Genomic DNA, 287,326 nt, shown 5'->3' with positions numbered 1-287,326 from the left:
GACGATAATACAAGTTTTTCATCGATAAAGCTCTTGGTGGAGGAATGGAGATTTGTAATAAAACAGGAAAATGGCATGTATAAAATGCCCCCCCCCCCAATTCCACAAACGCACGTGATGGAAAATACATTAATGACGTGATCACACTTGACACTACGTACATCACTTGCTGACGTGTGATATATCTGACAAATTACGTAATCATAGTAACTCGATGGATATTGATGACTTGATATGATTTAATATATAAAGCTACCCTAATCGACATATCTCTTCGAGTAAAAGATGTAGCTATAAATGGTTACCATTTACCTTCAAAAATGATAATTTAAAACTTTTCAAATGCAAGTTGTTTCTTAAGTAATCTGTCGATGGAATGTTTGAAAAATCAGCGTGCAATGGATAAAAAAGACATGATCTTTGTCGAAGATCTATAATTAAAGCTTAATGTCCTCGAATTAGGTAATCCGAATCCAACCGTCTTTGCTAGTTGATGAATTGAGCTAAAATTATGTTGCTGTAAATGAACTTATGTCCAAATTGGGTAGAAATTGAGTTTTAGATCCTCTATCGATCAGTATTTTTTTTTTTTTTGAGTTTCGAATTCATCCCTATGGCTCATTCGCAAAGGTTTTTTTCTAGGGTGAAACTCTAAGAATTAGAATGATGAAAGTTTTGAAGGCGAGCAAGCGCTTAATTAGCAAAGGTTAGTACATAAGGTGAAAGGAATAAGACATGTGTATAACTACTACTAGCATGCAAACCCCCCCCCCCCCCCCCCCCCTCCTCGAAACATAAACACATGTACACACAACATGATCACACTTGACATGTACTACTTACTCGCCGACATATTACACGTAACAATTTTTATAGTTGCTGAACTTAGATTTACTATCAAGTCTAGTTAGATAACATAAGCTACATTATAAGGAGTCAGCCAGGCTGCCAGCTTATGTTCATTGTGCAAGAGCATCTGTAGTAGCTTAGGCTACTTAGCAAGTCGACCGAGTACACTAAATATACAAGTAGTTAATATAAGAGGTAATTTTAGGAATCATTCAAGAACAGGTTGAAGGCTCTATTCCGGTGGATGATTACTACGAGTATGCTACTGTAGCAAGACTCTAAAGCAACACTAGAAGGTTAGTTGTGAACAATGTGACCTTGGTCCCTCAGGTTGACCCGGAAAAATGTCCGGATTCAATTTCCGGGTTGGGCACGTCCAAATTATTTGGAATTTTATTTGGGCTTTTACTATTTTTAATTCTTTTTAGTGATTTTAGGCTATTGCAAACTTAATTAAATCCAAACAAGCCAACATAATTTTAGAGGTCAACCTAATTTTGGGCTTGTTGTCCATTGTTTAAGAAAATTCTGGCTCAATCCAACTTTTGATCACCCTTTAAATCAAACATATGATAAAATAGGTACTTCAATTTAAAAAATCTTAAATTTTATAATTTGAAAGTACAAACTCTGTATTAACTAAAAAAATTTAACAAAATTTCACGTAATTTTTATACATTTATATTAATAAAAAATTTAGGTAAAAGTTTTTATATGTTGACCACCAAATTATAATTAAATCAAATAAATTTCAATTTCTTTTTTTAAAAAAAATCCAAATTCAGCAGTGGATTCCAAATTTTTAAGGCTCTAAATTCATTAATTCATGCTTCAAGCAAAACTCTCATGCAACATTAAAAACGTTAGCTCAAGAAGCTCACAAAATGATCATATATGGAATAGCAAAATCTTCATGACAACTTAAAAAAACATAAACATCAAACCTCAAGAATTCAAGCATGTTGTACACATGCTATACTGAAGTTTTCACAAACACAAAAAACATTAAACAAAATTCCATGTCTAATAAAAATTTGACACTGCCTAGGAAAGGCGGTCAAGAACACACAAAACAGTCTCACATAACATTTATCTGATTTAACTTGGGCGACACTGATCAACCGCCTCAGGCAGGGCTTCAACATCATTAGCAATTTTGTTGTACATATTCAAAGCCTTGACAATAGAAGGAACCAACCACATCACATTGAAGCCCAAAAGTTGAAGGTGATGTAGGTTGGAACACAAATAGTCAGCTTGAGATTCAGTCATTGATCCATCTGAGGTGTTCTGAACAAGGATTGCCATATTAGCCATGGATTCCAATGCCCAACCTAGCACATACCCACCTCTTAATGTATTCCCTTCGAGCACGTTGCCATGCTTAGCCCATATTTCCTCTAAAATTGGTATTAAATCCGAGCTAACAGTTATCCCTTGAAATTTTGTTCTCCCAATCACTCCCCTTTCAATAGGCTACATACATAAAATAATAACAGAGGAGTAAAGTATTGTCAGGAAATGAAATCGCTTAAATTTAGTCAGATGATTATCATAAATTACTAAAGGAGATTACTTTAATTACCTCATCAGTAATAATACGTGCAGGCTCTACAACAATAGTTGTATTATCGACAACAATAGTTGTGTTTTCTTGCATTTTCGATGAGGCTCCTAAGGGTTTTACATATAAAACAAGCAAAATGAATTAATTAGAAAGATTAAACAAGAAAAAACAAACTTTAACATTACCATTGTAAAGAGTTTGAAGAGATAAATGATCAAACCTTCTGCAGATGGGTTGTTCTCCAGTGAACTGGAGCCTTCTTTGGTGCCAATTAAAACAGGACAGTTTTCGGAAACAGAATCCTTTAGCACTTCTTTGTCCTTCCTAGAGAACATGAACAAAATGTAAATGATTTCGAAGCCCATCAAACATTAGATCTATATATGAATAACTTGCAAATAATAACTTGGCAGGATGCATACATATGACATTTAAGAATTTAGAGAGAGCTGACTTATAGTAAATGCACGGTGTTATACTAAATCACTTATTATTACTTGTAAATTTGTATAGTTTCATAGTTCCATTTTATTGATATGTAGTACGTTTAGACAAGTGTTACACTAGCTAGATAAAATAACAAACAAGTCAACAATATGAAGAACTTGAACGTACAAACGTGCACATTAAGGTTTCTTATAATGTTCTAGAGCAGGAAGACTGTATAGACTTACAGATTCATTACCCTAGAATACATATCTGTAATATTATGCTAGTTGAAATGATCTAAGAGGGTTATTGATTACTACCGGAATGTAAAGGTATTTAAAATTTAGAGTAATTGGAAAGGATCTACAAATACACGAACAAGTTGGTGCATCGATTAATCAATCAAACAACAAATTAGAAACCAGGATAGATATTAGATTGCAATATTTGATGATGAGCAACAGAAATTACTACTTAAGACAAACTCTGTACCAATGCAGTCAAGTTATTAAAATATCCAACATATACAAATGAGTTATATATGATTGAGCATGAAAATAACAAGTAATTGATTGTCATGTTTCAAACAAACTTGCAGATTTGTTAGTAAAGAAGGCTAGAATCCTTGAATGATGTATCGATGTAGCTATTGTGTGACAATGTACAATTTGGATTATTTCCTATGAACTCGATTGCTAATGTTATCAACTAATGCTAATTGCTCATGAATTTCACCAAAAATGAAATAAAATCAATGAAATCAAGAAAGAAAAGATGTAAAAACTTACATTTCGGACATATTTGTCTCCTCAGATAGCCAAGGTTGTGGATAGAGCACATTACTGTACTCTGGATCAATCTCTACAGGCCTCCATTCACCACTTCCAAAATCAAATATCACAACCTCGAATGCTGTTGCAATATCAGGACGAGTCCAATTGCTTTCGAGTTCATTGTTATAAGCATTATAGGGAGGGAAAACATCCCTACCAACAACAATGCAATTGCCACTAAATCCCGGTAAGTCCATAGCAGGGACAAAGAAGCATCCATCAATCGTTGCAAAAAGAATCCTATCATTCCCGATCCCTTCAAGTTTGTCCCATTTCCTACACTTTTCATCTAGCTTATAAACCTCGAACACAACATTCATGTACATCGGACTTCTAGTGACTAAATAAAGTTCACCAGAAGACTCAACCAAACGTTTTTTCCAACAATCTTTTAAACCCTCATCAGGCGTCTTATCCATGGCTAAGACCTTCCCCAACACGCCGTTATCCACCCAATACGTTCTTCCTCTCCGATCAACAGCACAAACCCTCCCTCTAAAATTCACAACATCATCAAATTTCTTAAAACCATGACCATGTAACGGTGACATAACACCGTCTCTAAGCCTTACTCTAGCCAATGTGCCATATGTATAGCCATCATTGTACAACATCATAAGAGAATAGTCCTTAATTTCAGGGGTATTTGTATTATTATCGCGTTTATTATTATTATTATTACCCGCAAAAAGAATTACTTTATTAAAAGTACGAGAATTTCTATTCCTTATATTCAAATCAGGGTGTTCAGGAACAGCAGTAAGAGTATAAAGGGTACTTATTTCAGTAACACGAAAACGAGTCAAATCCAATGTTTGAGGGAAGTTCTCAGGCAATGTAGTATAATTATATCGACTAAGGGGTGTTCTGAGATTAAGCTTACCAGGAATAAACTCCTCAGCAGCAAATAAAAAAGGCGGATTGTCAGGATTTTCAATCGATTGAACCAGACAAACAGTATTCGCAACCAAAACCAGGTGTTCGTCTGCTAAATATAAAGGAGGATGCTTGAATTCATGAGCAAGAAAAGAGGGTGAGAAATGGAAGGGTAAATTTTGGGATAAAATGTTTTGATTTCCTGCAAAGCGAGTCAAAGGGGCTTCAGCCTGCCATGTCTTGCAGACAGCCCTGAACCTGCAGAACTCTGATCGGGTTTCGAGGCGATTGGCAATGTCTGTTAAGAGTTCAGGAGGAGTATCAGTCCAACAGGCTTTCTGGCGACTGATTTTTTCAGCCGCCATTAACAGGGTTTCAGTTTCAGGCATTCTCTGAGAGTTTGTGAAATGTTTGCTTGTGAGTTGAGAGTATGGGTGTTTGGAGTGCATAAGAATGTTTTTGGTCAAATGTTATTTTATAACGGTAGTATTATTACATTAGCTATTAAGGCAAAGATTATATTTACCATATCAAGGTGGAAACATATTTAATGTTTTTTTGTCTAGTCATCCTCTCTATCCAATCAGCATCTTTTATATACATCCGGGTCCACATAGAATAGGTGTACCTAAAGATGGTTTTTTCTCATTTAATACAATAATTATTTTTTCCTTCTTATTTTAAGATTTAAAATGAGCAGAATACCCTTAAATGCACTTACATAATATGAAAATTGACTACAATATTATTTTAATGATGTATAATATGATCGGTTCATTTTTCACGTTATAAAATGGCCACAATTAGTCTTATAATATCTACAATGTAAATATAAAATTTGAAAAATTTAATCCGACATAAAATAAGTATTTTTTGAGAAACTACAAAATAAGAATAAAAATTACATATTTAAAACTAAAAATTTGATAAATAAAAATAAAGGTTGATTATACTATATAATACCATTAATAAAGTAATATAATTAATTACTTGGAAAAAATATGTGAATTATGAACTATATAATCATTAAAGCATTATGGTACTCATTTTTTAAACAACTATTGTAAAATTTACATACATCTAGATGTAAATAAAAAATTTTTATTTTATTAATCCATTTTGTTATTGGTATCTCAAGTTCTCAACGGATCTTAATCTATATCTATCTATATCTATACTTCTATACTTAGTATTTAAATACTCAAACCAAAAAGACATGTGTCCTCATCCTATTACACTTCTCCATCTTCTTTTCCAAGCCAATGTGCCACATGTCATCTTATATGTTTAATTTTTTTTTTTATTACAATATCTTTCTTCCCTCTTTTATTAAACCTTTCATCTTCATCTCCCCTCTTCAATTCAACCTTTTCCTTTTCTTATTTAATTTTAGTTCCCCTCACCTTCTTTTTTACAAAGCTTCATTTTGAATCAAAGTCTAAAAAGATAAATTTCTTTAATCATGGTTTTTGTTACACATTACACCCATGCTAATTTATTGATATTTCCTCACTCATCTCTCAATACAATTATCTATGAACAACCCGTGCATTGCACGGGACAGTAGGCTAGTTTGATTTAATTAATAACACCCTCTGTTATTGGAATTAATTAGAACGTTAAAAACAAATCAGTAGATGTATAGTTACTGGCATAGGAAATAAGCCTAAAAGTTTGGAAGTTCTCAACTTTTTATACATCCAAATTGGGTAGATTTTAAGTTTTAGATCCTCGTACTATCTTTTATTTACTTTTTTTAGGGGTCTCTATTCCTATGGCTCCTTCGCCGAGGTTTTTTTTAAGGTGAAGGAAGAACGACAAATGTATAACATGCTCCCCCACAATTATACACACGTGCTAGATATACATAACATGATCACACTAAATTTGTACGGAATATACTACCTCACTCACCGATATATTACACGTGATAAAATACGTAATCATATTTCATTGAGATGGGCTAATTAATGAATCAGGATTTGTTAATAGATTCCTAATACGCTTTCATATTACATAAGATGACAAGATTAAATATAAATATTTTTTTTGGTGTTTAGAGAGCCACAACGGTGGGGATGAGAATCGATCCCAGGATAACAACAAAATTATTACAAAAATAACGGACCTTGTCAAATATTGTCACAAACTCACAACCAGAATCCAGAATAGCAACAATCTGGGTGCAATAAACGATACTTTGATTGTGTAATGTTCATGTAAGAAAGTTGTCTACTGCACCAATTAAGTGTGCTTGGTAGAGATTCTGGGGACTCTTACTGTGACTTTGAGGTCACAAGTTGGAGGCCATCATCTATATCATGTTAAAGTCTAAGCTTGTTAATTGAATAAATAATCTAAAACGCAACTGCAAAAAGATTGAAAAAATTTACCATAACATATAAATTTGATGACAAAAGTCCTTTAGTTAAGCAAATTTCTAAGCTTTAATAAGGCCGTGACCAAGAAATGTCTTACCTGCTTTAATAAGGCTGTGTATAATCTGGCTTTGAAACTACAGGATGCAGAACGCCATTGTATCAAATTCGACGATAGTGTCTACTGCTGCCCTTTGTCTAACGTTTTCCACTCATACTAAAGTTTTCAAAAGGTACATTGAAGCTCTGAACACCAGTCCTTTCCTTAAGAATAGCTTCTGTCAAAGCAACCAAAAACACTCAAGCTTTCGCATACAGTTTGTCAGTGATTATCTAACATCTTCTGTAAGCGACCCACTTCAGCAAGGAACATTATTTTCATGTCTGCAACTTCAGGTTGTGACTTCTCAAACTCCTTCAGAGTATCAAACAGTTGTTCTATATTAGCCATGTCTTTCTGCATTGCTAAGGCCTCGACAACACAGGGAACCAACCAGCTTATGTTAAAGCGCATAAGATGAAGGTCATAGAGGGTGGAACAAAGATAATCAACTTCAGAGGTGTTTAATGGCCTGCCTTTGGTGTTTTGAAGAAAAATTACCATTTTAGCCATTGACTCCAATGCTGAAGCTACAAGATCATTGCTTCGAAACAGCTGTCCTTCAAGTATGTTGCCATACTTAGCCCAGATTTTATTCAATATGGGTAATAAATCTTCACGAACATCTACTCCTTGGAATCTCGTCTTTGAGGAACCACTTCCAACAGACTGCATAATAAAATTAGAAGAGTAAATTATTGTATGAACATAATAAACATCACTCAGGCAGAATGCAGACAGTTAATACTCGCACCTCAGTAGTAGTAGGCGAAAAATCAATGACAATAGATGTAGCTGGCTGCATCTTTGTTGTAATACCAAGGGTTCCAGCATCTAAAATAGGCAATTAGAATCAGGAAGATATATTAAAGGAGAAATAAAACTTCAATATGCCATTCTGATATATAGTAATTGTTTAAGACATCAGAGATCAAACCTTCAACAGACAGTATCTCCTGAATTCCTGTTGGAGAGTAATGGTTTTTAGCTGATGTCTTAGCCCAAAATCCTAGTGGACGCGAGGTTTCCTCAATGCCACTTGACTTAGAACTATTATGGGAGAGATTGCTATAGGAGGTGGGCACTCTGCTTCGGTATGAGAAGCTATCATTTTGTGTTACTTTGTATTCAGGAGAACCCCTTTTTGGAAAAGAAAAGAAACACAATTTCAAAGCTCTTTAGAGTATTAAGGCCCAAGAACAAACAACTTAGCAATAATCATACATGTATAATGTATTGTTTTTTGAGTTCTTGTTTTTAATGAACATATGTCACTGCTATCATACACAAAATGATATTAGTAAGAAGATAACCAAATTTAAGACCTTGAACAAACATCTTATCAAAATACTTGCTGATTTGTCTGAAGATTCTCAATGTTCTAGAGCAAGAGGACAATTTGGTTAAAGTGGTACAATACCCTTGAATAAATATGATCTTTGTTCAATGCAAACTCGCATAATTTCATGATCTGAGCAAACTATAAAACACTACTTGAATGTACATGTCCACAGAACACAAATAAGTTATTGCATCAATCAATCAAGAAGCAATAAAAAATCAGAATAGGAACTGTAATGCAATTTATGAAGAGCTCTAGTGGTGGCAGCGTTGTACTAGTGGAAAGACAGGACAAAATGTTTCAATGAAGAAAAATTGTGGAGCCTAATCCTTGGACTGTACCTCACCAATCTACATCCAAGCAAAAAAGCAATAAGAATTCATCTTAAGCAAATTCAAAGTCTACGAGTTTATCTAGCATAATCATCTATAGCTCATAATCTTGCTAGGAGATACTTCCACAATAAACAGACCAATCAAGCTAGATTAGCTAATGGAAAAGCAGGCACACAGATGAACAAGTCCATAAATTAGTAAATTGAAACTAATCTTACCAATCTGTATCAGATGAAAGCCACTCATGAGATGGCCAAAACACATCAGAATAGCCAGGAAAAGATGCAACAGGACCACAATCACCACCCACAAAGTGAAAGACAGCAACGTCGAGTCTAGTTTTCTTCTCGGTCTTAAAGATATCTCGATCAACCCTCAAAGTTTCATTATATGTAGGGAAAGAATTTCTATAAAACACAATAGAATTGCCTCTCCATCCAGGCAGATCCTTCGCCGGCACAAAGAAACACCCATCTAAAGTCACAAACAGTATTTGATCATCACCGATACCTTGAACCTCATCCCATTTCCTCTGCTTCTCATTCAACTTATAGACCTTAAAAGCAACCTCAGCATAACATTCATGACTCCTATAAATCAAATACAGCTCACCACACGATTCGACAAGACGTTTTCTCCTATCGTTTGCATAACCATCACCCACTGGCTTACTCACAACATTCGACAACCCCATGTATCGAAAACTCATACAATAAACCCTTCCTTTCCTATCAATCACATAAACCATCCCCTTAAACTCAACTATATCATCAAACTTCAAAACATGAGAATAACTCAAATGCTTCTCATTCTCATCTTTAAGCCTAATTCTAGCCAAATTCCCATTACAATACAACACAACAGCAATACAATCATCAATCACAGGTTTAATTTCACTTGGATTCTCAATCAAAACAACTTTATTATAAAAAGAAGACCATTTCCTCCACTGTAAATTTCCCTCACAAACATCCCTCAACCTAATAGCATACAATCTACCAATCTCCGAAACCCGAAAACAAGACGAACCCAAAATTCTCCTTACATAATCAGGCAAATTATCGACAACATCGAAACGAGAAAGCGGGTCACGGATGAAGAGCTTACCGGGATTCAACTCCTCGACAGTGATCAACCATGGTGGTAACCTAGGATTAAGAGTCGATCGAAGCAGAAACACAGAACAAGCCCCTAAATGTAATGAACAGGAAGAAATTACAGAAGGGTCACCTCTCAGAAGAAGCAATGGAGGGGTAGTAATGGAGAGATTGTGGGGTAAAATTGGGGAAATTATGCTTTTCTTAGAGAGAAGAGAGAAAGTGGCTGAATCTCGCCATGTTTTGCAGACTGCCCGGAATATCAGGATGTCGGTTCGGGTTTCGAGGCGTTCGGCTATGTCGTATAGAAGCTCCGGTGGTAAATCCGACCAAGAGATTTTCCGGCGGTTCATTTTTTTTTTTTTTGTTCAACTGAATTTTTGGTAACAAGTTTGGTGTGTAGCAGCTTATTGTGATTAGTGGTGCTAATTGCCCCTCAATATTTTTGGCGCCAAAAGTTGCGTAACTAACAAAACTTTTCCCGCGCAAAAGAAACAGTTATCACCATTTTATTTATTTATTTTTTGTTTTATCTTTTTGAAAAATAGTGTGGGCTCAATTTAAATTAATATTTTTAAGCATTTGTATCAGATTAAGCTGCAGTAGCACATTGGCAAATCTACGTATAAGAAGATTCCAGGTTCGAATCCTGGCTGCAGCAGTTATATTTTTAAACGAATTTTTATACGAAGTGAAAAGGTGACTGATTTAAATAAATATTATTAAGTATTAGAATTACAATAAGCTGCAGTAGCACATTGGCAAATCTAATTTGAAGATTCCAGGTTCGAATCCTGGCTGCAGCAATACTTTTTAATTATACGAATTTTTATACGAAGTAACACGTTATTGATTTAAATAGATATATTTTAAGCATTAGAATAACAAGAAGCTGCAGTAGCACATTGGCAAATCTAAGTTGAAGATTCCAGGTTCGAATCCTGGCTGCAGCATTTTTTTATATTTTTATAAAATATCAGTCTGTCCCTTTTTTTTTTTTTTTTTAATTATTATTTTTTAATCTTTGCGGTCTTTTGTGAAATCTACACTATTCCAATATTCCGTAACCATATCCATTCAAAAAAACAAACCATATACGTAGTATAAAGACATCCACTCAAAAACAAAAAAAAAAAAAAAAAAACATATATAAAGACATTAATATTTAAAATTGTACGTTAATGATAAATGAAATAAGTTAGTTAAAAAAAAAAAAAGGATAGTTCATGGTTGCGGAGTTATTGTGTGATAAGTGAGTTCCTTAAAATCCACAATCAAATTAGGGCTGTCAAAAGCTTACACGACATGATAACCCGACACGAAAGAAGCGAGTTTGGGTCAAGTATTCTCGACCCGTTTACATAATTGGGTCGACACGAACCTGACACAAAATTAAACGGGTTAGGTTTGAGTTAAAATTTTCAACCCGAAACAGACACGCATAACCCAATTATATAAATGGGTTGAACGACAACCTGCTAACCCAAACTCGACACGCTTAACCTATTAATTAAGTAGTAAAAAAGGAACAAAATTTTATTCTAAATTTGTAATTTTGTAAATTGCCTTGGAACCATGTATACATTTAGATAATTTTTGGCGATTAATTTGGCGGATAAAATAGATTTTAACTTTTATAAATTAAAATTTGGCTGTTAATTTGGGACAACTAGGTTAGGTCCCGTGCCATGCACGGTAATTTTAATTATTATTTTTAAATAAACAATGAATTTTTTCTAAAATATTATATGGTCTAATAAATTTATTATAAATTACCCTATAATTAATTATTATAAAAGAGCCTATTAGCCCGGTAGTTATTTTTAAAACGCATTTGACAATATGTATATTATATTTCATAAAAAAATTTGGTACAATTTTCATGTCGTTAACCAAATGGGTTTCTTAAAAGTTGCATACTTCCTCCGTTTCTATTTAGTTGACACGTTTGATTTAGGCACATATATTAAGGAGAGGAGAGAGAGTGATAGAGAATGAAAAAGCAAGTGGGGTAGCTTGTAAATGTAAGGTAAAAAATTTACCCAAAAAGGAACGAAACGTGTCAACTAAAAAGAAACTTCCTAAAAAGGAATACGTGTCAACTAAAAAGAAACGAAGGTAATATTACACTTCTATAGTTACTATTAGGGATGTCAATGGGGTGGGGGCGGGGCGGATTTTGGCTTTTCAATCCCATCCCTGCCTAATATTCTCATCCTCATCCCCATCCCCACCCCGCCAAGTCCAATGCTATTTATTTATGTATAAGATTTGTCAAATCTTTTATTTATGTATTATTTTGCTATTTTCTATTTATGTATAAGATTTTTTTGCTAAAGATTATTTTTTAAAAAAAAAAAAAAAAAACTAAAGGACACACCAGAAAATGACACGTGTCATTGCTGGTGTGTCTTTTAGTATATAGTTATTGATTGATGATTCTTATGTATGGTTGTGCGTGCTGCTAAAACAACCAACTTTAAATTCCTATAGTACTTTTGCTAAAATAACTAATTTTAAACTCTTGTAGTATCATTAATTCTTGAATTAATGATGTATGTCTTTTTAATTTGAAATTGAATATTATAGTTTATTACATAAGATATGGGTAAAAGGTTACACGGGTAACCCGTTCAATAGTTTGGGTCAAGGGTTTTTAACCCGTTTGATAAATGGGTTAGGTTTGGGTCAAGGGTTTTTCAACCCGTTTAACATCGACACGAACACGAACTCGACACGACACGACCCGTTTGACAGCCCTAAATCAAATACGAGCTGAGTGAGCTACTCGACAGAAAACGAGGTTGAACATTCTTTTTTTGATGCCGAAGACAATGGTAACATATAACACATACTCTGTAAAGACTAAAGAATAACGGATAACACACTCTTAATGCTAAGAGTATAGTGCATGCTTGACAATATACCAATATTGTTTGCACAACCATTTTTGACATTAACGCGATCACAATTGAAATAAGTTTACTGTCAAACTCATGTACATAAATTCAATGACAACATACTATAAAGCTGAGTAGTTTGCAAAGCCAAATGGAGAAGAACAAAACAAAAAAACAAAAAAAAAAAAAAAATTCCAACAAAGTTTTGCTCCTAAAAAGATTGGCTTCCGTGGAGATAGACATCTAGTCAAGAAATCATCTAATATATTTAAAATAGATGAATGAATAAAAGCAAAAATTAGCAATTAATCTTAACTCTTAACTTAAGAGTACATATCTAATCTATTTAAAATAGTTGAATAAATAAAAGAAGAAAAAATTAGCAATTAATCTTAACTAAAGCATACATATGAGTTCCTTTTATTAAACTTTATTGAGCGTATAAGTATAGTGTCACCCTGAACTAAACTCATTACAGAGCCACGACGGGGGTGGCCACATGACCACATCAGAATAGCCAGGATAAGATCCAATACGACCACTATCACCACCATCAAAGTGATATACATAGATTTCATAACGAGGGTACAAATTATATCGATTTCGCCATATTAAATTGAAAAATATTATGCAATTTCCTTTACATCCAGGAAATTCTTTGGCCGAGGCAATGAAAGAGCCATCAAATGTGAGAAACAATATCTTATCATCACCTATACCTTTAAGCTTATTCCACTTCTTTTTCTTCTCGTTCAGCTTAAACACCGAAAATTCGACTGAATCTTCCTTCAACGACATATATGACTTATTCATCCACATAGAAACTACATAGAGTTCATCACATGATACGAACATAAATTTTCTGTCACACATTATTTCACTCCTAAGTGATTTCACAATTTTCGACATTTCCAACGTATGATAATCAATCGAAAGTAGCTTATGGTAGTTATCGATGACATAAACTTTGCCCTTAAAATTCACCAGGTCTATAAGCCGTCTTCCCTTTTTCTTGGACGGGTAAGTAAGCTTATGACTTTCTCCATCAATCTTTGTTACTACTAGTTCTCGAGATTCAGAATTTTCCACAAGTGTCACAAATGAATAATCATTAATAGTAGCACGATTTTCACAATTTGGATCCACAAACATTATAACCTTATGATTCGAAGGGAGGCTATCTTCGTAATGATAAGCACTACTTAAATGTTCACCATTCCTCAAAAAGGTAGGGAATCTAGCCAATTCTGACGCACGAAATCGAGACGAAGTAAGATTGGAATAGCCAAAATAAGGATAATTCTTTAGGGGACGAGTACAAAAGAGACCTTTGACATGTAGCTTACCGGAGCTACATTCATCAACAATCATTATAAACGGCGGGAGTTCGGGATTGACATTTGGCCGTAAGAGAATAACACAATTCATACACAAACTTTGATGTTTAGGAACATAATACGTATCGTTTTTTAGATGATGTGGGAAAAGAGGAGATAAAATGTTTTTCGAGGCGAGAAGTGAAAGAGGGGCTGATGCTCTCCATATCTTACAAACTCCTCGGAAGCTTAAGACGTCTGATTGTGTAGCAAGACGTTCGGCAATGGGTAATAGGAGCTCCGATGGTAATTCTGACCAATATATATGAGGTTTAGGGTTTTTGGAGTTCATGATTGATGCTTAGGGTTTATGAATTGAATAATAGATTTTCTTATGCTTTTGATTTTAGGTGGTGTTTTATTAATATAAGGGATTTTTTTGGAGCATGCATAATATAATGGAGTGCCACATAATATACCATTATTTATTTATAACCAATTAAAAGAAAGAACTAATTAGTATACGCTAACATTATTATAGGAGAATAATCAAGGATTGATTTTGACATAGTCAATTCTTATCACTAATGACTAATGAGATTTCAAAATTACATACAAATATTGAAGTATTATTTTTTTAGTTTAAAGATTTTATTAAAAATAAAATCTATTAATTAATAAAGAATTATCAATGAGATGATAATTTAAGGGTATAACGAACGAATAAGATTATTTCAAATAAAATAAAATATATCTCTTAAAATAAAATTTATCTCTTGCTAACAGGAATTTAATCTAAAAGTTATAAGATGATACTGTTAAAGATAGAGTATTATAAAATATAAATATTTTGTAATGTAAAATAGTTAGGAGAATTTATCTTTTCCTAGTTTTTTCTTCCTACGGTGTAGGAGATTGCTTTTGACTCTCCTTGATTGTAGCCTTTGGTTATGCGGCTTTACTGTGATCAGTCAAAATAATGGATCAATAAAAAGGGATTTGCATTTTATTTTCGAATGATCAAAATATTCAATCATAACTAAATCAACAAATAAGGTTTAAAATTTTAGATTTAAGTGTGGCATGATAAGAAAAAAAAAATACAATGAAAAATAACTTCAAAGTTTAAATTAATAATAAAAAAAAAAATACTAGCATTAAGATTTTTATTGAAATATCTAACGAATGCTACGAAATCAAAATTAATAAAAAGGGTTACAATATTTTTTTTTTTTTTTTAAAAAAAGGGTAATTATAACACATTTTTCCTGTAGACACTATTTCAGCAATTTGCATAAAAATACAGAGAAAGTAAAGCAGATTATTCCCACTATGAAGATATAAAAATTTATTAGTTGCAGGACATGGATGCCAATTAGCACCTACATATAAATAATGGTAAGTAAAAGGATACCTAAATCAACTTTGATTGAACTTTGGACCTGAGATACAATACCAGAACATACAAATAGGAAGGAGAAGATATCTCCATCAACACTTTGCGTATCATGACTATCATCCTCTTTAGGGAACACTTTCAAGTAAAACCAAAATGACAGAGCAATGTTTGTATAAATTAGCAATTCATGACAAAAACACGCGTAGATTAGTGTAATAAGTGTGATTTTAACATGACTTTCTAAATTTATACAATTTTCACGACTATTTTTAATGCTTATATGTAGCTTAAGGCCTATATATAACATTTTCTTATATTTAACTAATAAAATATACCATAGATATTAGAGTTGGGCATGAGCTACACCAACAATTGAATATGGGCCACTATAACCTAGCATGAAACTAACCCAATTTGAGTGAACCTACTATAAGCCCAACATAGTACAATGATGCCCCATTGGGGTTGGCATTCATGTATGAACATCATTTTCAAAATTTGATACGAACACATATGGTTAGCCGTTGACACATTAGCCCAAACACATGCTTAACTTTAATTAAGTTATTTTAAATCCTTTAACAAACAATCAATTTTTTTTTGACATGTACAAAAGAAATTAAATACATAATCAAATTAAGTTATTCCTCTTAATTGGTAGATCTCTCTTACACGCTTGTAAACCCTTTTTAAAAGAGACAATCTAACATTTGTTGAGGTTGCAGGGGATTTAAATTTGATGTATGTTAAAATAAAGGACTTTTGTGAAGAACTATCTTATATAAGTCAGTTTTTGTGAAAACTACCTTATAAAAGAATAGATGTTGTAAGAAACTACCTTATAAAACAATTAATGTTGTAAATTCTATCTTTTGTCAAATCATTGTATTAAATAAGAGATGTTTAATGATTTACAACAATTTTTTTTATAATGTAGTTTTCACATAATTTGATGTATACAAGGTAGTTTGTCACAAAATGTCTTAGAATAAATTCATAAACTCTATCAATACCAGTATACCACAATGTATTCAAAATACTTGGCTAATCTCATTATACGAGAACTCGTTGCATCCAAGCGATAGAAATAAGAGGAAAATGGCAGCTACGAATATGATCTCATGTGTTGAGTAATAGTTTCAAAACTTTAACTAACTACGCTAGTTAGCATCCATAAAACTTACTTAGGGCGTGTTCATATTCACTGAACTGAGCTGAACTGATTGGAGCTGAAGTAAATTGAACTGATTGGAGCTGAATTGAACTTAATAGAGCTGAAACGAATATTTTATGAGAGAAGGAAATTAAGAACTGAACTGATTGGAGCTGAATTAAACTAATTGGAGCTGAATTAAACTGAAATTAAGCTGAAGTGAATACGCGCCCTTAGTTACTGATTTATACTTCTACATCATATCTTGGTATCATTTATGATTCCAGAATCCAGACCCCCATGATACAAACAACATGAACGCATAAAATATTTCTTTAACTTCTTATTTTGTTTTTATTTATTTATTTATTTATTTATTATATATAACAGGAACTTCTTATTTTTTTCTGGGGTGCAAAACAACACAAATAACTGAAGAAGTGATATTTAAAAGAACTTTCGATTTAGAATAATTTTTTTAAAAAAAAATAAAAATTACAACTTAAAGTATACAGAATACCATCTTAATTGTAACATACATACCTCAACTTTTAATGAAAGCTAGCACTTTCACAGTTTCACAAACTTAGGATAAGAAAAAAAAATAGCAATTAATCTTAACTCTTGGGTTAAACATACATATAAGACCCAACCCTTTCATTAGAGGTTAAATATAATACGATAAATACCACCCTTAGGATGAACCAGAATCATTCCCGTAGAGCCACGACGGGGGTGGCCATACGACGACATCGGAATAGCCTGGATAAGATGCAATAGGACCACTATCACCACCGTCGAAGTCAAAAACATAAATTTCATAATCATTATGATGATACGACATAGTAATACATGTTATACATCCATTTTGCATCATTAACCTAAAAAATATTACGCAATTTCCTTTACATCCAGGAAAATCGTTGGTTGAGGCAACGAAGGAGCCATCATACGTGAGAAACAATATCTTATCATCACCTATACCTTTAAGCTTATCCCACTTCCTTTCCTTCTCATTCAACTTAAACACCGAAAAGTCGACCAACTCTTCCTTTTGTTTCGACCACATAGAAACTGCATAGAGTTCATCACATGATACGAACAAAAATTTCTTGTCACACATTCTTTCACTCCTAAGTGATTTTACGATTTTCGACACTTCCATCGAATGATAATCAATTGAAAGTACCCTATGGTAGTTATCGATGACATACACTTGTCCCTTAAAATTCACCAAGTCTATAAGCCTTCTTTCCATATTCTTGTACTTGTAAGTAAACTTATGTCTTTCCCCATTTCTTAACCTTTTTAGAATTAGATGTCGCGATTGAGACGCTAGTTCCACAAGTGTATAATCATTAATAGTAGCGCGATTTTCACAATTTGGATCCGCAAACAATACAACCTTACGCCTCGCATAGTAGTTTCGTGAGAGTAAAGCAACATAAGGTGTAGTACCATCCATAACATAACTTAAAGTAGGGAATCTGGCCAATTCCAACACACGAAATCGAGATAAATCCAAAGAGCGTGGAAAATCTCTAGTAAGAATATTGGTATCGTCAAAATAGGGAAAATACTTAAAGGGATGAGCATAAAAGGGACGTCTAACATATAGCTTACCGGAGGTATACTCATCAACAGTAATTATAAAAGGCGGTAGTTCGGGATTTATATTGGACCGTAGGAGAATAACACAATTCATACACACGATATTTGATTTAGGTAAATATCTATCATTGGTTTTGATTGTTGTAAAACGATGTGGGAAAAGAGGAGATAAAATGTTTTTCGAGGCGAGAAGTGAGAGAGGGGCTGATGCTCTCCATAGCTTACAAACTCGCCGGAAACTGAAGATATCAGGTTGTGTTACAAGACGTTTAGCAATGGGTAATAAGAGATCCGGTGGTAATTCTGACCAAGATATTTGTAAAGGAGGTTTAGGATTTATGGAGTTCATGACTGATGATTAGGGTTTATGAATTGAACAAGATTTTAGGTGGTGATTAGATTTTTTTTTTGGAATATATAGCGGATTGTCACATATAATACCATTATTTATAGCTAATTAAAAGAAAGAATAAAAAAATAATTAATTCAAGGTAGGATCAATGAGATGATAAATTCTATGGTGCAATGAACGAATAAGATCAATGATTTTAGATTATTTCAAATAAATAAAAATTTATCTTTTGCTAACAGGAATTTAATCCAAAAAATATAAGATGATACATACCATTGTTTTAAAATTACCATATACGAAGTATAAGCTTAGCAAAAAAAATAAAATAATAAAATAATAAAAAAAAAAATCAATCGTCACAAAATCAACAAATAATATTTAAGATTACAATTAATTTCAGGATTCATAAAAGAAATTATTTTTGTAGGTAAAAAAAAACCAATGTGATAGTTATATAAAAATAAAAAAAAAAAAAATAAAAAAAAAAAAATAAAAAAATCTGATCCAAATAACTAAATAGTAATTTTTTTGGCCGCATCTCCTCTCCTCCCCCCACTCTGCTAGGGTTTTCTAAAAGTTTGGCCGCTTAGGCCGGAAATAGTCTAATTTTTTCGGAAATTAGACAATTTTCGACCCTTTTTCCATGTTTTTCTTTGATTTTGCATTTTTGGTTTCAATAATTCCCCACTTGTGGGATTTTTGGTTTGATTTATTTTTGTGTGTGTTTATTTCCTAGATTTTAATCTATGGAATTGAATTTCAAAAAAAAAAAAAAACCAATGTGATAGTTATAAAAAAAAAAAAAAAAAAAAAAATCTGATCCAAATAACTAAATAGTAATTTTTTTGGCCGCATCTCCTCTCCTCCCCCCACTCTGCTAGGGTTTTCTAAAAGTTTGGCCGCTTAGGCCGGAAATAGTCTAATTTTTTCGGAAATTAGACAATTTCCGACCCTTTTTCCATGTTTTTCTTTGATTTTGCATTTTTGGTTTCAATAATTCCCCACTTGTGGGATTTTTGGTTTGATTTATTTTTGTGTGTGTTTATTTCCTAGATTTTAATCTATGGAATTGAATTTCAAAAAAAAAAAAAAAACCAATGTGATAGTTCATTAACAAGGACTGATGCGGGCTTGCAAGGCGTGTCAATTCGGTGGGCACGTGAAGATGGATCAAAGGGTAGGTTTCTCCATGACTACATACGCAAAGGCGAAAGCTGTTCCATAGATAGTCTCTCGTATGATATGAAAGCCTGTGGTGATATTAGCGGGGGACGCTCCCTTACGGAAATTCTATGTGGTATCTGTAGTGTTGATGAAGCAATTAGCCTTTTGAATGTCTTTGTAGATGCAGTATGGCTTTCTTATTTATGGATTTTTTCTTTTTCAAAAAAAAAAAAAAAAAAAAAATTACTAAACAGTACACACTGTGCAATGTACGACTTACATCCCGTATATGTTAAAGAGAAAACTTTGAAAGTCAAATCCTCAAATTCAACAAATACGTTGAAAAAAAAAGAGTAACGATAATGTTAGTCCCATTTACATATATCGATGTCTTTGGTCGCAAATATCTTTAATTTCATTCTAGAAAAAATTATAAAAATTAGATATTAATAAAGTACTCATCAAGACGAATAGAACTATATCTCATGTGACTATGTTTGTTTTTACATATAAAAATGAAATTTAGAAGATTCCCTCTAATTTTTTATAGTCAAAAGATTCTAAATGGTACTAACATTATGAAACGGAGGGAGTAGCTTAATAACTAACTAGAGCTGTCAATTCGGGTATTTAAGTCGGGTCTGGGTCGGGTCAAATTAGGTCTCGGGTTAAATCAAGATCAGGTTATGTCAGGTCAATCTAGCTTCAGATTAGGTTCAGGTTCAGGTTGGGTCAATTTCAGTTCAAGTTACAGCGGGTCATTCCCCTTTTCAGATATAGGTCGGGTTCAATTCGAGTTAAAATTAGATTGGGTTCAATTTCAGGTTAGTGTTGTTTTGAGTCGGGTTTGGATGGGTTAACAAGATGGTACATTCGGGTTCGAGTTAGTGTTGAGTCGGGTTCTGGTTCAAATTAAATTCTAATAAATATCGATGTGGCCAAGTTGAACTATTTAATTACGCCTTCTATAATTTGATCAAGCACAATCAAGATTTTATTAAACCTATATACGAGTAATAGAGAACAAAAGTTATATAAGCTAAACAAAAGTTATATAAGCTAAACAAAAGATTTTATTAAATCCGATTGAGGGTTTACAAAATTATACCAGTATATAAGCTGAATAAAAGATATATAAAATTTTATTAAAACTTCAATTCCATGACTCGGGTTCATGTTTTGATTGGGTCGGGTACTAGTTCAGGTTCGGATTGTTTTCGGGTTGGATTAAATCAGTTGACGGTTACTATCAGGTCGGGGGCAGGTTCGGGTTCAGGTCATAAAGTATTGGATCGAATGGGTTTTCGGTTAAGATCAGGTCAGGTTAAAGGTCACTAGTTTCACTCGATTGTCTGAGTAAAGGATAGGTTCAGATCTTTGTCCGTTAAGGTCGGGTTCTCGGTTCGGGTCAGTTTTTGACAGCTCTAGCCATAATCAACAATTTTTGAGGAAATTTTGAGATTTCGAGGCCCGGTGGCAAAAAGTGTTGAGACCCTATGGAATATATCTCGTGGTCATATAATGCCGTTTGAAACCATATATGATCATTATATGCTGTCATAAACGTACGTGGTAGGCTTGAGTTTACGAAATCAATGCAAGTTGTGAACGTGTAAAATGACCGTTTAAGGGCATATTGGATGGTTCCACCGACCCAATTGGAAGCCTGAAGGGTATTAGAATCCACGGTAAAAATCTCAGCAAATTTTTTTTTTCCAGGCAAACAAGGTCAAAAAATTACAAAATTGAATGCTACAATCCAAGCTTTTTGAGGTTTAGTGGCCCAGTAGCGAAACCCCTTGAGACCTGGGATACATCTCGGGGTCATATATTGCCATTTGAAACCATATATGATCATTATATGTTGACATAAACGTCCGTGGTAGGTTTGAGTTTACGAAATCACTTCAAGTTGTGAACGGGTAAAATGACCGTTTAAGGGCATATTGGATGGTTCCCCCAACCCAATTGGACTCGCGGAGGATATTAAGAACCATGGTAAACATCTCGGCAATTTTCTTGTCCGGGCGAAAAAAGTTCAAAAATTTACAAAATTGAAGGCGAAAAGCCTTGAGACCCTAAGGGATACATCTCAGGGTCATATAATTCCGTTTGAAATCACATATGATCATTATATGCTGTCATAAACGTCCGTGGTAGGCTTTAATTTACGAAATCACTTCAAGTTGTGAACGGGTAAAATGACCGTTTAAGGGCATGTTGGATGGTTCCACCGACCCAATTGGACTGTTGGAGGGTATTAGGGACCATGGTTAACATCTCGACAATTTTTATTTACGGGCGAAAAAAAGTCAAAAAATTACAAAATTGAAGGTTATAATCCACGATTTTTGAGGAAATTTTGAGGTTTCAGGGCACGGTGGCGAAAAGCCTTGAAACCCTAAGGGATACATCTCAGGGGTCATATAATGCCGTTTGAAACCATATATGATCATTATATTTTGTCATAAACGACCATGGTAGGCTTGAGTTTACGAAATCACTACAAATTGTGAACGGGTAAAATGAGCGTTTAAGGGCATATTGGATGGTTCCACCGACCCAATTTGACTCCCAGAGGATGTTAAGGACCATGGGAAACATCTCGGCAATTTTCTTTTCCGGGCGAAAAAAGTACAAGAACTTACAAAATTGAAGGTTGTAATCCATGCTTTTTGAGAAATGTTGAGGTTTCGGGGCCCGATGGCGAAAAGCCTTGAGACCCTAAGAAAAACATCTCGGGGTCATATAATTCCGTTTGAAACCACATATGATCAATATATGTAGTCATAAACGTCCGTGGTAGGCATGTGTTTACGAAATCACTTCAAGTTGTAAACGTGTAAAATGACCGTTTAAGGGCATATTGGATTGTTCCACTGACCCAATTGGGCTCTTGGAGGGTATTAGGGACCATGGTTAACATCTCGGCAATTTTTATTTAAGGGCGAAAAAAGTTAAAAAATTTTACAAAATTGAAGGTTATAATCCACGATTTTTGAGGAAATTTTGAGGTTTAAGGACACGGTGGCGAAAAGCCGTGAAACCATAAGGGATACATCTCGGGGTCATATAATTTCGTTTGAAACCATATACGATCATTGTATGTTGTCATAAACGACCGTGGTAGGCTTGAGTTAACGAAATCACTACAAGTTGTGAACGGGTAAAATGATCGTTTAAGAGCATATTGGATGGTTCCACCGAGCCAATTTGACTCCTGAAGGATATTAGGGACCATGGTAAACATCTCGACAATTTTTATTTCCGGTCGAAAAAAGGTCAAAAAATTACAAAATTGAAGGCTATAATCCACGCTTTTTGAGGAAATTTTGAGGTTTCGGGGCACTGTGGCGAAAAGCCTTGAAACCCTAAGGGATACATGTCGGGGTCATAAAATGCTGTTTGAAACCACATATGATCATTTTATGTTGTCATGAACGTCCGTGGTAGGCTTGAATTTACGAAATCACTTCAAGTTGTGAAAGGGTAAAATGACCGTTTAAGGGCATATTGGATTGTTTCACCGACCCAAATATACTCCCTGAGGGTATTAGGAAACATGGTAAACATCTTGGCTATGTTTAGTTATGGGCAAAAGAAGGTCAAAAAATTATAAAATTGAAGGCTATAATCCGCTCATTTTGAGGAAATTTTGAGGTTTTGGGGACCTGTAGGGAAAAGTCTTGAGACCCTAAGGGATACATCTCGGGGTCATATAATTCTATTTGAAAACACATATGATCATTATATGTTGTTATAAACGTCCGTGGTAGGCTTGATTTTATGAAATTGCTTCAAGTCGTGAACGAGTAAAATGATCGTTTAAGGGCATATTGAATGGTTCCACCGACCCTATTGTATTCCCTGAGGGTATTAGGGACCATGGTTAACATCTTGTCAATTTTTAGTTCCGGGTGAAAGAAGGTCAAAAAATTACAAAATTAAAAGTTATAATCCACGTTTTTTTTAGAAAATTTTGAGTTTAGAACCCGGTGGCGAAAAGCCTTGAAACCCTAAGGGATACATCTCGGGGTTATATAATGGAGTTGGAAACCATATATGATTATTATATGTTGTCATAAACGTCTGTGGTGGGCTTGAGTTTACGAAATCACTACAAGTTGTGAACGGGTAAAATGACCGTTTAAGGGCATATTGAATGGTTCCCCCGAGCCAATTTGACTCCTGGAGGATATTAGGGAACATGGTAAACATCTTGGAAATTTTTATTAAAGGCTATAATCCACGCTTTTTGAGGAAAATTTGAGGTTTAGGCGCCCGGTGGCGGAAAACCTTGAAACCCTAAGGGATACATCTCGGGGTCATATAATCCGTTTGAAACCATATATGATCATTATATGTTGTCATAAACGACCGTGGTAGGCTTGAGTTTACAAAATCCCTACAAGTTGTGTACGGGTCATTGGATGGTATTACCGAGCCAATTTGACTCCTGAAGGATATTAGGGACCATGTTAAACATCTCGTCAATTTTTATTTCCGGTCAAAAAAGGTCAAAAAATTACGAAATTGAAGGCTATAATCCAAGCTTTTTGAGGAATTTTGAGGTTTGGGGCCCGGTGGCGAAAAGCCTTGAGACCCTAAAGGATACGTCCCGGGTCATATAATTACGTTTGAAACCACATATGATCATTATATGTTGTCATAAACGTCCGTGGTAAGCTTGAATTTACGAAATCACTTCAAGTTGTAAATGGGTTAAATGAACGTTTAAGGGCATATTGGATGGTTTCACCGACCCAATTGGACACTTGGAGGGTATTAGGGACCATGGTTAACATCTCGGCAATTTTTATTTATGGGCGAAAAAAGGTCAAAAAATTACAAAATTAAAGGCCATAATCCACGCTTTTTGAGGAAATTTTGAGGCTTAGGTACATGGTGGCGAAAAGCCTTGAAACCCCAAAGATTATCAAAGATTATCAAAGATTATTTCTAGACAGGCAAATGCCAAATATATCCCCTGCTTAGTTTATTCTCTGAATGTTAATGAAAAGCTAAGTATATATTGACTAAGATATCTAGTATAAAGAATATGATAACTATAAAATATACTGTATTTGCTAGTATATTATATCAAAATGTGAAAGTCAAAACATACCTATACGAAGCATTCAAAAGAGCATAAACTCCAATGAACATAACCTCATTTAAGTACTTATAGCTCTTTGGCGAGGTTATTTGGTTATGTACCGATACACCATTAGTCATTCCAAATTAATAGCAATATTTTTACTATAATCATGTACTATAGTTCACTTGCTATTATTATGTACTCCGTATATTATATGTTTAAGTTTCTCAATGTACCTAATAAAAATGTTTATCTTTAATAGTCATATTTATACATAGCAGGTAAACATATGGATCTAAAGACTAAAGAGGTGTGTATTTGAAGATAGTAATCCCATGGTTATAGTCTTATACTCTTAAAGGGATAAGCTAAGGACAAGGTCAATGTAAAACGATTTTAGACTTTTTATTATTATTATTATTGTTTGAAGAAACACAAGGACGGGTGATGAAAAATGATCCTAATATCTCTTAAAATCGAAAAGGGAAACTTTAATCCACTGAGCTCTCATTTATTGAGAGAGGTCAATATATACATGATGAAAGTGATAGCCCTATAATCCTGTAGCTAGAAGAAAATATATTAAGCACAACAAAAATGTATGTATAGCTTTAAATGTATGTATAGCATAATTCGTAATTGATATTTAATTAAAAGAACTTTAAATTTAGATCAATTCCTGTCAAAAAATAGATAAATAAAAAAATTTAGATCAAATTACCACTTAAGCATAAATTGTACCACCTTAATTGGAGTAATCTCGAGTAATATATGTACCTCAGTCCAATGTATGAGTATGAGCTATTCCAAACATAACATCTAATAAAAGCTACTCCGTAACATTTTGACAGTTTCACCAACTCATCTAATCTATTTAACAAAATAGCAATTAGCCTTAAGTCTTAATTTAAGCATACATATAAGATCCTTTCATTGAAGGTGAATATCACCCTTTGGACGAACCAGCATAATCGTTCCAGAGCCACGACGGGGGCGGCCATATGACGACATCGGAGTAGCCTGGATAAGATGAAATAGGACCACTATCACCACCATCAAAGTGATAAACATAAACTTCATAAGAATCATAACGACGACGATGGTCCATATTAATATATACCTTTCGCGGTGATATCCCAAAAAATATTATGCAATTTCCTTTACATCCAGGAAAATCGTTGGTGGAGGCAACAAAGGAGCCATCAAATGTGAGAAACAATATCTTATCATCACCTATACCTTTAAGTTTATCCCACTTCTTTTCCTTCTCGTTCAGCTTAAACAATGTAAATTCGATGGACTCTTCCTTTACCTCTGACGGCAACATAGAAACTACATAGAGTTCATTACATGATACGAACAGAAATGTGTTGTTACCAATTCTTTCACTTTTTAGTGATTTTGCAATTTTAGACGGTTCCAGTGAATGATAATCAATCGAAAGTACCTTATGGTAGTTATCAATAACATAAACTTTCCCCTTAAAATTCACCAAGTCTACAAGCCTTCTTCCGTTTTTCTTGGGAGTGTAAGTAAATTTATAGTCTCTTTCCTCGTCAAACCTTGTTACTACTAGATCTCCAGATTGAGACACTTCCACAAGTGTATAATCACTAACAGTAGCGCGATTTTCACAATTTGGATCCACGAACAATACAACCTTAGGCTTTGGATAGTCGTACGGTTTTTGAAAGTAAAGTTTTAATTTTATTATAAGACTATCGCCCCTCATATAACTCAGAGTAGGGAACCTAGCCAATTCGGACACACGAAATCGAGACAAATCCAATGAAGGTGGAAAATCTCGATCTTCTGTAAGATTGGCGGCATTGCCAAAAGAAGGATAACGTGTAAGGGGACGAGCACAAAAGGGACGTCTGACACATAGCTTACCAGACCTATATTCATCAACAATCATTATAAAAGGCGGGAGTTCGGGATTGAGATTGGACCGCAAGAGAATGACACAATTCATACACACGATATAATGTTTAGGGGCATAACGCAAATCAGGCTTGATTGTAAAACGATGTGGGAAAAGAGGAGATAAAATGTTTTTCGAGGCGAGAAGTGAGAGAGGGGCTGATGCTCTCCATAGCTTACAAACTCGCCGGAAGCTTAAGATATCAGGTTGTGTTGCAAGACGTTTAGCAATGGGTAATAAGAGATCCGGTGGTAATTCTGACCAAGATATTTGCTGACTATGGTTGATGCTTTTCATTGGATGATTTAAAGGAGGTTTAGGGTTTGTGGAGTTCATGGTTGATGATTAGCTTTATTAGGGTCTATGAATTGAATCACAGATTTTCTTATACTTATGATCTTAGGTGGTGATTTATTTGTAAGGGGATTTTTTGGGAGCATATAGTGGATTGCTACATACAATAATAATAATAACACCATTATTTATGACCAATTTTTTAAAAAAAAATTAAAAATATCAACGCTGAAATTACAATTGATAATTAAAAAAATATGGAGTATATTTTTTTTATATTAAATTAAAGATTCTATTAATAGAAGAATATAGTTTATTTATTTTTCTTAAGATGATAACTTCGAAGGTATAGCCGTATAACAAATTAACAAACTAATAAGATCAAATATTTTAGATAACTTCAAATAACATAAGATTTTATCTTTGGTTTTTTTTTTTTTTTTTTCCTAGTGAAAAAAATTTATCTTTTGCTTCTTTTTGACAAAAAATAAATAATAAAAAAATAAATCTTTTCCTAACCGCACCTTAATCCAAAAAATATAAGATGACACCAATTTAGTTCATGATTACGATATTTAAGAATCGCAAAAAAATGATGGGTACTTAAGCTAAATTATCTAAAAATACTCCGTAAATAATTAGACAGTAGAATATACTTTTTCCTTTAGCAAAAAAAATTAAAGATGGATTTTTGTCTGCCAAATAGGAAATTCTTTCGGCAATTAAGAGAGAATTTCAATTTTTTACGGAAACTTCAATATTTAAACTAAAAAAATAATAATATTAGGTTTTTTTTTTTTTTTTTGAGAAGAATAATATTAGGAATTTTATTCATATATCTACCTAATGATTTGATATCTTAAATTAAATAAAAAAAGGGTTACAATTGAAGAATATAAAAGTAAATACTCAACCGCCATATAATCAAAATTGACGAATAATAGTTTATACGTAGTATTAGTTAAATTATTATTATAAAAATATTTTTTTTTAAAAAAAAAAAAATGTTTTTACTCTTTTTTTTTTTACACAAAAAATGTTTTTACTCGTAACTCTATATAAAATATTATTTTAAATTTGAATTTATTAAAAGTATAAAATATTAATAATAAAAAAATATTTTTTCGTGATTTATGAAAAAAATTTGAATTTTGTAGGTAAAAACCCAATATGATAGTAAAAAAAAATATATATATTTTTAAATAGTGATCCAAATATTACAATAACTAAATTCCCATGCATTGTATGACTTAGACCGACTCCAATGCCACATAAGCTTTCAAGCTAATTATCTTGAATCCCTGCTTGGTTTAGTCTAAATGTGAAAGTAAAAACATACATATACGAAGTAGCAAAGAGCATATACTCCGAACATAAACTCCAAAGAATATAATCTCATTTAATTAGTTATAGCTATTTCGTTCATTCGAGTTAGTCTCCATACTCTACATACGCCTCCACCATTATATTTGCGCTAACCCCCTATAATGTTTTCCCTTCATATAACCCACCAATAGAGCTAAAACATTTTTTGAGCAACGTTATTGAGCAAAAATTATCTTATTTGATTCACTTATGATTGTAGGTAAGTCAAGGTACTTCTCATGTGTTGGTAAACACACTTTTTTTAACAGGGTCAATATAAGATCAAAGTGCTAGCCCTATAATTCTGTAGCTAGAAGAAAATATATTAAGCATAACAAAAATGTATGTATAGCTTAAAATTCACATGTATTTAGTTTGTCACACACAATTTTTTATTTTTCTATCCTAAACCCCTAATAACCAAGTCTAGTTTCAACTGTTGAGAACTTAAGACTCACTCAACAACTGAATAATTTCAGTAGGACAATTTCACAAGCAAATCAATCTGTATACTGCAAATATATATACTTGCTGCATGAGCCTTTGATCAAATTCTGGCTAATAAAATAAATCACATACCAATGTGATAATAATATACTTGATGATCTAATGCAGCCCCAAATTAAAATGCCACCAAAGAAATGTCAAATTTAATCATCCATCATCAAATTAAATCCCAACAATTCAAATAAGTTGAAAACCAAACACATAAACCTTCTCATCCAAAGGCTAAGTTTTAAGCAGTAAACTTAAACTTATGAAGCAGCTTCAAAGTCTACAAGAATCTAGAAAACACTTTAACAAGTCCGCATAATCGCGATTAGTAAAAGGATGGTAACTTTTACCACTGCGCAGATTAAGTTGAAATCGAACAAGGTCATCCTGCTTCCTCAGTTCCCGGCTTGAGCTGAATTGTCGGATTGAGAAAAATAGTTCTGGTAATTGAACCCTGAAAAAAAAATCCATGCCTCAAATGTGAGAGATTGATATATCATGATCGGGAAAAAAATATACAATAAAACTAGTCAGGATTAGCTAAAATCAATTGGCAAAAGGTGTAATACCCTGCTAATTATTATTACTGGTTCAATTTCATTATTTCTCAACAACTAGTGAATGGAGTAAGGTTGATTACCTTCTTAAACAAACTCATTCTCATCAACAACTTCTTGCTTAATTTCTTGCTTGATAAAGTATGGTACTCCCTCGTCTTTATTTCTATTTCACAAACCACCATGCATAGTCTCAAAGTTAGCATTTTTAATCAACTTGTCTAATCTTTATAAGAAAACAAAGTTGCAAGTATATATATACACATAATCACATATAAAATATAAATTTCTTTGTTGTTTAAGAAAAATCTCACCCTGCGATGGCCCAGAGCCATGCTGGAAGTGGCCTCACAATGTCGAAATAGACCGGGTTAGATGATGCAAGGAAACATTCACCACTGTCGAAGTGATAAACAGCAACATCATGACGACGGGCATAGTGCTGTGTCTTGAAGATCTTATGATCAGATGACTGACCAGAATACGGGCGAAAGCTACCTCCAGGGAATACAATGCTGTTGCCTCTCCATCCAGGGAAATCCTTAGGTGAGGCAAAGAAACAGCCACTCCAATTGACAAACAGGATTCTATCATCACCTATACCTTGATGATAATCCCACCTCTCTTCCTCTTCGTTCAGCTTGAAGATCTTAAAACCTAGCCGATTCTTCCTCCACCAACGATAGACTAAAAAAAGTCCATCAGTTGCTGCAGCTAAATATTTCCTGCCTTCTGGTCCTGCACCAGCACAAACCGAGTCTTCTGCAACACTTATCGTCTTCAAAGAGTGATAATCCATGTAGCAAACCCTACCAGTACGATCCATAGCATAGATCCTACCCTTATAGCTCACTAAATCCTCGATCTTCCTCCCCTTGAATGTAACCTTGTGTTTTTCCATTGTCCCAAGTCTAGTTACAAATAGAGTAATTGAATTTGACATCTCAACAACAGAACAGTCATTGATCGAAAGGGGGGTTTCACAATAAGGATCCACAAACAGTATAGCCTTATTGTTGGTGGGACGCCTCCCATTCTTTGTTCGCATAAATGATTCGTTATCAATTAAATTCATTGTAACGAATGTACCCAATTCCAATACAATAAATTGAGATATATCTAATGCTTTTGGAAAACCTCTAGGCAGAATATCAGTAACATTATCAGAAAGAGGAAATCTGACGGCGAGTTTACCTGGAGAGCATTCTTCAACTGACAGTAGGTATGGCGGTAGTTCAGGATTGGTGGCTGATCGCAGCAGGAAAACTGAACTTGCCATCAGAACTCTGGGAGTAGACGACAATTCAGGATCAGCAGGGAATTGGATGGGTAACATTTGGGATAAGATGCTATTCATTTCCATCAGAGACAAAGGGGCTGATGCTTGCCATGATTTGCAGATACTTCGGAACTTTTGGATGTCATCACGGGTGTTAAAGCGTCCTGCGATCGAAGAAAGGAGCTCCTTTGGTAATTCAGACCAGGAGATATGGCGATCAAGGAAGGATTTTTTCACCATCGAATTCATTGCAGGATTAGGACAATAATCGCCGCAATGCTGCAGATTTTAGGGTTTAAGCAAGAAATGAGTCAATTAGGGATCCTAAGGAAGCTTTTATATGAGGTGTGCGCAAATCACTAAGAGACGCGTGTCAATCATATCCAAAGGCAAAATGGGAAAACATATCCTTGCAATACTTTCTCCGTTTCTTAATAGATGCACCATTTCAAAGTTTCAGACAACATATACATTAATTTTAACCGTGCATCAATGATATGTTAAGATAAATTGCCTATCGTGTCAAAATATCATATGTATACAGCTTATACTAATATATAGATATGGGACATTGATTGTCAAAATTAATACATAAATACGGTAAATAATCAAAAAGATGCATCTATTGAGAAATAATTGAAGCATAATTCAATAATAAATGATTAATCAATAATAAAATGAAAGATGTTGTATATAGTTTGTGCACATAGTATATCATGGGATTCATTCACTAATATCAATTTTGGAATTTGACATACAAATTATTCATCAAGATTGTATCAATTTCATCAAATTTGTATCCATAATTTTGGAATTTGACATACAAATTATTCATCATAGGATTCATCACTAAGATGGTGGAGATACTTTTTTTGGCATGGTATTGATTGATTAGGAATTTCTCCTTTGAGATCTAATATAGGAACATCTTTACATCATACTCTTAAGCTACATTCTTGTTTAAGATGTTTTAGACAGATTGATTGAACTTAATTAAAACCCTTAGCTTGAACAAATATCTTTGCAAAGTACATTTTCCATTACAGAACAACACAAGGTTGAGAAGAATGATCTCTAGGAAATTATAATTTTAGGAAAATATACATGTACATATCCAACAAAGGTTACTAACCAATTGATTTATCAATCAAGAACGGCCCATGGTTGGGTTCATAACCAAAATCATCATCTTTTCTGTCTTCACCTCCATAATCATCATCTCACATTCTTCATTACTCCTTCAAAAAAAAGCACAATGATCTAAAAGTTAGTTATTATTCTTCACAAAGTCATTTAATTTGTAAGAAACAAAGTAATGTATTCGTATTTATAAAGTTGAATGCTAAACTCACCTTGTGAACAAAGGCGACCAGCCGGTCCAGAGAGGGGGTAGCGAGCCCTACCACATCAGAATAGCCTGAATAAAAGGCTATAGGGATAAAATCACCGCCACCCCCGAAGTGTAAAACACGATGCAATTGCCTTTCCATCCAGGAAAATCCTAGGTCAAGGCACAAAACCAGCCATCAAAAAGGATGGAAAATATTCTTTAATCACTTATATCTCTATTTGTTTCTTAATTTAGATGGTTGATTCAGGGTTTATGAATTGTTTGATTAATAGGGTTTATGAGTGGTATGACTGATTCAGTGTGTATGAATTTTATGATTAATTTATAAAGGTTTATGAATTGTATAATGTATTAATTCCGCATACATAGCATTGGGAATTGGGGTTGGGTAATGATATTGGTCAGCAATAGTCGAATTCTGCTTACCAAACTTAACCCTAGTACAATATGTATATTGGATAAGCATTTAGAATACTACCTAGAATGGTATTAATTTGGGAAAGTATGGCATAATCACGTGTCAATCGGTGTAATTAATGTGTATTTTAATTTAATCTTCCTACTTTTAATTTGCTTATCCAACCCCCCCCCCCCCCCCCCGGGAACGTTTGTTAGCTTTTGCCATGTGCAAAGTATATTTCGTTAGTTCAACACTTTAACCTTAGTTGATTAAAAAAAACCTAAAATTGCTGCTCCCATTTGGGACTTGTTGTAAATAATTTTTGAGCTATAAAACTTACTTACCCAAAAAAAAAACCAAAATATTGCTGATGAGAGTATGAGACTAAATTGTTTTCAGACAATTGCAATAATTTATCATACTCAACTCAGAACTGGAAGCAGAATGAAACTTCAAGTCAACAAGATGATCATATGAATAGAATGCAATTTACCTAGGAACAGCACCAGCTACACAGCGCAGTGGCAGTAATGACAGATCAAAGGGGCTGATAGGCAGAGCACCGATCCCCAACAAAGGCACAAGTGGAAACTCCAGCAGCATACCCACACAGAGAACAGATAATAATAATAGAGCACAAGATATGTGAGAATTTATGAGCTTTTTCTGCAATTTCCAGCAATTAAAATCAGTGTTTGGGTGGCAGCAGAGTATTTCCTGTCATTCCCGGCATCTAAGGGTCAAAATGTGGAGCAGTTTAGTCGGCAGTTTTCCAGCAGAAGGGCGGCTGAAATCTACAGCCTTTGGTGGAGATTGCTGAGAACCAAAACAGAGTAAAAGATAAGTAAGGGACTTCAACTTTTCAATCATTTGAAATGAAAAATGAGCAACTGCCAGTCAATGAAAATTAACTAATTGAAGTAAAATGAAGGAAAGGGATGAGCAACTGACAGGTCTTCAGCAGCTTTGCTTGAATAGATGACACAAAAACAATGCAAGATCCTCTGTATTAACTCATCTGTCAAAACTTTGATCAAAATTTCAAGATCCTCTGATAATAATTCATCTGTCACAACTTTGATCCAGCTTATAACTATTATACAGTCCATCACATTACAGAATCCTGCACAGATCTGTATTCTACACTTAAAACTTGAATTTTAGAACTAAACTAGTCAAAATCACAGGAAGAACAAACCCAGCAGATTATCTATTCTAAATAACTACTTCCTCTTTCTAAATAGGGTTAATTGAAACTAGTAATGTCACTGATTTGAACTAAATCTGATAAGAGAAAGGACTTGCTTTCTGACACATCATGATTTTGCAACTGGAGAAGTAGAATAAAAAATTGCTATACTAAACATCAATTATCTAACAATAAGCTTGTTTTCTAAACTATATAAAAAAAGGTAGAACACAAACAAAATTTCTCACACATTTACAGTATAAAGTAATAATGCATCTTTAAGATTTATAAGCTGACATACAGATTTCTTAAAGCAGATAAAAATTTCAGCACACTACAGTAAGTAGAAAGAAGTATTTGCCATGTCTCCTTAAAAATGAGCAGAAACATTCTGCTCATGGGACAATACCGGAATATATAACTAATGGCAGTCCTGGCACACAATTTATACTGAAATATGTAGCAGATGGCATACAATGTTTGCTCTACTTCTCAATCGCCTTCTTCCTCTTCTGCTTCTTCAGAATCACCTCTGAATAAGAATTTACCACAGAACAAGCCTTCTTAGAGTCAGCATATTACATGAACTCTGTTCTTCTGATCTAGAAAAAGACAGCTATTAAGCTTAAGCATGTAGCAGCTATATGTTCAGAGCTGTTTTATATAAGTTGAGGGTATTCTCAACCCTCTGTTGCACAAACAATAATCTGCTTGACAACATGGCAGATGTGACCAGAAGACAGAGGAATATCCTGGACAAGTTTCTACAGGCCTACAATCACCATCTCCGAAGTTAAAAACAGCAATATCAAGATGGAGCTTCCATGTCTCAAAGATTTTAGAATCAAAATCTCTTATACCAGAATACTCAGGGAAACTGCCTCTACGGAATACAATGCAATTTCCTTTCCATCCTGGAAAATCCTTAGCCAAGGCAAAGAAGCACCCATCAAAGGTCACAAACAGTATCCTGTCATCACCTATACCTTCAATGCTATCCCATTTCTGCTTCTCCTGATTAAACTTAAAAACCTTAAAGGCTGCATCATGATCACCAATCTGACACCGTCTTAAAATTAAATAGAGTTCTCCAGATGATACAGCAAAACGCTTCTTGTAATTGCTTCTAGATCCACCAGGCAATGGATTTTCACAAACACTCGACATCTTTAACGATTGATAATCCATTGAACAGACTCTACCTTCATAATCAACTGCATAAACCCTTCCATTAAAACTCACCAAATCATCAAATTCCCTCCCCTTGAAATACACTTGCTGTGTTTCACCATCTTTAAGCCTTGTAACAGATAAATAATCTACCTGATCATACAACTCTATGACAGTACAATCATCAATGGTTGGACAAGTTTCACAATTTGGATCCACAAACAAAACCACCTTATTATCGTATACAGTTAATCTCTTCTCAGAGAACATATCTTCAGGCCTATCCAACCTTCTAAGAGTATAAAATCTACCTAATTCCTGAAAATCAGACCAACCAAAACTATTTGGGGAACCAATAGGCAGCACTCTAGTAACAACTCGAGAAAGGGGTGCTCTGACATAGAGCTTACCAGCGTTAAGCTCCTCCACGGAGATCAACAACGATTGGTGCTTACAATCCACAGATGATTGCAGAAGAAAAACAGAATTTACCACTAAAACTGAAGAATGGCTCATACCTCTGTACGGAAAGAGAGGAGACAGAAAGTTTCTAGAGGTGAGCATAGATAAAGGGACAGAACTCCTCCATGTCTGACAGACTGTCCGGATCTGCATAATGTCTGTTCTTGTGTCGAGCCGCTCTGCAATAGATAGTACCAGCTCCGGCGGCAATGCAGACCATGTTTCACGGTCCATAATCAGAGATTTGAGATATATTTTTTTTGGGATTGAAAGTTTATAGAGGTCTTGAATAAGTAGCAAAACCTGAAGTTTGTTGTTGTATTTGTCAATTTGAGGATGGTGGTTGGGACTCCTTTATGAAAGTATCAATCTAAATTATTAAACTAACTACTAACGTGCAAGTTGCTTTAAACAATTATGCAACATGAGAAAATTTTTTGTTAATGAACGGTCTAGATGTGATTGTGTGAACTTTAAGAGTAGGTGCTGGGTCATTATCAAATCCAACGTGTTATGTGGTGATGCATGTGCAAACTATGCCAACAGAGGTAATTAATCACTTTGTCAGTTTGTCAACTTTTGACAGAAAATTAGACCATCATGTTTCTATTGATAGAAAAAGTAAATGAAGATAATTTTAAGGCTAAGCATTTTGATGATTAATAATTAAATTTGTATGATGGCATCTAGTCATCTAAACAGCTTTACACGGATTATTTGTTAATTTTCACACTCAACATCATCTACAATAACACTCCAAAGAGCTTTCAGTAAGATCTATACTCCAAATAATTATTCATACCCTACATTCACGGGGCTCTTGGTAAACTCTAATATGTGTCCGTCTCTAAAAAATTTATATCTTTTATTCCGCGACTAGTCTCACAATAAATTAGTGTGAGACAGTCTCACCCAAGACATACTCATTCCACCCAATAGTATGCATGAATTTTGAACACCCCTCTAAGATTTAATCTTTAAAAATACATTTCAAACTAATTCCACTAAAGAAAAGTAGACATATCCTATGCCTGAAAGTTAAAAATATAGAATAAAGTACACAATGATCAATTCAAAGCCAAAAAAATTAAAAAAAGTCATCAGGTTCAGTAATAAACAATTACATGCATATTCTCAAACAGAGGTTGTCCAATCCTGCAACTACAAAGTTTGAACAAAAACTGCTATCCTTAAACATCAAGAATACAGAAACATTCTCATCGTTTGACATAATAAACAAGTATCTAGCTAAACATACTGAGCTTGTAGACATTAGATACTTCTGAAAGATGCTTTTTCTTCAACCAATTAACTTAACAAAGGGAAACCTTGTTCATAACAACTCCAGACCACCAGACAAAATCCCATATACAAAAACATCTTATAGCAAAAATAATTTGTCAATTTCGTCCATGCACCATTGCTGTACTGCAAAGTCTAGAGTATATCAGGCTTTCTGTAAGAATGACTTATGTATAACATAGCAGAATGCCCAGAATTCTAACAATAATTTAGAGAGATTTTTCATGCCAAGCGTAAAATAGAAAGCCTGGTTTACATTCTAAGCTGCAATGTTATTCCTGTTAATTATGCATGTATTTAATTGATTCAAAGCAACGGAAACTGACTAAAAGGGGAGAGGAAAATAAAACTAACAAACAAACAAACAAGCAAACAAAAAAAAACACTTGTACATAATGATCTATACACAAAAAGGTGAACCAAGACCAGTAGTGTATTAAACAATAGGTTTTGTCCAGCAGTTATCATATTCTGCAAGTACAAGTATCAAATTATAAATTACTCCTTTCATTAGTATAAACTGATGATGCATCTTACAAGTATAAAATACAGCCGATACTCTGTATAATTTATTTGGCAGTGATACTCCGTATATGCTTCAAAATCCTGATTCTTAAACACTACTGAATTTCTTAAACCAAGAAAAATATACAACCACTTTCATTATTTCTATCCCATAACATGAACAATCCAATAAGCTGAAACATTCTCATTGTTTGACAAATTTATCATGCATCTCATAGTGTAGCTGATATACTGAGATTGTAGATCCTGACTCTTAAAATATGCCAAAGAACCCAACAAAGAAACACGTTATCTACTCAGAGAACCTACACAGCAAAAAGAAGCATTCTAGTTATCTATATACATACATCCTAGTTATCTATGTATTCAAAGCACCTACACAACAAAAGGAGCATCCTAGCTATCTATATACGAAGTATATACATCCTAGTTATATACTTAAATGACTGTATATGACAGATTGACAGATAAGTTATACCATGAATGACTGTCAAGCTCCCAAAAAGTAGAAGTATAAAGTGTGCAATGAGAATCACAGATAAACTCTGAAATTAGAAAGGAAAACACAAAATGTGATACAATCACTTGCTCACATATAGAAAGGAAAAGTTATGCAAAAGATCAGGACAATAATCTCGAATAAAGAAGAATCATTTCAACCAGAAGACAATAAAGCAAAGGTTGACTGATTGTACCATAAAAAATAAATCCCATAAGGCCATAATGGTTAGTTTAGTTCACAACACCCAAAAACAAAACAAATAGGAGCCAGCAGATTTCTGCATCACTTGTACGTAGCAAGTACTTTCTGCCTGAAGCTCAAAATGCTAAATAATATCTTCTATCATCAACATTAATATTCCACAACTAAATAGTCACTAGTTAGAACTTAGAAGTACTAACTGCCAGTTACAGGACATACATACTAACTCATTACCTTAGTACAAAGGTACCTGACATTGAGTTTACAACCACCAGAGTTGGACTTAGGACCTAAGACACTAAAGCAAGATAGACATATGTTCCTCAAAGTGCAACGAACTTAAATAAAACTGAAGCAAGGAATTAGTAGCTGGAGCAGAAGCTTTTGTGTTTTTGCATGGCTATCTTGAACAAAATAAGAGGCTTTTAGCTTAGAAGAAGGAAAATTCCAGTTGCCGATTAATGCATATTGGCCATGCAGCTATATATAGTATGAATGCTTTATTACCTCCCATGGACAATCGTCATGTCTGTGCCTCATGCAAAGGGAAAGGAGCATGTTGAAGTCTACAAGGGGCTCATTTTTTGACCTGCTTGTATCCAGCTAGGATTCTGATAATAGAAGAGGCAGCCAGTTAACATATCAAAAAGAGCACAATGGAAAATAATGTTTGAACAATAAGCAGACAGCATGCAAGCCAAAAGCAATGCATACCATTTTCTAGACAAAATTTACAAGTAACATGTTTGACTATGTATTGCAGGACAGGGTGGAGAATTCTTTTACCTATCTTTAGAGAGCAAACGTAATCTAGCCCAAGACGGAGGTGGCCAAAAGTAAACTGACAAGCCCGAGTAAGATAATAAAAGACAATCCCTAAAGATACCCCCATCCAAATAGGCCACAGCAATCTCAGGGCGCCTGTATTCTCTCTGAAACAATATATCATCGAGATAATACCATTCAGCATTATAGGCATCGAAACGGTCCTTAGGGAACACAATGCAATTCCCTCGAAACCCAGGCAAGCTTTCAGCATCAACAAAGAAGCAATTATCAAAGGTCATTAATAGTATCTTGTCTCCCAAACTATCAACCTTATCCCACACACGCAGCTCAAAATCAAGCTTATACACCTCGAAATATTCATCAAATGACCCTTGAATCATATACAGATCCCCAAACGATTCAACCAAAAGCTTAAGCTTAGTACTGAACGAATTAAAAACCATAGAATATGTGCAAGATATAACCATTTTCACGCTTGATCCACAACCATCAATAAGATAAGCAATTCCTCCTCCATCAATAGCACAAACCTGCCCCTTTAAATTTACAATGTCACAAAAATTAAACTTATCATTTAATCCAGAACTTAAACTCCTTAATTCTCCACTTTCTAGTTCAAAAAGAATCAAATTCCCAAAATTAGTAAGTGCAAATACAACATCAACATGATTATTAACAGTCATTGCACCACAATCAGAGAGTAAAACCACTTTAATAGCATCACCACGAAACCCATAATAATCAAACACCTTTTCACCGCCATAATCAAAACAGAGCTTAAGTCCTTGACCCAAAACCGAAACCCGACAATTCAACAAATCCAATTTTTCTGGGAAACTTAAGGGTATATCATTAATGGTGGTTTTAGTGAGGGGAAAACGGGGACGAAGCTTACCTGGGTTTAGCTCCTCAACAGAGATTAACCATGGATTCGCCATTGATGAGGTCTGATCAAGAGGTTGAAGGAGAACAGTGGCAGTTCTTACTAGCAAAATTGGGGAATTTGATTGCTTGAAAATGGTGGAGTGAGATGGGATTTGAAGGGGTAATTTGGAATCCAAAAGGTGACCGGAAAAAGGGGTTGAAGATCGCCATTGTTTGCAAACTGCCCGGAATTTGAGGTGATCATATCTGGATTTCAAGTGACTGGAAATTTCTGATAGTAATTCTGGGGGAAGATTCGCCCAATCTATTAAACAATGTTGCATTTTTTGAATATTTTTGTAGAATTTTGGTTGTTTAGATGTGGAACAAAGAATTTAATTTAATTTCTGGGATTTTGTTGTTGTAATTTGTAATTTGATTGTGGAGTAATTTTTAGGGTTTATCGTTGTATTTAGTTTATACTTGTATAATTTATAGGAAGTTTATATACTTCATAAACAACTAACTAATTAACTAATTACTAAATTAAACAAAACTTATAATAATTGTGATTATAATTATTTTTGTTTTTTTTATTTTTTTTTTGTCAAAAAAAAAAACAAAAATAATTATAATCACAATTATTATAAGTTTATCTTTGTTAATTCTTGAAACACTTTTTCATCAAAAGGGCGATTTGTTAGAAATTTATTATTCGGAGATGTCTTACGACTTTTATTTATGGAAATTTTGCAAAAAACCACCTTTTATAAGTAATTTTTTTGCAAGAATCCACCTTATAAATTTTTTTTTTGCAATGACACACCTTAATCAAATTTTTTTGTTGCAAATCAATACCTTTATGTCGGAAAATGAGGTTTGACCCCATTTTCCGACGTTGACTACCCCAATCTACCCACGAAATCACCTCTCTCTCCCCAGCCCCACCCACGAAACCACCTCCCTCCCAAGCCCCACCCACAAAACCACCCTTTTGTGGCGTTGACCACCACAAACACACCCCCTCTTACGGCATTGACCACCCTAAACACACCGCTTTAATGACATTGACCACCCTAAACCCTCCTCTATAGCCCTAGCCACCCTTCTCCCCTCCACTGTCAGTTTCGTGGGTGCAAATGGCGTAGTCAACGCCGAAAAATAGGGTTTGACTCTATTTTCCGGCATAAAGGTATGTTTTTGCAATAAAAAAATTGATTAAGGTGTGTCTTTGCAAAAAAAAATTTATAAGGTGGTTTCTTGCAAAAAAAAAAATGCTTATAAAAGGTGGTTTTTTGCAAAATTTCCTTTATTTATAAATCTTAATTCAAAAAAAATATTTAAAATGCAACTACAATAAAAACGAACGGATACTGTACAATTTTATGAAGGGCAGGGAGGGGAAGGGAGGAAGAATATGATAGAACATAAATTAACAACTTGAGTTAAATTGTTTAGTCGTTCTGCCCTGCTAGGCTGCTGCTGGTATTGTTCCTTAAACCATTGCATACTTAAGCCTCGCCAACAGCAAGTAAATGTTTGTGAATAGCAGTATAGCACTCAATTTCATGTTAACTACCTGTAACATTGCCTGATAATTTACTCTGCTGCTAATACATGGATTGTGAATTTCCTTGTTATGCCATTGCGCTTTAACAAATCCTAGCAGGTCATATATTTGATTAGACTATAACTTATAAGTCAAATTGCAGAATTATCTACTGACAAAATAGAAACATTCCTCATGCCTGGCATAGAGCAAAAATTTAAGCTTCGAAATCAAACACTGGGATAAGTACTAAATATGCTCATATGCATTACAATTACTCATGGTCACAAAAGGATGATTACAAGACAAGCAGGATTTTTTGAATGAAGACAAGCAGGATTTTTTGAATGAAGACAAGCAGGATTTATATTAAACAACTTTTTTTTCCCTGCAAGTAGATGGTCAAAATAAAAACTTCCATCCTAAACACCTATATGTACATGGTTTGCAGACTACTAATGTAGGGGGGTAAACTAAAACTTTTTCATCCATAAGTAAATCCTGGTGATTTGGTGAGCATGTCTCCAAGAGCATAACCGATATCAGCTTGAAAATCCAGATTTTTGACAGCTACTGCTTTCAATAAACCAAATTACATTTGAATGCATATGAGCTTAGCAAAAAGGTACCCCGTATATACCATATATACAATCACCAACAAAAAAAAAGCAAAAGTAGCCAATCTATCGAACAACCTCTGCCAATAAGAAAAACACAAGATGTCATTTCAGGAGTTTAGTGTATAATCAATATAAAATCCAGAAAGAACTATATAAGTATATACTGGTTCTATCAAAAATAATATTGGACAAAAGTTATTAAAATGTTAACATACAGAAGATGAAGCTGATTGAACGTGGTCTTTCAGCAAATTAGAGCACATCTTTCAAACATGATGAAGCTGAGACCAACTGGCACTCTGGAACAAGCTTTCCCTGTTCAGCCAAATTTTTTTCCACCTCACGCAATTCTGTTTGGAGCTTGGATTTTTTCATCTGAAGCTCCATAATAACCTTGTTTTTGTGAAGAAACAAAGCATTTTTAACCAAGGGAACTAGCCAATCCAATTTAAATTGCATCAATTGAAGGTCAGGCAGGGTCGACTTCAAATATTTAGCTTGCGAGTCATCTAAGGAGCTCCCTGAATTGCTTTGAAGGATAACTATTATCTTTGCAAGGGATTCTAAAGCCCAAGTAAGGAGGCTATCACTAGTCACTACATGCCCTTCTGTTATATTTCCATGCTTAGCCCATATCTTCTTTAATATTGGGAGCGAATGAGAGCTCACATCAACTCCTAAGAATTTCGATTGTGAGTTATCCTTTTCAAATATCTGTACAAGAACATACAGAAAGTTAAATAATGCCTGTGCCCTTCAATGGAAATGAAATACAGTAATCACAATTTGTAGGTCATTAATTTATTTAGTAGCTTTTTAGAGCAGCAGGAAAAGGACACAACAGAAATTCTAAATACAAGGGAATCTTGAAGAGAAAACAGATCAATGTTAGCAAGATCTCAGAACTAAAGTCCTAGACCAGAGCAGAAATTAAATCGCTCACTGCATTGACACACCAATTTGTGTACATAAAGGATATACAACCACAATTTAAGCAGATATAACCACCATGAATATGTCTCCAATGAAGTTACCTTAAGAGGAGAGTTCATAGCTGGAGCTGAATCAACATTGTTCTGATTGTTGAAACCTGAAACTAAAAAGGATTTAGTTTAAGAAAATGATATAACATAGGAAAAGAATGTAGTTGGGAAAAGGGAAAGGAGCTAAGAAAATGTAAGGGTATAATCTTTACTAGCTAAAATAAATGGGCACAAAGGTAAAGTCCACTTTTGATTAAAACGTTACTTTTGGTTAAAACTTTGATTAACTGTGTGAAATAGAAGCAGGCTCTCTTGATTTGGCCTCGCGTATATGTTGGTCATTCTGATCTTGTTCTTAAAGTGAAACTACACTACTAAATTCAGTTATCAACATGAAGTGCACGGGGTAAGCTTTATTACCTTCATGAGCTACATGCTGCTGAACATTTTGCACGCACTCAGAAACCTGCACATAGTTGGGGGATATCTCATCTGTCTCCTCCTTAGGGATGAGATCTGGAGTAATTTTAATAGAACCACTTTGCAGCTTTACTCCATCTTCTGCTTCATCTCTATCTCCATTTCCTCCTCCTCCTCCTTCTGAACCAGAATCAGTTACACTAAAGAAATCATCACAGACCAACAGTTAGCATTTATTATGAATCTATTACCAGGAAAATACTCAAGTATACACATGTTCCAATCCTACCATGTGACCAGACTTGCATCTGTCCAAAGCCATGATGGGGGTGGCCATAAGACCTCAGAATAGCTCGGATACTCAAGTAGATAGCGAAAATCACCACCCTCAAAGTGATAAACAACAATACCAATTACCCCCTTCAACATTGCAATATTCACAACCCGATTGTTCGAATACAGGGGAAAACATCCCTTACGGGATACAATACAATTGCCTTTCCACTGCGGAAAATCCTTGGCTGGGGCAAAGAAACAACCATCAAAGGTAACAAACAATATTCTATCATTACCTATACCTTGTTCAAGCTTATCCCATTTCTTTTCCTCCTTATTCAACTTAAAAACCTTAAATGTGGTTGGATAAACATTTTTAAAACCCCATACAGTATAAACTAAATACAATTCATCACAAGATACAACCAAACGTTTCTTGTTGTCACTTCCTGAACCCTCACACAATGGTTCCTCCACAATTTTCGACATCTTCAACGACTTATAGCCCATGGAACACACCCTACCTTTTCGATCAACACCGTATATCATCCCTTTAAAAAATATTATATCATCGAGCTTCCGCCCCCAGGAATGTACATAATGAGTTGCTCTATCCTTAACTCTTATCACAGTTAAACTTATATGATCAGACAACTCAACAACAGTATAATCATCTTTAGCGCAATCCGGGCTCACAAACAAAACCACCCTATGACCTAAAGGGAAACCATTTGTTGGATGATTATAATACCGAACAACACCATCTCTACTATTATCAGTGGAATTCTTATCAACTAGTTTATAAGTATGAAATCTAGCCAATTCCGAAACATGAAATTGAGACAAATCTAAGTTTTGGGGAAATTTTTCAGGTAATCTTTTAGCAACGAGACGAGAAAGGGGTGATCTAACGGATAATTTACCTGGGTTTGACTCCTCAACGGAGACTAGCCAAGGTTGAAGCTTGGGATTAATGGCTGATCGAACAAGAAATACGGAATTTGCGACTAGAAATTTGGTACGATTAATATCGATTGAGTGTGGGAATAAAGGGGATAAGATGTTTTTTGGGGTGAGGAGAGAAAGAGGGGCTGAAGCTCGCCATGTCTTGCAAGCTCGCCGGAAATGGAGGATGTCTGCTCGGGTTTCTAGGCGTTCTGCGACGGCTGATAACAGTTCCGGCGGTAATTCCGACCATGATACTCGCCGGCGACGGTTGCTTCTCATGTTTACTGTCAGCAATTCTAGGGTTCTTCAATACGAAATTACGGAGGAGATTACCCTTCGTAAGTGGTAAGTCTCAGCACTTACGGAGTACTTTTGATTAGGGCTGTTCAAAACTATCCGAAAATTCGAAAATCCGATCCGTATTTGATCCGATTTTTTGGATATCCGATCCGAAAAATCATTTCGGATCGGATATCCGATCCGAAAAAACGGATATCGGATACAAATTCAAATATTGATTTTCAAATTTTCGGATATCCGATATCCGAAAAATATCCGAATATTATCGGATATCGGATATTTCTTTCAGATATCCGAACTGATATCTAAAATTGTAAGCCTGATATGTACATGACAATACATCAGTAAAATATAAAATTTTCAAAAATATTTTAATAATAATATTATAAAATAATTTCTAGTGCCCAACAAACCTAGTGAGTTCTCAGTTCTCACCTACTTCCGCCTCTTTCTCATCTCTCTAAGGAACCCTATATTCCTCACTCCACCGCTCAGTCACTCAGCCACCTCTGTGTTTTTTTCGGTGGTAACTTAGTCTAATTTTGGTTCGTAATCTTTGCTCTCGCCAAACTAACGAAGAAGGCTGCTACTATTATAGTTTTTTGTATTTGTGGTAATTAAATAGACTTTATTAGTTTATTATGTATTAAATGGTCTTCTAAAAGACTACTATGCTTAACGATACAAAAAGCAAAACATTTAATGAGATTTATACAATTTTCATATCGGATAATGGATATCCGAAACATCCGATCCGAATGATTTCGGATATCGGATATCGGATATCCGAAATTTTCGGATCGGATTCGGATATCAATTTTTGATATCCGAAGGTTCGGATATCCGATCCGAAATTTGATTTCGGATCGGATATCCGATCCGTGAACAGACCTACTTTTGATACATGTCTGTTCACTTCAGCTTAAAACTGACCCTATCAATCGATCCAATTTGATTTGAAAAAAATCCGGTTTAGATTTCGACTCGTATAAACTCAATTATGAAATAGATCCAATCTAATCTTATCTAATCTGACTCAGTTTTCGAATTGACACCTCTACACACAAGGGAACACAATACAATCATACACAAGCTTACAATCACCACCCTCAAAGTGGTGATTAGCCTAGCACACCTCTACACACACGAGAAAGAGGCCGTCTTACGGAGAGCGAACCAGGGAACAACTCTTCACCAGTGAACAACCAAGGCGGGAGATTTGGATGAACATCAAATTTTATGAGGAAAACTGAAGAATTAGAAAGATAATTGGAATAGAATTGCTTTCTTATTATTATTCATCAATAGGTAGAGTATTTATACAAAACCTACCAACATAAGATAGGAAACAATATTCCTACAAGATATACTACCATAATCATAAACCCTAAAGATATATTTTCTAAATATATCTTAACATAAAATAAACCTAAATATATTATTCCTTTAATGATATCTACGGAAAATATATCAGACATATATTTTCCGATATCCCATATCTCTAACACCCTCCCGCAATCGCAACGGCAGTAACACGAACGTTGCGATTGGAAATTTATCTATTTGTTGAAGTCGATCGAGTTGCAATACTATGTTGATGTCGCCTTCAATTTTTTTTTTTTTTTTTTTTAAAAAAAAAAACAAGCTTTTGCAACCACGACCCTTTGCTGGTGTCCGTAGTCTTCTGTCACGGCCCTTTGCTGGTGTCCGCAGTCTTCTACATGCTACGGCCCTTTGCTAGTGTCCGTGGTTTTCCTACAAAACTTTTTTTAAAAAATAAAATAAAATGAAAAGTACGCCAAACGTGGCTTTTCTTCATCTCCATGGAGATATATTACGGAGAAAACAACTCACATACTCCACTAACCAAAAAAAAAAATCAAATTAAAGAATAGAAATTTCAAAGAGTATTAATATAGCGGAAGCAAATTATATGAATCCCACCGGTGGGTTTAACTTTCTAACCCACCGGCAGGGGGGGAATTTTTGTGAATGGTCCCAAGATTTAACCTGCTCTTGATATCCCATATCTCTAACAAAAACAGAGTTTGCCACTAAAACTTTAGTGTGATTTTTCTCAGAATCTTCTGGAAGTTTGTGGGGGAGAAGAGGGGTTAAGATGGTTTTTGAGTCGAGGAGAGAGAGGGGAGCTGAAGATCGCCATGTCTTGCAGACTCGTCGGAAATGGAGGATGTCGGTTCGGGTTTCGAGGCGTTTTGCGATGGCGGGGAGTAACTCCGGTGGTAATTCCGACCAGGATAGTTCCCGGCGACGGTGAGTTTTCATTTAGGAGAAAATGTTATGATGATTGAATTTTATTTTATGATTGTAAATTTGTAATTTGGGGTTTTTGGATAACAAGCAAGTAAAATATGAGTGGAATGTTGAAAGTTGAGTGCTTGAGTGGAGAATTTTTGTTTTTGGTATATATGCTAGTTTTTGGCTTTTTGGTGCCCGCCTAATGGACATGATTGTTCCCGCCAAAATTATATCCTAGATTAGGTTTTATACTTTTATGGGTTTTACCCTTTCAATTTTGGACCCTGACACTTGATGACATTACTATAGTCATTGCTCATTATAAGTCAAGTCACATGACTCAAAATAGAGTCAAAACTCATTCTTGGTACTTTATGACCATTTTTATTGGTGTCTTATGGTTCCAAACCTCCTAATATGACCCCAAGAGTCATCCAACACATTCAGTTTATTTTTTGAAAGATTGTCAAAAATTGATCCGTAATCGTGTATTATAGTCTTCAATTTTGGACGATTGTCCACTTATTTTGACCCGGAAATAAAAATTAACGAGATGCTTACCATGGACCCTATCACACCCCGAGAGTTTATTTGGGTGGGTGCAACCATCCAATATGCCTTTAAACAATCAATTTACCCGTTCCAAACTTGCATCGATTTCGTCAACTCAAGCCTACCACGAACATTTATGACAACATATAATGGTCATATATGGTTCCAAAAGGTATTATATTACCCTAACATATATCCTTTAAGGTCTCAAGACTTTTCAACACCGGGCCCCGTAACCTCAAAAATGCCTCAAAAAGCGTGTATTATAGCATTTAATTTTCGAACTTTTTGACTATTTTTCGCCCGAAAAAAAATTGCCCAAATGTTTACCATGGTCTCAAATACCCTCCTGAAGTCCAATCGGGTGGGTGGAACCATCCAATTTGCCTTAAAACGGTAAATTTACCAGTTTGCAACTTGCACCGATTTCGTGAACTAAAGCCTACCACGGACATTTATGACAACTTATAATGATCATATATGGTTCCAAACGGCATTATATGACCCTAAAATGTATCCCATAGGGTCTCAACACTTTTCGCTACTAGGCCTTGTAACCTCAAAAATTCCTCAAAAAGCGTGGATAATAGCCTTCAATTTTGGAATTTTTTGATCTTTTTTTGCCCAAAAATGAAAATTGTCCATATTTTTACCATGGTCCCTATTACCCTCCGGGAGTCTAATTGGGTGGGTGGAACCATCCAATTTGCCTTAAAACGGTCAATTAACCTGTCTTCGTACACGCCTTTTGTATTGGCTATAAGCTTTCACGGGGCCTGTACATAGCCAAATAACGGTCATTTATGGGTCGAGACAGTATTATATGACCCCGAGATGCATCCCGTAATGTTCCGTGAAATTCTGACACCAGGTCCCGAGACCTCCGAAATTGCTCCGATTTCGTGTATTATAGCTTTCATATTTGACTTCCGTATATCATTTTTTCACCCGACGAGATTATGCATCCAAGTACTTCCATGGGTTCCCAAATGACCTTGGAAGTCGTAAATGCCGGAATCATCTCATTCATCCTTAATCATTATGCCTTAAGGGCTTTGGGAGTTGTACATAGTGCCCGGAACCCGGTATGCTTTGTCCTTGGGTGCACTTGTCTTGTGCACATGCCACACGGCCCCTTATATTATCCAATATCCCAACACTTAGGTTTTGTGACTTGTCTTAATCCCGTATTTAGCATTTTTTAGCATACAAAATGCATTGCTAACCTCGTTTTCCAAAATATAGGTGTTCCCAAGATGTTACAAGAACCAATAGTACTTACTATGGAGACTATACTATTACTACTATGTATATATCAAAATTTTACCTCATTTTTGTTTAAAATGCAATGCTTTGACAGATATAATTAACAAGACATAACCAATTATTTATATTTACTATATATTACCTCTTGTTTTAAATGAAATACTTTGACTGATATAATTAACAAGACATTAATTTTAATGGGTAATTGTATATTTGCCGAGGGTCGAGGGCAAATTAAGATAGAGTTGTATATTAATCTGTACTTGTTAACATGTAGTCTCAACTCTCAAGGTATGTTTGACTCATCTTAATACTTCTGATAAAATCAGAACTTATTTTATTAGAATTAAAATATAAATTGATGTTATGATTTTTAAAATTTAGATTTTTTTTTCAACAGTAAGATACAAGGGGATACCCCTCTTATGGGGAATGAGGAGTCGAACCCAGGTTACTCATAAGGGGGAGATGGAGGGATTAACCATTCCTCCACTCCTCAGTCCTCTTTTTAAAAGTTAAATAGGCAAATTATGTTGTCTACTAAATTTTAAACACCATTATATTGCTACTACTTCGTAGATAATCTAGATAGGTTTCATTATTTAATATTTATTATAACAAACTTACATAATATGAAGTAAGGCCCTGTTCACTTCACCTTAAAAAAAAATAATATTAAGTAAAAATAATTTCAGTTAAATAAGTTTAGTTTAGTAAAATTAATTTTAGTTAAGTAAAAATAATTTCAGTTAGTAAAATTCAGTTTTCTTAAAGAAAAATTATAATAGAAAATCAGTAAAAAAAAAATAATTTTAGTTCAACAAAAATAATTTCAATTCAGTAAAATTAATTTAAATTTAATTAAAATAATTTAAATTCATCAAATATAATTTATTTCAGTAAACATAATTTTAGTTCAGCAAAAAAAAGGTGAAGAGAACGGGACCTAATTAGTTACCAGAAAATCTTGTGTGGACCTGGTTCACAATAATATTATTGTGGACCTAAGGTTAATTCACACGTAACTGACATCATATTCAATATAGTGACCCTTATTGTTAACATAGTAACCTTATTTTTAACATAGTAACCTTTTTAAAAAATTTGAGTGATCTTTAATGTTATTATAAATTTAAAGTACGACATTATGTTGAATAGTGACCTAATTTTAACATAGTGATCTTTATTATTCATATTGACCATTATATTAAAAATTTCATTATAAAATTAAACTTTTATAGTTTTTATAATGTCACACTAACCTTTATTCCAACATAATAACCTTTATTTTAATATAGTGACCTATTTTTTTATTAATAAAACAATCATATTGTCTCTAATGTTAATGGTCCACAATAAATTAGTGTGAACCAGGTCCATTTAAGAATTTGTAATTAGTTACCTACACGACTCAAATCCCACATACATGCCTCTCGCCAGATCCAACCAACAGCGGATCCTAAAATGGCCCATTTCGGGCGTAATCAACAAATTTTTCTCTCCTCTCTGAAAGCGAGACTACTTCTGTGATTTTATTCGCTTTACCCATTCACAACACTTATAAATAGCCCCCAAATTAAGTAAAGTCATTTCATCAGTACAAATTATCCTTGCCATTTTTACGATTGAGTGAGCAGAGCCTAGTGGAAACCGATCAACTTTCCCAATTCGCATTACAAGTATGTGTTTCCCCTTTTCTTTTCTCCTCTTGATTCTTGTTATTTTATTGGATTGCTTAAGTTGTGAATTGAATCGTCAAAACCCTCAATTCCATCAATTTTTAACATCAATATTGACTGATTTATGTTTGATTGTGTTGAAATTATGGAAGAATTTTAGTATCCCACTAATCTTGACTGTAAACCCTAGAATTGGATTTTTTTGTTATCTGAGATGAATTCTTAATTATTGTCTGCAAACCCTGAAAATTGAAATTGAATAGTGGGTGTACTCTGTTCATTTTTTTTGTTAAGTTAAGCTGTAATTTGACAATGCCCATCACCTGTTTGATGAAATGCCTGGTAGAAATCATCTCGTTTCTCCTCTTTCATTTCGCTGTATACAGTTCTCAAATTCATCATAGTAGTAAACAAGGTGAATTAATTGGCATCAAAATTCAAAATTAGTATTTTCTTTCCCTTTCAAATGTAGTAATGTAGTATGTCCAATTTAGATTTTGTATACTTGCATGAAGTGTCTAAAGTTATCTATGGATTTTCTGTTCTGTAGATTTCAAGAATTTCATGATGTTACTTGGTATATATGTTGTTCTGCCAAGATTATTTAGAATTGATTTTGCAAAACTAAGGGTTGCTGCAATTAGGGCTGTAAAGATTCAGTGGGATTTTGAGCATATGAGGTGAAGGTGAAAGATTGAAGGGGGATAAACGGATAATGCTTGCCCTTAGTTTCTTGCCTTCCTGTTTCTGAGAAACCTCGTAATTATTAGGCAAATTGTAATTATTAGGCAAATTGTAAAGATTTGCCTAACTTAAAACCTTTTTACCGCCTTATATATGGAGTATAATCTTCACGATGTTGGACACACCGTGATCGTATTTCGGCAGTCATTACTCAGGAGGCCTAAGGAATTCTTGTGAAGCTATATGCAAACCATTATCCTTGCCTAATGCCTATACAGAAAACTAGGTGTTACAGAAAATATGCCAATATCTACTCCATTCTGGTCTGTTCCTCAATTTCATAATTTATTTCTTGGTCAAGCTGAGTGCATCCTGATGGCATGGGATTATATATATGGACGTATCCTTTGATTGATACGAAAGCATTCAATCATAGGTCTGAGTTAAGTATTATTTCAGCATTATTGTCCCAAGGAGAGAGTTAACTTGTGAATTTTCTTTGTAGTTGTAATATTTCTCTGTTATATTCATCTTGATTGTCATTGTAATCAGTTTGATACTCAGATGAAGTCATAACTCCCTCTCTTTCTCCCTTTTTTTTTTTAATTTTATTTTTTAGGTTTTTTATTGACTATGGGAAGTGAAGATGAGCAAAAATATGCTGCCTTCATGGAGAAAGTGAAGCGGACAATGTATCTTGACAATATTTCACCTCAGGTTACTGATGCAGTCATCAAAACTGCATTTGAGCAATATGGTACTGTGACCAACATTCATTTCATCCCTAACTTCATTGAGCCAAACTACAACGGGAAGTGTGCCCTTGTGGAGTTGGAGAATGAAAAGCAAGCAAAATCAATTGTTGAGGTGCTGTCTTCTTATCCATTCATGATGTCGGGAATGCCTAGACCAGTGAGGGGTCGTCATGCAGTGCCAGAAATGTTTGATGATCGTCCGCCTAAGCCTGGTAGGAAGATACAAGTATATTGGGTAGACCCAAAAGATCCTCAATTTGAGGTGGCACAGAAGCTCAAGAACCTGACAAAGAAACATGTTGCTGAGCAGTCCTTCCTACAAAAGGTTTGTAAAAGATCAGTAGTTTTTCTGTAAAAATTTGCTTCAAGGGGATAATTATGTTGGTATCTTCTACACCCCACCATTTCTTTTTTCTTCAATACTTCCTTCTGAAAGAAAAGAGAATAGATTTTGCTACCACTCTTTCAGAAACAGCATTCATACCAATCTAAAACTATTATTTAATTGACGTACATCTGTAACTTCCCAGAGTCCCAGACTGCCAAATGCTAATTGTGGAATACATATTAGGCTGTTATTATTGTATTTTCTTTCAAGTTCATTCATTATCAAGGTATCACTATGTGTGTAATGCTCATATATTGATGTTGTTTCATTCGCTGTAACAGAAGCAGCTAGAGGAGGAAGAGAAACTCTCAAAGCAGCAAGCTGATACTCTAAAAGGGCATTACGAAAAGTACGAGATGATGGATTCTATATTATGTGATGGCACCTCAAAACGTCTATCTAGGTTCTATGGGGTAAATCTAACTGATGACTAAGGACTCTGACTTGTATATCTGTAGTAAGGTAACACAGTAGTAGAATGTAATTTGTAAGGTTTCGTAGCTGTCTTTCTTTCCTAGAAAGGAACTTGCAAGGTTATGGATAGAGTTAGTCTTACTGTGACAGAATGTCTGTATGAGATACTGATTTTGATCCCGACTACTTGACTGGCAATGGCATGTCTGTAACTCTGTTTTGTTCAGCAATTGCATTTGGTTCAAGATTTGTTATCTTATAAGCTGTACCGTAGTGCAACTCTCATTCCCTTTGTAATTTTCATAACTAACGAAAAGAAAGTGCTTGGCTGGAAATTTTGGAGTCTTAGGCTATGATGCATTTGCTTGCTTTTCTCTTCTTCTGTTCCCAGCCTGGTGATTACTGACAAGTACTTCCTGTCACCCAAAACACACACACACACACACAGTACATTTGATTGTCTTTATTAAGTTAAAGTTATCATAACTACCTTCACCATCTCAATTTAGGTTGATGGGAATTATTCCAATAAGCCATGAATTTGTATCATGAATAGTAAATTTTTGCTTAAAGATGAACAATGAACTTGAAGCAACAAGGTATAATCAAAAGCTTGGGAGCATAATAAGGAAGATCATGTCTTGAAGACTAATCATCCGCAGAAAAAATCATCCAAAAGACTCAATATGTGAACATCGGTATTGCATGTTAATTTTTAATGAAAAATAATTGATAAATTATAGCAGAGTTCCCTAACATGATGAACAATAAGCCTCAAGGATTACGGAGGCATATATTTCATTCGAACAAGCCATTACATCAGGAAATTGGAAACTTTAGAAGATAACTGACAAGATTTAAAGATAAGAAGCTCAAATAAAGGTCCTTCAGCCAATCAACTAATGGCGAAGAGAGCATTGGGACAGAGTTGCAAGTTGTTCCTGCTCATTTAACTTTTCTTCCACCTTGTGCAATTTACTAAGGAGCATGTTTCTCTCTACCTGGAGCTCCATCACTACATCCCCTGGCTCCTTGCTAGTGTAACGAGCCGTAGTCTTCTCAACTATTGGAACCAACCAGTCTAATCTGAATTTCATAGACTGAAGGTCAATTAGAGTATTCTTCAGATATTCAGCCTGGGTTTCGCTCAACGAAGACTTCCCCTTGCCCTTGTTATTTTGAAGTATGATCATCATCTTTGCAAGCGACTCAAATGCCCATGTAAAAAGGCCATTACTTCGGACAGCATTCCCATCAATAAAATTATCTTTCTTCCATAACTTTCGCAGATAAGGTACCAAATCAGACCTTACATCCACTCCTTGGAATTTCTTCATTGAAGGGCTTTCAGAAATCTGCATAAGAACATTATGACATTAAATATTAACAAGTGAAAGAGAAGTACTTGAGGGACACAGTTACACGAGTCCAAGTAACATAGCTTATCACATGAGTCCAACCATAAGAACTATGAAAGCCAATGCTATGATGGAGTACCTCAAGAGGAGCTCTGGTGGATGGATACAAATCATCATCACTCTGACATGTGAACTCTGAAACAAAATATAATAAGTTAGGGCAACAACCAAATTTATTTATATACTAGTATTTCTCTTTTATTGGGTTCAGTTAAGGACAATGATTAAGGTAATTTACCGTCTGTAGCTGTTTCATCATCTTCAGGGCTGGGTTTACATTGGCTAGAGGAATCCATTGGTTTATTTTCCTTTTCGCTGATACAAATTGGTTTACGTTAGTTTTTCACTGATACAAATTACTCATGGCAAATACAAATAATATAATGATAGCCTCAAGTGTACATAATGAAGGGTGCTACACAACACTATCTATGTATCCACATCTCAGCGGACCACTAGCACAACTGCCCAAGAGTTTACATTCGGTATGTTATTTGATGAGATAGGGCCAATCAGTCAAGAAAAGTAAGAGCTTTCACCTAACATTGTTGTTTTTGAGCAGATATAGTTTGCACAATGCTTTAATTTAAAGATGTAATTTATAAACTCATATGACAGCTATTTTTATTTGTGTCCTGCACTCTGCAAGTAATCCATCAGTACAAATAGTGCCTTTTATGATCTCCAAAGATCACCAACCTTGCTAGCTATCTTCTACCAAATGTAAGAGTATGCATCAATTTTTAAGCTATATATATACCCAGATAGGTTCACTAATAGCCAGACAGATGAAAAGAATGGGTTTTAAATATCTGACTAATCTTCTATTATTGTTATCATCCTTAATCATAAATCATGAGCTTTTAAACTTAAGTCATAGCTTCTGTAACATAATCCCTAATACGCTTAATTATCACAAGAAAATATTATTGTACAACTACTCACATCCATCTCCCCTCGAGAAAACACGATCTCATTTGAATATTATCATAATAACATATCATCTTTGAGATTGAAGGAATGCCATTATCAATCATAAATCTCCAAATAAACCTTACCAAGTACCAACACAATCAGGAAAGTATTTTCCATTAAAAATAACATATTAATTTTATATAAGGAGTATCAAGGGATAACAGTTTACCAGGGGTATGTATCAGGGCAAAGCCAAGAAGGAGGTGGCCAGAATAACTCAGACAAGCTCGGGTAAGATTTTTTTTTTTTTTTTTTTTTTTTGGTGAGAAAGTGGGCTGAGCCCAAAAGGAATAAAAACAAGCAAACAGGAGAACAAAAATAAAAACTAGAAAAACAAAGAAAGCAGGAAATTAAAACTACCACACCACCATAGCTACGCTATCCATAGCTAAGGTCTTCCAGGCACCATCCTTGGATGAGCAGCACCTCCCAAATCCTCCAATAAAACGCCTTTGTTGCATCGTCACTTTCGGTGAGCGCAAACATGAAACCCCTCTATTCTACCTTCCAAAATGAAATTCGCACAGCCGCAAGATCCTTCGGGATCGCCGAGAAAATAGTCAGAGGTTGCGGCGCTTCGACTCCGAAATTGGCTAGCCAATCCGCAGCTCGATTTGCTTCACGATAAACATGCTCAATAGTGACCTCCCATCCCTCACGAGACATGAGAGCACGACACTTTCGAACGATATGAATATAAGGAGAGTTGGGCGAATTATCATCCTCCAACATGTTGATTACTACCTCCGAGTCCACGCAAACTTGAACTTTCTTATGTCCTCCATTCCAAGCAATTGCAAGACCCCTCATCAAAGCTAACAACTCCGCCTTCGTGCATGAACAAATCCCACAGTTAATAGCATAAACTTCAAACAATTCTCCTCGATGACCCCTAATTAAACCTCCCCCACCAGCTTTACCCGGGTTGCCCTTAGCAGCCCCATCCGAGCTAAGCATAACCCATCCTTCAGGAGGAGCTAACCACTTAACAAAAACTTCCCCCCTCTTCCTTTTAGCAGGCATGTGAACACGATAATGTCTGTCTATAGCCTTGCGGACTAAACCAACTCTAGCATAGACAAAAGCTGCCTGATCAATTGGAATGTTAGCATTATTACCTTCGAAGCAACGAGCATTCCGCCATTTCCATATCCACCATGCTGCCATAGCAAAAATCAGAGGCCATCCTTCTTGTCCTTTGTGTAATTTCACATCAACATTCTTCAACAACCACTCTTCGAAGCTCAACTCCATCCTATCATCGTCAGCTAGCCCCAACTTTCTCCAAACAACAATAGATGCAGGGCACATCCTCAACACATGTTCAGTCGACTCTTCTCCAGCTCCACACACAAAGCAACGAGGATCATCAATTAAGTTTCTAATGAACCTATTCTTATTAGTCATAAGTCTATCTTGTACTGCAAGCCAAAGGAACATTCTCACTCTTTGAGGTGCTTGATTTTTCCACACCACTTCTCGACAACAATCCGACCCTCCACTGTCTTCGCTTCGAATGATCTCTAGAGCAGAGCGTACAGTGAAACCCCCTGACGGATTTCCATTCCAAAAAATTGCATCAATGTCCTCAGCACTAGCACTTAATTCATGTGATGCTATAGCTTGTAAAACATCAGCAGGCAAAAACGCAGAAAAAATTTCCCATTTCCAACCCACATTAGTATCCCAAAATTCACTCACTGTTGCATCTTGAAGCTCTAAGGGGGGCGATGGATTCGCAATCTCCAATAAAGGAACGTTAGTAGCCCACCTATGATGCCAAAAGAAAGTCCTTTCTCCATTACCAACGGCCATATTAATGCCTTTACGAACGACATCAATACTACTCATAATACCTCTCCAAGCATTAGACGCATTTTGCTTAGCTTTGAACATATCGATATCGCACCGATTGTCACAATACTTGCTCCTCAAAACTCTTGCCCACAGTGCCTGTGGCTCCGCAAGTAATCTCCACCCCAGCTTGGCTAAAAAGGCCGAGTTAACTTGTCTCATCGATCGAATTCCTAGCCCTCCTTGATCTCGAGGCTTGTTAATAGTACTCCAAGCCACAGTGTGCACTTTTCTCTTGCCAGCAACTTCTCCCCACAAAAATTTCCTTGAAGTTCTATCCAACTCATCACAAGTCGATCGGGGAAGGAGAGTGGTCTGCATCACATGGGAAGGGACTGAGCTTAAACACGACTGTACCAAAGTAGCCCTCCCTGCCATCGACATTACTCGAGTTTTCCATCCCGCAATTTTTCCATTCACTCGATCCACTAGATACTGATATTCTTTCTTAGACGTTCTTCCATTGATAGTTGGTACACCCAAATATTTTCCAAAATCCTCAGTTGCCTCCATCTTCAATATATTGCAAATATCATCCCTAGTATCCAAGTTCGTGTTATTTGAGAAATAAACACGAGATTTGTCGACACTCACTTTGCTACCTGACGCCATACAAAATTTGTTGAGGCACGCATTCATGAGAGAAGCTTGTTCCACCGTCGCTTCACAAAAAAGAATTAGATCATCCGCAAAAGCTATATTCGAAATTTGAGGCCCATTCCTACTAGCTTGCACCGGTTTCCAGCACTTGAGACGAACTTCCCTATCAATGAGGTGCGCAAGTCTCTCCATACAAATGACATACAAATACGGGGACAAAGGGTCTCCCTGTCTAATTCCACGACTTGGAGTAAAAAACGGCATCGGCTCTCCATTCCATAAAATACTAAGCCTCGCCGAACTGATGCAGTTCATGATTACATCCACCATAGCTTGTGGTAATCTGAGCTCAAGAAGGGACTCTCTAATAAAGCTCCATCTCAATCGATCATAAGCTTTTTCAAAATCGATCTTGACCGCCATATAACCCACACGCCCTTGTTTGTATCTCATAGTGTGTAGCATCTCTTGTACAATAATCACATTATCCGTGATTTGTCTTTTAGGAACAAAACTACACTGAGTCGGAGAGATTAACGATGGTAAGAGGCTCTTCAGACGATTAACAATCACCTTAGTAACTATTTTGTAAACAATGTTGCACAATCCAATCGGTCTAAATTGTTTAGCAAACTGTGGCACTTCTACCTTCGGAATCAACACAAGGAATGCATCATTCAAACCTTCAGGAAATTCTTTGCCTTCAAGTACATTGATCACTAAACTACACACACTTGGCTTTACCAACTCCCAATATTTCTGAAAAAATAAGGGTTGAAACCCATCGGGTCCAGGGGCTTTAAAAGGTTTCATGCTCTTCAATGCCTTATAAATTTCACATTCTGCTATTGGCCTACTCACCTTATCCCAATCATCTTGGCTAATGTTAGGAAAATAGTCAGGCAGGATGTTCTCAAATCGTTCTCCAACATTTTCTTCAGCAAAAATATTCTGCCAGAATTCGAGCACCAAGTTTGGACTTGATCAGTGTCAGTCACCCAAGTTCCTTCACCATTCATCAAAGTCTCTATTCGGTTTCTTTTTCTTCTAACAACTGTTGCTAGATGAAAAAATCTCGTGTTCCTATCACCATACACAATCGCTTCTTCACGAGATTTCTGGAACCAAAGCAACTCTTCTTGATCGAGCACTATATCCATCTCCTTTCTCAACTCTCCTTCCAACTTGATAAGATGAGGTTGCCTTCCTTGCGCTAAAATTTTCTGTATGCCTTCTAAACGGGCCCAAAGCTCAGACTTCTTCCTAAAAATATTATGAAATTCCTCCTTGTTCCACACTTCCAACTTGATAGCAAAATCCTTTAAAAAGGAAACAATAGGGGCTGCATTATTCCAAGTCGAATTAACAAATTTCTCAAATTTGTCATGATGAATCCAAGCCGCTTGAAAACGAAAAGGTCTATTTACCATTGAGATCGGAGCAAAACCATTGGTGCTAATCAAAATCGGACAATGATCCGACTTAATCTTAGGCAAGTTACGAACAGCACCTTTTTCAAATAAAAGTCTCCATGCTTCGTTGGCTAGCCCCCTATCAAGCCTAGCCGATTTAAAATTCTCCGGGGAAAGACCACGAAACCAAGTATGTTCTGGCCCTGTACATCCTAAATCCAACAATCCATTATTATTCACCCAGTTCGAAAATTCTTGGCATCGTCGCTGTATCTCAGAATTATTCACTCCGTTTCTTTCTTCAAGAGTCATAGTTTCATTGAAATCACCACCAAGAAGCCACGGCCCTGAATAGGAATCTCGAATGCTCTCCAACTCCCTCCAAAGCTCCCTTCTCCTAACACTATCCGGGCTAGCATAAATGGCTGAAAAAAGCCAAGGGTCATCGCCAATTTTCTTGATCAAAACTGTCATATGTTGAGTACTCTCTTCATACACAGTGATATCAACAAGTTCCCTTCTCCAAAATAACCAAATTCCTCCACTGAAAACTTGTGCCTCGATTCTCCGTTGCCCAGAGAAACCTATTCTAGCACACACATTATCAGCCTGCTCACCACTCAAGTGAGTCTCCACAAGGGCTAACACCGTAGGATCATTGATACGTACCAATTCCCTAATCGAATTGAGCTTATTCCCCGCTCCTTGTACATTCCAAATCAAAATTTTTAAAGACATATTAAAATTTCGAAAATTGGGGTACCTATCATAAATCTCCAAAGGCACTCTATGCATCATGCTTAGATAAGCCTCGCTCAACGCCCTCATAGGGCCCTCTGTCTCGATTGGGAGACGAAATCTTGCTAGCATCTCTGGCTGGGCAAATTGTGGCGGCAGAAAGGTGTTCACCTCCATCTCCATCTTGTTCGCCAGAGGGTGAGCGCACACCAAGGTTGGGCCCTCTGTCTGGTAATCTATGAATGTCTCGTACTCCCTGGGGATCCTTGTGACCAAAGTAATTGGCACTAGATAGGGATTCATCACTCTTTTCTTGAGAAGATTCTCTATCACTACGCAAAGCAGAAGGAGTCGAAGAAGCTAACTCAAACCAATTCTCTTTACCACTCACAAACGATGGGTTTTTGGAAGAAACTGGATGTTCGTGAGAAGTAGGGGACTCCAGATTATTAACCACACTATTATTCTGAAGAGGCAATTTAATTCTTCCATCTAAAGAATTTCGATGAAAAGATTTTATTGCCAAATCTTTCTGCTCAAGATTATCTTTATTTGACTTCGAGATAATCTTATCAATCTTATTATTTAAACTTTCCAAAGATTTACCCAAATCTACAGCAGATTCCTCTTCCAATTCTACCCCTTCCATATTTTCTCCAATATTTTCCTGAATAAACATATTCTTTCCATTATTAATCTCCCCAGTTTCCACGTCTCCTAAGTTAATAACACTCTTCTCCAATTCAGAATTATTTGTTTCCATATCCTCACCTACTACTTCACGAGTAATATTTCTTTCCAAAGATTGGTCATCCACTTCCATCTCCCCCTCCTGATTCAAAACATCAAATCTGGACCCTTTGTTTTTAGCTGCTGAATTTTGTCTAGCCCCAGGCAAGTTACTTCCAGGCCTTGTACCTTTGGTCACACTCTTAACATTACCATTGTTACCCCCTCCCTGATTAACAGGTTTGGACTCAGCACTTTGCTTTCGAACCTGTTCACTCTTCTTAGGAGCAGCTCTTCTTTGTGGGCATTGGACAAGCATCCACGATCCATATTTGTCCTTCACTTCAGGTCTCTCTCTACTCTGATGTTTCTCAACTTCCACTCCAATTCCAACTAGAGCTTGCTGCTTACCTACTTCATCCATCTCCTTGTGCACATCCTTGAATAAATTGCATCCATCCTCCTTATGCCCTAAATGCCCACACTTGAAACAAATTTGTCTCAAACCTTCATACTGGACTTTCCAAATCCTTCCATTCAATCGAAACCTCGATAGCAATGGCTTAGATAAATCCACCTCGATACAAAACCTAATATATTGGCCACGATCTCTCGACTCAGTATTTCTATCAATTTTCACCACTTTTCCTATCTTCGATCCAATCTCATACAAGAATTGCGAATCAAAGTACTCTACAGACAATTGAGGAACTCGTACCCAAGCATTCAATTTCCTAATCGGAGCTTCATCTGCCACAAAATTTGGCTCCCATTTCCGTATGGTCAAGTAGCTATCCCCAATCATCCACGGTCCTTGGGTTAGAACCCAATCATAGTCTTCCATATTATTGAATCGAACTACATAGTAGTCATGTCCAACATCCGTCAGGGCGATATCTCCCTTCAATTGCCATTTCAATCTCAATCTCTTAATTAGCACTGCATATCCCATTCTTTTATCAAAAAGTTTGATAATTAGGGCATTTCTCCAAGGGGCGCGCAGTCTCCTCTTTTCCTCCTTAGTCAAAAGAATTGTGGGACAACTCTCATCATCTGAGTCACAATCCAGCGGGACATCATCATCTGATACATCGTCTTCCTCGAAAAAACCAGTATCCATTCCATTCCTCATAGCACTATTTCCTCCAGACGCTGCTTGAATATAGGATACAGGGGAACCCTGTTTCTTATTCTGTTCTTCACCTAGGGTTTCCGGGACAAAAGAATCCATTTCAACGTCTTGAGATTGTATACCCTGGGGAATATCCCTATCATATCTCTTAATTTTCTTGTTAGACCTACGCAGCAGATCATTCTCTTCTGCAGAAAGTTCACTCGCATTTCTCTCGCTCGCATTTCTCTCGCTCTCCATATTATTCTTATAACAAGCTCGGGTAAGATGATAGCAGCTTACAACGATTCTGATCCAAGTAGAACACACCAATCGTAAGGTGATTTTTTTCTCCTTTAAATAGCTCATAATCAGGATCATACCCTCCAGAATACAGAGGAAAACAATTCTTAGGGAACACAACACAATTTCCTCTGGACCCTGGAAAATCTTTAGCTTGAACAAAGAAGCAGCTGTCAAAACTCACAAACAGAATCCTATCTCCTATATTATTCACCTTATACCACATATGATGCCCTTCATGCAGCTTATAAACCCTAAAATCCCAAGGGCCTCTAACAATCAGGTACAGTTCTCCAAATGATTCAACCAACAGCTTACGCCTTTGTTTACTTGCATAAGAGTAACTCAGCTCCTCTGCGATAGTATCAACTATCCTCATGTTATGACCATCAATGAGGTAAGCTATCCCTTCACGGTCCACAGCACAGATATACCCCTTGAACTCTACTATATCATCAAAGCAATGTCGTTTGGTTTTGCTGATATATCTCCATTGATTAGTCCTCAAATTAAAAGAAGCAAATGAACCTCCAAGATGAAGGAATAAAACAACTGCTACACAATCTTCAATAGAGGTTGCATTTTCAGAGAGTATTACCACTTTATTTGGATGAGAATAGTCTGACCAAGGTATTGAGATCCCACAATCTCTGAAAACCTTATCATCACCATTGGAATAACAAAATTTGAACCCAAAACTCACTTTAGATACCTGAAACTCAAGGAGATTTAAGAATTTTGGGAAAGTCACTGGCATATTCTTAAAAGGGATTTTACTGAGGGGATGGCAGATTTGGAGTTTTCCCGGGTTCAAGTCTTCAACTGAGACTAACCAGGGTTTTGCAGAATTCGGGATTGTTTGATTAAGGGGACGCAGAACATAGGTTAGTCTAGCCACAAGAAAAATGGAACGATTTGATTTTTCGAATATGAAGCTAGGATTAACATGGTGAGGCAACTGAGAATATATTAGGGATCCAGAAAGATGGCAGGAAGAATGCCATTTTTTGCAAACTGAACGAAATCTGCAGTGATCCAAACGAGTAGCAAGGTGATCAGCAAGCACTTTAAGCAATTCTTTTGGGAGCTCTGACCAGTCTCTTCTAGGAATCAAAGCATCACGTTCCTCATCTATAACAAAGAAAAGCTAACACTAGTTAAGATTACATCCCAGAAACAAGAGAATTAACCAAAAAAATGAGCTTCCTTAGTGAGAAGGATCACCTTTTCGGCTAGAGTAGTCCTCTTGCTGCTCAATTTTTTCGAACTCCCTGATAAAAAATGGCATAGAAAATTAGAAAGCATCAAAGTTGAAAGTACTTAACTATATAAGCTATTGACTGTACTAATTGGTCAAGCTGCTTTAAACGTGTTACTTAGACCGAGATGATTATATCATGTATGACATGCACTAACAACATTAAGATTGGAGCAATATAACATCAATAAATGAGATGTTCATAAAATGCAATTTAATAAGTGAAGCACACTAACATCTTAGCAAGATTTAGCTAGGCAGAGTATTAAGTTATTAACACTTGAATTGGTCACCTTAAGTCTGACAACTATCAAACAAGCTTAGCCCTTGAAATACACTGAAATGTATCTGATACAATTTTGTACTTAGAACTTAGTAGTGACTAGTGAGCATCACATATCAACATCCTTCTAAGAAAACATTTCGAAGATAAATCATTGAAAGAGAAAAAACTAAAATGGTGAAATAGAATCAATCATTAATCAATGCAAGGCTATGAATTCTGTACCATGTAAAAGAGTGTGAATTCGGCCAAATCCATGATGGAGGTGGCCAAAACATATCAGATAAACCCGGATAGGATGAAACCAGCCGAGCACGATCCTCATTCAGATAGAACACACCAACCTCAAGGTACTTACTAGCTCCTTTAAACAAATCATCATCAGGGTGGTAACCATTACAATAATTAGGAAAACAGTTCTTAGGGAAAAATATGCAATTTCCCCTACATCCTGCAATCTCATTTGCTTCAACAAAATAACAACCATCAAAAGTCACAATTAAAATCCTATCTTCCAAACTATTCACCTCATCCCACCTTTGCTGCCTTTCATTCAGCTTAAAAACCCGAAACCTAAAACGATCTCGAACAATCATGTACAACATCCCATGTGATTCTGCCAAGAGCTTACGCCTAGCATTAGCATCACCAACACAAACAGGCCGAGTTATAACCTTCATCATCCTCGATACACGATCATCGATAACATAAACGACTCCCCAACGATCAATAGCACAAACCTTCCCCTTAAATTTAACAATGTCATCGAAGAAAACACCATGAATATTTCTCATGTAATGCCACACCCCAAGTCTCATAACACCCAGAATCCCCTCAAGATTAAGAATCAGTACTGCGAATGAATAATCATAATTTTCCACAAATATATCTTCATCAAACAAAAGCACTTTAGTCTTAGTAGGAAAATCACTCCAATTCTGAAACCCCTGATAAAAAAATCTACTCTCAAAAACATCATCATTCCCATTAGAAAAACAGAATTTAAAACCCTTCCCAACAATCGAAACCCAAAAACGCAACGAATTCAACGATTTAGGGAAATCCTTAGGAAGATTTTCAATGGGTATTTTAGTAAGAGGGTAACGAAACTTCAACAAACCCGGATTCAATTCTTCAAGACAAACAACCCAGAATTTCGGGGAATCAAACTTTTTCTGATTGAGGGGTTGAATCAAATAAACAACACTTCCAACCAAGAACTTAAGACGATTTTCACAACCCAATAATGATCTAAAATGGTGATCATGAACTGGGATTTGAAGAGGAAGAGCAGAGAATAAGAAACGAGATGTAGCGTGAGCAGGAGAACGCCAACTCCGGCAAACTGCTCGGAATTTGCAGAGATTTAAATGGCAATCGATTCGATCAACTATTTCTAAGAGGAGTTCATCGTCGTCTGCAAGATGACACCAGTTTAACAGTTGCAATTGCATCTCTGTTTCTCTCATTTTCTGGGAATATTGCAGTGGTTTTTACTGGTTGGATGTTTTGGTTTCAGAAATGAGAAGAGTTTTGAGTGTTTTAAGGATTGATGTTACTATGATTTGTAGTTTGAAGTTTTGTACTTGTAATTGTATTTATATGATTTGCCGCCATTTTAAAAGGGAGACTAGGTGACGTTACATGGAAAATTAACTTACCAAGTAACTTGACTACTCCCTCCATTTCAAAATAATTGATACGGATTTACGGAGTACTCCGTATAATTTGAGCTTAATACATGTGAATGTAAAAGTTTTGACATATAAGTAAGAAACCGTGTAATAAAAATATGTATTTCGTATAAAAAAGTTGATATTATGAAAATACGAAATATGGAGTATACTATCAATAGTTGTATATTAGAGTAATGTTAGTTGCCAATTGTCGAGCATTGGGATTTGGGATTGGGCATGAGGAGAGAAAGAAGGTAATGGCCCTGGTCTTGCTCATGACCTTGGTATTGAAGGTGGGCATGCCGCATGAGGGAGATGATCTGATTGCCATTTGGCGCATAAACTGCCTAAGGTTTTTTTTGTTTGGCATTTGGCATTTGGTGTTTCTTAAGACTTGACTATAACAAGTTTAAGTAGAAATATTAAGCACTTGTCAAAAAATAAATAGAAATATCAACCATAAGCAAAACATTAGTATAACGGACCAAACATGATTTTATCATGGGCAAGTCTTAATGCTCCGTATAAAGACGACTTACGTTAATTTTATTATAACACGGACAACTTAAGGGCAAATTTAACAAATTTTATTGTAACTTTAATTTTATGATAAGACTGTTAGGATAACTTTTAACTTATTTTATAAAAATGATAGCTTTTATAATATAATATATAGGGTAACTTTAAATATTTTTAAATTGTTTCAAAAAAAAATTTTAAGTAATTTTAACCCGTCTTACAATGAGTTAATGAAACTCCACCTTAACCAAACAATTGTGTTTTATCATAATTTACTCTATTGAAATCCAATTTAGTATATGTATTTACTTTCTACAAATAGCCATTTGGATTTTTGCAGTTGGTGTCTCTTATGTTCATTTGGTAATACTGCGTTAATGCCACACTAATCTGCTTTTCTTTTACTTCCTTCGTATGATTCAAAGATTAGGTGCTACTGCCACACGCCCACTGCCTACACCTATTCTTTAGCTTAGCAACATCGTAAGGAAAAAGTCCTATTAAATCGGAACGAGCGTAAAAAGCTGCACCAAACATTTACGAGAACATAAGATTTAACTGAGGAAGCAAACACTTAGAAATGTCAGGTAGCCATTGAAGAACTACAAGCAAAAGCACCTGCATTGGACCGTATACAGCATATAATCGATTCATATATCCTGCAGAACAGACTTTATAAACTCATTTATAAATAAGAATGAGGGATACCAAAATTGCAATTGTCTATTCTTCTCCAGAAGCTCAGTAATGAATAAGTACAGGAAATTTAGTTCTCAGTGTGTCAATATTTGCATTAGTTACAGCATTACAAAGTTGATTCCACCCTAAACTAATTACTTCAAGAATCAAACTTCAAGGACACAGCTTCTGAAGGAGCATAGATTTTTACACATCCATACAACCCACTAGACTATGTTTAAAAAAGGGTAAGAACACGAAAATAAAAACTGTTTTGCTGCCTACACTACTCAGGAAACAGAAAAGTGCCGGACCATATCCACTAGGCATGTATATCACCTACTCTAGTAGCTGCTGTATTAATTTGACATTCATGACAACTTTAAAGAAGACGCGACATTGATGAGCGGGATAATACTCTTCACAACTAATCTGCCGTTGGAAACAAATTTTCTCAGATGATCAGAATGGAAGAGTCATAAGTTAGGGTGAAACTTCATAGTCGTAATCTGAAGAATAAGACTGCTAAGCTCTACAGAAACTTGGTTTCTACAATTGCGGTGGATCATATTATTTTCCCAAAGAAACAACTCAGGCACCAGATTTTCTTCTTTTCCTCGGCAATCTACCTTGTGAAGTTTCAGCAGTTTCAAGTGATTCAGTTTGAGCACCCTCTTTCGAAACGTCCGCCTTTGAGGTTTCAAGCATTGACTGATTGCCTTCTACATTCATCCCAGACTTCGGAGGTGAGGATATCTTTCCACTGGCCACATCCAATGTACTGGTATCTGCACTGCCACACTCAGGGACAGCAGTAATAGTATCAGCCAAAGCACTCTCACCTCCAATGCAAGCAACACTATGAGGAGTACTGCTATTTGATACAGCTCGGGTCATGTTTGCTTCTAAACGTGATGGATGGTGATTTAAGCTCCAACGAGCATTGCCAAACCATTTGTCCACCTGCACAAGAAAGCATTTTAAGAATAGGGACAAGCATACAGTAGGAAATTTCATCAGTTGTGAAGAGATTCCACCAACCTTGTTAGCTGTGAGTCCAAGTTCATTTGCCAGCTTCTCTTTTGCTTCACGATCAGGATACTGATTTTCCTTAAATGATTCATAGAGTCTCTGCACACCACATAACATAATTTGAATTAAAACAGGAAATGATAACCGAAGGTCTATTACAGGAATTGATCAAAGTGAGTAGTCCAGATTTTTAAGTTAACTATCTCCTCGGTTACTGTCAACTACTCCCCATATCCCAAAATGTGACCCAAGGTGAAAAACACTGCATGTGATGAGATTTTCTTGAAAATCCCAGATCTTGTTGTATACTAATACCTCAGTCACTGTACAACTAGAATCAATAAGCAAACAAGTCATATATACAACTAGAAGTCAGTAAGAAAACAAATTGTTGCAATTTTAAGGAACAGGGGAAGCGTACACATCCACAGAAAAATAAAGAGCAGCAACATGAAACCAATTTGAGCTCCACTGTAGCATAATCCAAAGATATTACAAATATACACAGCCTATACTCATGATCAAATGAGTGGCAAGACCATTAATGAAGCTGGTTCTAGATTAATCTAATAAAAAACTAATCAATAAAACAAAAAAAAAATATTGCAACAAAAAATTCTTCTTTTATATCTCGCGAGAGGATAGGCAAACAACTTCAAATTCTTAAGGTTCATGGAAAAACTCAGTCTTGACAAATTCAGCATAAAACTAGAATAATTCTGAAGTTTGATCACCAACAAGTACATCGCAACTCACCCATTGACAGTATAATGCTATCCCAAATTACTGAAATCAAATAACATTCATAGTACCTTAGTCACAGTTTCTCCAAGCCGATTATATGGTGGTCGCCTTTTACTACTGCCAGCAGGACTTTTTTTCTGAGGGCTTTCTTGCAGCGGAACTGGTGACCCTTTTGCAGCTTGACTATTGGCCTTTGGTCGACCTCTTCTTCGAGGAGCACCAGAGCCACAAGTGCCATCAGCCGAAGCTGAGGCACCCATATTTGAAACTGAAACAGCTTTTTCTTGACTGTTTTTCCTTTTTCTTGTTCCAACCACATTTGTCCATTCGTCATCATCATCACTTGGATCCGAAGCAGCATTTCCATATGTTTCCTTAATAAACAAAAACATATCAAATGGACAATCACCACCCATCAGATATAGAAGCTTTCATTCATTTCACACCCCAAAAAAATGAAGAGCACTATTTTAAAAATACAATATTTATTATTTATCAAGTGTGGATCCACAATGTAATCAATTCAACAAATTGAACCTCATATAGGCTATAACTTCCAGAAGGGATATGGTTCAGTCCTTTGTTATTTAAATGCAGTACAAGATATCCTAAAATTCATATACAGATGATAAAAACCTTCCACCTTGCTTACTAACAACCTGACTTAGGTACAGGCAAAAAACTCAAGAAAAGGACAAGGTAAGAGAATTAATCTTCTGATCAAAATGGTTCAGAAGTTATAAAACATGTTCCAGATCAAGCACAATCAAAAATAACATTAACTGGCAGAACACACACACACACACACACACACACACACACACACACACACACACACAAAAAACCTCAAGATTCAGCCCTCAGTACATGCAAATAGAATGACTGTACATATCAACTCCCCTAATTTTCTTCTGAAACTACAGCATTCAAAACAAATCAATTATGGAAGTTCATTGTAAAGGATCCGCTTTGAAAAAACTTCAGTCACATAACTCCAAAAACTAACTCCACCAAAATCCAGCCTCAATAAAGAACATGACACATCTCAGCTCTAGTTTCCTGGAAGACTAGCTGTCATTTTGTTTCTAATAAGTCAACAAGATTAATCATATTTTAAGTTAAAAGAGAGAATAGGGAAAGAACAGAAAAAATATGCATTTTCCAGTGGGCAATACTTACATCATAGAGCTTCTTGTAGTCCAATCTCTGCACACATCTCTTACTAGTAATAGGTGAAGATTCACCTAAGTCTTGCTCCGGTTCAAAAGGTAGAGACGGTTCATTGATGTCCGAAGTACCATCATCACCGATTGCTGCACCTAGATCCTCAGAAGCAGATGTAAAATCTGAACTTGAACTTTCAGGCTCAGCTCCTTCTTCTTCATTAACATTTGCTGCATCAGGATTGAAATCATCATCCTCAGAATCATCAGAAGGAAGCCCAAGATTTTGCTCGACCCCACGTATGGACCCAAGATCCTCTGAAACAGAAGAGAAATCATCATCCTCAGATTCATCAGAATCAGACTTAGCAGAGCTTGATTCATTCCCTTCGGCATTGGCATCATCATCTGTGCCATCAGGGTTGTATTCATTATCCTCGGAATCATCTGAAGGGAGACCCATAACATCATCCAGCTCCTTGGAGACCATAGCTGATACAGCATCAGGAAAAACTTTCTGCAGGAATGATGCATTATTAGAATGAAGCAAAAGATAAATAAATAAAAAGAGGGTCAATACTCAATACAAAGGGTGATGCCTTGAAATACCTCCCATTTGTCCTCAATTGCAAGTCTTGTTCCTTGAGAATCATTAAGTAAATCAACACAGTCAAGTTTGCAATCACACGCTGGACATAGCCAGCCCTCATCACCAGGCGGAACTGAACAGAACAGCAGCAGAGAACCCATGAGAGATTAATTCAATATATATATAATAAAAATGATGAGAGTCATACTATCAATGAATCAATGAGACTTTACTTTCTTCAGTTAGCAAAGGTGGATCTAAACAGTACTGGTGGAATCCACGCTCACAAATACCGTCACAAAGAATAATGTCATTGCCTGGGGATAAATCTTTAGATGCACACTTGGCACAGAATATCTGTTACAGAAAATATAGAATAAAATTCAGGAGCAACTCTTCAATATAAGATATCTCCAATGAAATCTAAATGAAGTACAAGAATATATGTATACAAAAGATTCTAGTTCTTACATCCTCACTATCAATGAGACCATCAGCATCATATAACGTCTCTGGGAACTTCCCTTCTGCAAGCATTGAATCAAGTCGCTGAAATAAATCCCTAATTTTCAACTTCGAGCGATTTATATCAGCCTTAGCACGCTGAAGCTCCTTCTCCGGCCTTAACTTCTCTAAGCTGTAACATCAGAGCAGACAATCAACAAAGCCAATCCATGCTGCAATATACAATATGCAGTAAAACCAGTGTGGGCAAATTCTGACAAAGCCAATAACCTACATTTCCTGCAAGTCTTTGAAGGTAAATGAGGCTTCTTCAGCCACCTTTGAAGGCAAACAGTTATTTGATTTCCAAATTGCTACAAAACCACACTATTGAGAATCATATGATAAAAAGAAACATTTTGGATATTCCATTCATGAAAGATGAATAATCATCCATAGCATATGCAACAATGGTACAATTGCTATTGGTACATTATCCCAACTTTGAGTTCCTCAAGTGATCTCAGAGCACAGTATTGGGCCACCAGAGATGGGACACTACAGTTTCATCATTTGGAGTAGGGGCTCATAATAGAACAAATGATTTCAATTTCAATCCTGGTTTTAAATGAGCATTTTGGAATCAGAAGACCGTATCCAAGTCCATTTTAGATTGTGGTATGGAAAGGGTTCAATGGAAAAGCTTTTAAGAAAATGTTCATTCAGCATTTTGGACAATGTACTCAGCATGCTAATATATAAAGTGCCATTTCTTGCAATATTGGTTATGAGGCACCATCAAACCTCACCTCTCCTAGAAACTATTAACAAAAAGTCAAAAAGTCATTTAACCAATGTACTCAAATTTCTAAGAAAATTTGGAAACGGGTGGCAAGAAATTCGAAAAATATTTACGTTTCATTTTTAATATGATCATCTGTTAAAACACAAGTAGTTCAATTATAAAAAATATGAAGAAGGAAAAAGAAAGCAACCAACATGAACAAGATCAAAAGATACATGTTCAAATGTTCAATACACACACTCTTGTTGACTAGGCTAGACTCCCCTTCCCTCATTTACTCTATCTTGAGGACCCTAACCATTGCAATTCCCCACAAAACAGAGTATCAGTGCTATTTCTCTACTTCTTTCATTGCAAGCAGATCTGACTAATTGCAGTTCTGCCACCACCAACCAAAGCTCATCTCACTGCCCTATAGTTCTAGGTGTGCATACCTTCTCATCTATCACTAATTTTACTATTAAATCTTTTTTTGCCAAAGATACATGCATAAAGATTGCAGTATTGAGCGGAAAGCATGTATGTGAGTGAAATTATGTTTCATGTGCATTTTTTGGGTGAGTTTTTTCCTCAAAATGTTTCAACCCTTTTCAAAACATTATGGCAAGTTTCAAAACAGGTTAGAGAAATGTTACTTCTATTTTTTGACAATTCTTTGCATCAAAGACATAGATACCTATAATATAACTTATTTCGCTAGATATTACGGAGCTAGGATAAGCAATGACTCAAGGTTCACTTTTTCCCTACAGGAACAACCTAGCATAGAAGTAGCCACTAGTCTGATAAATCAATGTTTTTGCAACAAGCCAATAGCAAAGCCTAACATTCAAAGATTACAAACTTCCGTTGTTTTCGCAGTCCACTAGAATTAGTAGATTATGAGAAGAGTTTTGAATCATTTTAAGTTTGATAGGAAAATAAAAAAACTGGTTCAGTGTCTACTCTAAGTAACCAGAATCAAAAGACTAAGAATCTTTACAACATTAAACTCTTCTCATGCCCCATCCATATTAAATTACCATAACTTGAGTCACTAAGATGAATTTATGCCTTCATGGTCTTAACGAGAATGATTATAGGTTACCTAAGTACTGAATTTTAGAAGGCACCAAGAGACCCTTGTAATTAGTCCTCTGGATATAGTTCACAATGCAAAACATGAGAAAGTCGGCACAAGTTGCATACAAACAATGACATCAGATATTCCACCCACAAAAATGCTAGCCATGCCAAATATTATAGGAGAAAGGATCACCAGAAAACAATATTTAAAAAAAGAACAAATATAAACAAACCTTTGTCCCCTCCATCCTTCACTGGAATAAGCATCAAGTAAATTTTGTTCATAGTGAATCCTGTGCAGTAAGTATCTCAAATGCTTTCGCATTTTTGAGAATGCATCATCAGATTTTCCGTCCTTGCCCTTCCCTTTTTTCCTTCCTCTTCTTCCAGTGCTTCCCTTTGTAGTTTCCTGATTAGTACTTGGTTCAGGATCTTTGGAGTTCTCATTTGACCTGGAGCGCAAGTCCCTCTTACTAGCTGCTGATAATTGTCGAGGGGTTTTCTTCTCTAAAGCTACTACAGCCTTAGGCCTTCGGCCCCGTATAGACTGTTCGTTAGCATTATAGGCTGGAGCTGCTAATACCACAATGCGTACCTTATCACCTTCAGGGGATGGTGTGGAATGTGCATTAGGAATAACCTCAGTGTCACAAGCAACACCTGGAGGTGTGGTCTGTGCATTAGGAATAACCTCGGCATCACAAGCATCACATTCATTTGTCTCAGTTTTACCACTACTCTTTAACATATCACTAATCAAAGTTTCTTCATCTTCGGCCAGGGAAATCTGGACACCTTCCATCTCAAAAAGAACATTTGTATCCTCTTTACCTTCTGCATTCAGCTCAGCTTTGTCTGGTCCTGCTTCAGAATCATCCCTTTCTTTCAACCCTGGTTGCTCACATTTCACACTTTCACAACCGCCTTCCCTCTGATTTTCTGACTCGTGTTCAACTCTTAAGCTAACATCCACTCCCTCTAAGGAGATTTTATCCGAAACCAAATTGCTCATTTGCACAGGCTCCCCTAGTTGATTACCAATACTTCCAACCTCATTCTTAGACAGTTCTACCACTGATTTCTCTTTGGCAATCATATCATTTTGATTTCCCATTTGCAACTCCTCTACAATTGGCTCAACAACCGAACTTTGATAACCGAAAACTTGATTTTCATCAATCATTTGTTCAGGTATCGACGCGTTTCCAAACTTTCCTGAGCTCGTAAACTCAGCCATGTAGCTTGAACAACTAAATCAACAAAGGCTCCATCTTAAAAAATCAACCAATGCCATGAATGAATCCTCCACCTATGCTCTACACCAGAAGTTCCGACAGACACTGAAACCTACCCAAATCATAAATTGAAGCAAACTCAATACCCAGATCGATATATCAAGCATACAACTGCAACAAGTTCATTCAGCAAGTATTTGAGCACTTACTTTAACAAGAAAAAAAAAATTACCAATACCTAAATTTCTTTTCTTTTCTTCTTCTTTTTACAAGACAACAAATCCAAAATCATTTTAATGAGCAACACAAAAAACCCATCAATTTTAACAACAAAAAAATCATACCCACAAGATAAAATCCCTAGATTCAACAGAAAACAATTGAAATACACTTCTTTTATTTGAATAGATAAGGTAGGAGAGAGAAAAGTACCTTCATCCCAGGTAAAACAGCAGCAAGAGAACATGGAGTTTGGATTGAAAGAGCAAAAATGAGCACCGGAAAAATGGCGGAAGAAGCGGAGCGACGGCGTTGGAGTTGTCGGCTGAAGCGGAGCTAGGTTTTGTGTTTGTGTTCGCGAAAATTGAGGGGGAAAAAAAGGGAAGATGGAGGTGTGACTGAGAGGACTTGAACACGAATTCCGGGAGAGAGCAATGGTTCAAAATATATTACGGAGAGAGTGCTAAAAAAGTTGGTGGTTTGGAATTCCCTTTTATCTTTTTTAACCTCCCAATCGCATTTGCGCTCATACTCGCACTATATCATTTACTCGTTTTGATAGAGGTCTAACATATTAAGATAGATCGAAATGATTAGTAACTTGCAAGAGGTGTGGGTTTAGTATGATTCATGTCAATACTCGAACATCTTAATAGGTTATACTACGTACTTGAACATCTTAACGATAAGGTGTAAAGGTGCTCGCACTTTGTCAATTACTCATTTTGTAATAGGTCTAACATGTTAGGCTATATCAAGATGATTTGTGACTTGCCAAATGTGTAGGTTTGGTATGGTTCATGTCAATACTCAATCATCCTAAATCCTAATAGGGTTATATTAAGGGTCTGTTCTCATACGTTGAAATTCAGTTCAATTCAGTTCAGCTCCTAATTTCCTTCTCTTATAAAATATTCAGTTCAATTCAGTTCAGTTCAGTTCAGTCAATGAGAACATGCCCTAAGTAGTAAGTGTGGTTCATGTCTAACTTACTAAGCTAGATTGGGTTGATTTATAAGAGGTGTAGGTCAAATATGGTTTCTTTCATTACCATATAATTGTAATTGTAATACTACCTCCGTTACATATTATTTGCAACGATTAGACATTTTCCCTCTCTACTTTATGTCAAATCGTTGCAAATAATATGTAACGGAGGTAGTATAAATTACCTTACTCGCCCCACCCTTACTCCCAAGAGTCCTTGCCCGCCTACTCGAATAAGTTAACCTATAAAATGTATGGTCTGATAGGTTTTAGCTTATCATGATTAAAAAAAAAAGGTGAATGACTACCGTGGTACCCTTAATTTAGTAGTTCTAATATTGAATAATTTATTTGTAATTATTTCATGATAAACATTAGCACAAGGATGTTTAGTTCTTCCAACAAAAATCACAAAGTAGAAAAGAATACTAGCAAATTCATGCATCAGTTAGTATTTTTAATACTTGTATAATAATTTCCTTAATATCTTTAAAAAAAAAATTAATTAAATACAAATAAATACAACTTCTTGGAGTACAACTTGTATACTTAGGGTCTATTCTGATTGACTGAATTGAGCTGAACTGAACTTATTGGAGTTGAACTGAACTGAATATTTTATGAGAGAAGGAAATTAAGATAATAATTGAACTGAACTAAATTGAACTAAAATAAGCTGAAGAGAACAGACCCTTAGTGACCTTGATTTTCTCATAAAAGTATCATTTTCTTGAAGGGTAAAAATAAAATAATATAAGGCCACCAATGCAACAGAGTTGCAGAGCATTATTACATTACAGTACATGTTACATCCACGGTTAATAAACATGCTTTGGTAAGGTGTAAGGGGACGCATATTCTTAGGTACACACTCATGCACCTAGAAATAGGTGTAACAACAATATAATATGAATATTAACTTTTCAAAAAGTGAACATAGGTATAAAAAATTATAAACATTAGCTTTTCAGAAAGTGAACTTAGGCATAAAAATGTGTGATTTTCGATTTCTTATGTGGTGACTTTGTGATTAACTTCGATTGATTAGGTTATACTACCTTCGTTAACATTTAGTTGCAACTTTAGGGTATTATTTGAGAGACATAAAATATTACAAAGTTGCAACTAAATGTTAACGGAGGTAGTATATGATTTTCTTAATTCTAACGAATTGAATTTTATCTGATTTTGTGCATTTTTTAATCAATGAACATAATCATGCAAAAATATGAACATATGCATAGGTTCCCTTAAATTTGAACATTAGCTTTTCATAAAGTGAACATAGGCATAAAAAATATGAGCTTATGCATTTCAGAAAGTGAACTTAACATTTCAAAATATGAACGTAAGCATTGGTTTTCTTAAAGTGAATATAAGCATTCAAAAGGTGAACATATACGTAAAAAAATATGAACATAAACATTTAAGAAAGACAACATATACATAAACAGATTTAATTAATATTTCATGAACAACACTACATATTTACATTATGAATATTTGAAATGATATATGAACATATAAAATATTATTATGAATATAATGCATTTAATTATGAACATAAAAATTTAAAGAAATAAAAAATAATGTGATTATGAAACATATGCATATAAGTATTAAATGTTCATTTTTTTACGTGTTCATTTTTTATTATTAAATGTTCATATTTTTTTATGTTCATATTTTTTTACTAAATGTTCATATTTGTTAACTAAATGTTCATTTTGTAGAGTGTAGTGTTGATTTTTTTTACGTTGTTGCACCTATCTAAGGTGCACAAGGGTGCACCTTAGACTAATTGGTAAGGGGACTTGAAAAATCCAAAACCTAATGGATTGAAAAAAAGTTGGGACAATAGTCTGAAGTCCAAATTTCAAGTCCAAAATTTTTTTGGACTATACTCAGGCACAACCTTGTCAAGTTTATAATCCAATCTATAGTCCAAAGTCTATATATATATACCTCTAATGTGTAAGAAAAAATTCACTAAATATGCCCATAATCTATAATTAATCAATTCATCAGTATTACTTATAATTTGAGAGGAAATTATCCCAAGTACATAATTTTTACTACTAGATTATTATAAAATCTTAGAGATCTCAAAGCCTTATTAAGGGCTCTTTAATATTTTTAAGGATTAAAATAAGGTATTTTTGGATTAATTAGGTTCGCAAAAAGGAGTACAATATTGTAGTTCTCCAACAATACTTCAATATTATCCATCTTAAGTCATAGCTTGCTTGCTTGCATCATTGCATATGCACACTCGTAGGAGCAGACTACAACCTATGGAGTACAGAGCACATCATCTAAGCTAACTGTAAGTGATACAGGATATCCATTACATTTCCATCAAAAATAGAAATAGAAAGTAGCTGCTCATCTCAAACAACTTTGGTAAATATTAATGCCGATGATCATAAGAAGCATTAGTGCATAACATAACAACACAACGCTAGCAAATACTAACACAGAGGCAGACAGACACACGTTTAACGAATGGTGTGAAGATTTAACTGGATTGCTGAGAGACAAAAAATGATTTAACAAGAAAGAAATTATATACAGTTGAACGTCAATTCTTTGCACTAGGAGAACTCATGTTACGGAGTATGAAAGAAATCCAAACCAAAGTCACTATTGTAAAACGGCATAAGAAAAAGCGATGAAAATAACTTGAATCAAATAAAGTTGCCCACTCAGCATAGTCCTTCAGCTAAGCCCCTTTCCAAGATTAATGGTGTAGTGGAAATTAAGCTATGCTGAACCATTTGTTCCTCTAGTTCACGCCATTCTACAAGGAACCTGGACTTTCTCGTCTCAAGGTCTATCATAATACCTTTCTTACACTTGCTTTTGTGAATTGCCTATGCCCTTTCAACAAAGAGAACTAACCATTCGAATTTGAATTGCATTGTCTGGAGATCTAATAGGGATGAGTTCAGGTTCTCAGCTTGTTGGTATTTCAAGGACTCCCCTGTATTTTCTTGAAGAATAATTATCATCTTTGCAAGTGATTCAAAGGAAAATGTAAGAAGGCCTTCAATTACATTCCCATTATTATCCCATATTTTTTGCATGAAAAGCTGATAAGCACAGAAATTGAACATGTAATTTACTTGTTGACTAATGAACATACCTTTAAACTTGTAAGTAAATCTGCATCAATCAACTTTGGACTTGAAAATTGGTATTGCCAAGTCCAAGCTGACATCGTTTCTAGAAAATTCTTCTCTAAAACACTTAGGATGCATAGATTAAGCGTTAATTACATCAGAAGGAGTATTAGCTAGTATATCACCAGTAAAATTAGAGTTATGGTTTACAGACCCCAAGTTACAGTCTTTCGCAAAAGACTCACTAGAAACAGGAGGTGGGTGATACAAAATATTGGTTCATGACCTCCAAGTTACATGACTTACATCTAGCATAGAGTATTAGCTGGGACATCACCAACAAAATTAGAGTTATGATTTACAGACCCCAAGTTATAGTCATTCGCAAAAGCTTCACTACAAACAGGAGGTGGGTGATAAAAAATACATAAATGGTTCATGACCTCCAAGTTACATCCAGTATCCTTAAATACTAAATTCGTTACTGTATTAGAAGTTCTTTCTTCAAAGTGCAATTCCAGATGGTGAAGCTCCCTTAACAGGTCCCTGTAATTATAGAGCAAAATTGCAACATTAGAATTTGACTTTCTAATTTCATCTACTCTATTGCCCTTTTCGAGTCAGAGCACAGAATGACATCTCCTCTAAAACACTTACTTTAAGAAAATTGCATGAGCAGATTAAGAAAAATTTGCTAGTTTCTGGCAAGATACTCATAGGAGTAAGCAGGCTAGCCACCAGCATAATGATGCCTAGTAAAATACCTGGTGAGGCGAATTCATTGCTGAAACTGATGTGCCATTGTTCTCACCTGAGACCTCTGCGACAAAACCCAAGTCATATAAGCTAAAGAAATTATATTCTCAATGATTAGGTAAGGGGTAAAAAGAGAGGGAAAAAGGAAGTTCCAAAACCCTCCCCTGTCTGAGTGAAACAGATATGTAACCTTCTAGAGATGTGTCTATTTGGTCCAAGGGTGAAGAAGATTCCTCAACTGCTGGCTCGTTCTCCCCATGCTGTGAGCTAGACTCTGAATCACTTTCTTCCTCTGAGCTAGACCCTGAACCACTTTGTCCCTCATCCTCCTCGGGCTCTGAACCATTTTGTTCCTCATCCTCCTCGGGCTCTGAACCATTTTGTTCCTCATCATCCTCAGACTCTGAACCATTTTGTTCCTCATCCTCCTCAGACTCTGAACCATTTTGTTCCTCATCCTCTTCAGAATCCCCATCTGAGCCACTCGAACTGGCCGGAGGTGTCAAAATGTTAGCATTTTTGCTACACAAACTATGATATCAAAGTATATTTTAAGCTATAACACAAAGAATTAAATCAGAACATGATATTATGGCATGCATAGCAAAAGAACAAGATAAAACTCAATCATCAGACCATCAAAACGACAAAGGTTTTTTACACAATAGACTTCCTGAACAAAGCAGGCTGCTAAAAGGATGTGCATGTAGCAGGGTAAATTTATCAGCAGTACAAATATGCAACACTTAGTAAGCACTATGTTTCCAAAATCATTTTAGATCCAAAATGATGATTTACAATACTCCAAAATTATCACCATTCAGAAAATTTTAAGCCACTCATACATGTACATGGATCAATCATGAGACCAATACCAAACTATATATTACCCAAAAAAAAAAGAAGCAATGGAGCAAATTATCAAGCATGCAGTCATGCACTAGTTATACCACATTTTTATGAGAGCTAAATTTACAATTTTAACAGATTAAATATGAGATTTTACCTAGATGAGGAGCTCGCGTCTGACAAGATCCAAGAAGGAATCGGCCAAAACAATTTACACAATTCCGGGTAAAATGATATAGGCTGAAAAGAATTCTCAACCATGGAGAACACACCAATCTCGAGGTGACTTGTTGCTCCTAGAAACAATCCTCCATCAACAACGTAATCTCCAGCATTATTAGGAAAACAATGCTTAGGGAACAAAATACAATCCCTTTCCCAAACCGGAAGATAATCCGCTTCAACAAAGAAACACTTATCATAAGACACAAACAATATCTGATCTCCAAAACTAGTAACTCTCTCCCACTTGTGCGACTCCTCATTCAGCTTAAACACCTTAAACTGGGTATCCCCTCGACCAATCATGTACAACTCATCATCATGCTCCATCAAAAGCTTGCGCCTATCACCTACCTCACTCGCATCAAGCGGTTCACTTATCACTTCAATCACCTTTCCATCATCACCATTGATAAGGAAAGCTTTCCCAAATCGAGTTAAAGCACAAAAATGTCCCTTAAACCTCTCGATAGCATCAAATCGAAGATTATAGCCTAAATCCGTAAACTTCCATTCCCCATTAGTCCTCATAAGCCCCAACATCCCCCCTTGACCAAGCGACAAAACTACCACCACACCAGTTTTGAACCATAAAGATTTAGTCTTAACAGGATAATTTCGCCAATTGTAAAATCTAGAATCAAATAAATCATCATCACCATCAACAAAACGAAGTTTATAGCTCATATCGCAAGGATGAGGAGAGTAATCATTCAATTTAAAGGATTCAGGAAGATTACCAATATCAAGGCGATTATTAGTAATAGGATGACGAACTTGAAGCTTATTAGGGTTCAATTGATCAACTAGAATAATCCAGGCAATGGAATTGGGTTTGTGAATCGGACGTCTTAAAATGTAGATGAAACTAGTAATTAGAACTACAGGTTTACCTAAAAAAGTAGGAATTTGGAGGGGAAATCCAGGAAGAAACATGCTGAATGGACGACGGCAAGATTCACGCCAATTTTTGCAAACTCCTCGAAAATGCCGGTAATCGTCGCTGTGATCGGGAAAGCAATCGGCGATTTGTCCGAGCAATTCTTTGGGGAGTTCCGACCAATCTACATCTCTGACCTTCATACTCGGCGTCTCCTGATTCATTTTCTGGCAAATTGGAAACCCTAATTCTCTCAGTTCTTCCCCAATTCGTGTTTCTAGGGTTTCTCTAGTGGTTGTGAAATGAAAACAGATAGTACAAGTAACTGTGTAATTGTGTAAGTGGATTGGGTTCTTTTGGCGCCAATACAACACTTCCTAGTAACGACTAACGAGTACTAAATTATTATTACTACCTCCGCTTCGGATTACTTGCAACAAAGTACAAGTTTGCGTAGGTCGAGGCAAAAGATTGAAGTGTGTTTAATTAAGAGGTGGATATAGTATTAGCAGAGATAAAATGGAGGGAAAGGGAAGTGGTCCCTTATTTAGCTTTAGTTAACAAGTGGGTGGGAATCTTTTTGGAGGGTTTTTTCCCCCCTTTTTGCTGACTTTTCAGCAAGTTTCCCACTTGATTTGGGAAATTTGTTTTTCCCTCCAAATTTTTCCACGAAAATTTAAACTTCCACCCAAATTCAAATTTTTGCATTCAAATCAAACAAAATGGCCTCTTTATAAAGAGGACACCTCTCCGAACACACCCATTTTTTTCAGTTCTGTTCAAATGGGATAATTTGGGAGGGGGGGTGATAATATCCTACAGTTTTTCACAAACACCATCAGAATTAAGTTTCACAAAATACAGGCAGCCCTAGTAAATTACATTTTCCCTAACATTAGTTGTTAAAAATCCTAATTCTAAGTGTTGAGTTAGTAATAGCAGCCATATTTACTGAATTAGGCTCCATTGAAGACCGCAAAAAAAACCCACAGCCGCCACTTCATCATCTTCCCTAGCTCTGCCAAAAAAAAAAAGCAAGGGACTCATGGAATTCTTTGAATCTGATTTTTATGGGATGCATCAGATGTATGAAGATGAACAGCAGCAATGGGACTACTACGGCATGGGACTTCATGATTCAATCCAACAAGAATCAGAAATGGAACATGAGCAGCATACAGGTGAAGATCAAGCTGATGGGTATGATGCAGATGCTGATGACACACAAACAGAGACAGAAGGAACTCCAAATGAAGAAACAGAAGGCAGGAGAGCAAACAGAGAACTAACAGTGTATGAAAAGAGACAACTAGTTGATGAAATTTTGGTGAACATGGAAGGGGGCTCATTACCATTTGGATTTTTATCCAAAATGGCCAAAAAGCACAATGTTCACATATCAACAATAACTAGATGGTTCCAGGTAATTAAAAAACATTTAGGGGAGGGGACTGTTATTGATGTTAGGACAAAGAAATTAGGAAAAACAGGGCCTAAACCCAAGAATATTCAGATGAGTGGTTAGTCTCTGTCCCTCTATATAAGAGGACTACTGAAAGGAGCTATGCTGCTGCCCTTCATGTCTCATCTTCAGTGATACACAGATTAAAAAAAAAAAGGGAGACTTAGAACACACACATCTACTAATCACCCAGCACTCACAGAAAATCACAAGATAGCTAGACTAAAGTGGGTTTTAAGCAATGTTAACCCTGTTCCATCAGTTGGGAACCCAACTTTCAGAGAAATGAGACACTCAATACACATTGATGAAAAGTGGTTCTACTTGAACCCAGAAATAAGAACTTTTTACCTGCTACCAAATGAAGATAACCCATACAGAGCTCAACAATCAAAGAGGTTTAAATTGAAGGCTATGTTCATGGGTATGGTAGGGCAGCCACTATATGATGAGAACAAGACTCTATTGCATGATGGGAAGTATGAGTTGTTTCCTTTTGTCAAGTATGAAGTAGCAAAGAAGACAAGCTAAAAACAGAGCCAAGGGTACCTTGGAAACTAAGGCTGTCCAGTCTGTTAACAAGGATGCTATAAGAGACATGCTAATCAACCATGTAATTCCAGCTCTACATGAGAAATGGCCCCCTCAATTACCCAAGGATATAGTTATACAGTGGGATAATGCTAGGCCACACCAAGTCCCTAAGGATTCAGAATTCACAGAGGCATGTCAAGCATATGGGTTCAACATAGAGTTTGTCTACCAACCAGCACAAAGTCCAGACTTAAATGTGTTAGATTTAGGTCTTTTCAGGGTCATACAGTCCATTCAGTATCAGTCATTCCCCAAGAACCTTGATGAATTACTAGAAAGGGTAAAAGAAGCTTGGGAGGAATTTGTTCCAACAGTTAACAAGTATACATGGATTACCCTACAATCTGTCATGCTGGAAATACTAGAAAGGAATGACAACAACAACTTTGCTCCCCCACACATAAAGAAGAGACATTTGGACAGCCTAGGGCAACTACCAGAGTTACTACAAGTTGACAGAGAGCTTTTGAACGGAGTGGTACAGTATCTGGACACAGTAGAAGTAGCAACAACAAGCAACCAACAACATCATGACAACATGGAGGTAGATGCAGGCTAAGCAAGTAAGAGACAGTGAAGAAGCTTTTGGGACTCATTGACTGCCACACATAACCATGCAAAGCATATCTTATTTTTTTGTCTATGTTTAAGTATTGGTTATGTGTATTTTGGTAAATACTTAGTCCTCATTTGTAGGTAGTCATGTGTTAGTGCTAAAAGGAATAGGCTCCTAACTTTTGTAAGTTGAACATGTTTTTGTTTGAATGAATAAAGGAAACATATTTCCATCAGATAGGGTGTGTTTTCACTCAAAGCAATCTTGACAGTGGGTACCTCCACAGCAACATCAAAAGAAGTCACAAGGAGCATCCACACTAATCAATAAGCTATCAGTTGAGTCCCTTCATCATTTGGAAACTTTTAACACTGATACATATGAAAGGGGGGGACTCAATGCATCAAATATGATCAGGAGCAAAGGGACTCATATTCAACCAGCAGCAGGGACTTCTCATGGCAGCATTTACAAGATACAGGACTAATGGAGCATACTAAGTCACTCATGAGCCAACATTCACAACATACACAGCATTAATCATAAGTCCACCAACAATAAACAACACCAACATTCACAGCTTTAACCATAAGTCCACCAACAACAAACAACAGCAACATACATAGCCTCATATGCACACACACAACACCAAACAGATCCAACCACAACAACAAAAACAACAAGAACAAGAGCCATTGCAGAATAGTATTAACAAGAAAAACAAGAAACAGAGCCAACAATCAACAACAACAACAACCAGATCCAACAATCAACAACAACAACAAACAGATCCAACATTTTGAAAACATAAATAAGGGCGAAAAATTAAAAATGAAAGGGTTCAAGAGTTTACGCTGCCCCATTAATTAGGGGGAATGTAGTACTGGGGGTAGTAGATCTGAAGGTAAGCCATGTACACATCGTCTGGCTCAAGACCCTCAGGGAGCCCAGATCTGATGCGCTTCGCACCAAAACTAGGACCAGCAGCACTCTCAGCCGTCAGTGGGTGGGACTCAGGTGGGCGAAGGACCTCCTCCGCAGTCAGCTCCCTGGGTTGAGACTCCCCAGTCTCAGATCCAGTATCTGGAACCAGATCAGCAGCTTCAGGGACAGAGTTTGCAGCCAGAGCTCCCACCGCAGCAGGAGTTTCCACCAGATCTAGCCCCGCTGCAGGGGTTTCAACCAGATCTGCAGCCACGGAAGGGGGACTTTGATTTTTTGAACGCTTTGGCCTCTCAACCGTCTCCTCCTCGTCACTGGAGATGTACTCCACCAGCTTAGCACCCCTGATCCTTCTACGAGCTATGATTGAAGCTCGTCTAACTGGTTTCATCTGACCCGTTCCTCGACGAGGAATAAACCTCGTAGCAGAAGGCGAGGAGAAGACTGCCTAGTGGAAGCGGAAAGGGACTCATAGCAGTGTAGATCGGTGTTTTTATCATCAGAAGAAGCCATTGTTTGAAAAAGAGAGAAGGAGAAAAACCAATAGAAGAAGAGAGAGAAACGGAACGATTGGGAGAGAAAGAGAGAGAAAAATGGGTATTTGAACAATTAGGGTTGGGTGGGTATGAATTCTGGGAAAAATAAACCCGGAATTCAATGCCTTCAACCATATTCAAGAGCAATTGAATGCAGGAGCAATGAATGAAGGTAGTTGGGGGATGAGAGATTTTAATAAAATTGGGTAAATTTGGTGGGAGTGGTTAAAATTAGTAAAATGGTGTTAAGAGTAACAAAATTAGATTAAGAGTAGTAATAAGGTGTTTATAAAATAAAGTAAGGGTAAATTGGTAAAATTGCAGTCAAAAACTTACTAAAAAAGGAAAGAAAAAAACTTATTGCGAGTAATGTGAAGCACCCATTAAAGGAAACTGTTGCAAGTAATCCGAAGCGGAGGTAGTATTTTTTTTCTTCACATTATCCAAACTAGCTTTAATTAAAAAAAATTATGGAAATTCTACAATATAATTTTTTTGGTACTAACTTTTTCAATTGTGCCCTTTTCTTTTGAAAATTATACATTGTAACCTCAACTTACAATTATATACGAGTATAACCTTAATTCTCACCCGTGAAATGTACTAATATACCCCATTTGTCCTTAATTTATTGATATATTTTAATCGGCACAATATTTTATACAAATTTAGATAATTAATTAGGGCCTGTTCACAATTACTTAATTTAGATATTTTAGAATTAGGGCCCGTTCACAATTATTTAATTTCAGTTCAATTCAATTTAGTTCAGCTCAAATCAGTTCAGTTCAGTTCAGCTCCTAATTTCCTTCTCTAAAAAAATATTCATTTCAGCTCCAATCAGTTCAGTTCAGTTCAATTTAGTAAATGTGAACATGTGGCCCTTAGTATAACTGTATAAGTATCAGTGTTAAGGGTACTTATTGTACACTATCCTAAAATATATTGTATCTAATATTTTAATTGTAAAAGTATTCATTGTACTCCCGAAATTATTGTTAGTGGAGTTGTTTTCGTCCTTGGAGATCGGGACTGTGATTTTTCCTTTTATTATTGAAGAGAGTTTTTCCACGTAAATTTCTTGTGTGTTGTTTCTGTAGTATAATATTTCATTATTTTTCCCAATATTGTGTTTATTAGTAGCTTCGTCCCCAGCAAAAAAAAAAAAAACGCGGTAGAATGGTAGTACGTTATTCTAATACATTACCCTATACTTAGTATTTGTTTATTTATCTTACAGAAAAATACCTAGTATAAATTACGTGAAAGTTATTTTAAAATATTTTCATTGGATGCATATAGAATAGCAACGCGTTTTGCTGGTCACACCTGACACACATTAAAATATTGATCGGATAACTCATGACCGACTGAGTAACCCTAACCGACCAGGTAACTCACGACCAAGTAACCTTTGACCAAGTAATCCCTCATCGAGGAACCCCTAACTAATTGAGTTACCCCTGAATAAATTATCTCAGCCACACAATGTCGCCAGCCACATATGAAAATTTGTGTATAGAATATACTTTGTATATAATTGCTAAAGTAAATTAAATATTACAGGATATAAATTAATTTTCATGAAGATTTGGCAAAAACAAGAAAAGTGAAAAATGGTGGGGATTTTTTTAACAAGGATGACATGCGTTATTGGTTTTGTCTTTAGGGCCTATTCACATTTATTGAACTGAGCTGAACTAAACTGAACTGATTGGAGTTAGAGATGGCAACGGGTCGGATCTGGACCGGATCCAGATCCAGATCCGTTTTTGTACCCAGGATCCAGATCCGATCCGGATCCGCCGGGTATGAAAAAGAGGGATCCATATCCATATCCGTTGGATCCTACGGATCCGGGTCCAAATCTTAAACGGATCTTTCCCATTTCACCTATTTTAAATACCAAACTAAGTGTTTTTTAAAAAATGTAACACTAAGTTAAAATATCACTAAACCACAAGTTATAGTAAACAATTACACTAAGATTAAGTCATTAAGTTACATATTAAAATGAAAAAAAAAAAACAAAAAAAAAAACATGCAAAATGTAACTCCGTAAAAGTCAGTAGCACTAAAGGAGTAATGGGAATAGCAAATAGTATGAGCCTAAGTTAAAAAATATAATAATTAAAAAAAAAATGGGTAAACGGATAAGGATACAGGTATTTTAGTTAGACCCGTATCCAGATCCGTTTTTATAGCACAGGATCCGAATCCGACCCGGATCCGTCGGGTCCAAAATTTTAAGATCCATATCCGTTTTCACGAATATGGATCCACGGATCCGGGTTGGATACAGATCCATTGTCATCCCTAATTGGAGCTGAACTGAACTGAACTGAATTGAGTTGAATTGAAAATTTTATGAGAGAGGGAAATTAGAAGCTGAACTGAACTGAATTGAAATTAAGTAAATATGAACAGACCCTTAGTATATAGTTATGGAAAAATTAGAAAAAATAATCCCAATTTTCATCAATTTTGGTACAATAATCCCAACTTTAGATTATTCTGGAATAATCCGAACTTTGGGAGGTCTTCTTTTTCTTCAGTCCTTATGACCGGTTACCTGTTGAGAAGGTTAATATTTTTTTTTTATGTTTTTTTAAAAGCCACATGTCAGTACATGATTAGTCCAAAATTAAAAAAAAAACTTTGAAAAAAAAAAAACAAAACAAAACATAAACTCACCCCTTCCCCCTTAACCACCAGCCCCCCACCCAAACCACCCCATCCACCAGCCCTCCCCCACCCCTTCCACTAGAGCCCACCTGAAAACACCCCCCACACAGCCGGAAAATCGCCCCCACCCCCAACCACCACTCCCCACCCACCGAAACACCTCCCCCTCCCTTCCCCCACCCACGTAACCCCTCCCCCCTCCCGTAAAACTCCCCCCTCCCCTTCCCCCACCCTCAAAAATGTCGGAAATTGAGCCCCTTGCCGTTCCCCCCTCCTCCGCAATCTCTCTCAGCATAATCAACTAAATCCCCCAATTTTCCCCAATTTTTACGGGACGGTTCAAAGGCGGGAGATTGGTTTCGAGTTCAAGGGGAGGGGGGAGGGGTTTCGTGGGTGGGGGAAGGGTGGGGGAGGTGTTTCAACAGGTGGGGAATGGTGGTCGGGGGTGGGGGCGATTTTCCGGCTGCGTGGGGGGTGTTTTCGGGTGGGCTCTGGTGGAAGGGGTAGGGGAGGGCTGGTGGATGGGGTGGTTTGGGTGGGGGGCTGGTGGTTTTGAGGGAGGGAAGTTTTTTTTTTTTTTTTTGGTTTCTGATTTTTAATTTATTTTTTATTTTTTTTTAAATTTAATTTATTTTTGGACCAATGACAAGCTGACACATGTCATGGTGACCTCTTATTAAAGGTTGTTGATTTTTGTTGACCGGTTTGGGATTGAAGAAAAAAAAGACTCCATAAAGTTCGGATTATTCCAGAATAATCCAAAGTTGGGATTATTGTACCAAAATTGATGAAAGTTGGGATTATTTTTTCTAATTTTTCCTATAGTTATTGGTAATTATTGAATAGTAGTGTTATTAATATATAAATCAACAAATTTTAATATCTACTGCCTTCGTTTTTAAATACTTGCTCCACTTTCCTTTTTCGGTCATTTTTAAATACTTGCTTCACTTTCCTTTTTCGGCCGTTTTTAAATACTTGCTCCATTTCCTTATCTGAAAAGCTTTTACAATATTTAATTAATTTCTTTCACATAGTGGACCCAACAACATTAATTCAATATTCTTTCTCCTTCAATTTTCTCCACTACTTTTGGTTTTTTCCAATTTTTTATTCTTCCACTAACCCCACTTCATATTTTATTTCTTTCTTCATTTTTTCCTAAAACTCCACATATGGAGATATGGAGTAAGTATTTAAAAACGGAGGGAGTATATGACTATATATTATACTTGTATTGTTATTGATGACAAGGTGTGTCACAGTGTCAATATTATTCTCCTCTTTATTCTAATACAAAAGTAACATAACAATAATATTAGTGGGTACTCGATTTTAAAATTTTTAATAAAAAAATATTAGTCCGCATCGGTATTAAAAAATTATAAAGATAAAAATTGTTACAGAATATTACAGAGTTGAATTTTGATTTTAATAACTTTAATTATAGCTACTTAAAAAACATCTTAAATTTTGTTTTACAAAAAGATAAGTTTTGAGATAAGGATTAACTACAGCGTTATTTTTATTGTACGTTAATCCTAAAAACGCTGTATTTTATGGTACTAATGATAGGAATACCCATATAAATCTATCATATAGAGAATTATTCATATCTAGTTTCCTAGTTAGGCTAGGTTTTTGCTCTACCTATAAATATTGCTCTACCTATAGTTAGACAGCGTAATGTCACGTGCTGACTGTTCCCCTTAGTCTCTTGCACGCGCGCCTACTAACTTCCTTCCCTAAGGTTGCTAGTCAAGGCCTTCCCCGAGTATTGCTTATAGCAACTATGGCAACGAAAGCTAAAGTAAGTGAGTGAGTAAAGCACAAATGAGAAAATGACTAAGAGAACTTTGTATTGCTTGAGAAAGAGTGTTTTACAAATGCTTGGATGATTTACAAAATGAGGGGGAGGATCCTATTTATAGTCCTCCTAAATAGCTAGAATGTTCTATTCTAGAGCTTTCTAACCTCCTTAAATGGAGGGTCCTAGAACCTTACTTTTCTAGAGACTTCTATACATTTCTGAGTCCCTACTCATATGTACAAATTTCCGGAGTATTCTACCTCACTCTAGAGATTACAAGTATGTCCAAAAGCAACCTAGATACTTCTAGAATCTTCCGGACGCATCCCGAGCCTTGTAGCACGTTCTGGAAGGTTCCGGACCTTTCTTCGAAATTCTGGTTGCACCATTGTGTTTATTGGGTCCAAAAACGGTGGACCACCAAGTTTGGGTTCATTTGGATTCCATTTGGTCTCCCAAATGACCCATTATTGTGTTACTGTCACTTGAGTGTTCACTAGGTTTATAAGCAGGCTGCTATTTAAAGCTCTTTAGGGGAGTGGTGCTTCCTAGCACCCACGGGCAACTCCCTTGGCCCGAATTGTTGCCTAGTGCCCAAGTGACGTTGCTTGCTGCCATTGTGGGTGTGGGACTTGAGTTGTGACATGCTCCCCCACCCAAGTCTTGACGACCCCGTCAAGGCCGCCCCTCGAACTCCGTGATCTTGTCCTTGAATTGCCACAAGTCTTCCTCTCGTTCCCATGAGGCTTCACTGTCCGGAAGACCTTTCCATCGGACAAGATATTCGTTATAACTTGGTACACCTCTTTTTCTTACGGCCCTCTTGGCCTCAATGACCCCGATGTCCCGATCATACGAAGTCACTACCGCTGTTGGTGCTCGGTGTGACTCGCCCCTTGATGGATCTTCCTTATCTTCATGATAGGGTTTGAGCATACTCACATGGAACACCGGGTGGATCTTGAGCTTTGGTGGCAGCTCAAGCTTGTAGGAAACCTTCCCAACCTTCTTGATCACCGTGAAAGGCCCCTCGTACTTCCGCACAAGTCCCTTGTGCACCTTGCGGAAGACTTTAAATTGTTGAGGTAGCAGCTTGACCATGACTAAGTCGCCCTCCATGAACTCCAACGGGCGCCTATGCTTGTCCGCCCACTTCTTCATCTTCTTGGCGGCTTTGTCGAGATAAGCCTTCGTTATGTCCATCTGCTCGTGCCACCCTTTGGCTAGCTTGTAGGCTGCTGGGCTGCTACCCGTATAGCCCGATGCAACGGCTTGTGGCGTCAAAGGCTGTTGCCCCATGACTATCTCGAAAGGACTCTGTTGTGTTGCCTCGGACCTTTGTAGGTTGAAAGAGAATTGGGCTATGTCCATGAACTTTGCCCAATCTCGCTGGTTGGCACTCACATAGTGCCTCAGATATAACTCGAGCAAAGCATTCACCCTCTCCGTCTGCCCATCTGATTGTGGGTGAAAGCTTGTCGAAAAATGAAGTCCTGACCCAAGGAGCTTGAACAACTCCGTCCAAAATTTTGCGGTGAACCTTGGGTCCCTATCACTGATGATGCTCCGTGGTAAGCCCCAATACTTCACCACATGCTTGAAGAACAACTTGGCGGCTTGCTCCGCGGTGCAATCCTTTGGTGCTGGTATGAAGGTGCCGTATTTGGAAAAGCGATCTACAATCACCATTATTGATCCACACCCATCTGACTTGGGCAAGGCTGATATAAAGTCCAATGAGACGCTTTCCCAAGGCTTCTCTGGAATCGGCAATGGCTGCAACGGACCTGCCGGCACTTGTTGCTCTACCTTATCTTGTTGGCACACAAGACAAGTTTTGACATATGCCTCAATATCGTCTCGCATATGAGGCCAATAATATATCTCCTCCAAGAGTGCCATGGTGCGTTGGATGCCTGGGTGTCCTGCCCATAAGGAATCATGACACTCCTTCAACACGTCACGCCTAAGATTGTCCCACTTAGGCACGTAGATGCGTCTTCCGACGGTAAAGAGTATCCCATCCTCTACCCAGAACCGTCGGGTCTTCCCTTCTTTGGCCAAATCAACAAGCCCTTTGGCCACTGAATCATGCTCTAATCCCTCCTTGATCCGTCCAAGGACGTTGCTAGCGACACTGCTAACACTAGCAAAGATGGCTTTTCGACTAAGAGCGTCAGCAACCACATTGACCCTTCCTGGCTTGTACTCCATCACATAATCAAAATCGGCCAAGAAGTCTTGCCACCGAGCTTGTTTGGGACTTAGCTTCTTCTGATTTTGAAAATAGCTTGTTGCTACGTTGTCGGTCATGATGGTGAACCGACTCCCCAAGAGATAGTGCCTCCATATTCGCAAACAATGAATGATCGCCGTCATTTCCTTATCATGTACTGGATACCTCTTCTCGGTGTCATTCAGCTTGCGTGACTCATAGGCAATTGGATGCTCTTCTTGCATGAGAACCCCTCCTATAGCAAAATCGGAGGCATCCGTATGCAGCTCAAATGGCTTAGAGTAGTCTGGCAAGGCCAAGACAGGTTCTTCGGTGACCGCCTTCTTCAAATCATCGAAAGCTGCCTGGCATTTGTCGTCCCAGCACCATTGTACCTTCTTCTTCAAAAGATCGGTCAGTGGTGCTGCTCGTGCTGAATAGCTCTTAATGAATCGCCTGTAGTAATTGGCAAGCCCAAGGAAAGAACGTAACTCTGAGACGTTCTTGGGCTCCTCCCATTCATTGATGGAGTGCACCTTATCATGCTCCATCATGATCTTTCCAGCCCTGATGCGGTGCCCTAGGAAAGACACTTCTTCTTGGGCGAATGAGCACTTCTCTTGCTTCACATAGAGCTCGTTCTCCCGGAGTACTTGGAACACCTGTCTCAAATGCTCCAAGTGACTTGTTAGGTCGTTGCTATACACGACGATATCGTCGAGATAGACAACGACAAATTTATCAAGAAAAGGCTGGAAAATTCTATTCATTAATGTACAAAATGTGGCCGGGGCGTTGGTGAGGCCGAAAGGCATCACCAAGAATTCAAAAGACCCGTAACGAGTGACGCACGTCGTTTTAGGCTCGTCACCTTCGGCGATGCGCACTTGCCAATAGCCTGACCTAAGATCAAGTTTTGAGAAGTACCTGGCTTTTCCAAGTCGGTCAAAGAGATCAGCGACCAGCGGGATTGGATATTTATTCTTCACCGTTATCTTATTCAAAGCCCGGTAGTCGATGCACATCCGCATGCTCCCATCATGCTTGCGTTGGAAGAGCACAGGCGCTCCGAACGGTGCTTTGGATGGCCTAATGAACCCTGCATCTAGCAACTCCTTAAGTTGCTTCCTTAACTCCTCAAGTTCCGGTGGTGCCATCCGATAGGGTGCCATGGCTGGAGGCCTAGCCCCTGGCTCCAACTCGATCTCATGATCAACTTCCCTTCGGGGGGGAAGCCTTTTGGGTAGCTCCGAAGGCATTACATCCTTAAATTCCTCGAGCACTCCGGCGACTTCTGCTGGGATCTCGCCCCCACAAGGTTCTTCTTCGACCAATGTGGCCAAGAATGTTTCTTGACCCTTCTTGACGCCTTTCTCCAGCTGAATGGCCGAGATCATCTTGGCCTCGACCTCCTCCCGAGTAATAGGGACGGACCATGCTCCCTGGTCCTTCACAATAGTCATCGACCCGTCCCGTTCAAATGAAAACGGCCTCACCGAATCCATGAATTCTAGCCCTAACACCAGAGAGAAGTCGTCCATGTTGACGACGGTGAGGTCGACGGTGCCACTCCATTCTCCCAAACAAAGAGGCACCCTTCTTGCAATGCCAAGGATAGGCACTGGTGACGTGTTTACGGTCTTCAGTGTGCCTGGCTCCTTGGTATACTTGATCCCCAATTTACTCGCCTCCTCCTTGGCGATGAAATTGTGTGAGGCACCCGTATCAACAAGTGCCCTTGAAGCCCTACCATTCACCAATGCTTCCACAAACATTAGTTTTCCCTTCGGGCGGGGAAGTGTACTTACCTTTACAACGTCGCTGTAACTCTCGGCCTCGAATGTCGCCTTGACACTTCCCATGATGCGCAAAGACCCCATCTGCGCTTCGTCTCCCGTTGACTCGCCACCCGAAGAGATAATGGCATTGAGCCTTTGTCGTCCTGGGCATTCCCTAGCCCAATGCGGCCCTCCGCATAGGAAGCAGTCGCGGTGCTTGCTTTTGTCCGACGAGGAAGGAGTAGACGTTTGGCCCTTGCCTTTGTCTTTATCCCTCCTCTCGAACCGGTTGTTGCTGCTGCTACTGCTTCGGTCGGTGGGTTTAGCTCCCCCACCTTTTCCCCTGTTACTGCCACCCTTGTTATCCTTCTTGGAATCCTTGAACTCGAGCAAGGATTCGGCCACGGCAATGGCTTCAGCGAGTGTCTGCACGTTCCTCCTTTCAACCTCTTGCTGGGCCCAACGTTGTAACCCTCCGATGAAATAGATGAGTTGATTCTCCTCTGAGAGATCGTCGATCTCGAGCATCAACGTTGAGAATTGCTTAATGTACTCCTTGATGGTGCTGTTGTGCTTGAGATCCCGCAGCTTCATCATCGAGAGCTTCTTGGCATTCTCTGGATAGAATTGCCGTTTGAAGTCCTTCTTGAACTCGTCCCAAGTCTTAATGGAACAAGTTCCCTTCTTGATATCTAGCTCGCGGCGCCTCCACCAGAGTATAGCATCATCTCCAAGATACATGGTGGCAGCATTGATCTTGGACTCATCACTCTCCAGGCGTATAGCGTCGAAGTATTTTTCGACGCCCCATAGGAAGTTATCAATTTCCCGTGCATCACGCTTCCCATGGAATTTCTGTGGCTTGGGGACTTCCATCTTAGGCCCCGCGTTGATGGTAACACCCCCGGTTACTGCTGCCTTACGGCAAAGAGCGAGTTCTTCCTTGAGAACCTCGTTCTCCTTCTTTAAAGCGAGGAGCTCCCCTGAGAACTCTTCCCGTAGCTTGGTTAGCTCGCACATCATCTTCTCCACGGCTTGATTAGCGAGTGTGTGAGCTTCTGTCGTACGTTCCAAGCCCAATTCCTCAAGTCGGTTGTCAAGGTCAACCACTTGATCTTTGAGCGCGGACACGTCAAGCTCTACCTTGCCAATGGCGTCGGACAAGCCCCCCATGGCGAGTTCAAGCTTGGCGGTCTTCTCGTCGCCTTTGTGCACTCGCTTCTCAATCTTTTGGAAGGCCTGAGGCATGACCTCAGCCTCACCTTCGAACACCTGTGATGCGCTTGCCTCCTTGTTCTTGCCCATCGTCCAACACTTACTTTCCTTTCGTAGTCTACGGTGCTAGCTAAGCCAACAGAACGTCGTCCCTCACGATCGTTGCTGCTCTGATACCACGTTGTCACGTGCTGACTGTTCCCCTTAGTCTCTTGCACGCGCGCCTACTAACTTCCTTCCCTAAGGTTGCTAGTCAAGGCCTTCCCCGAGTATTGCTTATAGCAACTATGGCAACGAAAGCTAAAGTAAGTGAGTGAGTAAAGCACAAATGAGAAAATGACTAAGAGAACTTTGTATTGCTTGAGAAAGAGTGTTTTACAAATGCTTGGATGATTTACAAAATGAGGGGGAGGATCCTATTTATAGTCCTCCTAAATAGCTAGAATGTTCTATTCTAGAGCTTTCTAACCTCCTTAAATGGAGGGTCCTAGAACCTTACTTTTCTAGAGACTTCTATACATTTCTGAGTCCCTACTCATATGTACAAATTTCCGGAGTATTCTACCTCACTCTAGAGATTACAAGTATGTCCAAAAGCAACCTAGATACTTCTAGAATCTTCCGGACGCATCCCGAGCCTTGTAGCACGTTCTGGAAGGTTCCGGACCTTTCTTCGAAATTCTGGTTGCACCATTGTGTTTATTGGGTCCAAAAACGGTGGACCACCAAGTTTGGGTTCATTTGGATTCCATTTGGTCTCCCAAATGACCCATTATTGTGTTACTGTCACTTGAGTGTTCACTAGGTTTATAAGCAGGCTGCTATTTAAAGCTCTTTAGGGGAGTGGTGCTTCCTAGCACCCACGGGCAACTCCCTTGGCCCGAATTGTTGCCTAGTGCCCAAGTGACGTTGCTTGCTGCCATTGTGGGTGTGGGACTTGAGTTGTGACAGTAAGCCCGGTGAGTTTAAGCTGTCTAAATGCACAAGATATTCAACCAAGAATTTTGTACATTGTTATAATGGAGGAATCTAAGAGGATAATAAAAAGGCGAAATCCTTTTGTAGAACGACGTCAGAAAAATTCGAAATTAAGGGCAGTTTTTCTCCAACAACCATTCAAAATAGCCCCAACACAGAAATTGGAATATAATCTAACTACACTAGGTGACAATAATCGCGAGCATGGCAAGCTTCCAATGGAATTGGTATGTAATATCCTTTTGAGGCTACCAATTGAAGATCTTCTCCGTTTTATGTGTGTATGCAAGTGTTGGCGCGATGAAATCAAAGGCCTTAATTTCGTTAACTCTCACATTCGCCTCATAAAAAATAACAATGAGACAAATACTAGTACAAGCTCCCTCGTTGTAGTTTTTTCTTCTTATATGAAAACTCTAATGTCGATTGATTTTCGTTCTCCCGAGCATACTAAGGTCAGGCCTATGATTCCTAATATTACTCTCGGCGCACCCTTCCTCGTTGGTTCTTGCGATGGCCTGCTGTGCTTCATACATTCGGATAATTTAAATCGAAGTAGACGTTTTTCACTTTATAACCCAATAACTGGCGCCTCCAAGCTCATACCTAAGTTGGAACGTCTAAACCAGCATGTAAGGAATGGTTTTGGTTATGATTGTACGAGTGGAGATTATAAGATTTTGTGTTTGGCAAAAAAAGAAAATGGTAAGATCTATACTTGTGTATACAGATTGAAGAGCAATTCATGGAATGTAAACATGGGTGAACCTTGTCCATATCAATGCAACAATATAATTGGGCCAACATCTATGCTTCTTTATAAAAATGCACTGCATTTCGTAACTTTGCCGAAAAAAATAATTGGCTTTGAACTTGGTAGCGAAAAGTTTCATGAAGTACCACTGCCTAGTAATCCACTGGTTGTTCGTTGTCAACCAATTGAGTTGGCTAATTTAAGGGGATGCTTGCATTTGGTAAGATTAACGGAGATATGGGTTATGAAGGAATATGGCGTACAAGAATCTTGGACTAAGTTGTTTCGCTTCTCAGATGCAAATGAAAATGGATTATTTGATCGTAAAATTTTGGGGCAAAGAAGAATAATGCCTTATGCTTATTCAGAGGACGGAAGGGAAATTCTAATAGCATTACTGCATTAGATATGAATTGTGATAACAAGATTCTTCGTTTAGATCTACAAAGTCGAGAGTTCAAGAAGCTCGAAATTTCTAGCTTACCCGAAGATTGGACAGGTTGGGCACGTTTTGGTTATGCCATGCCATGGGTTGGTTCCTTTGTTCATCCTTCATATACGTTTCTTTAATAATAGGTTGTTTGTTTTGACTTATTTTATTTAATTATTTAATTATTATAACTCTATTCAAATTATAATTTGCATAAATGTCCTTATTTACTTCATATATTTTAGCGGTTTTTAAATATATTTATATAAATTATTTTCCTCTCAATGCCAACTCAACAAAAAACCATGCTGTTGTCATATATATATATATAAAAAAAGCTCAACATATTAAAAACATCTAAGACAGCCAGAAGATTCAGAATAGAAACAACAAGAACCATGTTGATACAAGCAAGCTAAGTAGCGTACAAATAGTGTAATATATTGATCGCAACAAGACCTGGCAAATGGGTCATTCGGGTCGGGTTATTTCGGGTCGGGTCAAGTTCGGTCAAAAAGTTATAGCGTACAAAAAGTTATCTTGGACTTACCTCCATGCCAACACGAGAATGAGACATAACAGAGCTTTTAAAATCTAACTGATGTGAAGATGTAAAAGTTAGTGAAAGCCATTCAGAATTAAAAAGAGACCAAAGACATGTTGACACCAAACCAAATCGAAAATGAGTTGAAACTTAGAAACAGTCAATACACTCCCTAAAAGAAGAGGAAGAAATGAAAGATAAAAAAATAATACATACCATGGTTCACATATACTCAACATAATCCTTCAGCTAAGCCCTTCTCCAAGTCTGATGGTGCACAATTTGTCAGGCTCTCAGCCATAAGCTTTTCTTGCTGAACCATTTGTTCTTCTAGTTCACGCATTTCTGCAAGGAGCTTTGACTTTCTCGTCTCAAGGTTGATCACAATAGCTTTCTGGCACTTGCTTTTGTGAACTGCCACAGCCCTTTCAACAAAAGGAACTAGCCAGTCTAATCTGAATTGCACCATTTGAAGATCGGCTAAGGTAGAGTTCAGGTAATCAGCTTGGGAGTTGTTCAAGGGATCCCCTGTATTTTTTTGAAGGATAATCATCATATTTGCCAGGGACTCCAAGGCCCATGTCAGAAGGCTGTTACTCTGAACTATATGCCCTTCGATTATGTTCCCATGCTTATCCCATATTTTCTGCAAAACTGGGACTAAATCAGAGCTGACATCTATCCCTTGGAATTTCTCCAGTAAAGCACAATCATGAGCTATCTGCAAAATATTAAAGTTCATGAATTACGTCCCTTACTAGAAAGGATTACAGCTAAAAAGATGTAATTTGATGAAAAATACCTTAATAGCAGAGGTATTAAGAGGAAGTGAATCTATATTAACTAGCTTTGGGCTTGGATTATGGGGAACTAAGTCCAAGATAACACCAGTTCCTTGTAAGTTCTTCTCTGCAGCATCTTTTCCAGAATCCTGTTAGATAAAATGAAAATGTTATACTAGATTCCAACAAAGCACAAGACAAGCACTCATAGGAGAAAGTAAGACAACCAATGGTCCTGTAGGTCTTTCAAATATACCTGATGCAGAGAGTTTGTGGCGGGAACTGATCCATCATTATTCTCACACACGACCTCTGAGACAAAATCCAAGCATTCATTATGACATAAAGCAATTCATTCCTTAGATTAGGAATGAAAACAAAACAGAAATTCAAAAGCCTCCTCTCTGAGTGTAATACTTAATTGGATAAGACAGTAACCTTCTACATGAGTGTCCTTTTGGTTTGAGGTTAAAGGCGGATTCTCAGCACCTTGTCCATCATCCCCGTGTTTTGAATGTTCTTTTGAGCTGGATTCTGAACCAATATTATTATCAGAATCTACATATTCCTCTTCTTCCTCCTCTTCCTCTTCCTCTTCCAATTCCTCATACCAGCTGTCAGAAATTAGTAAGCATATTCACTTCAGAAGCCAAAAAAATCATAATACATCTTATGCATTGTTGAAGGCTCTAATCATAACAGATGTTTATCACATGCAGGGTGAAGAATTAGGAAATTCTAATTCATAATAAATGCTGTAGATAATAATAATAATAATAATAATAATAATAATAATAATAATAATAATAATAATAATAATAATAATAATAATAATAATAATAATAATAACAACATTACTCAGCCATCATATAAAATCTGAGAAGAAAATTGTACTAATCACAACATACGTAGTATTTTCCATATACATATGCCCTTACGCGATGAGCCAATATCCAGACACGATGAAAGTAGCTAGTGAGGTAGTTAGTATACAGCAGAACATGAGTACAAATACAGTTAATATCAGTATGTAATTGTTGTAAATCACTTGAGTTTGACACTTCCACACCCATAAACTAATGTTAGAATAGTAGTGTATTGAACTAATAAGCACTTGAGAAAATAATCATGCATTATGCATCAACTAATTAAACCAAATCTTTTTGAGACGATAGATAACTAGATTTTACCGTGTAAAGTGCCATGTATCTGAATCTGGGTCGAGCCACTCAGGAGGCGGCCAAAATATATCAGACAAGTCTTCATTTGGCGACACCAGCTTAGAATGATTGCGATCCATATAAAACACATCAATTTCTAGATACTTTTCTGGAGATTGAAACAATTCATCATCAACAGAATTATCTCCAAATTCAGTTGGAAAACAATTCTTCGGAAATACGATGCAATTCCCTCTAACATTATGAAACTCATAATCATCGATAAAGAAACAATTATCATAAGTCACAAACAACACCTTTTCCTCCAAATCATAAATTCTTTCCCACTTTTGCAACTCTTCATTCATCTTAAAAACCCAAAACTTCTAAATTCTTCTAACAATCAAGTAAACTTCATCACCAAAAACCGCCAAAAATTTGCGATTATTCCCGGCATCATTCGTCGAAAGCAATGTACATGACTAACAGCACAAATATTCCCATCATGATACTCGATATCGTCGAGCCTAAACTTGGGACCCAATTCCGAAAACCTCCAATCCCCATTGAACTTCAAAAACCCTAATATCCCTCCTTGATCAAGCGACAAAATAGCCACTGAATCAAACCCAAAATACAGGGTTTTCATCTTAATTGGACAATTTCTGCAAAAATCAGTCACTTCCGAAGAAAACACATCTTCATCACCACTTGGGCGACACAATTTATACCCACAATCAATTGTAACCGGTCGAAAATCAAACAAATTTAGGGATTTGGGGAATTTTCATTACTCAAATCGAACTTCATAGCAGTTATAGGGTGACGAATTATGAGCTTACCAGGGTTCAATTCTTCAACTGTAACTAACCAGGGTGGAAAAAGGCCGACGTATTTTTCTTCAATTGGATGAAGAAGATAGGTCTTCTTTGTAATTAGATTTACAGAACGACCTAATTGCGTCGGTAAATTGCGTGGATAAGTCGGACAAAGAAAATGAGTTGAAAGTGGAGAAGATTTACGCCATTTTCTGCAAATTCCTCGGAATCTCCGGTAGTCGGAGCCGTCGGGTAATAGGTGATAGGCGATATTTGCGACGGCTTCTTCCGGCAATTCTGACCAGTCTACTGTCCGACGCTGCTTTTTGACCTCCTGGTTTTCCATTTCTGGCGCTTTTCTGTCTGATTTTGGTTTTGTTTTCCGTCAACAACAAAGTAGACATTATATAGGTAAGAACATTTTTGGCGCCATTAATGGGTTCTTAGTTTCTTATTTGGCGCCAACTCAAAACCTGTGTGGGTTGGCCGTTTGGGTACTTGGGTGTAGACACGTGTAGTGTAGGGGCGTGCCATCTGACCCGATCTGAAATTAAATAGAAAAAGTATACAATTTACTCGTAGATTTCAACTTGAGTGGATATAATAAATTAGCATTACTCAAATTTAAAAACAGACTGCGCACCAAAAAAAAAAAAAATTAAAAACAGACTTAACCCGATCCGAACATCTAAATTGACACCTCTAGTTGAATGCTTAACTCAAAAGTTATCCTATTGTGTTTATAAAAAAATAGGTTTTGTTTTTTTATTATTTTTTTAAAAAACTAAATAAATAAAAAGATACAAAGTTAGATAAATTCTTATTTTATCTAATACAATAATTTAGTAGAGTAAATTTTATACGGAGTAGACTAATATTATTGTTAAAAGCTATCAATTTGTTGCATAAATTCTAATATCACTCTCATATCTTACAACTTCACTCAACAATTCAATAATTATCCTAATTATATTTGCAAAAATAAATTATTAAGATCCTAGTAATAAAAGGCAATGATACATAAAGTTAATATATCCGATTATCCTGGAACAAAAAAGATATTTTTTCAATTTTTCGTAGTTTGTCATGATTTACTTTATTTTTTGTTTGTTTCCTAAATTCCTAACATATCCCTAATAGGATTCTTTAATTTAGTAATACGAAGTATAATCTATCATATCATATCATATCTAGTTTCCTATGTAAGTTAGGTTTTTGTTCTAGGGGTAGTATAATTACTGTATTTGCTGCACAAGATTATTCAATCAAGTCAAGTGAATTAACATATTTTTGTCCTAACTCCTAATACAATCCCCTATACTTTGTACGTGTGTTGTTAACTAGTTACCATGAAGAAATCTAAAAGAAGTTCAATCAACCATAAACCAACATTGTGCACAAAATTTGAGTTAAACAAACGCTCGGCGAAAGCAAGATCAGCTTTTCTCAATCAACCATTCACAATAACCCCAACGTCGAAATCTCTACTGAATAAGCAAAAGATTCTAATTACACGAAGTGACAATAATCGCGAGCATGGAAGGCTTCCGATGGAGTTGGTATGTAATATCCTTTCGTGGCTACCAATTGAAGATCTTCTCCGTTTTAAGAGTGTATGTAAGTGTTGGCGCGACGAAATTAACGGCCCTTATTTCATTAACTCTCATATTCGCCGCATACAAAATACGAGTAACAATGAAGCAAATAGCAGTACAAGCTCTCTTGTCATAGTCTTTTCTCCCAAGTATAATATTCTTATGTCGATTGATTTTCACTCTCCTGATAAAACAAAAGTCAGGCCTATAACTCCTAATATCACCCTCCGCAGACCCTTCCTCGTCGGTTCTAGCACTGGCCTGCTATGCTTTTCACATTATTTGGAGGATCCTATGTCAAACGAAAACCCAAGCAGACGTTTTTCTCTTTACAACCCGATCACTGGCGCCTCCAAGCTCATACCTAAGTTGGAACTTCTAAACCCCAATTTAAAAAATGGTTTTGGTTATGATTGTAGAAGTGGAGATTATAAGATTTTGTGCCTGGCAACAGACCAAGAAGATTTTATGACAACCTATACTTGTGTCTACAGTTTGAAGAGCAATTCATGGAAGGTAAACATGGACAAACCTTGTCCATATTTATGTGCCAATATAACATGGGCGCCATGTATGGTTCTTTCTAATAATGCACTGCATTTCATAGCTTCGGAAAAATTAATTGCGTTTGATCTTGGAAGCGAAAGATTTCATGAGATACCACTACCTAGTGATCAAGAAAATTCTTGTATTCAACGATTCGAGTTGGCTAATTTAAGGGGATGCTTGCATTTGGTTACATTAACAGATATATGGATTATGAAGGAATATGGTGTACAACAATCCTGGAGCAAATTGTTTTGCTTCTCACAAGCAAATGAATGTGCCTTATTTGATCATACACTTTTGGGCCAAAGTAGGATAATGCCTTATGCTTATTCAAAGGACGGAAGGGAAATTCTAGTAACTCTATTCACACTTCATAACATGTTTTTTCGTTTAGATATACAAAGTCGAGAGTTCAAGAAGCTTGAAATTTCAAGTTTACCCAAAGAATGGGAACATTGGGCACATTCCGGTGATGCAATGCCATGGGTTGGTTCCTTTGTTTATCCCTCATTTTGAAGTACTTAATAATACTTCCCTTTCATAATCGATTAATTGTTTTGACTTTTTCAATTAATCAAAGAACCATTTTTTTTCCCCCTTCAGTTAGTGATAAAGTATAATAAAAAATATATATATAATTTTTTTTAGGAAAGTAGTAGCTCTTTATTCTAAATTATGATTGCCTTAAGTGCAATTCTAGCCAAAAGATAATAAATAGAGTTATGTATTTGTACTGTGTTTGGAAAGGAAATCATATTGACATCAACAGGAATCGAAATTGAATTGAATACAATTCCCGCTAAATGGAGAGGATGAAATGAAAGATAAAAAAGCATACCATGATTCAGATTAAGTTGATTTTGATTACTCAAATAATCCTTCAGCTAAGCCCTTCTCCAAGACTGATGGTGCACAGTTTATCAGGCTCTCAGCCATAAGCTTTTCTTGCTGAATCATTTGTTCTTCTACTTTACGCACTTCTGTGAGGAGCTTTGACTTTCTCGTCTCAAGGTTGACCATAATAGCTTTCTGGCACTTGCTTTTGTGAACTGCCAAAGCCCTTTTAACAAAAGGAATTAGCCAGTCTAATCTGATTTTCATCATTTCAAGATCGGCCAAGGTGGAGTTCAAGTATTCAGCTTGGGAGTTGTTTAAGGAATTCCCTGTATTTTTTTCAAGGACGATTATCATCTTTGCAAGCGACTCTAAGGCCCATGTCAAAAGGACATTGCTATGAACTATATGTCCTTCAATTATGTTCCCATGATTATTCCATATTTTCTGCAAAACTGGGACCAAATTGGAGCTGACATCAATCCCTTGGAATTTCTCCTGAGCTAGCTGCACAAAAAAAAAAAAGAGTTCCTGATCTAGATGCCTAACTAGGTACTGACTCTTATTCCCAAAATATAAAATAAAAAATTACTGACTCTGTAAGGGTTAAACTAATAATGCTAAGAAGGATATCAATACTGAATGAATTACCTTAATTAAAGAAGGGGTAGGCAGAAGTGAATCCACCCCAACTTCATTCAAACCCGAAACGTGTGGAGCCAAGTTTAAGCTGACATCAGTTCTTTGGGAATTCTCCTCCATAGCACCACTTTTGGAAATCTTCATGAGAAGATAAACACATTAAACTAGTTACTTACAAACACTTGTAAGAGAGATCGCCGGGGTTTTCAAATATACCTGATGAGGAGAGTTTATAGCCAGAGCTGTTTTATCATTATTCGCACATGAGACCTCTGTCACAAAATCCAAGTATTCAGTATGAATAAAAGTAAAGTCTTTCCCAGATATTAGGAAAGGGGTACAAAATTGATGTTCTACGGCAGAGCTATATATTTGAATGCACAAGTCTATAACCTTTTAGTGCTGTGTCCTTTTGGCATAATGATGTAGGAAGATCCTCAGCACGTTGTTCATTCTTCCCATGCTGTGAAAAGGCGGAGATACTTTGTTCCACTGAGCTAGACTTCGAGCTAATATGATCACAGGAATCTATCTCTTCCTCTTCCATACAAAAACTACTCAAAATGCCAGGAAAGAATGAGCATTTTTGCAAAGCGATTGAATTGTCAGCTAAAGCTACAGTTGCAGGCTTAAAGTAAAAGATTATGCCAAATTAAAGGAAACCATCATACTATGACTATAAGCCTAAACACAAGTACCAAACAAGCTCCAGAAAAATAATAAAGTGATATGGTGAAGCGATCAGCAGTTCATATATAGCAACAAGAATAACAAGATATACTCTGTTGACAAGATCAGTAACAGGAATGAAATTGTTGCTGTTCACTTGTGCTCAAGACTTTCAAACCCATATACGATACAGCTCATTATATTTTTGGCACAACTTCTAAACTATAAATCATGAAACAAATAATAATTGGTCAAACATTTGTGCATCCAGCAGTTATGCCAAGTACTACACTAAAAGAAATACCAAAACTTTACCGTGTTGAGGACAAGATCCATGAAGGGGGTGGCCAAAACAACTCCAACAAGTCCGGGTAAGATGACACTAGCCGACAAGAATCATCATCCAGATTATATACACCAATCTCTTGATGCTTCCTTGCTCCTCGAAATAATTCATCATCATCAGAGTAATCACCAACACGAGTTGGAAAACAATTTTTAGGAAACAGTATGAAATTCCCTTTGTATCCAGGAAGATAACAAGTATCAATAAAGAGAACCTTATCATAAGTCACAAACAATATCTTATCCCCCAAAACAAAAACACTCTTCCACTCATGCAACTCTTCATTCAACTTAAAAACCCGAAACTTGCAATTAGACCCTCTAGCAATCATATACGAATTTTCAGCCTATCAAACTCTTCAATTGATACAATCCAAGGTTTAATCTTTTTGGAGAGGGGATTATAAAGAATATACACAACACTTGAAATCAGAAAATTGGGCGCACCTGAAATCGACGGAATTTCGAGAGGAAAATCAGAGATGAGGAATTGGGTTGAAGGAGAGGAAGAATTACGCCATTTTCTGCAAACTGCTCGGAATCTCCGGTGATCAGAACCGTGGAATTTGAGGTGGCCGGCGATTATTCCGATGAGTTCTTCAGGGAGAATCGACCAGTCCGATTTGCTCCGCCGGAATCTTGGCGTTTTCCGGGGCATTTTCCGGCGAGTCTGGCTTTGTCGATTTTAGCTAGGGCTTGTAATTTAGTGTTTCTGGAAGTAACTAAACGTTTAAGATGTTTGGCGCCAAACCCTGAATTTATTGGGTAATTTTAATTTGTTTGCTCGGGAAAGTATTTGGGCTTATCAAAAAAGTTACACTTTTTTGTGTGGTTGGATCAAAAAAATTACTTTGTGAACTACTCGTGACACTTATTTCCGTTTTTTTAGTTGACACGTACTATATTTGTTTAAAGAAATTTTAATATTAGTTAATACATTTTCTTTTTTGATACATAATACTCGTATATTTTATACTTTGTACTCCTATTTATTAACATACCTCATTTGTTTTATCAGCCTAAATTGAACACGTCAACTAAATAGACAAATTATAATTTTAAACAAAGAGTAAGGGTCTGTTCATATATACTTAATTTCAGTTCAGTTCCAATCAATTCCTAAACAAAATAATATATAGACGTACTAAAAAAATATAAAAAAAAAAGTTCAAAATTGTTTTTTATTGATTAAAAAAGGCAAAACAATTCATCAATTATAAAAGAGAAGTATTACTATATTACTATATTACTTGGTATTATTTATTAAGTACTTCAAAATGTGGGATAAACAAAGGAACCAACCCATGGCATGGCATAACCGCAATATGCCCAATTTTCCCAATTTTCGGGTAAACTAGAATTTTTGATCTTTTTCAACTCTCGACTTTGTATATCCAAACAAAAAACCATGTTATGATGTGTGGCTAGAGCTATTAGAATTTCCCTGCCGTCCTTTGAATAAGCATAAGGCTTTATCATTCTTTCCCCAAAAATTGTATATTTGGGGAAACATTCATTTGCCTGTGATAAGCGAAACAATTTAGTCCATGATTGTTGTATACCATATTCCTTCATAACCCATATCTCCGTTGAGGTAACCAAATGCAAGCATCCCCTTAAATTCGCCAACTCGAATGGATGATCATATAAAATCACTTGACCACTAGGCAGTAGTGGGTTTTTACTAGGCAGTGGTATTTCATGAAATCTTTCGCTTCCAAGGTCAAACGCAATTATTTTTCCCGAAGAAGCTATGAAATGCAGTGCATTATTAGTTAGAATCATACATGAATTTGTTATTTTGCCACATAAATATGAACTACGTTTGTCGTTGTCCATGTTTACCTTCCATGAATTGCTCTTCAAACTGTATACACAAGTATAGGTCGTCAACGAATATACCTTGTCTAATGTTAGACACACAATCTTATAATCTCCACTCGTAGAATCAAAACCAAAACCATTCCTAAAATTCGGGTTTAGACCTTCCAACTTAGGTATGAGCTTGGAGGCACCAGTGATTGGATTGTAAAGAGAAAAACGTCTACTTCGGTATTCCTTTGACATAGGATCCTCCAAATAATGTGAAAAGCATAGCAGGCCAGTGCTAGAACCGACGAGGAAGGGTCTGCCGAGGGTGATATTAGGAGTTATAGGCCTGACAAAAGACTATAACAAGAGAGCTTGAACTGCTATTTGTTTCATTGTTATTTTTAATGCGGCGAGTGTGAGAGTTAATGAAATAAAGGCTGTTTATTTCATCGCGCCAACCTTTGCATACACTCTTAAAACGGAGAAGATCTTCAATTGGTAGCCTCAAAATAATATTGCATAACAACTCCATCGGAAGCCTTTTCAGTGTTGGGGTTAGATTGATTGAACTTTTTTCAGATTTCTTCATGATGACTAGTTAGCAACGCACGTACAAAGAATAGGGGATTGTATTAGGCTTTTGGATATAATTATGTTAATTCACTTTGGTTGAATTATCTTGTGCAGCAAATACAATTTTTAAACTACCCTCAAACAAAAACCTAACCTACCCTAGGAAACTAGATATGATATACTCGGGTTCTTTTTTTTTTTTTTTTTTTTTTTTTTTGTTTTGTTTTTTTTGACTCAATCTATATATGATAGATATTGGCCTGGAAAGCTGGAAATTGATAATTTTTAAAAAAAATCATTTTTTTAAAAAAAAAAAAAGTGAAGTTAATTAACAAGATAAAAGCTTGATATTAGGTTTTACTAGATGAAGCTCGTGCGATTCACGGTTTGTTTGAATTTTTTTTTTTTTTTTTTTTTTTTGTATGTATAAGCTAAAATTTGTTATATATTTAGATAAAATTCCTAATATTAAAAGATAATATCTAATATTTAATTATTTAAACTTAAAAATCTCATTCGTCAATTTTGCTTACGTGGCATTTGAATGATTTAATTCTACAAGAAATTAATAATCTCTTATTTAATTGGCTAATACTAAGATTTATAATCCTACATGGCGTGCTGAGAAAATTAGATCCTACGTGACTCTCTAAAAACTCGGGGAAAAACTCCCCTTTATATATATATATATATATATATATATATATATATATATATATATATATATTCATTCATTCATTCAACTAAGTTGTCGCCAATCAGTAGTATAAGAAATTATGTGGTGATATACTTTTTAATATGGATAATAATTTTAGGAGAATAATATATTTATTGATTAGTTATGTTATTATTTAGTAAATATTGTTGTAGGTTTTGTATATATATATATACTCTAGTAGTCTACCTAATAATCAAGAAATATTTACCAAAAGTTTCTTTGGAAAAAAAAATCAAGCAATACTAATCACTCTTTACCCTAAATTTGTCAAATTTTAAGTTGTTGTCATGAAAGAAATCAAAAGACATTTTATCAACCGTAAACGACGGTTTTTCAAAAAACTAATGTTAGGGACATGTAAGGGGAAGCAACTATCCAAAATAGCCTTAACACCGAGATCGATAAATATTCTAAGTACACCAAGTGACAATAATTGCGAGCATGGCAGGCTTCCGATGGAGTTGGTATGTAACATCCTAGTGAGGCTACCTGTTGAAGATCTTCTCCGTTGTAAGTGTGTATGCAAGCGTTGGCACGATGAAATCAACAGCCTTTATTTCATCAACTCTCACACTACTCGCATGAAAAATAACTATGAGGCAAATACAAGTAAAAGCTCCCTCGTACTAGTCTTTTCTCATGAGCTGAAAACTCTCATGTCGTTTGATTTTCATTCTCCTGAAAATACTAAGGTCAGGTATATAATTCCTAATATTAGCCATCTCGACTCACCCTTCCTTGTTGGTTCTTGCACTGGCCTACTCTGCTTCTCGCAATTGGATTATATTGATCTAACTAGAAAAAAACGAGCTAGAATCTTTTCGCTGTACAACCCGATCACTGGCGCCTCAAAGCTCGTACCTCAGTTTGAACCTCGAAACCTGACTTCAAGGAGAATGGGTTTTGGTTACGATTGTACGAGTAAAGATTATAAGATTTTGTGTTTGGCAAGACACAAAGAAAATTGGAAGACATATTCTGGTTTATACACATTAAAGTCCAACTCATGGAAAGTAAATATGGACGAACCTTGTCCATTTGATATAATAGGGCCACTGTCTAGTATGGTTCTTTCTAATAATGCATTGCACTTCATAACTTTGTCGAATAATATAATTGGTTTTGATCTTGAAAGAGAAAAGTTTCATGAGGTACCACTGCCTAGTGATCAAACGATTTCGTATGATATACTAATTGAGTTGGCTAATTTAAGGGGATGCTTGCATTTGGTAAGATTAACGGAGATATGGATTATGAAGGAATATGGTGTGCAACAATCGTGGACTAAACTGTTTCACTTCTCACAGGCGAATGAATGTACATTATTTGATCGTAATATTTTGGGTATAGAATGGATGATGCCTTTTGCTTATTCAAAGGATGGAAAGGAAATTTTAGTAGCACTTGCGAAACAGAACAGGTTTCTCCGTTTGGATCTACAAAGTCGAGAGTTCAAAAGCCTTGAAATTACTGATTTACCCGAAGATTGGGAATTTTTGGCACATTCGGCTTATGCCATGCCATGGGTTGGTTCCTTTGTTTATCCCTAATTTGAAGTGCTTAGTACTACTACTATTTCATAATAGATTAATAAATAATAGTTTTAATAAATTTATGTTTGCTTAAAGTGTCCTTACTTCTCTTCATATCATACGGAATAAGTTCTTAATTTCATTACTTTCATATGATTTGGTATTATATAAAACTTGGTCATTGCACAAGGTTAATTTTTTAGTTTATAACGGAGTAGCTTTGACTTATCTCCAATAATCTCCTCCTGCCATTTCAAATTTTCAACACTCAAAGTTTCCAACAAGCTATACAAATCAGTGAATCACCGTAACATTAGCAGATTTAGCAAGATAGGGAACATAACATGAGACTACAAAGGCTACAATTATCAATATGGACTATGGAGTACTATCAGAAGATGAACAAATTGTCTAATGATCTCACTTATTTAAGTTATGGTTACACGAGTCACAAATATTGTATCGCTCAGCATAGCACGAAAACTGACTGATACACAAATGTCGTGGATCTAACCTGCCATTAGGTGAAACTCTGAGTCTGGAACATTGCATTCGCTAGAGATCAACATGTTCCTGAAAGATCATTCAAAAACGGAATCTCAACATCTCAAGTATGATATCCGTGAAATTAAACAAATGGTCAGTTTGGTTTCAATTTTACTTCGTATGTTTTAAATCAAGGCACAAAATTCAACCACTAACTAGCCAAATAGGTCCATGGGGATGTTGGACAAGGAGGTCAAAAGGAACAGTATGAAAAATTGACAAATCAGAGCATGCAAATTACAGAGCATTGCCCCAAAACTTCTGGAGCCCCCCAGCCCTGTGCACACACAGAAATACAAACTGCAAGGGTTTCCTTCCACAATAACACATAAGCACCCTGATTCGCCACAAGTTAATAATCAAATCACTGAATGTAACGTTGGGGACAAAGATCACAATTATCACAACGGAATAGAAACCAAGTTAGGTTTTCAAATGCACACTTACCAAAAGACTCATTTGGGAGAGCAAGCAAGTGGACAACTTCACCTCTTGCGTTTCAGAGTCTTCAGATTCTTAAATATATAATTAACAACCTCCTTTACAGTAGCCTTGCGTCCTTCCTTGTAGTTCCAGAGTTCATTGATCACGTATCTCCCACTTGGATTATACTCATTTAGCTCTTTCAAGGCCACTGTAACTGTTTTGTACACTTCATCACCCCACTCTCCCTTGAGCTTCATCAATTTCTCATCTTCTTCATCGATTACTTCCTGCATCAAGAATCTATTGTCATTCCAAAGTGGTAAATACTGATACAAACTAAAGACCAGCAATATCAGATCTAAAGGAACACATAATTCACCTCGGTTTCTCCATTATTACGTTCAATAATTCTGAAAGGATGCCACGCTGGATCCTTCAAATTCTCTTGCCACAGCGAGCATCCCTCACTTGCTTTCAAAAAGGCCTCGTCTATTGGGAATCTACTTTTGCATTCAGCAACAAAGGCCTTCTCATCTATTTCACCCATTCTTTTGATACCGATATTAGTGCGGTTACTTTGCAACATTTCTAATAGGGCCTGGAGCATGAAAAGTACATTACATACAAATCATCAGAATAAACATCTGAAATTTCTAATATGCAGCAAAATAAGCAAATTAATACAATATGAAAATTAACTTTTAATCCTAAAATAGTATCAGCCAACTAAAATAAGGTAATAGATGAAAAAGAAGCAAGAAAACAGCATAAATATCACTTCAGCTTCCTGCTATTGATATATAGTATCCTCCATGCAATAAAGGGATTATGATCTATGCCTGAACTACATGGCTAGATGATGATGATGAATATACTAGTTGTAGTATATCTTGGAGAAACAAATATGTAAAGACATACATTAATTAACACATTGCGAGCTTCCTGCAATTCATCGTTGCTCTGCCTTTGTCTTATCACAAGAGTCTGATTCATATCTTCTAAATGGTTCATATCATCAATCTTCTGATCCAACTCTTCTTTCATCTCCTTCATCTTCCTCTGGACCGCATCATCATTATCATCTCCAAGATGCTTCATAACTTCTAATTTTCCTTTTAGCTCCTCAATCTCCAATTGTAACTTCTGCCTAGCATCCAGCTCCTTTTCTAGCTGAAGAATTTTCTTCAAGGCCTCTTCCTTCTCTCTCTGCACATCAGAACTTTGTCAGTGAGGGTTAAATATAAAAAGAACATGCTTCAATGCCACATGCTAGCCAATATTTACCTTTTGTTCTTCAACAAGCCTCAACACATTTTCATCTGCTTTCTTCTGCTCCACGGAAGCCATTTGCAGTGAATTGTTTCTTTCATCATTCTAAGAGTAAAAATTCACCCAGATTAGAAACCAAATGCAGAAGACTCCAATAAACATTTTAAAGTTAACAAACCTATAATAACCTAAAAAACACAAGATTTGAAACAAAACATGGACACAAGACAATGATAGCGTGGTAAGATGTTTCAAATTCTGTTATGTTTCAAATAAACATTGGCTTAAAATCCATCTTTGCAGGAATTGAAGCGCTTGACCCCATTAAAGTGAAGTCAATCTGTAATTGAGTAGAATAATACTACTAACATCACCCTATAGTCTATTCTCTTTTTCTATCATCACTGTTGGCATCTGCAAATAAGTCACAGTAAACCACCAAAATCACCAGAGATACAACAGATAGTGATAATATAATGGAAAATATTAGAGAAGCTTAATGTTTGACTAAAACAGAGGTGAGTGACTATATTACAGCCTACTGCGGCCACAGGATCAATAATCTCAGTTCGAGTTACTAAGACAAATTTCCATGCGTACAGCACCTCAGAACTTTAGAAAAGCATATATATGTGCAAGATGTGTGTCTCTATTCGTTGGAAGCAGGTCAGCGTGAAGCCATGAATACCATGCTCAATATTTGAAAACATCCTGCAATGGAACCAGCCAAGCCACCTGTGATTGTTAGGTACGATAAAGAACAAAGACAAGAGGGGGCCACAGAGGAAATGCAGAAACAGCTAAAACAAGCAGAGCAGCAGCCATAACACACCTAGCCCTCCCACACCACTTAGTGGGCACCATCAGGACGGCAGCTGAGGAAGAAGACAATATATGTATATGTAAATAGAGAGAGGAACGAATGTAGAAGGCAGTCAGTTGTTTCATTATTTGCGCTTGCACATTGGAGATTTGTAGCCTCAAGCAACTACCTTAGAGATTAGTAGCCTAAAACTTAATGCTTTGTAATTATTTTCCCTGCAATCAATGCCAATATCAACCTTTCTCTTTAATCTAAATTAGTATATATCTTGTGAGCTTGAGAGTTAGGCAGTGAGTCTATAACATATCCAGAAGATATGCTGACTACAATCCTAGATCAGACAGGGCTATACAACACTATGACAGGCTAATTGCCAACCTTCCAGAGGTTTATTCATGCCTAGAGTACATATGAGATCCATAATCATTGTATATGCAGCAGATTTAAGTGTGCAACAACATATACAGAAGTAGCAACCAAAATGCTTCCATCAAATCCAAAACCAGTCCCCAACAACAAAACCAAAGGCGGTCCAAAGCCTCATTCCCAAATGGATGGCATCAAGATGCAATAACCAAGAATCTATGTCATATAAAAATCCAAAACCAGTCCAACTATCTAATTTTTTAACATTAATAAACCCGCAGTAAAATAAATGAAAGAAACAGTCAAGCTTTCTCGTCTCTGATTCAATCCATGTCAGTTTGTAACAATAACAACACCCAAAAAGTGAACAAAAATACAGGAAACAGCTCACCTGCTGCTTCTCCTCATCGAGTTTCTGCCGCTCACGTTCAGTTAAGACCTCGCGTTTGCTTAATTCTCTAGTGCGCCAATCAAGCTGTCTTTTCTTCGACTCCAAATCATGATTCATCTTTTCTTGTTCTGCCAATATCCTTTGAACATGATCCCGAGCAATGCGCTGCATCTTACGGGTTTCTGTTAAACAAAACAATAACTACAAAAGGTAAGCAAGTTGGAGTTTTCTAAATTTTCAGCCACCCGCAACTGTCCTTGAAAAAAGAAGATACTGGATCAAATTCAAAATGTGTGCCTGATAAGAACTCAAATAACATAAATTTAACCATCAAAAGTTATCAATTTTAACATGTGGATCCATTGGAAACCTCACTACAGGCATGAAATAATAAGGTGAACAAGGAGAAAACCTGAAGATCTTTTTATCAAAGACAAGACTCCATAACAAGTACTTGCCAATCAGCTCTTGCACTCATGCAAGTCTAGCATTTCTACAATTAGTTCTTAGCGGGTTGTATAAGCTAGTTAAACTAGCTGAATATATTAGCTTTTTGAATAAAGTTTTTGGCAAACAGTTGTTAATTAATAGCTACTCTTTATGTAATGGATAATATATAGCAAGGGAGAATTTCAGCACATTTGGTCAAGGGTAATAAACTTAACAAACTTTAAAATAGAATTGTCATTTCACAACTATATTTACAAACCTTCTACAACCAACTTTTCAAAATCAGATTGGACTCAAACCTCTCTTCTAATACTCTCTCAACCAAATACTCTAACTAGAGGTTTAAACTAGTCATACCTCTCCTATTGCCCATGAGAAACAAACATGGTTTCATATTCTGCTTTTAATCCACAAGGGCCAATAGAAAATGAACCAAGCGTTTTATAACATAGCACAATTATAAACAATTTAATGTTAATATATGCATCAATGAAAGCAGCATAGCATATAATGGAATAAAGCACATTTTGTGGTTTAAAGAAATGACCTTCATAAAATGCTTGGTGGAGATTGTCTTTCTCTTCGAGCATCCGACTCAAGGACATAGCTTTCTCATTGACTTTAGATTGCATTTCATCCAGGTTCTGGTTCTTCATGTCAATCTCATTAGCCAAGTTGACAACCATTTTTTCAGTGTCCTGTCTACCCTTTTGCATAACTTCTGAAAGGGTCTTGAGTTCTCGGTTCTTGCGAAGGTACTCTCCCATGAGACCTTCTGCATGGTAATCATCTGCACGGGCAAACCATCCATAGATAGCAGAACCAAGATTCCCCTTTTTACTAATCCACTCCTTCTTACTGTGATGACCAGCTTCAAATGACTTCTCAAAGTCCACAGCGTTTTTAAAGCCAGCCCACTCCTTCTCAAAGTGAACCACAGCTTGTGCAACTTGTTCTTGTTCATCATGAAAAACTTCAATTCCCAAAGGCTTATACTTGGAGAAAGTTTTCATCCAGAACCCACTGTCAGTCACTTGTTTTCCAGTCTTTTCATCACTCACGATATTGACAACAACACCAATCCACGGCCAGCAATAGATATCCTCTTTTTGCTCACTAGCTTGTGGTTCTGGATCAACTGCTTGGGTAGGTTGTGCAGATCCAAAACCCAAGTCAACTTCTAAATATCTCGCCAATGCAAGATGGGTAGCCTTTTGTTTAGCACTTCGATGGGAAGCACCTTTGGCAACACCGGAGGCGTGTTGGAACAGGTCCTTGAATCCATACTCTTGCTTCTTCTTACCAGCGCAAAATGGGCACCTAAGGAAACCATTTGGTTTCTTCACCTTGTATATCCCAGATCGCAATTCTTGATACGGTTTCTCCACATACTCCTCAATCTCCGAATCACTGATCCCAGATTCTTCACCTGAGCTGTTCTCCATCAATTTCCTTCAAGGAGAAAGACAAAGTTGCAACATTTGCATTAAAATGAACCAATTCATTAAGTCATACGGTTTGTAGCCTAGTAACATCATCACGGAACGAAACACCCGAATCTTAATATAACTCCAATCAACATTTCTACTTGTTTGTATAAGATCAGTGGAAACACTGAATGTAACAGATTGTTATATTCATAATTCTTACAAGAAATCAAATTTTCACAGTTCCATCCTAACATTAAAGGGTTATTATAAACAAAAAACAAAAGCCTGCAACACATTAGCAAACCATATTTGACTCATTTTCCAAATTAAGCTCAAATAATCATCGCATAAAATTCCTCTCGCTTAAGAATATCAATGCATATTGCACAGAATCGAAATTCTAGCAAAAAATTATCTCGTCATAGTCTTTCAAAACATCATAAACATAATCACTAGGTCAATAATCAACCTTAGAAGAACCCTAAATTAACTATACTATCAATCAAATCAACAACATAGTGAAACTAAACCCTAGATTGTGAAATTGAAAATTGATGATTTAAAAAGTAAATAAGAAGAAACACCTACCTCAGAAGCAGCTTCAATGGAGGAGAGAAAGCTCAGAGTACACTTCAATGAAGGAGAGAGAGAGTGGGCAACGAAAGTGTGAAAAACCACAATGAGACAAATACTGTAATTAGGATGAAATAAAAATTATAAAAATTAAAAATTGTTGTTTGTGAACGTGAAAATTCCCAAATTGCCCCCATTTAATCTGAATTATTACAAACAATCCACTTTTTTCCTCACTCTAGGAACTTGGGATTTGATAACTAAATTCAATACAGATATGGGTGTCAGTTCGGATAATCGAATCGGGTCTGATATGGTCGGGTCGGATCGGATAAATTTTTAAAGTTGAGTTATACTAAGTTATTATGTCCACGCGAGTCCAAATCTGAATCGGATATTTTTCAGGTCGGTTTCGGATCGGGTCGGGTGTGTTTTTGACACCTCTAAATACAGATTAATAATGTGGTGTACTGGTGTGTGAATGTGTGATATTGTGGTCATATGGTGTATATAGGGAACCTAACAAAATTAACAACAATGTCACACTTTACAAGAATTACAACAACAACAGCCTTTTAGTCACAAATTTTTTTTTTTTTTTTTTTTTTTTGACAAGACGAGCTAAAAAACTAAAAAAACAACACAACAGAAAAAAATTAAAAAGACCATAACAACATATGACGCTGACGAGCTTGAGTCGCCAACCAATGAGTAGGAGCAACCCACTGTCGAGGAACCTTCCGAATAACACAAGAAGAAAACCGAGAGATCAAATTCCTGATATCTTGCAACAGCCATAAACAAGAAATATCCCGACAGTTGTCATTGCTGAGAAAAGATAATAAAGCCGAGCAATCCGTATAAATCAGCAGATGTCGAAAGGTACGATGGTCTGCTGCCTGTAAAGCCCAGAAACAAGATTGCAACTCTGACTGAAAGGCCGAGGATGAAGTGAAAGCTCTAGAACCCCCTCCAAGAACAATGGCAGAATGCGGAGATCTAAAAATCCAACCTGCCCCTGCAGTATTATCACGGGGATTGTAAGCACCGTCGATCAAAAGAAAGACATCAGCGGAAGAATCTGAAGATCCTGTAAGATAACATGACAAAAGAGGAGAATTCCTGATGGCGCCAGAGACACCCCCAGTAAGACGAGCAGAGGCCTTAAAATCATTGACTGCAGAACCTCGAGAAACCCAGTCCTGCATAATATGAAGGATCACAGAAGGGGAAATGACAGCATAACGAAATATCTTGTGATTCCGAGCTATCCAAATGGCCCAAAAGAAAGAGACTACGGTAATCAACGTATCCCAAAGTTTATTCTTCCGCAACTGAGAAACCAAATCCGCAAACCAGACGATAAACTGAACGTCCCGATGAATGATAAGAGACGAAAGCAAAGGAACAGACGTCCAGATATTCGAAACAAAAGAGCAGTCACGAAACAGATGATCAACTGACTCATAAGAACCGCGACAAAGAACACAAGTAGTCTCAACTAGGAGTCCTCGCTGTTGCAGAACACCATTGAGAGGAAGCGCATTTGAAGGAGCTTCCAACAGAATAATTGTAACTTTGGCAACAGCGGCAAACCCCAGAAAGCCTTCCACCAAGAAGAGGTTAGGCTAGAACCCCTGGGAGAAAAGTCGAGATGACGAAGCAGCATGGCGTAGGCTGATTTAGTAGAAAAAACCCTATCCTTAGAATATTTCCAGTATACAAAATCATCCATCAGTCTTCTCGGACGCTCAAGGGCCAGAATACGACTAGCTGTAGATGAATCAAACAGCTGATGAACCCGAGAAGTGTGCCACGCGTAGGAACGCGGATCAATGATAGAAGAAACATGAGACGGGAGAGGCGTCTCACAATTATCACGAAACCTGATCGAATCACCAGGAACCCAAGAATCCTGGAGAATGTGAACCTGAGACCCGGAACCAACTTTCCAGGCCGCACCTTCAGCTAACACAGAAAAACCCTGTAAAAGGCCTTGACACCCCCAAGAAGAACCTGGAATTCTTTTTGTATGAAAGAGACGGAGAGAAGGATACCTAGCTGAGAGTGTCCTAGAAACAAGAAGCTGAGGATTATGATGAATGCGCCAACATTGTCTAGCCAACATAACTGAATTGAAAGATTGAAGTTGACGAATTCCTAATCCACCTAGACCTTTTGGAAGATGTAAAAGGGTAGAGGAGCGAAGAGCCAACCCTCGAGAACGATGATCCGATCTCCACCAGAAGCGAGCTAACATACCATCTACCTTTGAACAGATAGAAGAGGGAACTTTGAAAATTGACAGAATATGATTAAAAGAAGCCACCAAAACAGAGTTGATGATAACCAATTTAGCTGCAGACGAAAGACCAAGGGAAGTAAAGGCCGACAAGCGCTGAACTACTTTATCAATTAAGAAGCCAAAATCCGCAACCTTACTTCGACCCAGCTCCACCGGGACACCCAAATAAGAACCCAGTGTAGATTTACACTGAAGCTTCAAGCTCCGGCTAAGAAAATCTCGATAATCTGTAGGAGTATTAGGACTAAACTTAACAAAGGACTTCTGAAGATTAATCACTTATCCCGATAGAGAACAAAACTCCGTGAGAAGAGTCATAAGATTTTCACAAGCCTCAGGAGAAACTTGCAAAAATAAAAGAGAGTCATCAGCGAAAAACAGGTGAGAAATAGTTGGAGCGTTCCGAGAAATACAAATACCCTTAAGAAGAGAAGCCCGCTCAGCCCTTCGAATCATAGCCGATAGAACCTCCATACAAAGCACAAACAGGTATGAAGACAGGGGATCACCTTGTCGGAGACCACATTGAGGTGAAAAGGTCGGAAGGGGATTACCATTAACCAAAACTTGATAGGAGACCGTTGTAACGCACTGTCGAACAATGTGTATCCAATAAGGAGGAAACCCATAGGCCTGAAGAAGACGAAACAGAAAATCCCAATTGACCCAGTCATAAGCTTTGTTCATATCCAATTTAAGCGCAGCGAAAAACTTCCTTTTCGCTTTGGACTTGTTCATAAAAGAAAGAACTTCATGCGCAATCAAGGCATTATCCGAAAGAAGTCTCCCTGGAACAAAAGCATTCTGATAATCCGCAACCAAACTGGGTAACACTTGTCGAATCCGACTAGTAAGGCATTTAGCCACGCACTTATAGATGACATTACAAAGACCAATCGGACGAAATTGAGAAATTAACTCCGGATTATCCACCTTTGGAAGTAAAGTCAAAAAAGTGCGATTCCAGTCCTTCAGCATATAACCATGAACAAAGAAATGCTGAACCGCTACTACCACGGAGTGACCAACAACCAACTGCCAGGAAGATTTAAAAAAAGCAGACGGGAAGCCATCAGGCCCAGGTGATTTATCATCATCAATACTGAAAATAGCAGATCGAATCTCTTCCGAGGTGAAAGGTTTCATAAGAAACACCTGCTGATCAGAAGAGAGAGAGGGAAGACAAAGGCTATCCCACCAATCTGCATCAAAGGTAGAAACTTGAGGAGAACTGAATACAGCTCTTTGTAAAATTCTAGCGTAATGGAATTGATATGAGCTGTGTTCTGATGCCAACAACCAGTGGAATCCCGAAGACCCAGAATCTTATTCTTACGTTTACGAGATTTGACCTTAGAAAACAAAAGGCGAGAATGTGAATCACCTAAAGCATCCCACTTAGTCTTAGCACGTTGCTGCCAGAAAATATAAGCTGCCTGTGCCTCAGCAATTCGCTCATTCTTAGTAGAGATGAACAAGCACCAGTCTGCACGGGAACAAAGAGAAAGCGATGGTTGTTGAACATTAAAGACAAGCTGTTTCCAGTTAATACCCCAAGCTTTCTTATGGGTAATACACCAAGCTAAAAGACGATCTCGAGCAACAGAGAGCTTACGAGATAAGGCAAACATGGGAGACCCAGGAAAGAACAAGGAAAAAACAGAAGCTATAATGTTGTGTATGGCTGGAGCGGACAAGCACCAGTTTTCTACTCGATAGGGACGTTTACAGAAGTCAGAATCTGCAGAATCTGAAAGGATAACAGCAGCATGATCTGAAAATAAGATTGGCTGGTGCAGAAGCTTAGTATCCGGATAATTAGTAAACCAAGTGGAAGAGCCATAGGCTCGATCTAGACATTCAAAAATAGGATCCGAATCCAATCTGTTATTAGTCCAGGTATAACGAGGCCCAGAAAAAGGAACGTCTACCAAGTCCAAACCTATCCTCCAATTCATAAAGTCCAATTGTCCCGGAATCGAAAGATTACCTCCTAATTTGTCCGAACTATATTCCACTTGATTAAAGTCCCCGATAATCACCACATTTGAGACTGTATCCAGTAAATTACTAATCAAGTACCAAATCTCCAAGCGATTAGTAATATGAGGCGAGCCATACACAAACATTACATGTCTTATTTCATCACCTTGCACTAATTTACATAGATATACATTTTGAGAAGTATAAACAGGAACTAAACTAACCGCTGAAAACTAACATATGAACAAGCCACCACTAAGGCCTACAGCATCCATACCACAACAACCCAAAAAAGGTAAAGATGCTAATTTTTGAGCTACATTATCTACAGACACCATTGTTTCCAAAAGACAAACGAGATCCAAACTATGAGAGCGGACTAAAGTTGTAACATAAGGAATTTTAGGGGAGTCCGCTTGTCCTAAGCCCCTACAATTCCAAAGAGCAACTCTCATCCCGAAGGTGGTGACCTTTCACGGGAGGTCACCGATCCCTCAGAAGATGCTTGAGAAGAAGATTGAACATCCGCCTTGCGCTTCTTGTAAGGAAGAAAACAGGGGAGACAAGAAGAGCTTGAAGTATGTTGTTGCTGTTCATCAGGGAGAGGCGGAGCAGTTGGAGTAAACAAAATTAATTGACGCTATCATAAGTCGTTGTAATGAATTGTCCATCAAAAAAAAGACATAACAAGATAATCAGTTAAAAAAATTGAAAATATATGTGTGTCCAGTGAGAATAAGATTAGAGCATCCAAGAAAATTTACCAGAGTTTAGAGTATTAAGAATAAAATTTTACTAAAGGAGTGCTAAAATGTGTAAATAAAATAAACAATAGTACCATGACCCGTCGTGAATTTTTTACCTCCATACAACCCTATTCAACATTATTTTTTTCATTCATCAATCCCCAAAACACTCGTATTACTCTAGCTCAATCACCCTCTTTCAAGTTTTTATCAATACCCGTCAATAAAAAAATAAAAAAATAAATAAAAAAAAAAGATTTTATCAATACAATCACACTTTCATAAAAAAGTCATCCTCTCACACTTGTTGGCCAATTCCCCAAAGGTACATTGAAAACATAGCATTCATGACTCATGAGCAAGTCTATACAAAAGACCAAGCTACAATCGAGTATTAAATTATGTTAATATTCGAATTAACATTTTCGTTTATTTGTAGCACTATGTGCTACATATAGCATTATCCATCATCATTAATGTTTACCCTTACTACATTGTACAAATACATACTGCTACGTATTTATTATAGGGTTCACATTGGACAATTTAGCAAAATTATTTGATGAGAATATTCTCAATAGAAAGTGCAAATTCTAATATTTGTGATTATGTAAAAATCCACATAGTACATGTAAAAATCCACATAGTACAGGGGTTAAAAAAAAAGGCAAATATTATTCACTGATGCATTTTCAGCAATAATGGAGTTAACACCTTAGATATACTTGAAAATAGAAGTCACATTCTACTCAGTAGTACAGAACTACATAACCTTCAAATAACTTGGGACTATAGAAGAGTTACATTCTAGTTTCAGATAACTCAGGAGCTGACATACTTGAAAATTTGTGAGCATAGAAGCTGACTATGGTCTCCTCCCTAGTTAGAATTACCCGTCTTACTACACCGATATTTTTATAATGTCCACAAACTATAAATACATACTTGCCAAAGTCTGAAATTTTATACCAGTTGTTTTAGCTACTTATTTAATATTTTTATAAGCGATAACTAGACCACTGGTCAAACTGGAATACAAGGAATTCTGAAGTTTTATCGTCAAACTCAAACCAACTTGTTCCGAGTTTACTTAAAGAACTAATTCAACATCTGGCGCTTTTGAAGAGTCTTCAGATTCTGAAAAACAAAATTTGTAACTTCCTCTAACGTAGCCCTGCGTCCTTCCCTATAGTTCCAAAGCTCATTCACTGCACATCTTCCGCTTGGATTATAACAGTTGAGTTCTTGCAAGGCCATTGTAACGGCTTGGTAGACTTCATCACCCCACTGCACCTTGAGCTTCTTCAGCTTCTCATCTTCCGCGTTGACTACTTCCTGCACCATGAATACATTTTAAGGTTGAAGTACTGGACATACAGTTATAGTATACCTAGTTTTTATGAGACAATAATGAATACACTGCCAGTAATCACTACATCTCATGGACTCATCTACTTACAGGCTTACAGCACCATAACATACTGTTACATTATCGAAATTTCAATTGGGGTATATTGTTCAAATGTTCACAATGGAAAATTTTTGAAATGCTTCCCTATTCTCTCTCATTTACCTGGAATTTATTGTAAGTCACTTCAAGGTCTGCCAGACAGCCACTATCAGATATCTAATGCTAGTATTTTGATAAATAGATTCATAAGCTTCAATTGCAGTATAATAAAGTGATATCAAAGCAGGGTTGGGTTGGCTTAGGCATGTAACATTCCTATTGCAAATAAGGCAATAATTGCAGTATAATAAGCTGATCTACACAAAAAATGGCTTCACTATGGATGAAATGTAATATCATTGCTTACAGATCGATGTAATGGATAACTTCAAGTCTAAGAGTTGAACCAAAAAAAATAATTCACCTGTAACTGTCCATGGATCTCAGTAATTTTAAAAGGATTCCAATCTGGATCTAACAAATTCTCCTGCCAATGCGAGCATATCATTCCTGCTTCTGTTATGGCTGCATCCTCGGTGTACCTTTTCTTGCACTCCTTGATAAAGGCCTTTACATCAATTTCTCCCATCCCTTTGACTCCAATGCTATTGTGATTGTCTGGCATAGTGTCCAACAGACCCTAGATCACAAGAAAAAATTAAATAAATAAAAAAAAAGATATATGTTTTCTGACCAGTGCAGAGGAAGAACCGTAAAGCATAAATTTAAAAAAAAAAAAATACACATATCATCAATGAATAGAGGATAAACCACATCAAATGTTGATATTCGAACATGCAGGCTAAGTTACTTTGATACGACTGTTCAGGCCTCATACCCAGGTCAAAATGAATGGACACTGATAAAGAAATTGACACAATAACAGTCTAAAAACCAGGAAATAGAAGCTGGAGCTAGAACAAGAGAATAGGTAGGGAAACATGCAAATAGTTGCTACAAGTTATATAACACCTTTCACAAACGATATCCTATAATAGTAAAAAAATAAGATGAGATTAACAAGTTTGTCCAACTAAAATGCACTAAATTCAATGGTTTTTATGAACTTCAACTGTTAAATGTTAAGTGTGACCCACAAACTAGCTCTCTCCCTTTTCCTCCTAACCTTCACATTAAAGAGACTGGGTTTCTTTGCCATACATGATATTTAAAACTAACAGAAACTATCATTGATGGATCTGCAATAACAAAATTTAATGAAAAAAATTGCTATATTATATGCATAGGGAATAAATTTCCTTCTTGCCTAGGATATATAACTTTAAAGATATGTTGAGGTGATGTTGTTATTAATGTCCTAACTATATATTTATCTATGGGAAAAGAAATTGGGGCACAAACCAAAATTTAAAGTCGAAATTGTAAGACAGCTGTAAGACCAAGAGACTGCATATCTAGCAAAAAGATGGTATGGAAAAGGCATACTTTGATTGATGCTGTCCGAGCATCTTGCAGTTCATCATTGCTCTGCCTTAAGCTGATCACAAGTACTGCAGTCATACCTTCCAATTGGTTGATTTCTTCAATCTTATCATTCAATACTCCGTTCATGCCCGCCATCTGTGTCAGCATCGCAGCGTGATCGGCATCTCTCAAATGCATAATCTCTTTTAGTTGTCCAGTCAACTGACTCAACTCTTCAATCTTTAGTTGCATGTCTTGAAACTTCTGTTTAGCCTCTAGCCCCTTTTCTGAAGAAGAAGATGTTTCAGTAGAGACTTCCAAATGGTTCAAAACTCCAATCTTCAGATTTAGCTCTTCAGTCATCTCCTCCATCATCCTCTGATGCATATCTGTGTCATCATCTCCCAGATACTTCATCACTGCTATTTTTCCTTTTAATTCTTCGACCTCCAACTGTAACTAATGCTTAACTTCCAGCAGAAGATACTTCGTCAAGGGCTCTTCTTTTTCTTTCTGTGCATTTAAATTCAAATCTCTGTCAATAAAAGCTAAACATAGTATGAAGCATGACATGCTTTTACAACACATGGCAGTTGACACTTACCTTCTGTTCTTCAGTGAGCCTCAAAACATTTACATGTGCTTTTTTCAGCTCCATGGAAGCCATGCATAGTAAATTGATTCTTTTAATATTCTAAAAACCATAGACAAGAAGTTAGTTGACACTCATAAAAAATATAGGAAACCAAATGTCACAGACAGCAAGCAAGAGATGTGCTGATTTATCCCGCCCATCAACAAACCTCATTAAGTTTTCAAAACTGATGTACGACGACAACCAAATCAAATATCCAAGAAGGACAGTTCTCTAGTAAAACATCGTCTACTATAGTTAGTCATTTATTAATAGCACATTGCAAACATGACATAAAGATAAAAAGGAAAGAGCCTCAAAAGAGAACCACAAATCTAATGAATCTTCCATCAATAAAGTGAAACTGGCCGCTCATTCAGCATAACCTTAAAGTCCTTGAACAACAACAAGAGTACAGTAGCACCCCCAACCAGTGGTCTATTGCTATCTCCACAACCAACTTAGCAAAAGCAGTTTGGCAAGCTCTAACTCTATTCATGCTGCAATGTGCAAGACAAAGCAAACACTACACTCCACCCAATCTGACTACTGCAGCTCAACACCTCAAAGTGAGCACAAATTTATAGGATTACTCCTCTAGAACGATATAAAGACCCTCCAAAAAAAATATTATCTGGACCTGCCACTACTTTGCCGTGCACATGACATCCAAGATCTTACTTCACAAAATAATACTTGGAAAAAAAAAAAAAAAAACAAAAAAAAACAAGGCTCTTCAACTTTGTGGCTCTTTCACGGAGCATCTTCCAACACATGCAAATCACCAAATGGACTACAAAAATGGATAGTTTTTAAAAATATATGAATGCCAATCCAAGAGTCAATTTGTTGGTTTTTCAAAATGAAAACAGAAAAAAAAGAAGAAAAAAAAATCAACCTGCTCCTCCTCCTGCAGTTTCTGCTGTACATGCTCAGTATAGACTCTGTCTTTGCTTAAGTCCAAATCATACCGATCAAGCTGCATTTTCTTAGTCTCAAGCTCATGATCAATCTTCTCTTGCATTTGTGTTATCCTAGTATCATGATCTTGAGCAATGCGTTGCATTTTCTGAGTTTCTGTTGAAAATCAAACACACAAAAATTTATTAGTATTTAATCTTTTATGGTGTGTGGGGATATGGGCATGTGCTCCTTAAACTTAATACACATAAAAAAAAATAAAAAAATAAAAAAAAAGGCTTTCACAAACTCAAGAGACAGAAAAACACAATCTCCAGCCAATATGTGGATGGGTAATGGATTTTAATCCCTGGGATGATTCTAGACTGAGCATTTGTCTAATTTGCACAGGTGGACTCCTAGTGTCAATGGAAAGCTAGAATAGGAACATGCTCTAGCACCAACAAAAGACGGGCAATTCCAGAGTTTGAAATAATAGATAGACCATGGGGAAAGGGGGATCAGCACGCAAACAAAAATTTAAAATGTGTTCAAAGTAAAATGAAAAATGCTCAAATGTGCAGAGGCACTAATAAAAGAAAAATACATAGTAGTAGTTGTTAATTGTTAAGAGAGGAGGAGAAATGAGGGGAGAAAGACCGCGAATCAGACCCATTGCATTGGGGAGTTCCATCCTAATAGCCTAAATAATGCTTTCCAAGGAAAAAAAAAAAAAAAAAAAAACAGACCTGCATCATAAGATGCTTTCTGCAGCTTGTCTGCCTCTTCAAGAATTCGACTCAAAGACACGGTTTTAGGTTCTGGCACAGGTGGGGAGCTAGTTTCAGCAGATTCAAAGCCTAGGTCAACCTTTAAATATCTAGCCAAAGCAAGATGGAGGGCTTTCTGCTTAGATTTTTGCTCAGCAGAGCCATTGGCAACACCTGAGGCATGTTGAAGTAGGGTTCCGGAGCCACACGATTGGTTCCTCTTATCCTGACAGAAGGGGCACTTAAAGGTTCCATTTGGGTTCTCCACTTTATAAATACCGTTTCTCAATGCTTGATATGGTATCTCTGAATACTTCTCAATCTCAGAATCAGCAATGGTTTCTCCGTCTGATATGTACTCCATCTAGCACCTTCAAAACAAGCAAAAAAATTGGTGCTAAACAGGAAGAATTGACCTCTGATGAGATAAGACTTGTTTTAAAATTATACCAGATGTAACATCATACTCACAATACAAACATCCGAAAATTCAGATAAAGACTAAATCTAACACATTGTTGGTACTTCATAATTCCTAAACAATTACAATTTGTCTAATCTGCAAATTTAGAATTCGATCATATAACAAGTCCATACAAACAAATAACAAACTTTCGCAAATCAATGTCGAACTCTCAAACGCAACCACTATGAAGAACATCATTTAAAATCATAAATAAAAATCAAAAAAAAAAAAAAAAAAAAAATAGCATTAGAGATTACATACTTCAGCATATGATCACAAAAAAAAAAAAAAATCCCACATCAAAATTGAGTAGCCCTCAAAAACTAACAATTCAGATATGATCAAAAATCAAAATTCTAGCTACCAAAACTTACAGTTTGTTAAAGTACATGGCCAAAATTTAGGTAATTCATGGTTCATATCAAAAGAAAATTCTTTTTATTTTGGTGATTTAAATGTTAGCATCATAATTTCATAGAAATTTTATGGGTTATTTATCCAATGCTTCTACACTCCGTAAAACCCATGAAACTAATAGCATGCAAACATTATATTTGACAATTGATTTTACAAAAAAGATGAATTATAACAAGTGGGTCTTACATAATTTCTACAAAAGTGTAAGGAAAAACCAGTAATTGCATAATTTAGCTATAACATGCAATCATAATAAGCAAAACCAACGTGAACAAAGAAGGAATTTTTAAACAAAATGCTAGAAATTTTGAAATATCAACGAAATGAGCAAGTAACTTTACTGATATTGGAGTGCTCCAGAAACAGCCTAATGCAGAATTATCGTCTTCTTCTTAGAGGAGTAAAGAATCTCTAGTTAAGAATCACTATTTATAGACTGGAATTTCATGGGGCTGTTGATGAATTTAGACTGGAATTTCAAGGGATTGTAACGTTTTCATTTCATGTTTCCACTTTCCAATGCGTAATTTTTTTATTCAAAAAAAAAAAAAAAAAAAATGTGTGGTAACAAATTCATGACAAAAAGTCAAAACACACTCGTAAATCAGTCAAAAAAATTTGTCAGTATACTTTTATACTTCCTCCACGGTTTCAATCAAAAAAGTAATTTAAGTACATGGGAAGGAGAAATTATGAGATTCAAGAGTGTAAGACATTAAATTAGTCAAAAGTTGACACAAATTTTATGGCAAATGTTCGGGTAAAATAGGAAGAGAACTTGATAAGGACAAAAAAATTAGGGTATAAAAGTCTTTTTATATATCTTAATACGAGTAATTATTATGAAAATATGAAATGTGGCAAACATTTTGGGTTACCTAAAGTGGCATAAGTGACAATCAAATGGGCACGGAGGGAGTAATTTCCTAAATTTATACAATTTTCTATTTTATATTTAATGTCTATATGTAGTCCTAAGGGTTATGTATATCATTTTTCTTTTCTTTTGGAATAATTTGGATATCAAATCAGAAAAGATAGTTCATGCTTATTTGTAGACTACATATAGCAGTATCCTATAATTATTAGTACTCCCTCCGTCCCTAAATTACATTCCTCCTTTCTATTTTTGGTATTTCAAAATTACATTCCTCCTTTATATTTTTGGTAAGTTTTTTTTAGTAAATCAACTCTCTTTTTCTATTTTATGTTTAATGCTTTCTCACTCATCCTTACCTAATCTCACTCATAATCCTTGTGCCAAATTACAAAAAATATGATTGGTTAAAAATTTTCAATTAGAAGCATGTGATTGGTCCTTCTTTTTTGCAAAGGATTGATGACATGTCAAGAGTAATAACTAATCTATCTTTGTATTTCCCATTGCATTATCTAATTATTGTTATTTGTCTTAATCTTCCCTCCTTAATTCCCGTGTAAATTTCCAAATAGGAATGTAATTTAGGGACGGAGGGAGTAGTATTACATGAACTTTTCACATTTAATTCAATGAAATGCATTTATATCAAAAATAAAGTTTAATACCGTAGATATACTTGAAAATAGAAGTTACAATCTATTCAGACCTACATTGACTTATCATCACCTTCAAACCAGGAAACATTTCCTAGAACTACAGAAGAGTCAAGAGTTGCATTCTAGTTCCACCTAAGGAGCTGAATTGCCTGAATATGATCTCCTCCTCCCTACTTAGAATTAACCGTATTACTACACCGATATTTTTTATAATGTCTACAAACTACGGAGTACTAAAAAAAAAAAAAACTTGCCCAAGTCTTAAAATTATTACCAGTTGTGTAGCTACATATTTATAAGCGATAACTAGACCACTAGTCAAGCTGGAATACAAGAAATTCTGAAGTTGTCTCGTGTATAACTCGTCACCCAAAACCAACTAATTAGTTTACTAAAGAGCTAATACAACCTCTGGCGCTTTTGATGAAGACTCTTCAGATTCTGAAAAACAAAATTTGTAACTTCCTTTAATGTTGCCTTGCGTCCTTCCCTAAAGTTCCAAAGCTCATGCACTGCATATCTTCCGCTTGGATTATACTCGTTGAGTTCTTGCAAGGCCATTGTAACGGCTTGGTAGACTTCATTACCCCACTGCACCTTGAGCTTCTTCAGCTTCTCATCTTCCGTGTTGATTAGTTCCTGCACCATGAATCCATTTTAAGGTTGAAGTATTCGACATACAGTTAAAGTATACCACGGTTTTATAATCAATTATGAAGATACTGCCAATACTCTCTACTATGTACTACTTTTCATGTACTCATCTACTAACAGGCTTACAGCACCATAACATACTGTTACATTATCAAAATTTAACACATTAAAAAATATTAAAAAAAACACACACACACAAACACACACATACAAGCAAGCAGTTTATTAAGGGGAGAGAGAGAGAGAGTTATTTTGACATTTCCAGCTCCAAACTCAGCTTGCAGCTATGGCGACACTGCAAATGATGAAATTATTGTTCATGGGAGGAGTGTCAGTACTCTCCAACACACTCCTAATAGAATATCAACTGGTGTGTAATGTTCGATTATTCACAATAGATAATTTTTTAAATACTTCCCTATTCTCACTCATTTTCCTGCAAAGTCTGCCACTGTCAGATATCTGATGCAAGTATTTTAAAAAATAGATCCACAAGTTTCAATTGCAGTATAATAAAACGATATCAAAGCAGGATGCAGTTGGCTTAGGTATGTAACATTCTTATTGTCAATAATTGCAGTATAATAAGCTGATCTACACAAAATTGTCGTGACACTATGGATGAAATGCAATCTCATTGCTTACAGATGGATGTAATGGATAAGTTCAAGTCTCAGAGTTGAACAACAAAAATAATTCACCTTCGTCTCTCCATGAATCTCAATAATTTTGTAAGGATGCCAAGCTGGATCTAACAAATTCTCCTGCCAAAGTGAGCACATCATTCCTGCTTTTGTCATGGCCGCATTCCCAATGTACCTTTTCTTGCACTCCTTAATAAAGGCCTTTACGTCAATTTCTCCCATCCTTTTGACTCCAATATTATTGTAATTACCTGGCAAAGTGTCTAACAGACCCTAGATCACAAGGGGGGAAAAAAAAAAAAGATAAATGTTTTCGCAGAACCATAAAGCATAAAATAAATAAAGAATATTAAAAAAATAATAAAAAAAAACATATCATTAATGAACAGAGATAAACCATCTCAATTGTCGATATTTCTGACATGCAGGCTATGTTACTTTGATACGGCTGTTCAGGCCTCATACACGGGTCAAAATGACCGACACTGATAAAGAAATTGACACAATAACAGTCTGAAACCCAGGACATATAAGCTGGAGCTAGAACATGAGACTAGGTAGAGAATTATGCAAATAGTTGCTACAAGTTATATACCACCTTTTACAAACAATATCTTATATAAGTAAAACAATTTTTTTAACAGATAAGTTTGTCCAACTAACATGCACTTTTTTATAAGCTTCAACTGTTAAGTGTTACCTGCAAACTAGCTCTCTCCTTTTCCTCCTAACCTTCACATTAAAGAGACTGGGTTTCCTTGCCATATATGATATATAATTAACAGAAAATATAATTGATGGATCTGAAATAACAAAATATAATGAAAATTATTGCTTTATTATATGCACAGGCGATGTATATTTAATTTCCTTCTTGCCTAGGACATACACTTTAAAGATATGTTGAGGTTATGTTGTTATTGATATCCTAATTATATATTTATTTATGGGAAAAGAAACTGTGGCACAAACCAAAATTTAAAGTCAAAATTGAAAGACAAGTGTAAGACCAAGAGACTGCATATCTTGCAAAAATATAGTATGGAAAAGGCATACTATGATTGATGCTGTCCGAGCATCTTGCAGTTCATCATTGCTCTGCCTTAAATTGATCGCAAGTGTTCTATTCAATTCTTCCAAATGGTTGATTTCTTCAATCTTATCATTCAATTCTTCCTTCATGTCCTCCATCTTTGTCAGCATCACAGCGTGATCAGAATCTCTCGAAAGAGTAATCTCTTTTAGTTTTCCAGTCAATTCTTCAATCTTTAGTTGCATGTCTTGAAACTTCTGCCTAGCCTCTAGCCCCTTTTCTGAATAAGAGGTGGTTTCGGTAGAGACTTCCAAATGGTTCAAAACCCCAATCTTCAGATTTAACTCTTCAGTCATCTCCTCCATCTTCCTCTAGTGCATATCAGTGTCATCATCTCCCAGATACTTCATGACTTCTATTTTTCCTTTAATTTCTTCGACCTCCAACTGTAACTTATGCTTAACTTCCAGCTGAAGATACTTCTTCAAGGGCTCTTCTTTTTCTTTCTGCACATTTAAATTCAAATCTCTGTCAGTAAAAACTAAACATAGTATAAAGCATGACATGCTTTTACGACACATGGCAGTTGACATTTACCTTCTGTTCTTCAGTGAGCCTCAAAACATTTACATGTGCTTTCTTCAGCTCCATGGAAGCCATGTATAGTGAATTGATTCTTTTAATATTCTAAAAACCATAAACAACAAGTTAGTTGACACTCATCAACAAAATAGAAAACCAATGATACAGACAGCAAGCAAGAGCTGTGCCAATTTATCCCGCACCATCAACAAACCTCATTAAATTTTTAAAACTGATGTACGACGACAACCAAATCAAATATCCAAGAAGGGCAATCTCTAGTCAAACCTTGTCTACTATATTTAGTCATTGCTTAATATCACCTTGAAAACATGACATAAAGATAAAAAGGAAAGAGACTCAATAGAGGACCACAATACTAATGAATCTTTCATTAATAAAGTGAATCTTTCCACTTCGTTCAGCATAACCTTAAAGTACAGTAGCACCCCCAAGAACCACCGTCTTTAACCAGTGGTCTATTGCTATCTCCACAACCAACTTAGCAACAACAGTTTTGGCAAGCTCTAAATTCTATTCATGCTGCAATGTGCAAGACAAAGCAAACACTACACTCTCCTCATCTTCCCTGCAGCAACCCCATTGTCATTCTACTGCAACTCAAAGCCTCAAAGTGAGCACAATTTTAAAGGATTACTCGTCTAGAATAATATAAAGACCCTCCAAAAAATTTCTTATCTGGACCTGCCAGGGCTGCCACTACTTTACATTGCAATGATATCCTAGATTTAATTTCAAAAAATAATACTTTGCAAAAAAATAAAAAAAATAAACACTTCAACATTGGATAGTTTTTAAACATATATGAATGCCAATCCAAGAGTCAATTTGTTGATTGTCACAATGAAAACAGAAAAATAAGAAAAAGAATCAACCTGCTCCTCCTCCTGCAGTTTCTGCTGAACATGCTCAGTATAGACATTGTCTTTGCTTAAGTCCAAATCATACCGATCGAGCTGCATTTTCTTAGTCTCAAGTTCATGATTAATCTTCTCTTGCATTTGTGTTATCCTAGCATCATGATCTTGAGCAATGCGTTGCATTTTCTGAGTTTCTGTTGAAAATCAAGCATGCAAAATTTATTAGTATTTGGTCTTTTATGGTGTGTGGGGACAGCGGATGATCTCCTTGAACCAAATCACACATGAGGAAAAAAAAAAAGGCTTTCACGAGCTCAAGAGACAGAAAAGCACGTTGTCCAGCCAATATGAGGATGAGTAATGGATTCAGATTACTACTAACCTCTCTCTCTGTCATACGGGCAATTCCAGAGTTTGAAACAATTAATAGACCATGGGGAGAGGGGAGTCAGCATGCAAACAGAAATTTAAAATGTGTTCAAAGTATAATGAACCAATGTGCAGAGGCACTAATAAAAGAAAAATACATTGTAGTAGTTGTCAATTGTTAAGAGAGGAGAGAAAGAGAAAGACCGCGAATCAGGCCCATTGAATTGGGGAATTTCATCCTAATAGCCTAACAAATTCTTTCCAAGGAAAAAGAAATAGACCTGCATCATAAGATGCTTTCTGCAGCTTGTCAGCCTCTTCAAGAATTCGTTTCAAAGACACGGCTTTGGGGTCTGGCACAGGTGGGGAGCTAGTTTCAGCAGATTCAAAGCCTAGGTCATCCTTTAAATATCTAGCCAAAGCAAGATGTTGGGCTTTCTGCTTAGATTTTCGCCGAGCAGAGCCGCCATAGGCAACACCTGAGGCATGCTGAAGTAGGGTTCTGGAGCCACACGATTGCTTCCTCTTATCCTTACAGAAGGGGCACTTAAAGGAGCCATGTGAGTTCTCCACTTTATAAATCCCATTTCTCAAGGCTTGATATGGTATCTCTGAATACTTCTCAATCTCGGAATCAGCAATGGTTTCTCCGTCTGATATGTAATCCCCAGCAATGGATTCTCCGTCTGATAGATACTCCATCTAGCACCTTCAAAACAAGCGAAAAATGGTGCTAAACAGGAAGAATTGACCTCTGATGAGATAAGACTTGTTTTAAGATTATACCAGATGTAACATCATACTCACAATACAAACATCCGAAAATTCAGATAAAGACTAAATCTAACACATTGTTGGTATTTTCATAATCCCTAAACCATTACAATTTGTCTAATCTGCAAATTTAGAGTTCGATCATATGAAAAGTCCATACAAACAAATACTAATTACAAACTTTCTCAAACGCAACCCCAATGAAGAACATCATTTAAATTTTTTTTTAAAAAATAATAGCATTAGAGATTACATACTTCAGCATATGATCACAAAGAAAAAACCCACATCAAAATCGAATGTAGCCCTTAAAAACTAACAATTCAGATATGATCAAAAGTCAAAACTCTAGCTACCAAAAATTACAGTTTGTTAAAGTACATGGCCAAAATGTAGGTAATTCATGGTTCATATCACAAAAAATTATTTTTATTTTGGTGATTCAAATGTTAGCATCATAATTTCTTAAAATAATTTTAGAATTATTTTCAACATAGAATATCCAATGCCTTAACACTCCATAAAACCCTAGAAATTAACAACATGCAAACATTATATTTAACAATTGATTTCACATAAAAAAAAATCAAATTATAACAAGTGGGTCTTACATAATTTCTACAAATGTGTCAGGAAAAACCAGTAATTGCATAATTTAACTATAACATGCAATCATAATAAGCAAAACCAACGTGAACAAAGAAGCAATTTTTAAACAAATGCTAGAAATTTTGAGATATTAACGAAATGAGCAAGCAATTTTACTGGTTTGTCGTCGTCTTCTTAGAGGAGTGAATAATTTCCAGAGGAGTAAAAAAAATCACTGTTTTTAGACTGGAATTTAGAGGGATTGTTGATGAATATTGAGCAAGTACGAAGTACTCCGTAATACTTTCACTGTTTTTTTTTAACGTTTTTCATTTCATGTTTCCAATGCGTAACCTCATTTTAAAATTTTAACGGCGTTTGGTAAACAATATGATCCATTCATTATATCTTGTCAAAAAAAAAAAAATATCTACAAAGCAAATATAATTTTTGGAAATTTTAATTCAACGTAAAAAAAATCAAATTCAAAAAATCATAAAATTAAAAAAGAAATTACATGAATGGAACTAAAAATTTGGATAAATAAAAAAAAAATTGTTGATAATACTTATACCAAAAATAAAGAAATAAACTTTATAATTTGAACAAAAATAGTCAATGATGAACTGCATAATCATTAAAACATTATAGTAGTCATATTTTCGCCAATCATTATAAGATTTTCAAAACACATGGTATTAAATATCAAGTTTCATGTTTCAAAAAAAAAAAAAAAAAAAATCAAGTTCCAATCTCTCATGAGTCATACCACTCTAGAACCAAATACCGCGTAAATAAAGTCGACATAGAGTGTAAGAATAGTGTAAAAGTCAAATTGTTGCAATTAAATACGAAGTATAAATTTTATTGCTTACGATTTCAAATGTTTTTCATGCTTTGACTTTTATTTGTGAGAAAATCACCGACTAAACAAGAAAGTCACCACTCCCTCCATGTATCAGTGCATGGCTTTTCAAAGGGCTCTCTACTCTATTCATTCCATTATTTTTCTATCAAACACTCTCTTCATCCCTCAATGTTTAAAAATGTGGTAATTATGTTGAATGAAGAGGATGAGAAATAAAGGAGTTGGTTTAAAAATTGCTTCTTTGTTCACGTTGGTTTTAAATTCAAGCTAGCATTTGGTTTAAAAATTTAACGTTGGTTTAAATTCAAGTTAGCATTTGGTTTAAAAATTGCCCCCTTAAATTTTTAAACCAAAATACACTGTTCTCCCTGAGTGTACTTGCAAGTTTCAAGCTACTTCGTGGTAAATTTAAGCACCTGCTAATCTGCTGCACAGAAAGCTACAAATTTACAAGTTCAAATGCTATTCTTTTCACAAAATGAAATGCTTACAATCTCTCTCCCAAAACCACTAAGTTACTAAAAAGAACTAAGTTATAATACCAAATTACGACTTTACTATAGTTGCTTGCCATCAAGGCTTCAAAAGAACCTATCCATCTGGTCATATACATCCAAAAAACCACCAGCTCATAAGAGTATATATACATTCTAATGTTCAGATCCTCATAAGTCAAATATTGTCTCCAAATCCTGTTCGTCATCAATCAGGTTGTCTCCTGCATAATTATATGAGTACTTGACAAATAAGTTTTATGGAGTATTTTGTACTTCAGAAGAAATTAGATAATGTGACAATACATGTTGGGATTTCAGAACGAGATGCATTCAGATATAAGAAAGTTAAAATGTGGCAAATATTATTCAAATGCTAAGAAAAAATGAACATGCAAATATTTAAAATGTAGCCAATATATTGATAACGAATTCTCCTAATGCTCCTGCTAGAACAAACTTTAACAAATACACTTAATGCACAGCATGTTATTTCATTCACATATTCCAGAGAGCATAGGGTGTTACACTTACACTGTCATGCTGAAATGCAAATGATACAAGTAGACTTTGAGGTACATGTATATGTATGATCTGTTTCATTACTACCAAGTAAAGGCCTGGGGTCCCAAGGTCCTCCTATGCTACGAATAAGTTCTTAGAAGGGTAGCATTACCCTTCCTCGGTTTCAAAGAAATTGTCTCTCTCGTCTCTCCTTTTCCAAGAAAGGGTTGACCCGTATCCGGGAGAGTGAATTCAAGAATCTATTATCACCCCCACAATACCCTTATTTTTAAAGTGTATCTAACAATACTCTTCCATCTAAGTCATCTAACATAACTACCATAAATGAACCTGATTCTATTCCCAAAGATGTGTATACCACTGTACCAGCCTTTCTCATCCCCGACATTTTTCCTTCTACTAGATGTCGCCAGTTCTACCATACTCATCAGGCATTTTTCTTATTGTATGCTACACTACTCCTCAATCCACTCTCACAAACGAACGCTTGTACAGTTGTACTCCTTGCTTAGTGTTACTCTCGCTACAGCTACCACCAGTCCACCACCTTTCTATTTAAGGGGAAAAAATTAAGGTCTTTATCCTGGAAAATATTGGTGCATTAGTCCATCGGAAACAGCTTCTCTTGCAGTATCCACATGCACTCTCTTATACCAGTGAATGAAATTGCATACATCTAGACTAAAATTCTCGAAACCTTACCTATGGAACGGATCCACTGGGTGGTTGATGTATTATTGTATTACTATATATATGTATGCAACGATGCAAACAACTCAAATCAACTCAAACCAAAGTTTGACCCCAAACTACTCAAGTCACATTGGGACAGACTGAAATCGTATTACTATGGACCGAAATCTGAGTATTAAGTAAAGGATCAAAAAATTTAAGAGAATAACAAGAATCATTATTGTAGCCACTAATAGGAAATACTGCAAAAGCACAACAGAAATGCAGACGAGAACAGACACAAGATCCAATCCCAGAAGAACTGTGCAAGAATGAATAAGTTGATACACAGGGTTATTTTACGAATGAGAACCAGCGTGGGACATCCTAAGACGAGATCACCATCATGAGAAACAGGTAAGAGAAATATTGCCAGAAAGACAAAAATCATTCAGCCTTTGAACTCTTTATAGGAAAATAGCTTAACAGAAGAATTTAACCAAAAATAAATAAAACAAAAACAGCAATCCTTCAATTTAAAACACACGAAGTGTCATGCAAGCTGCACAAAGGAAATGAAATGAAGCACCACCAAGTCACCAACAACAACCAGGTTAGGTTATCATACTTACACTCAAATTCCAGATAGCAACTTCACCTCTTGCGCTTCGAAGCCTTCAGAGCCTTCAGGTTCTTAAAGACATAACTTACAACTTCCTTTACAGTAGCCTTTCGACCTTCCTTAAAATTCCAGAGCTCATTGACCGGATATCTTCCGCTCGGATTGTATTCATTGATCTCAAGTAGGGCAGCTACAACTGTTTTATAGACTTCAGCACCCCACTCCTCCTTGAGCCTTTTCAGATTTCTATCTTGCTCGTCAATTACTTCCTGCATCACTAATCCAATTTCAGGTTCAAGAATGGCAAGTACAATGACAAGATGGAGAATTTGGACCTGGAATAGTGGAATATTTAATTTGAACAAGAAGTACATTTTACCTTAGCCTTTCCATCAATATCAGTAATTTTAAATGGATGCCATGCTGGATCTGACAATTTTTTCTGCCACAACGTGCTTTCCTCACTTGCCTTTATTTGGAATTCATCTCCCGTGAATCTCTTCTTGCACTCCATTACAAAGGCCTTCGGATCAATTTCCCCCATTCTTTTAACCCCAATGTTAGTACGATTACTTTGCAGAATGCCCGACAGACCCTGAACCACAAACAAGTAAAGGCACAATGAATGCACGTAGTAGCAATAAAATTATAGATGACATTATCTCTAATGACTGATAATACCAGCAAATTAAGCATTAAACAATCAGCACAACAAGAATTATAATCTCAGATAAAAAAATTAAGGGAGTCAAACTGAGAATTCAAATAGAAAAACAAACAATAGAACAACTTTTCACTTTATCAGCTCTAAATGATGATATGATGATTACAATTTATAGTTTATGGTCTCTCCATCCCACAGTTATGTTCTGATAAATGAGCAAATAATTACCCTTGGGTGCACCTACCTCAATGTACAACCGAGTGTATATAAAAGGTTGAGATCAAGAATATTATAGAAATATCAGATTTATTATCATAGGGGTATGGACCTCCTTAGAAATGTAGCAATACTTTGTATCAATGTTTAAGCTAGACCAAATGAAAAGAAGACAATCACCATGGAACTAAGAGTATCAATATCTTGCAAAAATAGAATGTTGCAAGGACATACTGCGATTAATTCTGCCCGAGCTGGCTGTAGTTCGTCATTGCTCCGCCGTTGTTTAACCATAAGTACTTGATTCATTTCCTCCAAACTGTTCATGTCTTCAATCTTTTTGTTCAGTTCTTCAGTCATCATCTTCAACTTCTTCTGCACAGCAGCATCATCATCATTTCCCAGATGCTTTGTGATTTCTAGCTTTCCTTTTAGCTCCTCGATCTCCAACTGCAACTTCTGCTTAGCATCCATCTCCTTTTCTAGCTGAAGAACCTTCTTCAAGGCCTCTTCTTGCTCCCTCTGCATTTTCAAATTTTAATCAGTGAGCTAAATAATTTGAGCATACTTGATGCACATAAAATGTACAATCACCTTTTGTTCTTCAACAAGCCTCAATACATTTTCATCTGCTTTCTGCTGCTCCATGGAAGCCATGTATAATGACTGGTTTCTTTCATCATTCTGGAAAACCATCAGATAACAAGTGTTGACTTTCACCAAAATTAGAGATCAAGATGCATCATAACATTGAAACTGCAAGACATTTTATCAACCAAATTAAGTATTTACATTTATTGTTCCACAAAATTAATTTTATGGCACACTTACAGTTGCCTAGAAATAATTATCTCTTTCTTAAGTTGACCTTACCTCATGGACTGTTTCTTACCATTAACGTGGAGAACTAGTGGAGAACTAGTTTCTGGTAATTAGTATCCTCTTTTACAACATTGAACCAACAAAGTGGAATCAATGGCCTAATCCAGCTAAAGGTTACAACTAGGCTTATGATTGTAAACCATGTTGCCGTTGCTTTCTTCCATATGCATCACAACATCATCACTTCAAATAATGTGAACCATTATAAGCACCAATGACACGGAAACTGCCAGAGTTCAAGAAGGAAAGGATAGCAACTTAGCCAGCTAGTCAGCCACAAGCTCACAGAAGGAGCAGAAGATGGTGGCAAATTATTCACCAACCTCACCAATAGAATTGTAGAGTGGAAAATTCAATTTGACCAGAGGCAGAACAAAATCACCTACAATACATTATACTTACAGCTTGCTGCAATCTTGGATTAACTGAACTAACAAGTGGTTTCCACTCAGCAATACAAATGTATTCCAGTAATGACTGAACACATTAGATAAGGATATATGTAGTCATATATATACTTATATCCAATCTGTGTGTCTGTCTTGCCAGCTTTTTGGGTGACAGTTCTTAGATTTATGGCTGAAGTACATACTAGACATGGATGTAAGTCATGTAGCCAGTAAGTAAAACAGATCATAAACAAAAGAAAGCCATGACTTTGACTCTCTGATCCTGGGCTCCTGGCTAACTGTCAACATGCTAGAGGTTGATTCATGCCGAGTCAGTGGCAGAGCCCGCATGGGCACTTAGATCAACCAAGACAAAGACTGTCCAAAAACATTTTCTTTTCTTTAATGCTTGCAAAGCTGGAAAAAAAAAATTTAAATCCATTCCAACTTTCAAAAGAGTTACTCCGACAGGATATATACTGGACCTTTATTAAATAAAATCCAAAACATGCCATATATATGTATCAATAGCTTCAATATCGCAACAATCTATAAAGAAGAAACAACTACAATGTCTCCTTATATACAACCTGCAGAATCATCTTAATTTTAACGAATTAGAAAGTCACCTGCTGCTTCTCCTTCTCAAGTTTCTGCCGCTCGCGCACAGTTATAACCTCACACTTGCTTAACTCCCTGGTACGCCGATCAAGTTCTTTTCTCTTAGCATCCAATTCGTGCATCATCTTCTCACGCTCTTGTAATATCCTTCCAACATGATCTCTTGCCATTTGCTGCATCTTCTGATGTTCTGTTGAAAGGATGAGCAAACCCGTCAGATAAAGGGATAGTTATATGAATCATTAGAAAAGACTTATAAGCCTTCCAATTTACACTATGTGCCCTCTCTCTCATGGTGCCGCCTGGGAGCAGGAGCAGAGTTCAGCAGACAGTCCTTGGAAATTACAAATGCACTCAACTAATAGAGAAAAGCACAGAAGATTTCATCTTGCCATATGTAGACATATTAAGGACCTATATGATTAATGCAGGAGTATAGACTTTAGTCATTGCCAGTTATTCTCTTAGCGCTGGCACTCTGCAACAAGCATTTCTGCCGGTAGGATTAGTTGATATGAAGGGTCCCTAGCAGAGTAAACTAATTTTCTATGCATACTATCAGAATGAAAATAGTTCACCATGTAAATTGTAAAAAAATAAAATCCAACATAAAAAAAAAAGTTACACTATTCCTAACTAATGAAGCAGTGACAGCAACACATGTTATCCATAGAAACTGACCTGTATAAAATGTTTGCAGCAGCTCTTCTTTTTCTTCAAGCATCCGACTCAAGGACATAGCTTTCTCGTTGACCATGGATTCCATTTCAACCATACTCTGATTTTGCATATCAATCTCGTTGGCCAAGTTGACAATTGTTTCACAAGCCTGTTTACCCTGTTGAAAAATATCTGAAAGTGCCTTGAGCTCCGAGTTGTTGCGAAGATATTCTCCTATCTGCCCCTCTGAATGGTAATCATCTGCACAGGCACACCATCCATAGATATTAGAACCAAGACTTCCTTTGTTGGCAATCCACTCCTCCTTGCTATGACGAAAAGCTTGAAAGGACTTTTCAAAATCCAGCAAATTCTTGTAGCCAGCCATTTCTTTCCCAAACTGCACAATTGCATTTGCAGTTTGTTCTTGTTCATTGTTAAAAACTTCAACTCCCAACGGCCTGTACTTCGAAAAGAACTTCACCAAGGATCCACTATCAGCCAATTGCTTCCCAGTCTTTGCATCTTCCATAATGTTGACGACAATGCCCATCCATGGCCAGCAGAAAATCTCCTTTTCCTTTGGCTCGTTAGGTTGTGGTTCGGCCTCAGCTGGTTGGCTAATTTGAATTGGTTTAAAGCCTAGGTCTACTTCCAAAAACTTTGCCAATGCAAGATGGGTGGCCTTCTGTTTGGCACTCCGGTGGGCAGCACCTTTAGCAACACCCGAGGCATGCTGGTGTAGGTCTTTAAGGGCATATTCTTGCTTTTTCTTTCCAGCACAAAATGGGCACCTGAGGTTACCTCTTAAGCTCCATACTTTGTAATTCCCGGTTTTCAAGGCTTGGTATGGTTTCTCAGCATACTCCTCAATCTCAGAATCACTGATGCCAGACTCTTCATCTGAGCTGTACTCCATCAAGAACCTTAAGAAGTAGAAAAACAAATGTCACAACTCATGGGAAAGAAGAATGAACTTATCAATCAACTTGTTGAGCACTTGAGCATTGGTTGTACCAGTAGCACCATGATGGTCAAGAACTTGCAAATAAATCTTCTTTGGATAACAGGACTAAATGTACTTTGAATTCATAATTGTTATTTCATAATTCTTAAAAACTAAGAAAATTTTCATGACTGTCTAATACTCTAATCCGTATTTTTTGAATCTGAGCACCAAAACAATTCCTTGCTAACACTCCAATGTTCATCCTCCAGGTAATACAATAATCCAAATAAAAGTCATATGCAACCAAGTGTGTCATTACTCATTCAAAATTCATGTAATTATTATAATCTCATTCTAAGAATGGATGGCAGATCTAAATCACAAATGAGTATTATTGTGTCCTTAAGGTGGAAGTTTTTACCATGTTACACTCATCCTGATGATGTTCTTTTCATTTTGTGGCCAAGAAGATAATGTACATACGATTGTTCTCCTTTTCCAAAAGAAATGTACAATGATACTTCGTAATGGTTTGTTTACACCATACACCTCTATAAATATGTGTACATGTCACATCTTCAGCTATAGGCATAACTATACAAAGCATATATTATTCATATTCCGTCCATCCTTATTAAGCACGTCGCAATGTCAACAATATGTCAATATGTATCAAATATACGTCTTCTCTAGTAAACATGACACATTTCTATTTTGTTGTCCCAATAATTAGTACACTTGTGGCATAGTAAGAAACTAAAAACATAAAGATGGCCACCAAAAAAACAATACAAAAATGGGCAACTCTAATTAAGAAAAGGGGGGGTGAAGTTTTCCCCACAAAAAAACATCTGAATCTTATGCTAGAATTTCCTTTATTATATTTGCTTCTAGATTCTACATTTATTATTCTATTATCCCATATTTAATAAATATTCAAATCTGAAACTGGAATTTTTTTAATGCACATTTCAAGGATAAACAAATGTTCCATACTTCCCTACCATGCAAAGCCGCAATATTATAGGTTGCCCAGGCAACATTATTTTTTTTCAGAGGTACGGATAAACCCCGCCCCGCCAAACCGGAACCTCACACACGTCAACCCGCCCAAGTTGGTAACATTATTTTTAATTGTTCCGAATTTCCGATCCATTTAACAACAAACAATACACTATTACATGCAACAAAAATCATCATTTCAAAAACAAATATTTAAAAAATAAAAATAAAAAAAACAAACAAACCCAGATTTTGCAGATGTTAATCACGTCATACATTCATATACTGTACTATTACAGAAATCAAAGCACAAACCAGGCTCAAAAAACAACAAAAAATGATTAAAGTTGAAAATTTTCTCGCTTAAGAATACCAACGTAAAATGCACAAAGAAAAAGTCAAGCAACAAAATAAATAGTTATAATCTTTCATAACTTCAGCAATTATAAGCTATAGTTCAATAATCCGCCTTAAAAGAGCAGTAACTATACCGAAAATTGGATTAACGATAGTGTGAAGCTAAACCCTAGACTATGAAATTGATATTCGATGATTGAAAATAAAAAAGGAAAAAAAAAATTATACCTTGGAAGTTGTTTCAATGGAGGAAAAACTCGGAAGCTGCTTTAATGGAGTATTCAGTACGCTACAGTGGAGCAGTGAGGGAGAGTGAGTGTGCAAATAAAGAAAGAAGATTGTGACACGCATATAGTGGCAAGATTGGCAACCGTCAGATCTAAATAATATCAATGGTCAACATTCATTCTCATTTAAGTTTTGTCCTAATATTCCTACTCCCTCTGTCTCATTATATCGAGTATAGATTAGTAGTGTCTGTTACTCGTTTTTATTTTTACTAGGTTAGGTCCCGTGCCATGCACAATAATTTTCAATAACTATTCTATAATTAACATACTATGTTTAATTATTAAAAATAAAGGTGTCAGGTTATTACTTCGTGAAATGAATGTTAGGTATGTATATTATTTCATTCTTGTTGACCAAATGAATATCTTAGCAATATGTAATCCATTTGTAAATAGTGTTTCAAAAAAAAAAACTGTAAATAGATTTCGTTTTTAAACACTCTTAGGGTCTGTTCTCTTACGTTGAAATTCAGTTCAGTTCAGTTCAGTTGAGTTCAGTTCAGTTCAATTCAGTTCAGTTCAGTTCAGTTCAGCTCCTAATTTCCTTCTCTTATAAAATATTCATTTCAGTTCAGTTCAGCTGAGTTCAGTTCAGTTCAGCTGAGTTCAGTTCAGTTCAGTTCAGTTCAGCTGAGTTCAGTTCAGTTCAGTCAATGAGAAAAGACCCTTATTCATCTCTCTTACATAGTATTTATTTTTCCTCAACAATCAACCAACTTAAAATATTTTTTATATCTTTCTTGGCAAGCTATAGTTAAATAGAAAAAATTGTTACAAAAAAAATCATTGTTGTAATAAAGGTTTTAAAAAAAATAATAAAAAGTAGCACACATCATTATTATAAATGTCACAAATTATGTCAAGAATTTGAATTATTTTACTTTACTTAAATTTATGGTATTAATATATATTATGGATCTTTTTTAACTTTTATTTATGTATATGATTTGTTTCCTAAATAGATTTTTTTTAAAAAAAAAATAAAATAAAATAAAATAAAATAAAATTGAAAGACACACCAAAAAATGACATGTGTCATTTTTGGTGTGTCTTTTAGTATATAGTTATTGATTACTCCCTCCGTCCCCGAAAGAACGACTCATTTGGTTGATTACGCGAGTATTAAGAAAGTTAATTAAAAAGAAGTACGAGTATATTGAAAAGATAAATTTACAAGGATTTGTGAAAAAATAGAGAGAGAAAGTAATAAAGTTACATGGAAAATCAAATTTTTATATGGGGAAGCTAATTTTGCACAAATGTTGTTGCAAATTGGTGGGTGTTTTAGTGCAAATGAGTCATTCTTTTTTGGGACTAAAATTAGGCCAAATAGGTCGTTCTTTGGATGTAGTAGCATTTAAACATACTTGCATTTTTTTAGTCCCTCTAATCCTAAATAATTGACACGGTTAAACTTGACAAGTTTGACCTTAATATGAAATATTACTCATAGTAAAATTAGTAAATATCATAGTTAACATTAATAAATTTATAGAGAAAAAATCTAGGTGTGTCAATTATTATGCAAAAGGATGAAGTACTCCGTAATATGGAACATAAGAAATTACGGTACTGTATTTTATACGAGAAAGGTAACAATGATAAACAATGATATTTAATAAAGTTTTAGAGATACGGCGTATTTAGGCTATATTTATTTCACATTATTTAAAGACCTTAATTAATACTTATATCAAATTAGGAAAACAAGTTCATGTCATACTTTTTTTTTATGTGCAACTTTTAATTGATAAACTAGTTTTTGAGCCCGGGCGGTGCCCCATGTTATTACATAGGGTTGATCATTAATATACTCAACTTTTTTGTAATTAAATTTATTGTTCATATTAAATTGTCATTTGTTACATATTAATATCTTGTATTAAAAAAAATACATAAAAAATAACTTAGTTTGGTAGTAAAACACTTATTTTAAATTTAGAGGTTGCGTATTCAAATCTTGTGGAGAGCATTTTTTTATTGAAAGTGCATGTTATGATGTAATGATTAGTTTACGTGACACGTTGACGTTCTTAGGAACACCTTTTGCATGACATGACGTAATGATTAGTTGAGTTGGTGACGTGGCGTAATGAGGGGAGTTTGCGTGACACGTGAACGTTCTTATAAACGCCTTAAAATATATTAGTATAGATATTTTTAATGCAAACAATGATGAAAATTATTACAATTAATAGCATACACGGGCATACGGCGTAAGTACATACAAATCTAATAAGACAACAACATTTGATAGATTTATACTTCTAACATACAAGTTAAAGTTTGTTCAAATCAGACTGTAATACCCCATATTTTTAAGCCTATTTAATTAATTTTAATCATATTTATTACATTTAAAATATGTTCTAATTTGGGTTTAATTAATTTTCCTTATGAAAAAGTTATTTTCTTAAAAGATTTTCACCTTTATTTATTCAAATCTCATACTTAATTATATTATACACCTTATTTTAAGGTGCTTTTCTTAAGAGACCCCCCAAAAAAAGGTAGTTTTGATTTAATATTTTATGTCCCTCGTCTAGGGTTTGTATGTCCCTCGTCTAGGGTTTTGTCACTGCTTCTTGATTTCTTGATTCCTAGTTTTCTTAACGCTTTTTCTCTCTATCAATTGTCGTGATTCCTAATTTTCTTGTCGTTGTGTGCTATTTCCCTATTTTTTCTTCCATGGAAGAGTGTCTGCTGAACGAGTTCGAGAAGTTCTGTTTAACAGAGGACGAAGTGAAGGTTATTGGTGGAGGGATCGAAGAGGATGAAGAGGAGGGTAACCAAACTCGGATTTCTTTATCCTTGATTGGGAAATTATGGACTACAAAAACCTTTAATGTTGAGGCAATGAAACGAACATTGACGAATGTATGGAGATTACATGACAGAGTAGTTATTAAAACCGTGGATACAAATCTGTTTGCTTTTCAATTCATGTGCGAGGAGGATAAGGAGACAATAATTGAGGGCTGTCCATGGTTTTTTGATGACAAATTACTTGTTCTGAAGGATGTTGCTGGTAACGAACAACCTTCTGAAATTGATTTTAAGCAATCGCCTATGTGGGTTGGATTGTTTGACGTCCCTTTCAATAAACGAAATGCGAGAGTGATGAAGGAGGTTGGAGACTACCTTGGTGGATTCATTGAATTGGACGAGTCAGATCCTTTGGGTTGGGGGGAGTTTATGCGCATTAAGGTTGCAGTTGATATTGAGAAACCCCTAAGAAGAGGTCTGTTCTTGGCAACCGGGAATTCTTCTTCGAAATGGGTCACCATGAAATATGAACGTCTTGCGGAGTTTTGTTTCTTTTGTGGACGTTTGGACCATACTGAAAATGGATGCAAATTCAAAGATGAGGCTTCGGAAGACAACAAAGATATTGTATATCACTATGGTCCTTGGCTTAGGTCTTCTCCAAAGAAAATTTCTCGGCAGTCCTTGGCAGATTTTGAGAAGGAGAAGAAGGTTAAGGAGGGTGTGCTATCCTCCCGTAGAACTAGAAAGCCGAGTTATCATGACTCTAGCTCTATTAAGATGGGGCCTCCTGGAGCAGCTCGTAAATTGTCTTTTTTTTCGCCTCTCTCAAAATCTATGGCTACTACTCCTCAAGCCAGAGAAGCTGTTCTTGTACGGGTTTTAGATGAAGCAAATTCCAGAGAAGTTCTTCGTTTGAAGCAGGTAGTAGAGGGTAATTTCTCTCAAACTATGGGTGGGGGATTAATGCAAAGGGAGAGTCGAGAGCAGCCCATTTTTGACAGTGAAGTGGCAGATATGGAGCATGATCTTATTCCAGAGACAAGTCCTTTGGCGAAAGGAAAAAGGAGAGTTAAGAGGAAGGGGCTAGACAACACTAATGAGGTTCCTTCACCTGCAGGGACTGCTCAAAAAAGAACTCTTGATGTTTTGCTTAGAGATGATGAAGTGATTGATGACCCACAGCAGAAAAAACAAAAGCTTGATTGTGGTACAAATGCCGGAGACAGGGTAAATCGAGTAGAGGGAGTTGGGAGACACCAACCCCTCGAACAAAAATGAAACTATTGTGCTGGAACTGCCGGGGAGCTGGCAACCCCCGGACAGCACGTGCTCTCCGCTATTGGAGCCGCACTTTGAGCCCCGATATCGTTTTTCTATCTGAGACGATGATTGGTAGTAGAAGGTCAGAAAATTTGAAACAAAAATTTGGTTTCACTATGGCAGTAGGAGTAGATAGTAGGGGAAAATCTGGTGGTTTATGTGTTTATTGGAGGGAGGGAGTTAATTTTTCTATGGTATCTTTCTCGGATCACCATATATGTGGGGATGTGACTGAAGTTGGTGGTAGAAAGTGGAGGTTTGTGGGTATTTATGGGTGGGCTGACAAAACTCTCAAGGAGAATACTTGGAAGCTTATTCGTGAGGTTTACATTGACTCTCCGTACCCTATAGTTTTTGGAGGTGACTTTAATGAGATTGTTAGTAGGGATGAGAAGTCGGGAGGTGTGATTAGAGAGCAAAGAGCTATGGATGCTTTCTGAGGGATACTTGATGCTTGTAGCCTCAGAGATTTGGGGCACGATGGGTCTTGGGTGACTTGGGAAAGAGGAACTACTCCGGAAACTCTTGTGCGGGAGAGACTAGATCGCTTTGTGGCTTGTGATAGTTGGATTACTTGGTTTAAAGAGGCACATGTACATCATTTGACAAAATACAAGTCTGACCATGTTGCAATTTTACTACACACTGAAGCTCGGGTAAAAACAAAAAAACCAGGCCGAAAGCGCAGATTCCACTTTGAGACTTGCTGGATGCTCAAGGAAGGTATTGAAGATGTCATCAAAGAAGCGTGGGCCAGCTCTAGACATTTGAATATGCCTCAAAAGCTTGATACAGTAGCTGCCAAACTCACTTCATGGAGTAGAGACACGTTTGATAATCTGGGTCAAAAAATAGCGGATGTAGAGTGGGCTCTCAAATCTTCTCAAAATCTTGGAGGAGCTACTCCGAATTTTTCTGAATGTAAGCGGCTCGAGGGTATCTTGGATGATCTTCACGAGAAAAATGAAGCATATTGGTATCTTCGTTCAAGAGTGTCCGAGATTAAAGATGGGGACCGAAATACAAAGTATTTTCACCACAAAGCCTCTCATCGAAAGAAAAGAAACTACATCAAGGGTCTAACTAATTCTGAAGGTGTTTGGAGGGAAGAGACAAAGCAGGTGGAAAAAATCATTCTGAGTTATTATAGCTCCTTATTTGCGGCAGGGGATTTCAATGAACAGTTGGTGGAAGAAGTCCTTTCAAGTGTGCCGAGTTTAGTCTCGGAAGGTATGAATACTTCTCTTTGTCGTCCTTATTCAAAAGATGAAATTTTCACAGCTCTGTCTCAAATGAGTCCTTGTAAAGCTCCAGGGCCGGATGGGTTACATGCTATATTTTACCAAAAATACTGGCATATTGTGGGTGATGATGTGACAAATTTTGTGAACAATATTATTTCTGGTAGAGTTTCTCTTGATCATGTTAATAGGACAAATGTGGCTCTTATTCCGAAAGTGAAAGATCCTACTTGTATATCCCAATTTAGACCTATTGCTCTCTGTAATGTTCTATATAAGTTGGCCTCGAAATCTGTTGCAAATCGTCTTAAACCTCTCCTTCAAGGGATTGTGACAGAAAATCAGAGTGCTTTTGTCCCGAAGAGACTAATTACAGACAATGCTCTGATTGCTCTTGAGCTTTTTCATACTATGAAGAAGAGATCAACTAGTCGTCATGGATCTATTGCTATGAAGCTAGATATGAGCAAAGCTTACGATAGGGTGGAATGGGAGTTTCTCCGGAGGCTATTGACTAAATTGGGCTTTGCTGGAGCCTGGGTTGATACTATTATGATATTTGTATCTACTGTCCAATATTCTTTCATCGTAAACGGAGAGCCCTCGGATACTTTAATTCCTACGAGAGGTCTTCATCAAGGTGATCCTATCTCACCTTACCTTTTTATCCTGGTTGCTGACGTGCTTTCTAGAATGTTACAGTTGGCTTCGGAGAGGAAGTAGATTCATGGTGCTCGGGCTAGTAGGAATGGTCCCGAAATTACTCACTTGTTTTTTGCAGATGACAGTCTACTCTTTACGAGAGCTACCCGACAGGAATGTTCAATCATTGTTGATATACTCGACAAATATGAAGCAACTTTCGGGCAAAAAATTAATATGGAGAAGTCGGAGGTGTCATTTAGTAAAGGTGTCAATTTCTCTTCGAGAGTTACCCTTAGCTCGATCCTTGGTATGGAGATGGTTGATGACCATGTGAAATATCTCGGTTTGCCAACTGTTGTAGGAAGATCAAAGAAAGCCGTTTTTGCTTTTGTGAAGGACCGAATATGGAAGAAGATTCAGGGATTGGAAGAGAAGCTTCTATCAAGAGCCGGAAAAGAGGTGCTATTGAAATCAGTTATCCAAGCGATCCCAACCTATCTTATGGGAGTTTATAAGTTCCCGTCAACTCTCATTCAAGAAATTCATGCTGCTATGGCCCGGTTTTGGTGGGGGTCTAATGTAAGGGAGAGAAAGATTCACTGGAAAAGCTGGGATTTATTGTGTCAACCAAAGCGGCTTGGAGGAATGGGTTTTAGGGACTTGAGAGTTTTCAACGACGCTCTCTTGGGAAAGCAAATCTGGAGGCTAGCCACTAATGATCAATCTCTGCTTGGTCGAGTTTTCAAGGCAAAATACTATCCCAACAGTAGTGTCTTGGATGCTGCTCTTGGGCCGTGTTCCAGTTATGCGTGGCGAAGCTTGTGGGGTTCGAAGGCTCTTGTTCTTGAAGGAATGTTATGGAGAGTTGGAGATGGTCGAAAGATAAAGATTGTGGGTGATCCATGGCTCCTGGACGATGTTGGCAGGTTTGTTACCAGTGAGGTGACTTCGACTGAGGATATCTATGTGTCTGATTTGATTAATGCAGCAGAGAACAATTGGGATATGAGTAAGCTAGACAAACTGTTTAACGAGCGTGATAAACACCTTATTCTTGCAATTCCCATTAGTGTTAGGCAGCCTGAAAACTCTCTAATTTGGGCGTGGTCTAAGGATGGGAATTATGAAGTGAAGTCTGCTTATATCCTCGGTCAGTCATATGAGCTAGAGCATTTTGAACAATTTTGGGATGTAATCTGGAAGACGAATGTAACTCCAAAGGTTCGTCATTTTCTTTGGAAGTGTTGTTCTAATTCTCTCCCCACTCGTGGTGTGCTTGAGCAGCGTCATTTGATTGATAATCCTTTATGCCCCTGGTGTAATGTGGAAAAAGAGTCTATCATACATGCTACCATAACTTGTCCAAATGCTCATACATTTTGGGTGCGAAGTGGCTGTGCTGATGCTCTTAATTTTGGGGCAGCAGGTACTTTTGGTGAAATATTCTTTAATTGGTTCAAAAATCTCAGTAAGGAGGTCTTTCAAAGGTGCTTGTTTCTTACCTGGTTGCTGTGGTCCAGACGAAATAAGCTAATTTTTGAGAGTACAAGTGAAGATGATAGTGTTATTTTGGCTCGACATAGCATATACGTAGCTGATTTCAACTTGTACACTGAGAAGATTTATGGGAAAGGCACCCAATCCCAACCCCTTTGCAGGACGATGTGGTCTCCTCCCTCTATTGGTGCTGTAAAAATCAACGTTGATGCTTCAACTAAGGATGAAGGATGGATAGGCATGGGTGCTGTTGGCCGTGATAACACCGGCAAGGTGCTATTTGCTGCTGTCAAGCGTGTCCAAGCAAGATGGGATCCTCTTGCTGCTGAAGGAAGAGCTGCTCTATTCGGTCTTCAAAAGGCAAAGGAGTTCGGGTTTATGGATGTGATAATTGAGTCAGATTCTGAAATTCTAATCTCAAGGCTCAAGAAAAGCTCTCTGCATCTCTCTGTTCTGGATAGTATTGTTGATGATATTATGTTCTCTAGTTCTCTTTTTTCTTCCATTTGTTGGTCTTTTGTTAAACGTGATGGGAATTTTGTTGCCCACCACTTAGCTAGGTTAGTGCCTACAGGTCGTGAACAATGTTGGGTAAACTACGTCCCAAGCGAGGTTTCGTCGTATGTACTTGTTGACAATCTTACTTTAATATAATAATGCACTAACCGTCTTTAAAAAAAAAAGGTGCTTTTCTTAAGATATTTTATTTATTTATAAATATTTTCTAAACTCTTGTGATTTCAAAGTGATTTATTAAGCAAATTATATTTTTTGCTAAACTTTATTTATAAAGTTATTATTTCAAGACTTTAAAATGATCAAAACTTCTATGAGTCCAAACTATTTTCTAAATCATGACCATAGTTATTGGGCCATTAACTTACTATCATTTTCCTCTAGCCCATAAGAATGTTTTGAAGTCCATTTTTCACTTACAAAGTATGACCCAAATCAGATTTTTGTACCCACAAAAATAAAAAGAAAAGAAAATAAAAACCCACCCCATCTTCCCCAATCAACAACATCAACGTATGATACGCCATAACCATGGAAGCTTCTTCCAATTTACCTCCCCAAATGCTACCTCCCTTAGACTATTAATTTAATGGTAAAAATATTTTCTTACACTTGGAGTTCATCCACTCCATCACCATTATCAAGTTCTTCTCTACCATTAGATGCACCACCCAAGTCAACCAATCACCATTAAAGCTTAATCTGATTTCTTCACCCCTTTCCACCTATAAATAGAGCAAGAAACCAAGCTAATTTCATTTCAATTGCAAGAATACCCACAAAATTTCAGCAATTAAACCCAATTAAGAAACCCCAAAAATTTCCCCTTTCTCTCTCCTCCGCGCCTCCTTGGTCGCGCCCCACCACCTCCAGGCCGCGCGCCCTAGCCGCCGCCACTAGCCCTGGCCGACCCCTGCTGCCCAGCCACGGTTGAGCCACCACTAGGCACCCACCTCTTTCCTCCTCTATTTCTTTCGTCCCCCTCCAAACCAAAGACCAAAGTTTGGTTTTGGTATTCTGTAAAAACCAAATAGCAACAATACAATATATCCTTGAAACCCACTAATATTAATTTATTCTAATGATATTTGACCCATTAAGAGTAAGTAAGCCCAATCCTTATGCTTACATTATATTACTTTTATTGGTTAAATTTATGCACTTTCACATTTATTATTATTATTATTATTATTATTATTATTATTATTATTATTATTATTATTATTATTATTATTATCTAACAATGATAAAGTTTAAAGATTAGTTTACAAAAACAAGTATTAATTTTATAAAAGGGTTAAAGCAATTATTCATGCACAATTAGTTTGAGTCAATATTTTATATTGTTTGTTCAAAGAGTATTGATTAGGCTTATTGGTTTATTGAAGGGAAGTGTCAATTTTGATGTTAGAGGTTTCATATGGTTGTATGAAAGATCAAGGTACGTATTCGTGGCTAGATCTTTAACTATGTGATTTTATTCATAAATGTGTTTTATGTTTTGAATGATGAACTATGTTTGAATGTTTACCAATGATTTATGAATGTTTATAAAATAAATCGTGTAAGCTTGTTTTAATAAAAACGATTGTTTGATATTTAAATGCTTTATAAGCTTGGTTGTAAACTTACTTGGTTTACTAAATTGTTTAAAAAGGAAATGTTATTATTTTAATCATCCCATACATGGGAATTGGAAGATTGATTTATCAAAGGTGTTTATTGGATTTTCTTGACTCCCACTATGTGGAGATAAATGATAAGACTATGAGCTTTGTATGATCTAGTCTTTCCTCGAGTATAGACTATGTAAATGAGTTACTAGCTTGAGGGGTGTGCACACTTAGGTTGGGAAAATTGTTTATGAAATGGTTGATTATCCAACCTTTATTGGAAAGTACTTTAGAGAATTATAAATTTTGGATGTTTTCCAAAATATGAAATCTTGTCTATGGAAAGTTTGAATAACCATGTTTTCATGAGAATTATATATTTCGAAAGAAAATGTTAATCAACTAAATTAATTTACATATTTAGCACTTATATGTACTTAGCATTTTGCTAACGCGTATTTCTCTTTTGTTTTGGCTTAGCCCTACTTATCATTTATGATGAGTAGATAGGTGATGGCGACGAGTCAACGTGAGCTAAATGTTGCATCGGGGACGAAGGGCAAAATCACTTGGTCTAGATTCACTGTTATGAATTAGTATGAGTATCATGAAGATTTATGTTTCAAAAACTATTTCTATTTTCAATTAATTAATGAAAGCTAAGATGTATTTCTTCCGTTGCAAGTCTCTGTTTTTAAAAGCCTTACGTTATCACGTGGCGGTAATGCTCCTAAACTACTCTCTTAATTATATTAGTATCATTATTATTGGAGAGTAATTTGGGGGTGTTACACAGACACTCAGATCAAATAAGCAAAAATAAAAGGTGAACTAATTAACATTAAGGAAAATTTGTAATTATTAAGTCAACCTTTTGGCCGTCCGCTTTTATTACGTCAACCTTTTGATTATTTTTAAACACGTCAACCTTGTACTACTAGTAACTTATATAACGTTTATTTACTGATTACCTATTAAACCCTTCACATTTTTTGAACTTATGAGATAGAAAATCTGACTTGGCATTGTAACCCCTAAAAAAATTAAAAATTATCATTTAATAATGCCAACTCATCAAGACTATACTCCAATTTTAATGAAAAAAAGACCTAGTACTATTATACTCCAAATTTCCAAATTCACGATCCTCCTTTTCACCATGTTCCTTTCATCATCATACTACTACTCCATTAAACACAATACTATTCAATTCTTCCTTTAATTTTCCTTCATTCCTTTAATCACCTTATATTCATCTTTTATCTTTAAACTCCATTAAAACGCACTCCATATTCCAGGTGGTGCATGCCGTAGAAGACGTTTCGAGCATAATTGGCAAAATTTAAGGTTAGTTTGCAAAATTAAATCTCCTAATTTGTGCGTTTAATGTGTAATTGGTGTAGTTGATGGAATTTATGGTGATTGCTTGATTAAATTGCAAAAATTGGGAATTATCTAGGGATTTTTAAAATTGGGGGAAAATTGGGAATTAGGGATTATGACTATGCGATTGTAATTAGTGATGTGAAATTAAAGGGAATTCAACTAAGTAATTTTAATTGTGTGTTCATTTTTATTTAATCAATCTAATATTGAATCATATAAATATCAATTTAGGTGAAAATGGTGGACCAATTTTTTGATACTGTGACATTAAGATTTTGGCATGGTGGTCAGTTTAAAGTGATAGATAATGGGCAATTGGTGTATTTTGGAGGAGATAGTAAAACATTTGACCTCGATCCTGATGAGATGAGTTATTTTGATGTGGTTGACTTGGCTAAGAAGTGTGGTGGTTACAACAATGTTGATGAAATTTTATACTTAATGCCTGGGTTGAAATTGGAAGATGGGTTAAGGAAAATTTTTAGTGACACCGAAGTTGTGGAAATGGCAAAATTAGCTGTGAAATTCAAGGTTGTAAATGTGTATGTTGTGCATTTATTTGTGGACTTGAATATGGCCTCCAATCATACAGAAAACGGTCCCCCCAAACCACAACCATCTAAAGCATCTTCTTCTACCTCAAAATTAAAAAAATTAACACCAAAAAGGGGCCCACTTGATGCTGTAAAGAGGACTTCCCCCCCAAAAAATATTCCAGGCCAACAAAAAAATAGTGTGGAAACATCTGTCGATAAATGCCAAAAGCTACCCTCCACATGCTCTAAAAAAATACAACATCCACCTTTATCTACTTCTACTAAACCTAGTCTCACATCAGAAGCTCAAAATCCTACATATTCAACTTTTTCCAAATCAACCCTTCATCAAGTAGATACTTCAATTGATGATTATGATTGGACAGATCATAGGCCAGACAGTCCATTAGGTTGGGATGCTCTGGTTAGTGATATAAGTGAGAGCACTAACTCAGATGTGCCTTATGAACCAGATGAAGATTTTGTTGGAAGTGATGAAGAGGATTTCTATGAATATGATGTAGATGAAGAGAATGAAGGGATTTATGGGGGTTTAGAGGAAGTAGAAGAGCAGTTTGTTGATGGCATACTTGATAATGAGAGTGATAATAGTGATGATGAGTACAGGGATGTTGTAAATAAAGTAAAGGTGGTGAACTCTAAACTAGTTGATGTTGCTTTGCAACTCCAGAAGGAGGCAGCTGAATGTAAGCTTAGTTCACAAAATAATGAACAAGAAGATTAAGGGAATGAGGTTGCAAGTGAAGTTGATGGTGAAGGTAATGACTCCGAGTACTTTGATAGTGAGGATGACATACATACTCCACCAGAGAGTGATAATGAGGACAGATCTGAAAGAAGATCAAGAAGGGGGATGTTAGTAAATTCCGAAACTGACTTCAAGGGGTTTAAGTGGAAGGTGGGGTTAAGGTTTCCTAATAGGGAAGCATTTAAAGAGGTTGTGGCTAAGTTTGCTATAGTGAATGACAGGAATTTATTTATAAGGATCAGCTCTACGAAAAGGAGACAAGAATTAGGTTATAAGTGTGTGCCTAACTGTCCATTTTATCTTTATGGTTCTTGGCATTCTCATAAAGCTAGTTTCATAGGGAGGGTTGTGAGGGATAAACATACCTGTAACAGAGATATGAAAAAGAATAGACAACATAAGTCTACATGGGTGGCCAAGCAATTGTTAGAGGTGTTTAAGGCTAGGCCACACTGGCCTGCAAAGGAGATAGTGGAGACAATAAAGAGAGCTTATGCAGTGTTGGTGACCAGAGATTTTGCATACAAGGTCAAATATGCGGCTCACAAGTTGTTGCATGGATCCATGAGAGATCATTATAGTAAGATTGGGAGGTATAGAGAGGCATTGCAGTTGGCTAGTCCTGGATATGTGTTAGAGATTGTGTATGGTGGAAATAAACAAACTGATCCCCCTGTGTTCCAGAGATTTTTCACATGTTTCGAGGGTCTTAAGAAAGGGTGGAAGGATGGGAACCAGCACTAAGAAAGCTAAGGGAAGGCCTAAGAAGAGCACTACATCATCTTTGAGTCAAGTTGCATCCACATGTACACCTCAGGCACAACCAGAGCACTTCACCACTACCGCACACCCCGCTCAGATTGGTAGAGGTGGGAGAATGATTTTAGGTGGCCAAGGATCAAAGGGGAGAGGAACTGGAAGGGGAAGAGCTACAACTAAACGAGGTGAAGGTCAGACTCAAGCTTTTCAAAGCAAAGGAAGGGGTAAAGGAAAGGGAAGGGGTCGAGGTCGAGGCTCCACTCAGGTATGATATCTTCATCATATGTAAGTTATTTTTATAGTTCAGATCACCATCTAATAACAACGTAATTTGTTCATTTTCAGGTCATTCCAAGTGGAGTTGGTGTGTTTATTACAGAAGATGGAACTCCCATGACCAATGTAAGCTTCTTCTCATTAATTCTATACACACTATGCTCTAGTTTGTTCTAACTTCATTTGACATATCTGTTTTTTTTCCTCTTTTTTTTGGTTTTTATTTGCAGGCAAGTGGTAGAAGAGGCTCCGGAAGGGTTCTGACTAGTCAATCAAGTCAAGTTTGATCAAGATGCTTCTGTTATTGAATTTATCTATGTACTAGACTAATTTAAGTTATTTGATGGACTTGAGTATGTAATACACTTTTTTTTTGAAACATAGTATGTAATACACTTAAGAGATGTATTTAAGAGTATGCTTCTGACCCTTGCTTTGTGAGAAATCATAGTTTTAGATTATTATTAATATATTATATACAATGAAGCTTAACGAGAGATTGAATGAAAAAAAGAAAAAAAAAAGGTCCAAGGTAGGATTGAAGAAGGCACATATGTGCCACATTAAGGCTCAAAATTATTCTTTGTTAGGTTCAGGTACACAGATGCGTTCATTGTATTAAAGAAAAAAAAAAACAAAAAAAACGTCTTTCGTCTTTTTTTTTTTAAAAAAAAAAAAAATTCAGATGTAAAAAAAAAAATGATGTTACAAGGTTAACGTATTAAAAAAAAATAATCAGAAGGATGGCGTAATAAAAGCAAAGAATCAAAAGATTGACTTATTATTTACATAATTTTCATTTTTGGAAAATTACATCAGCATTTTTACCTCCACCTAATACTCCAAGTAAGCAATTAACCCGTTTTTGCAGGTCATTTTCTATTTTACGTAATATAAGTTAATAGTAGTACAAGGTTGACGTGTTTAAAAATAATCAAAAGGTTGACGTAATAAAAGCGGACGGTCAAAAGGTTGACTTAATAATTACAAATTTTCCTAACATTAACATATCTTAAGTATACGAAATATGTTTAAGGGGGTTGTTTAGTTGGATCATTAGGAATGTGTCTATAAATAAGTTAAAATCCATTTCATCGATTTATTTTATTTTATTGTTTGGTTGAACTTTTTAATTATGGAATCTCATACCCAATAAATTCAAACTCTACCCTACACCCCTAGACGTCGTAGTAGTCCATATCCACCTCTCTCCCTAAGATTCACAATTCATTCCGTTAATGAAGTATAGAATCCATTCAAAAATAAAACCAAATAACTTAGACTGAAGTATATGATTTGGAATTCATGCATACATACCTCCGTAGTATGAAATTCATTCTATACCAAATCCATTCACATTCAATGAACCAAACACCTCTAAATGTATTGTGACATATATTGATAGTATAACAACAATGCACATTGCTCAATAAACTAGAATACCCAAAAAAAAAAAAAAAGGAATAGATGGCCATATTATGGGATGGATGAATTATTACACTTCTTTTGTCCCTTAATATTTCGTCTTATTATGAATTTCTCACATGAGTCAAGGAATTTGGTATTACATAATTAAAAATTAAACATTCATCAATAATGGTTTTCTCATGAAATTTTTCATTCAATATGAACATGGTATTTAGGATAATGTATGTACAAAAAAAAAAAAACATATGATTAACACGTTTAAGACTAATACAAAAAAAGGAACTAAGACTAGAAGCTGTATTAGTTGCTAAATGATGAGCCTTTTAAGGATTCTGTATTGATCAACCTTAGGTGATTTGTTGAAAAGTCCATATTATGTGAATATCTTGGACTTTATGAAGTTATTGTAGCATTTCAACTAAAATTTGTGACTCAATAAAGTTTGTGATAGCTTTTAGTGAAATGGTTGTAGACCAGTCCTAAAAGGCTAGCCAAAACTTCAAAATGTAGCACTAAAATAGAATGTCCAAAGTCCGTTTCAACCAAGAAAAGTTGATTAGTTTATTGCAAGGAATCTAAACGCCATCTACTATCTTGATGCCTTATGTCATGAACCATTTGGGTAGATATATACTTCATCATTTCATGATTCTTAATTTTATCAGGTAGGATTGTTTAGAAAAAACTAAGAGGATACACATGGTCAATCTCTTATGGGTGAAGTATTCTTACAGGGTACAAATTATCAATGTTAGCGGTTGGTGTTGGGTCATCCTAGAATTAATAATAGCATGAATGATGCACATTTTCACTGATTGTCTAACTCAATTTTTATTATAGCATGAATGATGCACACTGTCACTGACTGTCTAACTCATTTTTTATTATTCCTTGTTAGTATAGTCCCCGCAATGTGTAAAAGAAATAAACACATCTTTAACTATCAACTATGTATTGACTTTCCTAAGAAGAAAAAAAAAACCATGTATTGACTTTTAAAAAACTGGGTATAGTAGAGGATCCAATTCGTAAATCAACTGAATTCTAGGTGGATATGAAGGCTTTCACACCTCCAAATAAGAGATGTTGTGTATCCTCATCTCCCTCCCCAAAACTCCACAAGTAGGAGAAGTATCTAAACCTCGATTTAAAAGGTTTACATTAGAAGCAAGTCAAGCAATCCATTTTAAGCAAGTTCCAAATGAATAGTTTCCATTTTCCATTTTGGGAGGATATGGTCTTTATTGCACAAATCAACTTATAATTTGTTGAAGCCAACATTGCATATATTGTTTTAACAATAAACTTATCTGTTTACGTAGGTGCCAACAAAGCAAATAATCTTTAATAGGAAAGATCAGGTGAATTGAATTTTAGTGTAATTTTATTTGAAGTTGTAAGAAAATTTGAATGAGAATAAATTCTAACCGTTAACGGTGCTTAAGTCTAACGGATGTGTGTTACTCATTATACTTTTTTTTTGTGTTTTTCTTACATTTTTTAATTTTTTTTGGCCCAGGGCATGTTTCTATTTTTAGTTTCCCTTTGGAGTTTCCATTTCTACGCCGCACCTCTCCCATTCTCACTTCTCCATTGAAGCGTACTCCGAGTTCTCCATTAAACCGGATTTCTGAGTTTTCTGTTCTCCATTGAAGCAGCTTCTGAGGTATGATGTTTCTTCTTAATTTTATTCATTGAATATCAGTTCACAATCTAGGGTTTTAGCTTGACACTATCGTTAGCTTGACTGTCAGTAATTCAGTATAGTGAATTTAGGGTTTTTCTAAGGTGTATTATCGAACTATTGCTTATTATTACTGAAGTTTTGAAAAATTATGATTAGCTTTTTTGTTGCTGGAATTTTGTGCAATTTACTTTGGTATTCTTAAGTGAGAATCATTTTGTGTAAGTTCTTGAGCCTAAATCGATTATTGAGTCAATTTTGGTTGTTAATGTGTTGCATATTTTCAGCCTAATCGTGTTTTTTGTACCTTTTCCTTTTCTTTTCTTTTTTTTTTTTCTTCTTCCAAGCTTGAATTTGAATTAGTGTTATTCTGGCTTTGTCTATTAATTTACTGTAATTTATTTAAATTTTTTGTATGATTAGACAATGGCAGCGTATGCGAAAGATAGCGGTGAATACAATGATTTGGTGGAGGTGAATACTGGTAAAAGTGTTGAGGAGTCTGATGAGCAGATATCGAAGGAGACTCCAGCAGAACTTACGAAGAAACAAGCGGGGAAGAAACCACAGGATGTGAATGAGGAAGGTAAAAGAACAAAAACTTGAAATGCTCGGGTTCATTTTAATGTGATTGCTAGTGATAAAGATCTTGTGAATTTATTTGATCTTTGGACAAAATATACTAGTTCAGCTAAAATTGGAACTAATGTCAAGTAACGCCACGCTGATAGGTGTATGAAAGCTCCTTATATGCTTCCAAAGTTCCTTGTTGAAGGGGTGAATATAACTAAAAGTATTGCTTGCTTAGATATTAAAGCTAGGTGGAATTCCATATGCTTAAGACCGCTTTGGTGTTTAGGAAGGCAATTAACAGTATTGAACCTAAGTTTTCCTTATGTAAGAGAGCTTAGACTTGCTATGAAGGAACTACCTGATGATGTGGATTGGTACAAAATTGCAAGCCTCTTGCCTTCTTTTAATTTTATTACATTGAAGTTGTCTTGTTCCCGTTATGGGATAGCCAGATAGGTAGTACCGTTGTGGAAAATTTATGATACATTGGATTTACCATATCTGGATCCAAATAAAGAGATTGCGAGTATCTCTTCTTCATAGACTTGAGTGGCATGCCTTTCTCAAATGATTCCATAGGAGAGATATAAAGGAATTGGATTAATCTATAATTACTTCTTGAAGACTACTTGCTTCCCAACTATGTATCTCCTCATTTACTAATCTTGCTATCATAATTATATTTATTGTCTTATAATAAATACCTCTTTCTTAATGCAAAGTGCGCAATTAAAAAGTAGAAAACAATGACGGGGATTAGACTGAATTTCTACCACGGGAGTATTTTAATACTTTGGTTCAAGCAATCTTTGAACATGTAGGGTCAACAAGGGAAGGGAGCGTTTATAAATTTCATCCATTCTCTTTAAAGAGTGGCTCTACGTCATGGGTGACCAAATTGTGCTCAACTTTTGCTTCTTCCATGTTTTGGGTGGTTCTACATTCATTAAGTAGTTTCCTTCCTTGGTTGTTGGGATGGCTTGATGTCATCATGTTTTCCCTCTCCATTACGGGGTAATTGTTTGAGGTTCATTGAGAGCATAAGTTTTTACGGGGGCACTTAGCATATACACTTTCAAGATTTCTTGTATAAATAGTATCTTTGACCCTCTTCACAGCCGGTAATGGTCTTAATGTTTGATTAGATCTTTTCTGATGAGGATAATCACAACGACTTGAGGAATTTCTTTGACCATCTTCACAGCTGGTTGTGGTCTTAAAGTTTGATAATATCTTTCTGGTCAAGAAGGATCATAAGGATTTCTTTGACCCTCCCTCTATAATTTTTTTTTGTCCTTATTTTGTTATAATTTCTTTTAATAGTCGTTTCATTTTGACTGGGCAAAGTTTCCAATTCACAATTTTTACCATTAATGTATTTAGTATTTTTTTTTTAAAATTTTTTACTACTAGTAATAATTAAAGATAATAACTGTCAACCTTTTATAATTTTGATAATAGATATCTGATCTCTTAAAGGATCCTTCTCTTCATTTATTCTTTTTGCTATCTTCCTTCCTTTATTTATTTATTATTATTTTTTTTTTTTAAAAAAAAATTTAATTTTTCTAAAATGAACTTTCTTTGTGGTATCAAAAGTAAATGGTTTTCTTTTTGTCTCAGTTATCTCTCACCAAAATTGTAAATCACATGCCATCATGATCTATCTTGATTGTAATAACTAATCAGAGTCTGACTACTTTCCTCTTTTTTCAGAATCACAATTATCAAATGGAGCAGTTTCAGCTTGTAGGAGTAAATTTGATTCCAAGACAGAGCCATCTTCTGCTAAAATGTATTTTCATTATTATGGACAACTATTACATCAGCAAAATATGATGCAGGACTATGTGAGAACAGGTTATGTACTTATGTTGCTATGTTCTGGTTGCTTTACATTGCTTCTATGTGGATCATTATATTTTCTTAAAATAATATCTAAAATCTTTCATGAGATGGTGTAGGTGACTGTAGCTCTCATTTAATAATGTGGATACATTTCTGTCCATAATCCTATAAGACAAATTAATAAATCAATGTAATTAGACTGAGTTCTCAACTGACATAACTATATTCTTCCTGTCCTGTAGGGACCTACTATGCTGCTGTCATGGAAAACCGTGTGGATTTTAGTGGTAAGGTGGTGGTCGATGTTGGTGCCGGCAGTGGTATTTTGTCATTATTTGCTGCTCAGGTGAATCTATGCTCTGATTTATATATCAATTTCAGTCTGGGATGCATATTATGTGCGAATTGGAGTTGTATGGGTATGTCCTTGGAATGATATTAATGTAATAAATGTTCGACTCCCTCATCATATTTGACCAGGCTGGAGCAAAGCATGTTTATGCTGTAGAAGCTTCTGAAATGGCAGATTATGCACGTAAACTTGTCGCAGGCAACCCCCTTTTAGCTGATCGAATAACGGTAACTATTTTGGGCCTTTGTTTTCAAATTTATGTGATTTTCCCCTTTGATGTGAAATTATGCAGTATGCACTAATAACTAACAATGTTTATTTGTGCAGGTCATTAAAGGCAAAGTTGAAGAAGTGGAGCTGCCTGAGAAAGCAGATATATTGATTTCCGAGCCGATGGGTAATTTATCATCTTTGATACTTAACTGTAGAGTTCTAGGATCCATTTGCCGGATTTCCAGATACCCTAGGCATATCTCTTGTATTGTTTTAAAGTCTAAGCTATTGAAGGTTGGCATCTCTTGTCTGTGCGCTGTTTCTTTCCTTGTGTATGTTTATCTTTCAACCCCCATGGATTTATCCCTGTCAGGGATATGCAACTAATGGTTTTAAATGTTCTTTCTTTTATTAGATCCCATTATGAAAAATGTATTCCTTGTGGCTTGGTTAGGGAGTAGATCGTGTAAACTAGCATTTTCTTAACCTCTCTCACTACAGAGGTTTTTTTTCATTATTATTATTTTTTTGAAAAAAGTAGAAAATTATATTAATGAACTGAAAAACGAATACAAAAAACATTAGCTCAAGGCTGAACTATACACTAGTCCCTACACAAAAGCTATACACACTCTACACATTCTGCCAGCAGCAGGACACCCAAGAGACTACAACTACTGAGTGAATAACACTCTGAACCAGTTCATCTTGCTTATGCTAATTTTCCTAGGCATGACTAAGGAAATTCTGTGGTACAACTCAGTCTACAGCTTGTCAATCACCTTATCAGGCCTCATCAAGCACTTATCCCAAATAACCTTGTTTCTTTGCATCCATAAGACATAAAGCAAGCCAGCATATCAGCTCTGGAAAACCTGTCTCTAAAACCTTCCTGTAATAGCACCCAATTTCTGATTACAGTCATCTATAGAGGTTTTGATACTGGAATTTGTACTGCATGGTTGTTGGGTAACTCATTGTCTGTAATCTGTGTGTGCAGTATTGTATGTACTATTCAATCTATTTTCTTATTTGCTGGTGCTTAAGTTTTTATCCCAGAGCAGTCATTGAAATGGTTACTTTTTCTAAAATATAGGTACATTATTAGTTAATGAACGGATGCTGGAATCTTATGTTATTGCAAGAGATCGGTTTCTTATACCTAATGGAAAAATGTTTCCTGGAGTAGGAAGGTAAGTCCTTGGTTATCACCTTTTAATATATGCTTGAAATTTCTGTTGCTTTATTGATGTGTTATTGATGGACATGATGGTTTTTGGTTATCAAATTTGGGTCAGATTTGAGGCAACTTTTGTGTAGAGTTGTGGACCAATTTAAATGAGGCACTTTAGGTCAAACAAGTTAAAGGGGATATAATTGGGGATAAGAAGGTAATTCTTTTATTCAAAAATACACAAATCTTTCGAAATCTAAAAACATGTCGCATCTTTGCATGTGTTCATAATTCTGGTGTTAATTATATCTGAAAGTTCTGACACTTGGATATTTTACTCCTACCCAACTGTAATTCCTTTGTCCAAGTGACAATTCAATTCCTCACTTTGTAGGCCCACCAAATCCATAGAAATAGTTGGAGAACCTCAACTACTGCTAAGACTAATTAACTTCTGAAGAAGGAAAAAATCGCTTACAATATAAATTATGACCAATATTTGGGAGCTGTCGTAGAGAATTGAAATGACAAATCTTCCAAACAAAGCTATTGATCATTTATGGCTCTGGGAACGTTGAGCAAGGTCTCTCCCTTTCCTCTTTTACATCTTTGTACATGCATGCAACTGGTCCTCGAGCGATCTCTTTGACTGTGTAATGCGATTGGTTTACCATTTCACATCGTTAGTTTCATTGATAAAGGAAATCTCGAAGTGTTACTTTCTGGTCATCAATTTAAATTTTGTATGCCCTGCCTACCTTAATACTTCCCATTTCTCTGTTTAGTTGGGTCCACTAAATGTAAACATGTTTACTCTCTCCTAAATACATTATACTTAAACAATATCCGCTGCTTTCTTTTATATTAATTCGTAATCAACACTGCCCCATCTCTATGAAACTCTTAAATCTATGTACAAAAATTGGACTACGAGAGTATTTTGCTGTGAAGAAAGAAAAGTCAGACTTGTGCATTAATAGGCTGACTAGTTTATAGCCCATCTGATTATTTCTTAATTGTGACAGTTTTTGTCATCTAGCTTCATCTTCATTATTATGTTAGTGTTTTTTTTTTCCCTTTCTTTTTGCATCTCTAATTATGTTTTCTAATACGATCAATTTCGTTCATGTAGAATACATATGGCACCATTCAGCGATGAATATCTGTTTGTTGAAATTGCTAACAAGGTATACTTACAATAAAGTTTTATGTGGTGAGTTTGCCTGATATGTAGATCTTAAAGCTATTCTAGACTATACTTATTTATGAATTGCAAAATGTTTATCAGGAAAAAAAAAAGGAGCTTCGGATTGGTAATATAAAATTGTTAAAATAATATTCACTTAGAAGTGGATTCAATACTCAGTTGTATTTTTAGGAGTTAATTTGTACCTGTACTATGATTCAATTGTTAGGAGTGAATTATGTTCCTTCTTTTAATAGTCGAATTCAAGCTTTCCTTTCTGAATTTTACTATCCTGACAGCCTTTCATAATAGGCATTTGTATGAGTATAGCTGATTTCTATAATAGGCATTTTCATCCCTCCTTTCTTATTTGCCTATCCTCTGAGTTGAACAAGACACGTACCTGCACCCTGTAGAGAGATGTCTTTCCTTTTTATGTTCTATGTTTATACTTTCAACCTTTGCTTTCTCCGTTATTCAATTTTGAAAATCTTGCCCCTTAACCTTTTGAAAAAGGAACTTCTTACTGCTATGGGTGTTGATTTAGCTTTTTTTTTTTTTTTTTTTTTTTTTTTTTTTTTTTTTTTTTTCTGTGCCATACTGGAATATTTTCTTGTAACTGTAAATCTTTGAGATTCTGCTTCTTTATAGATGAAAGCAATGTGGTTTCTAATTTATGTTTCCTAATTGTCTGTGCTATAAGTAAGTTTTCATATTTACAAATTAAATAATTAAATTCTCCCATTTATGAATTGGTTTTCTGTGGAAGGTCAAAATTTATATATCTACAATCCCACATGCACATAAAGGCTGCAATGGTGGGAGAACAATCTGATTTTCAACCTTTAATTTTTTTCCTTGTTGACATTGCATGTGGTTCATGTCCTTTTCTGGTTTCTTGTGTCTTATTATGTATGTGTGAGCTTGATTTTGATTTTTTACTGCATTTTTCAGGCACTTTTCTGGCAGCAGCAAAATTATTTTGGGGTGGATTTGACCGCCCTGTATGGATCGGCTTTCCAGGGTTACTTCTCACAGGTAGTTTATCATGGGTATATCATATATGTTGACTTAGGTTCACAATTCTGAAAATTTATCTCCACCGGACAGCTAGAAATTGGTTGGTCAACAGTAGAATTTGCAAATGTCTTTTGTACATAATGTGTGTTTGTGTGCATTTCTAAATCCCCACCATCACTGCATATCCATCTTTAATTTCACATTTTGGTGGGGAGGACTTGGAGGTTTATGTAAATCTATGGGATTTTTTTGGCTATTGTGTAAAATTGTAGTGAGCCTAAAACTCTGCCCCCTAGTTAAGAAAACAGGTGCTTCTCAAAGAGAACAGGCTCAGCTGAAGGAACTTGAATCTTTGACACTCTTTGACCACAGGTATCTGGTAAGGAACTTGAAACTTGTAAACAACACCAAAACCATACCCTTCATCAACCGCTTGACCTACTGGTGCACATGAAATAGTGGAAGAATGGAACCAATGTTAACCTTTTTCCTAGCATAAGGATGTTCTTCCTTGGTGCTGCCTCATCTTTAAACCTCCAAAGCTACTTTGCCGTCGCTATAATATACTTCGTAGTACAGAGGAGCTTATTCCATAATATAATTGACACCATAGGATCTTAGTCTCTATGTTTTGCTGAGTCATAGTACTAAGATCTCTCTCTCTTTCTCTCTGATACTTGTGGTTGAACAATGTGTCAGAACATGAGAGTCTTACCTGGGGGCTTTTGCTTTATGTCGAATGTCGTAAAAATACTTGGGATTTGGGAGTGACAAAGAAGAATTTTCGAATTTCCTCTAGGATATTATGCATTGTAGATATGATCTATTAAAATAAATCCAGCTACTTTAATTCTCTTGAGATTAGGTTTTCTCTTGTATCAAATGTTAGTTTAATTATTATAGATAAATAATAAAACTGATTAATACATTGATCAACTTTAGTTTCATAATAAAGTGCTGCATGTTTCTCATAAATCTTTTATGTCACTGTAATAGATCAACCTAAGGAAGGGTAGTATAGGTATTCTAGTAATATTAGTTCACTAGGTTAATAGTCCTTAGTATAAATAGAGAGGGAAGGAAAGGAAATAGGTAGGCAAAAATCAGATGAAACTTGTTGAGAGTTGTGACCTCAAGTCACTTTTGGAGAGTTGTGAGCTAAACTCACTTTTGAAGATTGATAGCCTTAAGCTATTATCCTATCTTTTGTAACCTTTCAACCATATTATCAATCAAAATCCAAGCTTTAATCTTCAATTACTTACATTATTAAATCAGATTATAATCCCAAAAAGTCAGTGCATTACAATTGGTATCAGAGCAGGCGGTCTTGCAGGCTGCCGGTGACCGGAACCACCAGTCCAACCACCGCATACCAAAAAAAAAAATGGTCTTTGAATCTGTTGAAAAGAGTGTAACGCAACTGATGCAGAAATGTATTTGTGATGAGTATGCACACATTTCCAGCAAGAGAGAACAGGGGATTTCGGATCTCAAGGAAGAGCGAAGAGTCCGATGCGAGCTTCAACTTCCGGAGTTCAATGGGAGAAATCTGGAAGACTGGGTCCTTCAACTTGAGGGCTCCTTCCATTTTTTCCAGCTGAATGAGGAGACAAAATTGAAGGCAGCCATCATTGGACTTGATGGCAAAGCGTTGCAATGGTTCGAGCGTGAACACCGATGGCTACCATTTCGTGACTGGCAAGAATTGAAGACTTGGCTGCTTCGAAATTCAGGGAGGTGGCTACCAAATAAAAAGGAAAGGAGTGAGATATCTCTTGAATTATTAGAGAAAGAATCCATTAGGACAGTGGTGGAAGTGGCGGTCGCCCAAGCAATGGCAGCGGAAAGGGAGAGGGCCGAGGAGAAGAAAGGCTATCTGGAATCCAAACCCTCGGCCGAGCAAGGCATTGCAATTAGGGCACGGAGAGGAAGGGTGAGGAAGGTTTCACAGACAACCCAACTGAAGTTTCCTTCCAGTCTGACGGTGCTTTGGTGTCGGTGAAGGGCAAGCTGGAGTCGCCGGCGACTCTGGTGGTGGACGGTGGACCTGATGGGCAAGGTGAGTTGAGTGGTGTGTTAATCTGTACTAGTGAATTTGGTTGTGAGGTGAGTGTTTTCGAAGGTGGCCTTGGTGGTGATTTCAAAAGCAAACCCACCAAAGTTTTGTTTGAGAGAAGCGAATATAACAAAGGCAGGTCTGAAATCGACTGTTCACTACCGATGGTCGCAAGAAAGGGGGGTGATTTCTCAGGTGGATTTGCGGGTGGGGGTCACGATGGAGTGGACGGCCGAGCTCGTGAAAGGTTGGCGGTTTTCTGGACAGTACAAAGGGCAGAGGTCCATGTGTTTGACGGTGGTGGGATAAAATATTTGTTTGAGAAAGGCGGCGCTGACGGTAGTGGGTCCGGTGGTGGCCCAGGTTTCCTAGCCGGAAAAGGAAAACGTGGCTGTATGACCACCATTAGCGGTGGCCTGAAGAGGGACAGAGACGGCGTTGTGAAAGGAGGGGCTGATGCGTGTGAGTCAGGTGGTGGTCTGGGGTTTAGGGTCGCCGGAGAAAAAAGTGGGGGTTTGGCCGGAAGTGGAGCAGGTGGGAGGTCTCAAGAGGAGTGGTTAGACTGTTTACTGGGTGGTTGTCTGGAAAATGCAGACATAGCAGCTTTTGGCAGGAGTTTGACTAAAGTCTTTGGCTTGGAGAGGAAGCCAATAGTGGAAGGTACTAGTAAGGGTAGAATTGGAAATATGAGATGTGATGATGTGGCAAAGGATGAACATCATGCTGAGATTGCTTACTGTGCGTTGGATATGAATCTATCATTTTTAGAAGGCAAGATTTTATTTGGGCCCATTGCAACATGGCCCAATTTCCGAATTCATAGCCTGAAGCCCAACATTGCCCAGCAATCCTTATTTACATCCAACCTCCCTTGTTTAAAGCCCCTTGCCTTTTATTATTTCCTAAAATCAACATTGCCCAGCAGTTTTTATTTGACTTATTTCCACACTTCTTGCTTCAATGCATACACCACTCACTCTACCCAAAATTCAATTATCCCACCTGACAAGCTACAACAATTTTCAGTTTCTTATGCCATGTTAAGAGTACTAACCTTCAACAATGAACAACTCTCACAGCAGCTCACTCTCAGTTTTGGCTCTTTCAAGAGTTGGAACAAGCATCAATGTTGCCGAGGCCGGAAATTCAGTGCAAACTACTATCCACCTTGAGGACAAGATGGAAGTTTAGGGGGCCGGTATTGTAATAGATCAACCTAAGGAAGGGTAGTATAGGTATTCTAGTAATATTAGTTCACTAGGTTAATAGTCCTTAGTATAAATAGAGAGGGAAGGAAAGGAAATAGGTAGGCAAAAATCAGATGAAACTTGTTGAGAGTTGTGACCTCAAGTCACTTTTGGAGAGTTGTGAGCTAAACTCACTTTTGAAGATTGATAGCCTTAAGCTATTATCCTATCTTTTGTAACCTTTCAACCATATTATCAATCAAAATCCAAGCTTTAATCTTCAATTACTTACATTATTAAATCAGATTATAATCCCAAAAAGTCAGTGCATTACAGTCACTTGTGCTATCTGCTTGCTTCACTGGATTCTTTCAACATATGTTGATGAATATGATCTTGAAATAGTGAATTGCTGATTATATTTTGACCTTCTCTATTTATGTGTTAATTTTTTTGCAGCCTGTTGTTGATGCTTTTGACCCAAGGTTACTTGTCGCACCAGCTACACACCATGTGATAGATTTCTCGACTATTAAGGTGATACTTTAGTTGGGATACTTTCCCTCTTGTCACTTATTTTATTTTATTTGTATTCCATTTACCGAATTAGGCATTTTCCTTGATGGAATTTAATACAATTTTACTCCTTTTATATTCTGGATAGTAACGTACCGTATAAATTTAGTTATAAGCTTATAACCTTAAACCTTTGTGGAGATTAATGATGTTTATAATTTTGTAACATTATGTAACAAAAGTTCTCTTTTGGTGACTGTCACAAAATCCATATGATAAGCTATACCAGTCTTAAAGACCCCGACTTTTTGATGAGGAATATTCCTTTTCCAATTGTTCATATGACATTGATATATATTTTCATTTTTCCTCCTCCAATACATAATGTGAATAAAGGGAAATTTATTCGGGAGAGTGTTTTTCCTATGTCGACTTTCCTTATCTTTATTAATTATACTCTGGGGGAACTGGTATTATAAATAAACTTTAATTTGCAGAAACATACCCTTGATAATAATTTGAGGAAATATACCCATAATAGGAATGGAAATTCTTGTTTGTTTCCTTACAGTTATGATAGAGTATGACTGAGTTTCGTTAATAAACAATTGGTGTGAAAGGTTAAATGGGTAGGTTGAGGCAGACTTGAGGATTGAGGGTATCTCACAAAACAAGTTTCGGCTTGTTGGTTGAACAGATATCTTAGTTTGTGGAATTATGCTTAGAGGTTTAAGGCAAGATTATCACCCTCTCCCCTTTCTTTGTGGGTGATCTCAAAGAAAGTGGACCATTTGTACAAGGTCTTAGAACGGGAGAATGATGTGGTTTCACAACAAGTATTTGTGACTTAGTCCACCTAGAGAAGGATCATGGCCCATCAACTCCTCATATTTTTAATTTTGTATGATTCATTTTGTTGTCTAAGGTGTAGTAAGAAACATTTTATTATAGTTGATGAGTTGTCTGGAGTGTACGGAAAGCGATGGATGCCAAGTTTTGAATAAATACATTAATCTGTAGGCATGATATAACTCTTATGTTTTTTAGTTTTACTTGTACATGCAATGTCTAAATTTTAACGTGGCTGCAATAGTGGTTTCTTGTTATGGTATATGAAAATGTCATATTCCAGATGTTATATTGGCTTGTTGCCTTTTGGCATGAGGTAACAATTTGCAGAATGTCCCACTTCATTATGATTTAGGATTCTTGGGACACAATTTTAAATGGAGTATAACTCATTGTTGGAGGAGGCCGGGAGGATGATGATGGTGATGATGTAAGCCATTATGAATGGTCTGTTGATTAAGCAATTGCAGATAGATCTCCAGATTATTAGGAGTTTACTGTCCGAGAATGTGTAAACCTGTGGGAATTTAAACTACAGCTGCATTGAATGATGCTTTTTCTACAAGCCCATGTATAAAATAGGGGAGATTTAGTGTGATTTGGTATGGCTTTCTTCCTGTGAGATGCTTGTCTTATGTGAACCCATGTACAAATTTGCTCTTTGATGATTTTTTCACTTTGTATATTGATAGGGATTGTAATGTAACCTCGATGTTAGAGAACATCGTGTGAAGTTGTGAACTAATGTTTGGCCAGCTGAATCCAAAATTTGGTTCAATGAGCAGCCATTAGAAAAAATCTCAATCTTTAAATTTCCTCTCGTCTTCTTATTGTTTTTTGAAGTTGCAAGTAGCTTTGGCTTGAATGGCATCTCATATCTTGTTAATGACTGTTCGAGCATCATTTACCATTTTGCAGGAGGAACAGCTATATGAAATTGACATTCCATTAAAATTCACTGCTGCAGTGGGCACAAGGGTGCATGGTTTAGCTTGTTGGTTTGATGTTTTGTTTGATGGAAGGTAGCTGACCGATTTTAGAGCCATTCTCTTGAGACTTCATTGGCATGCCATGTGATTTGACCTATAGTGGATACTGATTACTCAAATTTCCTTTGTGCAGTACGGTCCAGAGGTGGCTCACCACTGCACCAGGTTCACCAACTACTCACTGGTACCAGTTGCGTTGTGTGCTTGCACAACCTATTTATGTCATGGCTGGACAAGAAATTACTGGCCGTCTTCACATGGTTGCTCACAATAATCAGAGTTATACCGTATATCTTACTTTGTCAGGTTGAACTTTGTTCCCTCATTCCAGCTATGTTTTAGTTTTGTGTTGCACTATGTTGATGAGCTGTTCTCCCATGCAGCTAAAATGTGGGGTGTTGGCGCTGAGCAAGGAGGAATCCTTCAGACGTCTTCTGGAAAGATGGAACTGAAGGAACCCTATTACAGAATGTCCCAGCCGCAAATACAAACTCAGGCCTATGCTGTATCTCAAGATCAGCAGCCACAACATATACAGCAACAGGTACCAGTTTACGTCATGGGAGTTTTAGTTTATTCTTTTATGATATGTTTTCTTTGTTATAGAAAACTAGTAAGTACCTTATTAATCGATGTGCCATAGGTGTTTGTCCATGATAATTCTTCTTCTATGTCCTCCTCCTGCCACAAAAAATCTTTCTTGCTTAATTCGCCTAGGCATACATAGAGATCCAATAGGTTCAATACTGACAACCTAGGTGCTTGAAATGAATTGAACCTGTAAATAGGCATGAATTATTACGTCCTGGGTTTAAGAATGATTCAGGGAGATGTTTGAGTAGGTTCAGGTCAAAGAGTTTGCTGGGAAGCACAGAAGGTGAAGATTATGAGGGAGATATATGTATGAGAACATGGTTATATGTTTGAGTGTGAAATTACAATTGCAACATAGTCACCTGAATGACAGTGGTAAAGGTGGTACTGTCAGTACAGAAGAAAATTAATTTATACAACAGTATCTGTATTGCCACAAAAGTATTCTGTACAATAGGTTTTGCTTTTAGAAAATAATATTATAAGCAGGCTATAGAAGCATATTGATTTTGGGAAGGGTGTCAATGGGTGAGGAGCAAGAGTAAAAGTATTGCATGATGGGAGATTTTAGTCTTCTTCAGATCTCTATTATCAGGCAAACTTCCTCTGGTTGAATGAGTTCCTTTAGAGGCCTGACATCGACTCCAGAGCTTCAATCTTTATCAGGCGAGGACCTGCATAATATTTTATGGTTCCCCGCTTCCCCATGTAGCTTGGTTAAACATTTATACTAAAAGAATCTCTCCTTTTGACATTAAAGCATGATAAATTAGATAATTTTCTCAAGACTAACTAAATTTGCTTAAAATTTCCTTAAGACTTATTCATCATGCTTAAGACGGAATGAAACACGGAATGGAGATCCCCCACCACTTAATACAGATTAGCTTGTTATAGTTAGCTGTCTTGAGGACTTTCTGATCCACAAGCACCCAGTGCAATAAATTTTGTTCTGAAAAAGGATGGGCAAAATGTAGCTTGTTTTTTGTATGCACTAAAAGTAGAAAAATTTGATTCAATGCTTAATGATTGACATATCCTGACTGTTACATCAATCTTGCTATAGATTGTGTTTTTACTGACAAGGCATGCTTGGATTGGGGGTAATACATTAAGGGGGTAATAAAAGTCAAATTTGAAAAAACAAAAGTAATTAGAGGTGTTGTGGTAGAAGACATGGTGTTTACAAATGAAATAAGGTAGTTGTGCCATGAGGAAAAGAGAGAGATGGGGGAATTATTACTCTCATGATGAGGGTAATAGTTACCCACCCTTCCCCTAGTGTAACTATTACCCCCAAAATGAGGGTATTGATTCCTCTTTCTTCACCTCACACCATACTATCTCTACATAATTTTTTTACAATCACACCATCATTATCTCCTTCTTCTTTATTTTTACATTTATTTTGCTTAGTTTGACTTTTTATTACCCCTTTAATGTATTACCCCCAATCCAAGCATTAAGAGTGAAAAAGATGGGAAGGGGTGGGTAGAGAGGAGGGAAGCAAAATAAAGGTTCCCAAAATAAATACTGGTGGTGGAGGTTTTTTTTTTTAATTTTTTCTTAACTCAAAGGAAAATTTAACATAAACGGACAAACCTTTGGGTGGTTCTCCCATATTGGACTAACCTTTAAATCTGCCCATATTAGACACAAGTTTGTATTTTTTTCTCCCATATTAAACCAAGATGACTTATGACTTGAACAACCGGTCATTATTTTATTTTCTTTTTATTTTCTTATTTAATTATCTTTTTAAATTTAAAAAAAAAAAAAAAAAAAAAAAAAAAAACAAAAAATTAACTCAAACCACCGCAGCCCTCCTTCCCAACCCGCTGCCAGCCACTCCCCCCTCCATACCCCTGTCGGCGTCTAGCCCACCCCAAGCGCCGATGACCCTACCCCCTCCCTTTCCTCCTCTTCCTCCACCCAAAATCGCTAAAACCACCCTAAATGGATGATTTCTGATCTGCTAGGTTTTGCGATTAAAGGGAGGTTATGGTTTGGTACAATTGACGCGTGGCAGCCAGGTGAAGTTGGATGTGGGCTGATAGGTGATGCGGGTTGATATGGTGGCCGGATTTGTGTTGGTGAGGGTGAAGTGCAGCGTTTGGTGGCTGATTTTGATGAAGTAAAAATTGAAGGTGAGAGGTAGGACAGTTGGGGCGGTGGTGTTAGGCTATGTTACTCGGACTCGGGTACCCATGTCCGACACGGGTACGTGTCCAAGTGTCCGACTCGGCTATTTTGTGAAAAAATTCTATGATTTTCAACTAAAATGAAGTGTCCATGTGTCATACCCATGTCCGAGGGTCGAGGGTCCGACACGGGTACTTGAGGTAAAATGAAGAGTCCGAGTAACATAGATGTTAGGTGGTTGGTGCGGGCTTCTTTGTTTAGGTGTGTGGAGTGCAGCTCTGCAGGGAGCAGGGGATCGGAGTTGCGTGGGGATTTAGTGTGTTGAGGTGCTGCTTACGGTGGGTTGGTATGGTGGTTTCGATGTTTTAGGTGGGTTCGTTTGGTGGTTTGGTTGGTAGTTATGGTGATTTCGGTGGTTTTGGTTGTTGGTATGGTGGTTTATGTGGTGGTTGTTGCTAGTGGTGTACATAGGTGGTGGGTGGAAGTGGTGGTTGTGAAGATTAAGGTGTAGGTGGCGATAATTCCGGTGGCGTTGAAGGTCGCCGACGCCGAGGGAATTGGTTGGCCGCTGGTAGGGGAAGGGGGCTGACTGTGGTGGGAAAGGGTGGTTTTGGTTTTGTTTTTATTTCTTTTTTTTTTTTTTTTTGTAAAAATTATCAAAATTAAAATAAAAAAATTAATACACTGACCAATGATTTAATGACAAGTGGAATTTTACCTGGTATAACAGGTAAGGTAACCTGTTTGGTCTATTTTGGGAGAAAAGTGTTAAACTTGTGTCTAATATGGGCAGATTTAAAGGTTAGTCCAATATGGGAGAACCGCCCAAAGGTTTGTCTGTTTATGTTAAATTTTCCCAACTCAAATTGTTTGTTGAATTTTCATAGGAGGTTCATTTGTTGTTCATAGGAGTTTTTCATTTGTTTTTGAGTATATGGATAACAATTTCTGATTATATTCCACCACCCGCTAATACTTTGTTGTTCATAGGAGAGTTTTCAATTTTCAAATTATATTTTCCAGAATTCTTAGTAGAGTTAGAAGACTGACAGTTACATGTCTTCAACCATCACTTCGATTGATCTTAATAGTTAACTATTTTTCTTCGATCTGGCATAACAGGATATGAATATCCAATCACTGGATCTTGAAGGTGAGCTACTACAACAAGAATTGGAAAATGCAGATGTTCATATCCAGTAATCCATGAGTGTTTGAGCCTTTAAGATGTGGTCCTCTGAAAATTATCACTAACGTTGAAGACTTGAAGGGTAGGGGCTATGTCCAATCTGTTGTACAATAGAGTTCTGCCATTCATGGTTAGCAAGGGCTCTCCAATGTTCTACCGGCCATGGTCCTGTAGATATTGCCCACCCTGTGAGGCTGTGAATTATGATATTCTTTGTTAGGGATTTAGAATCTTATATAGCTATTATAACAGCTTAGAGCAGGGTAAAAGATCAATTTGGTACTAGTTTTCAGTGATTATATTTGGTGATGTGCTTTAATTATGCTATTTGCATCAAAGTGTTCCACCTATTCCTGAAAATAGATGCTTGAGTGTTAACTTCTTAGTCTTTGCATGAAAGAAACCAACATTTATCTACAATCTGTCTTGTAATTATGACTGTTGCTTCTCTACTACCCTTGAACAAACATGGAGAACAAGATATGTTAACCATGATAGATCAGACGATCCAGCGAGGTAGTCTTTTACTTGTAGCTCTTCCCATCATTACATCTGCTACATTCTTAACTATCCTTGCCTCAAATTGGCAGTTCCTATTTCTCTTCTTTATAGTTTCATGAATCACTCTATCTCTTTGAGCCCTTTTATCTGTTGACATTGGAATAAAGAAGGTAAAACTTGCAGGGATGGAGTACAAGTGTACAACAATATATAAGCACATCATGTGCTCTAATTGTGCAGTCAATTAAAACTTAAAAGTAATACTTCTTATGCACCATGAAGAAATCTTCTTAAGAAGCAGAATTCCTTAATTGTCTATATAGCAATCTAATACCGAAAGCTATAATATTCTTCCATTCATACAAGCTGTTGATTGTCCAAAACAGATGGATCCTCCCTCATTAATCCGAATCATCGACATAGCAGAATCCCAAACTACACACCCAATACCAGTAAATTTCGAAGCTTTTCTCTAGGATCAATCATTGTCCTGGATAGAGGCCAGAGTTGTAACCCTTATGATTTTACCGGTTTGCGATAAAATTTCATTAAAAGGATTAAGAAATTTCAAATTCATGAAATTTATAAAATTAGAAAACTGTGATAAGGGGGCATTCCGAGAATCGAACTCGGGACCTCTCGCACCCAAAGCGAGAATCATACCACTAGACCAAATGCCCAGCTCATGTTTCATATCCAATAATTATTTATTTATACTTGTATATAACGAAACAAAAAATAAATAAGAAATGGGGCATTCCGAGAATTGAACTCGGGACCTCTCGCACCCTAAGCGAGAATCATACCACTAGACCAAATGCCCTTTGATGTTAGAAGAATCATTTCTTTACTCTCCAAACTATTAAAGACTGGGGTTCTACTTCGTATAAAATAAAAACAAATATCACATTTTACAAGTAGTGATTTTATAGTTCCTCTTGGTAGCAAAAAGGGGATCTTCATTGCTACTCCTTCGGTTTAATAATGTTCTTTCCACTCTAATAATTTTGCCTCACAAAATGATTTTAAGTGGGAAGAACAATACGAAATAGGAGTACCTTCTGAAAGTTAATTCCAAATATTAATGTTCACAGCTTTGGGAAATAAATTTCAAACAACCTTAACCATTATATTGAATTATTTGGTTTCTAAAAAAAAAAATATTGAGTTATTTCTTGGACACGTTTAAAATTTACCAACTTCAACCTCCCCAAAGGCCAATCACCCCTCCTTGGGCTGGTAAAGTGGTAATAGCAGTAGACTAATATACACATATCAATGTTTTTTCATCAAGGAAATAATACGAGGTGTTGGCTTTGCTGAACATACTACATACAGTATTACTCAACAAACCATAGCTAAGTGCTAATAATGCACAATCATTATCTACTTATCTGCCATAAATGAATGACAATATATGCATGCCCTACTAAGTTGCTATGCCAGGTTGAAGCAGGCTTGCCATTTACAGAATTAAGACTGTAGTTTAAGAGAAGCTGAATATCTGTTGTGTTATCAGTCCATCAGATTCATGTATTTATCCATCTACTTATATCTATCGCACAACTAGTTAGTCAAAAATAAAAATGAAAATTAAGTTAAGGGTGATTAGGCAAAAATGGTAACCTTAGTGTTTATACAAGAATAATATTTCCTCCAAAAATGAGCTAGTGTAAAGAATAATGAGAACAATGTGACTCCTATCAACATCTTGACTTGGCTTCGGAGAAGGCACCTTTGGCGCACGTCTTCATTTAATAGTGAAATGTGAATGATGATGTTCTTCTAAAATCATGTTATCAGAATAAGAAGCATACAAGTGAAATAACTAAAGCAACCAGCGTTGTACTGCTTACACATGCAAGTTTCTGCATACGCGAAAAGTCTATCCTATGAGATTGATCCCTGCAGTTTTGTAGAAAAAGGTAGGAAAATAAATTAGTAAACCATCATTTTTTAGATCAATTATAATCACTGTATACTGTAATCAACAAATGGCAGTGATGGTTTAATGTTATCTTCAGAAACATTCTAAATGGATTTCACAATTGAAAGTACTTAGCCAATGACAAAAAAAGAGAAAGGGAGAGCATGGGTCAGAGGTGGAAAGTTTATTTTATAACGTCTTACCTCTGTAAGGATGATAATAAGCCACAATAAATTGTGTTATCTGGCAAAGGAACCTCTGAACTGTCCTTTTCAGCATTATCAACATTAATATAAACCTCCTGTCCCAAATACCAGGAGTTCAAGTTCTCAGCACGAAGATTCCAAATGCCGGAGTTGTCAAGTGAAACCATAATGGCAGTCCATGCTCCGGGGTAGACCTGAATGTGGGATATAAGTCAAGGAGCAAGGAACAAAATATGAAACTTGTAGTAGCTTATACTGCATGAAGTATAATTTTGAAAATATAACAAACTGTCCAAAAAATACTCCATATAATAAATTTTCTTTCTGGCCTACCTTGGTTGCTCTGATAGCATTGGCTATTAGTTTGTTCAAATCATAATTGCACTAACACATAATTGTGAATCTTAGAACTTTTTTGAATTAAGTACTTTTATTTTATAGCTCTGAAGCATCCATTCAAAGACACAATCACTCAAATTGCAACAACATATTAATTCTTAACCCTTTATACAACCAACCCAATGAACCAAGACATTTGACTTAGTCGACTCACCTCAACCTCATGACACAACAAATAATACCAGTCCACAACATAATATGAAACAACCCAAATAGAATGAGTACCTGAGTAGTGCAACGAGCTACTGCATCATCTTTGTTGTAGATGGACCTGCTATTCTCTGTCCACGTCCCATAATCCATGCTAACAAATCAAATGAGAACTTCATAAGCTGCGTCTTTAACTTCCAAAGGGTACAGAGTAAAAAAAATATCTACATTTAACGCTCTTAGCTTACCCAACAACAAAGAAGGCATATCCATCTAAATGATAAGTTTGAACAGTTGTACCGCTATTTTGAAGTATAATCTCCACAAAGCCTCTGTAAGTTGCATTTATTAATGAAGTGTCAAGCCTTGAAGGTCTGTTCATTGGTTTAATTGGGAAATCAAGCTTGTAAACTCCTGGTACATTATATAGATGTGCAAGCTTTAAAGGAGTTGAAGGCGTTAAGTAGGATAACCCATTGAGAGTTGCATGCCACTTCCCATCAATTAGCTCTGCAGGTTTGCTAACAAGAACGTAAACATCTGTGACAGTAATTTGGCCATATCTGAAAGATCCCTGAGGATTTGGACGGGCAGCACTTGCAGTCAGATTCCACCTGCCATTCAAAGAACATTGAAAATTCATTCAGCTAAACAGTAGATGGAATAATCTATCTAACAAGGAAGCCACAGAAATAATGAGTTCAAATTTATAATATTGACTATGCAAAGTTGACCTCAAGGCTTTGAGTAGACCCTGTATCCAATACTTCATGAAAAATCATGAATTTATTAAAGGCATATATTCTCCTTGTAAATTCCGCACAAACAAAACTTAAAAAATACTAATGATAGCAGAATTGCACTTTATAACAACCTTATGGACTTTGCTTGAGTCATAGAGTATGATGGGTCTAAATTACTAGGAAGATCTGGAAGAGGACCTGAAACGGGTCCCTGAGAATTGGAGTAGCGCAAGAGAGCAACACCAGAAGCTTTGGCCCCGGAAGAAGAGTTCACAAACCGAGGACTGGCAACAATGTAGTAATCGCTTGTCGCATCTTGATCCATGGTGACTAAGAATGAGTAAGACTGGCCAACATGAATATCAAAATCTGTGTATTTCTGCTGAACTGTGTATGACCCTTCAGTCTCAACAAGAATTAGATTGTGATTCTGGATTCTGAAATTTAAGCTGGTAGAGATACCGACATTTGACACTCTAAGACGATAAGTCTTTCCTGTTTCAATAAATAAAATAAAAAATAAATAAATAAATAAATAAATAAATAAGAAAAAAAGATGAAGCAGGGCATTTTCTCAAAGAAAGCAAACTCTCATTAAGGAGAAGAAAATAGGCAAATAGCTCTATGCAGGTCAGGATCTTGAAACATTGGCATGCGATTTCCTATCTAATGAATTGATAGTGATTTGATTCAAGAATTAATCAATTTACCACACAACCTTATGTCCTTATATTTATATAGCAAAGTTGTACCTGGATCAACATATACCGATAGAAAATTGATATTTTCAGGAACAAGATTTGTATCATAGCGAAAAGGACCAAATCCATTGAAAAGTACACCATCAGGAGCACCAAGGTCATGTCCTTCTTCAAGGTCCTTCCGAAGCTCCTGATATCCCAATAAAAATATTTAGATTCACCAAATTTGATCAATAATTAGCTTCTGCCAATAGCTAATGGGCATAGAAGCTCACAATTACCTTATGACTCTTTATATACCAATCACTAATTAAAAGAGTGATGTCTCCATCAGGGGCTCCAAAAGGTATTGGGATAATTTTCCGGTTGTTTATTGTTATTCCTCCGTACCCACCAGCAGCTCTCTGAAAGTTAAGGGATGGAAAGTAAAAGAAACTCCCTATCTGATCTTTAACTTGAAAATCATATGTCCAGTTCCAGCCAGCGGGGATAGCACAATTTGTCCCTGAGACGCCATCCTGCCAAGAATTTTTCCTCTGCTGTACACCAGCCCTGCATTTGCCTAAGCATATTAAGATCTTATATAAAGTGCCAATTGTCAGGATTGCCGAATTTGATCATCACTCAAATCATTGAAATTTACCAAGTTATAAGCAGTGGTTCATCAAGGTCGTTCCTAACATTCACGACGACATTCCAATTAGTCGTAACATTGAGAGTTGGTCCTGGGAATTGCCCATTGACAGCAATAACCTGGTTGATGATTCAATGTACATAAGTTTATAATCTCATCTAATAGCTATAAATTACTTATGAAGTCACAATGTGAAAGAAGATAGAAGGGCTGCAGAAGGCCTAAAAGAAAGTATAAGTTCAACCTACAAAGCAAGAGAATTTAAATCAAGACGAGTATAAATCGAGCTTCTCTCCTCATGATGGACACAAAACAGGGTCACGGCTTGTTACTGTTCTTACTAGTACCATATTGAGGGTGTGTTCTGTTCAAATAATTTTAAAGTTATTTCAGAACAAAAAATTCAGATAAGTTCTAGTAGGCTAAGTTGAGAAGTTTTAATCAGGTCTAATAAGTTCAATTCACAACTACAGCTTCAGATAATTCAAATTCAGTTAAAATGAACAACCCAAAATCAGTTGTAGCACAGAATAACACAGAAGCACATAATGCAAAATTGCTCTCATATAAACCGTAGAATTCACAATCATAAAGAAATGTGCCACAACATATAGTCAAATGCTCAATAGAAGATGGACGGTGGAAGGAGCTTCTACATGAAGCAGGATGTTTATAAACTGTAAACTTTGGCTTCCATGCTCTAAGATAAACTGAAGTCTGGCTTGTTGTACGATTCTATGCACCACTCAAAGCTAATTTACTTGGAAGGCGGAACAATAAACATAGTCTTAATTGACAAAAAATGTCCATAGCAATTGTGAGTTTGTGACTGAATTCCAACCCAAGGGTTTCTCTTTGTTATAAAACCATTTTTGCCTTCCAAAGCCGAAAGCCGTGTGTTTGGACTTTAGCCATACAGTACATTCTCCATCAATAAGAACTACTCGTAGATGCTTATTTTTCTGCACTAGAAAGATCCGATGCTCTAGGGCCGAGTAAAACGGAATTCCATGACATATTCACATTATTTAGTCTAATTTGGGCATCAATCTTAATTCTTTACTCCATAATAAGCAACAATCCCAATCTCCAGGTAATTAGAGAATTAAAAAAATTACTGCACAAAATTCAAGGCCTGCTTCAAGCAGAATCAAATTGTCTGGTTGCCTGGTTCAAGTTTCCAAAAGTCGCTTTAAACTAAAATTTGGTACCACAACAGTTATTCAGCAGATTTTACAGAAAATGCAGCTTAATCATCATCAAATCAGGAGTAAAAAGCAAGCAAAAAGACCTCATTCTAAAAAAGGAAACTCAACTATTTCAAGATTAAATACAAACCCAAATTGTCAATTTCCAAAATTAGCAATTATAGTAAACAGAATCATCCTCTTTTTCAACCCAACCATGAACAAATTACCACAACTAAACATATTGTGCATCGTTTATGTCAGATTGTCAGCTAGCTTAGTTGGTAAAGTTTTACGGGTACTCTACCCAAACAGCGGGATCAAATCCCGTCTACATCATCGAACTTTAAAGCTATCTACACCCACCGACACTAACAACCCAGAAAGATAAATCAAGCAATAAAGCATTCAAAATCAACAACATAAACCCAGGAAAATGGAGAAAGAAAGAAAGAAACCCAGAACCTGCTGTTTAGTTCCAAGAGGAGAAGCAGTAGCATACGAAACTCTCCAATCATAAAACACATATGGGTCTTCACCATAGCAGGATCTAAGCAACCATAGCAAGCAAATTGATAGATTAACGCCCCATAATTTAGCAAAACAGGGCATTTCTTTATCTTGTTTAGTTTTCTCTCTCTACTGCAGATTCAACTGAAAGAGGAGAGAGAAAATGAAGGATAAAACTTGGGAAAGTGGAATGATGAGATGCAGAGAACATTGACATGGAAAGTGGCCATGGAAACGCAGCAAAGGAGTCTTCCATGTCGTCAGCAAATGGGTCCCAATTTTTCTGGGATTTCGAGAAATGGGGCCCTTTTGGATTCAATGGGTGAGAATTGAATAGAGAAGATGATCATTTATTTGCGGCTTTTTTGAATTTACTTAGCTTGTGTTTTGCTTTTGGGGTGTTGATCAAACTCGCTTTATCCTTTGTTATGGGTTGATTCAACTCTTTATTGACCTCTTTTTAAGTTTTTAGTGTGTGTGGATTTTAGGGGTGGCAATTGGGGTTAGTGTGTCGAGTTTGATTTCGGGCCGTGTTGGGAAAAAAGAATCGAGTATAATGTTCTTACTACATAAAGTTTGATGTTAATACAAAAAGAATAAAAGAGTCAAATTGAATTAAATACAAATTGTTTAGATTTGGTTCAGGTTAGGTTAGGTTAGGGACTCTTTTATTTGGGTTTGAGTGGGATCAGATAGATATATTTAATTGTATGTAGATTGGAACTTTAAAAGCATGGTGTAGATGCAATGTTATCTTGGTAAGTTGGTGGATAAGCACATACTCGTATGAGTGATATGATCGTATGGCTTGTCCAAGGTAGCATACTCTCAAGTTTTTACTCCCTCCGTCCCTAAATTAGTGGTCTATTTCTAACATTTATTACTCACATAATGAAGAGAATTGGGTCTTTAACAAATGGAAGGAGTACTTAACAAAATTTTATGACTGATGAAAATGATAAGGTTGCTATCATTCCTTATTGCAGTAGTAAATGGCTAACAATTAGTATGAATTTTTTCTTAAAAAAAAAGTGTTTTTTTTTATCAAATTTAGCTAATGTTTGATAAGTAACTACTAAAACAAATAATGTAAGTAGGTAATATTATACACTTTGTAATTCTAACTTGTCAATCATTGAATCAGCCAACAGTCGATTGCTGAACAATGTTTATCAGTTAAAGCTTTTTTTAGTTGTCCTTGAAAACTAGGGCATCTCTAGATTCCCAAATAGTGGCTTACTATTTCTAGCAAAGATATAGTGACAAATTTCTTTGAATAAAACAAGATTATTATTGGACACTCACATGAAGTGATTTGTCAAGTTACACTCCATATTCTTACATCAAAAATAATTGAAAGATGGAAGAGTAGAAAAAAAGTGTCTTGGAAAGAACAAACATAAATTTTGTATGTCAAAAATTTCATTAATTATAGGGTAATGTACTGTAAATCATAACCTTAAAAATTAGCCTATATGCTAGTAAGCAACTTCATCAATTGCATCCAAAAAAAAAAGCAACTTCATCAACAATTGTACATTTTATCTATACTTCTTTTATTTCATAATACGAGTAGTTCAATATGAGTACTTACATTCCCTAATAGAAAAATATCACACTTTAATCTTTTACTATAAAATTATTAGGGCTTGTACTACATTCATGTCAGAGCATCCATCAACTATTGACTAATATGAAACAAATTCCAGTCCGGCCCACGTCACGTGAGTTTGTACAACACAGCCCAACGCTTTTATATTTTGGCCATACCTCAAATATTTCACATTTATACTCCACAAGGCACAAGGCAAAAGTCCAAATTATAAACAATTTTGATATAGCATTTAATACTAGTGGTAAGGTTTATATCTCACAATTATAAAGTTGTGGGATCAAACTCATCTAGAGGCATTTTGGGGTGGGGATTCCCTTACCCTTTCCCCCCACTCTCAAAGTGTCTAACTCGTTACCTTTTTGCTAAGAGGACCTGTGAGGGGTTTTGGCCCACTAGGGTCATTCTCTTTACAAAAAGTAAAAAATAAAATTGTCATATATTTTAACAATTGAATTTCTCCATCATTATATACATATGTCGCTTCTATTAAGAGTGTGTTTTATTTATCTGAACTTATTAAAGCTTATTTTAGTTGCATTTGAATTTAGATAACTAAATTGAACTTATCTAAACTTGTTAGATCTGTAAAAAGTAAAAATAAGGTAAATTGAACTTTTTATTTTTAATTGTGTAGTCTAGGGAAGGATCCTCTCTAGTCGTCCTTGTGTATAACCATTAGAGCATCTCTAATAGCTATAGTTAAATACTTGCATTAAGTCTTTAGAAGGTCCAAACAGCTTGTTAGACCATTAGAGTTGAAACGAGAAATTAAGTTAGCCATGCATATTGGCTTATACAAACTAGTCTGGTTGGCAAAAAGTTAACTACTCCATTTTGTTTAATCATCGGAGTACAAGCTAGAAATAGGAATAAATCGAATAACTATGTACGTGACATGGCAATTTTTTTTTTTTTTTTGGTGTTCCATCCTATTCATCTTTTGGGCTAATCCGAATCCGGAGATCGGTTATGGGTGATTAGGTTCCAGTCCTCTTCCAATTATTGTTGCGGGAGATCGAACACAGATCCTCCCTATCAAGTGCAGTCTCAATCACCACTGCACTAACAACCAATTAGTACATGGCAGTTAACTTGCCATTGAAGATGTTTTTTTTTTTGCATAATACGAAGTAATTATATATATCCTTCCTAATTGAATAAATTAATGTGCATATACGAAGTATATAGGTAGCCAAGCTAGGTAAGCATCAATAAGCATAGTGGCAGTTAAAGCTGTCAATTCGGGTAAATAGGTCGGGTTTGAGTTGGGTTTGTGTGGGTCGGGTCAATACGGGTTAATGTCAGGACCTATGTGGGTCGGGATCGGGTTGGGTCATGTTTAAGTCGGGTCACGTCGGGTTATACATTTTTTCGGGTTCGGGTCGGGTTTAGGTCGGGTCAATAAAAGGTCGGGTTACATTCGGGTCGGGTGAAAAACAAGTCGGGTTAAATTCGGGTTTAAATGAGTTAGGGTCGGGTTCGGTTCAAGTCAATTATTTTCGGGTTATAATCAGGTCGGGTCATTATCGGGTTTGAGTCGGGTTCGGTTCAAGTCAATAATTTGCGGGTCATAATCAAGTCGGGTCATTTTCAAGTCGGGTCATTATCGATTTGAGTCGGGTTCTATTCAAGTCAATAATTTGCGGGTTATAATTAAGTCGGGTCATTCTCCGGTTCGGGTCGGGTTCGGTTCAAGTCAAAAAACTTGCGGGTTATAATCGGGTCATTTCCAAGTCGGGTTTAGTTAATAATTTGCATGTTACAATCAAGTTGGGTCATTTAAACTTGTCTGGTCATTCTCGAGTTCAAATTGGCAAGGCAATAATTTGCGGGTTATAATCATGTCGGGTCATTTCCAAGTCGGTCTCGGGTGTGGTTCAAGTCAAAAATTTTCAAGTTATAATTAGATCGGTCCTTATCAAGTCTTTTTATTCTCGGGTTATAACAATCAAGTCAGGTCATGTTCGAATTCGGTTATCAAATATTGGATTAATATGGGTTTAAGTTTGATATCAGGTTTTTTAAATTTTTTTTAATTTATTTAAACTCCAAATTAAATTACGTAATTTAAAACAATTTCTAAAAAAATGTTAAATAGACAAGTGAATAATAAAATTTGAATTCCCTTTAAAAAAAATAATAATAAAAAAAGATAAGTCAAGTAAGATGAGAAAAACCTGCTATTGTTTGGGTCCCGTGTATTTTTTATTTTTTTTTTGGCTGCTGTCTAGTTCAGTTTTTCTTTGACGAGGATTATGTAAGAGATAAGTCAACTAAGATGAGAAAGGCCACTTTTGTTTTATAATTGGAATCCATGTTAATAAAATGAAAAAAAAAGCCTGAAACTCAATAGTCAATACGGAGAACTCTTTTTATCCTAAAAATTCCTAAATCCTAAAATTCGGGTTAGTAGTAGGTCGAGTTTAAATTCGGGTCGGGTCAATAACAAGTCGGGTTGAATTTGGGTCGGGTCAATAACAAATCGGGTTGATTTCGGGTCGGGTTTAAATTCGAGTCGGGTTAGGAACGGGTCGGGTTGAATTCGGGTCGGGTTAGTAACAGGTCGGGTTGAATTCGGGTTTTGATGGGTTAAATCGGATTTGGGTCATTCTCGGGTTCGAGTCGGGTTCGGTTCAGGTCAATAATTTACGGGTCACATTCGGGTCGGGTCCTCTCTAGGTCAGTTCATGGTCGGGTTCGGGTCTCAAATACTCGGGTCAACTCGGGTCTAGGGTTGGTTTCGGGTCGGGTTCGGGTCACCATTTTTTTCGGGTTCAGACGGGTTAGGGTCAGGTTAGGGTCGGTCTTTCGGGTTGGGTCAACTTTTGACAGCTCTAGTGGCAGTTATCCTCACATGGGCCTCTATTAACCAAACCCATGATCTATTCTCTGATGCCCATCTATTTAAGCCGCACAACTGGGCCGCTTATTCTCGCTTTCTCCTTTGTTACAAGTATTATTTATTTTTCTAATGCTTTTTTCAATTATCACATCCAAAAACACTATACAAACATATACAAGGTTTAACGTCCAATGTTTTTAAGTTTTTCGACAAATAAAGATGACATAGTCACATAGAAATGAAAAGCTTATAAGTGAGAAATAAAGATAACACATAATACATAAACTTATCTAAAAACATACATTTTAAATGCATAATACAGTATATTAAAAAATTGATAGATAACATAAAACACGAAAAAATAGTTGAAAGCATACACAATTGTAGAATAAAGAATCACACATTGTGTATAAGTGTATAGCTAGGGTATTCACAAATCAGTGATCGTGGCCTTTCAGAGGCACATATTTTGGCAAAAAAATTGATATGTTGAATTTTCAATTGATGAATGATGACTATTCTCATTCACGCAAGCTTAAAATTATTTAGTCAAATAATTTGAAATTTGAATAAGTGACTATGTTATATTTAATTTGTATTTGATTTATATTTTTTCTTGTAGGCCAAATATTAGATGAGTGTAAGTAATACGCAAACTTCTACTATTTTTGGTATTAGAAAATTAAAATTCTGTGTCATTTGTATTATTGTATACTATAACCAAATGCAATTGTGATAAGCCTTAATTTTTATTCGTCAATAATACAAAATTAGGTAAAAACGACCTATTCACAATCCCTTTTCCTTATTTTCATGTCATTTTCATGTATTATCACTCACTTAAAAACCCTTGCTTTATGATTATGCAATTTGAATGTATTAAATTTTGCATCCCATTGTGTTAAATTCAACTAGATCAGCCCAAACAGTAAAGAAACATAAACTACATGCTGAAAATAATGGGGCTAGAAAAAATTGAAAAGGAAATGTTATAAATACACCATTTCAAATCCAACTCCTAGTAAAAAGTAATTATATATCGCTGATGTGTTTTTTATAATATATTGAAGTGATTTTTTTTTTTTCTATAAACATTGTACTACGCTCTAATACGGTTCAAACCTCAAACTCTAATATATATGATAGGGTTCTTACATTATTACTATTAGCCATTTGATAAAAACAAAGTATCCAAGTGTTGACCAAATTCCACATGGTAAGATTAATCTGTTTACAACATCAAGATGTTACATGAATTAATATATCATACATACATAGCACATACCAAGGTCTTGTGATTTTATCAATTAAGGGCCTGTTCATATTTTCTGAACTGAGCTGAACTGAACTGATTGGAGCTGAACTGAACTGAACTGAACTGATTGGAACTGAACTGAACTGAACTGAACTGAATTGAGTTGAAATGAATATTTTATGTGAGAGGGAAATTAAGAGCTGAACTGAACTGAACTGAACTGATTGGAACTGAACTGAACTGAACTGAAATTAAGTAAATATGAACAGGCCCTAACTATGTTTATTTGTTTAATACATAGTATCACATACTACTAGGAAATAGGAATATATATAAGAATATGGATTAGTTTAGTATTAATGTATTATTATTCCATAAATATGTTATTATCAAAAACAGAGTTGACGAATTCAGAAGTTGGAGGTGTTGAACCAGCTCCTATTGGCTAATTAACTAATTTCAAATAAGCTTGCTAATTGGCAACATCTGACCAATCATTTTAGAGTAAAATATATAAAAGTAATCTATTAATCTTAAAGGGTATTTATTTGAGTATATATTGTCAAATTGCATGTTTATAATATATTTAAAAAGGTTATACAATGTAATATGTCAAGACAAAATCATCATTATTTTCACGCCCTCGTCCTCCCTGTCCTCACATGCTCTTTCTCATACCATCCCCACCTCCGGAAAGGAATACGATGATTTGCTCATATTCATTTTTTTTGTGTAATTTAATTTGCACCTCTTACAAGTCACTTAGGGCATGTTCTGATTTACTGAACTACGCTGAACTGACTGAATTGAACTTAATATTTTATGAGAGAAGGAAAATAGAAATTGAACTGAACTTAAGTCGAAGAGAACAGACCCTAATTAACTTAACCACACTAATTAACGCTTAATAGTAGGGAAATAATACAAGAAATTCCCACTATCTCCACCAAATTTCATTAATTTTAATAATACATCATTTTCTTATATAGTAGTATGATCTATATGATGTAGTTTCTTGTTGGCAAAGGAATTGGTAAATTCAAATATTTGGATTGAGAAGGATGATTTGGTTCCGACTAGTATTATTTTAAGGTTTTTTTTTGGCGAAGAGTATTTTAAGTATTTAATTAGCGTTATGAATCATTCAACTAATCCTTAATTTTATGATTTTTGATTACGTGTTTAAATTGCATTTTAGATTTTTTCAATAAATATTTAGAACGCGTTTAAAAATTATTTTTTAAAATCAATGACTGCCTTTAACACAATTATATATAGAATTTGGATCAATCAATGTTTTGCAAACCCTCATTCAGCAAATGCTTATGATTTAGAGGACGAGTTCAAGACGTGTTAAGATTTCGTATAAAGATTACATAATACTCATTTTCAATAAATTTATCTCAATATCATGTACAAGTTTCACTATTATTGGGGAAAAAAAAATGTAACTTCAAAATGTTGTTGCTATGAATTGTCATCTAAAAAAGGAAGCAAAGTATATCTTCAAGATATACTCTGTATATAGGGCCTGTTCTCTTGAGCTTAATTTTAGTTCAATTCAGTTCAGTTTAGATCAGCTCTTAAATTCAAACTCTCATAATCAATTCATTTCAGCTCTATTCAGTTCAGTTCAGTTCAGCTCCAATCATTTCAGTTCAATTTAGCTCAGTTCAGTAAACCAGATTAGGCCCATAAAAGCTATACGCCGTATATAGAAGCATATGTCTGACAAATTTAGTAGTACTTTCGTCAGACAAAGGCGATATGGAGTATTAAGTTACAGTGTTACATCGACTACACTCCTGATAGTTTGAGCTATGTTGTTGTTTTTCCTTATTCTGGAGCAAAAGAAGTATATAAGCCCTGTTTATTTCACCTTATTTTTACTGAAATGAAACTACTTTTTGCTAAATTGAACTTATTTCTCCTAAACCGAAATTAATTTTACAGATTTTTTTTTTTTTTTTTTTTTTTTTTTTTTTAAGGTGGAGTGAACAGGATCTTAGTTTGAATTTATACCATTTTAAATTGTTTCTAAAAATTTTGTGATTTTAATAGAGAGTATTTTGTAGTGTAATAAAACCCCCTATTATACCTATCTATGAATTAAAATGTTTGATCTTATAAATAAGCTACAATACGTATTTTACTTATTTAAATGGGTGACTTATTTTTTTTTTTTTTTGAACAGGAAATGGGTGACTTTAGATAAACATCATCACATTTGAATGCCATATATTAATAATATCAAACCTTGATAATAAGCCACATCACATTTGAATGCCATCAATTAATATGCAGCTAATAGCCTAATAATGCTCATTGACAAACACAAGCAAACAAGACAAAAACAATTTAAAGTCCAATTATATAATTATGCCTTGGATCTATCTGTCAACGCCGTAATTTACACCTGTAATCACTCTGTTTTTCTCACCCAAATCCCTAAATGTTTTCCACAAAAAATTAATTTCCCTTTTTCTTTTAGAAGCCTTTTCCACCTCGATAATTTACATAAAAAAAAATCTTTTTTTTTTTACAAGCCATTTTCCAACTCGATTATTCCCACGTTAATAAAATAATACTCCGTATAAACCAATTTTTTTTTTTTTTTTTTGAGAAGCAATTTTCCAACTCGATTACTCCCACAATAAAAAAAAAAAAAAAAAAAGATAAATGCCAAAAAATCCCAGCATTTACCAACGTCATCAAAACAGGTGACCACTTGTCACACAATTAATATCCACGTCACCATCACAAAATACCTCAAAGTACACGTGTCAAAAATCAGCAGGTTAACAGCAAAGATATGGTAGAACTCGTCGTAGAGGATTGGACAAATTATAAAAGGGTCCCACTTTCACCACCAATAATTGATCATTCTCCTAATCCCCTCTGTACTCTTGCTGGCACACCCTCTCTCTTTCTCTCTCTAAAACTTTCTCTCTCCTCCCCCCTTCTCTTCTTCTCTCTTTTCTTCCCCTGTTTTTCTCCATTTTTCCATTCCCCTGTTTTTCTCTCTCCTCTAAATTTCCTTAAACCCTAAAAAAAACCCTTCAATTTTTATTTTTATTTTTATTATATGATACTTTCAATATTATACAACACCCAATAATAATAAATAAAAGATGCCCAAATTTTATACACCTTTGTTGTTCATAGCTATTGTAATAACATTAGCAGAGGTGACGGCGGCAACTCAGATGATTTCACATACGAAGTCGATATACAAAGTTTTGGAGGATGAAGGGTTACCCATGGGTTTGTTTCCTAAAGGGATTACAAATTTTTCGGTTTCTGAAGATGGAAAGTTTGAAGTTTACCTAGATCAACCTTGTGATGCCAAGTTTGAGAGTGAATTACACTATGAAAAGAATGTTGTCGGTCAGATTAGTTACGGGCAGATCGGGAATTTGACCGGGATTTCTGCTCAGGATCTCTTTTTGTGGTTCCCGGTCAAAGGGATCCGAGTCGATGTTCCCAGTTCTGGGGTTATTTATTTCGATGTGGGTGTTGTTCATAAGCAATTTTCTCTCTCGTTGTTCGAGACTCCGAGAGAGTGTGTCGCTGCCACGCATCCCATCACCGCCATTGCTGATAATGTTACCAAAGTATGATTTTCTAGCTTTTTATTTATTTATTATTCGTGTTTGGATTTGTATGTTGGGTCGTAATAAGTGTCAAAACTAACGTGGGACGGAGGGAGTAAAAGTTTCTAAGCATGCTGTTTTTTTTTGGGGTAGGACTAGGAAAAAGTGGTAATAAGTTGCTATAATGTCTGCCTAAATTAATGGACAGCTTTGTGCTTTAAGTGAACTTAATATACTACCCTACTAAACAAATTGACCAAATTACAACTAAATATAGTATATAACTATATTCTTAAATGAATTATGATGTTTGTTAGTGGTGTGGAGCTTTCAAGTTGTTAAAATGAACTGGCATTTTTGTTTTTGATTTTGTTTTTAATTGGTGTTCGTGTTCGATTTATAACATTGATGTTATTGTTGTTGCAGAAATTGGTTGGAGTGTTACGATTTGGATTCGATTGGTGGAAGAAAGGATTGGAGGTTATGTAGAGATTTTACAAAGCTTTTGGAGGAAAATATTGGATCAGTTTTTGTTTAAAATCAACTTCTCAGTCAGTCAGTCATTGTACATTGTGTTTGTTAGAGGTTTCTGGGTTATAGTCAGTGTGCTATGATCCAGTGTCCTTTGCTTGCAGTTTTTCTGTATAGGCAGCAGCAGCAGCGTTGGCGAAAGCGAAACTAGTTTTCTTCTTGCTCTTCTTGTTTAATTAAACACCAATTTTGGCCGTCCTTGAATTTGAGTAAATATTTGGGAGGAAGATTAATCGATCGAACATGAAGGAGACCTCGAAGATAGAAATCAAAGTCGAAGAAAGAGTGTTGCTTATAGCATTTATACACAAGGAGAGATAGACAATGTGGTTATGGTTGCCAATGTGGAGGGGTGGAGACAGATTCAAAGAGCGAGGATGAAAACTCGTCCTGCCAAAGATTGCTCTCTGTATGTCTACTACAATTCTTAGCTCGAATTGAGCAGTATGTCATTCGGAGTCTCCTCATGTAGTGTCAATAGTAGTCGTCGAGAAAAAAAATAAAATTATACATGATCCTTATAGTTATATAAATTCATAATAACGAACCAATTCAATAAGTACTTCAGTTTATTTCATTTCAATTCAATTCAATTATACCGTGTTCAATTCATTCAATAACACCAAATTTCTTGTTCACAATCTCTTGTTTGCTCTACATGATTCTTTATGTGTACAACATGACCTATATACTTCTTAGTCGTGATCTGTTTTGTTTTCCAATAATGCATGTGCTTTTGTGTTAGTAGTGTACATTGTTTCTAAATGTTGTTTTAGTCCGAAGTTTCATAGAAGTTCTAAGTCTAATCCTGTGCCTCATTGTGTCGAATCCATCCACATTACTTAAACATGATCGCGACCCCATTTGGCTATACATGAATGTCCGAATCTGGTTGTAATCTTTCTCGAGTGATAAGTGTGTGTTCGAAGCTAGCATTGTTATATATGGTTACAAACTAGCATTGCCAAATTGCATGAAGATATTTTCGCATAATAATGGAAGTATGAACTGTATTAGAACTGTGTGACAATTGTTACATGATTATGATGGTAGGAAAATGCATGTTAGTATGTATAGGATAGTAGGCACGAAATTTCTCTAGAAAACATATCAAAATTTTCTACTATAACTTGGTATAGTTGATAAGCTTGAATCCTTTTGTTGCTTTGTTCCTCTGTCCCACTTGTTCTCTTGCTGTATTTTGGATGGCTTGAACTTTATTCCATCTACCTGTAATCTTCTGTACAATTTGTTGTGATACTACTCGGTATTATATTCCGCACCTTGTTTACTCCAACTAGATTATTAAGCATTATTATTTATATGATTATACAATTGCTATTCTTGTAAAGACAATCATTGTAACTAGACTTTTTAAAATCGGAATATTTAGTTACAATGATTGTCTTTACAAGAATATCAATTGTAACTGATGTAAATGGAATTTGATCAGATAAGACCTAAAACGGGATAGACGGAAACATTATTACTCCATACATAGAAACGTGATTCTCCATAATTAATGAAGATTCCTTATACATGGAAGCAATGGTATTGTATTGGAAGTTGTCAAGTTGTCAATTAATGGATAGCTGGCTTTGTGCTTATCTTCCTTATATGATAAGCACAAAAAAGGGAGGGGGAGATATGCCCTTTCAAACAAGCAGCCAGGCGGCCAGGCCCCCCTTTACTCACCCTTCCATTTTGGGAAATAGTAAGTCTTCACTTTACAACGTTTTTGAGTTACCTAGTACTCCTTTTAAACTCTGGCCGTTTTTCTTAGGGTGTGTTGTGTTCACTTGATTTTTTACTTATTTAAATTTACATGAACTCATTCGACCTAAGTAACCCTAACTCCCTCATGATCTTATGAGCTCTTATCTGAATTTATATAATACGATTTTTACAAATATTTGAAAAAAATACGTGACTCAGAGTTGGGGACAAAATCTAGGATATGTAGCTTCGACGACTGGACCCAATTACTTAATGTGGGCTTATGCACTTCACATGGGATTTTGAATGTTTTCTCAACAAGACAAGAAATATGTTGCAAATTGGATCTATTTTTTTATAAAAAAATAGAAGTTAATAAATCATTGATTATGATGAAATACTAGTATTATATTAATGTCATTTTCATCTAAATGGAGGTTGTTGAAGGAAAGATTAATTAGCTTTTTGATCTGGACATCATTATCAGTGGGCTATTATCATTCTTTCAACACTTTAAAAAAAAGGAAAAAAGAAAGGTTTGTTCTGTTGCATCTTGCAAAGTATCTACTTGTATTATTATATTTATAGGGTAGGTATCCTTTGTACTACAAACTTTACCTAATATACTGCTAATCAAATATTAATTTCTCTAATCATGTACAAACTTTACCTAGCATTGATAGCATAACCATACATATTTACTATGTTGGTGCCGTAAATGATCCAAGAGTAATGCGTAAATTAGTGGTTTCACTTTAGGTGACATCAGATATAATGATATGAGATGATTATGTAAAATGATAAATCAAGTTATCTTATTTATCCTTGACAAGCAAAATTATAATAAGGCTCTAGTAAATTAAAGATAAAACTTCATCGACATAACACTCATTTGTATTTACTGATGATTTTTTTTTGGGTTTTTCTATATAGTAACCCTGTTTTTTTCACTAATCTATGTTGTGGCCTAATATATATGACTTCCTACAGTCCTACACGGTAACCCCAATATACTTTTTGTTTCCATACGGTAACCTTGCCGTTAAAAAATTGCGTTAGTGGGACCCACTCTCCATTTATTAATATTATTTTTATCGAATTGGTATTCCGTCAAAGGTTTCGGGGGTTATTTCGGCCCTAAGGGATCCAAATTGAGTTCAGATTTGACAAAAAAATAACGTAGATGCCTCGTTTTGCTTATTAAGAAATGTCTTGATTTACGTGTTAACATTTAAACACACAAAACGAGACACTTGCGTTATTTTTTTGCCAAATCTGAGCTCAATTTGGTCCCTTAAGCACCAAAATAGCTCCTGAAACCTTTGACGGAATACCAATTCAATAAAAATAATATTAATAAATGGAGAGTGGGCCCCACTAACGGAATTTTTTAACGGCAAGGTTACCGTATGAAAACAAAATGTATATTGGGGTTACCATGTAGAAAGTCATATTATGTTGGGGCACAACGTAGAAAAGTGAAAAAAACAGGGTTACTGTGTAGAAAAACCGTTTTTTTTTTTTTTTAAGAAAACTACGAGAGACGAGTCACTTTAGTACGTTACTAGCAATATTTTAAAGTCATTATTTGAGACGTATTTAAAATCGTGTTCGGTGATATGGTGATATTAAGTATGAAAAAAAGAGTAGAGATTGGATTCTGTAGGCCGTGTTTTAATTTTTTCTTTTCTCTCATGTGTTACAAGAAACCGATAATGTTGTTGGATTAATAGTGATGTGTACCAGCAAAATTGAAGAAGGAATTCCTAATTAGGTGAAGCAGAATACATGTGCCATGAAGATAGGTGATGTTGATGTAGCTTTGACAATAATGGTTGATACGTACATGAAATATTAGCCGTTGATGGGGTAGAGTCAACGGTTAGAGATGAAGAAGAGAGGATTTGTGAGTGGTTGGGTTACAATATATATAGAGCTAAGCTGCTTGTAAGAGTGGTTGGTTGATTGAAAAAGCTGCTTTGTCAATTGTAGTAAAAAAAGCTTGACTCTTGTTTTTTGATTCTCTAATCTATGAGCTTTTTTGGGTCTAAATAATCAAAGTAGAACTTTTAGCAAATGATTGGAAAGTTTGATGACTTTGATCTTCACTTTAATTTGTGTAAGAGGTAAATTTTCCTAAAGGTAATGCCATACTGTTTGCTGACTGCAACTATGAATACTAGTCTTAGTAGCTGAACTAGTTACTCTAGGTGACTTGAGAATATCTCCACAGGAAAATCTGGTAAGAATTAATAAGCGAGAATGCGAGATGACTTTTTTTTATATAGTTCACCGTATGTAGTTTTATGATTTTAAAGATGATTTTTTACGTCTTGTACTAGGAAAACATTGAAGTTACTACTCCGTACTAGACATACCCAATTACCTATTAACTTATTAAATATTTCACTCTATTATTAATCAACCAATTAAAATCACCGGTCAACCACCCTGAGAATACCTCTTTGGGTATAATTTTTTGAAAACGGATGAGCTATTAAAAAAAAAAAAATCCTTTAAAGGGAGGAAAGAGTCAAACTTATTTAAGATGTAATAAAACTTAGGAAACTTTAAATTCTAACATAGATGATGGACGATGATAAGCAACCATTGAATGGCCAGGAAAATTGAGTGGGAGGGAGAGATGAGAATGGTGAAAGCAAGAATATGTTTAGATAGATGTGAGCGGAGGTTATGCCATACTCCAATACTCCATACTAACTTTAGTTGAAACTTTAACGTACAACTAATTATCTATTTAAACTTCGGTTTAGAAAAAACTAAAATAGAAATATGATGAATTACGTAGCCAAAGTAATAGTATAACGACATGACAATTTGTAATACCAAAATCCTTATTTAAGGAACAATAGTTGAAATAAACAAAAGATGTGACCTAATCAAAATCATGCAAGTTCAATCTACATTGTGATGCATGGTCTATAGTTTAGTACAATAAAGTTGTGGAGATTCTTTTTCATAATTAAGTTTTGGCTTAGCCATATTTGCATTTTCAAATTGGTGGTTCTTTAGCTTCTATCACGCTTCATGGACCACCACTCTTTTTGACTTTGATGCTTGTTAAGTTGCAAGTATTTCTCTTCCTACAATTCCAAATCTAGCTTTAAAATCTTATTATTCAACTCCACCCGAGTACAAGGGAATCTCTAGATTTCCTTTTGAACAAAAGGCTCCATCTTAGAAAAACATTTTACTCACTTTTGCCTAGTCCTTTTATAAGAAAGACCAAATTATATTACCATTTTAAGACCAAATTATATTACCATTTTCCTATGGAGTAAAATTCTATAAAAGATCTAGGATAATCATCAAAAGAACTATCTTTTATTCTATTTTCTCATCCAATATTAATTGAAACATTAATGGATATAATGGTGGAGGTGATCAATATGTTAGTTCGGTTTTAGGATGGGAGATATATTGAAACGTTAATGGACATAATGGTGTAGGTGATTAGTATGCTAATTTGGGTGATTGTAGGATGGGATGGAAGTGCATATTTGGTATGATTCTAGGAAAGGAAATGCAACAGAAACAAGTAGGGAGGTGAAAGGGTGATGCTAATATCATTGATGATAATTTTTTTGGTAAGAAAAAGGGTTTTACCAGGCTAATTTCCCTTACGGATCAATCCACCCCAAATTAGCAGGCTAGACAATTTGGAAGAGTTGGGGTAGGGAAGAGGGGGAAGGTTCAGTGTTTGGTCCAGGTTAGAAACCGTATTAGTGGGTTACACCATCAATCCAGTCACTCACCCTCCTGGCGGGCTGATCCATGCTGAGTTAGAACCGGGTTGGACTATGTGAGCCCACAAGAAGAATCAAAGTCTAAATAGAGAGTAATGGCTAAGTTCTTGGCCCAACCATGTACTGGACATTATGCTGAAAATTTTCAAGTCATAGATCAATTGGTTTTTGGAGCTTATATGGCTTTTTCACCCCCCCCCCCTCCCCCCTTAGAGATAGGGTTTTCTCATATGGGCCTTTCATTAAACAATTACTGAATTGATAACCAACGTAGGAAAAGGCCCAATAAGAAAAAAATTCCAATAACCCATGCTGAAATGTTAGTAATTTAGAAATTTTAACTTTTTATGGTTGTTTCATAAAATTCTTCCTACTTTGTTGTTGTCGCTGAAATGTAATTACTTTGTGTCTTACAAGTTAAAGCTCAAAGGTGATAGTTTCTAATTAAAATCACCAAGTTAGAATACTATTAAATTGTGAGTTTGTGTCTTACAAGTTAAAGCTCAAAGGTGATAGTTTCTAATTAAAATCACCAAGTTAGAATACTATTGAATGCTCACAATTTGTGTGTTGCTTGCGCATTCTTAGCATAAACGAAAGATTGAACTTGCCTTCTCAAATCAAACCTCTTAAGGTGATTGTTTGTAACTAAATCATATATAAACCAAATTAGAATATGATTAAGCTCATGATTTAAAATTTTAAATATGTAATTAACAATTAATACTTCATATTATTACACAAACATTAATGAAACAAACCCTAATAGTCTCGTGCACCAAGCTATGCTTGGTTTAATAAAAAAAAAAAAAATTGCACATCTAACTTTAAGGTTAGGGGATCAATTCAAATTAGGGACACTTTGAGGGTAGAAATTGTTAGAATATGATAAATATTCTAGATAGTATTCTGTATAGAAGGATATAGTTTGTAAATATTCTGTAAATATCTTTTGAGATTTCCTAACGGGATTAGGACTCATCGTTGTAACCCTATATATATGATTAATGGAATACACTCCAACTCAAGGAGTTTCATAGTATCTTAATCACGTTACAACGATCAGTCCTAATCACGTTAGGAAATCTCAAAAGATATTTACAAAATATTCACAAACTATATCCTTCTTTACAAAATACTATCTTTACTATTCCCCGCATTTTCAAATTATCTAAACTATAAATATTGAAAGAAAAAAAAACCGTAAACATTGAGGTCCGATCGGGGTCGATATGAATGCCCATAATACACCAACATTTCCACCTTCCACTTCGTGAACATGATAAAGTCCTAGAAAAATTAAACACTTCCAAGTTTCCAAGAGAAGAAGTAGACAACTAGAAATTGATTGTATCGAATCAATTCAAGGTGCCAAAATAAGAGTTTTAATGACAACAAAAATTACGAAAAACACACATTTGTCAATAATCACACCAATTTTCTCTCTCCCATCTTTTCTTAGTCTGAGCTCTCTCTCACACCTCATATCTTCCCTCTCCTTTCTCTTTCCTCTGCCATCTCTGTCGTGGACTTGTACTACTACACTACTATTCTTCCATGAAATTGGACCCTCAAACCCCATTAAAACCCTCTAATTTATACAACCCAGAAATAAATCTTGCTAATTTTGAACAATTTCATTCCAAATTTGCAATTTAACATTGGAATTGAATGGCTATATCACCATCTTTATCATCGTCTTCGGCTCCAGGTTTCTCGTTTCTGCAATCAAAACCCCAACTCACAAACAATTTCTTGTCAATTCCTTCTAATTCACCTTTAAATTGCTCTAATTTATGTCTAAGAATCAAAAGGAAGGCAATAAAAGGGGGTAAGATTTCTGGGTATTTGAATAATTTGCATAAAAGGGGTTGTAATGGTGGTTTTAATGGTGGATTGTATATGTGCTCAACGACGCCGTTTATTGGATTTGGAGGGAGAGTTGGATTGCATAGAAGATTAGGAAATGTTTCTTTGTTATCATTTGGAGATGATACTAGTAATCAGATATCAAGTGATGATTCTAAGGATGGTGTTTCTCAGAATTTGTCAGCAATTCTTCCATTTGTGGTTGTTGCCACTGCAGTCGTCGCCCTCTCCCAACCAGCCTCTTTTGCTTGGTATATACTCTATTCTTAAACACCAATTCTTAGTTTACTGTATTATTTTTACTCAACCTAGAATTATTTTTTATGAGAAGAACCGATCATGTTATGACTTATGAGAGCGCGGTAAAAACTGTGTGTAACGGGTGTATTGTATATAACAGACGTAGTTGCACTCGTTGTATACATGACCTACTACTATTTTTGTTGGGTGGAATATACTTGTAGAGTTGTAGTCGATTTGTGTGGATGCCAACTAACTTGATTTAAAAGTATTAGTATTGGGGATTTGGGGTGGTATCCTACTATCCTAGGATCGAATTCCGTTTACATCATGTGTCTATTCTAGTAGCAGGGTGGAATCTAGTGAGTTCTAGAATGCTCTGGATCTCTCCTGGGAGTTGATTAGGTTTCTTTGCATGTTGCTTTTAGCAGTTACAGATGATGTCATTAGAGAATTTAATAATTTTATGTACTTGATTTTTCTTTTTGTTTAAAGTTTATTTAGTTTATTTGGAAAGGTTATTCCTTACCTGTCAAGAGGGAAATTCTTTGGTGACACAACATTAATAAATATGGGAGTACTATAGTTGACTAGTTATTTTAAGTTGTGTTTTTCCATGCCAGTTCTGCCTTTAGAAAGTACTACCATGCTATAATAATGTGATCATGTAAGCAATTATGTTTTGCCTGCTCAATATTAGGTACCCAGTATTAGTTTAACTCATATAATGACGTATTGACGTTCTTTGATCATGTGTAAGGATGAGTTAGGCTGGTCTTTTTATTACCATAATTGAGTACATTAAAGAAAAATAAAGAAGCAGTTTTATACAATTTTATACTCTATAATTCCTTCTAGGTTCAAGGATGTGTTTGGTTTGTATATATTGTAGTGGTGTGAAATAAGTAATCTTTAGTTGAAAATAGTTATTCTAGATACTGGAATAGGCTTTCCCTTTTAGGTCACACTTTTACTGGGAGTAGTATGCTGAGGGGGTAATGAAGAAAATTAGAGAGAATGATATTGAAATTAGATAATGGTCTATAGGATAGATTATGTAATGAGTAATAATTAAATGAGGAAGAGAAGGGAGGGAAACTATAACCCTCATTTTAAGGGTTGAACATTACCTTAGTGTGGCAATGGGTAACAATTACCCTCAAAATAAGGGTATTTATTTCCTCGTTCTTCCCTCCTATTTATATAATCAATATTTGATTATCTTATTCCTTCTACAACCACCTTTATCTACCTCCAATTTCTTTATTTTTCTTCCATTACCCCTTAATACACTACCCTCAATCCAAGCATGTCCTTTAATTAAAGAATGACATATTTACGATTTTTGAAGTCAATTCGTATTCATAATAAAATTTCATAGGAAATTAATTTTAGTTGAAAGTATCATTCTACTAGCCTAACACAACCTCAGCTCATACACATTGTACATTTTTTTGAAAGTGTGCCTGAGATGTGAGGGGCAAGGCTCATAGAAGTATAGAGCTATAGCTCACTGGACATCTTGAGGCTTCAGGAATGTTCTGGACTGTGAAATTTTATTTTTGAGTCCTATTGTTCCTTTGATATGATATGATGCATTTTTACTTCGCAAAAAAAATTCATTAAAATTGTAGCTGATACTAAAATTGATTTGAATGACTACAATTTTAAATAAGTGAATGTGAGTTTTGCTTCACCTGCTGCATGCCTTCACTTCTCACCCATTCACTTTGGAACCTCTATTGTCTTATGCCTTTTCGCAGATGGAAGAAGCATTTTAATTGCACTTTGTTAAACTAAGTAAACTTTCATGTTTTTTTCTAAAATGTGTGATTTTCTGTGAGGCCTTTTAAGTGGTTAATAATGTTCATAGAATTATAGGAATCAGTCTAATGGGCTTGAGCATAGTTGAAAAATGATCTCTTTAAGTTTCCTATGGCTTGAAAAAAATAAACGTCTCACTTCAGTGATCGGTACATTTTGAGACAGAGCATAGGGATGGAAATTGTTAAATGAAAGTGTATTATAGAAAGGGTATCAGTTTGATCAGTTAAGTAAGCAGAAAAAGGTGAAATAGCTGAGGTTGTCCTGAACTAGAAAGAGGGCATTCAGTCTTCGATTGAGTGCAAATCATTGCTTAGGCTTTGTGTGAGAAAAAGTGGAACACGAGCTTGTTTTGGCTAAACAATTATTGCTGTATAATCCTGATAAAACAATTCTTCTATGTCACACAGGGTATCAAAAGAATTATATGCCCCTGCACTTGGTGGGATCATGCTGTCTATTGGAATCAGATTATCCATAGATGATTTTGCTCTTGCTTTTCAAAGGTAGGTACTTGAAACACTTCACATAGCCCGTTGTCCTCATATTCTCTACTATTTAAAGCCTTACTTATTCAGTTGGGTTTCTATACCTGCAGGCCTTTGCCTCTTACTCTTGGGTTTTTGGCCCAATACGTGGTAAAACCAGTCCTTGGTGTATTAATTGCTCAAGCATTTGGGGTATCACCTATGTTCTATGCAGGCTTTGTCCTCACAGCTTGTGTGTCAGGTGCTCAACTATCTAGCTATGCCACCTTCTTGAGCAAAGGGGACGTGGCATTGAGCATTTTGTTGACTAGCTCCTCAACCATTGCATCAGTTATCTTTACTCCTCTTTTGACACGTCTTCTTATTGGGTCCGTTGTTCCTGTTGATCCTGTTGCTATGTCTAAGTCTATACTGCAGGTACTGAGTTTTCCATAAGGTTCATGCTATAATTGGGTTATGTGTATTACTCAATTAACTTGATTTTAGACTTGTGCTTTTTCTTAGGTAGTTCTTGTTCCTATCAGTCTTGGTCTATTGCTGAATACCTATGCCAAAGCAGTTGTCAACCGTCTTCAGCCAGTAATGCCCATTGTAGCTATGGCTTGCACTTCATTGTGTATTGGCAGTCCCCTTGCAATAAATCGTAGTCGGATTCTTTCTGCCGAAGGTTTTCGTTTGATTGCTCCAGTGTTGGCATTTCATGCTGCGTCTTTCACATTAGGGTATTGGCTCTCCAAACTACCGAATCTGAGGTAATTAAAGATACAAAATCATATTCTTCTGTTTGCCAAGTATTTGGTTGATTAGTAGAGTTATAAACAGTATTTTGCCCATATGGTAATTATATGTACATCCCAAGTCCTCCAATTCCTGCATTGTTGTCATTGGTTGTGTAATCTTAACAAATAGTAATTCTACTATGTTATGCCTATGTGTTTAGATCTTTAATAGAAAATGCGGGTGAGTTTTCTGCCGAATCTAGCCTAGTTGATACTTTCATTTTGATGCAGCATATATTGTTTGACACGTATACATGTCCAATAATTGTCAATTTCAGCTGCTTTATGCTGTGCACATCTTTTATGGCTTAAAATGAAGTCTTCATATCCACATCAGAGCATCCAACATTGCACATGGGTATTTTTCGTTATATGAATATTTCCGAGTAATAACAGTTTGCTTCAATCAATTGTTGGTCAGACAATCTTGTCAAAATAAATCAATAAATTATTGGCCGGACAAATGCATACATCAAAGAATAGTTTCTATGTGTCTCCCCCCTCCTTAACCTATCATTTACAGAATGAACCCATGATGATTTAATAAGTTAAAAAACTCAAAGAAAGCTAACCCAATATGCAATTTTTACACTGAGAAATCCTATCTATAGTGCAAATAACAGAACAGATTAAACTTATGCTTGCTAGAACAGTAGAACTTTACGTACTTTCTTTGAGATTTTGCTTTGTGGTAGTTAATATCATAAATGAATTGCTGCTGAATGTTGATTGATTCGCTTTTGGGTTTATGGCAATTTTTGATATCCTCATTTGTATCTTGAAATATATTCTCTCATCTATTGAGTTAATGTACTTTCAAACTTTGTAGTTTGGTGCTATTTAGACCTGTTTAAACCAATACTTGTCAAAAAAAAAAAAAAAACCAATACTTGTCTGGTTTAAAAAAAAAAACAAAAAAAAAACCCAATACTTGTCTGAAAATTTTGCAGGCAGGAGGAAGAAGTTTCCAGGACTCTCTCACTGTGCACGGGAATGCAAAGTTCGACCCTAGCTGGGCTTCTTGCTACCCAGTTTCTTGGTAGTAGTCAAGCCGTTCCATCCGCATGTTCTGTAGTTGCTATGGCTATCATGGGTCTTAGCCTTGCCTCCTTCTGGGGCAATGGCCTGCGGATCAGAGGCCTACAAAGCTCAATCACTCCCTGGTTTGAGTCAAAGGTTAAGGCTTCTTAATGCTATATTAGTGAAGTTTACCAACGTTCATAGGCCTGAAACAAGAACGACTATCAGCACTTCAGCTGATTACCTCTGATAGCGGCTTAAAGGTGAAGCAACAGCACTTTGACTGCTATAATGTGCACATATAGTGCAAAGCTATGGAAAATGCCAAAGACTTCTATAACGTGCTTTGGTATGTCAAGCTAGTCTACATCGTTGGTGTTAACATCTTTATTTCTCTATGCTCGGGATGTATAGTTAATAAATGTGTTAGATAGCTTGTATAGATCAAAATATGTTTGTAGTTACATGTGTAGTGAAGCAGGAATTATAAAGTGTACCTAGTCCCCCCTCCCCCAAAACAAAATGTAAGAAGAAAGTCAGGGTGAGTAAATAAAACCTGTCTTTTAAATTCTCAAGTGATTACCACTTAAGTTCATCTAGTTTCTGTCTTTTCGCATTCCTCTTATTAGAGATTTTGCTTGTAGCTACAAAGTGAGAACCCAGAAAATTTTGGTCATAGTGCGAGTTCATTTGCCTTGGCATTCGCTGTTGCGGTGTTTTCTTTTGAGTATTACTTGTGAAAAAGAGTACATGAAAATTGGCAAGCTGTTGGCAATACCACAAAAAGCCCACAGTAGGACTTGATGCGCTTACCATGTTAGGATAAGAGCAGCTAGCCAAATTCCTTGATAGTATGCGACTAGCTGCCTCAGAGCTTCAATTAGTATTATTTAAGGCACTTGAACATCAAAATTAGAACCAGCCCTGCCCGGGGGCTGCTAGCTTAGGTTCGGGCTTAGGCACGTCTCTGCTTGCCAAGTGATCGATAGCTTGCATTTTCATGGTAGAAACTTGAGAAATAGAGTTATACTTCGTATGATCGAATTCGATATATAGCATATACGAAATCTATGTGACATTATTTGATATTCTAATGGCACTTCTAGAGCCGATTGTTTTGGAGGCTAGTTGTTATGGGGAGGAAAGGATTGAATTTTGTATTTGAGCTATTATTGCATTAGCAATATCTTTAACTAATTATTCTTTCATTCTATAGTAATTGACATTCTTTGACTTTGTAAAACTCATATACGAGCTTTGACTATAGCTTTTGAGTATTGTATGAAAGACAATGAATATCGAGTAATAGGTTTTTAAAATGATATTAATGTAGATTTAAATTATGTTAATTATATATATGTTAATGGTTAAATTCATGCGTTGACCTCATCGGAAAATAAAAAAAGCAGAAAAAGAAAAAAACTCATGCATTGACATAAGTGTGTCAAGTTTGACTGTGTCAATAATTATGAAATAAGAAGAAGTAAACATGTAAAATTAAATTTGAAGAAATTTACAGTTTTACACAAACAATTTTGACACACCCCACACTAAACAAAAGTTTTGTCACACTAATTGTGATCTAGAGCATTTCCGCGCCAAAGTCAATCAATGCGTGCTCAAATCAATTTCAACACACACACACACCCTTCTTCAATTCCATCTTCATATACTCGTTAGAGATGTTTATCTTGTCCTTTTATATTATTAAAGCTTACACTAAAAATAAAATTTAAGAACATAAATGATTCATTCAATCACTTTTTGTTGGGAGTGATTTATCCAAAATTCTCAATCACTAAAGCTAGTTTATAATCTCCTTACGTAGTATGGTGTTAAGTGATGCTACGCCATAATAACGAAAATAACAAGGATGGTGGTTGTCATAATGAATGACATTTGCCTTTCTATATGTCCTAGAAAGGTGTGCTTGTTTATTTTAGAAAGCGATTATATTTTATATTATGGCCTACAAAATCAATGTGTCTTTTAACCCCAATGAAATTTCCAAAGATTTAAACATTTTGTGGGACGTCTTCTAAATTATGAATTGTCCCACTTCTTGTTTTCTTGCATTTACTTCGTTTATTCGAATAAGTTTGCTCATGTGCATGCTTCAAATCATTATTATCTAGTACTTGTGCTTTATTTTTCAACTAGATGAGTACTATAAGAGTTAGTTGATGGTTTAGATGGGTGTTATTTATGCATGATTCATTGATACGTGATTCATTGATATCGTGTTTGATCCGTGTAGGGTATGTGTTGTTCATAAAGACCTGTTTATTAATGATCCGATGTTCATTAATATTGTTTAAGCTTAATTTGTACGTTTGTGTGTATTTTACTCCCATTTTGTTTTAAGTTAATATTCATCTTTGAAGCAGTAGTTGTTCAAATATATCTACATTGAAGAAATGTTTTGGCTATGCATATATCTTGTACATTGTGTACCATGATGTGGCGAAAATTCACTTATTAATTATCTATGAAGTCATTTTTATCTTGAAGGTAATAACTTATAAGTAAACTTCCATTTAATGTATTGGAATGTTTGAAAGTATCTTTAAGATAATCAATCTTTTTTTTACACTGAAAATATACTCCTTTAAGAGTTAGAAATATGATTGTAGATTCTCTATTAGCTACTAGCTAGAGCAAAATGGTTAAGAAAGGAAAAAAGTGTATTAAACACACAACCACCCTTAATATGATGTGAGCCAGAAAACACTTTTAATTTAACATGATTTGTTTTAAATGCGTGAACACGGTTTAGAGATGAAGTGATGAATGGATTTAAGTTAATTTGTAGTAACAAACCTTCAATATTTCCATAAAAGATGTACAATAATCTCCTGACACATATCTGACTAAACTAACTTTCAACTAGAAAGCTAGAATTTGGTTTTGCTAGACCAAAAATGCAAAATAAAAAAATTATTAGAATTTATTGATTTTGAATTATATGCAACTTTTAAAAAATAATTATAAATGATACAGATTTAAATATAGTTTAGAAATCTATGACAAATATGTGTTGATTAGTAGTAATATGGTTTAACAAGTACTCATTCTTACTTTTAACTTATCATTTTTTACTCTACGAATGTATGTATCATTTTTCAAAATTCATTGGTCCTTATTTATACCTTCTACTATTTGACTACCAAAAACACATTATTTAGGCATATCATCAAACATTTCTAATCTTACATGTGCAGCAGGTTGACAAATATTGATAAAGACTATTATATGGGGACGGAGGGAGTAATAGTGTTATTTGATCGATCACCATATATAAAATAGTAGTGTAGTTGACGTTCCTTTAATTTGAACTCTATGATATACGCAAGCAACCTAGTCTACATCTATAGGGATGGATGTTTGTGTACAGTTTACTCAAAACACCCGTGCGGATGATATGGAAGCTAGAAAACGACTTCAAATTTCTCAAGATAATTGAAGAAGCCCTCAATTATCTTAGCAGTTTAATCTCCTAGCCTTAAAAGATTTTGATTTTATTGTCAAGGATGAAATTATTCATATTAGTACCATATACTAACCATAGTACTCCAATCAATAAATCCCACATTATGGAACAATGTATGAAGAATGGTGTATGTAATGCTTAGAATGTAGGACGAATGATGTACCGAGGTGATGCTCGTCTTTAATATATTCGCACTAGAAACATTGCATAAAACTATGGATTGAACGTGTTAATTTGGTGCAACTCTCATACAACCCCTAAGATATAGGATTATCGGTATATACCTATGATATAATTAAACTTCAAGGGTTTAATCAATAACTTGACAATAGAAAATTATTTATCAAAAATGGCATAAAGATTATTAATTAATTCACATGTTTTTGTTTTTGAAATCTAACTAATGACGAAATCTAATTATAAACCAAAAGAAGAATGAGACAATCTTTGTTTCCTCTCTTAATCACCCAAATTAAATACTGCTACAATAATTAGTTCATGTTACCAGGCATGAATTGTCCATTTTACATAATTAAAGTGCTACATATGGTCCTTAATTATTCTTATTCTAATCTTGTTATCTTAACTTTTTTCTCTAGATGCTTGAGTATCAAGCTACATATTTATGACGATTCGATTACAATATAAGCTAGCTGGCTTTGATTAATGCAGGATTAGGAGCATTATTATTAGTTAGATGACCACATAAACAATCAGATCTTTCTTATACTCTTGTTATATTATTGTGTGTTTTTTAAGGGTTCTTTAGACTAGTAGACACACAATATATGGATTCAAATTTTAATCAAGTTCAAGCTAATTATAGCAAGATTCCTAATATGAAGTAGAAAATTTTCTGTACTACTATATGGAGTTTTTCCTTCTTCAAGCAATAATCGTACGATCGAGACTGTTTTGTCCATGATAACTTCATCACACCACAAATTAGAAACTCCAATATAGGGTATCATGGATACTTTTTTGATGTTTCAATTGAAGATAATTTTGATTTCTAATTCTTATGAATGAAATATCATAGATAGTCAATTTTGTAAGTTGTGACTCACATCAATACGAGTCACAAATTATGTTGAGAACGATCTATCTATATATACATATATTCTAAACTAAAAAGTACATCGTACAATGGTTGTATAGGTAAAAGTATACCTTCCAATTAAGTGATGAAAATGATTTAAATGGTAAAACAAGTTTAAAAGTACATCAAAAGATGTGGTGCTATGGAGTTTTAAGGCTACATTTACATTCTTAAAACCAAACTTAAATTTATTATCTTCTATTAGTAATTTCAGGGGAAAAAAAAGGCTCAGATCATCAAATATATTGAAATCCGATCTAGAAATAAACTACTTGTATCAAGGAACACAATAAGAAACGATCAAACTTTACTTTCCTTGTAATTATATATCTTCAAATCTCATTCATATATCAATAAGTACAAAAGTACTTACATCAAAATCTCTTTTACTAACAATAATAGTTTCTATTTTAAGAAATTAAACTTTGATTTTTATTAGTATTTTTTTTTGTTCAAGAACTTTAATTATTGAATAATTCAAGAACAACAATATAGGAAATACAAGCAAAAAAATAAAAATAAAAATATTCATTTATAATTTTCTTCATAAAACAAAAATTAAGATAAAAAACTAAAATCACCAAGTCTTTTACCTCTAATGTACAATTTATATCAAACTATATACTTCATAATGTTTATATATATAACATGATGAATAATCTACAAACATATGTTACATCTTCTGTATTAATTAATTAACTCCATACTACCTTGACTAACAACAACCTCACCTTAAGCTTACTCATCAAACCTTATTATATAAATCTTCCTTTCATATTTTATATATAGTATTTTCTTTTGTGTTTTTTTGGACCCCTATAATTAACATATAGGAGTATTACATTACATGCTTATTAATTAACTTATTAAGAATTAATTAACCGGTGTAGAGCAGTAATTAACAATACTTCTCATGACATTTACCTGAGTAGTAAGACACTTAATATAATGAGCAGTTTCATCTAACAAATTTTGCATATCCATTTCTTCACCACCAGGAACCAACCTCCTTAGCTCTTGTGTTTGGCCTTGTTGAGTCATCACACCACGGACCGCCCCTCGCCGTTGCTTTCTACCAACAATACTATTATCTCTTCTCAACAAACCACGCCGCCACCAGCTAAGCCGGATCCTCGACAACACAGCCCGGCTCCACGCCCGTTTAGGACCAACGGCCGCAGCCATAGATGCATCAGCAGCCACCTTAATCTTGTTGAATTTATGATGAGTCATCATAACAATATTATTACTACCATTAATTTTGTTATGGATTTTTTCTTGGTGGTTGATTTTCTTTAGGGCTTTTAGGAAACGAAGGGCAAATCTTGTTCTTAGTGACTTAAGGTTTAAGGGTATAAGACGTTGATTTTGATGAGAATTCATTTTTTTTTTTTTTTGGTGTTTTTTAGGGTTTGTTTGGGAAAATAAGGAGCATAAATGGATAAAAAATCTAGGGAAAATTTGTGAGAAGAAGAAAAAAAGAAATTAAATTTTAGAAGAAGAGGATTTTGTAGGTTTTTTTTTTTTTTTTGGGATGAATTTTCTGACACAAAAAGGGTCCTATTGTCAGAAAGACAAAAGGAGATTTTAGTTCTGACTAAAAATCTGACACATATTTTGTACTTATACCCAATGAACTAGGAGAACCAACAAGAGAAATTTTAGGGAGGGTGGGGAAGGAGGCTTGACTCTTGAGCTTGGGGTTTTTATAAACAAAAAAAAAATGATAATTTAAAAAAAAATAAAATAAATTGTAGTAGAAAAATATTTTATTTTATTTTATTGGGGGGTGTTTGGGGGCCAATTAATTGGTTGGAGGGGGTGGAACAAACATGTGAAGAGAATGGGGGAAGAAAGAAAAAAAAATAAAGTAAGAGATGAGAAATGGGCGGTTGTAGTTAGAGAAGAATGAAGAAAGAAGCTTAGCTTGAGAATAAATTCACTTTCTTTATGGTAGATTAAAATAAATTAGAAATTCTTTTTGGGTAGTCAAGGGAGACAAAAATTTAGTCTATCAAATAAGATTTCGAGTCTAAATTGAAGAAATCAACTATGGAGTAATAAAAGTGTGTTAGTCAAATATATGCACGTTGATGACTTTTGGTATAAGTTTTTGTTTCATTATAAATGTAAGTAGCATTATTATCATAATTATTAAAACTGTAAAAAGTACAATATATATGTCAATATAGTGTTTAAACCAAAAGAATTACCAATTTACAGTCTTAGGGCCTGTTTACATTTACTTAATTTCAGTTCAGTTCAGTTCAGTTCAGTTCAGTTCAGTTCAATTCAGTTCAGTTCAGCTCTTAATTTCCCTCTCACATAAAATATTCATTTAAGCTCAATTCAGTTCAGTTCAGTTCAGTTCCAATCAGTTCAGTTCAGTTCAGTTCCAATCAGTTCAGTTCAGTTCAGCTCCAATCAGTTCAGTTCAGTTCAGCTCAGTTTAGTAAATATGAACATGCCCTGAATCACTAAATTACTATAATGCTCAATACTAAAATATTAATTTAGATTTTAGTGAATTGGTTTACAAATTGTGTGTTCTAATTTCTAACCTGATTCTTACCTTAAAAAGTACGACTCCTAAATTTCAATTAGAAAATTCGAAGTACAATATATAACATCAACAACAATATATTAGATGTGCCACCTACAAGTCTTGCTTTGGTCCATAATACTCATCAAACTCTCACTCTCCTAATATTTAACCCCACTATATTAGTGGTATCAATTCTTCCATAAATCAAATTAACTTGCAAAATGTAGATAATTAGTCCTTGATAGATTAGTAGCATAAATAAAGTTGTAAAGGCATATATGAATTTGAAAATGAGGGTTTAGAGAAGAAAAAAAAAAGTGAGTAAAAGGTGGGCCTAAGAAGGGCCAACTACCATATGATTGCACATGGTTCCATTACCCACTTGGACTACAAAGTGGGCCCCCAGTTTTGCTTACCCAAAATTTGTCCCATCACTATTCTTTCTTAGTACTTTACCCATATATTTTTCTCTTCTTTCCAATATTTGTCGTCTTTAGTAAATTAAAAAGGGGAGTGTCGTGGTGCATACAAGACCACCATATAAATATACACCATTATATCATAGACTCATAGTATTATGATAGTAAAATTTCCTCGAATATCTTCGTTTCACAATAATTGAAACACTTTTACTTTCGCAGTAGTTTTACAATAAAGGTTTTATTAACTAATATATACATTAATATGTGTGAAAGTCAAAGCGTATGCGTATTACTAGTCTTATAAAATCGGAAGATGTATCAAATTTATTTTAATTTTTTTTGCATTTATTTAATAAATTTGTTGATTTCATGTAGAAATGATTGGTTGTGGGGACTATTTTTAATTTTATTTTTTCTTTGAATTTCTAGTGGATTCAGCAGTTAGTTATAATGTGGGGAAAATGAGATCTTTTCTCAATTTATATCATAAAATTATACCCTATCTTATTTATTTTGGATCGTCCAAATATGTCACTTCTTCTGTTTTGAACTTTCTTTTGGATTATTTCTTTGGCCAATTGGTCCTTATGATTCATAATTATTAGGGTAGCGTATGGAAAAAATAATTTTTGTTTTTAGGATTTTAATTTTAGGTGGTTGTATAATTAGGATATTCTCGTTTGGATGAATTAAATACTACTCTTCTTTAACGACTAGTTATGAACAAATTAATTACTACATACTACGTATGAAGAATATTTCAATCATGTAGTACGTAGATCAGATCTTGAAATAGAATGTATGACTTGATCTTGTTAGTCTAAAGACTGGCTTTAACTTCCTCGTAATGCAGAAAAACATATCAACAAGCCAAAAATTAAATTGCAAACCAATTTAGAAAAACCTAGACATGCATCTTCTCTATATATGACTATATGTACGTATAAACTAATTAAACAAAAAAAAAAAAAAAAGCAAATTTACAAATTTAAGATGTTTGAAATCGATTTTTGTAGATTAAAATAATAATCCAGCTTATAAGAGTTTACAATCTAGATAAAGAATCATCCAGACTATGAGAGCTACAAGAGCTAAGGTTATGTACGTATGTCTTATAATCTACTCGCATATCTTATACTTATAATCTACTCGTATATCTTTCTTTTAAAAAAAATTAGTTTTGGTTTATGATTTTTTTTTTACTAAAGTTTTGGTTTAGGATCTTTTAATTAAATTAATAACTCATTCTAAATTAGATTTTGTTATAATGTATGATGTGATGAATCATGAATGACTAGTATATACTATATAAGTATATAGTATTGTATGGCATACATGCCGCATGTACCTTTTCCTATTAATGTAAGGTATATATTATTTATTGCATGCAATTGTAAAGAATGATATGATTATACACTTGTACATGAAGATTATTTGACCTTTTTTAATTTCCAAGTAGTATTAGGATGATAATATTTATTTAAAATAATATATATATAGAGGATATATATTAATTTACATGCTAAATTAGTCAATAGTTTTGATAATTACAAATGCTATGGCCATGTCATAATGTCACTTTCATATTCTTTAATTTGTTGGATATAGAATCAAATTTCTACGAAGACACTATTTAATCTTTTGCATGTAAATTAAACAAGAATATGATTTACGTGTAAAGTGTCTCTTCAAAAAGGTAGAATAATGTTGGCTCTTTTTGAAATTAGATAATTAACCAAGGAAGTGGAAGGAATATTAAGCAAAGTATATAGGATCATATCAATATAATCCTTAATTAATGAAGATAATGTAAATATTCCGATCCGATATCTATACTATATAATGTTATATATGTATACTATATGATGTTATATGATGTCTTTATATGGTTGTCAAGGGTTAAGTGAGTGGAATAGAATTAGGAGTTAGGACAAAAGAAAGCTCTATATATATATATATAGCTCGAGCTTGTATGAGTTGTGAGTATTGTGTGGATGTTGATCGAGAGAAGTAGGAAAAATAATGCTAGTATATATTTGGAGAATCTTTGAAGATAAAGCCTTGTGAAACAAGCTATATAGGCATGCATGGTGCTATATATTGGTGGCTTGATCATTATAATCATGGTCTACTTTTATTTTCTATATATTTGCTCATTTAAAGAGACCTAATTGCACATGGCTAAATGAATATATAACGAAAAAGTGAACCCGCCATAAGGTTTCTTGGAAGATACCTTAAGTAAACTCCTATGTACATTAGCTTAGGGTTGTCAACCCTGAAATATATCATAACGTAATTTAATTCTTATAATCATATAGTTATAAAGAATAATACCTTAACTTGATTATTAAGGGCCTGTTCACATTTACTGAACTGAGCTGAACTGAACTGAACTGAACTGAACTGATTGGAGTTGAACTGAACTGATTGGAGCTGAATTGAACTGAACTGAAATTCAGTAAATGTGAACAGGCCCTAACTCGTGTATAGATTATTGTCTATGATAAAAGTTTACTTGACCCTTGTTATAAAGGTTGATTTTGATCCCTCCCTCTCGATCGCTCCCGTACTTCTTCACAAGTAAAAGTTGCATTGCAAATTTGCATCTTTTTAATAAGCCAAGAACAATAAAACTTGCATACAAACATAATATAAAACTTGACATAAATGTTATTAAGAGCAAAATAAAATATCAATTTTGTTATGGGGGATAGTTGAATTAGCTAAAATTGCATTATTCACCATTTATACTATTTCTATAACTATCTTTACAAGCTAAGTATATGAGTCGGCAGCTACAGTATGGACAAAGTTTTTTCCACTACTAGTAGTCTACTATGTGATATCCATTATTTGTCATAGGACTATAGGAGTACTAAATAATCCTATAAATGGAAAGTAATTGCCGACTATATTCTAAAATGTGGTGGATATTTAGACATATATATATAAAAGTATAAAATATATTGTTGTTGTTACTTTCTTCACAAATAATTGTCGTCATTTCTCCAAATACTCTCGATCTCAATCCATCAGTTCGAGTGCCTTTTGGGTTCGTTAAAGGCTGTTGCATCAACTTTGTAGTTTAGGGTATATAAGCTTCTATAGTCCCATGTGGTTACAGTTTTTTTGTCACACAAGTGTCAATTTAAACAACACGTACCAATAAGTATGTAGGTCATCAACTCGATTCTTCATTATACTATTGTATATGATATGACATATATATGTACAATCTTAAAATTTACGTTCTAAGCAATCTGTTATCATGAGAAAGTAAATATCTAATATTTATGATGTATGTATATATATGTATGTATTATGTTGTTTAATCTCTCTTTGTTTTTTTTTGGTATTGTTCTTACTTCGACTAAAAAGAGAGAAATAACAAATAGAATGGATTGGAATAGCTAATTAAAGAGAGATTTAATTTGGATAAACTATTTAATTCCTTTTCTATCTCTCTTATTAAGGACAAAATACTCTACAATTGCACATGTATATTTGTACTTATTATGTGAATCGCTCAACTGAACTTCTCATAGGAAAATGATTGGACACGATTCACACGAAGAAAGCTGATTTGATGTTGACTTCAAAAGATGTCTACTTGATTGCTCATTCATTATATACGGAGTATTAATTAGGAGAAATCGATCTACCCAACTCCTTTAGCTGTAACATCATCATCAATTAACATCTTATGTACAAATGACAAATTTAATGCATCATTTGATTCATTTCCAAGTGAAATTAAGCAGGAGAAGAACCAATTACTGGGATACATAGTACTAATTCGAACTTTAATCAATTAATACTCCGTATAATTCACAAGATTGAAGAAAATAATGCTAATAGATTACTTGGTATGTACTATATCTATAGAGTTGAGACTACCACGATATATTTACTTGTGGGTGGTGTAAGCTCTTCTATTGTGGCTCAGTGGTTCTCTCAGGTACATAGTTCATTCAATTCGTGGGAAAGATCAAGTTTCAAGAAAAATTTCCCGATCCATACAGTAACATTATTTTGAATCCATTCTAGTTTCATACGGAGTACTATAGAGTAAATAACATTTTGCATGATTGTGATATTATTCTCAGTAGAAATAATGGCTTCAATTCTACAAATTGCAAATAAAATTTAGTATAGATAAAGTATTAAAGTATGTTTATGTTGTGTGGAAAATGGAGGTGCACGCATGCACGTAATAATAAACATACATACGTGCATATGTACAGCTCATATTCGATCTTCTAGCTTAGCTCTTATAGCTTAGCTTGCATGTATATTATATGGTCCAACATAACATACATATATTCATTAAATTCATAAATTAAATGATTATTATTGTATGAATATAGCATATTGTATGGTCCAATACAATTAATCTGATGCACTGTACGTAGCTAAGCTAGCTTATTAGCTATGATCAAATAGTACTATGTTTGAACTTAATTTATAGTTTAACTAACTCTTAAACTAATAACGACCGTTAAATGTAAGACTAAGACTATATAAAACAAATTAAGATCAGCTATATAATCTTTGCTAGCTTGGCATGTTGGAGATATATTCATACATGCTTAGTGGATATGTCTCTTCTTTTTTTATTTAATCTTTTATGATGCCGTACAAATAGTGTATAATAAGCTCTTTCTTCTTATCTTCTATCTTTTCTGCTTGATTCTTCTTCTCATTCTTCTACTTTATCCTTTTATACCCTTTTTTTTTAGTGGTTGGTAGGAAAGTAATTTATTAGCTATACATAAAATGGAATTGAACGACCAAAGGATAATGTGATAAGTTCAAATAAAAAAAAATCAGGTGATTATAGCGAAAACTATCAACTCAATTTTAAAATTATATAATTGAAGGCGCTTATTAGAGCTTCCTATTCATGCTTGCCCCTCAAATAGGGTTTAAAAGATGAGATCATCAGCAGACCATCAAATGCACAAGTCTTTGATTTAGCTGTAGAGGAAGAAATTGAAATAAGCTAGTGGGACATAACACATAATTAATGATGAAGATAATAATATGCATGTTATGCTTTTATGCTATTATTGGAGAGCTTGATTAATTAGTGTAAGACCGTTGCATGTACTCGTATGAGTAATCGACTTTAGTTTCACTCGTAGATGTATTGTAGTTCAGTCATTAGAATTATAATAAGTCTTATGTACAATAGATTACAAGTTCGAACTCCCACTTCTCTGCTAAATAATAATTTGTAATACCATTGTGACTCGTTAGACAAATAATAAAAACGACAGACATGCAATAATAGTATGAAAATATTGTCAACAGCACACGCTTGGGGGTTGATGGAGAGGATTTTCGTAGAGTGGGCCGGCAACCGTCAACGAAGAACATGGTGGGCCCAAAGGTGTGTGAATGGGTTTAATCACGAACACACAACTTTATTAGCTACTCGACTCACTTAATTAGACTCTTTAACCACACTCATAATTATGCTTAACTATTTAGTAAGCAACTTCACATGTCCTTGCATCTGTTTTTAGGACCACTTTCTTTTCTTTTTTTTTTTTTTGATTCTTTATTTACATGACTCAGCAATTGGTGTTCTCCCCTTCCCATGCTTTTTTATTTATTTATTTATTATTATTATTATTATTATTATTATTATTATTTATAATAATATACTTCGTCGAAGTATTTTTTTATTTTTTTATTAACTACTCCCTCCGTATTTCATTAAAAATCTCATTTATATATAGTTTGCACAGGTTTAAGAAGATGAATGAAGAAAAAAGTGGAATTTGATTGATAAAATCAAAATAAAAAAATGTTGTTTGATTAATTAAAAGTGAATATAAAATATACAAGTATAAAGGTAAATTGAAATTGAAATTGAAATTAAAGTTAATTAGATAAATATTCAGGTGAACACTTTTATTTGTAGTCGGAGACTTGCATGAGTACTTATTATTAGATGTAATCAGTAATTAAATTTTACAGTAGATCTATATTTGTAATCCATATACTAATGTTTAATTATTCTGACCCTTCATTATTACTACTGAACAATTCCCACGAAATCTTGATCATTGTATTGGCATGCTTCAAGCATCAGACGCTAACCCAATAACTTACTGCTTTTTGTTAGTAGTATTGCAAATAGATTGATCAAACATAAGTATAATCTTACAAACAATTGTTGTGCCTAAATATTACAGTAGATCATTTACATTCTTAAATTACTGTTTAATGTAGAAACTATGTTGAGCCAGGGGAAACATGCGAGTTGCGATCCAACAACTTCGACTTGTACAAGATAAAGTTCACCCCTTGCGGCAAACACCTTTTGAACTTCCGAATCCGATTCATTGCATGTTTGTAAAATGACGCATACTTCAATGTCGGTAACTGAAAAATCACATCTTTGAGCATGATGGAATTCTCAACTATGTAGGTTGCAAATTGCATGTCAATTGGTTGTCCTAATAACCCAAAAAGCTCCAATGTCTTCAAACTCGTCAAGGGGCGCCCATTGTATTTGATTTCTTTCATTTTATACGAATCATATATCCGACCAATCCCCGAAAACTGCAAGATGGGAAAACCTGGATCAATGTTGAGCAGATCAAAATCAATGCAAAAATAATATAACAAAAGGAGGGGTACCCTGCCTTGAGAGTTAATTTCTCGAGAGCTGGAGATGCCTCGATAAAGCTAATCCATCCAACGAGGCTCCCATCATTGATTGCTTTAATATGGAGTTCTAAATGCTTGAGGTTTGACATGGTAGGTGGGTTCTTAATCCCCACATTCCACTGTGTAAGAAAATGTCAAAATTTATGTAAATACACAAGCAAGCACAACAAGATACGAAGTAGATGTGAGTATTCATTTACTAAGCCAGCATCAATTCCATGGATTACCTGGATTATGTTACTGCATCGAGGGTTCAGGAGCAAGTCCCATTTTAAGTACTCCAATTGCTGAAAGTATGTCGAAAGAGATCCTGAAGCAAAGGGTACAACCGATCCTTGATAGTCTCCATTACCAATTGATACTGCAGAAAGCAAGGAGGCACCTCTGAGACATAGCACTATGGGGCACCCTTGGTAGGTGAATGACACAAGTTTTGGGACAAAAATATCCATGCTTGCCAAACGGGGACAACATGATACCTCTAAATGTTTCAATCGAAGAGGTGAATGAGGAAGATATATATCTGTTAAAGCGCTTGCCCCTCCAACAATGCGCAAATCCTCAAGGGCAGGGCAAGATTTCAGAAGACACTCAAGGTCTCCCACGGTAAGATTGACGTATTTAAGACACAAAGATCTTAGGGAAGCCAAATTACGAGGATCAAATGATTGCACACGACATTTAAGAGGCCAAGTATAGCAGTCAATTAGGGAAATACTTCTGTGGAAAAATGGTGTAAAGTCCAATTCAAGCCTCTTAACGTGTTTTGCTAATGCAAAAACCACCCACTTATCAATATAAGCTTCACAATCAACATCCAAGTCAAAAATCACCCTCAGTTCATCTATAGTCAGACCACGATGAGCTTCCAAGACGCTATTCACCCACCTCGTAATACCTGATAAGAAAGTATAAGGAGAGAGAGTATCAGATACTAATTTAACAAGAAAATAAAAAAGAAAAAACACTGTACAACCAGCAATTTAACAATTAATATGAGACCATGTAATCTAATACAAACCTAATCTTTCTTGGAAAAGTAATTGATCATCTTTTTTAATTCTTTCCATTGTGGGGGAATTCGCTTCAAAGAACAAGACAGGAAAACATTGCCACATGAATTTCCATTTGCGTGAAAGAACACTAGTTCTAGCAGCTTCATTCATTGTTAAGAAGGACATGATCAACAGCAGAATATCATGTGGCAACTCACTTAGTCGATCATTCAGACCTACATCTCTTGCTTCCGAACACTGAGTAAATAATCACACATGAACCAAATATCACCATGAGAAAACCATGTAGCAAATTTTAAATTAATATTGGTGGATGGTAGAGGAAACATATTCACACCTGATGGTTGCAGGATTTGAGGGCCGGCCATGTCTTTTTCATCATAATGATCACAGGCTTCTATAAACAAGATAAATAAAGCTTATCAGTAAAATGGGAATTTAACAAACAGATCAGAAATACAAAAGGATAAGCCAATAACCAACTATGCAAGGTTCAGCAAATGAGCTTTGTGAAATACTGAAAAATTTTCTTAAGGCTGGCAGTTCATATGAAATCACAACAACATAGCCTAAGTTAGAATGATAAGATTTAAGATGTGATTTGATGAAAGTTACACATGACAATGACATACATCACGGTATCTAAACAATAGTTCTCTTACGTAAAAAATACTTGTAGAACACAAACACGAGCACCTAAATCACGAACAAGCAAAATGCTAGTAACCACACAATAAATCAAACATATGCCCAAAAGACAAAAATACAAAGTTAAGCCAGAGTGTATTATGAAAGAGAAAGAGCTGAAGAAACAAATTTAGTAAATAAGAAAATCAAGTCCAAGATTTTATAAGTGGAATTAAAGATATTACTTGTTGAATGTTTTTTTGGTGTTCCACCCGGTTCACCCTTTGGGCTAATCCGGATTCGGGGATCAGTTATGGGTGGTTAGGTTTCAGTCCCCTCCCAATTGTTGTTGCGGGGGATCAAACACAGGTCCTCCCTCCCAAGTGTAGTCCCAATCACCACTACACCAACATCCAATTGGTTATTACTTGTTGAATGTATGCATAGGCAAATGAGTTAAAAGAAGCATGTTTGATACAAAAATAATTAGTGGAATTAAAGATATTACTTGTTGAATGTATGCATAGGCAAATGAGTTAAAAGAAAAGTGTCAACCAAAAAAGAACGGGAAATCGAGAAACGAAATTTGTTTCTCATAGGGTCATTTTCGTGAATAAATCAATAACTTTTTCATTATGGTGGGCTCCACAATTGTATAAAATTGAATAAAGTTGTTGGTTTATTTACCAAAAATGCCGTGTGAGACACTATGAAAAATTGGGGCATCCACAGAAAGAATGGAGAGAGTAATACAAAAACAAAAGTCTACAGGTTTAGGTTTGGTTGGACAGAAATTAAACTTGTACTGGTGAAAAACTAAGTTTTCTCTTGTTTGGTGGAACGGAAACTTAATCAAATGCTCACTCTCAAACATAAGAATCAAAATCCCCAACTCCATGTTTAGAATTTGATAACATCATCACAACTGAAGTCTACAATGGCAGGAGTAGCAGCATAATGAATTGAGCGAGATCAGGTTGAATTACAAGGGAAAGAAGATGAAGCGATTGGGAATCAGAGTTACAGAAAACAAAATATAGCATACACAATAATATACAGACTCAACTACTGTAGAAATTATTTTAAAATCCAATAATTTAAGATCAAATACAAGAATAATACATGAACATGAAAAAAAAAACATAAGTGCACAAAAGATAGGAACTTTAACAGAATATTTAAGTGAAATTGAACAATACTCCGTATATAATATAAATTAAAACTCTAGGAGCAAATTGGAAATCGAAGGAAAATTAAATGATGAAATTGGTAAATGGGGAGAGGTGTTACCAGATCTGAGTCTGAACAGCAAACCTCCGCCGCTGTGTTGCAACCACCGCAACAGCTTGCTGGTTGTTAGTTAGTTGTTTCTCTAAAACTGGCGGCCACTGTTGCGGTATGTATTGAATAATATTCACTAATTATTGTTTTATAGAGTAAATACTTGTTATCACTTATCAGCCTCAAAGGGTATATATGTCATTTTAAAAACCCAAAAATACAATAAGATTTGAACACAAGACCTCATTGAATGAATACCAACTTATTACCATCCAAGCTATTAGCTTATGTTCTCTCTATGCAAATAAATATATATAAAAACATATTAGAAATAAAAACAAAAATCATTCAAAAAGTATTTATTATTGTTATTGTAATTTGTAATACGAGTATCAAAATAATACCCAGAACAACGCCCGGGTAGTTATAAACTTATAATTATAAAAACCGACTAGACTACCTCTCTATAAATTATAATTAAAAAAAACCCTAAAAAAGTATGGAAAACCCAAAGGTATTCTTAGATGTTACAATAGGCAATGAAGCAGCCGGAAGAATCGTGATAGAGCTGTTCGCCGACGTGGTCCCAAAAACCGCGGAGAATTTCCGTGCACTTTGCACCGGTGAGAAAGGGTTAGGGATGAACGGAATACCACTCCACTACAAGGGATCGAAATTCCACCGTGTGATCCCCTGTTTCTTGTGCCAAGGTGGTGGCGGTAACATCGAGTCAATCTACGGTAAAACCTTCGAAGATGAGAAGTTTCAGATCAAACACGCCGAGCCAGGCATTGTCTCTATGGCTAACCTTGGCAAGTGCCACACAAACGGATCAGGATTCTTTATCTGCACTTGTAAGGCTCAGTGGCTCGATGCAAGACACTCTGTGTTTGGAAAGGTCGTTCAAGGGATGGAGGTTGTTAGAGCTATGGAGAGGGTTGGTTCCAGTACCGGCAAAACTCGTCAACCTATTCTTATTGCTCACTGCGGCCAACTCGACTAACTCGGCAAAATTGATATGAGAGAAGGAAATTAGGAACTGAATTGAAAGTAAAAGCCGAACAGAACATGCTAAATACCTCTAATTTTCTACTTTTCTCTTTAGTCGGATGTTAATTTTTCTATTTTATTCTCAAGGCTGTATAGTTTTTCATCTCTTAATATAATTCAATACCTTTTAATCTTTAATTCTGCATTCAAGACCATATACATTGTGATCACATATATACAACCAACCTACTAAAGGTGCTGAACACAGGACTCAATATAAAGAAAAACCAAGCTCATAGTAAGGGAATTATAAGCAAAGCTACTTAACTAGGACCATAGTAATAAATCATTATAAAAGCTGGATAATCACATAAATTATTCATTGCAGCACCAATTACTTGTAGCCGTTGTAGGTTATGGATGGCCGTCATTCATGCACTAAACAAGTCCTATAACAAATTTGTACTGTTTAATTCACAAACACAGGCCCTTTGTTGGAGTAACTAATCTAAACTCCTTAACTTGGATAACTCCAATTTGATCCCTTACCCTCCCCCCGCCCCACCCCTTTGATTGAAACAAAGTAATTATAACGTGATGAAATCACACTAAGAGCTTAAAATTAGTGAAAGATAAATTAGTGGGAAAATCACACAACACTCCTCAACTGCTGCTGTCTGCCCCTCATTCACAGCAAAGGGCACCCATAACTTCTGCTGCCTCAGCGTCTGAACAGATCTCATCCATGTGTAAATTGTAATTCACACCAATTATCTGCACCTGTAACTAAATCAAACCATTAACAAATTGTGAATCAAAAAAATCAACAGAGTCGGAGACTGTACACCAGTTGAGTTCTTGCAATTCGATGGTTAAATTATTAAGCAAATTCCTAATGCCTCGATCTTGTTCATCACTTATACCTGCACTCTCCACTCCTACATCATCAAACTCCACTTCTTTTTCGGGGCATCCTCTAGCAAAGGGTAGTTCACCAAACTAAGCACGAGCATTGTCACTAATTTTCTAGGGTATAAGCCTCAGCCAATTTCCATCATCCCACTGACCACTGTTAGCCAAATAATCAGCAACAAACTGAATATGTGCATTGTCATTACATCTATTTTTTTTAATGAGGACCCTCAAACTTCATTTTTGGGCATTCTCTTGTAAGGTTTTGACATTAGTTTTTAAAGCTAATTTTGATCACCAATGTTACATATTGGATTAATCACCAGATTTTAAGCCACACCACACCACAAATACAACAGTCTAGAAATTATTAGGATCGGGGAAACAAATCTTGGATTTCCTTTGACTCCATAACCTTGTGTCAAAATTAAGCAACGTACATCAATTATGGTTTGTTTATAATTTATTTTCAGTAATTTTGATCTTCTGTCCAATTTATGGTTTGTTTTCTGTCAATTGCTCTGCGTCTACTCGTCTAATGAATACAACTTTACCATTTATCTACAAATGCATTTTGAACCAATATATGTTACTCGCAGTTGGCAAAATTATAGTAAAAAGTCCAACAACTAATTACAAAATCCATCCAAAAAGATAACTATTTAATCATTAGAATCCTTATGAACAATATCATGAATTACACTATAAAAGATGCTTACCAATATACGAATCAGGAGTACATCTTGAATCAAACTTTAATACAGTAAAATGCTATCGTGTTATTATTTTTTTTTTGGAATATGTGCTGTAAAAAAATGCTTTAATTATTTATAGCCTGTAATACTCTTCTGTGATTGGCTCAAATTGTTTTCACACGGATTACGGTTTTAATTTTGGGGTTCTTAACCAATTAGCTTGAGGGATAGATATCTTCTGACGCAAGTTTCTCCTCTTCTACTCTTTTTTTATTTCACTAGTTTACCTCACCGTCAACGTAAGAAAATAAAAAGACTTTGTTTTATCTGAATCTATTTGTAAATATTGACAGTAATTCTTTTTTACTACTTGTAGTAGTAATTTTTTTGAGAAGTCTCTTTTCCAAATTTACCCTAGACTTCCCTCAAAATTAAAAATTTACCCTAGACTTTTACTTTTTTTTTTTTTTTCCTTGAATACACTTTTACTTATTTACCCTGACCTTTCTAACCTATACTACTCCATAACATCAATACATCATAACCTTTAGCTATGGGCAGTACACTAATACCGTAGTATGTCTTTTATGGGTTAAGTATTACGGAGTAAAAATAAAAAATTAAAATACTTATTGATAATTAAAGATATTATTGGTCAAATTTTTATATTAACAAATTTATGAGACAATTTAAAAAGTGAATCGTTAAACAGCGCTCACAAATTTATCACATCACCCTTGTTTAATGAATGAAATTACAATGTTACCCCTAGTGCCAAACCGCCAAACAACCACCACTACAGCCCACCTTTTCCCAACAACCACACCTACTACAGCCCACCTCGCACAACAACCACCCTCACCATTGTCCATCACCACCCAACAACCACCCCCACTATTTATCCATCGCCGCCCAAACGTCAAATGAGGTAAAGATGCCGCATCTCCACGGTGGGCGATCAGATAAATTTTTTTTCACCAGAAATTGCCCCAACCGCCCTAAAAAGCAATTTGACCACGATCAAACCACCAAGGGAAAACGGTTGGACCATGGTCAAATTGCTTTTCCTAGGCGGTTAAATCACTTTTTTAGGGCGGTTGGAGCAATTTCCAACGATAAAAAATTATCTTGCAACGGTGGTGGAGAAGGTGGTGGTGATGATGGTGCCTGACAGTGCAATAGGTGGTGACGGGTGATGGTGGTTGTGTTAGGAGCGGGAGAAAGACAAAAGGTCTGTTTACTTCAGCTTAATTTTAGTTTAGTTTATTTCAATTCAATTCACTTCCTAATCTACTCTCATAAAATATCCATTTCAGCTCTATTGAGTTCAGTCCAGTTCAGATCCGTTTAGCTCAATTCGGCAAATGTGAACAGGCCCAAAAAATAAAGTTGAAAGTTTACTAAATATTGTGGGCGATTTTGATAAATTTGTAACTCCCTTAAAACAACAGAGGGAGTAATTATAGGCTGATAGCTTATCATTAATATTCCCTCCGTTTCGTAATAATCGCAACAACAAGCATTGCATAATATCTCTAGAAAATTATACAATGGAGACATGAAATATAGTTAGTGGATTGTTACTGCTGGTCACACCATGTGGTCGTTTGTAAAAGAACAAAGTAACCCCTATACACTGGCCGAATAACTCTTGTAATACTAACTGGATAACAAATATAGTAACCAAGTAATCCATGTAACAATGATGAAATAACCCTTATAACACTGACCGAATAACCTATATAACAACTAATGAAATACCTCCATGATGGCCGGCCACACCACCCACATAATAATTTGTGTTAATTGTTAGTAAATTGATTTTTAAAAATGTGACTAGGTTTGGTAGGATAGAGAAATAATAAAATACTTCGTAGCGAATTCTTATAAAATAAGTTAGTGTTGTAATTATTATGATATGATCATATAAAATAAAGCCTTAGGGCTTGTTCACTTCAGCTTCATTTCAGTTCAGTTCAGCTTCAACCAGTTCAGTTCAGTTCCTAATTCATTCACATAAAATATTCATTTCAACTCTATTCAGTTCAATTCAATTAAGCTTAGTTCAGTAAATGTAAACAGACTCTTAATCCCAAAATTATTTGGGTCGAGAGAAGGTCGAGAGACATTAATCGCAACAACGATTCGTCCGTGAAGAAAATAAAGCATAACAAGCAAAGCTATTAAAGGCTGACTATTCACATGTAATTTCTTTATTAAAATTTGATTTGGTAGATAAACACTCACTCCCTATAAGTAAAGCAAAACCATGACAGTAGAGTAAAAATAATGAAAAAAATAAAAATAAAATAAGAACACAGATCATGAAGGTGTAATTAAAGGAACTTCAGTTAAAGTTCCCATATACATTATGATCACATATATACATCCAATCTATTCTAATGATGATTCGGAAGCAGCGTCATCCATTGTCGAATTTGACATTGTTTCTGACTGACTGCCATTCTCACTGTCCGAAGAACTGGATGACTTGTCTTCTACAGGTTGATTCAAGCACCAATACATTATGCTTGCGGTTAAAGTGAGGATCATCTTTTGGTTGACCTGATGATGAACATGATGCAAGTATTATTAGTCTTGTATTCGGCATAGCACATTGATCATTTATGGCTAAACAAGTAGGTCGAAAAAGTAGATGTATTTTATTTATTTACAGCAGTACTGTGATTGTTTGATGACTTTGATCCATGCATGCATATGTCAAGAAGCTTATTAATCACGTAATCATCCTATATATCTGTGGAACTGAGCTATTAAAAAGCTTTATTCAACATAAGATGGATATAATAGATTAGCTACTAGACTCTGCACTAATGTCATTGGTCTTGTGTGTCAAATATTTGAAGCAACTAGGAAGACAGCAAAGAATAGTACATACCTCGGTGATGTCTTCAGGAAGCAAAAATATTGAACATCCAAGTTTCCTTGCAATACTGATAATGTATGAAGCATTCATCGTTTTCTCCTCGTCTGAATATGACAATTTGCACAATTAGTGGAAAAAATTTAAGTTGAATATGCACATAAGATAATAGCAAACAATTACTGCTAGGCCTCTGTCAGGAAATGTACTAATGGTTGTAATGAGATAGTCAAGGAGCTAACGATGTCCACCTGATTATACTTTTCTTGGTTAATACATTAATACATGATATTATCCTATGAGTTTTGAGAAACTTTCAGGCAACTAAATGCAGCTTTCAACATGATAGGCAAACCAAACAGTGATAAATTCCGGAAGTGCATAGTCTACATACCACTTAATCCCTTTGTAACAAGGCTCCAATTTACAACTCTTGGCTGCACTGCACTTAGAAGCTCGAGGAAAAAAATTCCATCTGACAAACTCTTATCCTGCAAAACAGATCATCAGGGTTTAGATTCTACCAAGCTAACGATGTCCCTCTGAACTAGTGCCTGATCAAAAGAGTATCCTTCATGATAAAAAAAAAAAAGTCACAATAAAAACAAGACTGGCTTAGGATTGACAAATGGATCAACCAAAACGAGATCAAGTCAGGCTCAAGACCAGGAGGCTGAGCTCAACTCAGATTGTCATCGCCCATACAAAGGCAAGATCCTCTTTAGCATTTTCTTGATAAATTTGATGGCAAGAGTTATATGAGTGGATTTCTATACCTTAAAACTGTTCATACGAGACTGCCCTCTTGAGTTTTTCACTAGATTGTTAGCCCATTCTAGTATATCCGCATCTGTGATTTCTTTCCCATGAGAATGGAACCTTAAATTCCTTAGGAGTTGGAGCATGTGGCATCGCATCAATTGCCACAAGTAAGCTGAAAATATATAATTCAAAACCACCAATGTTTAATACTCCGTTTGTGTAATGATGTATAGTTAATTGTGTAAAGTACATAGCATTGTTTAAATAATCAACAATGACCACATACCTAAAATCAATTTTTTGTTTCCTTGCACAATATCATTTCCAGCTATATTGACCAAAGAAAACTTCAATTGCTTCCCAAGTTTTATTGCTTGATTACAATTCTCAACCTTCTTAAAGGGCATTTTGATGGGTGGCTTGTTTGCAATCTTCCAATTGACAATTTTTGGTGAGACCTTATCCAACGTCTCCAAGAGTATCCATCTACAAGTAGAAGGATTTAAAGCATGATATAAATCACAGCATCACATGAAATGGAGCAACTACATAATTTGTACTTCATTGAAATTGAAATATCAAATAAGTTTAAGATGTAATCTCCATCAGTACATTTATGTTACATTTAAGATGTAATCAATTGATAGAATGTACTCACCCATCCCTTAGGTCTTCAAAAACATTGTCAATGCACATTGTATTACCAAGACTATTTAACCAAAAGCGGAAAACTCTTTCTTCTCGTGAGACTTGAACATCATCTGGAGAAGTTTCAAGAAAAGAGATGTTTTTTGTTTGGGTAGAGAGCCCATTCCTGTCATAGAAACAGTAGATGATTTACAATTTGTTCCTCTTGTCTCAATAGGATTGAAGAGATAAACACAATAAACATACACTGTATTAGCATGATGCAAGCAAATACATATAGGATATCTCTGTGAATGGCAATTCAAAGCCCATGTCCATATATACATATGGATCACTGAATTTGCATCTTGCCATTCACGCCTAAATTTTACTCTATCAAAAGACTCACTCACCATAATATCAACATAATAATTGGACTTAACTTGTAATAAAAAAAAAAAAAATAAAAAAAAAAAGACATGTAATGATATAGGTAAAAATATATATATGTTTTAAGAAAGGCCATGATGCATTAGAAACCTAAATCCAAAATAACTGGTTTGAAACTGTCATTTCTCACCTATGCTGAAATACGTGTGCAACAAAGGCAAGGTTGAGATTCGGTGAACCTTCCACTATGTCCTTAGCTGTCAAGTATCTTTTACATCCCATCTTATCAGCATGTTCAAGTACTAAATTTGCTTTCTTTAGAGGATCCTTTACTGTCAATGTCCTTGGATCACTGTGCTCTGGGGCAAGGACATTTAAGAGATGAGCATAAGCTTCCCCATCCTACAGAAAGATATTAGTTTTTATCAGCACCTCCATATGCAAATTACTAAGTCTGGTCTAGGGGAAAGATCAAGTGAAAGAAACAAAATCGTCTCGTCTAGTATCAGCGTACAAAATCACATGCCAGTAAGGACAATTCAAGGGTCCATTGCAGCTTATATAATAGAGGAAAAAAAATACAGAGTATATTAAACATTTACCTTTATATCAGAGGAGAAGTTAGAGACAATTTTCTTGTATTCAGACTTTTTAAGTTGGAAGTTCATCCATCTCAACAAGATTTTCTCTGGTGGAAGACTCAACAACTCTTCTGCATCCTAAGAGTTTGAGAAACTTAATTAGGTAATGAGATTGGATTGGAATTCAAAAAGATTTAGAATCTATGTATCGTCTATGGAAGATACTCACCTCACTGCTGTCCACTAGCTCAACTAATTGAGGTGTTTTCTTTAAGTTGAGATCTGCCAAAAGTTGTATCTGTAGGTAAACAATGCATAAGATCATTTTTTATCTGATTGTAGCCTCATAGGTGTAATGTTTGTGCAGTATGCCAGCATGCATGAGCTATCAAGTTTGACTGCTTATACTTCTCAATTGAAGTGAAGATACAGTTATAACGAAATTGAGCATTTAGATCATGATTGTGAAAAGTAAATATCTCCTACACTGTAAGATAGTATGATAGATGCATACCTTGATGATTTGAGCAATTAATCCCACCACAAGATGACACTGTAATTAAACCATTAGTGATATCAGTATTTCTTGTCAAAAAATTACAACAATCAGTAAAACTAAGATACAGACAACAACATGAAATTTATTATACAACATGAAAAAAACAAAAACAGGAAAAAGGATTGTTAAGACTAAATGCCATTTGCTTATGTACGCCTAAAATTTCATATCCTTCTATATGCTGAAAAATTATAAAAGGCACTTCTTTCAGCTTCAAATAGATTAAATTTGCATACAATATAGAAGTAGTTGAAATCAATTGCAAATATAGCAAGGGTATTTTCATGTAATATCCATAATAGTGTTAGTTTTCCTTCATTCTTCAAATTGATACCATGACTGTTAAGTAAAAATCATAGAATGTTGAGTAAAATTGGCGAAGAAAAGAAGGCATACAAATTAAGAATCATCTCGAAAAGTGAATTTATCTTACCCTTCCTTCAATGAAATCTTGAGTACCAATATTAACCACTGTACACCCAATGGCCTTAGCAGAATTAAGGCATAGAGTGTGATTTTCATTTCTCTCCCATGGATTGAGCAATCTTTTCATGTTAATCGCACGTTCATCAATTGTCCCAGGAACAGCAACATTGATAAGTTTACTGCATTTTTTACCAAGTTAAGTTTAAAAACTTGCCACGTTGCCACGACATCAAACATAATGAAACATAAGAATTGTAGTACAAATGTGACAAGGGTAAGAGTATTGACCATAAAAGAACACCATCCTTAACAATCTCAAACAAATCATTGGTTGAAGGATCAATAGGAAGAAACTGCTTCAAGAACTTGTCTTCGCCTAGATAATTGTTGATATGTGATACATACGACGATTTCTCCGACTCACTTATAGTATGAAGCAATGTTGTTGTAGCAGCCTTAAGAAAGGCAGATGAATTCTTAGCTGGACTTCCCATTTTTGAACTGGCATGAGCGTGCAGTTTCAAATACACCTGTATTCACCCACAAAGTTCTTCCTCTTTTAGCCCACATTTATTAGTTCTCTTTACTTTGCTCATAATTATATCTAAGGAAAAGAACATGATAACAACTTCACTGTTTTAAACACTTTCTTTCTTAGTTGCCCCCACATAATTAGTTAACTTTTTCCTAACAAAATTAATTAATTTTCAAACCCAAACTTAACCTTTTCCTAACTTTTCCAATATCCGATTGCAATAATCCAGATTATTGATAGTCTAATACATCCTTTACTAAGCTCGATCAAGCTAGCAACTACTCCCTCCATCCGCAATCAACAGTCACGTTGATAATACAATTTGAACTAGTAACGCGACAACAAAATCTAGACCGACAGATTAATTACAATTTGAACTGGTAACGCCACAACTTATTCTAGACCGACGGAGTAATTACAAGTACTTTTCTCTAAATATAATTTTCTCAGTTGCACTAAAACTTATCATCTCCTAATCCAAAAATAAAAAATACAGTAAAATGATCAAACCATAACCATTAAATTCATTATTTAAGCTTCTATATCATTGTTTAAACTCTAGTATCAGAACAATCTGACGAAATAAATCTCCAAAATCAAATTAAACTCAAAAACAAAACAAAATCAGAGACATACCCTAAGAAAGAGCTCAAAATCAACTTCATCATTCATATTCTGATAATTACTTCTCAGAAACGAATCTCTCTCTTCATCACTCAAATTCTCTCCAACAACCTTAAGCTTCGACATCTTCGACGGCAAATCGGAAAGAGTAAGCGGTCCACTCTCTCTCCTAAACGTATGATACTACATTCAAACAAACAAAAAAAACAACAAAAATCAACAATCATTCAAACAATAAGATCTGAAAAATCACAAAAAAACAGCAAGATGAATCGAATTAAACCTGAGATTTCAACGTTCGAAGCTCGACTTGAGTGAACTGATTATGAAGCCATGGATCTGAGCACAATATTCCGATGTATCCTGCCATTAATTAATCGATTATTTCAGAAAATTACTCGAAATTAGGGGTTTGATTGAAGAATTTCTGGAAATTTGTTGTTGATGATGTTCGTAAAATGTATGAGTAGAATTATTCTCTCTCCTCCAAACTTTGCAGTGAAGAGAGAGAGAGTGAGAGGGAAGAAGAAGAAGGGAGTAGGATGAAGAAGCAGAGCTGTCAGACTTGTAGAGCAAAAGAATTTTCTTTTTTTTAATTTTTGTCGTTGGAATTCAAATAATGACTGATTTGTCCTTCTCTCCCTCGTTTTACCGTTGGGTTTAAGGGTTGCTTTTCTGCTAATTTTAAAAACTTTGCAAGTTATGACTACTGTTGACTATACATTAACGTTTTTGTAGGTAAGATTTACGTATAGATTACTTGTTTGTTGGACTATGATCCAACAATCCCCAAAAGTATACAATGTATTCGATACATACCGCGCTTGAATAAGAATTTTTTTTAAAAAAAAAAAAAAAAACTTAAGACTCGTTTGGCATTGTTGTGGTTTTCTGTTTTTTGGTTTTTTGTTTATTAAAAGTATATGATATAGGTCACATAATGAATAAAAAATTACTAAAACTTATTAAAATCATAATAATTTTGAAAACTGACAACAGAAAAGTGGAAACACCTTTTTCTTGTTTCCTGTTTTTGGTTTTTAGTCTTCATAAAAACAGGAAACTGGAAACCAAAAATGGTGCCAAACAAGAATTTTTGTAGTTGGTGGGGCTCGAACTCGTGACGTCAAAGTCACAAGGTGAGTTCCCCACCAACTCCACCAAGCTTTGCTTGGTACTTAATATTCCGTATATGAGCAGTGGTATGGATTATTGTATTAGTTTTGAAATTTATGATAAAATTATATATCGATGAAACTTATTCTTGAGGTTAAAATCATTTGCTAAAAACTTTAAAATTGTCCATTAGATCTCTAATGGGAGGATGATGGAATTCAATAACTCGTCCTTTTGGTAATAAGTTGATAACTTATTACGGAGTTTAATTGTGCACATAACATTAAGGTCAAAAATCAAAATAAAGGATAGCTCGTACAAACTTTTCATTAAACTAGATTTTGCTTGGCCTAGTGTAGCGTCATACACAGAACAACTAAACAAATGAACAGTACAATTAGCCAAATTAATATCGATTTTAAATTTAACTTGTTAAACACTATATAAAATTGTCAAATATCACATTTAATGCATATCTTGAGACATGTAGGTCTACTATTTCACCAAATTTATGTGTATGTGTTTTTTTCCCTTACAATTTACTCCAATTTCTCCAATCATATTTGCTTTATATAGCTTTAGTATTCTAGTTTCACTTGCAATGAATTTATAATTTTTATTTCAAAATAAACAATTAACATCTCAATGATTTCGTATCAAACTACTCTCAAGTCCACTCTTTTCAAGACATAAAATCAAAATCAAGACGTCAACAAGCTTTTGTCAAACGGGGAATCGTTCGAGCTTAAGTCAAGGTCTCGGGTTTGAGCCATAAGAATATGTAACAATATCTATTGAAAGAGATTTCCCCTCGACAAAATACGATCTAAAATAACTCAAACGCGAATTAGTCGAAATCTAATGTACATTGAATTACGAACGAGTTACCCTATAATACAACCAATGTTCAAATGCAAACCCTATAATGTGAGCACAATAAATAAGTGATCTAGTCGGTTTAAACGAAGGGGAGTGTAAAATTGGAGTCATTTCACATGCATTGTTATCATCTTACTTATATATGATGGCCAAACACGTGAACGTAATCAAGCTTTATTACGTAAATTGCATCTTAAAACCAAAACCAAGCATGGCATGTGAGAGCTTTACTTTATGAGGGGGTGGGGAAAGGTTTATGAGGATATTTTCGTCATTTTAATAATAAGGACCCACTTATTACCATACAATAATACATGAAGGCTGGAGCCTAAAGAAATAATATCTCTACTTTTTTAAATAAAGTTTGAAAGACATGGATAACTCAACGGCTACTTTGTTTGAATGGGCTCACTACAGTCTTCTCACTAGTCAAAACTCACAAGGCTCAAAACACCAGCCACTCATCTTCTAGATCTTTCACCACCCTCAAATTGTTACTCTTTCAGTCATTGGAGTAGAGAATGCCGCAAAAAAATTGCTTATGTTATACTTCCTACAATTTTTTTTTTTTTTTTTGAATAGCAAATATATTTCATTAATTAAAAGTCATACGACATCTACAATAGAGATTCGACGTTAACAAACACATAAGATATTGAATCAAATAGAATTTTCCTTCATAAAAACTACGATCGTCGAGTAGATCTTGCACTGCGGAGCATCTCCCGCTTATATCGCTGAAAATTACAAAATTTAATTAATTAAGTTAGTTAACAAATCATATGTTATTGAATTATTATTTTAATTTAAAATGTACACTTCCTCAAAAAAAATTAATTAATAAATAAAATGTACACTCCATAGCTTTTTGTTTATCTATTTTATTGAACCTCTTAGGGTCTGTTCACATTTACTTAATTTTAGTTCAATTCAGCTCTAATCAGTTCAGTTCAGCTCCAATCAGTTCAATTCAGTTCAGTTCAGCTCTTAATTTTCCTCTCTCATAAAATATTCAGTTCAGCTCAGTTCAGCAAATTATATAAATATTCTAACAGAATTATTGATGATACTTTAAAATTCCTAATTCTAGATTCAGATTTTCAGACATGAAAAAATAGAAGACATACACCTAACAAAAATCAATTACAAAAGCAAGAACAGATAGCTAAGGTAGCTAGCTGTGAATCACTAGCAAAGCATACAAAAAATTGGGAAAAAAGAGGATTTTTAAAAACAGGTGGGCCTATGGACTTAGGGCCCATCCATAGCATTAAAGGCAAGCAAACAAATATGGGCCTTATTGCAGATTTGCAAGTACCAAATATCCATTTTAAGTCGGTGGGGTTAGCAACCTTTGCTTCAATTTTTTTTTTTGAAAAGCACCTTTGCTTCAATTTAGTTTCAAGCTTTAAACCACATAATAATTTTTCTTTTTAAAAAAAAAAAAAAACCCTTAATATTTATGAACCTACATAATTTTCCTTATTCTGTATGGTATGGAAAATTAAAATGAAATATATTTACACAATATCAGCTAATAGATATGATCCGTTCATTCGACTTAATTTGCTTAAACTTTTTTTGCCTAAAATCTGAATTAAAAAATCTGAATTTATCTTTACTTATACTTGGCACTTTATCTTAATTTGTTTGAAACGAGTAAAAAGACCTAAATAAGTCATACATGACAAGTCTTTAATAATATCTAGGATTATAGACTTCAAAAAGTGTAATTACACCCGTAAGCATGCTATTATAGTATCATTAAATTTGATCTCTATAATGACTATAAATATATTATGTAGGTAAGTATTTGCTGTATTTTGCAATTTGCGACTAAAAAACCCAACAATAGAAATCAATAATGTGTTGTTAATGTTGTAAGAAAATAATTAAGATGATCCTAAGTTGTGGACCTCACTTACCACATGCTTTTCTGATCCTTGTAATTGAACACTTGAAAGCACCATCATTACTGGATGATTCTGCTTACATGATTCATAAAGCTAAAGTTTTAATTCGTGGTATATTTGCTTTTCATTCGTCTTTGGTCATTGATTAGATTGCTCTTTCTCTAATCTTACCTAGAGATTATGTGTTACTATCATTTGTTTGACAATTGTAAATAGCGAAGATGAAAGACAATTTTGGCTTCTTTGTATTAGTTTGAGAATGCATGACAAAATCAAGCATAAGTCAGTGTAATTTATAAATTTAATTTGATATGTATATATATTTTTTTAAATTCTTATTATGCAAGAATCAAGAATGTAAGCCTTAGGGTTTTATACAGCATTTTCCCCAATACATAACAATTACAATACTATCATGGACTTAGGTTTTGCACCGCGAGTCTGGTTAGGGGTACATCTAAGGAAATCCCTACAAATTTACGTTACATAAGTGTGTAATCAAGATATACATGAGATACATCACCCAGACAAAAGGAGGATGTATCGAGTAGGGATAATAACAAGCCGAGTCGAGATTGAGACAGCATGGTTCAACACGTAACACTTACATCTACTTAAGAGCTTTTTCAGGCTAAATACGCTCCTTTGCCTTGGGTTCACATATTGTTGTAAGGAAATTGAGCAATCTCAATTTTATTTGTAGGGGCCTTGGGCTTGGCACATCCCATGGAGCCCAGACTGTCACCTTGATAACAATCCATCATAAATCAACTTTCTGTATTATCAACTCTCAATCACCATCGTAATAATCCAATTGCACCAACTCTTTACATTTCTTGAGTTGTTAGTCTAGCATAATAAATAAATGAAACAATAATTGAAAATTCACAAAGGGTTTCTTCAGAAATCGATTACTCGTATGTTATAGTCTAGTAGCTGTTCAATAATAGTAATACAGATGCCCAAGATACTGCCTCATACTTTACTGTCACTTTTAAAATGTTGACGAAACCCGACAAACCGAAGTAACAAATAGATCCAGAAATGAAGATGAGAATAACTGATAAATTGCTCTATATTCATCAGAAAACAATTTTTTTGAAAGTAAAACATTAAGTACATTATTTAGATACCAAAAATAATTCTATCAACAGACAGACAGTGATATTGCAGATAAGGTCACTAGAACTTTTACGTACTTTTCTTCTTTTGAAGTATAGATGGTTGCCATGATAAGAAAACATTGTCGGAAGACTATAACAGATGTATTCAAATAATCCAGCTTCCTAACTCATACGGTTACATACACGTGTCAATACACCTATATATATCATGTTACCTTAGTTTCTATGGAGCTCATGTTCTGTAGGCAGGGGGAAAGTTGCTCAAGTCTGTGCTTATCGCCTGCGTGTTTGATTGCAATGAACTATGTACAATTAGCTTGCTGAGCTTTGAATGCCATGCACCTCAACCAGTGTCAGGCCGATCAAAAATTGATTTCAAACTGAAGAACCTTCACTGCAGGGCTTGCAGCTATAGTTGAAGCTCAAAATGCTATCTCTTCAAGTACTTCAAGTGTTTTTTGGTGCACCTGAATGAATGGTTTCAAGGTGAGCCAATATTATATGCACAGCGTCAAAGGATATTGGAAAAAATAAAAGAAATGAATGATAATTTAATAGTGTTGTGAGGATATTCAAGGATAACATGTGATAGGGAGGAGAAATTATGAATCATATATCTCTCAGCATATTGATCCAAAATGAAGACAAATGAAGGTTACCCATTCTAGATGCTGTGCAGTGATGCCTGAGACATTTCCAGCATAAATTCCCCCAAGTACCTGATAGAAAAGAGACAAGGTGGGTAAAAGTCCATCTGTCATCAATTTATGCCACAAAGCACAAACAGTTCTTGTAGCTCTTATTCAGGATGTAAGAGGTCACATATATATATGAGCTAATTGTCACTCATACCTTCGTTACAGTCTCGAGAAAAATTCCAGGACGCACTGGAGGCGCATTTCTCCCAGATAAACTTTCCTGAATTATACATATATAGGACGTCAACAAACTGACATAGCGAAGGCAACACCCCAATAACCGAGTTATCATACTTACTCTTCCTACAACTCCACGAGGACCACCAGTTCTGCCATCTTTGTCAGTGCTGGGATCATCTGCACCTTCATCCTTACCTAGCATTACATTTCTGATCATCTCCAGGACCGTTTTACTAGGTTTTAATGCTACTAGCTTGGTCAAATAATTTACCTGAAGTATGGTGAGGTACATTTGCATTCATTAGAAAGATAATCATAGGAAGAAAAGAAAGCAGCAAGAAGACATACTTTTGCATGTTGATACATAATATTACGAGATTTGAAAAGAGTACATGAAAGCTGAGTAACAACATTATTATTGATGATAAAGAGTATCCAACTAAAGATGCCAGAAATCTGTCAAACCTCTGACTCAGGGAGAGTATTAAAACCACGATCATTTCTTTCGTCAAGTATTCCTCCTCCCATCATATTTCGAGCTTCTTCTCTGATTAAGACAAGCCTGGCAAGCAGCTTTCTATCAGGAATAACAGGTCGAGTTTCCATTGTCTGTCAAAGTTACTTGAGTGAGTAACATAAACCATTACTGGTTTTACATCAAGTTAATGAAACAAAAATAAAATAATGGTGTGAAAGGACTGAGTATCTAATCTAAAATAAACAAGGGAGTAATCAACTATATCATATTTTTTGGAGGAAGGGGGTGTAATCTGCATCCAATTTTTTTCCCATTCAGGTCCCCCCTCTTATCTCATATCGCTTCATAGCACGCCGCAGTGCATAAGTTAGACGACAGGAAGCAGCTTAATCGTAGATAACAAACAATCTCTTGTAATTAACTTGTCACAAAAACAATACAAAGTATATTTGCTGTTTATTTGTCTTGCTGATCCAAGCCAGCAACATATGGCACTCACAGCTCATTTGTAGCTATTAAGCTGACAACAGCCTTTTTTTTTTTGGGCCTTTCTACTAGAACAATAAAAGTGAGCATGGACAAAGGAGAGAAGGAAGGTTTAAAAGCATGCATGTGGACCCTCTAGCATAGATGAAAAAACACAAGAAAGAAGCACACTAACATACGCTATATGAAGGAGTACATAATGCATGTATGGCTTAAGTCCCTTGTTGGTCAAAGAAACACCATAGGTTTACTTACTCTAGCTAGCTTAAATAGGTAGAGCTGGGGTAACAAACAAACTACAGGCCAAGATATGTTCTAAGATTTCTAACCATAGACAAAAGACAGATCTCACAGCCTAATGCTTCATTATAAAAGTGCCAACAAGATATCATTACCTATTAAATATGACATGGGAAGGTGTCACAAGGTCAAGGTTTAAAATCTTGGCTTACAAGGATATAGTTGTCGGCTTTTGCACTTGTGTTACTGCATGACAATCTACTAAGTGCAGCAACAAGCATATCCGCAGGAATGACCAATTCAATATCACGGTCAGTTTTAAATTTTGAATTTGAGATTTTAAACCTGTATGATATAAGATGTCAAATGAACCAGATTACCAGACTTATACTACTAGTCATGTTAATTAACTATGAAAATTGACAGCAGAGAACTTTAAACTACTTTTCCTCCACATCTGTAGCTAATACATTTTGTATTATAGAAGAAGATAAATGTTAAAAATTACTTGCACTGACATTAAAAGCTGGTAGCATCATATACACTATGTTTGAGCCCTTTATGATGCAGCATGCACACCATAGTATTAGCACTAGCATAATGCATATTCCATAATTTCAGAGACAGGTTTCAAAGGTCACAGAGATTCTCCTATAGACCAAACAAGGGGGCAATACATCTACATGGTCAGCATGTTGCATAGCACAACAGGATGAAGAATATGGAGATGCAGACTGAAACTTACATGGAAGATTATTAGTGATATCAACTCATCCATATCTTAGAGCTAAGTTCAATTCTTAGACTAAATAAACAAGAAGAGGCATGGCCTACGAAGATCTAATTACCTCCAACAAGTCATCAGCCTGATTTGCTATATCAAGAAGGTTAGCACCAGGAAGATGAACCTTCGTGCCATTTTCACCCTTGAATTCTCCACCTCCAGCAGCCACACGGCGTAGCAACTCATGTCTGCTCTCCTTCTGTGGAGTTCTACAAAGTAGTCCAACAACTTGTACCTAGATATGAATCAAGGTTTGTTACGAAATGCACGTACATGAAGACAATCACCATAATGTAGTACTGAGAGCATAGAATAAGAGCTCATTCTCACATGTGGGGGGCATTTCTTCGTGAGATGGGATAATACTGTTTCCTTGATGACCTCCAGGAGCGCCTTGCGCTGACAAGAAACAAGCCAACAACTGAGTTTTTAGCATTTAGGAAGTAAGACCTTGAGTGTTACTATTATGAGTAGTTTCATTTCTCAGGGGCAAGAAAGAGGTAACACGTTATGCTTTCTGTATATGCATCATTTTCTGATATACCTACTTCGAACCTTATACTCCATATGGTTTTTTTACATGAAGGGAGAGACGTCTTACTCAAGTACCTTATCATCCTCGTCTTTTTCAGCTGTTTGAATCATGTAATCCAGAGCCATCATGAACCCAGACTCCATTTCATCAACCCTCTTCCCAATAACTCCTTGTGCAGCCAATTGCACTGCAACTTCCTCAGATGCTTCGTCCATGTACATATCCTCTAGCTGTACCCATAAAAAATGAATAATGAGCATTGTAATAGTCACATTACTTATTACTCACACACCAAAGCTATGCTTTACTCAAACTAGTATATAATGATTAGTTGATGTAGTCTTTGAACCTTAATCCTGAAAGTCGAAATTATGAGTAATACTAGAATCTGATCTCAATTTCTAGCTCTTAGAAACTAATGCAGCCATATACACCTGAAACCAAGAAACAAGTACCTAAAAGCGGTAACATACACATAACACATGGCAAACAAGATCTATAACCTTTGAATATTGTAACAGCCAGCTTCTTTAGGCAGGATGGCATGGTATTAAAGTTTATAATCACTAATGACGGATATAAGCCATTGTTCGGGTACAGGATTTAAGCAATAGCACTTCTTGCAATATGCCAATCATGTTTCTCCAAAATTGGTAGGCAGTGCTTCTCAGTTAATACCAAATTGCAAAACCGAGCACAACAGCCCAAACACTCATTATAGGCTTATAGCCATATAGGCAATACTCGTACGTCATACTCCATCAGCTTACTGAATTACTATTACGAATTGCTTTGATTTGAAGACACTTCCTTCGCATTCAATAAATGATTTCTGTTTATATCGAAAATGTGCACCAACTAGTTATCACTTCTATCATTTTAAAGTGAACGGTCACTAACGGAGGTCAGTTCCGATTCCTCAATTGAATAGTTCTCCGTTTTAGAGCAACAATCAACTTTACATTCATTATCACAAACTCATACACAAAACTCATTTCAGGGTTTAGGGTTTAAGCAACAAATAACATCAACTAAAATCATAACACTCCTGCAAATGTTTAATTGTTTCTCACTCATACGATAGCCTAAATTCCATACTACAATCAACAAACAAGCTAAAAAAACACCCATACACACAACAATAAAATGAACAAATAATCATATAATCGACAATTAACGGCCCGTTTAATAGTCGGTAATAAATGGTGGTAACGAGAATGAATTTAACTGTTACTTTGCAAAAAGTATAGCAATAAGGACTCACAAGGGTGATCATTTCTTGAAGGACAGAAGTAGCTTGCTCCCCACCTTTGAGAATAGCTTCATACTGAGAGTTATCGGGTTTCTCGCTAAATCTGTCATGGTTATCTGATGTTCTACTTCTTGTTGCCGGGTCGGATTCTGGGTACCCACCACCCACTTCATAGCTGGTGCATAAAGATATCAAATGAGCTCTTTTTCTACCAATTTGTGGATTGAATTGGGAGGAAGGAGGTGAAAATGGAAGGAGGGTTAAAGGAGAGGAGAGAGAATTTGTGAGTGAAAATGGCGGGATTAATGAAGAAGAAGAAGCCATTGCTGAAATTTGCAGGATTTGGAAAGAAAGTTGAGGGAATTGGATAATGGGAATTATGAGATTGATGTTTGGGGTCTTGGGGATTTTTGCAGGGTTTTTGATTTTGATTTTGATTTTATTACAGTAAGCTTGCTTGGAAGAAAATGCCGTATGTGGGAATTGAACCCACTAAAACTAGAAAAGAATAGGTGATAAACAAAAACAAAACAAAATATATCGAGCCGAGAATTAAAATCAAATGTCATGTCCAAACCCGCAAAAGGTGATGGACTTGTCGGACCAAATTGGATTTTTTTAGCTCTTTTCGAGCCTAGTAAAAGCTAAAAATATTTGCTTGTCCAAACTCGCCCTTTTCGAGTTGGGTCGTAATTGTACACCTCTATTTAAAACACTATAAGTCATGAGCTCTCGAACCACTGTATTAGGCTCTTAAGAAAGATAAAAACACTTTTCAGTTTGACTTGTTTTTTTCACTGAATTATAATGAGAATTGCGGAAAAGTGAAGGTAAGGGTAATGAATAGAGAGAGAGAAGTCGCATTTAGAACATTAAATTTAGAGGGAAATAGAAAAGTAGGCCCTGCAACACTTTTCCGTCACCGGGGTTGGGTTTTGGTGGTAAAAGCCAACTTTATATATTTGTGGTGGTAAAATAAAACTTTATATTATGTAGGTGGTAAAAGTAAATAAGTCGTTTTTTGAAGGTAGTAAAAGTTACAATTCTCTTATAATTGCTACAAAGTTGTATCTCATATAGGTCATTTTAGTATGACTTTTATAAGAAGTGCTTATGAGATGGTTTCATCAAAGACTTGTATGCAATGTTAATCAATTAATAAACTAACATGCCTGATTAGCAGATGCGTGGATGTTTGAGAGTTTGTTAATTGTATTACATGTGTGTAGTGCGTAAAGTGTGTGTGACATCATTACATTTCATCACTTTAATTTGTGTATACGAGCTTTAGGATATACGGTGTAAGTACTTGTTGGATGGATATCTTCCAATTACTTCACCGTATAACTTCTAATATAAACCCTTTCATCAATCTTTAAAGTGGTTGCAAATTCAGTTTGTGTGTTGAATTATGTGCCCTAAACCCCCAATATGGTTGAATTGATGTGCTATATTAGTTGCTCCATGAACTTCTATTTACAACTCATCTTGTTAATAATGGATCTGTTCCCAATATATTATTTTATGGGTTTTTCTACACAGTGCCCCTGTGGTATTGACTTTTCCAAGGTGTGCCCACCCAATTTCAAAATTCTACACTGTACCCTCAAGGTACATTTAATGTCTACACTGTAGCCTTCCGTTAAGTCGCCGTTTGCTAATTCCGTTAGTTTTATTTATCCACACCTAGCAACCACCGCACCCAGCAACCACCACACCTAGCAACCACCACACACCAACAACCACCATACACCAACAACCCCATCATCGCATATCGCCTCACCAAAGAAAGTGTTCGCAAGAATGGAAGAATTTTGTTCGAAAATTTGCAGAAAATTTCAACAAATTAGTTTAGGGCTTTAGTTTCATCGGATTCGGATTGCAAAATTAAGTTGTTAATTGTTGTTTTCGTTTGGAAATCAAAGATTTGGTTCGAAATAATAGAAAGCCCTAATTTTTTTCCCCAATTTGATTTTCATTGTTAAATTCATCAATTTTGGTTTAATTAGTTTGAGATTAAATACACAAAACTTGTTTTAATTGTTTTTTTCGATTAAAATCTGCATGACTATGCATTTAATTTTGGTTGAAACTTTTCCAAGCTAAGGAACGGCGGTGGTGCGTGGCACTTTTAGTGGCTAGGTGCGGTGGTTTGCTAAGTGCGGTGGTTGCTGGGTGCGATTCGTAGGATGGGTGCGGTTCGTAGAGTTGGGTGGTTTGCTAGGTGCAGTGGTTGGTGGGTGCGATTCGCAGGATGGGTGCGGTTCGTAGGGTGGGCGCGGTGGTTTAATTTGCTAGGTGCGGTGGCTGCTGGGCGCGATTCGCAAGATGGGTGCGGTTCGTAGGGTGGGTGCGGTGGCTTGGGTGAAGTCCGGTGGCTAGAGTGGGGTTCGTTGGGTGGTTCACTGGGTTTGGAGGAGAGAGGGGTTGGTGGTGGGTGGGTTTGGAGGAGTAAGGGGTTTAATTTTAATTTTTTAACAGATTTTTTAGCAAAAGTTAACAGTGTTAACTTTAGGAGTAGTGGAGGGGTTACATCGTACACATTAAAGGTAACTTGGGGTCACAGCGTGGAATTTTGAAAATGGGTGGGCGCAGCTTGGAAAAGTGAATACCTCAAGGATACTGTGTAGAAAAACCCTTATTTTATTTTACGTTATAAGTGAAATATGATGAACTTGTGTGACTTTTTTACTCAAGCTTGCACGTAAATGCAAGAGATTTAGTTCAATAAAATCTTCACATTTTAATGAATTTACAAGTTAAGCATAGTTTGAGTAAAACATATTGCAAATTTATGATGCCCTTACAATTTATGATGTTCTTGTATTGTTTAAATACAAATTTCAAAGTTTAAATACAAATTTCAAACTTTTAATGGCTAGACTAGATCCAATTACTAGTTGACCATGAAATTAGGTAAACCTATTGTGCCTTTTATAGTCCTTTTGTATAGTTATTTATATTGTGATACAGATTTCATTGATGCCTCTAAATGTGCAAGGAAATGAGACTAATTTATATATACTCATAGAAAACAAATCAATGTTAGGCTTCAACCCCCGCCCTTTGGCTCTCTAAACACCAAAAAAAAAAAAAAAATAATGTTGGACTTCAACGAAAAGCTAGTCCTAATGTTAAGGCCCAATAATAAGTTATACATTCTATCATATTCTTCCCCCTTTTTTCATGATTAATTTTTGTGGTATTTCCATGCTCTTCGTTTTAATGTAGTAGATCACTCTCTCAATACCTCTAATTGGTTACTCATGTTTAACCTGCATGGGTTTGGATCGATAATCATCTCACAAGTTATAAGGAGTTTTAAAGATTGGCAATGCTTTTAGTTTTCATGTATCTTTTATATATTCACATTGCACAAAACTTTTATGTTTTAAGGGTAAGTAATTATTCATCAATTTGACTAAAAACACAATGAACTATAATATAAAACAATTAACTTACATACGCAGATAAAATATTTAGCACCAAAGTAATATTTTGATATAATGTATACAAATGTATGTTATCAGTGTGTATATTTAGATAGAAGAATGGTGGTCATATAGTTAGAATAAACGATAATAATATTTTAAGGTGTTACAGTATTTTTCATGTGCGCTATGTTGGTCAATCAATAATGAACTAACGTATATGACCAGCAACGACATGATGCACGCATATCCAATGCTGTGTCAAATTATCATGATATATATGGCTGTCATTGCCGAGTGAATTACATGTGTCCAGCACATGAATTGCATGTACAGTTGTATCTAGCACTATGTTTCATCAATCCGCGTATAACAGACATATGATATATATTACCAAAAGAAGGGATATATAATTTCCAATTAAGTCTAAATATTTCAGTAGACCTAATTAAATCAACAACGATTTCACCAAATGTCATTGAATTACTCGACTAAATTTTTATGGATTATTTTGATACTTTATAAACTTAAATTAAATTTGAAATTGACAAAAAAAATAACGTAAATGCCTCGCTTTATTAAGAAGGTAAGGAGTAAAACTAAAAACCTAAGAAGAACTTTTAACCGAGTTTGTATTGATGGCTAGTAAAAGCGAGACCAGCCCATCAACAACAAAACTAGCCGTTTACAAAGGTGGGCCCAAACCCCAAGAAGAAACCAACGGTAGGTCACCTACAATAAATCACAGTCAGTATTTTTAAATCTCTACTAAAGCCAACTTCAAGGGTAAAACCGGTAAATTCTCATAAAACAAGGGGCCAAGTAATAAAATCATAAAATACCCGGATCAAATCCTAAAAAAAAAAACGGTTCCGCTTCCCCGCTTCTATATATACCCCCCCACAGTTGGCCCTCAATTACCTCGTTTACCCATTTCTCAGTTCAACTTTTAATTTTCTCTCTCCTCCATTTTCGTCTTCCTCCTTTCTTCGATTCTCTTTCTCTCTCCTAGGGTTAGGGTTTCTGCACATTTTCTCTCTCCTCCAAAATTCTGGAAATGGCGACTGAGGTTCAGAACGGAGCTGACAACAACGGTGCTGCTACAATCGTTACTTTCTCGGCGTTCAAGCCACAACTTCAGGTTTCGGCTCCTAACGCTGCTGCTGCTGTTCAGTTCTACAAGGCTGCTTTTGGCGCTGAGGAAGTTAGCCGTGACATGCACCCTAAGAGGAAGGCTGAGCAGGACACTCCTCTTGTTCTCTCGGCTGATCTCAAGCTTGGTGCCTCCGTTTTCTCTGTGTCTGACCTTGCTGTTGATGCTCCGTATGTTTTCTCTCCATTTCATTTTTCCTGTAATTTTTGTGATTTAATGGTGATTTTTGACCGATGCATGATTTTTATCTGTTTATGGAATTATCGTCGTATTTTCTTGATTATTGAAATTTTTTCTGCATTTTTCGTGATTTTATCTATAGAATATACTGTTGCATGATGATTGTGTGATTTTGTCTGTACTTTTAAATCTTCGTTTTCCGTCGATTAATCTTCTCATTTTTAATTTTGCGTCGATTTGTGTGATTTCGCTCAGCAGCTTATTTTTAATCTCTTAAATTATTGTACAATTTCACGTCAATATTCGTTTTCCGTCGATTAAGCTACTCATATAAAATTTTGCGTCGATTTGCGTTTTTTTCGCTCATCTGCTAATTTATCTCCTAAATATTTGCATAAATTGACGTCAAAATTGTGCTATTTGATTTTGTCTACTGATATTTCTGATAATTTCGATCTAAAATTTTTGTTCTACATCATTCAAAAATCGCTTTTCAGAAAGCGACGTTTCAACTTTGTTCTACTTTGATATATCGATAACGTTTTATTTTTCACCTTTATTCTCTCATTTGTACCGCTATTTTTTCCATTTGTCCTATTTTCCATCTTTTCTCTGTACTAATCTTCAGATCTGTTGATTTTCACATCAAAAATATTTAATCAATTTAAATAATTATTTTCTAGATATTTTAAAATATTTTTTCAGTACGTGTACTATCTGATTTCTCTATCCGAAACTTCTTTTCCATCGTCCGTACAATTATTATTTTCCGATTCTTTCTTGCTTTAATCAATTTGTTTTTTTTTTATTATTGGAAAAATCAGGGCGAAAACTGAGGGAGGAGGCCTAGTGTTCAGCTTGGTGACCGATGACCTAGACGCCGCGATTAAGAAGGCAGTAGCAGCTGGAGCCGTGGCCGAAGGCGAAGTGACCGAAGACGAAGTTGCTGGGCGCGTGGGCAAGCTCAAGGACCCCTATGGTTATTTCTGGGTGATCTCAACCCCTGCTCCTGCTCCTGCTAAGCCTGCTGAGGTGGAAGCCTAATCAACCGTCAGATCTTGATCTCTGCTAATTGTTAGGTTGTCTTTTAATATTAGTAGTTAATTAGCAATTAAGGGAAAAACAAGCAGTAGATGAAGAAGAAGATATTAAGGTGAATGAACAGTTATAATCATCGATCTTTAGTTGGGCGTAGTTGGTAGTAATGTTGATAGCGTAATGCTTACGACTCACTGAGTCTCTCTGGTTGTCTTGTCTCCTGAATTCATTTTGAATTTTGAATCACTTTTTGATGGGAGGTTGGAACAAAAAAAAAAGAAATTTACTCTTGTTTTTGATCTGCAGTGCTTAATTTTTTGTTGTCTCAGTCTCTAAAAGTTCTTCACGTCTCTAAAAGTTCTTCGTGTTTTGATTTTAATATCTGCTAATATTCTGTTAGTTCCTTCCGCGCTTGAATGTTATACGTGTTTTGGTTTATTTTTCGTTGATCGTTTATTAGTTCATTCCGACTCTAAATGTTCTTCTGTGACGGTATAGTTTTCCATTAATCTTCTGGTCGGTTCTGTAACTTAAGTTTTTAAGTTTTGGATTTTTCTGTTTTGTTTCGTGTCTAAAAGTTCTTCGTGTTTTGGTTAAGTATCTGTTTTTCTTTTGTTGGTTCCGTGTCATAAAATTTTTGATGTTTTATTTAAGATATGGTTATGGTTATGTTTTTTGCTTTTTAATTGTGTGATTAAGTTTTGGAATCAAAGCATCGATGAGCTAAAAAGTTTTCTGGGGTAGTGTTATTAGAGCGATTAAATAAAAGTTATTCGAATTTTATTTTTGTCCTTTATATTCGAATCGTCGTTGAGCGTGACAAGTCCTTTAATAAATATTGTATGGGGAAGACGCAGAAAAAAGAGTGATGAGGGGTGTGAAGATGTACGTGGCAAATGAATGTGCGAAACGTGTTACTGTTTAATAAATCACGCGCGTTGTGATTGGTTATTTATATGTTTGAAAGTTGATTTAGTGGTCCCCACATTTCGATTCTGGACTAGTGTGTGTAGTGTAGTGTTTTGCGCTGAGTGATGGATCGTCTTTGCTTTTATACTTCTGCCATTTCATTTGCATTTTTTGAAGGACTGTCTAGACTTGTACGAATTACATTTATTTTCTCTCTCCTACTCGTATTTTTTGAGGACTGTACTTGCAAATAGAGGTGTCAAGACTACATCTGATCAGATCCAAAATCAATCTGAAAAATATCCGATTGAGGTTTAGATTCGCGTGAACACAATAATTTAGCATGACCCAACTGTAAAAATTGACCTCCTCTAACCCGATCCGATCATCCGAATTGACACGTCTATTTAGAAATTGGGAAGTATTTTTAATGGGTTGTTATGTTCTTCAAAACTTGTGAAGCATTTCTTAGGTTGTGAAATGTGGTTTTGTTGGATTATAAGGCTTTAATTTGCTTTTCATAAGTGTTAAAGAGAAATTACTGAAATATGCCAAGCTTCTTTTTTGAATAAACTACTCATCTTTTCTGGATCTTATCAGTCCTTTTCTGAATAGCGAAAGCAAGGATGAAATATTTGCTCCCTTGGTGATGCAACAAAATCACATTTTATAATGTTTGCTCTTTTAAAACCTTGTTAAAATTGCTGGCCATAAAATTCCAACCACTCTCCTTGAACATGCAACTAGTCTATACATGTCAAGTCTACTGTCTCGTACTACTAATAAAGATTGTCTGCATAATTTATAAATGTATGAATTTATTACCGTTAACTATATTACCAAGAGTTTGCTTGGTGGAGATGGTCACAGACTCACAAGATTGAGAAATTAAGAAACGTAAATACGTAATAAGAAATAGTAAAAGTAGAGATCGATGAATAAAGTATATGAAAAAAAGTTAAATTTGTACAAATATAGTGGTAAATTAAATTAGAGGATATTTTAATGCAAATGGGATATATATTATGAGACGGAGGGAGTATTTTTAAAGAGTATTGTTGCAACTTGCAAGTAGACACTCCGTATTTGAAAGAGAAAATACAACATAACAATAAAATTGAAAAGAGTATTGCAATTAGTCAAAAATAATTGTTGTGATCAACAAATGAGATTTTGTGTGCTATCAGGCTATAAGCCTATGCCTAATTTGAAAAGAATGAGTAGTTCACAGTGTGGCAAATCTTTAGATGAATTTAATACGGCATAACATAACAATGGAAGAGAAAAGATAACAGATGAAAATGAATGAGTTGCTCATATTGTGTGTGGCAATCTTAAAATGAAATTAAACATCATGTACATCGAGATAAGAATGTACTAAATGTAATTAACAACTAAACAAGAGTGCAATTGTGCAAAGCCATATGGAGTGGTTTGGATAATATGGGTTAGTTTGTCATTATCTTCGTAATCTTTTGATTTATGTACTAATTCAGCAATTTGTTTAACATACAAGTAATAATATAGACATATAGTACAGCACTATAACCTACAAATGCGACGTTGCAGACCTAGCAGAGATTATAAGATTATTAACATTATCCTACAAATTTCTTACTATTATTATAGTCATCTTAGTATTATAAAATGTATTAGCTGAATAGTAGTTCACTAATTACGAGTATTTTTTAAATTGTCAAATTGTACTTATTAATTATTTGCCTCCCGTGCATTTGTTAAGGATAAATTGAGATTTAAAATTGGTAAAAATAAAATTGGTCGTTGGTCGTGGCATCTTCACTGGCGTCCAACCTGAGGTTATCCATTTGGTCGTTTATTAGCACTACAAATCAAATTATGACAAATATTATTTTATTACAAAGTCCTTTTTTTTTCTTGCCAAAATAAAAATTAAAAACAAAGTCTATTTTGTAGCTTCAATAATCCACTAATTACATACTCACATGCTTGGCCATTATAAAATGAGAAGCTAAATTGCTTCATTAGAGTGCTAATTATGTCCACTAAATTGGTACGGAATATAGATTATTGAATGTGCATCTTTCAGCTTGTTTACTGCGTTATCATGAGGGAACCAATTGTTGATGAACACATTATATTAGGGGAATAATCAAAGACTTGCGAATACTTTGTTCTTTAATTGAATTAGTGATTATTCAAATACTTATATAAAAGTAGAAATCCTATGGCAAATTAAAAGTCACGAGTGGCAACGACACGTATTATTTTGTGATGACGTGCTTGTGAAATTGATTATGTCATTCTCTAATTTATTGGAGGACGTGGGTTCTTGAATCTAGTGGATTATGTAACTTATGAATATGCTTTAGAGATCCGGTCCGATCCATATTAAATTCCTAGATCCGTCCTTGCTATAGAGAGATACTAGAGATAGGCAATTAGTATTATGTGCACCATGGTGCACCTGGCCCAATATGTGCCTAATAGAGGAAGCCCAAACAAAAGAAGCCCTCAAAGTTCAGTTTTTTTTTTTTTATTATTTTTTTTATTTTTTTATTTAAGAATAATAGTTCCTCCTCTCTCCAACTGTATCTATTTTAAATTCAAAAAAAAAAACTGTTATATCTATTTTTTTATTTCATTTTAATAATTCTCTCTCTCCTCTCATAAATTAAAAACCTTCCTTAATTAATTCTTTTGTATTTTCTCTCTCCTCTCACCATTTTTCTCTCTTTAAAAACTGCAATCTACCATGGCGAAAGACAAAAAACACATGAAAACACCTTCAAAAAGATAAACATCACTTAAACTTCTTTGATTTTCCTACATTTATGTTAAATTTGCTAATATAATTCAACAAATTGTAAAATTGAAACTATATTCTACTATATAATTGTCTTTTTGACTTTTAAAATTAATTTTTTTTATATAGAAAATCAAAATTATCTAATCCTACTGAAGAGGATGAAGTTGTGTAAGTAATTTATTGTTTAAATTCGCAATTTGATTTTAAATTGTTAATTTTAATATTAACTTGAACCCTAAATTTTTTACATAGTACATGTACAATAATTAGTCAAATGTTACGTTCAACGTCTAAACCCCAAAAAAGAAGAAATTAGATGATGTATCTAAGAAAAAATCAATTGTTTTCAAAAAAAAAAAAAAAAAAAAAAAAAAAACCAATTGTTAAAATCTTTTGAACCCCAATTACTGACCACTGAACACCCTACAAAAACCTTTGAACCTCCTACAAAACTTTTGAACCCCAACCATAAACCACTGAACACCCTTCAAAAAACTTCTAAGCCCCTACAAAAATCTCTGAACCCCAACCGTAAATCACTGAATACCCTACAAAAACCTCTGAACCCCCGATTAAAAATTCTGAACCACAACCACAAACCACTGAACACCTACAAAAACCTCTGAACACCCTACAAAAACTTCTGAATCACAATCACAAACCACTGAACACCCTACAAAAACCTGTGAACCCCTACAAAAACTTCTGACCCACAACCACAAACCACTAAACACCCTTCAAAAACCTCTTAACCCCTCTACAAAAACTTCTGAACCACAACCACAAACCACTGAACATCCTACAAAAACCTCTGAACCCCCTACCAAAACTTCTGAACCCCAACCACAAACCTCTGAACCCCCAAAAACTTCTAAACCCCAACCACAAACCACTGAACACCCTACAAAAACCTATGAACCCCCTACAAAACTTCTAAACCCCAACCACAAACCACTGAACACCCTTTAAAAACTTTTGAACGCCAATCATAAACCACCGAACAATCTACAAAAACCTCTGAACCCCCTACAAAAATTTCTAAACCCCAATCACAAACCACTGAACACCCTTCAAAAACCTTTGAACCCCCTACAAAAACTTCTGAACCCCAACCACAAACCACTGAACACCCTTCAAAAACTTCTGCACTTGAAGACACTGCTTAGAATGCCAAATGTTCAGATTAATAAACTATAAAGTAGACAATGCCAAATTTTTTTCATAAAATAAAAAATACATAGATCTAAAACAAAAATAAGTTCATAAGTAATGTATCGTATGTTCATAATTATAATAAAGATGTTCGTAATTCCAAAAATGCATCTTATGTAATTAAAGAGAATGCATCATACGTTCATATTTTTAACTTAAGATGTTCAAAATAATAAAATATAATCAAATACAGAACTGTTCATAACAAAATGCACAATTATCACTAAAAAATCAAAAGAATATGAAAGCTACATATATATTCCGAAACTCAAACCTAGCCATGGTGATTTAGATAATGAAATCTCATCGGTAAATAATCACACCATTGTCTTAACCACCTTCTCCTCGACGACGACGCTATTTTTAGCTTCACTACTTCATTGTACAAACTCCATTAACAAAGCTTCAAATCAAAGGTTGAAGAAAACAAAATTTGAATTTAATCTATTGTAATAAAGGAATTCACTCTATGGTGATCAAGAATATGAAGGAATTCAATTTAAAAGATGATGAACGAATTCAAGAAAATGAAAAATAAAATAGAAAGAAAAATAGAGGAGAGAGAAAATAAAAGGGGGAAAAAATCAGAAATTAGGAAAGTAGAGGAGGAAAGAGAAGAGAGAGTATATTTTAATTGGTGGTGCACATAGAACTATATGCACCATGGTGCATCTTATAATTTGCCAGAGATAGGGCTTGACGGTTTACTAAATTGTGGGTTTGGACAATTGGGCCTTTGAGGTCCTTAGAGAAAATAAATATTTAAATTATTAAAAATTAGAAAAAACTTGTATTTATTTTTTTATCGAAGGGCCCAAATTTGACCCAAATTTGTCGAGTATAAATTTTGACGACCCATATCCGTAAAAACATAGGATACACTGCCATGAGCGTCATCCCAAGTACTAGTTAGGTATTGTTATTTTCACCTTATTCTCATTACTTACTACTTGTTCTTGTTAAAATATAGGTTACTACAAGTCTACAACGTCTACAAATAAAGATGGTAGTGGGCTAGGTTAAGCCGTGACTTGCACCAAGCTTGTATGCCTTGAACTAGAACGCATAAGCTATTTGTCGTGCCGAAAATTTTAAAAGGCAGTCCATGCACAACCCAAGATCACGTGTCACCATCCAGTCCATGCTTAAGCATATTTCATTGTCCCTCGATGGAGGGAGTACCAATTAGAGGCAAACAACATTATTACCAAATCTCAACCTACTAATGATTTGTTAGAGCTAAGCCCAAAAAGGAGCAATTCAACTCAGACAACATAATATCAAATTACCAATCCATAAAACAAATGATATGAAGTCCAATTCCATTTCCCCCTTAAAACGCATCACTCTATCTCCTCCCCTGCTTCTCCCCTCTCTCCATTTTTCAAACTCCATTTTTCGATTAATTATAAAACTTCAAAATAACGCCATAAAACTCCAAACAATTTGAACACACTCACTCAAATTCTCTCTCATCATTTCAAATTCAATCAATCGATCCTCTATTAAATCGATCAAAACGAACAAAAATCACTGGTTGATTACATTTTCAGGATCTGATGAGTTCCGAATTGGAGTAATTTCTTCGATTTTTCCAGAAATTTGCAGAAATTTATCATGAGTGGAGCAAGATTGTGTGGATTGTTAGGGGAGTTAGGGTTTGAAGGTCACCAGAAATTGGACCCAGATAGCTTTGAATGGCCTTTTCAATACGACGACGCTCGACCTATTCTTGACTGGCTTTGCTCCAATCTTCGTCCTTCTAATGTTCTCTCTCCTTTGGAGGTTTCTCAGTTACGTTTCTATCGCTTGATTTTCCATCATTGCTTGTTTAATTTTATCTTATTTGTGCTTGAATTGAAATGGGGTTTGATTTGATTTTGATTTAATGCTAAGCAAGAGAAATTCAGTGTTTGGAATTGAAAATGCAGTAATTTGGAGAATTGTGATTGCAATTGGTAGATAATTCATTTTATTGCTGTTTAGGTGAATACATTTTTGATTTATCTTGATAGTTTTAGGGCTTAAATGAATAATTTTAGTGCTGAATTAAGTGTTTGTTGTGGTGATTAATCAAATGTCTTCCTGTGAAATTATGGTTTGAATTTTGTTTGACCTAGCACGGAGTTGCTGGCTTGTCGTGGTTTGAAATTGAGATAATGATAATGAGGCGTTGTTTGGTTAGCATAAGAAAATGTGGGAATTGGAAAATCCTAGGAATTGTAATTAGGGAGAGTTGTTTGGTTGACAAAAAAATGGTGGAATGGGGGAAGTAGAAAGTATTAGAATTTCCCACATTGCAAACCAAACAACTTTAGAAAAATCCTATGAATCTTCATGTGAATTTCTACTTCCTTTGTCAACTAAACATTACTTGAGTTTTTGTGTAATTTTTTTAGGGAATTTCAATCAATGTATGAGCTTAAGGGTTTCTATTCCGAAATTGCCTTCTATTTTAGTCGGGGGAAAAATGTCACAATATATGATAGGAAATTTAAGAAAATTGTTTGGAAGTCTACTCCTAAAGAATGGTTCTTCAGGAGTGGGTTTAAAAACACTCTCCTACTGAGTCCTTTTAATAGACCAAGACCAGCTATGCTAGACACCTATAATGTGAGTTAGTGACTGACTTATTGAGTTTGTTTAGGTGGTAATAATAGACTAAGAGTGAGGCTCAAATAGTTTGTTATGCGGTGAAATAGTGTAATTAGGTTGGAGAAACTAGAATAATGGATGGATGCATGCTTTATGGGATATAATTCAGATAGTAGAGATTTCAATGTAGCCTTGGGAGAGTGTCTTAGGTAATTTGACTAATTTCCACTCTGATGATTACTTAAATACATTCATATCCTATCCTAATTCCCAAATTCAATTTGCACTTGCATTATTTTCATAGTTTTTCTTGTTAATCTTCTCTGTGTGTGAGTGTACTCTTGATCAATCTATCTCTTAGCAGAACTACAACATGATAACTTAGTAATAGACTCTGTGAACAAATGCAACACATGCTTAGGCTATTTTTTCTGGGAGAAGACTGTACCAACATGGCTAGGGCTTGCTGGTATCAAGTGAAAATGTAATAGTGGTCCTACCTATTTCCAAATTTATGCTGCTGCAATTTACTGTGTGATAGATGTAGTATAAATTTCTTTGATTTTCAAATTTTGCTTACTAATTCAAAAAACATTTCATTATATTCTTTTCCAGGTATGAGCAGTTTATACAAGAAGGAAAGTTCTTGGAGGTATGACCATAATGTCTTTTCTCTTGTGTGACTATCTGCTTGCTTTTAGTTACCGGAAAGTTCATCATCTAGTGATGCCTTTCTTAGATATGTTCATTTGCATCTTTTGTAGTACTCTGTGTTAGAGCGGAATCAGATGGATACACTCATACACATGTGCTCTTCTGAAATGAAATAAAAATAACATACAGCACAGAAATTTTGGTTTTTTATATGTGCTAAATTCAACTTTGGTTATCCACTGGAATCATCATGATTTCTTTTACAGGGGGAAGATTTGGATTTCGCCCATGATAGTATATCTGCCTTTTCCGCTAGGAGAGACAATCAGGAGGCTGTTTTTGGCGCTGAAGAAGGGCTGAAGGAAATTAGGTACTGTGATAGTTGCTTTCTCCAAATGCACTAAATTTTAGGCTTAATAAGATCATTTGATGATGTATTCCCTTACACTTTGTTTGGATAACAATAGTGAAGGGAAAGGGAGGGGAAGGAAAAAGAGGGGATGGAAAGGGAGGTAAGGGGAGGGGGAAGGTGAACATCCATTTTCCTTCCAAATTTCTCCTACAATGGAGGGATTTGGTTTATTAAAGGGGAAGGAAAATGGATCCTTCCAATTCCCTCCCCTTCCTTCCTTGCATTATGTATCCAAACAGAGGATGGTGCATCCTTACCTTTCTCTCCTCTTCCCTTCTCTCCATTTCTTTCTATCCAAACATAGTGTTAATAAGTCTTGAAAATAGAGTGCGTTGGTAATTTTCTCCTTTCTTGACTTGTACATTTATGATTATCGAAATGACCTATGGCTGTATTTGATTAAGTGATGATGCTATCTTTTATTCTGATAAAAGAATAGTGAAAAGATTTTTTTTTTGTAGTTTTTTCTGTTCCATGTACCACCGTATGACAGTTTATCTGTGGTAAATGAGAAGTTGCACAACCCCAGTTTTCCTTTTGAACTAAGATCTCTATTTTGGTGTTGCCATCAGGATAATGCACAATCTCAATAGCAAGTAGTTTGCTGCAGAGTGTCCTATTTAGTTTGTCTAATGGTATTAATTTGGAGTAATATTGTTTTGCATGGACGTCCCAGCTTCTGTGAATTAATTTAGTTACTTGACAATTTCACATTATGCAGTTTGAAGAGATTTGCAAGCTCTATGTCCAAATATTTGATTAATATTGTTATTACAAAGTAAAAATGTTTTCTAATGAATTTAATAATATATCTGCTATCATAGTTGCATATAGTGCATGTTCAATATTTTATGCTATATCTAAAAAGAAAGAAGAGAATTTTGTGCTCTATGATTCCGTAACTTATTTCTTCTGTGAGTTTAGGGATGCAACTTCGGCATACAAAGCTGAAGCTCTAGAGCTGCAGAGACAGCTTAACCAGCTGCAGTCTCAATATGATACACTCACTGGCCAGGCTTCATCTTTGATCCAAGGGAAAAGAGCAAGAGTTGTAGCAACATCTTCTGTTACAGGACAGCTTAGTACAATGGAGGATAGCCTTTCATCAAAAAATGTGGAGGTATGCGCATTGCTCTGGTACGAGATTGTGAATGGACCAGTTACTTGATATAGCTAAAAGATTGTGGTTTCTTGTTATTTACTTTTCTTTTGTTGGGCACTATTCCACCTGCTGGAAGACTTTATTGGCATTAAGATTTGTTGCCATCCATATCTGCAATTGTTTTATGTTGTTTCATTGTTTATTAGATGAATGCAGTTCTTGGAAGGATTGCTTCAACTGCACAGGAGTTGGCGCATTATCATTCTGGAAATGGTATATATCTGCCCTGTCTTTTTTAACTGGCTTAATTTTCATATTAATTCCTTCTTAAATGTTACAAGGAAAGGAATTAGTTTTTGGAACTGTGACATTATTTATATTATATGAGCCTTATGAGGTACTATCTCTGAGTTCCTCAAGTCCAAATGTCCAATTAATGTTTCCGAATCTGTCATGTGGTGATCAATCTTCAAAATCTCAATGTTATATATTTTTGCTTTGACAACCAGTTTTTGGCTCTTAGAAGTAGTAATTATGGCCTCCTAGGATGGATAATTTATGACCTCGATGAAGATCCAGTTTACGTACCCATAATTATATCATCTGTGCAATATAAGCAACCAAATGTTATTTAGATATGACTTTCATCTCTACTAACTATAGCAGTTATCTGCTATTCGTCAATAGGGCCAAAGTAAAGGGTCCTGAAGAGGAAAGTTTTTTATTCCTTTTGTTGAAGGTTAGGAATAGTCTGTAGGAGGAAATATATGGAACTTTTGATCTAAACCTCCACTTGGTGACTGATATTAACTCCTTTAATTTATTGAAGGGAGGAGTCAAAGTACTAAGGGTAAACTATAGCAAAACTTTGATATTGCATTAATGAAGACATCCGTTGGCTATCTTATTGCTCTTCTGATTCAATTTATACAACTATCATACTTATTGGTGTTTTTCTATATGTGCAACACATGGGGATAGTGATATATTTTCTGTTGGATGATGATCTGCCTTTTGAAACTAAGTTTTTGTTGTTGTTGTTGATGATGATGATGATGATCTGCTTAATAAAAGAAAAGGGTTATTTATACATAGTGCACTAGGAATAGTTAAAGCATGAAGACTTTCTGTTTACAGGGTGGAATAAATAGTTAGTTACGTATATCAGTTAGTGAATGGCTTCTATATCCCTATCTCCCAGTACCAACTTGTTAATTACACATTATGTGATGGAGTAACAACAGAAGGTGTAGCCATCATAGCCAGGTTCATATTGATCTTAAACTTCTGCTGTGATGTGGCTGGTTTTTAAGGTTTTTTTTTTTATATTTTGGCAGATGAAGGCATATATTTGGCGTACTCAGATTTTCATCAGTACCTAAATAGTGACTCAGCTTGTTCAAAGGAACTAAGTCAGTGGTTTTCCAAGCATTTGGACTCGGTATGCATGACATGTAATTACATATTTATTGAAGCTGTTTATTTCAAATTCATGTTGCATCGTTATTCACTAGTGCTATCTCTGTTCACGAGCCTCCTGGCTTATTGATTAGTCTAATGTTTGATTACTGTTATAAGGTCCCATTTCGGCTAGTTGCTCAGGATGGAAAAGCTAAATGCTCTTGGGTGAGCTTGGATGACATCTCGAATGTTCTCGTTAGAGGTATTTTAGTCATGTTGCTTGTTTAGTTTAGTTTGTTTGTTTGTTTTGTTTTTTGTTTTTTTTTTTGTTTTTTCCCCTGTCTTATTTCCTTTTCCTTACTCATAAAATTTTTATGTGTTCATGTGATTGATATATAATGTTTACACATTTATAGTGGTTGCATGATAAGTGTCGCATATGACTGTTAAAATACTGTGACTCCCACTTCACATGAGACATATAGATCCCATGTTGACTTGTGGAACACGCGAGTGACTTGAAGATTATTTTAATTTCATGTTCCATGCTAGATTTTAACAGCAAGATTTTGTTGTTCATTGATATAAATTATGACAAGGAATTTCTATGCATTCAATGAAAGCACGTGACTTTGTGGTCTTGGTTTGTTTATCTGTCATTATTTTCTGAATTTTGTTGTTATGTTAATTGGGAATGCTTTATTTATAAATATCCGTAGACATCTAAATTTTGAATGTATTACTTCTTCTGAAGTTCCAATTTTTATTTTGGGAACCCTTGGGCAACAACTTCTACCCTTTTTTTTTTTTTTTTTTTTTTTTGCAAGATAGTGATATTTGTTTTGTGAATATGCTCCTTCCCTTTGTTCAGTGATTGCCGTAATAGGTTTACCACTTACTTTTAATCGGGACAAGTGTGTAAAGTTTGGGAATAATATTCTAATAACATAGGGCACTGTTAAATATCTATGCCAAAGTTAATACAGAACTATATATTATTGGCAATTTATCTATTGGTCCAATGATTTGTTGCTTGATGAAAGCCTCATAGGTAAAGTAATGTATCTCCTTGTCAATCAGTGCTGGCCAAGAAGATGCTGATTTTAACCCTTGTTCTTTGTGTTTCAGATTTAGAAAATTGTCATCATCAACGTGTCTCTGAGCTGCAAAGACTTCGCTCCATGTATGTATACACATACTTCGTATGTTTTAGTAATTGATCTTTTACTTTGACGATAGTTAGTGTTTGCATGGGATTTGCTACCTAATTATAGCGACCTGCTCTTAATTTGATTTTCTACAACATATAATTTATAACAGCTATGCGGAGATTTCACTGAGACAGTGCAGTGGCCTACATTTCTATGATAGAGATGTTAAATAAGTAATCTAATTTTCTTGTTTAGATAGTTGTCTACTTGTCTTTGTCTGGGGGGAGATGGAGAGTAAGGGAATCTCCCATTTTATAGAAGTGTTATGAATTTGCCCTACTTGTCTTGCATTCTTGTTGTGGGTGAAATTTGAATTTTATATCTTTGTGGATCATTTTTCACACTAGTGCTGACCCCCTCAATTGATGTATGGCAGATTTGGGACAAGTGAGAAGCAGTGGGTGGAGGCTCAAGTAGAGAATGCTAAGCAGCAAGCTGTTCTTATGGCACTTAAATCCCAAGTTGCTTCAGATGAAGCTCACATTCATATGGACCTCCATTCTCTCAGGTAATAGGTCAATCTGGTTATTTTTTCTGTTTTTCATACAACATCAATTGTAGTGTGTTATTCTATTATTCTTTGGAAGGGAAGGGAGAAGAACTTATTTTTTGTCTTGTGGGGTGAATCTCAAAGGTTTGAATTTATCAATATCTATTAGCTTTTGTTCCCTTTTTGTTAAAGGATTGCTTAGCCATTGGTTAAATTGCACGTTGATTGATTTATGTACCTGTCTCTATCACGGAAATGCCAGATTAGTAAGAGCTTTCTCTGTAGACTACCCTGCTCATGAGATGAATAATTTGTCTATCAGAAAAACTATTAACTACCCCAAAAAAGAATGTCACAAATTGTATGCTAGACTAAAGTAGAACTGTAGAATGTTCTTAAACCTAAACTAGTTTGATACTATATATTCCTTCCATTTAGTTCACAAGAGTTGTCATAATCTCATGGTTTGTCCCAAAAGAACTTACTGAATTACTTTAATGCAGTAAAAAAAGCAGTTAAGTTTTATATCCCCTGACAATCAACGACCCTACCTAGCAAATAGTGTAGCAGGTAAAACCTGATTTCACGGGATTCTGGTTGTGAACTTATTCTGTAAAATAATTTCTTGAAATATTTTCTTTGATGGATTGGACTTATAGCAAATGTGACTTGTGTAAGTTTAAAATGTGGATGTCTTTTTCCTATGTTGACATAGTTGGATGGAGAGAGTGAGTTTTTAACTTCTTAATTGCATAGGTGAGTTTTTAATTTGCATCACATCACAAAGCCAGTCACATGTTAAGCTGATTAAGTTAATTATTTTTATGGTCATACATTGGATTAGAAGGTTTTCTTGTTATTTTTATTTTTTATGTTTTTTTATTTTTATTTTTGTAATCTTATGTACAAAAATTTGGCGCCGATGGGCCTTTAAAGAGGTCTTTTTTCCTAGCCATTTGGGATAATTATACCTGTTGTGATATTCTTCTTATTTAGGACCCCATAGATTTCAGAGGGATTAATGAAAGCAGGTCCAAATTTTCTGCATCTTTTTATAAAAGGAATGAATCAATTCAATGACTTGCTTAAAATGCATGTAACTTTGTTCTTAATTCCGAAATAGCCGAATTTATCTCTAGAACTTTCACTTTCTAGATGACACATAGCATGCTGGTGTCTCTTGCATTTCCTAGTGGGCTCTGTGGCCAATTGTGGTGCTTGTTTGGTAGTAGTATATGAGCTCATATGCACTTCCAATGGACAGGAGGAAACATGCAGAATTGGTGGGAGAGCTTTCAAATCTTCATCACAAAGAAGACAAGTTTTTATCAGAGGTTTGTTTCCTCTCAAAAGGGATATTGTTCCTCTTTTATACTACTTTTTTGGGACAATTCTAGTGTAACTCCTTTACTGCCAAGCTATGTTTTCTTGGATCTTTATGATAAAGAAATATAGGGTCAAAGATATAAGTTTAGCTATAGCTTGCTTCTTGCCTGTGTCATGGAAATTATGGTAATAAAGGGTGGTTATCTCTTATGATAAGCTGTAACTAAGCTCACGTCTATCTATGCCTTTATAGTTGAAATGATCCAGAGTAATTAGGCTTGAATGAATACCTAATTATTACCTCTTTATCCAACAATATATTTTCGTTTGAAGTTATTCCTATAGTCATAATGCAATATATTGCTTTCTCCAGTTTATAAGTTCATTGTTTTATCCATGCTTTTCACTTCAGTACTAAATCTCTTTTCTTTTTGATCCTTCTACCTAATCTGTGTAGACTATTCCTGATCTTTGTTGGGAATTGGCTCAACTTCAAGACACGTATATTTTGCAAGGTATCCAGTGTTTGAAATTTATCTTTTCACTTAACTAGTGGCTTAGCTTAGTTTTCTGTCCCTTGATTTAGCTTATAGTGATTTGTTGTTTCTTGAGTTAATTAAATGCACATTTACCCCATCTATTGCAGGTGATTATGATTTAAAAATCATGCGTCAGGAGTTTTATATTAATCGGCAAAAGGCGGTAAGATGGAACATTTTTGGAGTTGTATTAATCTTTTTTGTTATATAAAGAAAATGCTTGTTGCCTACGTTGCGACACTCAAAAGTTTGCAATGCGAGGAGATACTGAGATGACCTTTATATTTTTGTCCAATTGCATCACAAATGAGGAATGAAATATTGCATATCCCTATCATTAGCACAGCTCCCACATATGACCTGCATTTCTGGTGGGGTAGGGATTGTGAGGAATCATCTGTGTGCAGCTGAACATTGTGGCTGCAAATAATCAAGGCTGACTTAAATGGCCAAAACAAGTGCACTTAGTATATGCTTTGTATAAAAAGGCAAAGATGGAAGAACATTCTTCTCTAGTCAATTTGAGCATGTACCTGTATATAGAATTAATATTTTTTTATATTAACTACAAAATGTAAGGAAAACTTCTTTTAATGCCTGGTGGATTGTTCTCATCAGTTCCTCTATCAGTTAATACTTACAATTGCAAAAAAAAATCTGTTTCTATGTATGGTCCTTCCAGTGGTCATTGTCAATTAATGGTTTTTTTTCTTTTTTTCTTTCTTTTTTTTTTTTACACTTTTGGTTGATCCTAACATAATCTTGAACTTTGGTAAAGCATCTCCGTCTCCCTTTGTTCCTCTCTTTTCTGTTGCTACATTAGACTTCTCCTGAATTCCACAAATGAGGAGCTTACACGGTGACAAGTGGTTTATATAGCAATATTTTTTTTCCCCTGAAACACAATAAATTGCACACTACTTTACTGTTCCTTTCGAAGATATGCATTCAAATTTCTGTTCTTGTGTAAGTTTTGTTGAAAAGCTTTGTATTTTGCAAATTGAAAATAATGTTTGTCTATGAATGAAATTGCCTCAACAAGGTAGAACTGTCGTAAGAGTTATGTAATACTTGAATCGACTTATCATCTTATGCTATTGTACTTGTTCCTTGAGGCTTGGATAAATTTCAATTAGACAAACAATTGTCAGTTGTTGCCTAGGGTATTACTTGGTTATTAACTTTGTATTTTTTTTGCTTTAATTTTTGGCAGTTCATTAATCATTTGATTAACCAGCTTGCAAGACATCAGTTTTTAAAGATAGCTTGCCAGTTGGAAAAGAAAACAATGCTTGGAGCATATTCATTGCTTAAAATTATCGAGTCAGAACTTCAGTCATACCTCTTGGCAACAAAAGGACGAGTGGTATGTTCATTGAATACTTGTCATAATTAAATATGATCGCAATTGGTGCTCTTACTTAATAGAGAATATACTAATAGTACATTTAAATTTCTTATTGCTGTGGATATTGACTTTACAGTATGAGAATAGACAACTCTGCCAAAAATATTATCTATTGTACTTTGGTCCTAAAGAAATCTTGTTTGAAAAAGTCCATGCATTACTCTTAATGAAAAAACAAAGGTAGTATACTTTGATTATGACAAAGGAAAAAGTGAAACAATTATTTTTACTCATCTGGAGCAATAGACGATGTTTATTTATTTTGTGTTCCTTTTTTAAAAAGATGAGGCTTGGTAATATCCATGATTGTGTATTCCATTGTCATTTGCTGGCAGTGGTGACTGGTTAATGCTATTCCACACCTCGCGATCATATAGTAGGCTAGCAAAAACACCCCCAAATTACTTTGAAATATTTGTACTACCTTTGTCCCTTTTTATGCAGTCCTTTTTCAGCTATTCCTTGGAGTTATTTACAATTCCACTTTCATCCATATTTGTTAAATTTTTTTACCTTTTGCCCCTACCTACCTTACATGCAACACTCTCCTACATTATCTTACACAAATCCCACCTACAACACTCTCATTTCCGCTTTTTCTCACATAAACCTCACTGATAAAACTGTATCCCCTACTGTTTGTTACACATGGTGCACCTTCTACACCTCTTTTTCTTTGTGAAAATAATAACTGTGACAAACCTAAAGGAGCAGAGGTAGTTTATGATTACGACGAATTTAATCTATTTTGCTTATCATGTTCAGTGGGTGAGTAGACAAACCTTGGGTGTTTATTCATTTATTCTGGCCATGTCCCAATAATTTTACTACTCTGGACCTGTGTTAGGACTTCATTTCATTTCAGGATTCATGTCTTTGTTTCATGATGATATTGTTATCTTGACAGGGTCGTTGTCAAGCCTTGACTCAAGCTGCATCTGATGTGCAAGAACAAGGGGCCGTAGATGACAGGGACAATTTCTTGCATGGTGTTAGAGATCTTTTAAGCATATATTCAAGTAATCGCTTGCTCTTGTCAAAATTTTTATATTTTAGCCTTTTCTCTACTAGCCTTAGCTACTTGGGGGTTAGGCTGCTTGCCTGCTTACACCTGGCCTCCATCTCCACCCTCCCAGTCCCTCACCCCAAAGGCAGATTGCCATTCTTGTTTTTGTGTGCATGTTTGCTTACCTATATGCCTTTTTCAGATGCCCAAACTAGTGCCTCAACATATGTATCAGCTCCAGGAATTGTTCAACAGATATCTAGCCTTCAGTCAGATTTGACGACTCTTCAATCTGACCTTGAAAATCTGCTTATCGAGGATCGAAATAGATGCATCAATGAGCTGTGAGTAAAAATCTGCTATCATTCTGCATATTTCTCCTAATTAGTTTGAAGAAGTTTGCAGGGTTTATCTATTGTTTTGTTCTAAGGTGCTCCCATCTTCATTTTCAGGTGTACTTTAATTCAGAGTTTGCAGCAGTTGCTATTTGCCTCATCAACGACAGCGCTGCCTGTACTGACACAAAGGGTATCTCACTGATTCATTATTACTTGCCAAGCTGAATATTGCCCATTGCTATCATATATAGAGTCTCACTTGTCTTGTACTTTTCTCAATGCAATTGTTAGTCATCTTGACGTTGATATTGCATTTTTGTATGCACTTTCCTAGTGAATATACTGCGATGGTCCTTGCTTGTGTGAATATAATGAGTGATTTGTGACGCAGCCATGCTATTAAGTCTTCCAGCTGTATGTAGAAATTCCCTCCATCCTTTCCCAATTGATAAAAAAAATAACTGTTAATGTGCACCAGGCTCACTTTTGCATAAGTTACCCTTCATCATGTCAATGTAGGTGCTTGCTAGACGAGCTGATTAAAAAAATAAGTCACTTGCAAGTCCTCTGTAAGGTGCGGTTAGTTGTGCACAATAAAATTAATCTTAATGCACTTCTTCTGACAGCAATTGACCAAGGAGCTTGATGAAATGGAAAAGATCAATGCAAGACTCTCTGCTGCTATTGAGAATGTTAATTTTGAACATTACAAGAAGAACGAGGTAAAATTTTGGTGTTATGATAACTTGGTTTTCTGTCTCTTCATGTGTTTTATTTTCATAATTTTATAAGAGGGAGAGTTTAACTCTTTGGGCTTTTGGAACCATTACAACTTCTTTACATATAATATATACAGTGATGCTGTAATTCATATAATAATTCAGAAGTTGATTTGCTGTAGTAGGTTTGTGTTATGTGCTCTCCGTCTTTGGATTTAGATGATAATAAGTCATGCATGCTCTATATAAAGAATGTGTAGTTAATCAGTTTTCATCTGAAACTTCATACTTGTTAGGATTCAGTAAAAGAATCTGCAATTTTGTTCTTACACCCGTTATGAATGACTTGTCCTTTTTTCTGCAGATTGTCAAACATCACACATCTGAGGTAGAGTTCCAAAGGCGTGTTTTTGTTGATTTCTTTTGCAACCCTGATCGTTTGAGGAGCCGAGTAAGAGAGTTGACTGCTCGAGTCAGAGCTTTACAAGCTTCATGATGTTCCTCGATCTGTTTAAGCGTGTATGTAAGATTTATGGGTGAGTTGGGATGTATTGTGTGTATATTAAGTTTTGGTTGGAAAGGTCGTAGAGTTGTTTTAAGGTTCCACAATTATGCAGTGTTGTAAAACTCGCCTCAGTCAATAGTAATTAATTACATGATGAAAGTGTTCATTTGTGCCCAACAAACTTTTATCAAGTTTGAGATCATTAGACGTTTTTTCTGTTATTCAGCTGAGTTTCCACCTTTCCATATTCATGCCGTGTTTTGGAAATGCAATTCAAGAATTTGGAAAGCCAAAATCCTGTCGCAACAGTTCGAAGATCCAAATCAATAAACCTGTAACTTCACTTAACACAGCCACAACCAACACGGCAACACCCCCTCTCCCCCCCCCCCCCCCCCCCAGCCATTAATTGGACGTGTGAGACCTGCTCGGAACATACACTGACATCTATTGAGCTAAAACCATCATGACTACTTATGATTACAACTAAATGAAGGCGAACAACCCTATTAAAACTACCCAGATTAAGATAGGATAGCTCTTAAAACAAAGGTTTTTGAGGTATCTTTTCTATGAAGATAGAAACAACCTTGCTTTTTAAGGGTTGGTTTAAGTGTGAGTAATGCACTGTGAGTCAATCGTGCAATTATAAACTATAAAGCTATTTAGTAGGGATGACAATTTAATCCGAGTTCGATTCGAATCCGATCCGATCCGAAGAAAAAAATCCGATTCGAATCCGTTTAAAATTAGTCCGAATCCGAATTCGATAAAATAGATCCGAATCCGAATAGGAGGTGGCTCGGACTTGGACCCTACGCAAAGTCCGACGGAGTCCGATCCGAGTCCGAATCCGATACTATGAGCATATGCTTTATAACTAAGGACAATTGTTTGCTTGTTTGTAGCAAAATTTTGTTATGTAACTTAGTACATTATTCAAATATGTTATAATTATACTTACCTTGGTATAACAATACAAGCAATTATAGGTATATGACATTACAAAATAAAAAATTAATCGGATCATTTCGGAGGTCCGTATTATTGGACCGGATTCGGATCCGAAAATTACGAGTCGGATCGGATTCGGACTCGGACGTTTCGGATTCGGACTCGAATTCGGATCCGAATCCAGGGTCCGTTTACTAAACGGATCGGATTCGGAATCCGACCCGAATCCGATCCGTTGCCATTACTACTATTTAGTTAGTTGTGGGTGTGCTTAGTGGGGACTATCATTCATCTTTGAACACTAAATTAAATGTCTTTTCTTTTTAACAAGGCTCCACTTTGAGGTTAAAAAGGGAACAAAGGAAAATTATAATGACAATCCTTTAGCTTTAATGGCCTCTAAATATGGAGTATAAGGTTGCACTTCTTTAGATAAAAAGATAAAGTTTAAAATTCAAAAATGTAAAGATGAACAAAGATTCAAAGAAGCCTTTAAATTTAGCAATTGCCTTAGCTTTGATAATTTGGGGGTGCCTACATTCTAGTAGTATCCAAGTCTCTTTCTCTATTGATTTTCATTAACTTTGCGCTTCAATTTCCAATAACTTGATTTAACAGGAGAAGATTCATATTAATAGATCTTTTTTTAAAAGAAGAAAATGACATCTATTTTAATTAAGTAAACTAGGAGTGAAACATAGGTTTTTTCATGAGAAACTCTAACATACCTCAATAACCAAAGTGTCTATTATACTCGAATATACGTAGTACTCGTATATACTAATATACATATGCGAGTATATGTCTGGAGGCGCATTGCGATGTCTATGGTACACTCGGATATATATACGCCTGACTGAGGGAGCATGTGTTTATAGAGGTGTATCATCCAAATGCAAATGCACTTGGCTTACACAATACTATGGTACATGATTACGTAAGCACCCTTTCTTCATAACAAAAGAAAGCAAAAAAACATTTTCTTTTTGCTTAGCTAGAATCCACATTAACTTCCATCTTCATGAAGAAGAATTGCTCAAACGACCAAAGCTAAAATAAAGATAAAGGGTTACCTATATCTCAAGTTGCAATTCTTTTGGAGCAAAATCCTTTCATCTTTTCATGTAAATGTTTGTGATGAAAGGTACATTTGTAAAGACCCTCAAATTAGCTAAACCATATTTAATACACGACGTACCATAATATATCTCGTGACATGCTTGTATATTAAGGTATAAAAGAGAAAAAAGACTACAAAAGAATGCGTAGCTTCTTTTGGAAAAGCTCCAATTTTTACCATTCAGAAAGTAAGCTAGCCATAAATTTACACTAGTCATAACAACCCATAAATTTCCCCTTTCTTCAACTGAATTTTTTCTTTATACAAAAGCATAATTGGAAGAAAATTAATATTACAACCCATTTATATATATATGGAGGAAATATTCGAAATTATATCGCCTCGTTTACACCCTTAATCCTCTTCATTAGCTCAAGGCTAACATATTTAACTCTCATGATTATATCTTGCGTGCCGAAAATATTAAACTTCTCTTCCAATTCCTCAAGCTTAGACTAAGACTATATCGATAATAAACCAGCATTATCTCTAAGTTGTACGATTAAGCACAAGCAGGCTGCAAACAGCTTGAAAATAGCCCAAATCCTTTCTTCTGCAATACAAAAAACCAAACAAAAAAATTAATTAGAAAATAGCAAAAAAGCCAAAACCAAATTTAAAAAAAAAAAAGTTTCTTTCTTTACTCTTTTGTAAAAAGATGACTATGAAGAAAAATAAAACCTTATATATGTAGATATGTAGTAGTAATAAAGAAGAAAAAAAAGTCCAACTCTTTTATTTTTTAAAAATTTTAAATAGACATGAAAAAAAAAAAGTTTCTTTCTTTATCCTTTGAAAAAGATGACTATATGCAAAATAAAAAACATAATAATAATACTATTATAAAGAAAATTCAAAAAAGTCTAATTTAAAAAAAAAAATAATTAAAAAGAGACATTAAAGGGAGGGAAAAAAAAAAGATAAGATAATAAAGTGGAAAATAAAAATACCTTTCTAGGTTTGACATGGAGAAATTCAGGAGGAATTTTGTACAAATCTTCATCAACAGCCTTAGACTTCTTAGATGGCTTTGGTGGAGATATAATTGGACTTGGTGGTTCCTTTATGTCATATGATGAATATCCTCCCCAATTATATTCTTCCTTTTCCTGTTTTTTTACTCCTTTCACATTCTTATTATTTGATGAGTATCCTCCTTTTCTCTGCTTTTTTAATTGACCAATTACCAAACATTTTACATTTGTCAATTTGTCATCATAATCATCAACTAATAAACACATAAATAAATAAGTAATGATATATATAAACAAGTAAAGATTACATATTACTATGCAAAACATTGGTGTTATTCAACATATATCATCATCATGTTGTAGCACATGTTATAACTTTTGGTTGTTGCTTTATAAACATGGAGCATGCCACTACATAGCTAATTATGATTTAATTTGTTGATTGGGAGACTAGTTTAGTGAAAACCGGACACGGTTCTATCGTGTTTTAGTAACGTTCTTAGTGAATAGGTTTACAAAAACATCACGGGGCGTTACTACAACAACATACTTCGTAGTTTGTATCAACGCTATCTTATCTATAAGGTTGTGTGTGTTTTTATGATGCATGAGAGACATGAATAATTGAATATGTTATAATTACTAGCCACAAAATTCTATCCATTTTGTGATTTTATACCTCAATGATTGTGAAATGGATGGACTATGATACGGATCCAACAATCAACAAATTTGGCCTAAAAGAATGGTCAATAATTGATTAGAATTGAATTATTTATGTGCATTATCACAACTTTATACTTAAAATATAGGTATAGATATGTAACATATATAGTAATAATATGAACAAATATAGGTTAGTTATGCCTTTGAGCCTTTCTGAATTTATCTAATGTCCAAGCATAATCAATCAATTAATTAACTTGGAAAATAAAAAGAATGTTAAGGTTTTATTTTATTAGATGCTTTTAGCAGGAAATAGTGGCATGCAGACAGTGGGGCTAACAATAGTATAAGCATTTATAATAACGGCATTTTAAAAATAACATTTTTGATTCATAGTATATTCAATAAGATTATTTGCATTAATAAATTATCAACTGAAAATTTTGTATTATTCCATATAAATCTGCTTGAACAATCATAGATCCAAATTTTATTACCCACAAAAACCACAACAAAATTTCAACCGACGCAATTTGTCACTTATGATTTACCATACCTATCAACATAGGGTACATAAAATCAAGTCTCATAACATAATAGTATACACGACTACTAGTTATGTATCATTTCAAAATAGTATATGCGACTATTAATTCATGATGAAATAAGTGTACGTACCCTGCGACGAGGAACAACGATGACGGCAGGAGTAAGGATATCATTTTGGTACAAATCACCAGCAACATACAAATCTCTGTCTTCAACATCAGCAGAATCAGAGTAAGCAGCAGCAAAACGAGCAAAACCAGCTTGTCTAGCACTCTCAAAACACTGCGTATAAGGCAGATCATCTTCTTCATAATCCCACCCTCCAAATGCCGGCACATGATAATTCCACCTATATTCCTGTTAATTAACATCAAATTTAATAATTAATTATTACCCTTAATCATCATCATTAGTTTTTGAATAAGAGAAAAGAAAATAAAACTTACATCCATTTTTTTGTTTTTAAATTAAGAGAAAGTAAGAATGAAAGAGGTTTTGTTGGTGAGTTTTGTTTTTGAGCAGAAAAAATGAGAGAGTAGGAAGTTTATAAAGAGAGTGAAGGAAGGAAAGAGAGAATGGGTGAATTAAAGAAAGAGGGGAAGAGGACAGATGAGGGGGACAAAGTGGTAAGGGAAAGTAATTAGGTGAAAGAGACAAGAGAGAAAGTAAAGGAAGATAAAAGGCTAGTTTGGAGATTAGCTTTATACACATTACTTTGTATTAACTCCACTCTATTTTCATTATTTTAGATGGGTTGGGCTATTTGACTATGGAGTAGCTAATTGGGGGAAATGATTTTGGCACACCCCCAATTAATTTTGGCACACCTTTATGTGAGAGCACAGTTTTCTATGTTCTTCTCACATATGGATGTGCCAAAATCAATAAATGGTGTGCCAAAATCAATTTCCCTAATTGGATACTTAGGGCTAGTTCTCATGCGATTATTTTCAGTTCAGTTCAACTCTAATAAATTCAGTTTAGGGCCTGTTCTGATCAACTGAATTGAGCTGAATTGAATTGAAATTAAATGAGCTAAACTGAACTGAAATGAATTGAATTGTTTATGAGAGAAAAAATTAGGTTTTGAATTGAATTGAACTAAACTAAACTTAACTTAACTTAACTGAAATGAAATTAAGCTGAAGAGAACATGCCCTTATACAGCGATACAAGTATTATACATTTTCAAAATTTTGTAACTATGACAAAATATTCTCTTTAATGTATGTACAAAAAAAAATAGTAATGTGAGATATTGTTAGATTTGTGTGTAGTTTTATATGATCAACTTTTGATAGACTTTGTTAATATGTAATTAAATATGTTGATGGTTAAAAAGTACTATAAACATAAACTTAAGGTTTGAGATGTAGAGATGTACAAGTTTATAAGCATAGGAGGAGTATATGAGTTGAAATGTTGAATATCTAACGGTATGCCACACTATAATTAAAAGGAAAAAAAAAAGGAAAAAGTTTAGGCATTTAGTGTATTTCTCTTTATAACTGTAATAATTTAAGAAACTTTGCTTTCAAAATTGCTGTGGGTTTTGAAACAGAGAAAAACAGAGCATAAACAGAGTGATGCAGGGGTGTGGGTAATGTTGGAATTACTCTAATATTAGTATATTCCAATACTCTTTTATTATTGGGGGACCTCTCCAACTTTTTTTTATTTTCCTTTTTGTATTTGGTTTTTATTGAATTTTCGAGGTCCCGTTTATAAAGGGGAATCTACAGAAAAAATTCCCATTTTATAAATAGTTGAAAATGAGTTTCAGAAAATTGAATTGTCAACTGCTTCAAAAAAAAAGAAAATTGAATTGTCAACTTCATTGTAGAAAACACTATTAAGATTTTGTCATTAGCATTTTATTAGCTTAACAACATACTAACATTAAAGTTATACTAAGTAATTAACTTATTAATGTGAAAGAAGCCACTACTTTGGCTCTTTGAGCCCGTTCGAGTATCCTATACCTACTACTTGCAAATTAGAGTGCGGAAATGTAGACCTTTCATAATTAAAGATGTAACTGCCGCTGATTATTGCTTTGAATCGCTCTCATAAAAGAAGAAATAAGTCAAGTCATTATTGTGTGATAAATTTTAGGTAGAGAGCTCTACGTAGGCATTGTCATTGCGATTGAGCAACTAACTCCAAGTAGGGTTTGGACCACCAATAACCTCATGTTTCAATAGGAGTTCATACCAAAACCAATTACTCAATTAGCATATTAAAGTAGCTCTTTATAAGTTGAAAGATATGCCCTCTTTCAATATTAGACAATATACATAATCACATATATTAACGTGACATATGTGGTTCAACAAATTGTGATCTAGTATGACATTCTACTGTTTTCTTTTCTTTTCTTTTTGCTTTGTATTTGTGTACATTAACTAATTGTCTTCAACTACTTATCAAATGATATAGGCGTTGTCACCCACTAAACTTATCGTACATGAAATACATATGCGGGTATGTTAGCAATCCTTTCTCTTCTTTACCAACGTACATGTACACTCTTATCTAAAGTCATCAACCCTACAAATTAATGATCACTCTCCCATTGAGCTTAATTTGTAGTACTTTAACAGCAAAATTGAGTTGGAAAATCCAAAATAAAGGACAAGATTTGATAAAATGACCACTGTAATGCTACAAATCTATCCCTACTGAGTACTTGATATAGAAGTGGATTTGGCAGAACTGTAATAAAATTAACTTTACAACTATAAAGTTTTAAGTTTGAACAGTCAGCCTTTCAAGAGAATGTTTGTTTTACAATACAATTATATAAGTAGTACTATTATTTTTTGTTATTACAAATCGCAAATTAAAAAACCTTACTTTTTGGATTTAACTTGCATAATATACCGTGTATTACTCCCTTAGAAGGGAGTAAAAGTTTTTCTTAACTTATTTATCGAACTAAGTTATGTACTTCGTATTATACAAGTAATTAAGTACATTACAAACTACTCGTATTTGTATCACAATTACTCTTAAAAAATACTTCCTCCGTTTTTTTTAGATGTAACGCACCCTTTAGCGCGGTAATTAAGAAAGGTGGGGTTTACATGATATAATAAATTTTAAAATAGGATAGTGGATGTTAGAAGTGTAATTTAGTGGGCCATGTGCTTTAAATAAGGGATATAGTATAATTTTTCCTTAAAGTAATTTTCCTTTTATAGTGTGTTGCAAGTATTGTGACATTTCCTTTTTAGGAAAGTGTTGCAAGTAAAAGAAAACGGAGGAAGTATAACACAAAGAGGGAAAAAAAAAAAGGAACCAATATCGACCTATTTTTAAAGTAAGGATAGGATGATCAATCGAATAAGTACTTAACACATCTCACCTTGATCCGAGTTAACATGTAAGATTTTCGTAATAGAATATATAAGTCAATCTTAAACTTCAACCATTAAGACCAGCTATATTGTACTCCGTACTAAGTAAGGGTCTGTTGTTTTGAGCTTATGAATAGAGCAGAATAGAACAGAGTATAGCAAAGTAGAACATGTGTTAACAGATTGGTACGTAATACTTAGCATTGTTACCAAAGCAGAATAGATTTTAGTAGAACAGAGCAGACCACAATAACTCAAAAGAACGGGACCTAAGCCTATTAAACAGTTTTCCATGGATTGAGTAGTGTGAAACTGTGAATACTACTAATAAATGTTATCCTTGTTTATTTAATTTAATATAAGGGGAGGGCCTCAAAAAACCTGCACACGGGTACCCATGCATGTGACCAAACATGGTGCTTCGTGCTCCTTCTTTACTCAGCTCTACGCTAGAAAAAAACCCTCAGACTCTGAAAGCTTTACTTGCTAAAAAGTTTTGTATTTTCAATATACTACTACTTGTATTAGTCTTTGAGAAAGAGATGGAGCAAGCAGTTGTTGTTGGACCTTTTCCTAATTTCTTACTTTGGTTATCGTGTCATTCTACTGCTAGTAATTTACTTTTCCTAGTCTTACTTTATTGTACGATTACTGTTCTAAACAACAGAACAACTAACCTTGTGGACCCAGCTAAGGTAGTCTCACTATATTGATGTTTACGAATTACAATTGATAGAAGGAAAAATGTTAAAAACTAACCTGACTAACCCGATTCGAAAAAAATAAAATTTAGGGCCTGTTCTCATTGACTGAACTCAGCTTAATTGAACTGAATTCAGTTGAACTGAATTGAACTGAACTAAACTGAAATGAATTGAATATTTTATAAGAGAAGGAAATTAGGAGCTGAACTGAATTGAACTGAATTGAGCTGAACTGAACTGAACTGAACTGAATTTCAACGTAAGAGAACAGACCCTTACTCCTAGGTTTCAATTTGCATGGACATATAGAGCGATTACTGTAATAATTTATCAGCATGACTCAAATTTAAATTAATTCCCATTCAGACACTCAAATGAATTGACCACTCTATTTACGCGCATATGGAGTTGTCTATTAAATTTGTACAAGCTCTGTATGTATGTTGTATACCTATGAATGTGATGATAATTCAATTTAGATTGAAACAAAATTTAACTCACTTGGTAGGTTCTTACTACAAATTTTAAAGATTTAGAGTTATAATTAATCTTATCAAATGAGGGTGATTGGTGGCCGAAAGCCTTTCAATTTTTCAATCTCAAGTGTCTCCTAACCAATTTAAAAAATGGATTGGAAGTTTTGATGCATATTTAACTGTTAAGTATTGACACAAATTTACTCTACATTTTTATTTTTTGGGGGAATACACTAATGATACTCGTACATATATAATTAAGTTCAGTGACAATTGGTGGTTATAGTTAACAAAATCTTTCCTGTATGAATTCATTACTACATTACTTAAAATGTCATTAGACTATTAGGTCTATTTGATGCAATATATATACCAAACATAGCAACTAGTAACTTCTTCTAAATTTAGGCGTATATATCAAATTTGACATCTGATTTTCACCAAGACTAATTTATTGAATTGACTTATTTTAGCAATCTAACTACCATCACACAAGCTCAACTAACAATCTAGCAGACCACAAATCCAATACTCCGTCTATTTGCTAGATCTCAATTCAAGTCTTAAACCCTTGCTCACAATTTGCCGGTTGAAGCAACTATTTCCCTGCTCCTTTCCAAAAATATACGTAATATTATTACAAGATTTTAATACCGATATTTTGTCATACTCTATCCCTCTCTAAATATTACTTACTTTGACTTCATTTAGCGAGATAACTACTGTTTGGGTCGAATTTAGTCCAATTGGGCCTATTCATTAAATGATCCAATTAAAAGCCCAAGGTCAAAGTTCAACCCTCCAATTGTGCTAAGGTCAAGATCAGTCCACAAGGCAAGTCAATTGGGCTAAGGCCCACTTCTCCCATATATGCAAAGGTATAAAAGCCATCAATATCACATTTGTACATTCATTCACAAAAAAGCCTCAAGCAATTAATTCTCTTGCATAGCTTTCTCTCTCTACGCATTGTACTGACTTTAGCATCGGAGGGGCCTTCCTCGGCAACACCCCCGAGGCTAGTTTACGTGTGTTTGCTGTGCAGGAAACCCTCGGCCCAACATTACTTAGACCGAGCCCAGTCTTCACCACTTCTCTGGACCTTCGGCAAGGTCCCATTGTTTTCACCCGAAACAATTTGGCGCCGTCTGTGGGGAAGACTTTCAAAAAATCTTTAAGCCAATTTCATTAGTTCTACCCTAATCTTAGTTCCAATAGCTAAGAATCGCAAGAACAAGAGCAACGGTGTTTCTCCTTTGAGGAAACGCCGAAAATCACTGGGAGGGGGTCCCTTAGAACGCCCTACTCCTAGTCCATCTCCTCCTCGGGATCGGAGCCCCTCCGCGGGACCCGACTCTCAAGGAGAGCTTAGGGAGAGATCCGAATCTCCTCTAATTCAGTCCAATCATCCGCCGAGTCCACCTCGGTCAAATGGGGACAACCGGTCCACTCAAAGGACCCAATCCCATGCTCGGAGTCAATCTCGGAGCATTCAAACTCACTCTCGCTCTCAGCCGAGGACACCCTTGACGGGGCCTAACTCGGAGGAGGTAGTGAGAGCCTTAGCGGTCCTCATGGAAGCCATGAAGGCCCAAAATATGCCGCCTCCACGCGACCAAACCCCTCCGCAAACTAGGAATCAGCGGAGGAACCTCGGCCAGGATGGGGGGAAACCCTCGTCTTTTAAGGAGCTCGGCGAATGGGAGGAGGATACCTGGAGAACCGAGAGGGAGAGAAACAGGAACTCTCACTTCTTCAGGGAACCTTCCACTCAGCTCACCGCGAGCAGGGCCCATAAGAGTAGCAGTTCTGCCTCTCGACCAGAAACTGTTCGCCGAAGCGTTCACGACCGTCTCGGCGATAGGGAACGGAGCGTGCACAGCCGCCTCTCCTACCCTGCAGCCGAGGCCCAAACCTCCCAGCCAGAGACGAAAACCACTTTTACCTCTCTGAGAGGGCGGAGCGCGGTCCCTTCGGCTGCGAATAAGGGTAAGGCTGTGATGCTGCCCTCCAGTTCTCCATTCGAGCAGTGGATACTGGAAGCCCATGTGCCGACGGTTAAAATCCCGTCGCACATTACTTATGATGGAACTTCGGATCCGAAGGACCATATTGCCTCTTACGAGGCACACATGCATCTTTGCCCCAGGTCCGAAGCGACTTGGTGCAAATATTTCCCAACCACTCTCAAGTGGGTCGCGCAAGCGTGGATCTCCAAGGGAGTGAAAGAAGGCTCAATAACCGGGTGGGACGATCTGTCCTCCAAATTCAAGAGCAAGTTTTCTACGGCAAACCGCCGAGAGAAGACCACTGCAGAACTCAGAGCCTCAGCATCAGCCAACTTCTTCTTTGTCTCCTCCAAGTCTTCCTTGGATTTCTTCAGCTCATCAGCGAGCTTGGAGGAGGAATCTTTCTGCTCGTTCAGCTCCTGCTGAACTTGGGAAGCTTCAGTCTGAGTCTGGGTCAGTTCATCTTTTTTGGCCCTCAGCTGATCCTCAACCTCTTGGAGCTTAACTCTCTGAGCTTCAGCAGCAGTAGCAGCCTTTGAGAGTTGGACATTTCGAGCTTGGAGCACCTCTTCAGCAGACATTCTACTGGCCTCAAGAGCTTCCAACTTTTGTTGCACTTCAGCTTGTGCAGCAGCTCCTTCTCGGATTCGGCTCTCAATGGCAGCCTTGAATTTGGAGATGTCCACTCCCATGTGCTCCTGAAGGAATTTCTCCCCTTCTATCAGTGGGGGAAAAACTTCCTTTTCCATAGCAGCGCAGAAGGTCTGAAGGGCCTCAGCAGCTTTTTTCTCATATTCTTCACCCTTCTGCTGCTTCTCTTCAGCTGCTGCTTGCTTCAGCTTAGCAAGCTTCAGCTTCTCCTTTGCCACTTTCTTGTCGTACTCAGCGGCATCAACCCTATCTTGTAGGGAATCTATCAGCTCTACAGTGAGAGTCTGATTGTGCACAAACTAGAAACAGAGGCACAAGTCAGTAAAAAAAAAACTGAACTGAAGAGCTGAACTAAAAAAAAAAAAGATAAAGGTAAGGAAGGAGATTTACTTGCATCATCAACAGTTGATTAGACCTTGCTGGGTCTGGAACTGATCTGCTGGATTCGCCCATCCCAGCAGTGGCCTTCAGCGACCAGATCCTCGCCCTATCTACTTCGGATAGGCCAGCAAAATTGCTGAAGTAGGCTGCAGCACCTTCTCGGTTCTGGCCCCAAATGTGATCTGGAATTGGAATGCGGGGGGCCGAGAAGCCCATTTCTCCAGATTGCAGTGTCTGGAAAGAAGGAAAGGATGACGATGGAGCTTCCTGAGCCTTAGATGGCTCAGCTTCTTCCTCCTTCTCAGCAGAGTCAATTATTATGACATCTGCTTCCTTTTCAGGGGTGAGGACGAAAGCCTCAACCTCTCTTGCAATATCAGCTGTGAAACCCTCAGCATCGGGCTTCACAGCATCTTCAGCATCGTGCTCCATAGCACTCTCATGAACCTCTTCCTGGACCCCTTCCTTCGGATCGGGAGTTTTCTGATCTACCTCCATCTCAGGAGGTGGTGAAGGGGTCTTCGGTGGTGATTGGGGTGGTGGCTGAGGAACCCTCGGCGATCTACCGCCTTCCTCAGGTTCCCTTATTTCGATGCCGACGGGCCTCGGCCTCGTCTGGAAGTCGTGAAGGCCGATGATGGCCATCCTTCGTCTTCTTTTGAGAAGAGGCTGCTCGTCCATGTCTGACTCTTCAGATTCTTCTTGTATTTGATCTTCGGGACGAGCAGGGGCTTTCCCTTCTCTTTGTCTTTTGCTCTCTTCAGACTGCAAAAGACAGGGGGGCAGGAAGAATATGAGTACAAAAAAAAAAAAAAAGCTGAAAAGCTAAGTCTAAAAACTCACCGAGGTCTTCAGCAAAGCCTCGTCTTCTTCCTCAGCGGCCCTAGCTGCTATTGCTGCTTCTTCAGCTGCTCTGGAGGATCCTTCTCCTCATTCACAAGCTTCGATAGCTCGTGCAACCTCTTCGGCTGTACGAGCAGCTTCGAGCTCCTCGTCCAACAGCTGGCACCAGGGATCTCGCTTTTTCCACCAAGGTTTCTGCCGCTGATAGAGGGCAGAAGCTTCAATTTGAAAGTGAGCTGAGTCCAGATGAACGTCTCGATCCTTCGGCTCAGTGATGGAGGGGGCCCGGGTCAGAATGGTCCTCCCTTGGTCAACGCCGAGACGCTTGTAGTCTATTCTGGTACCATCTTTAAACTTTCGGCTGAGGCCGACAGCAGCAAGCATATGCTCCTTGAAGACATAATGGTTGTCTGGGAGCCAGGTTGCTGGAATTGTTTTCAGTCGGCCGATCCCCCCTGGGTTATCCATCTTCCCAAAGATACTGGCCTGATGGAGGTTGAAGTCTCCTTGGCCATCGTTTTCCAAGGGGCCCAGGCTGAGCATCTCTGGGTCAGGCTCTGAGAGATATCGGGGGGCGCTGAAGACGTAAGGGTGGTCAGGATCTGTGGGTGCCCTAACCCAGATCCATTGGCCTCTCCAGTTTTTATCTGAAGAATCATTCGGCCACGTTGTCAGGTACTGGCCGGGGTCGGGACTCAATCCGATACCACCCAGGACCATGATGTCCATGCCCACTTTGAATATTCGGCACCAGCCGATGAATTTTCTTGAAGCAGTGCATGTTCGGGGTATATTTGAAAAATTTGCAAACCCACAAGTAAGTCATCACCCTTCGGATGCTGACTGGCGTTAGCTGGCAGAGGGAGATTTTGTAGTGGATAAGCATGTCTCGGATGAACTCATCCAAGGGGAACCTCAGCCCATACTGAAGCTGTCTCGTGTACACCCCCACATACCCCGGGGGTGGACGATGGATTCTATCAGATGCTAGGGGCATTCGGCACCAATACCCATCGGCTTCCATTATGCCGTAGTGCAGCTCAATTTGCTCGGCAAACCGATATTCTTCTGCATGCTCTACCCACCAGGGGTAGGGACAGTTCTTTATCATAGCTGAGGCTACCTCAGCATCCTCCCACTCAGTGAAACCAGGGAGGACATCCCAAAGCACAACAAGGACACCTTCGTCTGGCCCAGATGTGCTCAGCCCCTCCGTTCCCTCATGAGGCGCCGAAGAAATTGGAGTCGCCCTGATCCCTTCAGCAGGGTCAGGCCCCACTCTTTGTCCATTCCATGTCCTAGTCCTGTTCCTAGGATCGGGGATTTGCCTTGCTCTTCTTGGAGCACGGGCTCTGCCTCTTACTCCTCTCACCATTGTTGAGTTTCGAGAAAAAGTCGAAAAAAGGGGAAGGAGTTCGAATTAGAAGAAAAATAAACTAAAATCAAAGGAAATTACCTTAATCTGAAGCGGAATTTGCCGATCCCAAGTTGGTAATGACGAATTTCAGTTTCTAAGCTTAATGCTCGGGGAATTTGCGAAGTTTCGATGCAGGTTCTTGGGTTTTCTCGAGAATTCTGGGTTCGTGTTTGTGAAGAAGTGAGGAGAGATAGTGCGCCTCTTTGATTATATTTCCAGAAATGGGAATTCTGGGAGTCCGCGCTTTAATTTCTCTTAAATACTCCACTAAGTAACCGCTAAACACACGTTCCCTTGGTTAACCGCCCATTATCCGTCCAACTTCCACAATTATCCATCCAGCCGCCGTTATTTCATTAATTGCGGTTTTAAATTCAAATTTTTTGGATTAATTAAATCATTTACTTCCCTCCTTTTTTCTGATTAATTAAACCCGACCCGTCATACTTCCAAATCGGGTCTGGGGGGCAAGTTGTTTGGGTCCAATTTAGTACAATTGGGCCTAGTCATTAAATGATCCAATTAAAAGCCCAAGGTCAAGGTTCAACCCTCCAATTGTGCTAAGGTCAAGATCAGTCCACAAGGCAAGTCAATTGGGCCAAGGCCCACTTCTCCCATATATGCAAAGGTATAAAAGCCATCAATATCACATTTGTACATTCATTCACAAAAAAACCTCAAGCAATTAATTCTCTTGCATAGCTTTCTCTCTCTACACATTGTACTGACTTTAGCATCGGAGGGGTCTTCCTCGGCAACACCCCTGAGGCTAGTTTACGTGTGTTTGCTGTGCAGGAAACCCTCGGCCCAACATCACTTGGACCGAGCCCAGTCTTCACCACTTCTCTGGACCTTCGGCAAGGTCCCATTGTTTTCACCCGAAACAACTACCATCAAATTAAAAACAACATAAGGAGTACTTCATAATACTATAGAGTTAAAATTCTTACAAGGCTAATACAACTATACGAGTAGAGTAGCTCTAAGAAAATCATACTCCGTATATGTAAATTACATTAATTTCGAATAGAGAGCGTATTATTACCATTCCTATTGCTAAGGTAAATAAGTATTCGTACGGGTAACATTTAAACGAAGAGGCAAGATCCAGAAGCATGAAGTGATGAACAGTTAAAAATAATTGAATAAAATAATTCAGATAACATAACATAGCAGAATTGCAGAAAAGGGTACAGATATACAGGTACAGGTGCTGCCAATTTACATTTACCAGACTTAATTCAGGTGATAACTATTTTTATAACATTTTTTTTCTTGTTTTGTTTTTGCGTGTGAAAAGGGGATGGGGGGAAGGTTTTGTAAATTTTTACTCGAGGCATTTTTTTTTTTTTTTTTTTTTTAAGAAAAAAAAAATTATTATTATTATTAGTATTAAATAATTTGGCATGAACTTATGCACTTTAGCTAGGAAGCTGTTGAAGTTTAATGATATATTGTAATTGGATTTTTGTCCTTGCCAATAAAGTTAAGCATTGACCTTTGCTTCATTGAATTTGATTTTTGTGAATTGGTTTTATTGAAAAAATTGGAAAGCTTTGATTTTCCTGTGATTTTTTGTTTTGATTTGTGACAAATTGATACAGTGAGATAAATTCAGATCACTTTGGAGTAAGAATTTCCTTTTTGGATATTTTAGGACTAACTGAAAATATATAAATCAATCATAAACTTCAACCATCACCTTATGTCTGTAGTTGAGATGATCCTTTAACATTGTTCAGAGCCAATATGGCAAGAATGTCATGGGTTAGGGGATAGTAGAGTATATATATATATATATATATATATATATATATAGAAATATATAGAAATCGATTAATTATGATCTTTAACCATCAACTTAAGCCTAAATCTACGATGTAGATGAGTCGTGAGTGTATGCCTAGAATGCAATAATGCATGGAAGACAAACCTATAGTTAAGGCATGCAATAAATAGTGTAACAAATCGTACAAACAATAGTGCAATACTCAACTTTAGTAGACAAGTGAGAAACAAGAAAAGGTTTTTACGTTGCTTACTTGAGCACGCACAAAGGAAATTAAAGCAAATAAAATGGGATCCAATAATTCTATAGTGCTGGAATGTCGAGTACAGTCTAGACGTCCAATAACAGTTGTACATAATTACTACTCGAGTATACAATTACTCGTTATCAATGGCTCATGGATTATGATGATCCCCAAAGTTTAAACACCAATGTCAGTCTATATTCTAGTATTTTTCATGAAATATTATGCGAATCCTCCCTTTTAATTTTGACGTTATAATGTTAACCTATCATGCTACAATCGATAGGCATTACATCTATCATGAAATGTAATAAATTAAAGGTGAATAGGTGATACTTTATTTTTCCAGAATTAAAGGTAATTAATGATGTACATATAGTCATATATGTGTGATCATATTTTAAAATGTGGCTTATGTTTTTATAGTTGAGATCGGATTATTCCAACAACTTAAAATTTTAGTTATTTTTTATAGTATAATAAAACAGAATAATTAGGAATTTTTTTTACCTCTTTGTTAGGGATTATTACAAAGTGCAAAATACACTATAGTATAACATTAATATCAAAGCGCAAAGGAATATTCATTTTAGGCCATGGCATGGTTAAAATAAGAATTAAAAGGTTGTTACTTTAACTTGAACTGCACGTAAATTTTTCGATTGTGTTATCGCGTGTATCAGTTTATGTATGTAAATAATTCCGATCCGTATGAATAGAAGGCCGGATATACAAGCCATTATTCTTCTTCATACAAACATATCAAGTGGTCAAGCTAAGGTGATACGTGTTGGGCCCGGGTCACCCATCTTGACGGGTCGCACACACACTCCACTCCACGTTAGTATGATATTGTCCGCTTTGGGCCTAGCCCGCACGGATTTATTTTTGGGCACCTTACCAAAAGGCCTCATACTATTTGGAGTGTGCACTCATTTATAAGGAGCTCTTCATCTCCTTACTCCTTCCATGTGGGACTTGGGATGAACACCCCAACAAACCTCCCCTCAGACCAAGGACAACATAACTCATGGCCTCCCCTCGAATGATAGCCCCAATCTGCTACTAGCCCATCTCAGTACCGCCGTTACTACCACGGGACCCGCCGCTTGATTACACAATCAGCTACCACGGTTCGCTCTCGACCACATACCCACTCGATCCCCACGAGTTATAGGGTCCATCGGCCACGAACCACCACACACCGGATTGTGCCCATTGGACAACATGCCCACACGCTCCGCCAACGAATTACAGGGCAACCACCACCAATCTTAGGCCAACCTCCGGACTAAACAACTGAACACACACAAGAGGACTTTCGATACATATGCTCACCAGATTATCAAACTTCGAGGACACATGAGGGAACCGTCCCACACATAACGCCCGTATTGTCCCAACCGAACCGTCGGCTCTGATACCAACTGTAGGACCCGAGTAGTACACACAACACCCACAAGGATCAACTTAAAGACTATCAACCAAGATCAACAATCCCAATTACCACAAATAATCAAGAAAGTAGTTCACCAAGCAAATAACCATATGGACAGCAAATTGGCAGCAATAAAACAGAAATGTAGCAAATAACACACAGATTTTTTACGTGGAAAACCCCTTCAATGCGAAGAGTAAAAACCACGGGACTTGAGGATTCCACCCTTTCTTCTTCTCTTATTATGATAAAATTGAGGGCAAAATGAACCCAATTATGTTCACAACAACTACAACCCACCAAAGAACATCACACGACAATAAGATATTAACAAGAAGAGAGCAAAAGTGAGTGATATCACCAAAAACGTAGGTTTCTGTCCAGCAGCAATTCCGGACGAACCAGAGCTTCAAACAACGATCCAACCGTTCAAATAGAGGCCATATGTGTCCTCAACGAGCTGTCAAAAAATCAGAAACAAAAGGAAAGGAGAGACAAGGGTTTCATAAAAAGGAAAGAAGAATGCTCACATGTGGGTTGTTCATGGGCTCAACAGACAGATATAATTAAAATAAAAAAGAAAGTTCAGCTTTTGTATGTAGTGGAGTACTTGATGAAATGTTGAGTGAAATGGAAGCTACTCTCTTGCAAAAAGCCAAAAGTTAATTTTCAATAAGCATGTACAAGCATGTTATTTTTGTCTCTTTTATTTTCTTTTTACACGTTATAATAGGATTATACGAGTATATGTTATTATTTTATTGCTTATGTTTAATCATAAAATAGGCTCATCAATATTTTATTATTCAAAATATAGTGGCTTTAACAAAGTTATCTCAAATTTTCATAAATTTTAGTAAAAAGCCAATAAGCACGTAGAGGAATACTTTGTTGCATGTTAAAAGCATATGGTAAAAGAGCTAGTGTAAAACGGCCACTAGTAGGACGACTATTTTTGTAGATTGTAGTTGGCAGTTGGCACTTTTAAAAGTGGTCAAGAGTCAAGACTCTTGATCTTTGTTCTTGTATATATCTTGCATACATAGCTTAAATTAAATCCGGAACATGGAGTATGTTGTTTGTTTTGAAATTGATATAATACGATTACTTTATAATGTTTGGTTATGGAGACCTTAGTCCTTAGGTACGAGCGTTCTCGGATTTAATATAAGCATAATCGGAGAAACGTGTGGAACATTATTGTGCAAAGAGTAAATAACACTGAAAGTTGTTAATGACTGCATGAAATGTATACCATTGTGTGCGAGTGTATGACACCCACGATTATTTGATTCATGCCCTCCATGGTACATGATTGTACTTATGTTTCTCGATAATGAATGTTAATAAAATTTCTATGTCGTTTAAGTTTTACCAAAATACGAAGTATTTGACTAATCCCTTTAATTTTTCTACTCGTATCAACATATTTGTGTATATACTCCGTACATGTATATGCCTCATCATTCAATTATTTATTCTTTTTTTTTTTTGGAAAATTTTAATTTAAATAATCCAACCTTTAATGTATTTATTTTTAATAATCTAACCTTTTAATTATTCTACAATAATCCAAGCTTTGGGGTGTTCTATTTTATTAGGCCAAAATGACCTTCTACCTGTTCTTCAGGTAACTCTCTTTTTTCTTTCAATTTTTTAACAAAAAAAGGACTTAAAAAAAAAATTAAAAACAAAAAAAAATTCCCAAATCCCAACCACCAAGCTTCCACCTCCTTTTCCTTCACCTTCAACGTCCCCTTCCCTGACCACCCCCATCCCTTGCCGCCGATCTCCCTCCCCTCACCCCAATGCAAGTGCTCATGACTTCCATAAAAATTCCCAATATAACCCAAATTTCTTCACTCCCACAATAACCAACCTTCAAATCAAACTCCCAAGATCCAATTTTTCAGAAAACCAACCAAGATCATTCCTTGGTTTTTGCAAATCAAGATAACAACTTTGACTTTCCAATTGAAAATAAACAACCCCAATTACAAATTAGAAACATGAACAAATCAATCTTGGCAGATTTCTGCAAATTCTTGTCTCAACTTAGAAGAACAAAAACACCCAAAACCCAAATTGACAATCGAGAAGAGGGGGGGCGGGGGGGGGGGGGGGGGAAGGGAAGGGATGAGGTTTCTTGGTGTCGAGGGAGGGTGCGCGGGGTGAGATACGCGTGGATGAGGTGGCTGGAAATTGATAAGATTTTTGGACGGGTGGCCGGAATTTCGAGAAGGGATGGGAAAGGAAAGTGGTTTGGAGTTGTTCGGGGAAGGAATGAGGAAGGGGAAGTGGTAAGGGGAGGTTGGCAGGGAAGGGACGGGGAGGGGAGCTCGCCGGAAATGGGAGCAAGCCTATATTCATGGAGGGGTAAAGGGAAGAAGAAGAAAGGGAAAAAGATTTTTTTTTTTTTTTTTTTTTTTAGTTATGTTTTTTTTAAATTATTTTTTTTTTGTCAAATTAAAACGCAACACATGGCAGGTGACCTGCTATTTTAGGTTAGATGACCTGTTTAGCCTAATAAAATAGAACACCCCCAAAACTTAGATTATTGTAGAATAATTAAAAGGTTGGATTATTAAATATAAATACGTCAAAGGTTGGATTATTTAAATCAAATTTTCCTTTTTTTTTTTGAAACACATTCAATTATTTATTCTTGAAATGAGAGAACTAGAAAAGGGTTGTTCTTTTAAGATGAAATTTCCTGATAACAAGGTAGGTTAGATACTATTTTGGACAAGTTTTCAGCTCATACGTCATGACATCGACGCCCAATAATATTGCAAATTTGCAATTCTCATTATTTACCTTTCAATAGCAAATGATTTATGATTTGTTTTCGAATATACTTGTATTTTTCTTTGTCGATCTTTGAACATTACACAAATAATATAGACTTAAAAAACTAAATTCCATTAATCATTAAATGAACCTCACACTTCTTACCACAAGACAGTTGACTGAACAACCCACCTGAGAATTGCACATTCGTATAAATGTGAAATGAAAAAAAAGCTGCCAAATTATATTAAAATAAAAATAATAAATAAAAAAAAGAAAAAAAAAAATCACATGTACTACTCTAGCTTCCTCAGATTGGTCCATACTATAAGTCTGCGACTCTGCCCGTTTACTGATATTTTACTTTTTTTTACCCCCTGTGCCTAGGCCCAACATTTATGTCCAAGCTAAATGCCATCCTAAATTTTATTTTATTTTACTTTTTGAGAAATTTTAATCTATATCCGCTAATATAGATTTTTCTTATATGGTTGAAACTTGAAACATTAGAATGTCAATTGTCTATTAAGCATGATATTTCATGTTATGTCAAGTATTTCATTTTTGTCCATGATAAAATTTGACAATTTATATACTATGTATTATATTCAATCAATTAAATATAATATTAAATCAATTAAATATAATGATAATAACCGTGCAGGCGTGCATGGCACAGGATCTGACCTACTCCGTATTGTATATTGTCTAATTAATAAAATGAAGTTTTTTTATGTTCAGGATCATGGAATCATTTCATTATGGCAACATAAGATTTTTACAATATATTTCATTAATAAGTAATAAGTAATAATAATGAAGAAAATCTGAAATTACTAATTGAGGAGTAACATTTTACTATTATTTTCATTTCCTTAGCAATCTTTATTAGAATCACATCAGAAAAATATTAAGTTTTAATTTATGCACACTCTTACAATAAAAACAAAAAAGAAAGAGCACAATATACACTATTAGAGTGAATAAAATATATTGAAAGATCAAAAAATCAAATATTAATTTGTGTCATACCAATTTTTACATTTTATTTTCTTATTACTCTTTCATTAATTTGATTGTTAGAGGACCAACTCAACCAAAAGCTTAAGCTTATGGTTGAGGCCCAGGAATATGTTTTATACTCTATCACTCCCCCTCACATGAAAGGCCCTTTGGGCTTGAAATGTGGATGCAACACAGGCCCACCCATACCTGGTGCGAATTAATTCCACTTTAAAGGAGGGGTGGATGAGATTCGAACCCGTGACCTTTGTGTCACGCTGGCTCTTGATACCATGTTAGAGGACCAACTCAACCAAAAGGTTAAGCTTATGGTTGAGGCCCAGGAATATGTTTTATACTCTATCATTGATCTTATCCAAGTGAACTCTATTATTGATATTTTGATAGGAAAGTGAACTCTATTATTCACATTTAATGAGTGTACTAGTTCCAATAAATCAAAGAAAATCCAAAATTACCAATTACAACCAAAACTCTTGAGTATAAATATAGCATAATTACAAGACATTTTCAAAACATATCCTCATTCTTTCACTAGAAGAAAGAGAAAGAAGCAAATATTTTGGTGAAAAAACACAAAAAAAAAAATAAAAAAAAATGGAGAAGGTGGGAAAGAAAATTTTTAACATGATTTTTGTAATTAACATAATAATATTGGTGGTGATTGGGCCTATGAAAGGGGTCCATGGTCAAGTTGTATGTGGGATAGAAGTAACAACATTATTGCCATGCTTACCATCAGTGAAGCAGCCCAATCCACCAGCTCCAGGCCCAGATTGTTGTAACCCACTTAAACTGGCTGATTTGAAGTGTCTTTGTGCTTTTGCTGATAATCCTCAATTGCCTGTTTTTGGCATTGACAAAGGTCTTTTCTTGGCTCTCCCTGGAAAATGTGGTCTCCCTAATTGTCCTGCCTAATTTATGATTAAGCTACAATTATTGTACAATAATTACATTATAAGTTGAATTTTTCAGTACATGGAGTAATAAATTTGTATATTACATGGGTTTTATTTGAATAACATTTTTGTTAAAACAATTTTCTTTTTCCAATTATGGTATATTTCTTATATGCATACTAAAGTGTGATGAATTCTATTTGCAAGAATTTAATGTCATGTGCATGGTGCAACTATCAATTTTATTTCAAAATAATAGGGTGGTTAACGCGTGCGATGCACATGCTATAGCTATCCATTTTTAGGGATTTTTTTTAGTTGTTGGGAACATAATGGGGGAGTATTATAAAATAAAAAAATAAAAAAATTAATTGGTATAAATGTATGCGTACTATTCGCAATAGTTTTTTTTTTTTAAAGGCAATAATTTAACAAACATTTTAGAGGGCATAATTGGTTAAACACTATTCATAAAAGTCAAATCATTAAATCACACAAGGAAAATTAAAGCTTAGAAGCAATAAATATCATAGTAATATACTCGTATTATATACGGACAAATAGG

At 35.6% G+C, this 287,326-nt stretch overlaps 29 protein-coding genes, 1 long non-coding RNA gene, 2 other non-coding genes and 2 pseudogenes across 41 annotated transcripts; 9 read left to right on the top strand and 25 right to left on the bottom strand.

Moving 5' to 3' along the window:
- Positions 1–7,254: 7,254 nt before the first annotated feature.
- LOC145597201 (F-box protein SKIP23-like) lies at positions 7,255–10,159 on the bottom strand. Its single transcript, XM_081653354.1, has 4 exons — positions 8,928–10,159; positions 7,970–8,172; positions 7,787–7,866; positions 7,255–7,701 (listed from the first exon to the last, which is right to left on the bottom strand). The coding sequence occupies exons 1-4, from the start codon at positions 10,157–10,159 to the stop codon at positions 7,255–7,257; spliced, it is 1,962 nt and encodes a 653-aa protein (XP_081509480.1).
- Positions 10,160–13,159: 3,000 nt separating this feature from the next.
- Positions 13,160–14,374, bottom strand: LOC145597200 (F-box protein At2g17036-like). The gene has a single exon (XM_081653353.1). It carries the CDS (start codon positions 14,372–14,374, stop codon positions 13,160–13,162), a length of 1,215 nt encoding a protein of 404 aa, XP_081509479.1.
- A 2,894-nt stretch (positions 14,375–17,268) lies between these two features.
- On the bottom strand, positions 17,269–18,534 carry LOC145597199 (F-box protein SKIP23-like). The gene has a single exon (XM_081653352.1). It carries the CDS (start codon positions 18,532–18,534, stop codon positions 17,269–17,271), a length of 1,266 nt encoding a protein of 421 aa, XP_081509478.1.
- A 7,211-nt stretch (positions 18,535–25,745) lies between these two features.
- LOC145597198 (F-box protein At2g17036-like) lies at positions 25,746–27,059 on the bottom strand. The gene has a single exon (XM_081653350.1). The coding sequence runs from the start codon at positions 27,057–27,059 to the stop codon at positions 25,746–25,748; it is 1,314 nt and encodes a 437-aa protein (XP_081509476.1).
- A 1,907-nt stretch (positions 27,060–28,966) lies between these two features.
- Positions 28,967–32,207, bottom strand: LOC145599307 (F-box protein SKIP23-like). Its single transcript, XM_081655706.1, has 5 exons — positions 32,066–32,207; positions 31,846–31,951; positions 29,749–30,992; positions 29,518–29,600; positions 28,967–29,331 (listed from the first exon to the last, which is right to left on the bottom strand). The coding sequence occupies exons 3-4, from the start codon at positions 30,960–30,962 to the stop codon at positions 29,522–29,524; spliced, it is 1,293 nt and encodes a 430-aa protein (XP_081511832.1). The 5' UTR covers positions 30,963–30,992; positions 31,846–31,951; positions 32,066–32,207; the 3' UTR covers positions 28,967–29,331; positions 29,518–29,521.
- A 1,931-nt stretch (positions 32,208–34,138) lies between these two features.
- On the bottom strand, positions 34,139–35,519 carry LOC145597197 (F-box protein SKIP23-like). The gene is made up of 2 exons (XM_081653349.1): positions 34,436–35,519; positions 34,139–34,185 (listed from the first exon to the last, which is right to left on the bottom strand). The coding sequence occupies exons 1-2, from the start codon at positions 35,517–35,519 to the stop codon at positions 34,139–34,141; spliced, it is 1,131 nt and encodes a 376-aa protein (XP_081509475.1).
- Positions 35,520–37,597: 2,078 nt separating this feature from the next.
- Positions 37,598–39,900, bottom strand: LOC145599310 (F-box protein At2g26160-like). The gene is made up of 2 exons (XM_081655709.1): positions 38,602–39,900; positions 37,598–38,426 (listed from the first exon to the last, which is right to left on the bottom strand). The coding sequence occupies exons 1-2, from the start codon at positions 39,810–39,812 to the stop codon at positions 38,393–38,395; spliced, it is 1,245 nt and encodes a 414-aa protein (XP_081511835.1). The 5' UTR covers positions 39,813–39,900; the 3' UTR covers positions 37,598–38,392.
- Positions 39,901–51,623: 11,723 nt separating this feature from the next.
- On the top strand, positions 51,624–52,770 carry LOC145599194 (ASI1-immunoprecipitated protein 1-like). The gene is made up of 2 exons (XM_081655600.1): positions 51,624–52,084; positions 52,429–52,770. Exons 1-2 carry the CDS (start codon positions 51,638–51,640, stop codon positions 52,579–52,581), a joined length of 600 nt encoding a protein of 199 aa, XP_081511726.1. The 5' UTR covers positions 51,624–51,637; the 3' UTR covers positions 52,582–52,770.
- An 8,896-nt stretch (positions 52,771–61,666) lies between these two features.
- On the bottom strand, positions 61,667–64,711 carry LOC145597196 (uncharacterized). Its single transcript, XM_081653348.1, has 3 exons — positions 63,468–64,711; positions 62,926–62,972; positions 61,667–62,832 (listed from the first exon to the last, which is right to left on the bottom strand). Exons 1-3 carry the CDS (start codon positions 64,709–64,711, stop codon positions 61,667–61,669), a joined length of 2,457 nt encoding a protein of 818 aa, XP_081509474.1.
- A 1,474-nt stretch (positions 64,712–66,185) lies between these two features.
- On the bottom strand, positions 66,186–73,905 carry LOC145598317 (homeobox protein HOX1A-like). Of its 3 annotated transcripts, none has more exons than XM_081654655.1 (9): positions 73,625–73,905; positions 72,191–73,363; positions 70,115–70,280; positions 69,877–70,000; positions 69,664–69,776; positions 69,071–69,571; positions 67,960–68,265; positions 67,157–67,246; positions 66,186–67,078 (listed from the first exon to the last, which is right to left on the bottom strand). In XM_081654655.1, the coding sequence occupies exons 2-9, from the start codon at positions 73,192–73,194 to the stop codon at positions 66,707–66,709; spliced, it is 2,676 nt and encodes an 891-aa protein (XP_081510781.1). In that variant the 5' UTR covers positions 73,195–73,363; positions 73,625–73,905; the 3' UTR covers positions 66,186–66,706. The 3 variants fall into 3 exon arrangements, with proteins under 3 accessions (XP_081510781.1, XP_081510780.1, XP_081510782.1); XM_081654654.1 differs by having other exon boundaries at positions 72,191–73,304; XM_081654656.1 differs by lacking the exon at positions 73,625–73,905 and adding an exon at positions 70,383–70,461 and having other exon boundaries at positions 72,191–72,381.
- Positions 73,906–77,684: 3,779 nt separating this feature from the next.
- LOC145598622 (F-box protein SKIP23-like) lies at positions 77,685–80,566 on the bottom strand. Its single transcript, XM_081654998.1, has 4 exons — positions 79,283–80,566; positions 78,467–78,765; positions 78,285–78,340; positions 77,685–78,066 (listed from the first exon to the last, which is right to left on the bottom strand). The coding sequence occupies exons 1-4, from the start codon at positions 80,449–80,451 to the stop codon at positions 78,025–78,027; spliced, it is 1,566 nt and encodes a 521-aa protein (XP_081511124.1). The 5' UTR covers positions 80,452–80,566; the 3' UTR covers positions 77,685–78,024.
- Positions 80,567–95,417: 14,851 nt separating this feature from the next.
- Positions 95,418–96,158, top strand: LOC145597195 (F-box protein At3g07870-like). The gene has a single exon (XM_081653347.1). It carries the CDS (start codon positions 95,418–95,420, stop codon positions 96,156–96,158), a length of 741 nt encoding a protein of 246 aa, XP_081509473.1.
- An 800-nt stretch (positions 96,159–96,958) lies between these two features.
- On the bottom strand, positions 96,959–97,468 carry LOC145597194 (uncharacterized). The gene has a single exon (XM_081653345.1). It carries the CDS (start codon positions 97,466–97,468, stop codon positions 96,959–96,961), a length of 510 nt encoding a protein of 169 aa, XP_081509471.1.
- A 75-nt stretch (positions 97,469–97,543) lies between these two features.
- LOC145597957 (uncharacterized) lies at positions 97,544–98,077 on the bottom strand. Its single transcript, XR_014103465.1, has 3 exons — positions 97,947–98,077; positions 97,765–97,820; positions 97,544–97,657 (listed from the first exon to the last, which is right to left on the bottom strand). It is a non-coding gene; the product is annotated as an uncharacterized LOC145597957 (long non-coding RNA).
- Positions 98,078–100,835: 2,758 nt separating this feature from the next.
- Positions 100,836–102,146, top strand: LOC145597193 (F-box/kelch-repeat protein At3g23880-like). Its single transcript, XM_081653344.1, has one exon. It carries the CDS (start codon positions 100,836–100,838, stop codon positions 102,144–102,146), a length of 1,311 nt encoding a protein of 436 aa, XP_081509470.1.
- A 6,834-nt stretch (positions 102,147–108,980) lies between these two features.
- On the bottom strand, positions 108,981–115,145 carry LOC145599083 (factor of DNA methylation 1-like). Its single transcript, XM_081655493.1, has 8 exons — positions 115,045–115,145; positions 113,574–114,478; positions 112,577–112,758; positions 111,012–111,101; positions 110,646–110,933; positions 110,107–110,325; positions 109,749–110,014; positions 108,981–109,328 (listed from the first exon to the last, which is right to left on the bottom strand). Exons 2-7 carry the CDS (start codon positions 114,469–114,471, stop codon positions 109,787–109,789), a joined length of 1,905 nt encoding a protein of 634 aa, XP_081511619.1. The 5' UTR covers positions 114,472–114,478; positions 115,045–115,145; the 3' UTR covers positions 108,981–109,328; positions 109,749–109,786.
- Positions 115,146–115,685: 540 nt separating this feature from the next.
- LOC145597192 (uncharacterized) lies at positions 115,686–119,655 on the bottom strand. Its single transcript, XM_081653343.1, has 5 exons — positions 119,556–119,655; positions 118,635–119,489; positions 117,754–118,536; positions 116,626–117,561; positions 115,686–116,584 (listed from the first exon to the last, which is right to left on the bottom strand). Exons 1-5 carry the CDS (start codon positions 119,653–119,655, stop codon positions 115,686–115,688), a joined length of 3,573 nt encoding a protein of 1,190 aa, XP_081509469.1.
- A 1,166-nt stretch (positions 119,656–120,821) lies between these two features.
- On the bottom strand, positions 120,822–126,763 carry LOC145598674 (factor of DNA methylation 1-like; annotated as a pseudogene). The gene is made up of 7 exons (XR_014103596.1): positions 126,467–126,763; positions 125,222–125,613; positions 124,471–124,649; positions 123,543–123,632; positions 122,960–123,451; positions 121,938–122,153; positions 120,822–121,398 (listed from the first exon to the last, which is right to left on the bottom strand). The product of XR_014103596.1 is annotated as a factor of DNA methylation 1-like (transcript).
- A 1,011-nt stretch (positions 126,764–127,774) lies between these two features.
- On the bottom strand, positions 127,775–132,526 carry LOC145597190 (factor of DNA methylation 1-like; annotated as a pseudogene). The gene is made up of 6 exons (XR_014103307.1): positions 132,106–132,526; positions 131,471–131,649; positions 130,590–130,679; positions 130,016–130,498; positions 129,017–129,232; positions 127,775–128,300 (listed from the first exon to the last, which is right to left on the bottom strand). The product of XR_014103307.1 is annotated as a factor of DNA methylation 1-like (transcript).
- A 3,873-nt stretch (positions 132,527–136,399) lies between these two features.
- On the bottom strand, positions 136,400–140,718 carry LOC145599482 (factor of DNA methylation 1-like). Its single transcript, XM_081655855.1, has 6 exons — positions 139,821–140,718; positions 139,148–139,329; positions 137,842–137,931; positions 137,482–137,769; positions 136,747–136,962; positions 136,400–136,636 (listed from the first exon to the last, which is right to left on the bottom strand). The coding sequence occupies exons 1-6, from the start codon at positions 140,716–140,718 to the stop codon at positions 136,400–136,402; spliced, it is 1,911 nt and encodes a 636-aa protein (XP_081511981.1).
- A 17,921-nt stretch (positions 140,719–158,639) lies between these two features.
- Positions 158,640–175,147, top strand: LOC145597701 (putative histone-arginine methyltransferase 1.3). Its single transcript, XM_081653933.1, has 14 exons — positions 158,640–158,818; positions 159,260–159,422; positions 161,126–161,269; positions 161,500–161,603; positions 161,738–161,836; positions 161,937–162,006; positions 162,919–163,015; positions 164,129–164,183; positions 165,137–165,220; positions 168,908–168,985; positions 170,732–170,835; positions 170,936–171,108; positions 171,186–171,346; positions 174,661–175,147. Exons 2-14 carry the CDS (start codon positions 159,263–159,265, stop codon positions 174,739–174,741), a joined length of 1,410 nt encoding a protein of 469 aa, XP_081510059.1. The 5' UTR covers positions 158,640–158,818; positions 159,260–159,262; the 3' UTR covers positions 174,742–175,147.
- A 689-nt stretch (positions 175,148–175,836) lies between these two features.
- TRNAP-UGG (transfer RNA proline (anticodon UGG)) lies at positions 175,837–175,908 on the bottom strand. The gene has a single exon. It is a non-coding gene; the product is annotated as a tRNA-Pro (tRNA).
- A 71-nt stretch (positions 175,909–175,979) lies between these two features.
- Positions 175,980–176,051, bottom strand: TRNAP-AGG (transfer RNA proline (anticodon AGG)). The gene has a single exon. It is a non-coding gene; the product is annotated as a tRNA-Pro (tRNA).
- A 507-nt stretch (positions 176,052–176,558) lies between these two features.
- LOC145597396 (monocopper oxidase-like protein SKU5) lies at positions 176,559–182,439 on the bottom strand. The gene is made up of 9 exons (XM_081653552.1): positions 181,641–182,439; positions 179,998–180,107; positions 179,636–179,906; positions 179,406–179,544; positions 178,785–179,148; positions 178,159–178,524; positions 177,986–178,064; positions 177,359–177,555; positions 176,559–177,133 (listed from the first exon to the last, which is right to left on the bottom strand). Exons 1-9 carry the CDS (start codon positions 181,785–181,787, stop codon positions 177,028–177,030), a joined length of 1,779 nt encoding a protein of 592 aa, XP_081509678.1. The 5' UTR covers positions 181,788–182,439; the 3' UTR covers positions 176,559–177,027.
- Positions 182,440–190,296: 7,857 nt separating this feature from the next.
- On the top strand, positions 190,297–192,114 carry LOC145598694 (uncharacterized protein At5g01610-like). Its single transcript, XM_081655074.1, has 2 exons — positions 190,297–191,011; positions 191,417–192,114. The coding sequence occupies exons 1-2, from the start codon at positions 190,529–190,531 to the stop codon at positions 191,477–191,479; spliced, it is 546 nt and encodes a 181-aa protein (XP_081511200.1). The 5' UTR covers positions 190,297–190,528; the 3' UTR covers positions 191,480–192,114.
- Positions 192,115–198,410: 6,296 nt separating this feature from the next.
- LOC145598305 (putative sodium/metabolite cotransporter BASS3, chloroplastic) lies at positions 198,411–203,823 on the top strand. Its single transcript, XM_081654643.1, has 5 exons — positions 198,411–199,124; positions 201,348–201,443; positions 201,536–201,842; positions 201,930–202,177; positions 203,155–203,823. Exons 1-5 carry the CDS (start codon positions 198,676–198,678, stop codon positions 203,393–203,395), a joined length of 1,341 nt encoding a protein of 446 aa, XP_081510769.1. The 5' UTR covers positions 198,411–198,675; the 3' UTR covers positions 203,396–203,823.
- A 4,503-nt stretch (positions 203,824–208,326) lies between these two features.
- LOC145598614 (transcription factor IBH1-like) lies at positions 208,327–209,548 on the bottom strand. The gene has a single exon (XM_081654990.1). It carries the CDS (start codon positions 209,194–209,196, stop codon positions 208,687–208,689), a length of 510 nt encoding a protein of 169 aa, XP_081511116.1. The 5' UTR covers positions 209,197–209,548; the 3' UTR covers positions 208,327–208,686.
- A 7,171-nt stretch (positions 209,549–216,719) lies between these two features.
- Positions 216,720–220,543, bottom strand: LOC145597597 (FBD-associated F-box protein At4g10400-like). Of its 5 annotated transcripts, none has more exons than XM_081653800.1 (6): positions 220,398–220,543; positions 218,818–218,877; positions 218,486–218,717; positions 217,692–218,362; positions 217,440–217,583; positions 216,720–217,356 (listed from the first exon to the last, which is right to left on the bottom strand). In XM_081653800.1, exons 2-6 carry the CDS (start codon positions 218,860–218,862, stop codon positions 217,027–217,029), a joined length of 1,422 nt encoding a protein of 473 aa, XP_081509926.1. In that variant the 5' UTR covers positions 218,863–218,877; positions 220,398–220,543; the 3' UTR covers positions 216,720–217,026. The 5 variants fall into 5 exon arrangements, with proteins under 5 accessions (XP_081509926.1, XP_081509927.1, XP_081509922.1 ...); XM_081653801.1 differs by lacking the exon at positions 220,398–220,543 and adding an exon at positions 219,353–219,470 and having other exon boundaries at positions 218,818–218,874; XM_081653796.1 differs by lacking the exon at positions 220,398–220,543 and adding an exon at positions 218,964–219,125.
- Positions 220,544–220,805: 262 nt separating this feature from the next.
- LOC145597598 (peptidyl-prolyl cis-trans isomerase 2-like) lies at positions 220,806–221,512 on the top strand. The gene has a single exon (XM_081653802.1). It carries the CDS (start codon positions 220,888–220,890, stop codon positions 221,389–221,391), a length of 504 nt encoding a protein of 167 aa, XP_081509928.1. The 5' UTR covers positions 220,806–220,887; the 3' UTR covers positions 221,392–221,512.
- Positions 221,513–225,182: 3,670 nt separating this feature from the next.
- LOC145597300 (fimbrin-2-like) lies at positions 225,183–230,990 on the bottom strand. Its single transcript, XM_081653435.1, has 14 exons — positions 230,657–230,990; positions 230,386–230,556; positions 229,503–229,744; positions 229,222–229,393; positions 228,744–228,782; positions 228,459–228,527; positions 228,251–228,367; positions 227,839–228,050; positions 227,290–227,445; positions 226,918–227,117; positions 226,646–226,803; positions 226,264–226,360; positions 225,885–225,976; positions 225,183–225,550 (listed from the first exon to the last, which is right to left on the bottom strand). The coding sequence occupies exons 1-14, from the start codon at positions 230,741–230,743 to the stop codon at positions 225,380–225,382; spliced, it is 1,983 nt and encodes a 660-aa protein (XP_081509561.1). The 5' UTR covers positions 230,744–230,990; the 3' UTR covers positions 225,183–225,379.
- A 4,349-nt stretch (positions 230,991–235,339) lies between these two features.
- Positions 235,340–240,508, bottom strand: LOC145598725 (protein PEP-RELATED DEVELOPMENT ARRESTED 1, chloroplastic-like). Its single transcript, XM_081655111.1, has 9 exons — positions 240,071–240,508; positions 238,881–239,036; positions 238,602–238,670; positions 238,336–238,506; positions 236,749–236,892; positions 236,402–236,554; positions 236,258–236,323; positions 236,065–236,124; positions 235,340–235,872 (listed from the first exon to the last, which is right to left on the bottom strand). Exons 1-9 carry the CDS (start codon positions 240,380–240,382, stop codon positions 235,828–235,830), a joined length of 1,176 nt encoding a protein of 391 aa, XP_081511237.1. The 5' UTR covers positions 240,383–240,508; the 3' UTR covers positions 235,340–235,827.
- Positions 240,509–244,407: 3,899 nt separating this feature from the next.
- LOC145598437 (uncharacterized protein At5g48480-like) lies at positions 244,408–246,165 on the top strand. Its single transcript, XM_081654787.1, has 2 exons — positions 244,408–244,812; positions 245,647–246,165. The coding sequence occupies exons 1-2, from the start codon at positions 244,547–244,549 to the stop codon at positions 245,864–245,866; spliced, it is 486 nt and encodes a 161-aa protein (XP_081510913.1). The 5' UTR covers positions 244,408–244,546; the 3' UTR covers positions 245,867–246,165.
- A 5,947-nt stretch (positions 246,166–252,112) lies between these two features.
- LOC145598065 (AUGMIN subunit 3-like) lies at positions 252,113–264,672 on the top strand. The gene is made up of 18 exons (XM_081654361.1): positions 252,113–252,562; positions 253,980–254,016; positions 254,285–254,388; positions 255,355–255,550; positions 255,739–255,805; positions 256,870–256,973; positions 257,111–257,195; positions 258,062–258,116; positions 258,521–258,652; positions 259,899–259,968; positions 260,418–260,475; positions 260,607–260,662; positions 261,713–261,865; positions 262,815–262,926; positions 263,116–263,257; positions 263,366–263,441; positions 263,878–263,973; positions 264,335–264,672. Exons 1-18 carry the CDS (start codon positions 252,387–252,389, stop codon positions 264,464–264,466), a joined length of 1,851 nt encoding a protein of 616 aa, XP_081510487.1. The 5' UTR covers positions 252,113–252,386; the 3' UTR covers positions 264,467–264,672.
- Positions 264,673–266,595: 1,923 nt separating this feature from the next.
- On the bottom strand, positions 266,596–269,282 carry LOC145598459 (uncharacterized). Of its 2 annotated transcripts, none has more exons than XM_081654816.1 (4): positions 269,185–269,282; positions 268,868–269,095; positions 267,500–267,715; positions 266,596–267,102 (listed from the first exon to the last, which is right to left on the bottom strand). In XM_081654816.1, exons 1-4 carry the CDS (start codon positions 269,188–269,190, stop codon positions 267,052–267,054), a joined length of 501 nt encoding a protein of 166 aa, XP_081510942.1. In that variant the 5' UTR covers positions 269,191–269,282; the 3' UTR covers positions 266,596–267,051. The 2 variants fall into 2 exon arrangements, with proteins under 2 accessions (XP_081510942.1, XP_081510943.1); XM_081654817.1 differs by having other exon boundaries at positions 266,614–267,102; positions 267,500–267,712.
- Positions 269,283–287,326: the final 18,044 nt, after the last annotated feature.

The sequence above is a fragment of the Chenopodium album genome, chromosome 20, assembly GCF_948465745.1.
Source record: "Chenopodium album chromosome 20, dcCheAlbu1.1, whole genome shotgun sequence".
NCBI lineage: Eukaryota > Viridiplantae > Streptophyta > Magnoliopsida > Caryophyllales > Amaranthaceae > Chenopodium > Chenopodium album.
This window is presented reverse-complemented; position numbering and strand designations above follow the sequence as displayed.

Coding starts and splice junctions, on each gene's coding strand:
- LOC145597199 (XM_081653352.1), bottom strand. CDS start 18,534: ATGAACTCCATAAATCCTAAACCTCCTTTACAAATATCTTGGTCAGAA.
- LOC145598614 (XM_081654990.1), bottom strand. CDS start 209,196: ATGAATTCTCATCAAAATCAACGTCTTATACCCTTAAACCTTAAGTCA.
- LOC145597201 (XM_081653354.1), bottom strand. CDS start 10,159: ATGAACCGCCGGAAAATCTCTTGGTCGGATTTACCACCGGAGCTTCTA. Junction 7,867..7,969: donor GGAGATACTGTCTGTTGAAG/GTTTGATCTCTG, acceptor TGCCTATTTTAG/ATGCTGGAACCCTTGGTATT. Junction 7,702..7,786: donor TTTCGCCTACTACTACTGAG/GTGCGAGTATTA, acceptor TTTATTATGCAG/TCTGTTGGAAGTGGTTCCTC.
- LOC145597598 (XM_081653802.1), top strand. CDS start 220,888: ATGGAAAACCCAAAGGTATTCTTAGATGTTACAATAGGCAATGAAGCA.
- LOC145598065 (XM_081654361.1), top strand. CDS start 252,387: ATGAGTGGAGCAAGATTGTGTGGATTGTTAGGGGAGTTAGGGTTTGAA. Junction 254,389..255,354: donor GAAGGGCTGAAGGAAATTAG/GTACTGTGATAG, acceptor CTGTGAGTTTAG/GGATGCAACTTCGGCATACA. Junction 260,663..261,712: donor ATATTAATCGGCAAAAGGCG/GTAAGATGGAAC, acceptor AATTTTTGGCAG/TTCATTAATCATTTGATTAA.
- LOC145598317 (XM_081654655.1), bottom strand. CDS start 73,194: ATGGCTGAGTTTACGAGCTCAGGAAAGTTTGGAAACGCGTCGATACCT. Junction 70,281..72,190: donor GAAGGATGGAGGGGACAAAG/GTTTGTTTATAT, acceptor CTGATGTTACAG/CTTAGAGAAGTTAAGGCCGG. Junction 69,572..69,663: donor CAATTGAGGACAAATGGGAG/GTATTTCAAGGC, acceptor TCATTCCTGCAG/AAAGTTTTTCCTGATGCTGT.
- LOC145599482 (XM_081655855.1), bottom strand. CDS start 140,718: ATGGAGTACAGCTCAGATGAAGAGTCTGGCATCAGTGATTCTGAGATT. Junction 139,330..139,820: donor GCTGCAAACATTTTATACAG/GTCAGTTTCTAT, acceptor TCCTTTCAACAG/AACATCAGAAGATGCAGCAA. Junction 137,932..139,147: donor TTGAGAAGGAGAAGCAGCAG/GTGACTTTCTAA, acceptor ATGGTTTTCCAG/AATGATGAAAGAAACCAGTC.
- LOC145598437 (XM_081654787.1), top strand. CDS start 244,547: ATGGCGACTGAGGTTCAGAACGGAGCTGACAACAACGGTGCTGCTACA. Junction 244,813..245,646: donor GACCTTGCTGTTGATGCTCC/GTATGTTTTCTC, acceptor TGGAAAAATCAG/GGCGAAAACTGAGGGAGGAG.
- LOC145597198 (XM_081653350.1), bottom strand. CDS start 27,059: ATGAACTCCACAAACCCTAAACCTCCTTTAAATCATCCAATGAAAAGC.
- LOC145598305 (XM_081654643.1), top strand. CDS start 198,676: ATGGCTATATCACCATCTTTATCATCGTCTTCGGCTCCAGGTTTCTCG. Junction 199,125..201,347: donor CAACCAGCCTCTTTTGCTTG/GTATATACTCTA, acceptor TATGTCACACAG/GGTATCAAAAGAATTATATG. Junction 201,444..201,535: donor TTTGCTCTTGCTTTTCAAAG/GTAGGTACTTGA, acceptor CTATACCTGCAG/GCCTTTGCCTCTTACTCTTG.
- LOC145598694 (XM_081655074.1), top strand. CDS start 190,529: ATGCCCAAATTTTATACACCTTTGTTGTTCATAGCTATTGTAATAACA. Junction 191,012..191,416: donor TTGCTGATAATGTTACCAAA/GTATGATTTTCT, acceptor TTGTTGTTGCAG/AAATTGGTTGGAGTGTTACG.
- LOC145599307 (XM_081655706.1), bottom strand. CDS start 30,962: ATGAATTCGATGGTGAAAAAATCCTTCCTTGATCGCCATATCTCCTGG. Junction 29,601..29,748: donor TGGCTCTGGGCCATCGCAGG/GTGAGATTTTTC, acceptor TTTGTGAAATAG/AAATAAAGACGAGGGAGTAC.
- LOC145599194 (XM_081655600.1), top strand. CDS start 51,638: ATGGGAAGTGAAGATGAGCAAAAATATGCTGCCTTCATGGAGAAAGTG. Junction 52,085..52,428: donor AGCAGTCCTTCCTACAAAAG/GTTTGTAAAAGA, acceptor TCGCTGTAACAG/AAGCAGCTAGAGGAGGAAGA.
- LOC145599310 (XM_081655709.1), bottom strand. CDS start 39,812: ATGCAACATTGTTTAATAGATTGGGCGAATCTTCCCCCAGAATTACTA. Junction 38,427..38,601: donor CGTTTGCTCTCTAAAGATAG/GTAAAAGAATTC, acceptor TTCTATTATCAG/AATCCTAGCTGGATACAAGC.
- LOC145598622 (XM_081654998.1), bottom strand. CDS start 80,451: ATGAATCAGGAGACGCCGAGTATGAAGGTCAGAGATGTAGATTGGTCG. Junction 78,766..79,282: donor GACGCGAGCTCCTCATCTAG/GTAAAATCTCAT, acceptor ACCTCCGGCCAG/TTCGAGTGGCTCAGATGGGG. Junction 78,341..78,466: donor AATAGACACATCTCTAGAAG/GTTACATATCTG, acceptor GTTTTGTCGCAG/AGGTCTCAGGTGAGAACAAT.
- LOC145598459 (XM_081654816.1), bottom strand. Junction 267,716..268,867: donor TCGTTGTTCCTCGTCGCAGG/GTACGTACACTT, acceptor CAATTAAAAAAG/CAGAGAAAAGGAGGATACTC. Junction 267,103..267,499: donor TCCATGTCAAACCTAGAAAG/GTATTTTTATTT, acceptor TTTGTATTGCAG/AAGAAAGGATTTGGGCTATT.
- LOC145597597 (XM_081653796.1), bottom strand. CDS start 219,110: ATGTCATTGTCATGTGTAACTTTCATCAAATCACATCTTAAATCTTAT. Junction 218,363..218,485: donor ACTTTTCCAAGAAAGATTAG/GTTTGTATTAGA, acceptor CTTTCTTATCAG/GTATTACGAGGTGGGTGAAT. Junction 217,584..217,691: donor GATGCAGTAACATAATCCAG/GTAATCCATGGA, acceptor TTTCTTACACAG/TGGAATGTGGGGATTAAGAA.
- LOC145599083 (XM_081655493.1), bottom strand. CDS start 114,471: ATGGAGAACAGCTCAGGTGAAGAATCTGGGATCAGTGATTCGGAGATT. Junction 112,759..113,573: donor CCACCAAGCATTTTATGAAG/GTCATTTCTTTA, acceptor TTTGTTTAACAG/AAACCCGTAAGATGCAGCGC. Junction 111,102..112,576: donor TCGATGAGGAGAAGCAGCAG/GTGAGCTGTTTC, acceptor TTTTACTCTTAG/AATGATGAAAGAAACAATTC.
- LOC145597193 (XM_081653344.1), top strand. CDS start 100,836: ATGAAGAAATCTAAAAGAAGTTCAATCAACCATAAACCAACATTGTGC.
- LOC145597396 (XM_081653552.1), bottom strand. CDS start 181,787: ATGCCCTGTTTTGCTAAATTATGGGGCGTTAATCTATCAATTTGCTTG. Junction 180,108..181,640: donor CTCTTGGAACTAAACAGCAG/GTTCTGGGTTTC, acceptor ATCATCAACCAG/GTTATTGCTGTCAATGGGCA. Junction 178,065..178,158: donor TATGCCTTCTTTGTTGTTGG/GTAAGCTAAGAG, acceptor TTGATTTGTTAG/CATGGATTATGGGACGTGGA.
- LOC145597701 (XM_081653933.1), top strand. CDS start 159,263: ATGGCAGCGTATGCGAAAGATAGCGGTGAATACAATGATTTGGTGGAG. Junction 159,423..161,125: donor ACAGGATGTGAATGAGGAAG/GTAAAAGAACAA, acceptor CTCTTTTTTCAG/AATCACAATTATCAAATGGA. Junction 171,347..174,660: donor CACAACATATACAGCAACAG/GTACCAGTTTAC, acceptor CTGGCATAACAG/GATATGAATATCCAATCACT.
- LOC145597196 (XM_081653348.1), bottom strand. CDS start 64,711: ATGAGAGAAACAGAGATGCAATTGCAACTGTTAAACTGGTGTCATCTT. Junction 62,973..63,467: donor AATTCACACTCTTTTACATG/GTACAGAATTCA, acceptor ATTTTTTATCAG/GGAGTTCGAAAAAATTGAGC. Junction 62,833..62,925: donor GGACTACTCTAGCCGAAAAG/GTGATCCTTCTC, acceptor TCTTTGTTATAG/ATGAGGAACGTGATGCTTTG.
- LOC145597300 (XM_081653435.1), bottom strand. CDS start 230,743: ATGGCAGGATACATCGGAATATTGTGCTCAGATCCATGGCTTCATAAT. Junction 228,783..229,221: donor AAGATTTCATTGAAGGAAGG/GTAAGATAAATT, acceptor GTTTAATTACAG/TGTCATCTTGTGGTGGGATT. Junction 227,118..227,289: donor TTTGAAGACCTAAGGGATGG/GTGAGTACATTC, acceptor TTCTACTTGTAG/ATGGATACTCTTGGAGACGT.
- LOC145597197 (XM_081653349.1), bottom strand. CDS start 35,519: ATGGACCGTGAAACATGGTCTGCATTGCCGCCGGAGCTGGTACTATCT. Junction 34,186..34,435: donor TGTTTTTAACTTCGGAGATG/GTGATTGTAGGC, acceptor ATTCTTATTCAG/AGGTGATTCTGAAGAAGCAG.
- LOC145597194 (XM_081653345.1), bottom strand. CDS start 97,468: ATGAACTTTAATATTTTGCAGATAGCTCATGATTGTGCTTTACTGGAG.
- LOC145597195 (XM_081653347.1), top strand. CDS start 95,418: ATGTCGATTGATTTTCGTTCTCCCGAGCATACTAAGGTCAGGCCTATG.
- LOC145597192 (XM_081653343.1), bottom strand. CDS start 119,655: ATGGTGTCTGTAGATAATGTAGCTCAAAAATTAGCATCTTTACCTTTT. Junction 118,537..118,634: donor GGGTCTTCGGGATTCCACTG/GTTGTTGGCATC, acceptor CCTTTGATGCAG/ATTGGTGGGATAGCCTTTGT. Junction 116,585..116,625: donor TTGGTGGAAGGCTTTCTGGG/GTTTGCCGCTGT, acceptor TTCTGTTGGAAG/CTCCTTCAAATGCGCTTCCT.
- LOC145597200 (XM_081653353.1), bottom strand. CDS start 14,374: ATGAACTCCAAAAACCCTAAACCTCATATATATTGGTCAGAATTACCA.
- LOC145598725 (XM_081655111.1), bottom strand. CDS start 240,382: ATGGCTTCTTCTTCTTCATTAATCCCGCCATTTTCACTCACAAATTCT. Junction 236,893..238,335: donor AGGCTGATGACTTGTTGGAG/GTAATTAGATCT, acceptor TAACTTTGACAG/ACAATGGAAACTCGACCTGT. Junction 236,125..236,257: donor TTCTCGAGACTGTAACGAAG/GTATGAGTGACA, acceptor CTTTTCTATCAG/GTACTTGGGGGAATTTATGC.